Consider the following 288,358-nt stretch of genomic DNA (forward strand, 5'->3'; position numbering starts at 1 on the left):
TAAAAAGTAAGCCCTAACAAAATACCCAGGGGTACTCACTAAGACCAGAGTAGTTGTTTTACCTAAAAACTCACAGAATAATAAAACTGTAAACAAAATGAAGAAGCTCTGGAACAATTCCCAATTAAAAGATCAGGAAAATTCACCTTAAGGAAAAAATAATGAAACAGACACCTGCAATCTAACAGACATTGAGTTCAAAAAGGAAATAGTGAAAATACTGAAGGAATTAAGAGTGGATATGAAGGAATTAAGAGCAAACATGAACAGTAATGCAGATTATGTTAGAAAGGAACTAGAAAATATAAGGAGGAGCCAAGAAAAAATAGAAAATTCATTTGCAGAGATGCAAGCTGAGTTAAAGACCTTGAAGAGCAGAATAAATAATGCAGAGGAACAAATTAGTGACTTGGAAGATAGAATAATGGAAATTGCCTCATCAGGACAGTAGACAGAAAACCAAAAGAAAAAACATGAAAGCAATATAAGAGATCTATGAGATAATACAAAGCTAGTCAATCTATGCATAATAGGGATTCTAGAAGGAGAAGAAAAAGAAAAGGGGATTGAAAATATATTTGAAGAAATTATGGATGAAAACTTTCCAAGTCTAAAGGAAATAGATATCAAGATACAGGAAGCACAGAGGGCCCCAAACAAGTCGAACTCAGGCCCACACCAAGACATATTACATTAAACATGGCAATATGACATTAAACATGGCAAAAGTTAAAGAGAAAATTCTAAAGGCAGCAAGAGAAAAACAGAGTTAATTATAAGGGAACCCCCATAAGGCTATCAGCTGATTTCTCTACAGAAACACTATAGGCCAGAAGAGAATGGCCAGATATATTCAAAGTTCTAAAAGGGAAAAATTTGCAGCCTAGAATACTCTACCCAGCAAGACTATCATTTAAAATAGAAGGAGAGGAGTTCCTGTCGTGGCGCAGTGGTTAACGAATCTGACTAGGAACCGTGAGGTTGCGGGTTCAGTCCCTGCCCTTGCTCAGTGGGTTAACGATCTGGCGTTGCCATGAACTGTGATGTAGGTTGCAGATGTGCCTCGGATCCTGCGTTGCTGTGGCTCTGGCGTAGGCCAGTGGCTACAGCTCCTATTCGACCCCTAGCCTGGGAACCTCTATACGCCGCGGGAGCGGCCCAAGAAATAGCAAAAAGACAACAACAACAAAAAAATCTAAAAAAAATAAAAATAAAAATAAAAAAGAAGTAAGAAAAAGTAGGATGGAGAAAATCACCTTAGGGCGAAGGACACATATAATTTGAAAGTGAGGGGATGGAGAAAGATATTTCATGCAGTGGAAAACACAGGAAAGCAGGGGTTGCAATACTCATATCAGACAAAATCGACTTTAAAATGAAGGCCATAGGAGTTCCCGTCATGGCACAGTGGTTAATGAATCCTACTAGGAACCATGAGGTTGTGGGTTCGATCCCTGGCCTTGCTCAGTGGGTTAAGTATCTGGCATTGCTTTGAGCTGTGGTGTAGGTTGCAGACGTGGCTAAGATCCTGCATTGCCATGACCAGCAGCTACAGCTCCGATTAGACCCCTAGCCTGGGAATCTCCATATGCCATGGGTTCGGCCCTAGAAAAGACAAAAAGACAAAAGAAATAAAAATAAAAAATAAAATGAAGGCCATAAATAAAGACAAAGAAGATGACTATTTAATGATAAAATGATCCATTCAAGAAGAGGATCTTACAATCATCAATATATATCCCCCTAATATAGGAGTGCCCAGATACATAAAACAAGTGCTAACAGACATAAAAGGAGAAATTGATGGGAGTACAATAATAGTAGGAGACTTTAATACCCCACTCACATCACGGGACAGATCCTCTAGACAGAAAATCAATAAGGCAGCAGATCATAAATGACACAATAGAAAACTTAGACTTAGTTGACATTTTCAGGACATTACATCCAAAAAAATCAGAATAAACATTCTTTTCAAGTGCACATGGAACATTCTCAAGGATTGACCACATCATGGGACACAAAACTAACCACAACAAATTTAAAAATAAATAAATTATTTCAAGTATCTTCTCTGACCACAATAGCATGAAGGTAGAAATCAACCACAGGAAAAGAATGATAAAAAAACTAAGTACATAGAGACTAATCAACATGCTACTAAAAAACTAATGGGTCAATGAGGAAATCAAAACAGAAATTAAAAAATACCTTGAGACAAATGGTAATGAAAACACAACCCTTCAAAATCTATGGGATGCCACAAAAGCAGTGCTCAGAGGGAAGTTCATAGCAATACAGGCCTTCCTCAAAAAAGAAGAAAAATCTCAAATTGACAACTTAACCCACCACCTAAAAGAATCAGAAAAAGAAGAACAAACAAAACCTAAAGTAAGCAAAAGAAAGGAAATCATAAAGATCAGAGAGGAAATCAATAAAATAGAGATTCAAAAAACAATAGAAAAAATAAAAAAACAAAGAGTTGGTTTTTTTGAGAGGGTAAACAAAATTGACAAACCTCTGGCCAGACTCACCAAGGAGAGAATTAACTCAAATAATCAAAATAAGAACTGAAAAAGGAGAACTCTCAACAGAGACTGCAGAAGTACAAAAAACCATGAAAATACTATGAACAATTATATGCCAACAAATTTGACAACCTAGAAGAAATGGACAATTTTCTAGAGACATACAGCCTGTTGAAGCTGAATCAAGAAGAAAGGGATCAATTGAACAGACCAAGCACTAGAAATGAAATTGAATGTATAGTAAAAACACTCTCTACAAACAAAAGTCCAGGACCAGATGGCTTCATAGGAGAATTCTACCAAACATGCAAAGAAGTACTTACACTTGCCCTTAAACTTTTCTAAAGGTTGAAGAAGGAACACTCTCAAAGACATTCTATGAAGCCACCATCACCCTATATCAAAACCAGATAAAGATACTACCAAAAAAGAAAATTATAGGCCGATATCTCTGATGAATACAGATGCAAAAATTCTCAACAAAATTTTTGCCAGTTGAATCCAAGAACATATAAAAAAGATCATACACCACGACCAAGTGGGATTCATCGCAGGTTCACAAGGATGGTTCAACATATGCAAATCAATCAATGTCATAAATCACATTAACAAAAGAAAACACACAATCATACAGAAAAAGCATTTGACAAAGTCCAACATCCATTCATGATAAAAACTCTTACTAAAATGCATATACAGGGAACATAGCTTAACATAATAAAAGCCATTTTTGACAAACCCACAGCAAATATAATACTCAATGGAGAAAAATTAAAAGCCTTCCTGGTAAAATCTGGAACAAGACAATGATGCTTATTCTTACCACTTTTATTCAACATAGTATTGGAAGTCCTAGTCACAGCAATCCACAAAGAAATAAAAGGTATCCAGATTGGAAGAGAAGAGGTAATATTGTCACTCTATGCAGATGACATGATACTATATGTAGAAAACCCTAAGGACTCTACACAAAAGCTCGAACTGATCAACAAATTCAGCCAAGTAGCAGGATACAAGATTAACATTCAGACATTGGTTGCATTTCTGTATACTAACAATGAAATATTTGAAAAGGAATATAATTATACAATACCTTTAAAAATCACACCCCAAAAATTAAATACCTAGAAATAAAGGAGGTGAAAGACTCATATGCTGAGAACTATAAAACATTAGTCAAGGAAATTAAGAGGATTCAAAGAAATTGAAAGATATTCCATGCTCCTGGATTGGAAGAATCAATATTGTTAAAATGGCCATACTACCCAAAGCAATCTACAGATTCAGTGCAATCCCTATCAAATTACCCATGACATTTTTCATAGAACTAAAACAAACAATCTAATAATTTATTTGGAACCATAAAAGACCCAGAATTGCCAAAGCAACCCTGAGGAACAAAGCAGGAGGAGTAACTCTCCCAGACTTCAGACAATATTACAAAGGTACAGTAATCAAGACTCTACTGTTACCAAAACAGACATACAGATGAATGGAACAGAATAGAGAACCCATAAATAAACCCTGACTCTTACGGTCAATTAATATCTGACAAAGGAGGCAAGAATATAAAATAGGAAACTGTCTTTTCAGGAAGTGGTGCTTGGAAAACTGGACTGCTGCATTTAAATCAGTGAAACTAGAACACTTTGTGGATTGCTGTGACCATGCACAAAAATAAATTAAAAATGGCTTAAAGACTTAAACACTAGACAAGACACCATCAAACTCCCAGAAAAGGACATACGTAAAACATTCTCTGCCGCCAACCATACAAATGTTTTATTAGGTCATTCTCCCAAAGCAGTAGAAATAAAAATGAAAATAAATCAATGGGACATAAACAAACTTAAAAGCTTTTGCACAGCAAAGGAAACAATTAAATAAAAACTTATGGAATGGGAGAAAATAATTTCAAATTATGAAACCAACAAGGGCTTAATCTCCTATATGTGCAAACAACTCATACAACTCAACAACAAACAAAACAAACAACTGAATTGAAAAATGGGCAGAAGAATTAAATAGACATTTCTCCAAAGAAGACATACATATGGCCAATAGGCACATGAAAAAATGCTTAACATCACTAATTACCAGAGAAATGCAAATCAAAACTACTATGAGGTACCACCTCACACAAGTCAGAATGGCCATCATTAATAAGTCCACAAATACCAAATGCTGGAGAGGGTGTGGAGAAAAGGGAACCTTCCTACACTGTTGGTGGGAGTGTAAATTGGTACAATCACTATGGAAAACAGTATGGAGGTACCTCAGAAAACTAAATAGAGAACTACAATATGACCTAGCAATCTCACTCTTGGGCATGTATCTGGACAAAACTGTAATTGAAAAAGGTACACACACCCCTATTTTCATTTCAGCTTTATTCACAATAGCCAAAACATGGAAACAACCTAAATGTCCATGGACAGATGAATGGATTAAGAAGATGTGGTATAAATACAAAATGGAATACTACTCAGCCATAAAAAAGAACAAAATAATGCCATTTGCAGCAACATGGATGGAACTAGAGACTCTCATCCTGAGTGAAATAAGTCAGAAAGAGAAAGACAAACACCATATGATATCACTCACATCTGGAATCTAATATATGGCGCAAATGAACCTTTCCTCAGGAAATAAATAAACTCATGAACTTGGAGAACAGACTTGTGGTTGCCAAGGGGGAGGGGGAAGAAGTGGGATGGACAGGAAGTTTGTGGTTAGTAAATGCAAACTATTGCATTTGGAGTGGATAAGCAATGAGATCCTGCTGTATAACACAGGAACTATATCTTGTCACTTGTGGTCGAACAAGTGGAGGATAATGTGAGAAAAAATGTGTATATGTATATGTGTGTGCTTTTATATATATATATAAACCTGGGTCACTTTGCTGTACAGTAGAAATTGACAGAACAATGTAAATCAACTATAATAGAAAAAAAAATTAAAAAAAATAATCTGTTGTTTGGACCAGGGAAGATGATTTTCTCTTCTTTTTGCTTTGCTTTGTTATTTTTGATTGGTATCTGGAAATTATCTGTTCTTTAAAAATGAGGCTAAGTGCTTAACATAATCATGTATTTCTTTTTTTTTTTTTGTCTTTTTGCCATTACTTGGGCCACTCCTGCGGCATATGGAGGTTCCCAGGCTAGGGGTCTAATCGGAGCTGTAGCTGCCAGCCTACACCAGAGCCACAGCAACACCGGATCATTAACCCATTGAGCAAGGGCAGGGATTGAACCTGCAACCTCGTGGTTCCAAGTCGGATTCATTAACAACTGCGCCATGACGGGAACTCCAATTATGTATTCCTAAAAATATTTTTATTAAATTATATTTCAAATACCATAAAGTTCACTGATTTAATATGTGAAATTCAGTGTTTTTTATATATTCAGAGTTTTGTAACCATCACCACAATCTAATTTTAGAATAGTTTCTTTTAACTTTTTATATAATGATTTTTACTTTTTTTCAATTATAGCTGGTTTACAGTTTTCTGTCAATTTTCTACTGTACGGCATGGTGACCCAGTTACACATACATGTATACATTCTTTTTTCTCATATTATCATGCACCATCGTAAGAGATCAGACGTAGTTCCCAATCCCAACGCTACACAGCAGGATCTCATTGCTAATCTATTCCAAAGGCAAGAGTCTGCATCTTAACCCCAAGCACCCCAGCCATCCCACTCCCTCCCTCTCCCCTTGGCAACCACAAGTCTATTCTCCAAGTCCATGATTTTCTTTTCTGTGGAAAGTTTTGTTTGTGCCTTATATTAGATTCCAGATATAAGTGATATCATTTGGTGTTTGTCTTTCTCTTTCTGACTTACTTCACTCAGGATGAGAGTCTCTAGTTCCATCCATGTTGCTGCAAATGGCATTATTTTGTTCTTTTTTATGGCTGAGTAGTATTCCATTTTGTATTTATACCACATCTTCTTAATCCATTCATCTGTCCATGGACATTTAGGTTGTTTCCATGTCTTGGCTATTGTGAATAAAGCTGTAGTGAACATGCGGGTGCAAGTGTCTTTAATTTCAGAATAATTTTAAACTCCAAAAAGAAATTCTGTACACGTTAGCAGTCATTCCCCATTCCTGCCCTCACCTCTTCCCCTCTTCATCTCAATCCTAGCCAATCAGTGATCTATTTTCTGTGTTTATGGATTTGCCTATTCTGGACATTTCACATAAGTGGAATCATATAATATTCTCTACATCTGGATTCTCTCACTTAGCATAATGTTTTCAAAGTTTATCAACATTGTAGTCTATATCAATACTTCATTTTCCATTGGTTGTGAAGATCATTGTACAACTATAAACGAAATAAAATTCATTGAGTAATAAAAAAGGAAAAAAGAAAAAAGATATTTACCAAGTCATAAAAACCCTTCATTTTCTTTTTTAATGCCAAATAATTTCCATTATTTGGATATATCACATTTTGTTTATCCATTTGTCAGTTAATGGATATTTAAGTTATTTCTACTTTTCAGCTATTATGAATAATGCTGCTATCAACATTTGTGTGTAAGATTTTGTCTGGATACATATTTTAATTCTTTTTTGGTGTTTACATAGGAGTAGGATTGATGGGTCTTATGATAATTCTGTGTAATCTTTTGAGGAACTCCCATACTTTTCCAAAATGGCTACGTAATTTTACAATCCTACCAGCATTGTATGTAGGTACCACTTTCTCCACATCCTTGTCAGCACTTGGTATTATGGCTCTATTATTTTTAGCCATATATTAGTGGATATGAAGTGGTAAATCTTTGTGGTTGTGATTTGCATCTCCCTGACAGATAATGATGTTGAGGATCTTTCTATGTGCTTATTGGCCATTTGTATATCTTCTTTGGAGAAATGGCCATTCAGAATCTTTGCCCATTTTTAATTTAACAAGTAATTTAAATTTACTTATCTATTTATTGTTACAAGAATTTTTAATATATTCTAGATATAAATCCCTTATGAAGTATATGACGTGTAAATATTTTCTCCCATGCTGTGTTTTTTTCTCTTTCTTGATGGTATCCTTTCAAATACAAAAGTTTAAAATTTTAATGAAGTCCAATTTTTTCCTTTTTTGGTGTGCTTTTGGTGTCATATTTAAAAAACCATTGTCTAATCCTAGATCCCAAAGATTTATACCTATTGAAGAAACCCAGTAAATGCCATCTTCCAAATGAAAAGACTCAAAGCATCTGTGGTTTCCTATTCCTCAAAGAGCTTATAAATATTTTTTAATTTTAAAATATGAAATTTAGGTATTATAATATTATCATAGCACAGACTCTTCCTTTCTCCTTTTCCTCACCCCTCTCAGGTAAGAAGAGGAGATGTCTCTGGTGGGACTTTTGCTCTGGTGGGACTACTTTTCTAGTACTGGTGAGTGACTTGCCAATTGATAAGATTTCAATACAATTAGCAGTTATTATCTCTAATGACCTAGGAGAGGGAAGGGCTTTTTATGATTCCAAACTCTGGTTACATTCTCCTACTTATTAAAAATAAAAGTCTCCCACTTCTCAACCATGGAAAGAAATGGTTTTTTTATTTCAAAAAAAAATTTACCTAGCACTTACTATGTGTCAGGCAAGATGGATGCAATAGAAAACAAGACAGGTACAGCTTTTAACCTCAAGAACTTCATATTCTAGAAGGAACCTCTTATAAGAAAACAAGCAATTATAATAATGTATTAAGAGCTATGAAGGGAGAAGTACAAGCTGTTTTTGGTGTGTTTAGGTGAGGCACTGAACCCAAAGCTGAGGGATGGGGAGCATAATGAAAGAGGAGCATAATGTGTAGTCAGTTTGTTGTTGGAGGACCTGCAGCTCCAGCATCTACTAGCTTGTCACTTTGGGCAAATTTCTTAGTCTTTACCACATTCAGTTTCTTCGTATTTGAAATGAGGATGATAATAGTACTCACATCATTAGTTTTCTATGAAAATAAATGTCAATACATATAAATAAATATAAATACATATAAATTGCTTAGCATAGTACCTCAGTAAACAATAAAAAATGGTAACTCATTATTATTCCAAGAGCCAAATTGTTATCAAGAGTTAAGAATTAAATGAAATGGTCAATGTCAGGGGAAGAATATTCCAGGCACAGAGAAGAGCACATGACATGCCTGGAGGCAGAATAAATCATGGAGAGTATGAATAACTAAAAGAAAGTCATTATGCTGTAATACTGGGTATGAGGGGGTTGGAGAAAAATAGGTGAGGCAGGAGAGGTAGACAGGCACCAGATCAAGGCAATGCTTGGCTTTATCCCATGAGTAGGCAGAGCTGTGATCAGAGCAGGGTGCTGACATGATCAGATTTGCATTTTAGGTCATTCTTGTAACTGAAAAGATGGATTGAAGGGTAAGGTTGGAGGTAGGAAGACTAATAAAACTCTGCTGCAGAGGCTTCAGACTTTTAAACAGCCAAGTAAAGATGGCACTATACTCTTCTTTCAGAAATCAATGCAAGACAAGAACAAAAAACACAAATGTAACTTCACTGTTCAAAAAAAGTGAAATCTATAACTCAAAACCATAATATATGAGGAAGGGTTATTGAGAGCAGTTATGGTCAAACAAGAGAATGAGTAGATACAGAGTGATGCGGCACCTGCTTATTTCAGGCAAAACTGGCAGAGAACAGTTTTCCAGAAGAGACACTACACCCCTGAGGGGGAAAAACCCCAACATTACCTTATTTGGAATAGTGGGAATATGTCATTATTGACATGAGAAGAGTGAGAAGGAAATGGAAATATATAAATTTAGTAACTGCTGACTTTATGGAGTAATAGATACTGTCCAATGAAATAGATGATTAAACATATTATAAATTTATAATTATCACACAGACATACTTATGAATGTGAAAATAAAGTATGTGAAGAGATATTCATTGCAACATCATTTGTAAAAGCAAACAATTGGAAATAGTATAAATACAATGTATAGTATAGAGTACAGCTATTATAAAGAATGACTCTATGTATACTTAGATAGAATGATCTCCAAGATGTATTATTAAGTGGCAAAACAAGGTACAGAACAGAGTGAACAGAACAAGGACAGAAACCAACATATATACATATATGCTTGTGTGTGTATATGTGTGCGTGTGTGTGTATGTATACATATCTGAAATATATATATATGTATATATGTGAAAGGAGGCACATAAATTTGGTTCGTTTGATTTCCTCATATTAAGGAAATAATGTCATTGGGGGAATTCTGGGGTGGGAGGGAAATGTTTATTGTATACCTTTGGGATTTTTTTGAATTTTTTACCATTACTTTAAAAAAATAAATTTTTCTTAAAAGAGGATATTGAAGTCACATATGTAAGAGATGATGGTAGCCTGGGCTAGAGAAATGGCAGTAGGGATGGAGAGAAGTAGATGGATTGGAAGTGTTATCAGTTGGAATGATGGGTATTGAGGAAGAAAGGGTCAAAGATGACATCTAGGTATCCTCCAGCTTAGGTGACTGGGGAGGTGGTGTGTCAGATGAGATACTCAGGTCCTTTGAAGTTCTGTCTCCAGGCTACATCACCTATTTTCATCTATAGAATTCCGTAATCTCATGCCTTTCTACCTCTTTACCCCTTCAGTTTTCACCTCTTTGAGAACAATTTTTACACCTTTTATAAACTCTAAATTACCAGGTGCCAACTAGACTTAATTCAAATACATACCCTTAAGTAATCATAGCCCTTAAAGAATCATAAATTTTAGATCAAAATGAATCTTAGAAATTTATTATGGTCTCATCATTTTATTTTACCAATGAAGACCCTAAGACACATAGGCAACATGTGACAGATTTTTGTTACAAATTTACATACATTAGAGCATGAACTTAATGTATTTTCATCTCTCTTCTTTATATTTTTCTTTTTATATTTACATGTAGTTGACATACAATATTACATTAGTTGCAAGTGTACAAGATAGCGATTCAACATTTATATACATTGCAAATTGATCACCATAAGTCTAATGACTATTTGTCACCATGCAAATATATTACAATATTATTGACTCTGTCTCCAATGCTGTACATTATATCCCTGTGACTTACTTTACAACAGCAAATTTGTACCCTTTAATCCCTATCACCTATTTTGCCAACCCCTCACTCCCTTCCCCTCTGGTGACCTCAAGTTTATTCTCTGAATCATGAATATGTTGTTTTGTTTCTTTTTTTAGATTCTACATAAAAGTGAAATCATATAGTATTTGTCTTTCTTTGTCTGGCTTATTTTTCCTAGAATAATATCTTCTAGGTCCATCCAGGTCACAAATGGCAAGATTTCATTCTTTTTGGTGGCTGAGTTGTATGTTACTGTATAAATACCACATCTTTTTTTTTTTTTAATACCACATCTTCTTTATCCATTCATCTATTGATGGATGCTTAGGTTGTTTCCATAACTTGGTCATTGTAAATAAGGCTGCTATGAACATTGGGGTGTATGTCTTTTCAAATTAGCATTTTCATTTTCTTTGTATAAATATCCAGAAGTGGAATTTTGCTAGATTGTATGGTAGCTCTACTTTTAGTTTTTTGAGGAACCCCCATACTATTTTCCATAGTGATTACACCAATTTACATTCCCATTAACAGTGTTCAAGGGTTCCTTTTTCTTCACATCTTTATCAACACTTGTTTTTTGTTTTCTTTTTGGTAATAGCCATTCCGACAGGTGTGAGGTGATACCCCGTTGTGGTTTTGATTTGCATTTCCCTGATGATTAGTGATGTTGGACATCTTTTCATGTGTCTATTGGATATATGTGTGTCTTGTATGGAAAAATATCTGTTCATATGGTAGAAATAGCTCATTCTTAAGCTGTGTCTCCATCTCTTTCCCACTTAAGAATGTGTGTTATAATTTAAATGAATGAGAGTAATTTTACCACCTCTAATCATGAATCTTTTTAATTCATTTTTAGTCTTAAATAATTTAATAATTTTTATACTTTGGGTAACAAATAGCATGCAACATACCTCTATCTTATATTATCTGATAAGAACACTATAAACCAGCTATAATGGAAAAAATAAAAATCATTTTTTTTTTGTCTTTTTGCCATTTCTAGGGCCGTTCCCGTGGCATGTGGAGGTTCCCAGGCTAGGGGTCGAATCAGAGATATAGCCGCTGGCCTATGCCAGAGCCACAGCAACAAGGGATCCGAGCCACGGCTGCAACCTTCACCACAGCTCACGGCAACGCTGGATCCTTAACCCACTGAGCAAGGCCAGGGATCAAACCTGCAACCTCATGGTTCCTAGTCAGATTCATTAACCTCTGAGCCACGATGGGAACTCCTAAAAATCATTTAAAATAAAAAAAAATAATGAAAAAAAATCTGTTCAGATCCTCTGCCCAATTTTTAATCAAACTGGGTTTTTTTTTTTTTTGGCTATTGTGTGAATTCTTTTTATATTTTGGATATTAACCCCTTATGAGATATATAATTTGCAAATATCTTCTCTTATTAAGTTTTTTGTTTTATTGACAATTTTCCTTGCTGTGCAAGAGCTTTTTAGTTTGATGTAGTTAAGTCTGTTTATTTTTGCTTTTGTTTACCTTGCCTGAAGAGACAGATCCAAAACAATATTGCCAAGACTGATGCTTGAGCATATTGCATATTTTCTTCTAGGAGTTTTATGGTTTCAAGCCCTACATTTTAAATTTTTAATTCATTTTGAGTTTATTTTTATATATAGTGTACAAAAGAGCCCCAGTTCCATTCTTTTGGAGGTACAGTTTTCCCAACACAATTTATTGAAGAGATTATATTTTCCCCACTGTATATTTTTGGCTCCATTGCTGTAAATTAATTTCCTATAAGTGTGTATTTATTTCCTGACTCTCTATTCTGTTCCATTCATCTCTGTGTCTATTTTTGTGCCAGTACTATATGGTTTTGATTCCTACAGCTTTGTAGCATAGTTTGAAATCAGGGAGCGTGTTACCTCCAGCTTTCTTCTTTCTTAAGATTGCTATGGAAATTTGGGGTCTTTTGTGTTTCTGTACAAATTTAAGATTATTTGTTCCACTTCCATGAAAAATGTCATTTGTGTTTTTATAGAGATTTCACTTAATCTGTAGGTTGCTTTAGGCAGTAGAGAAGTGTTAGCAATATTATTTCTTCTAATCCATGAGCATGACATACTTTTTCATTCATTTCTGTTCTCTTCAGTTTCTTTCATCAGTGTCTTACAGTTTTCAGAATTGGTTTAGGACTGATGAATTCTTTTAGTTTTTGCTTGTCTGAAAAGTTATTGCTCCTTCAATTCTAAATGATAATGTTGCTGGGTGGACTATCCTAGGTTGCAGAGTTTTCCCTTTCAGCACTTTGAATATATTATGCCATTCACTTCTGGACTGCAAAGCAGAGATTCCCTTGTATATAACTCTTTTTTTCTTGCTGCCTCTAAAATTCTCTCTTTATCCTGAAGATTGATTATTTATTTATTTATTTACTTTGCTTTTTAGGGCCTTACCTGAGGCATAAGGAGGTTCCCAGGTCAGGGTCTAATCAGAGCTACAGCTGCTGGCCTGCACTACAGCCACAGCAATGCCAGATCTGAGCCACGCCAGTGATGTATACCACAGCTCATGGCAATGCCGGATCCCCAACCCACTAAGTGGGGCCAGGGATTGAACCTGCAACCTCATGGTTCCTAGTTGGATTTGTTTCTGCAGCACCATGATGGGAACTCCAAGATTTGCCATTTTAATTATTACAAGTTTTGGGTCTATGTGGATTCATCTTCCTGTATCTGGATATAAGATTTTTTTTTTTTAGGTTTGGAATATTTTTAGCTGTAAATCTTCTTTCTTCAAACACTTTTGATCCCCTTCTCTTTCTTTTCTCCTTCTGGAACCCCTACAATGCAAATGTTGGAACACTTAATGTTATCCCAGAGATATTTTAAATTGCTTTCATTTATTAAAATTAGTTTTTCTTTTTGCTGTTTTGTTTAGGTTATTTCCATTATTCTGTCTTCCAGATCATTTATGCATTCTTCTGTATCATTTATCTTCTACTCAATCCTTCTAGTGTGAATTTAGAATTTCTGACATTGAATAATTTATTTTTGATTGGGTCATTTTATATTTTCTAGATCCTTGTTCAAATGGTAAGTGTTTAGGTCAATTATTTTCCCTAATTCAGTTAACACTTTTATTACTAATGTTTTGAATCATTAATCTGACAAATTGTTTATTTCTGTTTCATTGCCTTTTTTTAGAGTTTTCACTTGTCTTTCAATTGAGAGTAGCTCCTCTGCCTTTTCATTTATTTAACTTTCTCTGCCTCTATGAATTTAGGTGAAATTTACCTACCGTGGTCTTAAAGAGATATCCTAATGTGGGAGTGACCCTATACAGACCGTGTGCTGTTGGTGGGAGAGCTGGATTTGACATGGACACCAGTCATGTCTTTCCTCAGGGTGTACTGGCAGCTATCGCCTTGGTAGGAGGTGTGGCTAGAGATGGAGAGGCTAGAGTTGGCACCAGGTGTGAGGTAGGACTTGCTTTCAGCACAGTGGCCATTATCACTCTGTTCAGGGGCAGTGTCTGATTGCCAATTGCTGAAGCAGAATCCCTGAGAGTCAGGCTCCAGCTGGCTCTGTTCCCTTTATTTGTGTGTGTTTTCCCTCTACTGGGACCTATGCCCCAGAGGAGGGGAGTGCTGAAGCAAGGGTTTCATGGGCATACAGAGGTCCCTTGCCATGCCTGTATAGGTGTCTGTGCTTCCACTTAGACACAGCTTTCACTGGAGTCTTTTCTCCAGTCCTGGCTGCCCCAGATCCAATGCTGCACTGTTGCGTGGACTAAGCAGGGCTGGGCTGGGCTAGGGCTTGGGCAGGAAATTTTCAGTCACAGAGCAGACCTTTCTCTGCCCTGCCTGGATGGGCAAGACCCTTCTGTGTCTCACAGCTGTTCTTCACTAGCTTTTTTTGCAGATATATCAAACTACACATTTTCCTTGGATGGCACTCATGGCTTCCATGATTTGTAACTAGCCCTTGTTTCTGATTTCATTTCTGAATATAACTGCTGTTGCAGCCATACTTGACTGGTCATCTTTCCCAAAATTCAAATGTGCCTTTCCACTAATGTGTATTAGTTCACTTTTTCCCTTCCATCTGAGACCATTTTTCTCTTGTTTATTTTTGTTGACGTTTTAGCCATCCTTCAGGAACCCTTCTTTTTTCCCCCTCTCATATCTTTGAGTTTGTACCACCAAAGGAACAGTATTCTGAAGTTTTCATTTTAGCCGTGCTTGTGTTCATGTACTTTTCTCTTTATATGCAGAGACTGTATCTTTTTCATTTTGGTATACTCTACCAACTTTTTCTCTTTCCTAACTTTTGCATATTCTAGATGCTCAGAAGAAAAAAATTGGATTGAATTGAGGGTTTTTTGTGTCTCCACTGCAGAACTTCAGTGGTCTGGAACTGGTTTGAAAACTGAGATTAGAAATTAGAGGAATTAATTTATTATTTTTATTTTATGTTTTTTTGTCTTTTTGCTATTTCTTGGGCCGCTCCGGCAGCATATGGAGGTTCCCAGGCTACGTATCTAATTGGAGCTGTAGCCAGCGGCCTACGCCAGAGCCACAGCAACGCGGGATCCGAGCTGCGTCTGCAACCTACACCACAGCTCACGGTAAGGCTGGATCCTTAACCCACTGAGCAAGGGCAGGGACCCAACCCGCAACCTCATGGTTCCTAGTCGGATTAGTTAACCACTGCGCCACGACGGGAACTCAGAGGAATTAATTTATATATTTATGTAATAACAGAATAAAAGTACACTTGAGCGACTTAAACTTCTAAATGGCTTTCTTTGCATGTGACTTTTTTGTTGCAATTTTCTCATATCTATTTATTTTGCAATTTATTACAACTGATGCACATTCTAAAAAGTGAAACATTGTGCTTAATATGACCGATTTCCAAAGGGACTAAATTATAAATGCAAATAAACTTTTACTGGAGATACTAATACAAAATTTGAAACACTTAAAATGTATAAGAATGGGAGTTCCCACTGTGGCTCAGCAGGTTAAGAACATAACTAGGATCCATGAGAATGTGGTTTGATCCCTTGTCTCGCTCAGTCGGGTAAGGATCTTACATTGCCACGAGCTGTGGTCACCGAAGTGAATTGGATCTGCCATTGCTGTAGTTGTGGCATAGGCTGGCAGCTGCAGCTCTGATTTGACTCCTAGCCTGGGAACTTACATATGCTGCAGGTCCAGCGCTAAGAAGCAAAAAAAAAAAAAAATGGAGAAGAGTATTTGGAAAAATATTTGAGTAGAAAAATTTATTTTTTTATGATGAGTCACTTAGCTGATAAGGCTGTGATCTTTATGTGCACTACATTACTTATTCCACAAGAGGGCAGCAGTGACCCATGATTGCACCAGACAACAGTGAAATGCTTTGTGATTATCCTTGGAGTACGGTTTCTAATGCAAAATTGTACTAAATGCATTTGCCATTAATTTTATATATATATATATATTTCGTTGACTTTCTGGACGAGTGTAAATTAAGAGCTAATGTTAGTTGTTAAGTTTAGTAGACAAATTGTGTTATGCATTAGAATAATTTTCTTAGTTTTCAATTTCATTTCTCATTTCATGTATTCATGTATTAAGCTCTGTTCTAGGGGAGGCACTTTGTTTTTCCTGGGAATAGAAAGTTGAATGAGACATAGTCTGAGCTTTGTTTCATTAAGAAAAATTTGGGGGTGATTCCCATACCAAATACAATAGGGGCTACAAATATGTACAAGAAGTAATAACATATAGAATGCATTGAATGCTTACAATGGGCTAGGCCCTGCTCTATGTGCTTTACTTCTATTATCTCACTACAGACAACAGCTCTGGAAGTATTAGGCACTGGTATTCCTATTTCACAGGTGTAAATGGAAGCACAAAGAGGTTAAGTACCTCTTGCATAGTATTGCACAGCATTTGAACTTAGGCAGATCTTTTTTTTTTTTTTTTTTTTTGCTCTTGGGGCTGCACCTGCAGCATATGGAGGTTCCCAGGCCAGGGGCTGGATTGGAGCTACAGCTGCTGGCCTCTGCCACAGCCACAGCCACAGCAACGCAGGATCCAAACTGCTCTTGTGACCTACACCACAGCTCATGGCAACACCCGATCCTTAGTCCAACATGAGGCCAGGGATTGAACCCGCATCCTCATGGATACTAGTTGGATTCATTTCCCCTGTGCCACAAGGGGAACTCCTGAACTTAGGCAGTTTTAATACAACACCTGGATTTTTCAACATTGTGCTACTAAACTATTTCCCGCAATAAGCTCTGTTCTCAGAAAACAATCACTTATGGAGAAATGAGACATCCTGGGGAAATAAATAGCATCAAGTGAATTAAGTGCTTCCTCTTGAGGTCTATGAGAGAGTGTCAATAAAGGAACTCTTTCTCACCTGGATTCTGAACAATTTAAGGAATAAGACAAAAGAGTTGGGATATGGGGTCAAAATATCACCTTTATTACTTATAGAAGCCAAATTGGAGGATTTGGCTTTATATCTGTTAGCCAAATGGACTTGTTGATCCTGAGCCACAGAATTAGTAGGTTCCTCCCTCACCCTCTGTGAAGGGAAGCCCAGGCTTAGGGTACACCACATCCCCTCCATCCAGTGCTGACTCCCAGCAGGGAAGAATCCCAGGATGAGCAGTGAAATGTGCCCACTCTAAATACCTCACACACCCCAAAAAGAAGGCAGGCTCTGGGCCAAGCAAGCCTAATTTATTCTTTCCCAATTTTCCAATCAGATTAATCACTCCATCTCCTTGGAGCAGTGAGATGCCAGTAATTACAGTGAATGAGGTTTTTTTCTTGGAAGGAAATATCAGAAGCAGTGGAGATGCATACCTTTCTAATATTTGCTAGCTCCTGCCAGATATTTATTAGCTCATTTTTTTTTTGAGAAGGTCATTGTGGTAGATAGGATAATGTCCCCCCAAGTATGTCTACATCCCAATCCCCGAACCTGTGACAGTTGGATTACATGTCAAAAGGGAATAAAGATGCAGATGGAATTAAGTTTGCTAATCAGCTGACTATAAAGTAGGAGATTATCCTGGATTATCCAGGTGCGATACAGACTAAATGTGTTCCACCAAAATCCATATGTTGAAGCTTTAACCACTAATGTAATGATATTTGGAGGTGGGGCCTTCAGGAGGGAATTGGTTTTGGAAGAGGCTGTGAGGGTGAGTCCCTTGTGGTGGGTAAATGCCCTTCTAAGAAGAGGAATCTCTCTTTTCCCGAGCATGCATGGAAGAAAGGCCCTGGAACATAAAGCGAGAAGGCAGCCATTGGCAAGCCACGAAGTGGTCTCTTAGAGGAGCTCACCCATGCTGACCCCCGATTTTAGGCTTCTAGCCTCTAGAATTGTTTGCGTCACACGGTCTGTGGCATTTTCAATAGCAGCCTGAGCTGACTAAGACATGGTGGGTACAATGCAATCACCCCTAAAAGTGAAAGAGTCACAGAGATGGCAGTATGATGAAGACCAGGCTCCCCAAAGCATGAGATAACTTATGACAAAATAGTGTTTGATGAATGTGGGACTCCTGGTCCAGAAGAGGGTATGTGTGGAACAGAGGGAGTAAACTCAGTGAATCAAGAAGCAGGATCTCCACAGCTGCACTCCCTACCTAAGGTCCCATGAGATGAGACAGAGCCTGTATGACAAAGTTATAGCCACTCAAGGTTGATGCTACTCCCTCTGTTTCCCTTATGATGTGTCTCGGCATTTAGTAAAGGCATACATGTCCAGTCTTTCCCAGCTGTGCTGCTGGAAAGATGGGGTAGAAAAAGCACGCGGTAGAGAGCTCAATGCAAAGTTGTGCAACTTTATAACCTAGAAGCAAATATGGTGATGGCATTAGACCTCTGTGAGGAGACTCAAAGGGGAGGGAAGAGTCTCAGTCAAGGTCAGGAAGTGTAATCTAGTTCCTTTCTCCATTTGAAGTGTCCTTGGAGTGTCTGACTTCATCATCATCTATAAAGCTGCATTTCCTTTTAAGAAGTTAAGGTTGTGTATGTTTCCTTTGTGGTGCAGTGAGTTAGGAATCTGACTGCAGTGGATCGGGTCACTGCAGAGGCACGTGTTCGATCCCCAGCCCAGTGCAATGGGTTAAAAAAATGGCACTGCCGCAGCTGTGGCTCTGATTCAATCCCTGGCCCAGGAACTTCCATAAGCTGCAGGTGTGACCTTAAAAAAAAAAAAAAGTCAAGGCCATGTATGTCCATTTGTCCTACTTACATATATTCCCAAGAGCCTGGGCCATGGGGAGTAGGCCAGTTAAGAAAGCCTTGAGGACAAGCATATGCTTTCCCACCAAGAAGAGAGCTTGAAAGATAAGTCACTACAATCATGGTAGATTTTATTTGATACATCCATTGCTTATTTGGTGACTCTATATTAGGTACTAAACAGTGCACTAGGTAGTTGTTAGACATTAAAAAAATAAACAAATAGTCCTTGTCCTTAAGGAGCTCAAAGTGTTCTTGGGGTAAAAAAAGACAGGTAAATGAGTTATTAGAACACAGTATGATATAAGCGAAAACCAAAGATGCTAATAAGAGGCAATCTTCCATGGGCCCTGAGCATCCCTGTGTGCTTCTCCTGGATGTGCCAAGAGCACAACACCTGAGCTCCCTTTACATGGACCATTTCTTGGAGTTGGGTTTGCACAAGCCATCTTGAGGATAAGGTAATGTCTCCTGAGGCAAAGAATCGTCTTGCTTACCTCTCACTGTAAAAGTGGTGCTCCAACTGCAGTGTTTCTCTCTTGTGATGCAACCCACAGCATATGCAGACAACTCTCTAGACCCACTGGGGTTAACCCTGTGGGACTGGGAGAACCCAAGGAACTGGCACACGTGAAACTTTGGCTACTGCTTTTGTCATAATGAAGTTCTTTGTCTCTGATGAAGGAGTCCTGTGTCTTCTGCCAGCACCGTGAAATAGTAACAAGCTAGCTTGTTAGCATGTAAGCAGGGTAAAATCCCAGACCCTTCACAATTTCTGACTGTCTGCTACCTTGGGGAAGTAACCTGAGACTTGAAGAATGAGTGTGGATTTTCTAGACTGACAGGAACCACATACACCATTCAGAGAACACTGAGTCAGGCAAGGCTGCCCACTGAAGGCCTCAGGTCGCCTATTGATTCGAACCCACATAGATCTACTTGGTTCATTGGTTCCAGTCTCAGAAAAATTGTTTGAATATTCTCTTTGCAGGGTCTCTTTAATGTTTCCTGGCTCTTAGTGTAAAGGAGATGGTGTCAGCAAAAAGAAAGATTACGCATTCTCCGACTTCAGCATGAACCATCATCTGAAGAGCGTGTATGTGTGAGAGAGAGATTAAGAGAAAGATTGATTTAGCTAATTTGGTTTAGGTTTTGACTTCTTTTTGGCCCCAGGTGTGCAGCAGCTTGATGTGGGATCTCAGTTCCCAGACCAGGGATCAAATGTAGGCTGCAGTGGTGAAAGCAAGTCCTAACCACTAGACTCCTGGGTTTTGACTTGGATACTTTTCCTTAGCTTCTTTTATGTGAAAATTTACTGAACTCTTAGAATGAAGTGTATTTCAGGAAAGGTTATCGTTTGTTTTCTCTGCAGAAAACTAAGTCTTTTGTATGGTATTAAAAATATTGTGGCTTGCATTTGGGATCTTCTAGCTTTCTTTACCTACACTAGTTTGGTCTAGGTATTCCTTTATTTTTAGGGTTGCACCTGTGGCATATGTAACTTCTCAGGCTAGGGGTTGAATTGGAGCTGTAGCTGCTGGCCTACACCACAGTCACAGCGACACATGATGTGAGCCGTATCTGCAACCTACACCACAGCTCATAGCAATGCTGGATCCTTAACCCACTGAGTGAGGCTAGGGATCGAACCCTCATCCTCATAGATCCTAGTCAGGTTCATTACCGCTGAGCCACAATAGGAACTCCCGGTCTAGGTATTCTTATTCCTTTTTCCCCTTTTCTGCTCAATTTTTTGTTTGTTTTTGGCTGCCCCCACAGCATATGGAAGATCCTGGGTCAGGGGAATGAATCCAAGCTGTGGCTGTGACCTACCCTACTACTGCAGCAATGCTCGATCTATAACCCATGGCGCCAGGCTGGGGATCTAACACTTGCTTCCACAGTGACCCATGTAGTCAAATTCTTAACCCACTGTACCACAGCAGGAACTCCTCAGTTCTGCTCAGTTTTGACTGCACTCCCATAAGTTTCTCCTCACTCTTCTGCCCTTTCCTTCTTGGAGGACCTGAACTGATAAAGGGGTTCTGTCGAGTCCATGAGAAGATGCTAATTTCTGCTTTGTTTTCCCTATAAAATAGACCCCAATACCATACAAGGTTTTTTTTTTGTTTTTTGTTTTTTTGTCTTTTTGCCTTTTCTAGGGCCGCTCCAGTGGCATATGGAGATTCCCAGGCTAGGGGTCTAATTGGAGCCATAGCCACCAGCCTATGCCAGAGCCACAGCAACGCAGGATCTGAGCCGCGTCCGCAACCTATACCACAGCTCACGGCAACGCCGGATCCTCAACCCAGTGAGCAAGGCCAGGGATCGAACCCGCAACCTCATGGTTCCTAGTCGGATTCGTTAACCACTGCGCCACGAGGGGAACTACCAATACCATACAAGTTTTGTGCCTTAGTGGTTCACCTGCACACCCATTTGTGTTCTGTGGTTTGTAATCATACCTCGTCATCCAATTTTTAAACCAATGCTGTTTGTGGCTTTTGACTTAGCTATCTAGTTGCCCTTCTTGTTTTCATGTGAGAATTTGGAGAAATGGAAAAGTTATGCAGCCGCTACCCCTATGTTCCTGCAATCCATATTAAAATTCTTGTCAACTCTAACTGTTGATAGCATTAGCTGTATAGTGTACTATTAGATTAGTATAATCCTGCCACATGCTACACATGACTCATGTACCTGAGGCATTTGACAATGTTGCTCCAGCTTTATGAAAACATCCCTTAAAAGGATCATTGTCCTTCTTGTATTTCGGCAATCTTCTGATCTTAATTTGATTTCTCCCTTGGAAGCAATCTTGCTGATTAGCTGAGATGACTAAATACCCTTGGTTGTTCTATTTCTCATGATAAATTATTTACATATTCAGTTCAGGTTAACCCTTTTTTGGGCCCATTGTTTGTGCTGGGCACTGCGAGGTAGGTGCTAGAGAGAGAGTTGAATAAGCCATAGACCCTACCCTTGAAGGAGTTCACAGATACATTTGTTTGCTGATATTTGGCGTCTTTCCTTACCCCAGATGCAGTCAGACCCCTAAAAACAGCCTCAGATGCAGAGAAGGAACTTGGACACTCTGACTAGTAAAGCCTTATAAAAATAACTAGTAAAATTTGGGGGAGGGAGTTCCTTTCGTGGCTCAGCGGGTTAAGTACCCAACTTGTCTTTGTGAGAACAAGGATTTGATCCCTGGCCTTGATTACTGGGTTAAAGATTGGAGTTGCTGTGAGCTGTTGTGTAGTTCGCAGATGCTGCTTGCATCAACTGTTGCTGTTGCTGTGGTGTAGGCCAGCCCTGGCCTAGGAACTTTCATATGCCGAAGGTGCAGCCATTAAAAAATAAAGAAAAAAAAATTTCTGGGAGGTAGAAAGAAACAAAATCTGTTCCTGAACCTCAGATGAATGTGGAAGATGAGACTCTGAGTAGTGATATTGAAAGTCACTGGTGTTTGTTTGTAATTTGTTATCTCAAAATGGAGTTGGATCAAGTCATTTAATGACCCAAGCTTTCCTAAGAGGTATGGTCAACCAGAGTAATTTTAATGGTCCGGGGAAAAAAGACCTCAGAAGCCCAAATACATGCATGTCCAGAGGCTTCTGCAGGGAGCCATGCATAGTGCAGTGTCTGGGTCTACTGGAGCTCCTCCACTGACATGGAGCTGATGCAGTGGGATCCCCGGGAAGGAGGCAGAAGAGTACAGGACTACTGATTGAAGGTGAAACCAATGAGCTTTGCAAGTAGAGCTAGTTTAGCAATCTTCAGTCTCCTATATAACATTAATGCAGTTAGTGTGTGGGCTATATGATCAAGCATTTCACCCCTCATTATTTATGTTTTTAAGATATCTTTGTGGTATTGTACATGTATGTGTGTGTGTGTGTATGCAATAGATTGAATGTTTATGTCTCTCCAAAATTCACATATTAAAACTCTAACCCCCAAGATGATGGTTTTAGAAGGTGGGGCCTCTGGGCGATGATAAGGCCATGAAGGTGAAGCCTCATGAAGGGGACTGGTGCCCTTTAGGGAGGCTCCAGAGACCCTTTGCCTCATCCACCACCTGAGGACAGAGTCTATGAGGAAGGGGGCTCCCACTCAGCAAACACTGATTCTGCTCACACTTTGATCTCAGACTTCCCAGACTCCAAAACTGTTAGAAATGGATTTCTATTGTTTATAAGCCACCCAGCTTATGGCGTTTTGTTATAACATCCGAACAGACTAAGGCTGTCTCTATAAAAGCTTTGTGGTAAGAGTGCATGTCCTATAGAGCAGTTAGACCTGTCATTCCCAGGAGGGCTGGGAAAGGAATTGGGAATATATGGTAGAGAAATAGTTCATGAAGCCATGGGGGGGGGTAGTCAATGAAAGAATTCACAGTTTATAGTACTGCATTTGTATTTAGATGATCCATTTAGGCTTCTTGATTATAGTTTTATCTTAAACCATAGTCCTTATGATTGATTTTGGACTTTTTCTTGTGTGCGTTTTTTAGGGCTGCCTCTATGGCATATGGAAGTTCCCAGGCTAGGGGTTGAAATGGAGCTACAGCTGCCAGCCTATGCCACAGCAACGCAGGATCTAGAGCTGTACCTGTGACCTACACCCCAATTCATGGCAACGCCAGATCCTTAACCCACTGAGCGAGGCCAAGGATCGAACCCACATCTTCATGGGTGCTAGTTGGATTTGTTTTTGCTGCGCCACAACAGGAACTCCCTAACAATTGACTCTGAAGCTCTTATCCTTACCTGGTACTATTCTTTCACAGCCCCTAGAGACAAGACAGTTTTGTTTGTTTGTCTTTGAGAATCCTGCTTTTTGTAGCTTAGGCCACAGAAGCATGCTATGTTGATGTTTTCAGAGAAAGTTTTTCTAGTCTCCCAGATCCTTCTCTTAGGATTTAAGTAAAATTCACTTTTTTATTGTTATAAATGTTTGAACATACAAACCCTGAAGACTAGACATAGGTGAACAGAATTTTATGCTGTAATCAGTGAAACTTACAGTGACGTCAATTAATCTGAAAGAGTCAACGATGAGCATGATTAGTATGATGCTTCATGAAATTTAAGGACACACAGTAAGAACTGGAATTTAGCATTAAAGTATTTATCTGTTGAAGGATAGCATAATCCATAAAAGACAGTATTGTATTAACTGTGAGGATATTGAGGTTATGACTTAACACATTACCTACCAATTTCTGTTTGAGTTCTCATGGAAGGAATTTCTCCCTGTTCTTGGTACCAAGAATAGTTATGCTGCTGCTAAACTATTGCTTTGTTTACCTGTTAAGGACCCTATGTCTTATGACTGATCATGTTTCTCTCTGTGTTGCCTGCCATGAAGCTCATAGTCAAGTTTATGGCTGACCCATTGTAAGTCTGGGCGATATTACAACTTGCATTATCTGTCTTAACCTCTAACTTCATCTTACTCTCACCTTGCCATTATTTCTTACCAATTAATTTTTGTTATAACTTATCTTGTTTTTAATTGTTGATGAACCTCTAAATTTTAATTAAGAGGCTTGAATTAAAAAATGAGTAGCTCATCTAGATAATTACAGGGGGTAGTAAATATATACAGAGTTAAACTCCCCTGGCCTGTTTTGGAACTGAATGTAGGCAAACTGGATGAAACAGGAAGTTGCCTTGAACACTGTATGATTTACTCAGGATCATCATGTAGAAGGAGGCAGGAGGCCAGGCATAAAGATTTCTCTCATTGGTGCCTTCCACATCTGTGACTTCAAACTCTCTCCTTGTTCTTCCCTCGTCTCCATTTTCAGTGTTTGCCTTAGCAGTACAGATCCAAGACATGTCTTGAAAGAGGAGGCTTCTTGCCCCAAAGATCTTCCCTTGCTGCATGAAATTCATACCAGGCATAGGTTTATTTGGACAACCAACAAATAGGTATGGAAGGGCTAAGAATTAGGTCTTCCTACCTCCTTCTCCAAGATGGTGTGGCTAAACCACAGCAGTATAAAACCGGAAGGGACCTTACGGTACCCAAACAACTCTTCTTTTATAAATGAGGAAATTGAGGCTCCATGAGGTCACATGATTTGCCCAAGGCAATAAGTTTATAAATGTTAAAAACCAAGCCTGGAACCCTTTGTTTGAAACCTGGTATGTGTCAGAAAATAGTTTTTTTAAAGCACTGTATGGCATGGTATAGTTCTTTATATGTATTTATTACATACTTAGCATATATATATATTTATTTAGGTATTCTGGTCATGATAATGAGAACAGAGATCAAGCAGAGCATGAAGAGACAGACTGGGAAAAAGAATACATAAGAACAAGTAGCAATAAACAGCAGAGGGCAAAGAAGTAAAGGAAAAGATTATGAGGAGAAGCAGAGGCAGATGGGAAAGAAAGAGACAGAAGTAGAAGTTAAAGGAGACAGAAGAAGAAGATTAAAAATGAGAAAAATGAAGACAGACAGTAAAGGGGACGATGAGCATGAAAAGTGAGCAGAAAGACATAGTAAAGAATAAGACATGAGGGCATTCCCATTGTGGCTCAATGGGTTATGAACCCAACTAGTATCCATGAGGTTGTGGGTTCGATCTCTGAACCCACAGTGGGTTAAGGATCCTCTCAGTGGGTTAAGGATCTGGTGTTGCCATGAGCTGAAGTGTAGGTCACAGATGCATCTTTGATCTGGTGTTGCTGTGGCTAGGGCAAAGGCTGGCAGCTGCAGCTCTGATTTGACCACTACCAGGGAACATCCGTGTGCCGCAGGTGCAGCCCTAAAAGGCAAAAAAAAAAAAAAGAATAAGACATGAAAGAGATGAGGATGGGCCCCAGGAGCAGTCAGATGTTCAACCAGATGTTGTAAATAGCAGATGCAACACATGGAATGCTTAATGTTGAAAAACACCGGGCATTCACTTTACTTCTAAGTTGTTAAGAGGCACCAGTGCATTGCCCTGAAATGAAAATTAATTCAACATTCAAAAAAGCAAAACCACCAAACAAAACCCCAAATTTTCTGGGTAAAATTTTAGGAGGAGTAAATTCATGAATATATTAATAGATTTTTGGTCTGTGGGGAAGTAGTTAAAAACTGGGCTATAAAAACAACTGTCACCCTAGGTAGGGTCTGTCTTTCTTTAAAGATGCAAATTAAGCATGGACTCTCAAATGTTTCTTAGGATGGGAAAGTTACAATTATCTGCTATAATAATGTGCTCTTTGGTTCTTGCTTTATTTCACAGTGGCTTTAATTAAAGGCCTAGTGATGTTGGGAAGTCACATTAATTATTCATCTGCAAACATTTACATAGACTTCCCTGCTCCCCTTCAATAAATTATCAACTTCACATCTCCATAATTTAATCAAAATGACTAAAAATACACCATCTCCAGCTTCTGCCCCTCCCCTCTGGGCTTTGTCTCCTCAGTGTTATTTGTTACTGGAGAAGATGTCCCACTGTTATTAAGAAAGAAGAGAAGAAAATCTGTCTGCTCAAATTGTGTAGATAGTGTTTACTTTTTTCCACACTGTCATATTGGTCGGTATAAAGCTGTGGTTTGCAAATGTCCATAATATTTTTGGAGCAAGATAAGAGGTACCACAGAATTGTGCTATTATTAAGGGCCAACATGATGTTAGGATACATTAATAGAAGCATAATATTCAAGAATAAAGCAGGAATTTCTCCCATAATCCTCAGAGTGTGAAGAATCAAAGCCTCAACCACTAAGCATAAAGAAAAATCATAAAAAGGGAAACTTCTAGGGGTTACAGCTGAAGGACAAAAATAAGTATTGGGTTTTTTTTTGAATATTTTGGATTTTATTGTTATTATTTTTTAATAGTTATTTCCACAATACAATTTTTTTCTACTGTACAGCATGGTGACCAAGTTATACATACATGTATACATCCTATTTTCACACATTATCATGCTCCATCACAAGGGACTAGACAGAGTTCCCAGTGCTACACAGCAGGATCTCATTGCTAATCCATTCCAAAGGCAATAGTTTGTACCTATTAACCCCAAGCTCCCCAACCACCCCAATCCCTCCCCCTCCCTCTTGGCAACCACAAGTCTATTATGCAAATCCATGATTTTCTTTTCTGTGGAAAGGTTCGTTTGTGCCTTATATTAGATTGCAGACATAAGTGATATCATATGGTATTTGTCTTTCTCTTTCTGACTTACTTCACTCAGGATGAGAGTCTCTAGTTCCATCCATGTTGCTGTAAATGGCATTATTTTGTTCTTTTTTATGGCAGAGTAGTATTCCATTGTGTATATATACCACCTCTTCCTAATCCAGTCATCTGTCGAGGGACATTTAGGTTGTTTCTGTGTCTTGGCTATTGTGAATACAGCTGCAATGAACATGCAGGTGCATGTGTTTTTTTAAGGAAAGTTTTGTCCGAATATATGCCCACGAGTGGGATTGCTGGGTTATATGGTAGTTCAATGTATAGATTTTTACGGTATCTCCACAGTGGTTGTACCAGCTTACATTCCCAGCAATAGTGCAGGAAAGTTCCCTTTTCTCCACACCCCCTCCAGCATTTATTTGTGGACTTATTAATGATGGCCATTCTGACTGGTGTGAGGTGGTATCCCATAGTAGTTTTGATTTGCATTTCTCTGGTAATTAGTGATGTTAAGCATTTTTTCATGTGCTTGTTGGCCATCTGTACCTCTTCCTTGGAAAAATGTCTATTCAGGTCTTTTGCCTATTTATCAATTGGGTTGTTGGCTTTTTTGCTGTTGAGTTGTATAAGTTGCTTGTAATTCTAGAGATTAAGCCCTTGTCCGTTGCATCATTTGAAACTATTTTCTCCCATTCTCTAAGTTGTCTTTTTGTTTTCTTTTTGGTTTCCCTTGTACAAAAGCTTGTCGGTTTGATTAGGTCCCATTGGTTTATTTGTACTCTTATTTCTGTTGCTTTGGGAGATGGACCTGAGAAAATATTCATGAGGTTGATGTCAGAGAATGTTTTTGCCTATGTTCTCTTCTAGGAGTTTGATGGTGTCTTATCTTCTGTTTAAGTCTTTCAGTCATTTTGAGTTTATTTTTGTGCACGGTGTGAGGGTATGTTCTAGTTTCATTGATTTGCATGCAGCTGTCCAGGTTTCCCAGCAATGCCTGCTGAATAGACTCTCTTTTTCCCATTTTATGCTCTTTTCTCCTTTGTCAAAGGTTAATTGACCATCGGTGTCTGGGTTATTTCTGGGTTCTCTATTCTGTTCCATTGGTCTGTCTGTCTGTTTTGGTACCAGTACCACATTGTCTTGATGACTGTGGCTTTGTTATATTGCCTGAAGTCTAGGAGAGTTATGCCTCCTTCTTGGTTTTTGTTCCTCAGAATTGTTTTGGCAATTCTGGGTCTTTTGTGGTTCCATATAAATGTTTGGATTGTTTGTTCTAGTTCTGTGAAAAGTGTCATGGGTAATTTGATAGGGATTGCATTAAATCTGTAGATTGCTTTGAGTAGTATAGCTATTTTTACAATATTGATTCTTCCAATCTAGGAGTATGGAATATCTTTCCATTTCTTTACATCTTCTTTAATTTCCTTGATTAATGTTTTATAGTTCTCAGCATATAAGTCCTTTACCTCCAAGGTCAGGTGTATTCCCAGATATTTGATTTTTTAGGGTGCAATTTTAAAAGGTATTGTATTTTTGTATTCCTTTTCTAATATTTCATTTTTAGTATACAGAAATGCGACTGATTTCTGAACATTCATCTTATATCCTGCTACTTTGCTGAATTTTTTGATCAGTTCAAGTAGTTTTTGGGTTGAGTCCTTAGGATTTTCTATATATATTATCATGTCATCTGCATACAGTGACAGTTTTACCTCTTCTCTTCCTATTTGGATGCCTTTTATTTCTTTTGTTTGTCTGATTGCTATGGCTAGGACTTCCAGTACTGTGTTGAATAAGAGTGGTGAGAGTGGGCATACTTGTCTTATTCTAGATTTTAGTGGAAAGGCTTTCAGCTTTTCTCCATCGAGTATTATATTTGCTGTGGGTTTGTCATAAATGGCTTTGATTATGTTAAGCTATGTTCCCTCTATACCCACTTTGGTAAGAGTTTTTATCATGAATCAATGTTGAACTTTGTCAAATGCTTTTTCTGCATCTATCGAGGTGATCATATGATTTTTGATTTTTCTTTTGTTAATGTGGTATATGACATTGATTGATTTACTTATGTTGAAAAAATATGTATTGTTGAACACCAAATATAAAATTTAAAATGCCACTTAAGAAAATTTACTCAAGAAAGCAGACGCTCAATTTGATAAGTAGTTACTTAGTAGGTCTATGATTTGGCCTAACTTTTTTTTCTTTTTATGGCTGCACCTGTGACATATGGAAGTTCTCAGGCCAGGAGTCAAACTGGAACTGCTGCTGTGGCCTGTGACACAGCCATGGCAATGTCGGATCCTTAACCCGCTTCAACGTCCAGTTCTTAACCTGCTCAGCCACAACAGGGACTCCATGGCCTAACTCTTAAAGGTACATTGGCCAACAGTTAAATCCAAAGACTCATAAAGGATAGCAATGGGAAAAACATGAACTTGGAGTTCCCATCATGGCTCAGCAGTAACAAATCCGACTAGTATCCCACCTTCAATGAGGATGAAGTTTCAATCCCTGGCTTTGCTCAGTGGGTTAAGGATCCAGCATTGCTATGAGCTGTGGTATATGTCACAGATGTGGCTCAGATCCCACAGCACTGGTGAGGCTGTGGTGTAGGCTGGAGGCTGTGGTGTAGGCTGGCGGCTGCATCTCCGATTGAACCCTTAGCCTCGGGTGCAGCCCTAAAAAGGAAAACAAACAAGCAAAACCCCATGAACTTGGAGCCAGCTGAACCTGAGTTCAAATCTTAACTCTGCCATTTATGAACACTCTGATTTTTAGATACTTTCTGAACTTTTCAAAGTCTGTTAATATTGATAAATAATGTCTTAGCTTAGGATCTTTTGATCACTAGGAGCAGAAACCCATTCAAGGCCAGTTATGCATAGCAGATTCACTATAGGGAAACAAAGGAATCTCATAAAACACACACATTAAATATAGCCAGGCTTTATAGGAATTAGAAAGTCTTCGGACAGCTTTTCCTTCTCTGTGTGTTCTCCTAGATTCTCTTATTTATGACTTCTATTTACGATGTGCATTTCCTGAAGAGATTGAGAGGGTCTAGATAAATGGGAGTACAGCTCATGTTTGTAGATTAAAAACTTAATATTGTTGAGATGGCAATACTTCTTACATTGACCTAGAGATTCAAAACAATCCCTAACAAAAGTCCAACTTCCTTCCTTCCTTCCTCCTTCTTCCCCCCCCCCCCAGAAATTGCCAAGCTGATTCTAAAATTCACATAGACATTTCAGAGACCCAGGATAGCTAGAATGATTTTGAAAACAGTTGGAAGACTGATACTTCCTTATTTTAAAACTTAATACAAAACTGTAGGAATCAAGTGTGGTTCCATTGTGAGAATAGACCTATATATTAAGTGGAATATAATTGAGCATCTAGAAATAAATCCATACATGTAAGGTCAATATATTTTTGACAAAAATTCCAGGACTTTCAATGGGAAAAGAAAGGTCTTCTCAATAAGTGGCACTGGAACAACTGGACATTCATATGCCAATGAATGAAGTTGGACTTTTACCTCACAGCACATACTAAAGTTAACTAAAAATGGATCAAAGACATAAAGCTAAAACTATAAAACTTTTCAGAAAGAAAAATAGGTCTAAATCTTCATGACCTTGGATTAGGGGATAGTTTAAATATGACACCAAAAGCACAGGCAACAAAATAAAAAGCAGATAAATTGGACTATATAAAAAAATTTGTATACTTAGGTCACTATCAAAAGGGCGAAAAGACAGTTCACAGAATGGGAGAATATATTTGCAAATAATTTATCTGAAAAGGTCTAATATGCAGAATATATAAAGGACTGCTGAAAATTAACAAGAGAAAAAGTCTCAAAAAGACAACACAATTTATTTTTTTATTACTCAATGAATTTATTACATTCATAGATGTACAATGATCATCACAATCCAACTTTATAGGATTTCCATCCCACAACCCCAGCACATCCCCCCACCCCCCAACCTGTCTCCTTTGGAAACCATAAGTTTTTCAAAGTCTGTCAGTCAGTATCTGTTTTGCAAAGAAGTTCATTCTGCCCTTTTTTCAGATTCCACGTCAGTGAAAGCATTTGATGTTGGTGTCTCATTGTCTGACTGACTTCACTTAGCATGATAATTTCTAGGTCCATCCATGTTGCTAAAAATGCTGGTATTTAGTTCCTTTTAATGGCTGAGTAATATTCCATTGTGTGTATGTACTACATCTTCTTGATCCACTCCTCTGTCGATGAACATTTAAGGTTGTTTCCATGTCTTGGCTATTGAAAATAGTGCTGCAGTGAACATTAGAGTACACGTGTCTTTGCGAGTTGTGGTTTTCTCTGGATAGATGCCCAGGAGTGGGATTGATGGATCAAACGGTAATCCTATTTTGAGTTTTCTGAGGAATCTCCATACTGTTTTCCACAGCGGTTGCACCAATTTACAATCCCACCAAAAGTGTAATAACGTTCCCTTTTCTCCACACCCTCTCCAGCACTTATTGTTTGTAGACTTTTTGCTGATGGCCTTTCTGGCTGGTGTAAGGTGATACCTCATTGTGGTTTTGATTTGCATTTCTCTAATGATGAGTGATGTTGAACATCTTTTCATGTGTTTTTTGGCCATTTGTATGTCTTCTTTGGAGAATTGTCTGTTTAGATCTTCTGCCCATTTTTTGATGGGGTTGTTTGTTTGTTTTTGGTATGCAGCTGTAGGAGCTGTTTATAAATTTTGGAGATGAATCCCTTGTCGCTTCCTTTGCAAAGATTTTCTCCCATTCTGGGGGTTGTCTTTTCATTTTTTTTAAGTGTGCAGAAACTTTTAAGTTTAATTAGGTCCCATTTGTTTATTTTTGTTTTTACCATCATTACTCTAAGAGGTGGATCTGAGAAGATGTTGCTGTGGTTTATGTCGGAGAGTGTTTGGCCTATGTTTTCCTCTAAGAATTTTATAGTATCTGGTCTTATATCTAGGTCTTTAATCCATTTTGAGTTTATTTTTGTGTATGGTGTTAGGAAGTGATCTAATTTCATTCTTTTCCTTGTGGCTGTCCAGTTTTCCCAGCACCACTTATTGAAGGGGCTTCCTTTTCTCCATTGTATATTCTTGCCTTCTTTGTCATAGATTAGTTGACTGTAGGTACTTGGGTTTAATTCTAGGCTTTCTATCCTGTTCCACTGATCTATATGTCTCTCTTTGTGCCAATATGATATGGTTTTGATGACTGTTGCTTTGTAGTATAGTCTGAAGTCGGGAAGCCTGATTCCTCCAGTTCCATTTTTCTTTCTCGGGATGGCTTTGGCTATTCTGGGTCTTTCGTTTTCCAAATAAACTTTAAAATATTTTGTTCTAGTTCTGTGAAAAATATCCTTGGTAATTTTATAGGGATTGCATTGAACCTGTAGATTGCCTTGGGTAGTATAGTCATTTTGATAATATTGACTCTTCTAATCCAAGAACGTTGTTTGTCTTTCCATCTATTTGTGTCACCTTTGATGTCTTTCATCAGCATCTCATAGTTTTCAGAGACAGATCTTTTGTCTCTTTAGGCAGGTTTACTTCAAGATGTTTTATTCTTTTTGATGTGATGGTGGGATTTCTTCCCTAATTTCTCTTTCTGATCTTTCATTGTTAGTATATAGAAATGCAGTCAATTTCTGTGTATTAATTTTGGATCCTACGACTTTGCCAAATTCATGGATGAGCTCTAATAGTTTTCTGATAGCATCTTTAGGATTTCTAGGTACAGTATCATGTCGTTTGCAAATAGTGATAGTTTTACTTCTTCCTTTCCAATTTGGATTCCTTTTATTTCTTTTACTTCTCTGATTGTCGTGGCTAGGGCTTCCAAAACTATGTTGAATAGTAGTGCTGAGAGCAGACATCCTTGTCTTGTTCCTGATCTCAGTGGGAATTCTTTCAGCTTTTTACCATTGAGAAAGATATTAGCTCTGGGTTTGTCATATATGACCTTTATTATGCTGAGGTATGTTCCCTCTATGCCCACTTTCTGAAGGGTTTTTATCAAAAATGGGTGTTGGATTTTGTCAAAGGCTTTTTCTGCATCTATTGAGAGGATCGTATGGTTTTTATTCTTCAGTTTGTTAATGTGGTATATTGCACTGATGGATTTGTGGATATTGAAGAATCCTTGCATCCCTGGGATAAGTCCCACTTGATCATGATGTACAATCCTTTTAATGTATTGTTGGATGCGGTTTGCTAGTATTTTGTTGAGGATTTTTGCACCTATGTTTGCCGGTGAAATCGGCCTGTAGTTTTCTTTTTTGTGGTATCTTTGTCTGGTTTTGGTATCAGGGTGATGGTGGACTCATAGAATGAGTTTGGGAGTGTTCCTTCTTCTGCAATTTTTTGGAATAATTTCAGAAGGAGAGGTGTTAGCTCTTCTTTAAATGTTTGTTAGAATTTGCCTGTGAAGCCATCTAGTCCTGGGCTTTTATTTGTTGGAACATTTTAAATCACATTTTCATTTTCAGTACTTGTGATTGGTCCATTCATCTTTTCTATTTCATCTTGGTTTAGTCTTGGAAGATTGTACTTTTCTAAGAATTTGTCCATTTCTTCTAGGTGGTCCATTTTATTGGCATATGGTTGTGTATAGTAGTCTCTTATGATCCTTTGCATTTCTGTGATGTCCATTGTTACCTCTCCTTTTTCATTTCTAATTTTATTGATTTGAGTCCTCTCTCTCTCTCTCTCTTTTTTTTTCTTTTTGCCATTTCTTGGGCCACTCCCACAGCGTGTGGAGGTTCCCAGGCTAGGGGCTGAATCGGAGCTGTAGCTGCCGGCCTACACCAGAGCCACAGAAGATGGGATCTGAGCCATGTCTGCAACCTGTACCACAGCTCATGGCAACATGGATCCTTAACCCACTGAGCAAGGCCAGGGATCGAACTTGCAACCTCATGGTTCCTAGTTGGATTCGTTAACCACTGACTCTTTTTTTCGTGATAAGTCTGGCCAAGAGTTTATCAATTTTGTTGATCTTTTCATAGAACCAGCTTTTTGTTTCATTGATCCTTTCTATGGTTTTCTTCATTTCTATTTCATTGATTTCTGCTCTGATCTTTATGATTTCTTTCCTTCTACTAACTTTAGGTCTTGTCTGTTCTTCACTCTAGCTGCTTTAGTGTAAAGTTAGGTTGTTTATTTGAGCTTTTTCTTGTTTCCTGAGGTTGGCTTGTATTGCTAAAAATGTTCCTCTTAGAATGGCTTTTGCTGAATCCCATATGTTTTGAAGTGTTGTATCCTTGTTGTCATTTGCATCTAGGTATTTTTTAATTTCCTCTTTGATTTCTTCAGTGTCATTGGTTGTTTAGTAGCATGTTGTTTAGGGTCCATGTGTTTGTGTTTTTTTTGCAATTTTTTCCTTGTTGTTGATTTCCAGTCGTATAGCATTGCAGTCAGAAAAGATGCTTGATGTGATTTCAGTTTTTTTAAAGTTCCTGAGGCTGGATTTGTAGCCCAGGATGTGATCAATCTTAGAGAATGTTCCATGTGCACTTGAGAAGAATGTGTATTCTGCTGCTTTTGGAGGGAATGTCCTATAACTATCTATTAAGTCCATCTGATGTAATGCTTCATTCATGGCCTGCGTTTCCTTATTGATTATTCTGTCTGGATTATCTTTCCATTGCTGTAAGTGGGGTGTTAAATTCCTCCACTATTATTGTGTTATTGTCAATTTCTCCTTTTAAGGTTGTTAGCAGTTGCCTTATATATTGTGGTGATCCTATGTTGGATGCAGCAGTATTTAACATTGTTATATCTTCTTCTTGGATTGATTCCTTGATCATTATGTAGTGTCCTTCCTTGTCTCTTAAAATATTCTTCATTTTAAGGTCTATTTTGTCTGATACGAATATTGCTACTCCAGCTTTCTTCTCCTTCCTGTTTGCATGGAACATTTTCTTTCATCCTCTCACTTTTAATTTGCATGCATCCCTAGAAGTGAAGTGGGTCTCTTGAAGACAGCATATATATGGGTCTTGTTTTTGTATCCATTCAGCCAGTCTATGTATTTTGGTTGGGGCATTTAGCTCATTTACATTCAAAGTATTTATTGATATGTATGTTCTTCTTGCCATTTTATTAATTATTTTGGATTTGTTTTTGTTGCTATTTTTTTCTTTCCTTTTTTCTCTTGTTTTCTTCTCTTATGGTTTGATGACTATCTTCAGTGTTGTATTTGAGTTGATTTTTCTTATTTGTTTGTGTATCAGTTGTAGATTTTTGGTTTGCAGTTGCCCTGAAATTTTGATATAGGAGTCTATATATATATATACAAGATTGTTTTAAGTTGTAGTTCTCTTAATTGCAAGTGCATCTCCAGTATCCTGCATTTGTACACACCTCGTCTCATGATCTCTGATTTTGGTAGCATATTTGTGCATGGATGATTTCATATCTTTATTGTATATATGTCTTTACCTGTGAGCCTTGTCAATTGTGGTATTTTTGTTTCTAGTTTTGGCCTTGTCTTTTCTGCCTAGAAAAGTTCCTTTAGTGTTTGTCGTATTGCTGGTTTAGTGTTGCTGAATTCTCTTAGCTTTTGCTTATCTGTAAAGCTTTTGATTTCTCCTTCAAATCTGAATGAGAGCCTTGCTGGGTAAAGTAATCTTGGCTGGAGGTTTTTCTCCTTTCATCATATTAAGTATATCACACCACTCCCTTCTGGCCTGCAGAGTTTCTGCTGAAAAATCTGCCAATAACCTTATCAGGGTTCCCTTGTAAGTTATTTGTTTCTTTTCCCTAGGTGTTTTCAATATCTTCTCTTTGTCTTTAATTTTGGGCAGTTTGATTAATATGTGTCTTGTGGTGTTCCTCCTTGGGTTTATTTTATGTGGTATTCGTTGTACTTCCTGGATTTGAGTGAATGGTTCCTTTCCTATGTTAGGGAAGTTTTTGGCTATTATCTCTTCAAGTATTTTTTCTGTCCCTTTCTCTCTCTCTTCCCCTCCTGGCACCCCTAATATATGGATGTTAGTGCGTTTAACATTGTTCCAGAGTTCTCTGAGACCATCTTCATTTCTTTACAATATTTTTTCTCTTTTCTGTCCCACATCCATGATTTCCACCAATCTGTCCTCCACCTTGCTTATTTGTTCTTCTGCCTACTGTATTCTGCTGTTAGCTGCTTCTAATGAATTTTTTTATTTCAGTTATTGTATTTTGCATCTCTTCTTGCTTAAGTCTTATATCTTGTATTTCTTTGCTCATTGTTTCCTGTAAATTATCCATCTTTGCCTCCAGTTTATTTCCAATGTCTTGCATCGTCTTCAGCATCAATAGTCTAAAGTCTTTTTCCTGGTGGCTGAGAATCTGCTGATCACTTAGCTGATTTTCTGGGCTTTTTTCTTTCTCCCTCATGTGAGTTATAGTTCTCTGCCTTTTGATTTTTTATAGGTTTTTACTGTGGCGACCTTTTTGCAGATAATATAGTTGTAGCCTCTCTTACTTCTGGTATCTGCCCTCCTTGTGGCTGAAGTTGGTATGGGGGTTTGCTGTAGCCTTCCTGATGAGGGGACTGGTGCCTGCCCACTGGTAGGTGGAGTTGATTCCCATCCCTTTGGTGGGTGGGTGGGGCTTTGTCTCTGGGTGAGATTAGAAGATGCTGTGTGCCTGGGCATTCTTTTAGCAGCCTTTTTACTGATGGGTGGGGCCGTGATCCCACCTGGATTGTTGTTTGGCCTGAGGCTTCTCAGCACTAATGGGTGGGGCCAGAGTTTCCCCAAATGGCCACCTCCGGAGAAAGGCATGATGCTGAATATTCCCAAGAGCTTTGCTTCCAATGTCCTTCCCCCATATTAAGCCACATTCACCCATTTTCCCAGAAGCTCCTCCAAGAACTGCAGTCAGGTTTGACACAGATTCCTATGGAGCCTCTGCTTTGCCCTGGGACCAGTGCACATGAAAATGTGTGTGTGCCTTTTAAGAATGGGATGTCCATTTCCCCTGGTCCCGTGGAGCTCCTGTGCACAAGCCCCACTGGCCTTCAATGTCAGATGCTCCGGGAGCTCTTTCTCCCAGTGCCAGATTACCACATGTGGGGGTTTGATGTGGGGCTCAGAACTCTCACTCCTGTAGGTGAGTCTCTGTGAACCAGTTACTTTCTAGTCTGTGGGGCTTCCCACCCGGGAGGTATGGGGTTGCTTATATTGCATAATCGCCCCTCCTACCTCTTGATGTGGCCTCCTCTTTGTCTTCTGGTATAGGATATCTATTTGGAAGTTTCCGGTCCATTTGGTTGAAGATTGCTCAGTATTTGGCTGTTAGTCTTATTGTTTTTAGGAGAGCAATTGAGCTCCAGTCTTTCTATTCCACCACCTTAATCCCATCTCCAGACAACACAATTTAAAAGTAGACCAAAGACTTGAATAGATGTTTCTCCAAGGACAAGACACAAATAGCCGTAAGTACCTGAAAAGATGATCAGCATTATTGGGAATCAGTAACATATACATCAAAAACACAATGAAATACCATTTCATACCTACTAGGATAGATATAATCAAAGGGGGATAATAATAAGTGTTGGCTAGGATGTAGGGAAATTGGAGCCTTCAAAAACTGTAAAATAGTGTTAGCCACTTTAGAAATAGTCTGGTAGTTCCTCAAAATGTTAAACAGAGTTGCTGCACGACCTGGCAGTTCTACTACCAACCTGTGGCATATACCAAAAAGAAATGAAAATACATGTCTACACAAAAACTTGTACATGAACATTCATAATAGTATTATTTGTAATGGCCAGAAGTGGTAACAGCTTAAATATCCATCAACTGATCAATGAAAAATACAGTATATCCATAAAAGTAATCAAGTTCTGATCCATATACAACATGGATGGACCTTGAAAAAAACTACATTGAGTGAAAGAAAACTATCATGAAGACCACAGATTGTATGATTCCATATTTATGAAATGTCCAGAGACAGAAAGTAGATTAGTGGTTGCCTAGGGATGGGAAGGATTTGGGGGTGGGAAATGGGAGTGACTGCTAATGAATAGGGGGTTTCTTTTAGGGTGAAGAAAATGTTCTGAAATTTATTGTGATGGTTGCACAACTCTGTGACTATACTAAAAACAATTGAATTGTACACTTTAAATGGGCAGATTATGTGGTAGGTGAATTATGTCTCAATAAAGCTGTTTTTTTAAAAAAATTCGTATTTTCTGATTTATGGTGACTCTAGTTTGCTTACTCGGGGACATGGTAGGGAGGGATTTAATGTAATACCCAAGTCTCCCAAACTGGGTCGTATGTTCTCAAAAATGGAGTTTGGCTCAGTGGGTTAAGGATCCATTGTTGTCATTGCTGTGGCATGGGTTCCATTCCTGGCCCGGGAACTTCCATATGCCACAGGCATGGCAAAAAAAGGAGTGTGAGAGGAACTGATGGTTATTCTCTAATACAAAATATTATATTTACCTCAAAACCGGGAGGATTCAATGAGATATGAGAAGCATCAATAAAAGTGCCTCCCAGCTTCCCCTTCACCAGTTTGACTTTGCTCTTACTTCTTGACAGACTGAAACAACCATCATTAGATATACTACCTACAGCAGTTCTTTGCAGCATGGTTGCCTAGCAAGGCCAGGCAAACCAAATCTATGGCAAGTGACAAGTTAGGTTATGGCAAATGGTTTGTAAATTCTGTATTCTTAGTTTTAAACTTCCACTTGGGGGTGAACTATTCAGTTTAGGTAGTTGGATTTGACACTCAAGATTTCTAATAGGCGTTCCCATTGTGGCTCGGTGGAAACAAATCTGACTAGTATCCATGAGGACGCATGTTTAACCCCTGGCCTCACTCAGTGGGTTAAGGATCTGGCATTGTGGAGAGCTGTGGTGTAGGTGGCAGACGTGGCTCGGATCTGGTGTTGCTGTGGCTGTGGCGTAGGCTGGCGGCTACAGCTCCAATTCAGTCCTTAGCCTGGAAACCTCCATATGCTGCAGGTGCAGCCCTAAAAAGACAAAAAATAAAAAAAAGATTTATAATAAAACCTTTGCTATACAAGTGTGATTTTTCAGATAAAGCTTGGTCCATGGCCTCAGTCATCAGCAGATCTGTCATCAGACTGTGGCCCTGGGCTGGCCATGAACGTCAGTCAGTATTCCTCTCCATGTTTTCTTGTGTGTTTCCTTTGAGAGAGCAGCCATCAGTAGGTAGTTGCTCCCACATGATCATCTCAGGGACTTCTGATTATGTAAACTAAGCCTTTCTCAGAAGTATGGACATTTATTTTGATGACAGTTTCCTTATATCCCTGGCTAGTATAAACTAGACTAAAGTAGATCAGACCTCATTACAGTCATGCAGTTTTGCTTGGCTCCATTGGTGACAGAGAACAGAGTGTGTTGCTGCCAATTGCGTTGACAGGACCAGATATGGAAGTGTCTCTGAATCCTACATAATTTCTCAGAATAGGCAGAGTTGCTTAGTAGCTTGGAGAGCCAGGTTCTGGATGATACTAAACAAGACGTGAGTGGTAGATAAATATAGGGCAGTACTGCTTGTACTTCTGCATCTGTTGTATACATGGTTTATTTTTAATAGGCTGTTTTCAGACTACATGTTATAACCACTTCATTTTATAATAGGTAGAGTGGAGAGAGGAAAGAAGGCTTAATTTATCATCAAACAGACTTGTATCAATTCTCCTATTATTTCTACAAATATGAATAACATGCCTTTTAATATGTCACTTGATCTTTGTATCATGAAGTTGTGGTGAAGAGTTTTGGTATTTTGATACAGCATCAGTAGGAAACTGGGACCTCAGCCACAGCAAGATTGTGATCTAAGCCCTCTCCTTAGCCTCTCGATCTTTATGCTTGTTCTGGCTTATCTTACTCTCATCCATGACTTCAGGTCCAAACAAGTCAACTCATGCCTGCTAAATCCACAACAGTCACCTATCTGAACTACAAATATTTACTTTATTTGGATGTCCCATATGAATCTTAAAACAGGTATAAAAACTAACTTCATAGATGTTTTTACCCCAAATCGGATTCTTGTTTTGTGCTCCTTGTTCCTGTGATTGGTACCAATATTACTCAGTTGCTGGCTAGGTGCTCTATCACCTCTCACAATAAATCATTAATTTCTCTAGTCTCTCTTCTTATTTCCTCTCACCCCATGACCACCTCTCCATTTCTATTGTCATTGCCTTGGTTTAGGCTTTTATCAAGTCTAGCCTGAATTACGATTTTCCATAATAGGAGTTCCTCCCTCATAGTCCAACTACCAATCAATTTTCTGTTGTAATGCTGGAGTATTCTTAAAAACAAAACCCCACAAATATATCACTGCCCTGTTTAAATTCCTTCATTAACTTCCTGTAGTAGCTTTTGATATCTCCACTTGGCAAGACTGAACTACAGTCCCCATAATGTAATTCTAGTATGTTTGTGGTTAGGGTGGTCTACAAGGAAAATTTTCTTGTAAGGGTTGGAGGATGGTAACAACACACACCTTCTCCAGATTATGCAAACAAATACTAAGTTAAGTGTTCCTGAGAAGAGATCTTGTAGATATGAGTAAGTTCCCCTAATAAGGTGATTTTAATCACAAGGGAAATTATCCTAGGTGGGCCTGAATTAATCAGTTGAAAGGCCTTTAAAAGAGGGTTTAGGCCTTTCCTGGATACCGAGCTGCCTGACTGTGAGTGACAGGCTTTACCTTGTGCTCCAGGAGTTCCAGGCTTCTCACGATCTTCTATTCCTGATTGTGGGCTTCAGCATTGCTTCAGCCAGCCCCCAGCAGTGGGTAAGCCAATGCCGTGTCATAAATCATTCTGTGTCTGGATGTATATCTAGTATCTACATGTAGACCTATATCTAGATCTAGACGTGTGTGTGTGTGTGTGTGTGTGTGTGTGTGTGTGTGCGTGCGCATGCATGTGCATGCAGTCTACTGGTTCTTTTTCACCATTTGAACTGTGACTGATACATAAGTTGATACCAAAAGTATTGTTTCCAGAGGAACTGAGTATTAAATATAATTTCTTTGAATTGGTTTTGAGTTTTCTGGAATTGGTTCTCTGATTAGATTTAAAGACACTAACGACCCTACTTCCAGTGGTATAAAGTGGCAAAAGTGTTAAGAAATTTATCACATTTTGATACCTACAATCAACTACATATAGAAGGCAAGGCTCTGGGTCACCAAGTATTAGCAACCCTAGAATATCTGAGCCAACATAAGGACTAAAATGGGATTGATTGGTTGTTTTTAATTGCACTGGGGAAAGTAGGGAAAGAAAATGAGAATCTCAGGGCTTCAAATTCCTAGCTCAATGACCTGAAACCTTCTATAACTTTCCTGAAGTTCCCTTATCTCTTTTATCTGAAAACCATACCCAGAGTTTCATCTTGTAAGTAGCTGAATTACAACATAAATTGAAGTACCAACCTTGCAGCATCTATTCAAGTCAGATGGATAGGATGGGATCAAGAATATATCATTAGGTTCCAATGAGTGTGGGGGAATTTGAGCCCCTAAATTAGACAGAGACTTCATTAGTAGTAGAAACAGCCTTTCTGCCCTTGAAGGTTCATGGTAGATTTGAAACTGAGCATGAGCCCAGTAGATATAACATAGGTCGTGGAGGCACAAGTAAACTGAATGAAAATGTGGTCCAAATGTTTATGGCCTCTACTCCTGCCATATTGCTTTTTTACTCTCTTTTTCAACCTGTACTTATAGCCTCACAGGAAGTTCTCTATGACCAGTGGACTAAGCAAGAAAAAAATCAAGCCTGATTTATAGATGTTTCTATATGATACGCAGGCACCTACCCAATGTGGACAGTTGTAGCATGACAGCCCCACTCTGAGACATCCCTGAAAGAAAGTGATGAAGGGAATTCCTCCCAGTAGGTTATACTTTAAGTCATGCACCTGGTCGTTTATTTTGTTGGAAGGAGAAATGGCCAGATGTGTGATTGTGTACCATTGGCTATGGCCAATGGTTTGACTGGATGGTCAGGGACTTAGAAGGAATATGATTAGAGAAGTGATGAAAAAGCAGTTGGATAAAGAAATATGTGGATAGACCTCATTGAATGGAGGAAAAATGTGAAGATATTTGTGTCCCGTGTGAATTATCACCACAGGGTGACCTCAGCAGAAGGACATTTTAGTAATCAAGTGGAAAGGATTACCTGTTCTATGGATCCTAGTTAGCCAGCCTCTTCCCCTAACCACTTCAGTCATTGCTCAATGGGCTTATGAAAAAAGTGACCATGGTGGCAGGGATGGAGGTTATGCATGGGCTCAGCAAAATGGACTGCCATTCATCAAGGCCAGCCTAGCTATGTCCACTGTTCACATTGCCAGAAGCAGAGACCGATAGCAAAATGGACTGCCATTCATCAAGGCCAGCCTAGCTATGTCCACTCTTCACATTGCCAGAAGCAGAGACCCCACTGGAAGTAGGGTCGTTATCGGTCTCTGCTTCTGGCAATGTGAACAGTGGACATAGCTAGGCTGCCCTTGATGAATGACAGTCCATTTTGCATTAAATCTAACTCTCTGGAGTGATTAGCTGCTTACCTGGTGGTAGGTTGATTATATCTGACAACTTTCATTATGGAAAGTATAGCACTTTGTTCTTAGTGAAATATATAGTTATTCTTTTCATTATTATTATTATTATTATTATTTGTCTTTTCAGAGCTGCACCTGCGGCATATGGAAGTTCCCAGGCTAGGGGTACAATCAGATCTATAGCTGCCAGCCTATGCCACAGCCACAGCAATGCCAGATCCAAGCCACATCTGTGACCTACATCACAGCTCATGGCAACGCTGGATCCTTAACCCACTGAGCAAGGCCAGGGATCGAACCTGGGTTCTCATGGATACTAGTTGGGTTCGTTACTGCTGAGCCATGACGGGAGCTCCCACTTATTCTTGATATGGATTTTCCTTCCTTGTACACAATGCTTCTGCCAGAACTAATGTATGTGGATTTATAGAATGTCTTATCCACCTTTATGGTATTCCACATAGCATCACTTCTGACCAAGGAAGCAATTTCACAATAAGCAAAGTGCATCAGTGTGTCCATGGTCATGGAGTTCACCGGCTTTATCATGTTCTCCATCGTTCCAAGGAAGCTGGCTTGATAAAGGGTGGAATGACTTTCTGGATAACCAGCTGTGGTACCATCTGGGTAATAATACTTGGCAGAACTGAGACAATGCTTCCAGGATGCAGTATATGCCAAAATCCCGTGTACGATATATGGTACTGTTTCTCCCCTAGCAAGAATTCATGGTCCAAGAATCAAGGGGTGAAAATAGCACTGCCTCCTCTCACTATTTCTCCTAGTGTCACATAAACAAATTTTTTTGCTTCCCATCCCTGCATTTTTAGTTTCCACTGATCTAGAAGCCTTCATTCCAAAGAGAGGAATGCTGCCATCAGGGGAACACAACAACGATTTCATTGAACTTCAAGTTGAGATAGCTACTTGGCCACTTTGGGTTCTTCATATATCTGAATCAATAAAGAAAGGGATCACTATACTGGCTGTGATGATGTATAGTAATTTATACTACAAGTTTTGAGATTTGAGGAAATATCAGAAATAAAATTCCCTAGAAATAAAACTCAAGTTCCTCAACTTTCAGCAATAAATAAAATAAGTCAACATCATTAGGTGTATATCGATAGTTGCATCAAATTATTGGGTTACAATTTCCATGATATACAATATTCCTCAGGTAAAATACCCAGAGCATAAACAATCTCCCCTCAGTCAAATGAATGACCTCATTTCTGAACCCTCCTCCTGGGTCTCATTGTCTTCCTGTACCCTTTGGACCGTGGCCAGATCACATTTTGTCTAAAGTAGCGATCACAAATAATATGAAGATTATAACTGCTATGATAACTCAAACAAGATACTTCACAGTTTCTTTAAAGAGCTTATTTCTTACTGTATATATTTTCTGTCTGGTGAACATGGACCCTGGACAACCAAAGCTTCACTAAGTGTGAGTCTGACTGTGGCCATGTAACATGTATGCCCAGTCTGCCTCTTCATAATATCTGTTTTCACAGGACCTTGTCTCCCTCTCAGAAATTTCCCCTGTCATTTCAAGGGGAACCTCCAATATTCTGATGTTTCATATGTGCTCATAATACCTCTCTATATTCTTCCACTCTTGTATAAGCCCCCTGACTACAAACCACAAAAAAAGACACCTTTCCCTGGCAAAGAGCTTAAGAGATTTTTGTGAGAAAGATGCTCTGCTGAGCCCTGCTGCCCAGCTATCTGCCTGCTGTATATCTGTATCTGTATCTATAATCTATATCTCTATCAACATTGACATCTACATCTATTTATCTTGCTCTATGCTGAAGCTGTGGTCCATGGTGGAGTTGGGGGAAAGGGAAAGTAATCTCTTCCAATTCTCTATGCATTTGATCACTTGGATAAAGGTAGCTCTATTCTGTTGAGAGCCTCCCACAGACTATCATAAATATATTCCCTTCAGCCATTTGTCTTCATGCTGCTCTCAGAGGAATTTGAGCCCATCCATCAGTGCAGACATTGAGAGAAATGGCATAGCATCCTTATAACTGTCCCCATTTCACCTTGTCTTTCCACAGGTGCCTTTATACTGCTCTATCTTCCCTTAGAAAAAATTGGAAAAAATTAAAAGCCCCAAACCAAAACAACAAAGACATACAAAAAATTATCTCACCCCTTGTTCCCTCAAATGTACATGTACTCTACAGATAGATACTTAGATGCTACCTCCACATCAGCATATCTGATTCTTAGCTGTTTGGGTAGCATCCCCTGGTAAAATTTTTTAAATTAAAAAATTAAAAATCATTTTAAGGTAATTAAATGTTGAGTCTACATAAAATATCATCCATAAGGAGTTATTTGGATTTGCTGGCTCTGTCAGTCAACTCTCATCGCCTTGTCCATTTTCCCTTAGGTATTCCAAATATGTTATCCTTTTCATAGCTAGGAGAATATTGTATGGAGTTCCTTCATGGCTCAGTGGTTAACGAACCCTACTGGTACCCATGAGGACGAGGATTCAGTCCCTGGCCTCACTCAGTGGGTTAAGGATCTGGTGTTGTCTTGAGCTGTGGTGTAGGTCACAGATGTGGCTCAGGTCCTGAGTTGCTGTGGCTGTAGTGTAGGCTGGCAGTTATAGCTCTGATTCGACCCCTAGCCTGGGAACTTCCATATGCTGTGGATGTGGCACTAAAAAAAAAAAAAAAAAAAAGATATTGTAATATAGTAGTTTATGATGGGTAAAAATACCAGCACTTTTATATGCTGAATCCCAGGAAAAGAAGTAAGCCCTTTCTGGAAATCAGTTTATTTTTGCTTTCACAATTCAAAAGAGTAAGAGAAACACATTTGAAATTCTTGCTGAGGGCCTAGGGTTAAAAGTATACCATTTTATTATTTTATCCAGGAGAACATGTGCTCTAAATTCCTAACATCTGAACTCCAACTTCACTGCTTATGTACTCTAGGTTAAAGTGCTTTATGGACCTGTTTCCTCCTTTGTAAATTGATGATACTTCCCAGTATTGCTGTCAGGGTTAAATGGGTTAATGCCCAGCTCTTAGTAGGGTCTCAATAATTGTTACTCCTCCTACCCAGTGCCTCTTCTTCCAGAGTTGTATCACACTGTAGAGAATCATTGCTATATGGAATTTCAGAGCTGGGAAGATTAGAGAACTCCATTTTCATTGCCATGACGACAGAATTAGAGAGGTGAAAAATTTCCTCCCAAAGCCGTGAGCAACTGTTAACAAACTAGCACCTTTTTAATTGGTGGCAAGTATGTGATTTCTTTCCTACTGTTTCCCTCTTTGCTCAAACTAGTTTACCCAAACCTATCTGTTTACTCTGAAAGGACCAAAAGGAGAAGTGGGAGATTGATTTTCTGATTATTGGGTAAATGTTAACCATGCTATTTTGGAGTTCCCGTCTTGGCGCAATGGTTAACGAATCTGACTAGGAACCATGAGGTTGCGGGTTTGATCCCTGGCCTTGCTCAGTGGGTTAAGGATCCGGCGTTGCCCTGAGCTGTGGTGTAGGTTGCAGATCCGGCTCGGATTTGGCATTGCAGTGGCTGTGGTATAGGCCAGCGGCTACAGCTCTGATTCGACTCCTAGCCTGGCCCTAAAAAGCCAAAAATAAAAATAAATCATGATGTTTTGTACATTTACATCACCTACCTTCTAGCTGCTACCTGCAAAATATCCTGGAAGGTTCCTGCGATCTTATTATTACCTGAAATTAGGCCTTTTCAAAGTCAATACCTGTGTTTTTCAGATGTATTTAAACTATAGTTTATGAGTTTAAGAGTTAACAATGGTCACCATCTTTTTTTCACCCTCTAAATAAAACCATCTTCAAAAGGAATTTTTTCTCTTGTTTTGTCTGCCTACAGTTGACTTCACTCAATTAATCTCTGTGATGATATTTCATTCCCTCATACATTTTATGGTCTTAATTAGCAACCCAACCTACTAAAATTTAAGCCTCTTCTCTCTCTTACCAAAGATATAGAAAATATTTAATCATTGTCATTAACAAAATAACTTTTATATATGTTCCATTAAGAAATACTCCAATTACTATCTCTTCTTTAAGATAAACTGTTTTGTTTGTTTGTTTGTTTGTTTGTTTTTTGCTTTTTAGGGCCACACCCACAGCATATGGCAATTCCCAGGCTAGGGGTTGAATCAGAGCTATAGCTGCTGTCCTACACCACAGCTCATGGAAATGCTGGATCCCCAACCCACTGAGCAAGGCCAGGATTCGAACCTATATCCTCATGGATACTAGCTGGATTTCTTTCCACTGCACCACAATGGGAACTCCAAAATGTTGTCCTTTTATCACCTGACCTTGTGCAAAGCTATTTTAAAGCAATATATTCCACTTAAAACAATACTTTTAAAACGTTGCTTTGAATGCCTGATTTCTTAAAAGCAGCTTGGCAGAAATCTGTGACTAAGGTCAGGCTTCAGAGATCAGTAAAGAAGTCATTTACTGAAAATTTCTTATTTGAGAGAAGAACTGAGTGAGGTAGAAACATGTTGCCAGTAAAATTATTTCCTTCTCATTGGTAAAAGATCACCACAGATAGGGAAGTCATGCTTCTTGCATGCAAATATGAAATAACAGGACAATTTGGGCTTTTGACAAGGTATTTGGAACAGAAAATAGTTTTTCTCTTGTTCAATTATAGAGAGGAATTTATTAGTTAGATAAAAAAGGGCTAAGAATGGAACTGTAGCAGACGTTACTAGCTCCCCACTTAATATGCATTCTCTCCTTTTTTCTTCACTAAGGGGAGCCACATTTTTTTAGGAGCAGCACTGTATCTAGATTAGCAAGTATTACATTTCCCAGCCTCTCCTGTAGATAGAAGTGGACAAGAGATACAGATTGGGTCAGTGATGTATAAATGGAATTTTAAGGTTAGAACTTCTTGGACTACTTCTTAAAAGTGAATGATCTGAGTTGCTGTGGCTGTGGCATAAGCTGGAAGCTGTAGCTCCAACTGGACCCCTAGCCTGGGAACTTCCAGATGCCGAGGGTGCAGCCCTAAAAAATAAAAGGAAAAAAAAGTGAATGATCCACGGCTGATATGCCTTTTCTGCTTTATGGACTTGTTTCTTTATCCTCTGTGAAACATGAAAAGCATAACACATGGGGATCATTTATCTTGTTGAGGTCAAGGCAAATCATGAGATTCACCCGTGCCTCTACTCAGATCGCAGTGTTGGATTAGTTTCTTTGATGAGGTCATTATTGCTTAAGATGGGCGTATTATTAGGATCTCCTGAGGATACTCTACAAACTCAATATTGGGACTTCTTCTGGCAGGTAGAATGCACTTGAGAGCAGTGGGCCAGTGTTCCTGTTGCAAAAGCCAGAGAAATTACAAATATATTTCTAAAGGTGTTAGAGAGCTAGCTGTAAAAGCAAGTTTATGGCACTAAAATTCCAGAGAGGGAGGAACCATTCTTAGGTAGGGGGATGAACAATGGCCCTTTCTCTCCCAGGGGTCAATGGCCAATTCTGGGCATGGTCTGTGGATCTGACTTGGCTTAGACGTAGGGACTCCACTACAAAGAGAGAACCGTATAGATTTCAGTGGTCATGCAGGGCTGGAGTGAAAAAAGGAAACTGAAGCACTTCAAATGCCATGTCTGGTTTTCCCTACAAGATATTAGCCAAGTTTGGTGCCACATAGGTGGCTGAGGAGCCAACCTGAAAATTTCCAATAGATGGGGTGAAATCTGCTGAGGTCTCGTGATACTTAGAAAATACTCACCAAGGGAAGGGGGTCTACCTCAAACATACAGCTAGTTCCTCTTTAAGACACTGGCTAGATTTTATTTGAATTGTAGGTATGGGAGACTGAAGAGTTAAGCTGAGACCTTGGGCAGGGGAGAGATGGATCTTTCACAGTTTGTCAGAACTGAAAAATGGAAAACTACCAGGATCTAAAAAATAAATAAATAAATAAACTTCAGGAAAAGAGGTGAACCAGAGGTAAACTTGAGTCTTACTGAAACTGAAAATTGAGCTCTAACCTAAATCAGTACTTAATGGGTGGAGGTAGTCAACCTCTCATCCTAAATGCTATTAGAGGATAGGAAAAACTCTCTTTGGTGAAAGATGACATTATTTGGAACTTTTGTATTTTTTTAATACACAGAGCTTGGCGTACAATAAAAATTTACTAGACATATGAAAAGACAAGACAAATAGGACCTATAATTAACAGGAAAAAAGCAATTGAAGTAGGAACATAGATGGTCCAGATATTGAAATTTGCAGACAAGGAATTTAAAATAACTGTGTTTAATGTGTTTAAGAAAATAAAAGCATGGCCAAATAGATGAAATGATGAAAGATATAATCAGAGATTAGAATCTATAAAAGAGTGAAATGGACTAAAAAATTAAAAAAATACAGTATCTGAAATTAACTCAATAAATGAGTTTTTGAGGTTGTACACAGCTAAGCAGAGATTTAGTGAACTTGAAGATGGTTCAAGAGAAAATATCCAAGTTGACGCATAGAGAGACAAGAGGTTGGAAAGAACAATACAGAGTATAGCAAACACGTATGGTGGCATGGTAGATCCAAGCTGTCTGAAAAATAAAGTCTTTATTTGTAGTGATACAACTGATTTCCATGGTGTAAATACTATTACCGTAGTTGAGTTCAAGCTACTGATGATTTAAAAGATATCTCACAAAATTCCTTAATATTGAACCCTTGACTCTGGCAAGCTGCAACAAGCTGACTCCAGCACACTCTTCATATGAATTATATTCAGAAGGTCTTAAATTAGAGACCTAGAAAGAGAGAAGAGAATGGGGCAGAAGAAACATTTGAAGAAGTTATAACTGAGACTATTCCAAACCTTTTAAAGTAAATCAAGCCATAGATTAAAGAACTCAGGCAACTACAAGCATCATTAATACAAAGAATACTTCATCTGGGCATATCATTGTAAAACTGTTGCAAACCAAAGAGTAATGGGCTGGATGGCAATGCCCAAAAAGATATGTCCATGGCTTGATCCCTGGAAACCTGTGAATGTTACCTTCTCTGGAAAAAAGAGTTTTTGCAGGTATAATTAAATTAGGATTCTGAAATGATGATTGATCCAGGTGGACTCTAGCTGTTATCATATTCCTGTTCTATCCTTTAAAAAATACAAGAGTTCTCTGTTGACCTAGTGGTTAAGGGTATGATGTTGTCATCGATGTGGCATGGGTTTGATTCCTGGTTCAGGAACTCTTGCATTCCATGGGTGTGGCCAAAAAATTACCTGTGTAAGGTATAAAAAAGGTGACATTGGTATGGATTTTGTAGCCATCAAAAATATGCAGACTATTATGAACAATTTTATACCAGTAAATTTGTTTTTTTTTTTTTTGTCTTTTTGCTATTTCTTTGGGCCGCTTCCGTGGCATATGGAGGTTCCCAGGCTAGGGGTCAAATCGGAGCCGTAGCCACCGGCCTACGCCAGAACCACAGCAACGCAGGATCCGAGCCGCGTCTGCAACCTACATCACAGCTCACGGCAACGCCGGATCATTAACCCACTGAGCAAGGGCAGGGACCGAACCCGCAACCTCATGGTTCCTAGTCGGATTCGTTAAGCACTGTGCCACGACGGGAACTCCATACCAGTAAATTTGGATGAAATGGATAATATTTTGAAAAGTATATCTAACCAAAGCTGGCAGAAGAAGAACTAGAAGAACTGAATTGTGTTATGTTTATTTAAAATGTTGTCCATTAAAAACAATTTTCCATAATGAAAATCCCATGTTTATGGATACAAAATTGAATACTTACATTTATGAGGAGGTGAAACAAATCTTTCACAAATTCTTTTGTAAAATCGAAAAGGAATACATCCCTGCTTTTTATGAGGGCAGCATAACCTTGACTCTAAAACTTGATGAGGAAATTGTAAAAGGAAGGAAAATTTCAGACCAATCTCTTATAAAAGTGGATTCAAAAATTCTTAATCATTAAAAAAACATCTATTTAAAAAGGGTATACATCATGACTAGTGGGATTTATTTCACAGCCAAAATGGTAGTTAAGTATTCCAAAATCAATTAAGGTAATTTAAAAACATGTACTTTTTTATCTTTGGTATATTCAACTTTATTCATAAGTTTTTGGAAATTTACAGCTGATAACAACCGATGTTGAATTTCAGATCTGCTATTCACATTGGCTATAAGTGAACTCAGACTTACATTTAGTTAAGCAAGATCCACTGTCAGCTTTACATGCATCACTTAATCCTCATCATAGCCCTCTTCATTGTGACTTAACAAATATGCTTGTTCTGGTGAAGCTTACATGCTACCAGAAAACAGACAATAGGTATAAAAATAAATGAGAAAGCTAGTCTGTCTCAAATCTCTTTAAAAGTGACCCTAAGCACTGAATTCTAAAGGTCAGTGGTTATCAATCTTCTCCTGAAAGGAAATTAAACTCAATTAAGGTAATTTACACATTGCTAAGTAAAAAGGAGAACATCTATGATCATCCCAAGGCAAAAAGAGAAAAGTATCTGAAACAATTTAAGACACATTAATGATTTTTAAAAAATCTTGGCAGCTTAGAATTAAAATAGATTTTTCTTAATTTTATAAAAAAGTTAAAAATTTATAGACGACATCATAATAAACTATGAAACAGTAAATTTTTTTCCTTTGATATTGACTAGAGGCAAGGAGGCCTGCTACCAGCACTTCCATTCTATCTTTTTTAGAGGTCTTAGGAAGTGCAATAGGTAAGAAAAATAAAGGAGGATTTAAAAGGAAGACTTAAACTTATTTTCAGACAGCATGATTGTATATGTGGATAATTCAAAAGAAGCTATGTAATTGAGTTTAGTGATATTGTGAGAAACAAGTTAGATGTATGAGAGTTAATTTTTTTTATATTCCAGCAATAACCAAATAGAAAAGGAAATTTGGAAAATGAAACAATTTACAATAGCATCAAATAACATCACATACTTAGGAATAAACTTAAAGTGGATAAGAAGCCATTAAATATCATTGCAAGAAATAAAAAACTCTAAATACATTGATTGGCATGACCTGTTTTTGGATTGGGAGACCTAAAATAGTAAAGATACACTTTTCCTTAAGTTAATCTATAGTTTCAACTCAATCCCAATCAAAATTCCAGCAGATTTCATTGTAGAAAATGAGGTGTGATTCTAAAATTTATAGGGAAATGTAAAGGTCCAAGAGTAGTCAAGGCAATCTCAGGAAAACCAAGCTGCTCTCAGATATTGAAACTATTATATACCCATAGTAATTAAGACAGTGTATTATTGGAGTTTGGCTGGAGAAACTGATCAACAAGAACAGAATAGAGGCAGAAACCCTGCACATATCCAATTATCTCATTATTCAGGAGACAATACTTTTTCTTACTAGGAATAAATGGTGCTGGGTTAACTAGCTATCTCTATTTCACACCAGACACAAAAATCAAATCCATATGGATTGTAGATATAAATGTGAGTGGTAATATAATAAAGCCTTAGGAAGAAAATTTAGGAGGACATCTCTTCTGCACTTAGTGTATTCCTTCAACGGTGGTCATTCCTTTCCAATTGCAGAGTCCCTCTGGCACACCGTTTTTCTTAGCATCTCAGAGTACCCTCCCTTCCCTCACCCAAGAACATGGTAACTCTAACCTGTCTTTATGCACCACTGTAATGGAGTGCCTGCAGCTCCGTGAGACCACCTTCTAGGCTTATCCCCACCCATCAAGTTTTCCCCAGCCATGTTCTTCTGCCATCCACTTGGCTAATTGCAGCACTGCCTCCCTGAGCTGCTAACCCCTCCAGGGAAAGTGAGGACCCTCCAGTTTGACTTCCTGCCCTTCTTGCTCTCTCTCTCAGTTCATCTTTGAAAAAAAACTTCCCTTTCCTTTTTGCTAGAGCAGGTTGGAAACCTCGTTTATGTAATATCTTCCAACCTGTCTTAAAGGTGACTTACAAAAGAATCTTTTTGTTTTTTAATTTTTATTATTTTATTTACATATGGTTGCTTTATAAAGTTGTGTTAGCTTCAGGTGTACAGAAAAATGAATCAGTTATACATATATGTATATTCGTTTTTTTCAGATTCTTTTCCCATATAGGTTATTACAAAATATCAAGTAGAGTTCCCTGTGCTATGCAGTAGGTCCTTCTTGGTTATCTTTTTTTTTTTTGTCTTTTTCCTTTTCTAGGGCTGCTCCTGTGGCATATGGAAGTTCCCAGGCAGAGGTCTAATCAGAGTTGTTGCTGCCGGCCTACGCCAGAGCCACAGCAATGCAATATTCGAGCCGCATCTGCAACCTACACCACAGCTCACAGAAACACTGGATCCTTAACCCACTGAGCAAGGCCAGGGATCGAACCCACAACCTCATGGTTCCTAGTCAGATTCGTTAACCACTGCGCCACGACGGGAACTCTGTTGGTTATCTATTTTGTATATAGTAGTGTGTATATGTTAATCTCCAATTCCTAATTTATCCATCCCTCCACTACCTTTCCCCTTTGGTAACCATAGTGTGTTTTTTAAATCTGCGAGATTGTTTTGTAAATAAGTTTGTGTAGAATCTTTATATTTGAATCCATCTTACTTATCTTTTGATACTTAAAAGGGAGCTATTAGAATTTAAAACAAACAAAACTATTAAAATAATGACTAGAACAACAAAAAAAGTAGGTAGAAATTTCCCCTCTCTTGAAGTTTGGCTACAAGAAAGTAGCTTTGGCATGAACTCAAAGAAGTTACTGTCATTCTCAAAGCAGAAGAATGACCTTTTCACCCCCTAAGTGCCTTTTCTGCCCTTCTCTGTGCACAACAGAATTTACGGCTTGACCTAGAGGAGGGGGGGACACTGAAGGAAATAGTGATTTACAGAGGAAAATTAAAAGTGCATGGTTTTGTTTCAAAATACCTCCATTACACATTCTGTTGCCTGAGCCAGAAATGATCAACTTTGCCCCATCAATGTTTCAGTCCTTGCAGAGAAATCCTTTTTTTAGGGAAATATCCCCAGATCTCTTTAATTATCTTAAATTTGTTACAAGCACAATTAGCATCCTATTTCTCTCCTTCATATCACTGTCACATTGTTTATAGGATTATGTGATGAATTTCTGCCTTTTCCTCTAAACTGGAAATTTTGTAAGAGCAAAGACCTTTCAATTTTTGCTGTTTAATGTATCACCAGTACCTTGGACAGAGCCTGGGAGAGCAACAAATGCTGTAGAAACATATTATAATATGCTCCATCAATAATGAGAATTAGTATGTAACACAATTTACAGTTCCTTTTCTATGTTCAATTCTTTTTTCAAATGGGGCACAGGATGGAGGTAGTGGAAATTAAATGTTTGCTTTCTAAGGGAGCATGGGGTGGGGTGAGTGGCATTAGAAAGTTAGATGGCAAGCAGTTCTGTCTTAGGAAGTGGAAGGTGTGTCCCTGTATGCTATGGCCTAGTATTCTCACATCAAGCTGATGAAGCAAGTGCCAATTCTCTAATTCCTGGAATCACTGAGGCTGCCCTGGAAATGCCAGAGTAGGACCCAGGAATATTCCCAATAGCTGAGCTTGGTTTGAGGTGCCACCAGGTGGTGCTAAACCACAACTAGGACAGGAATGGATAGGATCTAGCAACAAAACCTCTGGAATTCCTGGCCAGCTAGTCAATTTATTAACCCAGTTACTTTATTAACCTCACAATAATGTGGGTGTGCATTTATATGACATAATTTTTTGCTTGCCACTCAACAATCCTATCTGGATTTTTCTGTAATGTTAAATTGATAAGAAACTACATGAAAGCTGTGTACATTCAGTAATGGTAGAAAGACAGGGTAGAGTTTGTTGTGAGGCAAAGGTATTTGTTAAACCAATAATGAAGTTTCTCATTTCAAATATCCATACACAGATTTGCTCATTTATTCTATGGATATATCTTGATTCCAAACGCTAAATGAATTCAAATATTTGCTTATGTCTGCAAAGTGCAATTGATGAAAAAGGTTTTGGGTGAAAATATCAAGTCTGCGAAATGGATATTTTATCCTCATGATGGCAGACTTTCTTTTTATTTTTTTAATTAAAAAAATTTTTATTGTTATTTCCCCAATACAGACTTTCAAATAAAATCAGTATTACTGTCTTATTCCTTCTATTTTCTTTGGACCTATTTTCTTAACTTCTTAAGTTATATTCATTTGTGTTTAGGTTTTCACCTTTCTTCAAAAAATTCAAGTAGAGTTGATTTACAATATCATGTTAGTTTCAGGTATACAGCAAAGTGATGTCACTAAATATATGTATATATAATTTTTAAGGTTATTTTTTATTATAAGTTATTACAAGATATTAAATATTTTTTCCTGTGTTATGGAATAAATTTTTGTTGTTTATTTATTTTATATATGATAAGGTGTGTCTGCTAATCCCATACTCCTAACTTATCTCCCTCCCTTTCCCTTTTGGTAACCATACATTTGTTTTCTATGTATGTGAATAGATTTCTGTTTTGTGAATAGATTCATTTGTGTTGTATTTTAGATTCAATATATAAATGATACAATATTCATCTTTCTTTAACATCACTTAGTATAAAAATCTCTAGGTCCATCCATTTTGCTATAACCAGGATTATTTCATTTTTTTAAACTTTCTAGAATAATTTTATGTTTTTTTAAATATTTTATTGGAGTATAGTTGACTGACAGCATTGTCTTAGTTTCAAGTGTACAGCAAAGTGAATCAGTTATACATAATACATATAACCATTCTTTTTCAGATTGTTTTCCCATACAGGTTATAATAGAACATTGAGTAAAGTTTCCTGTGCTATACAGTAGGTCCTTGTTAATTATCTATTTTGTATATAGTAGGTGTGTCTATGTTAATCCTAAACTCCTAATTTATCCCTCCCCTTCACGTTTCTCCTTTGGTAACCATTTGATTTCAAAATCTGTGAGTCTGTTTCCGTTTTGTAAATAAGTTCATTTATATCCTTTTTAAAATTAGATTCCACATATATGTGATATCATATGATGTTTGTCTTTCTCTGACTTACTTAGCATGATAATCTCTAAGAGATTATCTCATGATGCTGCAAGTGGCATTATTTCCTTCATTTTATGGCTGAGTAATATTCCTTTGTATATATGTACTGCATCCTCTTTATCCATTCCTCTCCAGATGGACATTTAAGTTACTTCCATATCTTGGCTATCATAAATAATGCTGTAATGAACATTGCAGTGCATGGATCTTTTTGAATTAGAGTTTTGTCTGGATATATGCCCAGCAGTGGGATTGCTGGATCATATGGTAGTTCTATTTTTAGTTTTCTGAGGTACCTCCATACTATTTTTCATAGTGGCTGCACCAACTTATGTTCTCACCATCAGCGTAGGAGAGTTTGCTTTTCTTTATATCCTCACTAGCATTTATTATTTGCAGACATTTTGATAATAGCCATTCTGGTCAGTGTGAGGTGATACCTCATTGTGGTCTGGATTTGTATTACTCTAATAATTAGTGGTGTTAAGTATTTTTTCATGTACCTGTTGGCCATCTGTATGTTTTCTTTGGAGAAATGTCTATTTAGGTTTTCTGCCCATTTTTTGATTGGGTAGTTTTGTTTTGATTTGTACTAGCCATTTGTATATTTTGGAAATTAACCCCTTGTTGGTCGAATCATTTGCAAATGTTTCCTCCCATTTTGTAGGTTGTCTTTCCATTTTGTTTATGGTTTCCTTTGCTGTGCAAGAGGTTATAAGTTTGATTAGGTCCCATTTGTTTATTTTTGCTTTTATTTCTTTTGTCTTGGGAGACTGACCTAAAAAAATATTGCTCTTACTGATGTCAGAGGAAGTTTTTAGGCTTTCCTCTTTTTTATGTAAACATTTAAGGCTTTAATTTTCCTTCTAAGTAGGCATTCTAATTGCATTTTAAAGGCTTTGATATAAAATATTTTTATTTTTGTTTTCTTCTAATACTTTTTCATTTCCTTTATGATTTAATTTCATGTTTTGAATTATTTAGAGCTGCCTTTCTTAACATCCAAGAGTGTGTGTGTGTGTGTGTGTGTGTGTTTGTGTGCGTTTATTCATCTTGTTATTGATATCTAGCTTAATACAGCTGTGGCCAGAGGGTGTGTTCTGATTGATTTCAGTCCTGTGAAATTTTGCTTCAATCACTGATTCACCTATTCAAAATGTTTATTCAGTGTCTACTATGTGCCAAGCACTGTTAAATGTACCAAAAATTCAGCAGTGAATAAAACAGATCAAAATCCCTGTCTTCATTGGTTCTATTGGGTAATGCAGGCAATAAACAAACATGATTATTAAGTAAAACATAGAGTGTGTTGGTGATAGAGTGCTTAGAAATAATACAACAGGGAATGGCATTTTTAAATGCCTTTAAATTTTTATTTCAGATAGAATGGTCAGCTAAGTCCTTACTTGGTGACATGTAAAACTTAAAGGAAGTGAAAGAAGAGTTATGCAAAAATCCAGAGGAACAATTTCAGTGGTCCTAGGCAAACATGTTCCTGCTTGTTCAAGGAACACTGAGATCATCGTAGTATGAGCAGAACAGTGAGGGGTAATAGAAGAAGTGATTAGGGAGATGATGGGGGACTAGATTGAGTACGGGCTTGTGGTAAACAGAGTAAGCCCCCCTCCCACCAAAGATGCCCACTTCCTAATCCCTAGAACCCACCAACACAGTATACATGGCAAAGGGGAATTATGGTTGCAGATGGAATTAAGGTTACTCTTCAACTGACCTGAAGATGAGGTCACCCTGGATTATTCAAGTGGGCCCACTGTAATCATAAGGGTCCTTACATTTGGAGAAGAGAGAGTCAGAGAGGTGGCAGTGTGAGAAGGACTATGTGGATGCCTTTGAAGATGGAGAAGGGGGACAGGAGCCAAGGAGAGGAGGTGCACTCTGGAAGCTAAAGGAAGTAAGGAAATGGATTCTCAAGAAGGAACATAGATAGCCCTGTTGCCAACTTGAGATGAGATTGTTACCTAATGAAACTGACTTTGGACTTCCAACCTCAAAACCTCAGATGATAAATTTGTGTTGTTTTATGCCACTGTAGTAATTCATTACAGCAGCAATAGATATTTAACACCTACCCTTCAGTTTACAACAAGGATGTACACTTTCACTCTGCATGAGATGGGAAACTGTTAGAAGGATTTGGGCAGAGGACCCAATCTGACCCAGTGGGATCATTCTGGCTGCTGAGTTGAGAATAGCACATAGGGGAAGGATTCCTTCCTTCTAGATTTTGGTTTGACTTCTCCATATTTTAGTGGGAACTCATCAATTCATTTAAGAGTAAAAAAAGAATTTCACAGTTTTTGTAAGTCAAGGCCTCTCATCTGTTAGCAATAAGAGTCATGTCCACACTTTAAACTTCTATGGAAAACTTACCAGAATTTGAAAAAAAAAAAAAAAAAGACAACCGACTGTCAATACCCCAATATATAAAAATCCAGTGACAGAGTTGGCAGCAGATTAATTTAGATTAGTAAAAACTGGTAAAGGAGTTCCTGTTGTGGCTCAGCGGTAATGAACCTGACTAGTATCCATGAGGAGGCAGGTTTGATCCCTGGCCTTGCTCAGTGGGTTAAGGATCTGGCATTGCCATGAACTGTGATGTAGGTTGCAGACTCAGCTCAGATCCCAAGTTGCTGTGGCTGTGGCATAGGCTGACGGCTACAGCTGGCTACAGCTCCAATTCTCTCGGGAGCTTCCATATGCTGCACATTCGACCCTTAAAAGCAATAAATATAAATAAATAAATCATTTTTCTCATTAGAAGGAGAATACAAACTTCAGGTGACAGAAAATGCTTCTTATGCAATTGCCCTTTTCAAGTTCTAAAAAACAGAATGGTGCCGTTTTGAATTTGCCATCAGAATGAACTCAGTAGTACTTGATTACACTCGTCCCTGCTCAGGGAATGACTTTGCCTCCAAAATAAATGTGTTCAGAATGAAACGGCTTCAAGGAAAAGAGCTAAATTTTCCCCAAATGAATGAAAATGTGAAACTTCACTTCAGCAGTATTCATAAGGGGGATGGAGACTGGGCTGTGGTGAGGATGGAGATGCTCTTTACCTTGGCGTAAATCCTATCTAGCAAGGCTTACAGAGGAGTAGGCAGAAACAGATAGAAGCAAGGCTAAGCTAGCGATATATCTAGGTTATAAACTGATGCGACAATTCGAGAGGGATGTTTTAAAATGTTAACTGAGAGGAGGCAGGGAAGTTAATGTATAGCTATTTTATGTGCTCAATGTATTGATATGCATAGAAATAGAAATGCAAATATTACAATAAATTACATAGAAAGGCTATAAAATATGATATAAAATAAAATGGATTTATGTAAACCTAAAATTTTCTAAATAGAAGTCGTTGTAGAGAGATAAAGATGAAAAAAATGTTAAAGGATCTACTTATGTTTAAATATACAATAAGACTTACTGGTTTGCTTATTGCTTCACTCTAACAATTCCACTATTATCTTCTCTACTCCCTTATTATTATTTTTAGAGACTTTATTGCCTCTTCACAAAGGGAAACTGGGAAGAATTCCTCTCAAATTTTACTTCTGAAAGGACCAAGCTCTCTGCCATAGACTATATATGGTTCTAAGAAACCAGATTAAAATAGTTACAGAATGAGTTATTGGCTCAAACAAGGATCAAAAAGATACTATCTAACTTTATGAGTGATGTTTTTATAAAGCATTCCAGAGACAAACATTCTCAAAAACTTAAATTAACAGCCTTTAATTATACACATGCATAGAGAGGGATAGGTTCTGGTAATAATTTAAATTAGCTAATTCAAGTAACTAATATTTAGCTTTGGAAAGCCTTATAATTCCCTCCATAGTTTTCCTTCCCCAGCTATATTTCTCCTAAGCTGATCAAAAATTAATTTTTCACTTTTTTTCCTTGGCTGTTCCCGAGGCACATGAAAGTTCCCCTGGCCAGGTGTCAAACCCCAGCCACAGCAGTGACAATGCTGAATCCTTAATTGCTAGGCCACAAGGGAACTCCTAATTTTCCATTCTTGAACGCAGAGTAACTGATTTTGGAAAGAGATGGTCTAACATTTGATGGGTGGAGGAAAGAAGCTGGTCTAGGAGTAAAGTTTGAATTTGGACAGTTCCTATCTAAATATTTAGAAATTGACTGTATTCTCATGTCATCAGTTTTTGATCCAAGATTATTATTACACTATAACAGGGTCCCTTGTTCCGGTTTTTGCCCTTTCCATTTCTTCCTTGGTCAGCTAGGCCAACTATAGTACCCCTTCCCTGAGGTGAGGCTGAGGCTAGTCTCATTTGAATTTTACAGCTACTCCTGTAATGGTGGTGGAGATGGAGGGGAGGTGGTATAAATGTTGGGGAGGCCACTGCAGTGTTCCCCACGGATAGCTTTAAATACCATGGTTGGTAAAAATTCTTTAGATGTTAGTTTATAAAGAGATAAAAGAAAAAGATTTGGTGGTGTGGCTGGAAATACCATAGGGTTGGTTCCAGGTCTGCACATTGGGATTTGCAATCCCTGAGGTGTCCCTTGATCTTTTTGAGACTTAGTATCTTAGTGAATGAAGAGGAGTAATACTACTTGCCTTTCCTACCCCCTGGGGCGGCTGTGAAGATCAAATCAGGTAAAATATGTGAAAGCGCTTTGAAATTTATAAAGAATTACACAAATGAAAGATGTTGTCTATTGCTTTAGCACTCAGAATAATTAAGAGTGTTAAAGAAATCCTACTGTGGTCATAAGGCAGATTAGGATAAAAGAGTTTGGAAGAACTCATTACCAATAAAAACTTTAGTCAAAGTGCATATCAGGGGTATTATCTCTTTGAATTAAATAGCACATTTTTTCCTTGTTTCGTGTGAGAATGTCCTTCTGGGTGCCTCTGTGTACAGCACTTGGAGTTTTCAGAACTCTGACTTGCTGCCTTTGAATCCACCATTTACTATATGCCCCCAGCTTTTGGGCAGCCAGATTGCCTCCTGAAATCTGATCATCCCCACTTTCCTTTCAGAAGCCACACTTCTTTTTCAATTAGAATGCCTGTTCCACCCAACAGTGTACCCTCTGTCCTCTTAATAACTCAGCAGCTCCTGTAGGGCAAGGCAGAAGTACATGATGGTAACAAGGGGCAGGAGAGCTCTTTCTGGGCTGATTCATAACATTGCAGATATATCCCAAGAGCAAATGGAAGTTATTTAAGGGTGAGGATAACATTTTATATTTTGTGTTTAACCACAACCCAGTGCCCTACACAGTGTAGAGACTCAGTAAATATTGGCTGAATTAATGTACTAAGAAGTATATCAGGTAACTTGCCTTATCAAGGCTTTTAAGCCTAGATTATTAGGTTATTAATTTAATTAAAGAATAAATATTCTCTCTCTCCATGTATATTTCTTTTTTTGGCTGCACCCATGGCATACGGAAGTTCCCTGGTTAGGGATCAAATCCACACCACAGCAGTGATCCAAGCCATAGCAGTGACAATGCCAGGTCCTTAACCCTCAAGCCACTAGGGACCTCCTCTATCTCTATACTTAAGTCTGGGATTATAGTGAAGCAGAGTCCTGCTCTGAGTAGCACCTGCCATTTGGCAGTTTTCTTGTTTTTCTTCATGTATTACTTACTCTTATACCCTGCTTGGGGCTGCATTATAAGTACAAGATGAAGCAAGGAACTGAATTAGATGAAAAAAAAATATCTAGTCCTTACTCTGGAGTTTAAAGGAATGAGAATGAACCCATGATGAAATATTACACTTCTGTTAATGTAAAAAAATTCTATATTGTCATATCACTCTTTTCTTGCCAGCAGAGATCTGATAAGAGGTTTCAGCAAATTAGAAGTAGTTAGGAAAGTTGAGGCATTTTAAATTCATAATCAAATTGTATCTTTTCAGGGTGTTCTTGTCAAAGGTGATTGGCATATCTTAATGTGCTCCTTTTTTAAACTTGAAATCCTAACAGCAATGTTTTCCAAAAAGAAAAGCATATTCATAATTCCACCATCTTGATACTATTTTAATTTTTACATGTCTTCCAAACTTTGTCCAAATGCATAGATGCTTTATATATTTGTCTCCTGTGCATACTATTTTCATTTCTAAGTTGCCCTGGGAGAATTACATGTGCTAGATGGGGGCTCAGAACTTCGGAATGGCTCCAAGAATCCTAATCTGTGCTGCTGTAGAAATTGATCAGAATGACTTGTCATTCTTTGGAGAGATATCACCTTTAATCCAGAAGGCTTGGGTGAGAGGCTGAAGCAGAATGGGACAATGGCCTTTATGAACGAGACCAGTGACCTCACTGGAAAAGAAATGAAGATTAGGTTTTATAAGGAAAGGTAGATATTTAAGCAGAATAATTTCAGATGCCAGGAAGGTCCCTCTTCCCACCTAACCAAAACAAATAAGAAACAAAAAATAGAAACCCAAAGTAACAACCACAATAAAAGCATCTTTAGTTAACATAAAATACAAGCTTTACTAGTTAACGAATACTTGAAATTAGGTTAAGAAAGCAATAGCGTTTAAAACAAAATTTAAATATTAGAAGTTGACATACGTTTTACTAAAGGGGCAAGGGAAGGTGATAGTGTCTTTGATAGGAATGGGGTGTGAGGGGACACGGCACGGCCGTTATGCTTTTTTCAAGGAAGAAAGGTCAGGGAAAAAAAGATATAGGATAAACCTCATCGATTCTTAATTTTTTTCAGAGTCAGGCTCTTTCGGATTACTTAAGTTACAGAAGAGAGGCCTGCGAAAATGTGAAATAGCCAAACAAATAATCTGAAAACTGGAAAAGAATCTTGTGGCCTCCGACGCAGTCTTCGGTGAAGTCCCTCCAGGAGCTCTGTGGGCCTCAGGACTGACACCACGGGTGTGGGGAGTGTTTCAGAGCAGGGGAGGGGCCCTGGCCGCGAGCGAGGACGATGCCCGCCCCCGGGTTACCGACGACAGCGGAGGCGTGCGGGAGCGGGCGCCCAGCGCACAGGTGGCCCTGCCGCGCCAGCTGCGCGCCGCGCTCGCTCCGCTGGTGGGCCGCCAGGCGTCGCGCTGGAGCCGCGGTTGCCGGGGAGACCGAGCGGGGCGAGTGGGCGGCGCGGAGCCGAGCGGGAGCCCGGCTGCAGCCAGAGTATCAGGGCTAGAGTTGGGGGGGAGTGGCTCCCCCGGCTGCGCTAGGGGCCGGCGGGTCCTAGGGCAGCGCGAGGTGGCCGTGGCGCCGCGGGGCGAGTCCGGCGAGCCCGGAACGCGCAGGCTCTCAGCTCGGCCTCCGGAGTCGAGCGGAGGGGGAGTTGCACTCGCCTGGTCTGCGCGCCCCACTGTCCCAGCCCCGCTGGCCGGACTGCGGCCGGGCGGTGGCTCTGGGAGGTCCGTGCTGCCCCGAGAGCGCCGAGAGCCCGGCCCGCGCCTCCGCTGCCTCGACGAGGAGCCGGGCGGACGGCGGGCGCGCTCCCCGCGGCCCCGGGATGACTTGTCGGGGCTCTCCTCTGGCGCCTTTGCTGCTCCTCTCTCTGCATGGTGAGTAGCCCGAGCCCTCCCCTCCCGGTGGGGCCGGGCGGGGCCGGCGGGCAGGGGGAGGCTGTCTGGGACGTTCACAGCCTTGTCGCCGGGGAGGTCTTGGGATCCCAACTTTCTCCGGGGGCCCTATTCGTTGCAGTCTGCAGAGGCTCCTGCGCCCACGCACCCTGCAGCCCCTCCGGCGCCCCCGTCCCCGCCCCCTGCACGGATCAGGTGTTCTGATCCGAGAGGTAACTATGCCTGCCACCGCGTTACTGCCGCCCTGACTCTGACCCTGACCCCGACCCCGTTCTTTGCCCTTTTTAGATAACGAACTCCCCTAACTTACAGGGTCCAGGGAGAGTTAACGCGAGTTAGAATCGTTTCTGTCGCCGGGCGGCTTCAGGAAAACTGGAGAGGCTTGTGAAATAATTTGGAAAACTTTAAGTTGTAGTTATCCCCAAAGGTTTAACAAGCATGTGCAGGGTATGACTGAAAATGTGATATTTGTATAAAAAATAACTATGGAAGTGTGCTATCCTGTGTTCGAAAATAAACATTTTTTTTTGATAGTCTGGCTTCTTCCCCAAAGAATTTAAACTGACTTACAAAAATACATAGACTATTGCAATATTAGAACAAAAGAAATATGTGTTTGATTTTCTTGTTAACTGTTTTTAAAAAATCTATTTAAATTTAATTTTCTGATTTCTATTTAAGCTTTCTTATGTTTTATTTTCAATGACTAGCCCCTGTATATAGACTCTAATTTTCGTTTTATACAGTGCCCTTTCTTTTTGTGAGTGTCCTGTGGTTTCAAGTTTTCTGTTCCATTTATGAGGTTGTTGAGATTTACTGAGATTTATTCTGAAGGGTTTTTATTTAAAAAGCAGGTTCACTGATGTATGGAGTGTCGTGGTTAATTTTGTTTCTTTCTGGAGGTATCAGTATGTTTCCCATAATTTTATGACCTTATTTGAACTGATAATGTACCCATAGATCTTGAGGTAACCTAATTTTAGTAGACTTAAAGTGTGCAAGTTCATTTAAGGGAAGGAAGAAAGGAATACAGAACTTCTGTATACTTTATCCATAGAAGACAGAAGAGGAAATCATCAAAATTACAGATAACTTCTCTGGAAATCAGTAGGTATATATTTAGTGATGATGTGTAGATGATAAAGTGACATCAGTATGTACATTATATAAGCTTGTGCTTCCAAATTAATTTTGTCTGGTTACTACTTTGAGAGGAGGAACATTTCTGTCTTACCGTCTTTAAATGTGAAATAAGAGTAAAAGAGTTTTTAAAGAATCTATTGGACATCACTGAAACTATTATGAATATTACTATAAGAACAGCTGAAATTTATGGTGAAAATGTGTTGTTAACCTTTGTATATTACAATAAATGCCTCTCTCTTCTTGTAAATATCATTTGTGAATTGTTTGTTTTTTAGGTATTAGGCAGCACTTTTAAAGGGTTGGTGAAATTTGCAGAATCATCTCACTTGTTTCTTTTCTTTCAGCACGAAACTTTTCCTAAACTTTAGTAGGATGTTTTTAAAGACTTCCAAGGACATGTCAGTCCTCGTGTCAATCTATTCTGTAGAGGCACTTTTCACCTGCAAAAAAAAAAAATGTATCCATTTGTTTAGCAGATATTTACTGAGCTACCAATCTGTCCTTGGGTGTCTCGGGGGGAGGGATGGTGGTGGAAGACAAAGATACACAAGAGTTTGTCCACAGCTCTTAAGGAGTTTGCAGTTTAAAACAAGCTAGAAGCATACACAAGTGATTTATGATTCAAGGAAAGGTGATATCAAGGGAGACTTCATAGAAAAGTTTACTCTTGATTTGGACTTTGAATGAGTAGAATTTGAATTGGCTACGATGGAAGTGGTTGGGCTTTCCTAGCCAAAGGAACAGCTTGGATGAAGGATATAAAGTGGAAAGTGCAGGGGCATATTGCGGAAAGGCTAGACTTTTGGCTGCTACAGCAGGAGATGCGTGCAAAGCAGAAAGGGCTAAAAAGGAGTAAAAGGATGGTAGGACTTTATTCAGTGGGCGGTGGATAGGCCACTGATACTCAGGTTCTTTAGGATGGGGAGGGTGAATAGCTAATGAGTGCCCAGCATGAGAGTCTCCAGAATACCAAATCCTGACTGTATTAAGTTCTTCAGCCAGTCATTGGCAGAGTTGGAGTGAATGAATTAAGGCCCATTCCTAAGACTTCCAATGTGGAATGGGTGGGGTGGGGTGGATGGATTTCTGAACAAAACTGGTTCCATTATGAAGGGGGGAAAGAGAAATGGATGCAGGTAAATAACCATTGTAGCAGTGACTACAACAGTGGGAGAATGCACCAAAAGTAGAACTTGTGTTTTAAAGTTTTGGAAGAAAATGGTTGTCAAAAATTTCTTTTTTAAAAGTTTTGTTTAAATCTCTGTGGAGTAACTTCAAAGGGAATTTGAATTGAAAAGTTGACTTCTATATATACCAACCAATAGGTTAGATATATCTAAAGTATTTTTTATACTACTTGTGATTCCTTGAAATAGCAAATAACTTTGCAGTATCTGATAAAAATGTATAAAAGATCACATAATGTGAAATGCAAATGAAAAGAATTAATGAGCCTAAATGTTTGCATTATGAAAAATTTATTGTAAACTTCCATTTCTTAACTCTAGCTTTAATTATGGACCTGTTTTGGATGGCTTCACTTTTTAATAAAAATCTGTAGTTTGACCAACATGAAAGGTGACAGCCCCTGGATGAAAACTTTAGAAAAATTAAGTTCCATACAGTGTATATTCAACATGGACTATTCAGGAAGTGATTTAAATAATAAATCACCAAGCACTTTAAAAATGTTATGCTTAGACCTGTTGTCAGGCCCAAGGTAATGATGCAATGGGTAAAGGCTTTTTGCCCCCAGTAACAGTATGTGGCAGATTTTCAAATGTGTTTTCGCACTTTGATAGTGGAAGCATTTATAATGAAGAGTCTCATTTGAATCTTCATACTTAAGCCATGTGATTTAGTGTCAAACAGGGTGATGTGATGCTGCACAAGATTCTTTAGTTGCTCTGAGTTATACAGAACTCAGGTCTGGAAGGAAAAGCTGAGTTGGGAGGAAGTTGGAAACATTGTGATGTTCCCCTAAAATTCTCATCCATGACCTGTTTATTTAGAGTAAGGATTCTGACTGTTTTGCTAGCTACACCAGTAACACCAATTTATTTCTATATTTTAGGCCCTTTGAAGTAGGATTGTTGGCTTTCTTCACTTCACGTGAACCAGGTCCCCTCAGTTTTCTCCTCCTTTGTTTGGTAAGGACTCTCTGACACTTAAACACTTAACCCTGGTGTTTTGAGGGCAACCTCAGACCAAATGGAGGCTCTGAAATCCTCCCTTGGTTGTACTTGAAAATACCTAGTTTAAGAGAGGGTGTCAGTTTTTGGGTGGTATCCAAAATGCCATCTGATTTGAGCTGATTTTGGTCTTAAAAGTGGAAAGTTAATTAGTATACTGATGAGTTAAGCGGATCTTGCTAAACTGGGAAGGATTTCTTCCTGTTAAAGTTTGGGTAATTGATTTCCTCTGTCCTTGGTTTCTTGTCACCTAAGAAGGAGTCTGTAGTTGTAATTTGCATCTGTGTTGGTTTTAAAATTGGGGAAATGTCATGGCCAGTCAAAGAATCTGTTTGCTAATTTCAGAAGTGATAGACTCAGCCCTTGATCTGAGACAGCCCATCATTACCATGATTGGGTACTGCAAAGGTGCTATGTGGTGTGGTTCTGCTTCACGCATGTGTTATGGAAAGATCACAGTTTTACCAGTTAACATTAATTTTTTATTTTTAGGGAACAGAATTAAGTGCTGTTTGCCAATGCAAATAAGAAGTCTATTCAATAAAAAACTCTTAGAAGTCCGCTTACTGGTTTCTTTTCATTAGCATTTGCATCTTGAGAGAGGTAACAAACTGAAAAGGTTAGCTGCACAGTTTTATTTAGAAAAGCATTGCCAGTAAGGAAGTTGAGATCTGGGAAAATTCTTGTACCACATAAAGTTCTTTGGAACAGTCTTCAGAGAATTAGGTTAACAGTGGCTAGTAACGATATTGAATCAGGATTCAGAGTTGGGATAGCTGGTTAAAGTATAATAGGTTTGTAGGATTGTAGATTCACTGTTGTTTTTCTCACTGAGGGTCAGAAGGGGCTGTTCTTAAAAGACTCATTATTCTACTATTTTAAAAAATGAAGAGAAACTTAAATTTTAATCTACCATTTTAAAAAGTGAAAAGAAACTTAAAATTCCACCAAAGTCTGTTGAAGATCACACTGGTGGAAGCTTCAGAAATGTTGTAACTTAGGGAACTCCTTTACCCACCTCTGCCCAAAGGCTCCTTGTTCACAACAATAGCTTGTGTAAAATCTGTTCTCTCAGTCCTGTTGTTTTGGTGATGTTGATTTTTTCTCTCCTCTTTCCTCTTCATCTTCTTCTTCCTTCTTGGAGAATGTTATATTCTGTTTAGTAGTGTCATGTTCTTAGGTAGATAAATCTAGCCAGTCATAGCTCCTTCCAGTGATTCAGCCCTGCCTATTTCTAGGATTGGTAATAAAAAGAAACCCTGAAGCCAACCAGGCAGACCCAGAAATTACCTTAGAGCTGGACATGGTGGGGGTATATGGGAGTGTGGATATAGTTCTATGCCAATATTTCTTCCATGAAGTTAACTTTATAATTGTGTGTGTGTATGTATGTATGTACACTTTCCCTAAAGACAGTACCATGCCTGGCACTTAGTAAGTGTTCAGTAGATAATTGTGACCAAATGAGTGAGTGGTTACTAATATAGGTGGTACTCAATGTGTGCTTGAAGTACCCGAAAAGAATGCTTTTTTCCTTTTAAAGAAAAAGAGAATTCCATTATAATTCTCCTTAGGGATTTGATTTGACTGTGTCAGCTTCAACTAGTCTTTAAACCTTCTTGTGTGTTTTGTGAAACGGAGGTGATAGAGATCTATTTTCAATTAGTCTTTTCAGATTCTATAACTTTATTGGTTTATTTAGAAATGCAGTACTTATAACTCTTTTAAAATTGATCCTAAGCTTATCTCTAATCCTAAAACTTTGATGTTGTCCATTTTGAAATATTTTTTCCCTAAGGAATATCTGAAGTCTTTGTTCTTTGTAATGAAGAATGACATTGGACTTTTGGGTATCCATTAAGAACCTCGAAGAAGTTTCCCACTCACTCACTGGTTATTCTTAGTCCTAAGGACCTGTGTGTTAGAACTCATCTCTCAAATAATTAATTAAAATAACACCTCCTATAGTCTGAGTCCTCTCCCCCTCCCCAAATCAGGTACATAAATGCTAGAGAGGATATTTTGTTTGTTTGTTTGTTTGTTTTTGATCTAGGATCAGAAACTAAACCAGCCTCTTGTCTAGGGCATTATAACCTACTCCCTGTGGGGATTTCCATTTGTCCTCCCCTCCCAACCCCTTCCCTTTCTCTAAAGTCTACATCTTTCCTGCCATAGTTTCTTTCAGCCCTGATTCATTCTTTATGGACCATCCTTTCAGTCTGCAGTGAGGTTTCCGGCTCTCAAAATGTCAAAAAAGTCTTCTACTAATTGTAATTGCATCCCCAACAATAGACTTGAAGATGCCTTAAGTATCATTGGTTTTAAATATCATTATACTTAATCTTTGTTCCTTTGGACCAGGCCCATCACTGTCAGTTACACAACTTCACTCAGCCCCCACTGGTCAGGATGATTCACCAGAACACAAAATACATGGCAAAAAGAGAGGCGGAAGTGCAGTAAACATCACTTGTTGCAGAACATCTTCAAGTCAGGCTAGCATTTTATGCTTTCATTGGTTAAGAAAGTTTGTAGTCCACTTCACTTAACGTGTATCACGCATGGATAAATACAGATTGCCATACTAGCATTTGTAGGCCAAGACTTAAGACAATATGTGTAGCACACTTGAAAAATGTTAACAGTGTGCTGCAGAGATTCTCAAAAACTTTTTGATGTTGAAGATTATTGGGACCTTAAAGATTACTGAGGGCAAGGAAAGCTTTTGTTTGCGTTGATTATGTGTATCCATATTTTCCACATTAGAAACTAAAAGTGAGAAAATTTAAAATATGTATTAAGCAATTTAAAAACAACAGTAATAAACCCATTACATGTTGACATTTCTGTGACAAGAATTTTTCCAAAACTCCAAAATATTAGTGAGAAGAGTGGCACTGTTTTACATTTTTGGAAATCTCTTTAAGGTCTGGCTCATTAGAAGACAGTTGGCTTCTCCTATCTGCTTCAATTTATTACTATGTGTTGTCTTGGTTTGGGTGAAATATATGAAGAATATCTGGCCACACACAAATGTGTAGTTGGAAAATGAATGAGTATTTTGATAGCATTTTCAAATAATTTTGGTTATTCTTCTTCGCTGTTCCACCAAAACACTTTAAGTGGTAGTATGTTAAAGATTGGGTGCCAGGCAGAATCAGAAACCATAGCAATAAACATCTCTTACTCCATTATATAAAATCCACTTTAATGGATTTAAAATATTGCACTTTAAAAGAATATTTTACTCATACTTTTTTTTTGGTAATGTTATTCATTGATCATTTGGAAAATATTGGTCCACTGATGCAGACCTAACAAATGTTGACATGTATTACATTTTAGAAGATGAAAAAAAAGGTGACATGTTAATATCACCATTGATTGCAACTGGCAGGTCTTTAAGTATTAGGAAGATGTTAGGCTCGCAATGGCAGATACAAATTTTTCAAAATTTTAATATTTGCTCAAATTTTAGCATTGGCAACAAGCAGTTGTCAATTGTTTCCCTTGGAGAGAGAGCCTTATTTTGTTCAATTTTGAGAAAATGTCATCCAGATACCTAAGTCTGAATGATCGTAGTCTGGGTTGTTCTTTCAAGTGAAAGCGCTGATCCATGGAAAAAGCGAATAATTCAGTTAGCTTTGAGCTCCAGCAGCTGCCCCAGCACTTCTCCTCGGGACAGGCATTTTGCTCTGGTATGTGGCGTATGGGATTCATGTTTCATACTGCCCATTCATTCACACAGAATATTATAAAAGGTCAGGATTTAATAAGATTACTGTTGTTTCACAAAGATATTTTTTAAAAACTGGATTTCCTTTTTTAACTGTGAGTGTACGACAGTGACAACTATTGTGACTTCTCCTACAGTTTAGTGACAGTGTCTTGACTTGTACTTAGGCGCCAGCAGTCTCACCCACCACTGCTCCTGCACCATCAAGGCAAATGTTAACAAAGGCAAAAAGGCAGGTAACATTTTACCATTATTAAGAAAAAAGCTTCTACCTCATAGACTTTCTTACAGGATCCTGGAGACCCCCATGGGTCCATGGACTAGACTTGAAATGTTGTTGTACTGTAATGGAATGTTCGTTTTTTTTTTTTTTTTGGATAATGTTTTAGAAACAAATTGTCACACAATTCCATGGTGTGTGGGATGACATTAAATGGAACATTAATTTTAAATTTAATGCATTTAAAAAAATGATGCTCATGTAAAATTCTTTATTTTTGTATGATAATTTACATAAGTAACATATCCTAGGGGGTAAAAACTCAGAACAATGCAGAAGTGTTTAGCATTGATTCATACCCCACGTCCATCCACTAAATTCTCCAGTTTTGCTGTGCATTGTTCCAGACCTTTTTCTAATCACAAATCCTACATGTGCATGTAATTAAAAAAAATAATGCCATACATATTGTTTTACAGCTTATTTTAAAAAGATACCAATTTAATGTGGACATCTTGCCATATCTATTACATGGATTTACATCATTCTTTTTAGTGACCATTTAATATTTCATAGCATTATTTAGCTGTTTCCCCATTGTAGGTCATTTATGTTGTTTCTGTTTTTTATATTAATGATGTAGTGAACATCTTTGTACATATAACCTACAAATGTGTGTTGGTGTTTTTGTAGTTTAGGTTATGTGGAATTGTAGCATTTGAGGGGAGACGGTAGCATTGTGTGTATAGCATCATGTAAAAGTTCATGGCCTTTGTAAGGTTAGACAGGTTGAGTGTGAATTCCTGACTTGTCGTTCACTTATTCTATGACTTTGGAAATATTATAATGTCTTGAGCTTAAGTTTGATTATCCTGTAGAGTGCAGATGGCCTTCTCAGTGTGCTGAGAAGTACTAAATTAAATGAAATGACACATCTCTAAACCATCTAGCACAGTACCTGGCGTATAGAAAATGCTTGTTAGTGGCAGTTACTGTGATAAAGATTGCTTAGCCCCGACTTGAGTCAGAAGGTAAGAGCTGTGTCCAGGGTTATCAGTGAAGCTGTGACCTGGGACTCATCGTACAGCTCTCCAGGCCTGTTTTCATTTGTAAAACCAAGGAGGTAGATTAGGTAATCCCCTGATCTTTTCCAGCTCTGTGATCTCATGATTTTTAAACTTGGCTTCCAAGTGTTGAGAGTATTAGCAATAAAATAAGCTGGAGATAATGTATGACTGGTGTTAACATATGTCTAAAACATATCCTAAGATAGTTATTTGACTTTCCTCCCCCCTCCCCACATCAATATAAGTCTTTATGGTGATAGCTATTCTAGGAATTAAAATCACCTTCATCTTTTGTAGAAAGATTCCAAAAAATGGTTTCAAATATAAAGAACATTATTTTAAATTAAAAAAATTTTAAATAGTAAAATAAAATTAAGCAAAAAAATTTAAAAATTATTTAAAATCAATTTTCGTTCACTTTGGCTCAGGCTATGTAATCTTATTTTCTTAAATCCCTTATATCATAGACAGGTGTTGTATGTGTCAGGTGAGGGTCAGTTGTGAGTAGGCTTTAAAAGTGACAAAAACTTTTTTACCACAATCGCTGTGTTCTGGTCCTTTAAGTTGGTTTTTAGGACCTTTCTTTACTTTTATCTCATAGAGACTTTTCTTGATCTAAGCTGGGCATGGGTGTCTGAAATTTATCTGCACTGGGTTATGACGAATATAGACATTTTAGTAGCGCTATTAATGATTAAAAGGGAAAAGCCTGGGAGCTTTTAAAAAACAGTGAGTGTCCTCAGGGAGGTAGAGATACTTAAAGCTTTGGAGGGGTGTGGTCGGGCACATGTTGAGTCTTGGTTCTGACTTAGTGTCATTGATAGTGCTTCCCAGCTGTCCTTTGTCCATTTCATGAAAGAGGGTGTTTTTATACAAAGCCAGGTGGTCTCCCAAATGGACAGTTAGTCACATTGGCAGAACTTTCAAAATAATTCTAAGATTCATAAACCCACTGTTGTCTGTGTTTTCTTGGTAAGTATAGTTTGTTTTCAGATCATTAAATTTTTCCTTAAGTTAAACCACACTAATAGAGAAGGTTCTGGGGTTTTGTACTCCAAAAGAGTTACAGAAACTTAAACGTGATTCATTTTTATGACAGTATTTTCCGAAAGTGTGACTTTTAGTTCTTCCTAATTCGTGATTTCCTTGTCCTCAGAACAAGACATATTCAGCTGCCCTTTGCTCAATCTGTATTTCCAGTTTCCATCTCAACATTTGCACTTCTTTGGACAAGATAATTGTACTGGTCCCTCCTCCTTCCTTCGTTTCTTTGAATTCAGGGGGTTGAGTTGTCTTTCTCATTAACAAGGAAGTGTGATGTTGTGAGCCACTGGGAGCTGGACCAGTAAGGTTTCTTAGAGCCCTTTAATTCCATAATGTCCTTGATCTGATGAAGCCGCTCAGTAAATCTCGTCACAATTTCCACGACCAAGCCATCTGCCTGCATTGAAATAAATCAAATCTGCTTACTCCGTCAGTGCCTAACGAATATTCTATAAATGATGATGATGACCATGAACACGAAAATAATTTGCAATCTTGAGCACTTCCTCTTGAATTCTTGTCCCAGATTCTCTCAACACAGTGGAAGCTGGCTTGCCAGCTTTCTCTTTGACTTGACTAAGAGGGTAGTGGAACCCTTTCCCTGATCCTCCTATTGTAGTTAATCCCGCGTACGGTGCACAGACTGCTTTAGCTTTTCAACATTGAGATGGAACTTCACAAAACCGTAACTTGCCCTTCTACTTCATATATGCTTGCTAATGTGTAAACGCACATATTTATCCAATTTTATATTTGGCAGTTTGCGTGTGTGTGTGTGTGTGTGTGTGTGTGTGAGTGTGTACAGATACACCGTTTTTTTTGTTTGTGGCTTGTTTCTCCAGACTTTGGTGGCAGCATCATGCTGTGCAAGTGCGTGATCCCGTGACCTGTTCCTAGGCACATGTCAAAATCACCGAATCTTTAAACTATGTCTTCTCAGTGTTCTTAACTTCTTGCTCTCCTTTCTTTCCTCACCACCTTTGTTAATTTATATGCTTATTAGAGTTTCCATTGTGGCTCAGTGGTTAACGAATCCGACTAGGAACCATGAGGTTGTGGGTTCAATCCCTGGCCTCAGCGTTGCTGTGCTGTGGTATAGGTCACAGACGCGGCAGCGTGGCTGTGGTTCTGGCATAGGCTGGCGGCAGCAGCTCCAATTAGACCCCTAGCCTGGGAACCTCCATATGCCGTAGGTGCGGCCCTAGAAAAGACAAAAAAAAGGACAAAAAAAAATTTATATGCTTATCATTTTAAGTGTGTATCATTTCAACAGTTTTCTAGCATGTTTTTACTTCATCTTTCTTGTCTTTGGTTCATCCTTTACTCTCTGCCAGCTTGCTTTTCTGTCAGATACTGCTCTCATTATATTCTTCCCTTCCTTCAACAACAGTAACAATAGCAAACTCCAAAATTTTTAATGCAGTTAGTTATTCAGCCTTTTCCTTTATGGGGACTGAGTTTACGGTAGGGTCCCACTTTCTTTGAACATGCTTCTGCCACTTTTCTAGAATTTATCCTTTGTTCAGTCCACTGAAGAATGATGACATGTAGTCATTTTTCTTGGATTATGATATATTTCAAAGTTGTTGTGTTTATTAGAAAAGAGAATAGTGACCAGAATTAAATTTTTTAAAGTGTAGTGTACATACAAGTAGAGTAGAAATACTGAGTACTACTTAGTAAATTATCATAAATGAATATACTTATGTAACCATTATCTAGATCCAAAGACAGCACGTTGTCCACACCCTATAGCCCTGAAAGACCCTCTCAGTCACCCTGCTGTTCCCTGCTCCCCAACAGTAACCACTTTTTTGATTTCTAGTACCAGAAATTAGTCTGTTTTTGAAATTTATATAAATAAAATCATCCATATTCGTTATGCTTTCTCTTGTGTCTGGCTTTTATTTTTTATTTTTATTTATTTATTTATTTTACTTTTTTGTCCATCTAGCAGCACATGGAGTTCCCATGCTAGGGATCAGATCCAACCTGTAGTTGTGACTTATGCTGCAGCTGTGCAAGGTGGAATCCTTTGAACCAGTGTGCCAGGTCAGGAAATGAAATTGCATCCTGGCACTGCAGAGATGCCGCTCATCCCTTTGTGCCATAGCAGGAACTCCTGTGTTTAGCTTATTTTAAAACTCAATGTTGTTTATGTGATTTATCCACCTTGATATGATTAGCTGTAATTTTTTCACCTCTGTTACATATCAATGTATGCATCCTGCTACTTATAGACATTTGGGTTGTTTCTGGTTTTGGCCTGTAATGAAATGTTGTTGTGAATATTCTTGTGTCTTTTGATGCGTGATCAGAGTTAGGTATATACCTAAGAAACAAACTGCATGTATTCAGCTTTAATAGGTACTGCCATTTCCCCAAAGTGATTGTGCTGATCTTTATGCTCTTGTAGCAATGTGTGAGAGTTCTTTCTCCTCTGGATCCTTGTGAGCATCAAGTATTGTCAACTTATTTTACTTTAGTCATTCTGATGGGTGAATAATAGTATCTCTTTGTGTGTGCCCCTTTGCAGGTATTTTGTACTTCCCTGATTACTAATGAGGTTGCTCACCTTTTTCCATCTTCCAGACCAAACTTTTAGGTATCTTCTTTTGTGGATTGTCTGTTCAAATCTTTGGCTGTTTGTTTTTAAACATCTTTATTGAAATCGAATGCACATATCATGTTTCACTCATTTAAGATATACAGTCAATGGTTGGAGTTCCTGTTGTGGCGCAGTGGTTAACGAATCCTTCTATGAACCATGAGGTTGCGGGTTCGATCCCTGGCCTTGCTCAGTGGGTTAAGGATCCGTCACTGCTGTGAGCTGTGGTGTAGGTCGCAGATGCGGCTCGGATCCTGCGTTGCTGTGGCTGTGGCATAGGCCGGTGGCTACAGCTCTGATTCGCCTCCTAGCCTGGGAACCTCCATATGCCGCAGGAAGCGGTCCTAGAAAAGACAAAATAAATAAATAAATAAAATAAAATATATAGTCAGTGGTTTTGGTGTATTACATTATTAATTTTTAAGAATTGTGGTAAAATGTTACATAAAATTAGCCTTTTAAACCATTTTTTAGTGTGCAGTTCATTGGCATCAAGCACTTTCACAACATTGTGCAACTGTCATGACTATTTCCAAAACTTCTTTTATCACGCCAAACAGAAACTATAAATATTAAGCAGTAACTCCCTATTCCCATTTTCCCCAGCCCCTGGTAACATCTAATCTATTTATGTCTCTAAGACTTTGTCTACTCTAGGTATCTCATATGACTCTCATATGGAGTCATACAGTATTTGTTGTGATTGGCTTATTTCACTTAGCATATTTTCAAGAGCCATCCATGTTACAGTATGTATCAGAACTCTATTCCTTTTCATGGCTGAATGATATTTCATTGTTGGGTATATGCTATATTTGTTTACCCATTTATCCATTGATGAATGATTGTGTTTGTGCCAGTTTTTATTTATTTTATTTTATTTTTTTGGTCTTTTTGCCATTTTCTTGGGCCGCTCTCACAGCATATGGAGGTTCCCAGGCTAGGAGGCGAATCAGAGCTGTAGCCACCGGCCTGTGCCACAGCCACAGCAACATGGGATCTGAGCCGCGTCTGCGACCTACACCATAGCTCCTGGCAAGGCCGGATCCTCAACCCACTGAGCAAGGCCAGGGGTCGAACCCGCAACCTCATGGTTCCCAGTCGGATTCGTTAACCACTGTGCCACGATGGGAACTCCTGTGCCAGTTTTTCAAATTAGAGAGTCTGTGTGTCCCCCCTCCCCACCCCCGATTTGAATGGGTTTTTAAAATGTTTGCTGAAATATTGGCACTTTATTGGTTGTGTTACAAAATCTTTTACTCTGTGACTTGCTTTTTCACTTTCATATTTTGGTGGATATTAAAGAACAGGTCTTAATTTTAATCAACTCAGTTTTGAATTTTTTTCCTTTTTGACTAGCACTTTTTGTGTCTTGGCCAAGAACTCTTTGCCTGTTGCAACGTTATGAAGATAGTTTGTGTTACCTTCTGAAAGCTGTACTGTTTACCTTTTGTATTTTGACTTGCAGCCCACTTGGAATTGGTGTGTGTGTGTGTGTGTGTGTGTGTGTGTGTGATATGAGAGTTGGGAGTTGAGGACTAAAACTTGCTTTTCGTAGTGTTTTGCCTTTTTACGCTTATGTCCAGTCTTCTTGGTTAGTTAAGTACTTTGATGTGATCCTACGCTTCATTTTGCCTCCAGGGTCTAGTACAGTGCCTTGCATGTGGTAAGTGATCAATAAATAGGGACCCAAACAGAACAGTACAAAGTAGGACTTTAGTCTTAAATAGCATTCATTTATTAATTTCGTCTTCACAGCATTATTTTCTTCTCTCCTTTTTTTTGAAGGGGAGTCTGTCATCTCCTTCTTCTTCTTCCGTAGCCACTGCCATCTTTGCCATCATCATCTCCTTCATTAATATCATCTAATTTTACTATTGTATAGTACTTCCCTTTAAAAATAGTAATTTTGGGAGTTCCCGTCATGGCACAGTGGTTAATGAATCTGATTAGGAACCATGAGGTTTCGGGTTTGATCCCTGGCCTTGCCCAATGGGTTAAGGATCCGGCATTGCCGTGAGCTGTGGTATAGGTCAAAGACGTGGCTCAGATCCTGCATTGCTGTGACTGCGGCATAGGCCAATGGCTACAGCTCCGATTCGCCCCCTAGCCTGAGAACCTCCACATGCCGTGGGAAGCAGCCCTAGAAAAGGCAAAAAGACAATAAATAAATAAATAAATAAAATTAAAAAAATAAAAAATAAAAATAGTAATTTTGGTTTTATAATAGTGTTTTATTTTTTAAAAAAACTTTTATTTATTTATTTATTTTTAAGGCCACACCTGTGGCATACGGAAATTCCCAGGTTAGGTGTTGAGTCAGAACTGCAGCTGCAGACCTATGCCACAGCCACAGTAATGCTTGATCTGAGCTGCATCTGCGGCTTACACCACAGCTTGTGCCAGTGCCAAATCCTTAACCCACTGAGTGAGGCCAGAGATTGAACCTGCATCCTGATGGAGAATATGTCAGGTTCTTAATCTGCTGAGCCACAGTGGGAGCTCCATACAATAGTGTTTTATATTGTTGACTACCTTGCATTATACCAATGCTACCTTACATTTGTTTTGTACCAGAAATTTTAACTCATGGTCCCCAGATGGTTTTAGAGATGTCACAGAAATTTTTTTCTTTTTCTTGGTGAGAATATCTCAACTTTTAAAAGTATATTCTTTCATTTTCTAATAAACTATTGAGAAACTACTCTATATTCACCACTGTACGACACATCGTGGATTACAGAGTATTCAGTATGGTACCTGGTCTTAAGGAAGTTAATGCATATATAACTATAGTTAGAATTGTAAGCACAGTTACAACTTGAAGATTTATGTGAATCAGAAAAGGAGTAATTGTGAAACAATTGTCACAATTGTGAGGAAATTGCAGATATGTAGTAATTTAAGTGTCAAGTGGAAGAAGATACAGCCAGAAGTAATGGGCTTGTGTACTGCCTATCTGGTCTTTATTCCAGCCGATGAGGCGAAACACCTTTGCTTTTTCTGAATTCAGCAGTTTTAAAGGAAAAAACAAAGCAAAACAAAAAAGGAGGATTTATTATAGTCCAGGCATCTGGGGATAGATAGATGAAAAACGGGTAGGGTCTAGTCTTCAGGACTCCATGAGTTTAGTTTAAAAGACAAATATGATTCATCTCTTTAGGATTTTGTTACATTAATAGAATGAAGTGTTGTCTCCTGCTCATTTTTTTTTTTTTTTGGCTACACCAAAAAAAGTGAAAGTTCCTGGGCTAGGTATCAAACCTGAGCCACAGCAGTGACTAGAGAACTCCTCTCATTCCTGTTTTGACTAAGCCATGTTGTTTTCCTGGGTGGTATGGTTCCTGGGGTCTGTCAGCTCTGCAGCTGGCCACTTTGAATATGTTCCAGAGTGATGGCATGGAGACAGTGGCAGGAGGCGGGTGGAGTCTGAGGGAGTGCCTGGTTCCCCAGGCCCTTCATGCAGTGTGTGAGAGGCCTGGTGAGGGACTGAGAGAGGTCTGAGGTTAGAAATTTATGTGTGCAGCAATTTCAAGATCAGAGATAAATGGCAGGGACCGCTGTACAAAAATGGGAACCAGCACATACCCACCACTGTTCTGCATTCAGCACCACCGCCACCACTGGAAGGGACACCTCCATGGGGGACCAGTCTCAACTTACTGGTTATTAGTCTGAGAGTAAGGAAGTCAAGATACTCTACAGCAGAGGCCAGTACAGACCCAGAGAACTTTGTGTGGATATGAGGGCCAGCTCTCTTCTCTGCCTTGGGGTAGTTAGAGGACTCTCCATGCAGTCAGATACCATCTTGAAGAAAAGCAGGATAAGAGGAGAGACATCTGAAAGACCAAGCATTTATCCATGTCATCCAAAAGAGGTATCTATATGATTACTTAAAGAGCTTGTTCACATTATTGGATTAGCCTTAGCAGACCAGATTGGGCTGAATTTAGTTGTCCTCTTCACCATTGCTACCCATCTGGTTTTGGGGTGGGTTGTCAGGAGGTGAGAAATGGTAAGAAAATCACACCAGTGTGAGAGAAAATAGACTCTGCTTCTTTGCATGTGCTTATTTATTAACAAAGAAATGTAAATTTACTTATTGCTCTTCTCTTGGTAACATTTGGTATAGATGCATGGCCAATCCCACAGAATCTAGAGTCCTCATCTGGCCAGATATGCCCATCTTGATCTCTGTCCTAGTTTTTAACTTAAGTTGATGTACCAACATGGCAGCAAATGTGTAAGCAATTGCAGGAACCATGCTACAGTGGCTTATTGAATCTCAAATGATCTTTTCTTTTACGAAAGCCTCTTTATTTGCTTGATCACTTGGAGTGCTTTTTTAAGATACTTGGATTTGGCAGGCTTTTTCAATACTGAGGTGCCCACAGTGAACTGAATGTGGTTAAACAGCTTGGAACACTGGAGTTGAATAGGCTCTGGGCACATGTGCCAAAGGGTGGCAAGCCAAGCTGTGCTGCCGCCAGTGCCAGCTCTGGCAAGCTTCAGTTCTGCTGTTCCACCACTTCTGGTGTCTAAGTCAATACATTTCTTCGGCTTTTAGAGTCCCACATTTCCAGTCTAGATGTCAAGTTTCCAGTAAGGTCATAGCTGCGATACCCACCACGTGCCATGCATCACGTAGGCATTTTAGATATGTTTACGCGATAATCCTCAAGATAAGCCTGTGGATAGGTGAAATTTCAGTACCCGGAATCCAGTGCCTGGAAGAGAAAGAGTGTGTGTGAAGTGCGCAGTGCTGTTTCAGGCTCAGATAGTCAGTTGACTGCATTATATTTTCTCTTTTAAGCTCTGACTTTATGGTGGCTTGTCCCCAATCCTAGGGCTTAACTGGAGAAGAATTTGGGGAACATTTATGTGAGCTGTGTGGACAGGGCTTATAAAGATGTTTAGAACCGTAAACATGAAACGATGATGGTGCCCCCGTCCTGTGAAACTCAAAATGAGACACTAAACTCTAAAGTAAGGGTAAGCAAGTCCAACACGATTGTGTTTTTCTCCTTCCAGAGGCCTGCTTTGATCTTTCTTCTGAAGGATCAAATATCAGCCTTAAAACTCCCCCTTTCCCCTGCTTTTTCTCTTCCTCTCTCTCCCCTCCTACCTTGTTGGTGCCTTAGGTATTGGTTTGGGGTGCCTGTTGGATAAACAACTTGAGCCATAAAAGAGTTTAGAACTTACTTTTGTTTATTTTGACTAAGTTGGCATGGTGGAAGGTTTATGAGTTCTCAGGTTCAAAGGAGAATGATAGGAAAATTATCCTACCAAAAAGAAATTGTGCTTGGCCTTTCCGTTAGACATGGCAGGTTGTAGGAAAGAAGTATAAAATGCCATTTTTGCCTTCACTGAGTTGACAGTTTTCAAGGCAGGCAGGGAGGACACTTTTTTTTTTTTTTTTAAGCCTATTAGATAGTAGCCCTTCAAATATACATATATAATTAATCTTCACAACATCCTTGCATTATTCCCATTTTATAAGTAAGGAAAAGTTAAATTAGGTCACAGCTCGTATCTTTTGGTATCCACTCCTGTCCTCTTCTTGCTTTGGGAAAAGGAGAGCAGGAAAATACTGTCATTTCAATTTGCAGTTCCCTTTCTCTTCTTCTCGGCCTGGAAAATAAGGCTTGTGCTTCAGCCACAGGTTGGATGTCACTTCCCATGTGGTCTCCCTGAGCTGCCTTTTTCCTTCTCTGTCTCTACAGAATGTTTGGACTTCAGCCTGTCCTGTTTTCTGTAATCCACACACTCACCTCTTTGTTTAACCCTCCTCTTCTGTGCTTACCCTTAGGTGTTGTGCCTGATACACAGCCAGGGCTTAATAGATGTTTGTTTCATGAATGACGAGTGATAATTGTATAGTTCAAGCTATAAGTGCAGCTGAACTTCAGAGAGACTTTGAAGACTTTATGGAACAGCTGGGGACTAGCAGAATCTCGCCATTACTGAGTAGGATTTAGCCTAGCACACAGGGGAGGTGGAGCATGGCAGATTGGAGATGGGGGTGGGGTGGGGACAACATCAGAAGTGGTCACGTGGAAAGGAGCATTGTGAGCTCCTGTTAGGAAGTAATGTGAGTTAAATTTGGATGCCACGTTTATTATTTCAGCTCTTTGAAAACTGCCCCTAATGATATCTCTTTTCTTTTGTTTCCTCAAAATTAATTATCTGTTTGTAGCTATGGCAACTCATTTGAAGCTCTATTATGCTTGTAATCTGTACACATTGAACTATTTGCCTCAGCATTCTAAACATTTTCCTGCATAGTCAATAATTCTATATTTATGATGTTCTCTTCCTTCTGGTGAAAATTGGCTTTTCCCTTTAGATTTCTAAAGACGATTTAAAAAAGAATTAGGAGTGACAGCTTGACTAATAAATTATCATAAATGACCATCATCTTTGTCACTAACATTCATGTCATTATTTGCTTGTACTGACATATTTCTAGGCTGTTTTACTTTGAGAAGCTTTGAACACATGCCACACCACCCTGGTTTCCCCCCTGCTCCCTCATCCTGAGAGACCTATACCCCCGGCTATCCTTCTTGGGCTCCCACAGTCCAGCAGGACACCCTGTGTGCCTGCTGCCTTGCTCTGGCCCGGCTGGTTACCCTGCGTGTGTGTACCTGTCCTCTTCCCCTGCACTGCTTAGCCTGCTGCTAACCTGCCCAATGCAGCCTCTCTGTCTGGTCTCAGACAACTTGTCTTTTGTGTCCTGCCTCTTGGAGGAGTTTCGTACCTGCCCCTCAGCTCACCTAGGTAGATCAGATGGACAGGTGGTCCATATTTTCTCCTCCTCTTTGGCCAGAGTATTGTTTAGACTTTGACTCTTTCCCTTCATTGGAAAGTGAGATACACAACACCTACCCCACTGAGTGTCTGGATTAGATGAGGAAATGGCCCAAAAGCATTTGGCACAGGCACAGTCTCTATAACTCTTAAGTCCCTGCTGCTTCTTAAAACACTTGTCCACTTACAGTGTCCTGGTAGGTCAAGAATAATGTAACTGACACAGAAAGAAATTATGTTAAGAACTTACATCTCCTTCAGTCGTGGTAAACATGCTTTTTAAAGCTTTCTCAGCCTTTTGATTTGTTCGTGTTCTCTAGCTCTATCACAGTTTCCTTAGTGAAGGCACAGGATCGCGGTGGGTACAGCCTGTGCTGGGTCTTTGTCGCTGAAGCACTTGGAGTTAGTTGTGTTCGATGTGTTGGAATTTGGAAGAATTTGGAACTGACTCCGGTTAGTTGTATGGTTTTTATTTCTAATTAAGTAACTCCCTGTTGCTAAGAGCAGTAATAAAAACTTGAACGGTTTCATCTGAGACAGTCGTGGGACTGCTCAGTATTGCTTATACCAGAGTACCTTACGCCAGGAAGGCATTCGGGAAAGGCTTATGGACCTAGAAAATGTTTATTTCTCTGAGAAATAAAATTCTCTTTTGGGGGCTTTACCACAATTACATTTGATGTTTATCACCAGTACTAGACATCATCCTAGTCAGTGCTTGCTTCTCTTTCACCTTATTTTTGTACTTTGGATATGTAAAATTGTCCTTTTTGAATTGTGTTTATTTTAAAAGTACTTCTAAGTTGTTTTAGTATTTACTAAATATTTAACTTCCTATGTATGTGATTTTAAGGGCAATAAAAAGGTAATAAAAAGCTATATAAATAAATATTAATTTGTGGGTTTCACATTGAAAATTTCAGACTAGAAGGGGAAACTTCTTATGCTTACAGTGGCTTTTTGCGAATATTTCCACAGCTCTCATACAGTTCTGGAATTGTAGATCTGGAAAGCACCTTCAGTCTTCTGGTTTCCCTTCTTTGCTCAACTCTTTCTTCCTTCGCCTCCTGTCTCTATTCTTGCACGTTGTGTAGTAGCAAACCCAAGGAGATAAAGTAATCTTTTCAGAACTATACGGCATCTAAGTGGCAAAGTTTGAACTGGAATCCAGGTTAATGCTCTTTCCAATAAAGGCAAATAATACAGCCAAACAATGTTTCAGTTGCTTTTTCTGTCTTATTCATGATAGGGTAAAACATCTCTTCCTAGGGTCTTTGTGTCTCTGCCACACCACCACCTGAACAAAATATTATACAGGAAAATTGTATATATACCACGAGTGTACACAGGTGTGTATAAACAGCACGTGTTGGTGTAATTGTGGTAGGGTGATTGAAACGCAGTGGAGGTGTTGTGTACCCCCCAAATAATATATATATGAATGATACCCTGCCCTTGGCTACTTTTATGCTTCTGTCATGTCCTCCTATTCCAGACTGGGTAGATGAAACAGACGAGAAAATACTCGAATTTCATTTCAGAATCTGTAGCAGCTGGAGTGAACGTCAAACAGATGGGCTTTTCCACCCTGATTATCCTAACTTCCTAAATTTAGAAATACATGCTTTAAAAAAATGTAAATTACCCGAGGGGGTGGTGTAGCACATGCCAGGCAGTGCTAACGAGTGCAAATAGATGTCATCTGCTGACTTAGATGAATCTCAGCTCCCACTTCTGGGTCTCTCTTATTTTGTTCCCTTTAGATTTGTTTTATGTCACTGCATTCCTTTCTGCAAGTATAGTGTCAAGCCTCTTTTCACATATAGATTAATATTATTTTTAAAACGTTGAGATTTATATAGTGTCTTAAACCAAAATAGTGTTTAATCTGTCTTATTACTCAGATTTCCTTCAAACTGGTGGGAAAAAGATAGGAAAGAAACATAAGATGAGCAGTTTCTTACATCTTATCTTTGCAGCTAACTAGTGGGGTGAATTTGGCCAAGATTCTTCTACCCTCAAATGGGTGGACTGGACTCAGTGGTTTCTAGTACACTTTTCAGGTGTAAAGTTTTCTGCTTCTGTAAATTATCTGTATCTATAAAGTAGTTAGTGCAGTGTTGTGGCCTTAAAAATTTAGCATAGGGCCTAGCACATAGTAGGTGTTAAATAAACATTGTCAGAAAAATCAATACTGTCTTATATTTTCAATTTACAGAATTTATTGGGCAAACTGTTTTAGAACTAAGTGTTTTATGGACACCCTATTTCTGTTAGAATTTCTATTTCTCTCCTGTGTCTTATGGTTAAGTTGAGATCAACAGTCATCCAAGGACATAAAAAGCAACATCCAAATAAGGAAGGAGTATATTGAATATACACGTCACCTCCCACTGGAGGAATCACAGTTTATATAAGTGAATATGTTGATAGAATCTCCTTTATTCCAAAGTCACAGTAGGGAAAGCAGAAAACAGTCTGCAAGTCCATCATCAAGGGACAGTGGAATGACCAGGTTTGCAGGATGAGGTCGGAAGTGAGTCCCGAAGTTTCATCTTAAGGGATGGGTAGGTGTTCAGGAAGCGAGGGGTAATGTAGAAGGGTGGAGTGAGAGAGCTATCCTTTCTGGGCAAGAGAGTAGAGGAGCAGAGTTACAGAGGCACAAAACAGTCTGAGATATGAGTAGTCCTGCGTGCCTGGGGGGAGGAGGGTTCAGGAGGAGCAGAGGCTAGAATAGGCCAGGAGGGTAGGCAAGCACAGGGATCCAGCTACCTGGTGAGCAGTGGGAAGCCTTCCCAGGGTTTTCAAGAGGAGTAACTTACTCAGCCTTGTTCTTTTAGCAGTTTGACTTTAGCAGTAGAGCGAGTGGAGGATGGATTGGAAGTGGACGGGGAAGGAGACAGCTGGATCAGTGAAGAGCCTGTTGTGGTAGTTCAGGATCACGTCAGGTTTCTTGTAAGTGTTGATAAGAGGAGAGACGTTTTCTCAATGAATCTTTTAAAAACTTGGCGTTTCAAAGTTTCCCTCCCCACAAAGCAGAGAAACGTAAAGAGAATATTTTCTTCTCAGAATGGAGGAAACGTAAGAAGGAAAAAAAGCGTGACATTTGTGGTAGTTTCATTAATAGATGGATAAATGTGATCAATTGAAATGTTATTAGTGGTGTATTGAGACTGAAACCTAGCCATTTGTGTCCGTATTCTATTCTGTCGTTGGTGCCCAGGCCATACCTTAGAAAGCTAGATATCATAGCAGATGAAGTTCGGTTTCAGCTAGATACTACCTGTCTGAGCACAAACTAAACCAAACCACTTTTTTGGGGGTGGGTATAAATTACGAATGCATTAACTAGAGCAAATGAAATCATAGTGTAGCTATGATTGGGAATTTCTTAAGGTTTGGGAAATGTAATGAATATTCCTGAGAACAGCAGGTGTTTGTGATTTTTTTCTTTTCTTGAGTCTGCCTCTAGAGAAAAGCCACTGATGGTTTGCCAGTTTCTCCATATTTCTAGGAGGTTCCCAGGAACCTCCGCCAATCTCTTGGCCTCAAGGCTCTTTTCAAGAATTCTGATCGAGTTGTGTGTTTCACTTCCTGGAAGGGATCCTCTCCCTTTGTCCTGGGAGGAGGGAGCTGTGTCCTCGCCACCTCTCCCCTTTGCTTTTACCTTAGCCTCCCCAGTGGAAGCCCATTAAGTTAAGTTATCCCTTATTAGCTATGGCTTCTTTCCCACCCTCCTTCATGGGGAAATAGTTTTTAAAAATTGACATCCTATTTATTTAGGGTATTTTCGTGCAAAAATGAAACATGATTTATCTTTTTTAGTTTGGTTGATGTAATGACAGCTTTTACTGACACCATGATTTTGTGGAAGGTGTTAAGATGGTGAGTTGCCTATGGCTAGTTCACTCATCTTACCAGATCCTCTAGTGGGCACTGATGATTTTTTAAAAAATTACTTTGATAAGGTATAGTTTGAGTACAAAAATCTGCATCTATTTTAAAGTCCACAATTTGAGAACAGTTGTATGTATCCACGGACCCACCACTGCAATCAAGATATGGAACATCTGCTGTCTGCTGCCCCCTAAAGATTATCTGCCTTGTTTTGCATCCCTCCCTCCCTCTGCCCCCAAGCAGGAAACCACTAATCTACTTGCTACTACCATGTGTTGGTTTGCATTTTATGGAATTTTTGTAAATGGAATCGAACAGTATGTATTCTTTTGTGTCTACATTCTTTCACTCAGCATAAAGATTTTGTCATGTTGCTGCATGTATTGGTTTGTTGCTTTTTATTGCTGAGTGGGACCCCTAAGGCATGGATATTCTATACCAATTCTTCTATTGAGGAAAATATGAGTTATTTCCAGTTCTGGGATTACTGTCGTATGAGTCTTTGTGTGACCATGTTTCCATCTCTTCACTTGCTTAGTAGTTATTTGTATTATTTCTTTAGGGAAGTGTTTGTTCAGACTCTATTGAACATTTAAAAAAATGGGTTACTTGTCTTATTATTGAGTTGTAAGAGTTATTTGTATATTCTGGATACTATTTCTTTGTCAAAGATATATATTGTGAATATTTTCTGCCTTTCTGTGTGTTACCTTTTTACTTTATTAGTGGTTCTTTGAAGAGCAAATGGTTTTGATTTTGAAAAGTCTGCTATAGTTTTTTTCCTTATGGTTTGTGTTTTTTTTTTTTTTTGTCTTTTGCCTTAGAGGGCTGCGCCCGTGGCATGTGGAGATTCCCAGGCTAGGGGTGTAATCGGAGCTGTAGCTGCTGGCCCTTGCCAGAGCCACAGCAACATGGGATCTGAGCTGCGTCTGTGACCTATACCACAGCTCACGGCAAAAACGCCAGATCCTTAACCCACTGAGCAAGGCCAGGGATTGAACCTGCAACCTCATGGTTCCCAGTCGGATTCGTTAGCTGCTGAGCCATGACGGGAACTCCTGTGCTTTTTGTGTTCTATCTAAGATGCCTACCAAAAGTTGCAGATAATTTCTGCTGTTTTCGTCTCGGAAATTTATAGTTTTAGTTTTTACATAAAAATCTGTGATCATTTTGAATTGATTTTTGTATATGTTTTGAGGTAAATGTAGATGTTCATTTTTTTAAATGCAAATACCCACTTGTTCCAGTACTTTTTGTTTAAAAGATGTTCTTTTTCCTTATTGAATTTCCTAATATCCTTATTATTTCTTTTTTTTAGCTTTTTATTTTTTAAATTATTTTTTTAAATTGTTATTTCCCCAATACATTTTTTTTTCCTACTGTACAGCATGGTGATCCAGTTACACATACATTTACACATTCTATTTTCGCACATTATCATGCTCCATCATAAGTGACTGAGCAGCAGCAACATGGATGGAACTGGAGATTCTCATACTGAATGAAGTAAGTCAGAAAGAGAAAGACAAATATCATATGATATCACTTATATCTGGAATCTAATATAAGGTACAAATGAACCTTTCCACAGAAAAGAAAATCATGGACTTGGGAGTATTATTTCTTTTCCTCTATTAACTTGTCTTTGCTCTTCTTTTTCTAGCTTCTTTCAGTGGAAACTTGACACTGATTTATACCTTTTTGTCCTCATCATAAACATATATAGCAGATCACTGTCCCTATAAACACTGTTTTTCCTGCATCCCACATATTTTGATAAGTCTGTTTTCCATATGAATTTATTTTCCATTGTTTTCTAGTTTCCATTGTGATTTTTTAAAAAAATATGGGTTCTGTAAAGGTGTCATTTAATTTCGAAACACTTAGGGAGTTCCCTAGATATATTATATTATATATATATATATATATACATATTTTTTGGGGGGGGGTCTTTTTTCCTTTTTAGGGCCATACTTGTGGCATATGGAGGAGGTTCCCAGGCTAGGGTTCTAATCGGAGCCGGAGCCACTGGCCTATGCCAGAGCCACAGCAACGCAGGATCCGAGCCGCGTCTGCGACCTACACCACAGCTCACGGCAATGACGGATCCTTAACCCACTGAGAGAGGCCAGGGATCGAACCTGCAACCTCATGGTTCCTAGTCGGATTTGTTTCCGCTGTGCAACAACAATGGGAACGCCCTAGATATATTATTGATACTAATTTCCAATTTAAATCCTTTTTGGTCAGGAAACATACTTTGTATGATGTCATTTCTTTTAAATTGATTGTGACTTGTTTTACAGGAAAACACGTGTTCCTTCTTGGTGAATGTGCCATGTGTACTTGAATTAATATTGGAGGTCACGGTGGTTGATAGTGTTGTTCTGATCTTCTTTTTTCACTATTAATTTTTTGTTTAGTGTTTCTACCAATTGCTGAGATTCTGTTTCTGTTATCCTTCTCCGAAGTATACTGATTTTTTTTTTTCTTTGAAAGCAGGCATTTAACTTGGTTAGACTCAAATTGCACCCTGTTGTGCCTGTGGTGCTGGTGGGCAGAGATCTTATTTCAGGCTTTCAGCTTTGCCTTGTGCATCTGTGGTTCATGGGTCAGCCACAGACTTGTGCAGTCTTTGTGCAAAATTTTGGGCTCTTTCCCTCTCTCCTGCAGTGTTTCTCCCTTATTCTCTGGTGGCCTTTGTTGCTTTGGGCTCCGATTTCTTCTGTCAGAAATGCAGTGGATTTTTCAATTGGATTTTTAGGTCCCACATGTTGTGGCCACAGTGGGTGGCGGCTCATCTCATGTTTTAGACTAATTTTGGTCTGTTCCACACAGACCTGCTTCAAGGGTCTACCAGACAGTTGGGCAGTTTTTATAAAGAGTTTGAGGTTCTTCTTTTCTGGCTGTCTCCTTCTCAGGGTTTTCGTTCACTGTTTGGTGCTCTGAATTCCTTTAGCTCCTTTCTCTGGTTCTTCTGGTCACTAAGAGGATAGGTTTTTCAAAGTGAGGGTTTAGTGGTTCAGCACCACCACCATGACTGTGGCTGTTCTCAGGGAAAACTTGCACACTTGAAACTCACCCCAGGCTGGTCACTTCCAAGGTTAGACTTCCTGTCCAAACACTTCTGTTCACTTGCCAGAGCCCTCAGGTAGTTGTTTTTTATATGTTGTCCAGAGTTTCGTGGGAGATTTGTGGGAGGATTAATTGGTAGAAGCTTACTCTTCCATACTGGAAGTAGGCCTCACAGTGATTTTTTTCTCCCCAAGTACCTTTATGTCAATAACCTCTTAAGCAGGAAGATTGGATTGGAGAACTTTTTAGTTTCTTTTTAACCAATATTGTTCCTTGAGTTTAAAATGATATTTACTTAAGGTGACCACATGGCCCATTCTTGGCTACTATTTTTGAGTATGAGGTATTGAGAGAAGCATCTTAATGTTTCCTAATGTAGGAATTGCTCCCATCTTTCTTGCCTTTCGCTTTCTTTTTGTGTTTGCCATCTTTATTCCTTTTACACAAGGCTGCTGGGAATCCTGATTGAATCTCTGTGACCTCATACATACTGCTTTGCCAGAGGAAGCCCTATTCTTGGGAACACTCTGTGCAGGGATGTCCCCTGGCTCTAAGTCCAGCTGGCTCAGAAACAGGAGTCTGAAGGAAGGAAAACCAGTTGGCAACACATGGAGCCCCAGAGGGCAGCCTGTAGGGTGATTCTTCTCTCCCTAACTTCCACTATTTTCCCTTCATCTTTCATTCTTCCACCTTCTCTTTCCTCTAGTTTGCTCATTCCTCATCGCCCTCCTCCCCTTATTCTGCTGATTAATTTTATTAATTAATACTCAAAATCACATCAAAATGGTATCTTATATGTCTCAACCAGTAAAACATTATCTTTTTATATTGTCTGTTTAATTTGAAATCTAGGTATTGTATATTTCAAGGTAGATGTTAGATCTTTTATAGAACCCTGCCTTCCTCACTTTGTGGGGTGGTTGAAAATTGTGTGACAAAACAGTAGAAAGTTCTACAAGAAAATTCATAAAGTCACAAGTACGTGGGAATGGAAATACCTGGAGAGGCTGAGTGTGAACAAACTATATATATATATATGTCTTTTTAGGGCCGCACCCATGGCCTATGGAGATTCCCAGGCTAGGGATTGAATCGGAGCTGTAGCTGCTGGCCTGTGCCACAGCCACAGCCACAGCCACAGCCATGCCATATCCAAGCTGTGTCTGTGACCTACACCACAGCTCACGGCAATGCTGGATCCTTAACCCACTGAGCAAGGCCGGGGATTGAACCTGCGTCCTCATGGTTACTAGTCAGATTCATTTCCACTGAGCCACAGTGGGACTCCAACAACATAATCTTATTATCTGTTAATTCCTATCAGTTCTCTGTATAAAGTGCTCACTTATTATTATTATTATTATTATTTTGGTAGTATAGATGTTTCAAAGGGTGTGTTATGGAAGAAGGTATTGGGTAAGGAGAAAACTTTGGGAGTAGAATTTCAAATATCTTACTCTAACACTGGTTGGCCTCTAGAATTTACTGTCTTGAGAGACTGAGCACAGGTAGGTTACAAATAGATTAAGGCATGTATACTTTTCATGCTCATGGGCATGTTTATTCGTGAAAGAGGCTAGGCCCTAATTCAGGAAAACTTCAGGGACTTACTTATAATGACCAGCAGTATCTGAAAGAGGTTTCTAGGGGGAAGATGTGCACGGTCAGCATTCAGCATTGTTGGCTCCTTCCTCCTAGAAACTTCTTGCTTCTTATCACCCATTTCTCTTTCTGCTTCTCTGGCTCCTTCAGTTTCTATGGAGGGTCTTTAACACTCAGATTTAGACTCTGTATTGCAGACAAGTGCATGGCAGGGGGAGGGAGGAGCAGAGAAAAGGAAAAGGAAAATTAGCTTTCCTGAAAAGACTTCACAGTGGAACTTTATTATTTGGTTTAGATGTTTGGGAATTCGCAAAGTTCAAGGCCGCATTCCAGAGCCAACTGAACTGAATTTTGGACTATCTGTTGCTATATTTGTATTGACCTTCATTTCAGATTGTAAATGTGACTCTTCCTTTCTGTTTTGTGGAGATACCAGAAATAACCTTGAGTAAGGGTCATCTTGCTTTAGTTAGTTGTATTTTTTTTAAACCAAAGAATGTGTATTCTTCTGGGTGGAGGGCTGTCAAGATTGTGGCTCACAGTGATTCGCTACATAACATTGGTCAGATTAATCCTTTGTGGGTCTCGGCTTCCTTAACCATATACTGAGCCAAATGAAGGTCTCCTCAGTTTTGATTCAGTGATTAGGAGGACATGGGGCAACTTTGATAAGGCTCTTTTGGTAGAGGATTTGAAACTAAAGCATCTTGAAGGAAGAAGGAAGAGGTAATGGATGTGAATTAAGTATTTGGGTAGCTTGATTAGAAAAAGGGGAGAAATATGATAGTAGTTAGAGGAGACAGTAGGGTTCAGGGAAAAATTTCAAAATAACAAAAGATCTTTGCTCTTTTTAAGGCCCAAAGAAAGGGGCCAAAGAAAAGGGAGCGCTCGAGATGTGAAGTGGTTGGGTGATGAAACAAACAAGAACTTGGTGGAGGTTGAGAGATGGTTTAAGTCAAAGGGATGGGAGAGAAAGGCAAGGGGATAAGAGATGGACACTCTGGGGTGGTAGAGAGAATTCCTGGACTATCTGTTGCTATATTTGTATTGACCTTCATTTCAGATTGTAAATGTGACTCTTCCTTTCTGTTTTGTGGAGATACCAGAAATAACCTTGAGTAAGGGTCATCTTTCTTTAGAAAGAAAGATGAATCTTCTAGAATAGATGAAAAGTGAGATGTTTGCCAGCAGTTGGAAGGGTGGGATGGGAAAAGGAGTTAAGAAAGATGAATCGGGAGTTCCCGTCGTGGCGCAGTGGTTAACGAATCCAACTAGGAACCATGAGGTTGCGGGTTCGGTCCCTGCCCTTGCTCAGTGGGTTAACGATCCGGCGTTGCCGTGAGCTGTGGTGTAGGTTGCAGACGAGGCTCGGATCCCGCGTTGCTGTGGCTCTGGCGTAGGCCGGTGGCTACAGCTCCGATTCAACCCCTAGCCTGGGAACCTCCATATGCCGCGGGAGCGGCCCAAGAAATAGCAACAACAACAACAACAACAACAAAGACAAAAAAAAAAAAAGAAAGAAAGATGAATCTTTGGAAGAGCTGTTAAAGTCTGTCTGCTGTGAACTCAGTGAGAAATGGATAACACGAATATCCATTTCAAGTTGGATGGTGAATAGAAAAGCCAACCTTTTTTGTTCATTTTGTTTTATATTTTTCTTTTTCTTTTTTTTTTTTCCATATTGGCTGTGTCTGCAGCATGTGGAAGTTCCCAGACCAGGGATCAAACCTGTGCCACATCGTGACCCAAGCCACTCAATGACAATACCAGACCCTTAACTCTAGGATACCAGGGAGCTCATGTTTTATATTCTTAGATTTTTGCTCCCCAACAACTCTTGAGTGTCAGTTGGTCACTGGTACCATAGGCACCGTGCTTTGTTAATCACCCTTTTTTTGAACCTGAGACCTTGTTTCTCAAGAACCTCTTTATGAATTAAATTTTATAAAGCATTCTTTCATTGAGGGGAAGTACAAGCTGATGTGATTAAAATAAAACATCTTAAATGGAATTCTGTTATTAAGTACTATCACTATAAAGTTTATATTTAATATGTAATGTAATGTAGCATTGTAAATGAAGAGGCATTTACATCTTTCAATTAACAGGTGATATGCAGTTTAATTATAAAAATCCAATATTTTCACTTTTTGCTCAGTCCCTTCTTATGAGAATTTGTCAAGGGGCTGATGTTTAGACTGCCTTTTCCTCATAACCCTAAGGAAATGAAGGAGCCCATTGTAGCTGCTATTTCAACCATTGATGGAATCTGGAAAGGATTTGAGGTGAAATTAACTCTAAGATTGCTATGTTCCATGTGATTCATGTGAGCATGTAATGAACAGTTTTAAGATTATAGACGTAATTGTGATAGTTCTTTACAAAATGGTTTTATCTACGTAATATTTATAGTGTAGTTATTGAGTACTATATTTTTTAAAATGTTCATTTCTTTTAAAATAATCTTACATGTGGTTTATTTACTAAAAATGTCATCCATTTAAAACAATTCTTTCTTGGAATATGGTTATACATTCACATGGCTCAGATTTCAAAAATAAAATAAAATAAAATAAATAAAACCATACTTGAGGGAAAAGTTTTCATTGACCTTATTTCTCCAGTATGTTTCTTCCACAGGGTAACCAGCATTGTTGTTGTTTTTTTTAAGTATCATTTTAGAATTATTTTAAGTGTATGCAAATACTTTTATAACTTACCTCCTTTCATGCATAAGTAGTAGTACACTATACCTGAGTGATTATTATTATTATTATTATTTTTTTTTTTTAGGCCTGGACCCATGGCATATGGAGGTTCCCAGGCTAGGGGTTGACCTGGAGCTGCAGCTGCCGGCCTACGCCACAGCCACAGCAACGCCAGATCTGAGCCGTGTCTGCGACCTGCACCACAGCTCAGGGCAACACCAGATCCTTAACCTACTGAGCAAGGCCAAGAGTGGAACATGCCTCCTCATGGATGCCAGTCAGATTTGCTTCTGCTGAGCCATGATGGGAACTCCCCTTATTATTTTTTTTAATGCATGCATAACACTTCACTGTATTGATTTACCATAACATCTTCCCTGTTGATGAATACTTAGTTTCCTACCTTTTACTATTACATACATTACATATTAAATAAATTTATATATATGTTATTTTGCATATGTAGCAGGACTGCTGTGTTTGTTTATTTATTTTTGAGCATACTTTATATATATTTATTTTGGGGCTGCACCTGTGACATATGGAAATCCTGGGGCCAGGGATCGAATCCGTGCCATAGAAGTGACACCACTGGATCCTTAACTGGCTGAACCACCAGGGAACTCCTGAATTTACTATTAATCACATCAAATAAAGCAGCACTTGTCAAATTTTAAGATGACTTGCTTTTGGGCATGAATATAGATTGTGTAGATTGAAATTTAAGGTTGTGGTGAGGCACCGAAAATAAATAAAAACCTTACTTTTTCACCCCGTAGTTGAAAGTCTATTATTTTGTCTTATTTTTTAAAAATTATCTTGAGGCTTTCTTTTTGAATGTAATAGACGAAATATTTCAAGGTGCTATTTGTAAGTATTTTTTTGGCAAATTGCACACTGTGGGAGCAGTCTTTATTTTTCATAGATGAAGAGCCTGTTTTGATATTATATTTTCCATATCTTTCCTTTTTTTTTTTCCACTGGATTTTTCAGGTTGGAGACATTGTGTTAGATGTGAGAAATCTGACCAGGTAATCTGATAGAGGTGGTAAAAATCATCTTGAGTTGAAGTTGCAGGATTTAATGTTTGTGTTTTTTATTGACTTGTATTTCAACAATTCTTATGTTTTCTGTATTTAACCAGTGGTTTTGTATAGATATCAAATAAATGATAAATGGCTAAACATAGATCTTTTTATTTTATTTTTTTTTTGTCTTTTTGTATTTTCTAGGGCTGCACCCACAGCATGTGGAGGTTCCCAGGCTAGGGGTCTATTCGGAGCTGTAGCCGCCGGCCTGCACCACAGCCACAATAGTGTGGGATCCGAGCCACATCTGCGACCTACACCACAGCTCACAGCAATGCCAGGTCTGTAACCCACTGAGCGAGGCCAGGGATTGTACTCCCAACCTCATGGTTCCGAGTTGGATTTGTTAACCACTGAGCCTCGATGGAAATTCCACATAAATCTTTTTAAAACCTTAGCAAAGTTACCAGGCTATTGTCTTTGGTCACCTGACTGGTAAACCAACCAACCAGGTCATAAGCCGACCCATCTTACATTAATTATAGTCATACATGCTCCTTGGCTATATGTAGACAGAGGTTCTCAAAAGTTCTTTTTTGAAAGTTAAAATACTTGAGTAATTATTTAATTATCAACTTGAAGGTTGAATAGATGCCATTACCGTCTTATTGAACTTGAAGTGTTCATATACAGTAATTCAGAAACACTGATATCGGGGGAAATCAAGGAGGAAAAAAGAACTAGGAGGTTGTAATGAATGCATTTGCATTTATAAATGTAATCATTACTTACTAGAAATTCTCTGGAAGTTCTTCATGCTTACAGTCATGTGCAGTACTTTATATTAAATGCTTTGCACAGTACCATAGGATGCCCACTGTAAGTCATAATTTAATTATTAATGCCTAAAAATCCTTTTAGCAGCCAGATTCTGTCACAACTCTCTAGTGTCAGTAGGAGAGAGGAAGGGAGATAACTCTTTTATCTGTTCCCTAAACTGTTAACTTAGTGACATCCCCAGACTGAGAAGTTGCCTGGTGTAGTTGTCAGAATATGGACTGCTACGCACTGCCCCAGATGTACTGTCTGAGTCAGGAATGATTTATGATTAACCAAGGGAGCAGGCATTTGGAAATTGGGGAGGCTCTCAGAGAACAGAGGTATTGCAACAAGTTTGAAGAAAGTAGCCAAATCATCGGCTTTGCTACCAAATTGCTCTTTGTAAAGATCCCACCACAAATCTAGTGCTATCTCAGTGGTTTCTGTTGTCCTTGAAATGCTAACCTAGGCCTCACCCAGAGCTGCAGAATTTCAGATTAGAGAGACACTTTAATCTTTTCTAAGAAGCTGAGCTTGCTTCAAGCTTTATTAACTTAGTTCATGATTATCTAAAATAGTCTTAGTCCTGTTTACCATAGATAACTCCACTTCTGTTAGTACTGAAATAGTGAAGCCAAATGTCATTGGGATCCAGACTCAAACTGCCTGTTGTCAGGAGAGTAACTCTACTTAGATAAACCAGAGACACCTCAAACCCCACTGGCCTGCAACTGAACTCATCATCTTCCTCCAGACCTGACCCTTTCTCCTTCACTCGTTCAGTGTATTAGGCACTGAGTATCCCCATATGGACAAAAAAAGACGTTCTCTGTCTTTAGATGTGAAGTGCAATGCGAGTTCACAGAAAGCTTTTCACTTTAAAGAGATTATCCTTGTTTTATGGAACGGAGTGAGTCAAGGGTAGTGGTGAGAGGCTGATTAAGGAAGGACTATTGGAGAAATCAAGGAGTCAGAGGATGGTGACCTGAAGCAGAGTGGCGGCAGTGGTGATAGAAGTGGTCATAGATGAGACAAACTTTGGGATTAGGATCAGTGGCACTTGGTGATGGACTGAATATGGGGGCTCTGGGGAGCCGATGTCACAGGAGATTCCCAGGTTTCTGGTTCAAGCACTAGCATCAGCCTCATGCCATCTTCTGAGATATGCACCCCCATGCTGGGGAACAGGTTTAGGGGGAAGGGCAAAAGTTCAGTTTCGAGAATTATTAGACTTGAAGGATCTTTAGGAAAGTCAGCTATCTCTTGTATGTTTCCTCTTATCAGTGGCTATAATCCTTTTCATGCAGGCTAGAAGCCTGGAAGTTATCCCTGATTCTTTATTTTTCCTTGCTCTCTAATTTCAGGAAGTCATGAAGTCTTGTCACCTCCATATTTATATACTTATATAAAATTCCTTAGAGTTTTCTGGATTCCTTTTTCCCCTTTCTTCCTCATTAATGCTTGTTTTAATCTCTCATCATTCCCCCCCTGGTCTATTGCACTGGCTCCCTGATAATCTCCTGCCTCCCATTATGCCCATTAACAGTCACTCTTCACTTTCTCCCACCTCCTCTTAGTACGGGGCAACCTCTAGTCTGTTTTCTGTCTCTGTAGAGTTGCCTGTCTGGAAATTTCATATCAGTGGAATCCTACTGTATCTGGTCTTTTAATAGCTTCTTTCACTTAGCATAGTGTTTTTGAGGTTCATTCATGTTGTAGCATGTATCAGTACTTCATTCTTTATAAAAAATGCTGAGTGATATTATATGTGTGGACATACAAATTTCTGTTTATCCATTCCGCAATTGGGGGACATTTGGATTGTTTCCACTTTTTGGCTTTCATGAATACGGCCATGAACAGGTTTTTGTGTGGACATACATTTTCATTTTTCTTGGATATGTACCCAGAAGTAAAACTGCTTGATCTTGTGGCAACTCTCTGTTTAACTGCCAAACTACTTTCCAAAGCAGCTGTTCCAAAGTGGCTGGCTGCATCATTTTAGCGTCTCCCCAGCATTGTGTGAAGGTTTTAGTTTCTCCACATCCTCATGAACACTTGTTACATACTGTCTTTTCATTGTAGCCATTCTAGTGGGTTTGAAGTGGTATCTCATTGTGATTCTACATTTTCCTGATAACTTATAATGCTAAGCATCTTTTTGTGTGCTTATTGGCCACTCATGTGTTTTCTTTGGAGAAATTCTAACCCTTTGTCAATTCTTTAATTGGGGTTTTTTTTTTTTTGGTCTCTTTATTATTAAATTTTAAGATACCTTTTTAGGTGCTAGATGTAAGTCCCTTATCAGACAAATGATTTACAAATATTTTCTCTCATTCTCTTGGCTGTATTTTCACTTTATAGGTATTGTCATTTGAAGCACGAACATTTTAAATTTTGATCAAGAAAACTATAAGTTTTTCCCTTTATTGCTTGTGCTTCTCGTACATATCTAAGAAATCATTGCTCAATTCCGGGGTGGTTTCTTGAACCTCTCTTTTTCCACTGAATGTCATTCTTCAATCCCAAAGTGGCTGTGGAATCATGGTAATTTATCTGAGAGCCTGTGGGCTTGTTATAGCCCCAGGATTGGTTTCACAAAGCTAGGTCCATAGATTGGATAGGCCAGTATTGCATGAGTGCTGGGAGGTGGTGGTGTTAATGGTAACTATTTGTCCAGCCCGTCTGGAAGATTGGTACAGATTTGCTAGAATCTGTTACTCTGGTAAATAAAGGCTTTTTAAATGTAGATTCAAATGGTGTATAAATAGGCTTTGCACTCTTTTACTAAAAATGTTTAAGGAACACCATGTAAATCAGCTGTGTGCTGGAATCTCAACTATGGTTGACGCTTGTATGTATGTAATAAGAGATTTAAAAAGGGGAGTATCTGGGTAAAATCTACCAGTGTGGGTTGGCAGCTGGGAGATCCATAACATCTAGACTCATGTCTGCTATGTGGATTTTTCAAAATGCTAATAACCCTAATAGTCTTTATTATGTATTTCACATTTTGGAATGTAGGTTGTTTGTGATGTTTCTGGTACAATTCCCTGTTCTTCCTGTTAGTGCCAGTTTAAGGAATTGCTAATTGTCCATTCTTGCTGGAAAGTACTGATTTCCATTTGAATATAACAGTCTTTTTGCTAAAACTTTCCTATGGTCGACTCGAGCAAATACAAGAAGCCTTCTGTTTGTGGACTGAATGTTCAGCCAGCCGTGACGTGGCCACTCTCCTGAATGAAGCTTATTCATCACTTTCCGTGCGGGTGCATTGTACGGGCTTGCTGAGGACCCCGGAGACTTTGCATGGAGAGCTGCTCCTCTGCTTACCTCCATACACTGTCGGTATTAAGCGATTCTGTTCTCGATCTTTTCCAGACCTTGTGGATAATTAGATCTTTTTGTCTTCCATTGATTCCCAATTGTGTCTTGCAGATGATGGGCACTGACTGAGAGTTTGCTCATTTTTCTAGTAACAAAATGGCCATTAATGCTCTTAGGAGATAGTTTTATGTTCTCTTCTTGCTTATGTGAACTTTTATCATAGATCCAATGTCATTTTACACACATAGTCAATGTTATGTTTTTATAAGATAAAATGAAATGGCTGTTGATCTTAGATTCAAAGCTTACCACTCTTCAGGTAAATTAAACTTTTTAATATTTAATCTTATACACTTGTTGAATAATTAGTTTAAAATCACAGGTTAATTGCTGAATTTCATTTGGAGAGATAGATCTGTAAAGATACAAGAGGGGTTATTTGTTCCAGTTCATGACTAGAAAGCAGAAAGCAGTGGGAGTTGTTAGAAAACTAAGCCTATTGTGTGCTTTGGTAAAATCATGTGCCCTGAAATGTAGCAGGCACTTATTATAAGAGAACCTGATAAAATATAATCATACCACGGAACTGTGGATACCAGACACAACAAAAGTGTTATGATAAGTGGGGTTCCTTCTGTGTGTTAGCCATGGCTAATGGGGTATAAATATCCATGATAGAATAATATTTGATAGTTTTTGGCTACATTTAACAACAGGCGTTTTTTTTTTTTTTTTTTTTTTTTCCAAAATAGTTGATGAAAAATGGTGTATGTTTGCCCTACATCCCCCATCCCTTGCTTTCTCTCAAGAGTTGCAGTGTTTCAGGGATTCACTAAGCCTGTGGCCTCTATTCTAAGAAGCTGCCAATCTCTGGAACTTGGTAGAGTTTACCTGATGTGGGAAGGCTGCGCTTCCTCTGAACACTGGGTGTTTCCAGAGGAGCAAGTTGACATAACAGTTTTCATTTGAAGGACTCAGACTTGCCCTGGGGACATTTTAGGAAATACTAATTTCTTCCAGCCAAAGGGTCCTCCCCCCAACCCCCCTCAAGCATGAGTGTGTGCACGCACACTTGCACGCATGCACGCACGCACACCATGCCCTTTAGAGATTCCTTGGATCCATGGAATTCTCTGGATTGAAAGTGAGTCTGGGTTTGGTACTTACTGAAGTGAGCACCTCAGACTTCTGTGGCCCAGAGCTTAAGTTCTCGGAAGTCTCAGGAGACCCTAAAGTTGCCCTGGGACTAATAATGGAGGGACTGTTCTTATTGTCTTTGTATCTCCCATAGTGTCTGCAGTACTGCTCTGTGCATAGAATGTGCAAAATAAATGTGTTGGCTCCAACTCTATCTGTTGTTCTTTTCCGCTGATATATGTGCATCTATTTAGATTATAAGCCCCATGTCATTCTAGAATTTCACATTTCACCCCAGTTACCTCCCCTATTTCTCAGCAGCACACTCATCATACTTGTATTTACTGAACCTTCATGTATTCATTCCCAGTATCATTTTATCCCAGTATCTCTCCGGTCTCTTAATAACACACTCATCATCTCATCCTTACTGATCTCCCCCTTGTATAATCAAGCCACTGATTGCATATTCTGATCCATATTGATAAGGAACGTTATACATTCCTACCTTGAAAACATTTCTCTAATGATACTGTGTGCTCTATCAGGACAGTTACAAATCTCAAGGTTATGTAGGTTTTTGTAAGTTTTAAATTGTGCACATTTTCCTCTCTAGGTAGCCCAAAAATGGATGAAGGCTTAGCTTTAAAAATAGCTCTTCCCAAAGAAAAGTAGAACATGGCTCTAAATTCCTTAATCTCTCAGTTTTAATTTTAATCTAAATTTATATGTAATAGTTGATAATAATTTACTCATTTGAGTATGATCTGTGATATAAGACCAGTGACTTTTTTTCCCTGAAAACAGTTTGGTTGCTACAGGTCAGCATATTCTAGGGGTGTTATGATGAGTAAAAACTCCTTATTGTCTGCTTCTTAAAATAAATTAACCTGTTCTCTAACCATTTTCTCTTGCCTGTTTTTCTTTCTTCCCTTCCTACCTGGATTATGTTCATGATTGGTCTTGGTCCCTCCCTTTCTTTGTTCTCGCTCCCTTCAGATCTATCTACCACACTTGCGAAAGAATAACTTTAATGAAAATATAAACACATCCTTCTGGCTGGTTGTAAAAATGGCCATTGGTTCCCTCTTGTGTTTTGGTTTAAGCCCAAAGCCTAAACTATAAAGTCATACAAGACTTTTTGAATCTTTGTAGCTCAACTTGCTGCACTTCTACTGTTTATTACTTGGCCTCAGAGTCTTTTCTCTAAACACACCGTCCACTTTTATGGGCTCTGAGCTTTTGCAGATCCTTTCCCTCTGCCCAGGATACCTTTCCCGTCTCACTGTCTCTGACATACCCTCCACAGCCCAAAAGTTATCTCCTCCCTGGAGCCTCTCTGAAGTCTCACAGCCATTTGTTTTCATCTGTGCTCATATAGTATCATACTGTATAGAGTACTTCTGATAAATCACTTTATTGTGTACTAATACTTCTGTAAAATGTAATAAAAAGGAAATAGAAATATGAGATATAAAGAAGACATAAAACATGGAAACCTCATTTTAAAATTATTAGATTCATGGGTCAAGGTTCCGGCGTTGCCGTGAGCTGTGGTGTAGGTTGCAGACGTGGCTCGGATCCTGCGTTGCTGTGGCTCTGGCGTAGGCTGGCAGCTACAGCTCCGATTCGACCCCTAGCCCGGGAACCTCCATATGCAGAGGGAGCGGCCCAAGAAATGGCAAAAAAAAATAAAAATAAAAAAAAATAAAATTATTAGATTCAACAGACCTAAAATAACAAGGTTTCTAAATGTTTACCCTGTTTTGAACTGAACTATCTTCTTATGGACCAACAACAGACAATTCACAGGGTGCAGGGTCACAAGTCACATTTTGAGTAGCACTGTTTTGTAACATTTATCAAACAGTTTTACAGTTACTTGAATGCTCATTTTTTTTCCTGACTTATCTTACGTTTTCCTTTGTCTGGCCTCTCCCCCTTGTCCCCTAACCTGGCTCGTCATTGTTGTCATCATCCACACCCCACCCCCAGCCAGGTCTTAAAATAGTATGGGACACAGAGTTAATCAGTGAATGTTTGTTGAATGAATTAAGTGAAGCACTGGTCTCATTACCTTATTATCACAATTGGCTTGCCTTTCAATTTGCAAAGGAACATGGGTAGAGCTTTGTATTAGTTCATACAGGTGTGGCTTTGAACTTTATGATGCTGTAGTGAAGTTCTACCTCGGAACTTGATAACTCCATCTGAAATAGATACAGTTGTGTTGTTCTCTGCCTAGTTTCAGTAGTCTCTAAGAAATCTTGCACTCAGACCTCTCTGCGTTCTTAGTGCAAGTGATAAATTAGCTCTATGCTGCCGTAGGGGAGGAGAAGCGAACTAGTAACACCACTCAAACAACCTTTTAGCAGATAGTTGCTTTGAGGAGAATGTTTGCTGTCAGTTACAAAGGAAATCCTCTTCATTTTTTTCCGGTTTTCCAGACATACCGCATGCAGATGCCAGGTCTCCCACCCTTGGGGACATCCAGCCCTCACACCCCTCCCCCCATCTCCACTCACAGTTCATTAGGCAGTTTGTCTTAGAATCTGCGTTTGTGAAAGTTGTAGTTACCTAGCTTCAGAAGCCTGGGACTTGTTGCATATCTGTGACTTCGGGACAATGTTCTGCTATGGTGGAAAGGTCTGGAGACCTGAGTTACAGCCCAGGCTTTGTGTCTTAATGGGCTGCATGACTCTGGGCAAGTCATTCTCCCTTTACAACTGGTGTCCTCGTTTGAAAATCCAGACTAGATTGTTCGTAGGGTTTTTTTTTTTTTTTTTTTAACCCTCCCCTTTGGTCCACATGGATGTTGATGGTTGCCTGCTTTGATTTTGTTTGTTTAACTCTGGCTGGTAATCTTCATATACTGTTGTATCCATATCGTGCCAGCAGTTATCATATTATATTGACATTCTCTTTGCTTCCCCCCCTCTCCAGTGCACTGGAGTTTCCTCCAAGACCTCTTATTCACCTTTGTATTACTTGCTCTTGGCCCAGTGTCTCAGTTCATGCCCTGTTAAGGTTGGTTGACTTGTTAAGCTGAACTCTGTTCCTTTGTTTTTGCAGCAGAGCTTTGTTTCTCTCTATGCCGACTGGGGAAGAAACCTTGCATTGGTTGCATATTTGATACCCAATTAATATGTTACAAGCTGTTTCAGGTTGTAGAAGTCATGGAGCCTGGTTGGAGTGATGTTGATCAGTCACATGACTGTGCGAAGCAGGTGAGAGTTATGGTTATTCATTCACTGTTGTCCTCTGGAGAGTCTCATTGATGATTAGCTTGCTGGAAGATATGAGTTGGTAGTCCTCCGTCTGGTCTGGCCCTTCTTAGCCTCTGACAGCTGAGAGAAAGATGTGAATTCTCTGCCCACAGACTGTCCAGTCTTGTGGGGCAGCCTGCCAAGAATCTCAAGTCACATGCCCAGGGAGTTGCTGCTACATTTTTTCTTCCTTGTCTTTTTCAAGGCTGCCATTGTTGGGCTTTCTGCCTAGTGTCCCTGAGTTGTAGCTCTTTTAGTTCTCTGGGTGCTGAACTCCAAGCATTGCTGAGCAGCTTATGCAGTTTTTATTTTGGCTGAATTACTTCCACCCAGTAGGCAAGGCGTGTTTTTTATGATGCCGCACTACCAGGCAGGACTTGCTGCCGGGACCTGTATGCTGAGCCTCTGGTCCTTGGTACCTGCAGCGTGCCCCAGAATGTCCCCAAGCCAGGGTGTGCTGGATGTGGTGCAAGAGGCAGCTTTTCCTCACCCATGTCCTGAAAGAGAGAAACCCTAGTCCGGTGGTACAGGCCATGAACTAACCCTCATGCTTAGCTCTTTCTAGGTAGGAATTCAGAGCGTATTCTCTTTGCAGAGCTGAGCCCTGAGCCTCTTCGTAATATCTTCATATACAAGAGTATTCAGGCACCACAAGAAGGTTAGTACTTCAAGCTGTGTTGTAGTGGTAGTATTGGGTTAAAATTGAGCCTCTGCACACATGGTCCTGGTCCATGTGTTTGTGAAATGGTTCATGAGGTTAGAAGTTCAGTAGATGGATATCTAGTGGGATGAAATGGATTAATCCTTAAGTTTATTGAACCACTAACCTTCGCTTTCCTTAACATGGTGTTCTAAGTAATAGCCGTGATCTTAGCATGACCCCATCACCCTGAGCCACGTCTTCAGATGAGTATAGGGAGAAAAGAGAAAACTGGGAGTCTGGAGGAGAACTTAGAAAATTTTCTTTTTTCTTCCTTGTTTGGCATTTTCTTTCCATTTAATTTCTGTGTTCTCTTATGTGAGAAGCACTATTGGATTCATGTAAAACCTATATTGTAATATTGACCCATTCACTTTCCAACTGTGTAGCTCTGTAGCCCATCCTATTCTCTATGAGTTGTCATTTCCTTCTCTGTAAAAACAAGATGCTGCCACTACTTAGCTTACGTGGCTTTTTTAAACATTAAGTGCTGTGTGAAGAAGTGTACTTGGTAGTACCCTGCTGACCTGGGGGAAACTAATAAAGGCTCCTTGCCCTTTTTCTGTTGAATGGGGCATATAAAATAGGTCTTCCTATGAACCACTCATTTGTACCTGTGTTGAAAACTAGGAGAAAATGTTACAAATAGCATCTAGTAGAAATTGAGGCACATAATGAAAAAAATTTCGAGACCATTTCTTGGGCAGCAGGCACTGAGCGAAGGAGAAGGCAGCTTCCTAGAGCTGTCAGCAGCCCCACGGGTAATAGAATAAAGCAGACATGTGAGAGGGTGTGATAGGTAGCTGCTGAGGAGGCCTGTGTACTGTGCAAAGACAGAGGGAGGACCCCCACCTCCTGAAGCCAGTGGAGCAGAAGGGGTGGCAAAAAGTCCGGGGAGGGTTCCTGAAGGAATGGGTTTTTGAACTGTGGCTTGTTGATGAGAAGGACGTTCCAGGCAGAGGGAACTACACGGCAAAGAAAAGCGTGTAAAGTAGCATGTGGAGTGCTGCGGCGAGCGACCTCATTGTGTCGATGTGTGACACGGAGTGCTGGAAGGGGAAGTTGATGGCCGGCCCATGAAGGCCTTTCTGTCATGCTCAGAAACTTGGTTTGTATTTTTTAGAGAACGGGATCTAGTCATCTCAGGGCTCTGTTCTGGGGTGCAGCCTGATCAGATTTGCATCTTGGAGGCATCCCTCTGGTCGGTGCTCTGGCGCAGATTCTGTTGGTGGGAGACAAGATGAGGAGAACCGGGGACATTTGCTAAGAGGCTAGCGCAGGGGTTCTGAGGCCAGATGGGAGGGTCTGAACTGAAAGCATGTGGCAGAAGGGATGAAGAGTACACCAACCAAGAGTAGCTGACAAGGTGAACGCTGTGATTCTTTCATCTTAAAGAGTGGAGAAGCATCTGGGGGAATCAGATTCTTGTCTTGGGTGCTTTGGAATGGGAGATTAAGGAAGAAGAGCAGATTTTGGAAAAAAAAATGATAAATTCAGTTTTGGACACATTGAATTGTTGTTGCTTGTGGAATGTGATTCAAGGGAAGGGAACACGAGGAAGCAGTTCCGTATTACGGGTCCAGGGCTTAAGGGAGGTCAGAGCCAGAGACGTAGCTTTTCACCTTAATCGATAATAGTAAAGTAGGAAACGAGAAGTAAAATGGTCCCTTTGTTCTTGCACTGTGACAGAAGGACAGACCTTCACAATATATCACAAATGACATTGTCGTTAAAAATGTCTGGCAGATCCCCCTCCTGCCTCAGTTCTGTCCTTAGTAGAGATGGACTGTTGTTACCTCTCTTTTCTCTGTCGATTCCCACAGGGCCTTTTGGTTTGAAATACTGCTTTGAAATTAAATAAATGATTTTTATTTTTTTCCATTATAAAAATCATTTATTTAATTTCATTGCTTTGAAGTTAAGATTGAATTTTTTGAAGGGTCTTAAATTTTAATGTGATACTTTGCATAACTCCATGCTGCATTTTAATGTGGCTCAGCATAGCTTCTGTTGCCTCTCGGGGTGCTTCTCAGTAATTTGCTATTATTATTTTGTCATTAGCTCTCAGACAAAAGTTGGGAGAACAATTAGGATGTATTCCCTAGGCTGTAAAAGGGTTAAGTGTAAGTGTCTTGGCTACAATGGCTTTTTGTCTTCTCCCTCAGCACACCCTGCCTTTCCTCTCCTGGGGACTCTGCAGTTTTACTTCAGAGTCAGTATGTCACTGAGGGGCAGCATTCAGTGACAGAGTTGTTGCAGCTTGGAATTTTTGGATAATCTTCCACATCGTTACCTTTCTTCCTACCATTCCCTCTTCTTTTCTCTGAAGGGAAGACAGACTTCACCTTATTTCGGTGGACCTTAGGAAATCATATCCTTGCATGTTCTCATTCTATTCCTTTGTGGTCTATGCATATTTTCCTTTTGTCAATATTGAAGTTTATGGTAACCTGTCCTTTTCTATCTTCTTCCACTTGGATATGCATAGAAAATCAACCAAGGGAGTTCCTGTCATGGCTCAGTGGTTAACAAACCCAACTAGTATCAATGAGGACGCGGGTTCCATCCCTGGCCTTGCTCAGCAGGTTAAGGATCCGGCGTTGCCGTGAGCTGTGGTGTAGGTTGCAGACGCAGCTTGGATCCTGTGTGACTGTGACTGTGGTGTCAGCTGGCAGCTACAGCTCCAACTGATTCGACCCTTAGCCTGGGAACCTCCGTATGCCTCAGGTGTGGCCTTAATAAGACAAAAGATGGAAAAAAAAAAAAAAGAAAGAAAATCAACCAAGCTCTTCTGGCTTCCTTGAAATTATAGGTTTGTCTGTTTTATATATGTGTATATATGTGTGTGTGTATATATATATATGTATCTATTTTTTTCTCTTTCCTACTGTCCATTAAGGTGACAGATATTCTAGGTCCAGTCACTGCCAACCTCCCACCCCCACTTTCCAAATATACCTGTTAAACCTCTATATTACTCTAGCTACATGACCAGCTGCACTTGTCTTAGACACTTGTTATACTGGGAAGTTTACAGTCTCACGTGGCTCATTTCATTTTCAGTAGCTTCAGTTGTCAAAGGCTTTCTTTTCTTTTCTTTTTTGGGCCACAAGTACAGCATATGGAAGTTTCCAGACTAGGGGTCAAATCGGAGCTACAGCTGCCTGCCTACACCACAGCCACAGCAACACAAGATCAGAGCCACGTCTGTAACCTACACCACAGCTCACAGCAATGCCGGATCCTTATGCCACTGCGTGAGGCCAGGGATCGAACCCACATCCTCATAGATCCTAGTCGGGTTTGTTACCACTAAGCCATGACAGGAACTCCAAAAGGCTTTCTTTATATAACATGTGATATTGTGATATATTAACTGATGTACTTCTGTTCCTGGCATTTTCTGCTGCCCTTTGACAGTTTTACTTTTTGTGGTTAGCAGAGGAGGGATGAGACACTTCAGCAGAATGCAGAGAAGAGGCAAGTGTCTGGTTCTAGTATTTCAAAAATTACAAAGTCTGAGTCTGCCTATAAAATTACATTTGGAGAAGTCAAGAGAAAAGATTTTTTAGACAAGTTGAGGCGTCAGCTATGGAGTTGAGAGAGCCCAGATATTGGTCTTGTGTTTGAAAGAACCTATAGGAATGTTTGGTGGGTTTGATGAGGAAAGTGAACTTCTCCTCAAGACCTCACAGCAAAACTGCAAAGATTAAGTTTCTGGAGTTCCCGTCGTGGCGCAGTGGTTAACGAATCCGACTAGGAACCATGAGGTTGCGGGTTCGGTCCCTGCCCTTGCTCAGTGGGTTAACGATCTGGCGTTGCCGTGAGCTGTGGTGTAGGTTGCAGACGCAGCTCGGATCCCGCGTTGCTGTGGCTCTGGCGTAGGCCAGTGGCTACAGCTCCGATTCGACCCCTAGCCTGGGAACCTCCATATGCCGCGGGAGCGGCCCAAGAAATAGCAACAACAACAACAACAATAACAACAACAACAACAACAACAAAAAAAGACAAAAAAAAAAGATTAAGTTTCTGCCTCTCAGCTAAATGTGGCTCACGACCAAAATTAAGTTTGGTGACTGAAAAAATGAAAAATTAAGAGAACGAAGTTCCATTGCTTGCCCATGTGATTTGTGGACTGCGGTTTGTGTATGTTCTCCCTGTATTGAATAATAGGGAGACATGGTGGAAAATTACTCAGGCTTGTAAGCCAGATTAATTTGGGTTTGAATCTTGGCTCTGTGTAATATCCTAGGCAAGTTAATCTCTCTAGGTCTGTTTTTCTCATTTGTGTAACTGAAGTTATAATACCCACCTTGTGGGAGTATATTGAGGCTTAGCTGAAAGGTACATATAGTGTCTAGAATGGTGTCTGGTTTATAATAGGCTCACAGAAATACTCTTTAACTGAATTTATTCTCAGTAATACCTCTTATTTTGTCCTCTCAATGAGAATATCTAAATCCGTCTTTCATATGATAGGCCTACAGAAAATTGAAGACCAATATCCTTAGTAGTGTCTTGCATATTTGAGAAGCAGTGTGATGTAGTGTATTCTGGAACCCCAATTGGATTTGAATCCCAGCTAGGGCCCTTACTGTTAACTTACATAAGGTGTAAGTGGCTTACATTATGTGGCTTACATAAGGTAAGTTACTTAACGTCTTTGGACCTCAATTTCCTCATTTGTAAAATGGGATAATAATGATAATATCTATCTCATGAGGTGATTGCAGTTAGGTTAGGGCCATGTACTCATTCTAGGCAGTAGCTTATGGATAGAGTGACAGGTGTCACTTATGAGCCAAAGCTCTTTCCCGTGTGGATTGCGGAGACCTACATGTTGAGTTGATGGTGTCAGGGGGTAATGCTAGACTGGGTCCCTGAGTCACCATGTAGTAGAGAGCTTCTGGATCCATAGAGGACATTGTATGAGCAAGAAATAAACTCTGTGTAAAGCTGCTGAGGTCTCAGAGTTAATTTGTCCCTGAGGTATAATGTAGCCTATGTGTATTAGCATAATATGGCTATTATGATTATTGACTAGTTGAATACCAAATGAGAGAAGCTGTTGAGTCAATTTTAGTAGAGGCCTCTTCAACGAAGATATTAAGGAGAGAGAAGGGAATTTTATTAAGGAAACAGAGATAGGATTAAGATAGGGACATTAATTTTTCTTTGCTTTTTATGGCCGTACCTGCAGCATATAGAAATTCCCAGTCTAGGGGTCAAATTGGAGCTGCAGCTGTGGCCTGTGCCACAGCCTCAGCAACACAGGATTTGAGCCACATCTGTGACTTATGCTGCAGCTTGTGGCATCACTGGATCCTTAACCCACTGCTCAAGGCCAGTGATCGAACCCACTTCCTTATGGATACTAGTCGGGTTCTCGACCTGCTGAGCCACAATGGAAACTCCCCCTAATTCTTCTTTTTGAAAGAAATTTCATGAGAGTTTATGTCTGGGTAATAAAATCCTTTGCACTTCTTTTCCTTGCCCCAAATCCTATACTAGAAATTTATTTTTTTTAAAGCTTCTTCTGTCTTGTTAAATGTAAAACAGTTATATTCTTGAATGGTAATTGGTGCTTTTACTAGTGAATGAGTTTATCAGATATATTTGATATTACTAACCACAGCATGAGAAGAGTCTGAAAAAATATCTCTGAGGTTAGAGCCTGTTGTTTCCATTAGCTAGAAAAAGAGGTTGAGAAGACATACCTATTTTTAAGGAGACGGTATTGACTGTGTTTCCAGATGTCGAGTTTGAAGTGATGAGTATGAACCTGGTGGTTGGAAGTTTGACGCTGCATTTCTTGTGAAAAGCTGGGTTGATGTGGTTTGGATAGAGACTTTTTGCTGTTAGGCTCAGGTTACCCCAGCCCCTCCCCCCATTTTATATTTGATGGAGCACATCTTTGAGATTATAGAACAGGTTTGTGTCAGATTTTATTAACTCTAGACAAACTTCCTGTGAGTACGTCTCTTGTTTAGCAAGGGGTACAAATTGATCTATTATATAAAGTAATAGAAATCTACATGAACTGAGTAAATTATTTTTTTAAGTAAAGGTACTACTGAAGAAAATAGGAAAGTGGAATAACATTTTTTAAAAATGTACATTTGGCTTTGTGAACAAAATGATTAAAAATTTTTCTTTTTCAAGGCAAAGTTCCTTCACTAAAAGGATGAGAGAGAAGAATTTCTTCTCCATCAAATTTAATCTGTAGCCATCTGCTGCTGTATCTCATTATGTTCTTCATGTAATTAGAGCAATTAGGATGAGGCTTGCACTATATATTGGTCTTTGAAAGAGATTTGAGCTGTTTTCAGGCTTATTTTGAGCGATTGGAGATTAATGGCCTAATCTTTTAGGTAAACTGGTGGAAACTGAGAAATGTTTCAGCTAGTAAAAGAAGAAGGGCAATTTTTTCCTCTTGTCTGTAATATTTTTTTCCTTTCACCATGGTAACTAGGTATCTTGGCAGATATGTTTTTAATGAGATTAACTCAAAAAGTAGTAGAGAAGAAAGGTTATAGAAAAAGAGAGGGGAGGTGGGCTCCGTGGTGTGGTGATTGGAGTGGAAACTTCTATCCAGAATTTTGACAATGAGCTGCTTGGAAGGAGGGGATGGAGAAAAGGAGGAAGAGAATTGAAGGGAGCCAGCATTGATCAGAGATGTGCAGAGCTCTCTTTTGGGGAGCCAGTCATACGGATGTGGTTTGTGTGCTGAAGAAGGGCAAGGGGGTTAGGCACCCTAACTAAGATGTACTAAACTATCATGAGGTCCCTTGGGTAGGCCTCTGTGTCACCCCATACACCCAGCGAGGCTCAGTGTGCCATTCACCATCCTGGAAGGGACTTCTCGTGAGGTCTGACGGCTCTTCTTGCTCTGTCTCCCTTTGCCCTTTTATCATCGTTGCAACTGCCGGTTCACTAGTGGTGATTGGTTGTCATTACCAATAACTGAACTATTGCATTGTTTTTCAACTCATTTTTGTTAAATCGCTATCTACTCCAATTCCACCTCCCTGGTAGCTACCAAATACATGTTTATGAAATATCACTTCATTTTGGTCTTTTAATTCACATGCTTTCTGTATTGCCCACAGTGCCACACTTCTTATCCTGGCATTCAGGGTCCCTTAAAGGAGAGTGACCTGTGTTATGACCCATAGCTCTTCTGCATGAGCCCTACTATTTCCAGGTGGTCTAGTGTCTTCCTTGTCTTACGAATGTTCCCTGTTCATCTGTACTGCTACTTCTCTGCAGATGCTGTTGCTCTTTCTGAAAATTTCCTTGTTTATTATCTAAGTCCTAAATCCTTCCAGGTCCACCTCAGTACTTCCCTATCCTAATTATTTTCTACCACTATCGTCCCTTATGTTTTTATTTCAACGACCTGACAGTGCTCAGAATAGTTGTTTTATAATATAGTGGATGCTGAAAAGTTGGTAGTGATTGAACCCTAGGCCTTCTAAGTGGAAGAACTTTAGAGATTAGAATGGCTCATCTTGTCCTGAATTTCAAGTGGTTGTGGCACCAGGTCTTTGGAAACACAGACAGCTCAGCTTAAAGAAATGAGTTGAGTCTTTATTTCATTCCTTTGTTTAATCTTCCCTCAGAGCTCTGGTGTCCCTGAATTCCACCATCCTCAGGCAGTTGACAGAGACAGCCATTTTCTCCAGTTTTAAGGGGATTTATCCTGGATGCATTGAATGTGTTTGGCTTCTGGGTGCATGCCCAGGGCTGTGTGCATGGAACAGTTAATTCTAGGGGCTGTCCGTGCTCCACTCTATTCACATCAGAACTTATTTATGTGTGCCAGGCCACTGCTGAGCTTGGCACATGGTGGTGGGCAGGGGAGGCCTGCTGGTGTCTGTGCATATGACAAGTTGTGCTCCTGCTGGCTGAGGCATATGCCCGGGTGAGAGCACGGCAGAGGGAACAAAACACTGCGGGGTGAGAGACTGGGAGTGAGCAGTAAAAGCAGAAAGAAAGGGAGATATTAAAAATAGAGGGAGTTGGTATCCACGTTCCCAGTGGAAACAGCCAGCCAGAACAGGGTTGCGATGTCTTTCTCAGTGTCTTGCATCTTTATCTGGGGCCTAGCATCACCTGAAAGTAACTGACTCCAGCTCTTTATGCACTTATGGTGTGATCTACGCCTTATCCTAACTCTACTTTAAGAAGGTGTTAATTCTTTATTAAAGATGTCCGTATTTTAGTTCTTTGGGGCTGCTGACCTCTTTATTTTAGTTAATCCAGTGAGACCCTCATCACAGTATCTGAAACTTTCAATTTATCCTTCAATTATACCTCCAAAGCATTAAGTGCTAGCTTTTACAGATTCAGGAGTGTTGTCTGTCCAGAGTAACCAGGATCCAGCTGTCCAGCCCTGTAACGATATGTTTCAGGCACATGGATTTTGTTGCTTCAAAATAGCAAATTTATAGGGTACCAGGGATTGCAAAGACTATGCACATGCATCCATTCAACAGCTATTTACTGAGCAAGGATTCTCTGATGTGAAAAATGTAAACATCTTTGCCCTCACAGAACCTCCATTTTAGCAAGGAGAGACCGACAGTAAACATTAAGAATAATAAGTGTAGGAGTTCCCATTGTGGCTCAGTGGTGACAAACCTGACTAGTATCCATGAGGATGCGGGTTTGATTTCTGGCCTCACTCAGTGGGTTAAGGATCCATTGTTGCTGTGGCTGTGGTGTAGGCTGGCAGCTGTAGCTCCAATTGGGCCCTTAGCCTGGGAACTTTCATATGCCACTGGTGCATATGGAAAAAAAAAAGCAAAAGAAGAAAAAAGGGTGTAAGTGGGAAAAGGATGCATTTCCTTTGTCCTCCAGCTAAACTTTCAATTTTTCATTCTCCCTTTTTCTTCCTGTTACTTCTCTGTAAGATAATCAGTGTTACTGAAATGGGGAACTATAGCTCAGAATTAAGAGCAAACAAATGGCCTGGCATAATCCTCAGTTTCTGATGGTCTGTTTTTCGTGTGCACACGTAAAATGTTTTTCCTTGTATATTTATTTTCTGTTACTGGATTTTCATTCCCTAAAGTTCACTAGTCCGACTGGACCTGACTTAATAATTTATAGTATGAGAGTCACTCTACTCGCTGCCCTGTGTGCATGCATGCCATGGGAGCCCTCTGTGTACTCCAGTCATTTAGTGCTTTTTGCTCTCTAATATGATGATTGACTTTACTTCTATTTCTTCAGGTTGTCTCCTGGGCAGAGATTTAGCCAGTGAGGTAGTGCTAGGACATCTGTCTGTTGCAAGGCTGGCCAGAATTCGCCTCCAGGCATTGGTAGGGTGTGGAGAGCTGGACCAGTCCTAATTTTCTGTCAGCCTCTTGTCACCTGTTCTGCTTCAGCTGCCCAGCTCTGTGCATGTGGAGGAAGCACAGCATTAATCTTGGTTTCCTTTTAAGGTAAATATTTTTTTCCCCAAAGGATAAATAATCTATGTGTCTGTTCCTACAGAAGAAGAGACTGAGTAATAGAGAAGAGTAATGGAAAGGCAGATTTTAGGTTTTAAAAACTTTTTAAAAAGATCAGTTGTGCTGTCTCTTTCGTAAAACTGTGTAGCAGTTTGAAATCTGATAGCATTTGAAAACCATAGTAGTGAATGTATTACAAGCAACAACTCAGTAGTACTAATTCCTAGAATAAATCTCTGTTCCTTTTTCGATGGAATGTTAGGTTTTTTCGTTTTTTAATTTAATTTAATCTTTTAATTTTATGGCTGCACCTGTGGCATATGGAAGTTCCCTGGCCAAGACTGAATCCAAGCTACAGCTGCAACCTATGCCAGATCCTTTAATCCACTGCCCACTGTACAGGACCTGGGATAGAACCTGTGCCTCCACAGTGAACTAAGCCACTGCAGTTGGATTCTTAACCCTCTGTACCACAGCAGGAGCACCTCACTGACATTTTAAATCATCACCTTGAACCAGAAAAACCTATCTGAATGTTATTCAAAGCCAAATTCAGAACCTTTTCATTCTAAACTGTCTACTGTTTTGATAATGTCATTCTTTTCCTAATCTTGGAGGCTAGAAAACCTCTCTTATTTAAATGCTAGTTATTTTCTCTCTTAAATAGCATCTTCTCCTTCTGTCAAACATTCCTATCAGTTTTCCCTTTTAATATTTCTCTCCTTCCTTTTTATTCTCCACTTCCAGAGAAGCCCAGGTTTAGTCCTCTTGACCTCCTGCTTGGAGTGATGGGATGATGTTTGTGATACTAACCAGTGGCGCCCCCTCCCACCCCTGTCTTTTATACTTACTTTTTTTTTTTTTAACTTGGCTGTCTGACTTTTTAACGAAAAGATAAACACAGCATATTACATACTGCAAAAGCATCAGGTTCTTGACTTCTTAATTTTAGGAATAAAGTTCCAATCATAAAGGGAATTGATCTGGAAGATTCCAAATCAGCTCATCCTGTCCTCAGAAAAGTAGGGCTTGGAGTGGTGGCCCAGAGATACCCTGTGCCCAGCATGGTAGATGCTCCTGAGATAGCTCTGCCAGTGCCCATGGCCGGGACAGCTTAGGTGGCACCAAGGACATGCCTGTGTATGCAGAGGGACAGGAATGTGGCCAGGAGAGACCAGATGTGCAGAAGGCTTGTGGAAGGGCTGAGGAGGTCGAGGGAAGGATCTGGGTAGACCTATTGGTGGAAGAGCTTCAGATATTTGCAGGGATAGAAGCAAATGATGATCTTCACACATCCTGTCCTCTGCACCCCCCTGCCCCAAATACAGCGTTTTGTGATCCTCTGGAATTTAAATGCAACCCTGAGAAAGAGGAAGCCAGAAATTGATTGAGATTACGCTGAATTGACTGAAAAAAAAATTTTTTTCCTGTCTTTTCTAGGGCTGCACCCGCAGCATATGGAGTTTCCCAGGATAGGGGTCTAATTGAAGCTGTAGCCACTGGCCTATGCCACAGCCACTGCAGTGCCAGATCCGAGCCACATCTGCGCCCTATACCACAGCTCACGACAACACCGGATCCTTAACCCAAGGAGTGAGGCCAGGGATCGAACCTGCAACCTCATGGTTCCTAGTCAGATTTGTTAACCACTGAGCCACAACGGAACGCCTGAAATTTTGTTTTAACCATTCAGTGGAAAGCTGGCTCCCAAACAGAAATTAAGTTCAGTTACATAGAAATAGACTCCAGGGAGTTCCCACTGTGGCTCAGTGGAAGTAAATCCAATTAGTATTCATGAGAATGTGGGTTCAATCCCTGGCCTTGCTCAGTGGGTTGGGGATCTGGCATTGCTGAGAGTGAGCTGCAGTGTAGGTCGCAGACAAGGCTCGGATCTGGCATTGCTGTGGCTGTGGTGTAGGCCTGGGGCTACAGCACCAAATCAACCCCTAGCCTGGGAACTTCTTTATGCCATGGAAGCAAAAAAAAAAAAAAAAAAAAAAGACTCCAATTTCTTATACACTTAAGATCGTGCCTTGCAGTATGTGTACCTGTTACACTAGTTCCTTCCCAGTGCTCTAATCTTGCTGCTTTCTGTGGAGGAATTTCCATAGCTGCTTGCAATACAAGGCCTGGATTTCCAGATTTTGTATAGTCTGGTTCTGCCCCCTTGTTTCCCACTGTTCTCCAAATTCAACCTCTCACTTAGGCAGGCCAGTCACTCCATTAGCCTCATGTCTACCAAAGGACTTGTCAGCTTCCCATCAAACCGCTCTTTATTTGCTTATATTCCTCCTCTTTAGTTCTGATGTGGACTGTGCCTCTCCTCTAATTCTATCCACTTTCAAGGTTCAGCCTAGATTTTTCTGCCTTTAAAAAGTTTTTTTTTTATTAATTTTTAAATTCGCAATGGTCTTGGTTTAAAAAAATTACAATACCACTTAGCACTTAGTTACATAGTGCTATTTGTGCCTTGATTTTTTTCCTATGGCCATTAGTTTTTATTTCTCCAGCTAGAGGATAAGCTTCTTGGAAATATGGGTCATAGACACCTATATTTTTCTTGCATTCTTTTGAATAGTAGCACATGATGGGTATAGAGCAAATAATGGAAAATTACTCATAATTAATATGGTAGAAGCCATTGCTCTTTATGTTGTATGAGATGAATTTTATCTTTATTGGTTTTACTCTTTGTGTGTTTCTACATCTCTACCACTCTAGCATTTAAATACGAGGCAAGCAGTGGGTGGATGCACTGAGCATGTCTCTGACAAGTGAAACAAAGCTGATTTGCTCTATTTTTAGAAAGCTTGATGGTGTTCATTTTTGAAGTGTCACTTAAAATTGGATAGCTAAATAAGTACTTTGAGTTTTTTAATGCCATAGGACACTTCAGTAAAAAGGCCTTTGAAATAAGGGCACCACGGGTTTAACATCTTTAGTCAGCACTTGTTCGGAGTTATGGAAGGGATAGAGAAAGCTAATGTTCTGTCTTATTTAAATTTTTAATTATGGAAAATTATCTGACATTAATTAGAGTCCCTTTTAGACACTTGTAACCTCAAAAGGATAATTTTATCACAGATTTTAGTTCTGTGTTTCATTTGTTTGCTTGAAAGTCAGCTGGTTTCCTGCCCTGCTCAGTACTTTCTTTTTTATTCAACATTTGGAGGCTTTTCATAGAAGGGCCCTACATTAGGGTTTGGAGAGGCAGAATCTTCTTTTCCCATAGTAATTCCCTGGAGGCCCAGGGTAGGAAGGAGACCTGGGGAAGGGAGGAAGGAGCCGAAACCCAAGAGGCTTCAAGCACATAGGGATGTTGTCCTGTTCCCTTTCCCCACTCTCTGAAACAATGCATCAGTTTTCGCTAGTTTTGTAGGAGAGAACACAAATCCCATTTTGCAGAAATAGGCCATATGCTCCTATTTAGGGATGGCCTATAAGCATGTATCCTTTTTCACATGTAAAAATGTATAGTGCATCTAATTTTTTTAAAATCCTCAAATGACCCCTTGCTAATAATTTGAGTTTTGTGATACTCTTGCTTGTAATGCAGACTTATCTGAGTTTTTTTTTTTATTAAGAAGCTCTAAAAAAAGTGATGTGTATGTGTGTATACACATACATGCACACTCTCCTACTAATAATGACCTTGATAATAGCCTGTCACAATAAGGTCATTAGAAAGTGTGCTCTAATTGTGAGAAAGGTTCTTTAAGGAAATGATGTCTAAACTGAGACATCATTTCTGAGAAAGGTTCTTTAAGGAAATGATGTCTAAACTGAGACCTGAAAAGCAAAATAGGAATTAAGAAAATAAAAGAGACTGTCGCTCTGAAACAGCCAGGTGTGTTGGAGGACCTGAGGGCTGGATGTGTGGCACAGCAACTGAGGGGCAGAGTGGCAGGTGCTGGAGGCAGCTTCATTTAGAAATGCTTATACTTAACTTTAAAAAGATGATTTTTATGCAGGCATGTCTAACTTTTTTTTTTCTTTTTTCTTTTTCTTCTTTTAGGGCCATAACCATGGCATATGGAGGTTCCCAGGCTAGGAGTCGAATCAGAGCTACAGCTGCTGGCCTACACCACAGCTACAGAAACACCAGATCCAAGCCACGTCTGTGACGTACACCACAGCTCATGGCAACGCCAGATCCTTTAACCCACTGAACGAGGCCAGGGATTAAACACATGTCCTTATGGATACTAGTCGCGTTTGTAACCCTCTAAACCACAACAGGAACTCCCAGTCCTAATTTTGATAGCGAATGTAAAGAAAGCCTACAGGAAAAACTGAACACAGGTCATTCTATGATCAGTAGCCTTTATAAATCTTTTAATCTTTTACTTTAAGGTAATGAGCAGGGGAGCTCCTGGATGGCTCAGTTGATTAAGGATCTGGCATTGTCACTGCTGTGGCTTGGGATTGGTCCCTGGCCTGGGAACCTCTGCATGCCACAGATGTGACCCCCACCCCCAAAGATAATAAATGGAATACGTAGACTTTTACTTGACAGATTTTATATATATATGTCAAAAACATTTTAGCATTAATTCTTGAAACTCAGTTTATTTGGCATCCCCACATGTTTAGTAACCTTTAGAACTTGGGCTCTCTCACTGAGGATATAACAATGCTGTGGGTTTAGAGGTGTCTTTCAGTACTCAGTTATGGAATGTGCATACTATATATGGAATGTGCTCACTTCCACTTCACCAACCTGAGTAGCAGAGAAACCAGGGTGATTCTTCCACTCCCTGATCTCATGTGGTCCAGGAGGGTGGCAGTATGGTGAGTGTCCTGGCTGCTGTGGGGCCCTGTAAATGACCACCAGGGTAGCCACTGGAATATATGGAATGTGCATCTTTTTTTCCCCTTTCCCTTCCCTTCCCTTCCCCAGCTTATGTATTAGGTAGAATTACAGAAAGCAGTGGGAGTGGCTGTCTTTTCTAGACGTGGTGCTGTATTACCACCTCCTGGGCAGACAGAGCCCTACACATTCCAGAGATGTCCTGGGAATGGAAATGAGATGAAAGGAGAGCACTGGGCTGGCCTGGTTAAACGGAGGGTTGTTCTGTTTATGAAAGGACAGCTGAATATAATCATTAGGAAGCAGCAGATTTTCACTCGGCTTTCAAATATAAATCTAAATCTGGTCCTCATTAATGTAATTCGGCTCCTTTTTATTTGGGTAAATATATAGCCTTTGCTGTACTGTCTCAGTACTACCTTTGTACGATCCTGTCTGGAAATCCTTATATATGCCATTGAAGATCCATGATATGGAGGTGGAAGTTGCCTTTCTAATTCTTGCCCCTTCTAATTCACATTGTCAAGTGCTTGATAAAGGCATCAGAGAGGTTAGATGTCTTTTGATAGACTTAGAGACACCATTTCTGATTTTTGAATTGTGTAAGATATGATTAAAATAAACCAGATGACTCAGTCAAGCTTGTAACAGAGCTGTGACATAGGGAGGAGCAGAGTGGACTTGGGTCCTTTGAATTCCTGCTCTGCCACAAATTGACTATGTGATTTTAGACTGACTACTTTGGCCTTTCTGAGCTATTTCTTCATCTGTGAAATGGAAATAGTCATCCTACTTCATTAGGGTGCGTTGGGAGGGTTACAGTATATGTGAAAGTGCACAACATAGGTGAGCATGGTTCCTAACCTTTAAATACATGTAATGAAATATTGTGGAAGGTTAGGTATGCTAGTGCAGGCATCCCTGGCTCCTGCCTTCCAACAGTTTACAGCTCAGTAGTTGTGAGACCTGACTCCCTTATTTATTTATTTATTTATTTATTTATTTTTGTCTTTTTAGGGCCAGAGCCGAGGCATATGGAAATGTCCAGGCCACGGGTTGAATCGGAGCTGTAGCTGCTGGCCTGCATCACAGCCACAGCAATGCCAGATCCGAGCCACATCTGTGACCTACACCATAGCTCATGGCAATGCTGGATCCTTAACCCACTGAGCAAGGCCAGGAATTGAACCCATGTCCTCATGGATACTTGTAGGGCTCATTATCGCTGCTCCAACAAAGGCGCTCCTGAGACCTGACTCTTTTATAGTTGCTCTCTCTGTTGTTTGAAAAGCCTTAGCAGTGCCACTTCTGCATCGTGCTTTGATTCAGTGGCTACCCTGGTGGTCATTTACAGGGCCCTGCAGCAGCCAGGACACTCACCATACTGCCACCCTCCTGGACCACATGAGATCAGGGAGTGGAAGAATCACCCTGGTTTCTCTGCTACTCAGGTTGGTGAAGTGGAAGTGAGTCCACCAGAATCAGGATGGGTGGAAGAGAGCCTGCATGATCACAGGGAATGACGATGTTGCTGGGAACCCAGCAGTCAGAGTCAGCATGTAGATGCTGTTTGATGAAAACTGTGTTGAGCTCTAAACATGGTGGCTGGCAGGATGTGTGGCAAAGTGAAATTAACCAAATGGGGATACACCTGATACTGGTTTTATATTACTCATTATGTATTTTGTATAAAAAAGGAGACAATATTTTTGTGCATATTTTGAAATGGGATCTGATTACCCTTGTATGACACTGGTTTGATCAGCTACTACTCCAGTTCTACCTCTGTAAACTCTTTTTTTTTTTTTTTTGCACTTTATTCTCCTTTCTGTGGCCTTTTCTTACCTTTTCTTAATCTCCTGTCTGGTCTTTTCTGAACACTCTGAACTGTTCCACCCCCAGAATTTACCTACTCAACTGCTGGGTATAAAACAAATTGACTTTTCCTCATCTTTCTTTTATCTCTTTGAAATGACACTTGTATTGCTATGCAGTAAGTGTGTTTTAATAGATGCTTCTATAATTCTATGCATTTTTTGTAGGAAGTTTAGTAGATACAGGAAATTATGAAGAAGAAAATTAAAATTTACCTGTAATGCTTTAGCACCTAGAGATCACATATGTGTCTGTTTAAGAGACAGACACCTTTCTGCCTCTTAAAATCATTTAGTAAAATTCAGATTTTCAGTGCAGCCCACATAGACTTGTTATGTTTAGAAAACCACATGCTGCATTTACTTATGATCTCTGATAATTTGGAACTGTTTTTCCTCAAGAATTGTCACTTCTACAGGAAAGTGCTGCTTTTTTTACTTATTAAAAAAACCCACATCTGGTATTAAACCAAAAAAGAAGCAATGGAGTGGAAATTAGGAGAGAGAAAAGATTTTTTATTTAGTAATTTATGACATATATTAGATGCCCAACAAATACTTTTCCTTTCTCCTATCTTTCCCTCTTTATTTTCTTTTGCTCCTCTTCAGCTCATATGTGTAGCTAAGGAATGGAGCCCTACCAGATCTCTTTGGGGTGTTTGGTGTGATACCTGTTAGAACTTGGGTGTAGCCCCTTTGACAATGCATTGAGTCATCTAAGTTGGGGTCTTCTGACCCAGAGGTGTCTATTTCTCTAAAATTGTTTGTTAAAATATATGTGTGCTTTTCTGGGAAGAGAATTGGTTCATGAGTCTCATCAAAATTTCAAATGATTCTGTGACCACTACACAGATCTGAATCTAAGATCTGGTTGTAGCCTTGTCCTTGAATTGTTGTCAACTCCTTGCAAGGCAGATAAACTCTCTGAAAGGAGAGGGAGTTACGTGTGCATAGTACACATGGAAATTGTAAAAAAAAAAAAAAAAAAAAAAATGAAAAAGAAAAAAGAAAAGTAAAAAAAACAAACTTACGACAAAATGGCTTTATTGGTAAGAAAAAAAGTCGAGACAGTTAACTGACAATCTGAACCATACTGTTCCTTTTTGTTTGTTTGTTTCATAAATTTTATTTTTTTTAATTTATTTAATTTATTTTTTATTTTTATTTTTTCCCGATGTACAGCATGGGGATCAAGTTATTCTTACATATATACATTTTTTTTCCGCCATGAACCATACTGTTCTGAAGCTTGCTATGAGCTGTGGGATTTGGGGACAGCATAGATGCATAGCATAGGCTTCAAACTGTAGTCTGATAGATTTGGGTAGATGTATGGTGACATTGTCTATGAGAATTTCACACACAAGAATGAGTTTGTTAATCCTCTCTTCTACAAGCCCCCATAAATGAGATAAAAATGTTTTATTTGTGTGAGACAGTTTGGAAGTGATCTTTTTTGGAGTTAAAATAGGTTGGATTACCTATGAACGAGCTATGAGCTGAGAGTCTTAAAAAAAAATCTAACTTAATAGCTAGTTAAAAGTATAAAATATCTTTTTTTTTTTTTTTTAGGTTTGTACCTTCTCCCTTTGCCTTACTTTTCTTCCTGCAAGTAAACTTGGGTATTTGCTGTAATGTGTCTTCTTCCCTTAAGCTAGTGTTTTCAAAGCTTTTCTCATCCTTTGACATACTGGTAGGAAATCCTCAACCCTAAACCCCTTCCTTTCCTCTTTAGTTCTGCCCATTCTCTAATCCACCCTCTAGTTTGTACTCATTGTGTGTATGTTAACTGTTTATGTAACACTGTGGTTAATATACAATCATAGAACCCTCCAACTTTCTGACTCCCACTTACTTGCTATTTTACTTAAAAATCTGCAAAGCAAATATACACACCCAGAATGTAATGATAACCAAGACTGTCTTTCCCAAGGTCCATGTACAGAATGCCATAATGAGTCAAGAGGGAGTAACTGGAAGACCTCAAGGGAAATGAGTACCTCCTTTAGGCTTTGAGTGGCGGGTGGAGGGGTGTTGGAATGACTTTAGAAAACTATGTGGAAGCTGAATGAGATGGTCTCCTGAGGATCTTTCCGCCTCTGGTATTCTGAGACCTAAAAAAAGTCTTGCCTAGTTGGAGACCACTAGAAACAAAAGGGTTCTGTGCACAGTGGAGCTCATTGTGCTTCTGACCCAGGAAGCTTGGCAGCGACACCCATCATAAGACTGTCATTAGTCAATTCAAATCAATGCCAATTAGGGAATAGTAATTAAAATTATTGCCTCCCTAAGGAAAAAAATATTGATTCTGAATCGTTTCTATATATAGATAAAAAGTTGACTCTTTCTATATATGAATAAATAGAAACATAGTCTTTTTTTCCCAAAACCAAAAGGAAGGTAATATCACTGAATATTTTTTGAATGTATCTAACAATAGTAATCCAGCATTTTTAGGTTGCATGCATTCTTTACAGCAACTCAGTACCACCAGAGCTTTTTCTTTTCATTCTTATTTGATACAGTTCACCTGGCCCTCAACCCCCATCTCTGTGGTCTCCTGTCTACCCCAAAATGTAATTCTCCCCCAAGGCTACTCTACTTCCTCGGCCCTCATTAGACTGATGGTACCACATAATCGAAATGAGCTGATGTAAATGAAGGGCAGAAGTGTTATTTCTGCCCTGAGTACTTCTGATTATTATATGTTTATCATGTAGTTTCTGACTTCTGGGTGGATGCCAGTAATTATTGGTTTAGCATCCTGTTTTCAGAGAGACAGACTGTTGAACTACAGAATGTCAGAGGTAGAATGGACTGTGAAGAGCATATAGTCCAGCGTTCCTCAAATTTTAGCACACGTTGGATTACCTGGGGAGCTAATTAGGGATACCTAGCCTTGAATTTTTGTCTCCAAAGATTCTGATTCAAATGTCTGAAGTAGGGTCCTTGAAGCAACAGTTTTAAACAAGTACGTCAGATAATCCTGGAGTGTGTGGTTCAGGGTCTGGGGAGCCCAGCGAATCTCATTCTGGCTCACGTAGGGCTGGGGATGTGGGCTTCTGATTCTGCAGTTTTATATTTTAGTGAAGTGGCCAGATCTCCTACCTTTCAGGGACCGCCTTTTGTAAAGACCACCAAAGATCTCCTAATTGCCAAATCCAGTGTGATTGATTTGGAGGTTTCACAATAAATTGACTTTAATGTACGAATTGATTTCATATTTTTTGTTGCCCCCCCCGCCAGTCTTTCCCTTCTCCAGGCACTTGCCTTGCCCTTCATCTTTCTCCTTCCCCCTTTCCCTTTCCTCTGCTTGCCTCTGAAATGTGATGTGCCACAAAGTTCTGGCTTTGATTTTTGTGTTTTCTTGAATGATCTTTTGTTCAGTGTCATGACTTCATGGCTCATTTGTTTGTCTGTGACTCTTAGATCTTCTTTTTACCGGTATTTCTGGCTACCTACTGAGCATGTTCGTCTGCTGTTCCCTTAGAATGTTCAAACTCAGTGTCTAAAATTGAACCCCAAATCGTTTTTTCCCAAACACTTCTTCCACTTGTATTCCCTATTTTAGTAAATGACCCCATCCGCAGGCTACCCAGAGTACTTGATAACCAGAGTAGATTATTTTTTAACACCCTTCTATTCTATATGACAAAATTATTTTCAGTAATAATCATGAAATGAGATAAATAGTAATGACCAGGAAATAACTTTTTTTCTCATTGAAATTTTAATACATACAATCATGCCAGTAACAAATACTACAACACAAAATGAAAACTTGTAAATTATAGTAATGCAATTATATTGATGTAAGAATTGGAAGGAGGAAAATATGTGGAGAAACATTTCCAAAAGAGTGATTTTTGCAAGGTTCAGAGAATGATTTTGGGGAGGACAGAACTGAAATAAGTTGTGTTTCTTCCCTTACAATCACTTTGTGAATCACTGTTTATTTAGAATCTACTCTTCAAACACAGGACTATATAGTGGGATTCATATGTGGGTTATAAAGAGGAACTGCACTTGCAGTGAGCTCCAGTTCTTACAATTGAACGTGTGTTGGAGGCCAGGCCATATAATTATGTATATGTACATCTCATATAATTAGTAATTTTTCTGAAATAGCTTCCATGTGGAATATACTGTTTGTTAATGGATAATTAATAAAATTGTCCTAATTCAAAGTTTACATATGTATTACTAAAACTTAACAGTAACCATGGCAATTGTTTAGAACTTAGACCAACATATTTCTCAGAGAGTAATTTATTAATGACGTTGTGTAGAATTACTTCATGGTGACAGTAAGAAGCAAACTGACTTTTGTCAGCCTTTCTGTTTTTAAATTGGCTATAAAGAGTGCGCCCCGGTGTTGTCCAGCTCACTCCCGGGCCCTTCCTTTCTCCACTGGACCCTGCTGCTACTCATTCACCTCAAGCCAGAAGTCTTAGAATCACTGTAAAAAATTCCTTTTCTTCTGTGCTTTTTTGAGCTCACTTTGTTATTCTTTTTTAAACTTTTCCTTTACTAGGTTGATTCAGTAATTTGAAGATTTTCTTTTTGCTAATGTGAACATTTTGGGCAAATTTCCTTTTACCACTTTAAAAATAGCTTAGGGGTTTTTTGAGGAGTGATTTATATGTAGTAAAATTGACCCTTTGTCTAGTGTACAGTGCTGTGACTTTTGAGAAGTGAATATGGTGTGTGAGTGTGAAAGAGCCTGTGGACCTGCAGAAGCCTGGTGTTGGAACTGAGAGGTCGAGTGTTGGGCATCATGACCAGAGTCAGCTGGTACCACAGGCCCCATAGTGGGTATCAACAACTCTCCAGGTTAGCCCAGGACCAGCCACATCTGAGCAGGAACCTGTGGAAAGAAGAGAGCCAGGTACCTGACAACATCACCAGGATCAAGGCCCTCTTCTCCCTGTCACCGAAACGATCTTATGAACTCCTTATATACTGTCTCCTTTGGTCTTCCCGGATAAGGGAAAGGCGTGAGGTACAGCTCTGAGAGTCTGTCCAAAGGAGACCACTTAAATCAGTGATTTTGTCAAGTCAGATTTTGACTAGATAAGTATTTAAATTGAAGGATTATTTAAACTGGAAGAGATTGAAATATTAATGGTTTGCAAATATGTTTTCCCACTTCCCATGAGGATGAAGTGCCTAAGGATGATTAAATCAGCCATAGAAATGAGAGGCTGCATTTTCTTTGCACAACTGAAAGTTTCAAAAATAAACTTGTAATATTCTACCACAAAAAGGAACCATTGCTAAAAATAGATGTGTAGCCTTATTATTATTGTGATAATAGGAGTGATATGATAAATGCACGGCAGAAAGACCAGAAATATGTATGCCAATAATCTTCATCTCTGAGAAGTGACATTACAGTGATTTTTCTCTTTGTTTTTTTTTCCCCTAAATGGTCTGAAATAAATTATATACTTTACTGCCAGGAGAAACAAATGTTACTAAAAATAAGTTAATCAGCCATCAGAACTACAGAACCAGTAATTTCTTTATTGGATGTATATGCATTACTACATAGCCTTGTGGTATTTATTTTGCATGCACATATTTGATGCAGTATTTAACAGAATTCCATATCCTGTTTTTAATCACCTAATATTAGAATATGATAATTTTCCCTTTTCCCTGTTTTTTTTTTTTTTTTTTTTTTTGGGGCTGCACTTGCAGCATATGGAAGTTCCCAGACTAGGGACTGAATCGAAGCTGCAGCTGCTGGCCTATACCACAGCCACAACAACACCAGATCTAAGCCACACCTGTGACCTACACCACAGCTTATGGCAGTGCTAGATCCTTAACCCACTGAGCGAGGCCAGGGATTGAACCTTCACCCTCATTGGTACTAGTCAGGTTCGTAACCCACTGAGCCGCAACAGTGATGCCCCCTAGATGTTTTTCAAAAGTGTTTTTAAAAAATTTTATAATAGCTTTTAAAAATTAAAAAAATTATTTTTAAAGATAAATTTTATTGAAGTATAGTTGACTTTCCAAGTTGTATTATTTTCAGGTGTATAGTGAAGTAAATCAGTTATACATGTACATATATTCATTCCTTTTCAGATTTTTTTTACCCATGTAGACTTATTACAAGGTATTGAGTGGGTTACTCTGTTATACAGTAAGTCTTTGTTACCTGTCCGTTTTATATATAATAGTGTGCATATGTCAATCCCACCCTCCTTATGCCATCCTCTTCCATGTTTCCCCTTTGGTAGCCATAAATTTAGTTTCAAAATCTTTTGAGTCTGTTTCTATTTTGTAAGTTCTTTTGTATCATTTTTCATTGGATTCTACATAGTAGTGATCTTGTATTATATTTGTCTTTATCTGACCTACTTAAAGTATGATAATTTCTAGGTCAGTCTGTGTTGCTGCAAATGGCATTATTTTGTTCTTTTTATGGCTGAGTAATATTCCATTGTGTATATATACCACATCTTCTTTATTCAGTCCTCCATCGTTGGACATTTAGGTTGCTTCCATGTCCTGGCTATCTTAAATAGTGCTGTGATGAACATTGGGGTGCATGCATCTTTTTGAATTATGGTTTTCTCTGGATACATGCCCAAGAGTGGGATTGCTAGATCATATGGTAGTTCTATATGTAGTTTCTTAAGGAACTTCTATACTGTTTTCCATTAGTGGTTGCACTAGTGTAGGAGAGTTCCCTTTTCTCCACACCATCTCCAGCATTTTTTTTTTTTTTTTTATCTTTTTAGGGCCGTACCCATAGTAGGTTCCAATGCTAGGGGTTGAATTGGAGCTGTAGCTGCCAGCCTAAAGCCACAGTCACAGCAATGGTAGATCCAAGCTGTGTCTGTGACCTTCACCACAGCTCATGGCAATGTCAGATCCTTAACCCACTGAGCATTTATTTTTTGTAGATTTTCGATAATGGCCATTCTGAGTACTGTGAGGAGATACCTCACTGTAGTTTTGATTTGCATTTTTCTAAATAGTGATGTTGAGCATCTTTTTCATGTGCTTTTTGGCCATCTGTCTGTCTTTGGAGAATTGTCTGTTTAGATCCTCTGACCATTTAAAATTTTTTTTTTGTTATAAAACTGTATGAAATGTCTGTATATTTTGGAGATTAATCCCTTATCGATCGCTTTGCTTGCAAAGATTTACCCCCATTCTGTAGGTTGTCTTTTTGTTCATGGTTTCCTTTGTTGTGAAGAAGCTTTTATGTTTAAATAGGTCCCATTTGTTTATTTTGTTTTTATTTTCATTACTCTAGCAGGTGGGTCAAAAAAGATATTGCTGCAATTTATGTCAAAGTATGTTCTGCCTATGTTTTCTTATAAGAGTTTTTATAGTATTTGGTCTTACATTTAAGTCTTTAATCCATTTTGAGTTTATTTTTGTGTATAGTTTTAGGGAGTGTTTTAATGTCATTCTTTTGCATGTAGCTGTTTAGTTTTCCCAGCATAACTTATTGAAGGGGCTGTCTTTTCTCCATTGTATATTCTTGCTTCCTTTGTTGTAGATTAATTGCCCATAAATGTGTGGGCTTATTTCTAGGCTTTCTGTGTTTTTTCCACAGATCTAATTCCTGTTTTTGAGCCAATACCATACTGGTTTGATGACTGTAGCGTTTTAGTATAGTTTGAAGTCAGAGAGCCTTATTTCTCCAGTTCCATTCATTTTCTTTCTCAAAATTGCTTTGGCTATTCAGGGTCTTTTGTGTTTCCATACAAATTTTAAAAAATTTTTGTTATAGTTATGTGAAAAATGTTACTGGTAGTTTGGTAGTGATTTTACTGAGACTATAGACTGCCTTGGATAGTATAGTCATTTTGACAGTGTTGAGTCCTCCAGTCCAAGAACATGGTATATCTTTCCATTTGTTGGTGTCATGTTTGATTCCCTCCATTGGTGTCTTATAGTTTTCAGAGTATAGATCTTTTGCTGCCTTAGGTAGGTTTATTCATAGGTATTTTATTCTCTTTGATGAGATGGTAAATAGGATTGCTTCCTTAATTTCCATTTCTGGTCTTTCATTGTGTATATGAATGCAAGGGATTTCTGTTATTAATTTTGTATCCTGTAACTTTACTAAATTCACTAATGAGCTCTGATAATAGTTTGTTGATGAACAATTTCTCTATTGCTGGACATCAAGCTTGTTTTTAAAATTTCACATTTTAAAATAATCCTGTAGTATAAGTAATTCCTTATAAATCTTTGCATCTTTGATTGTTTCCTTGTAATAGATTCCTTGGAAAACAACAGCAACAATCAAAGCACACACTTGTGCATGTGTACACACCCTCCTCCTCCTACAGCTGTTCTGATCTATCTAATCAAGACTTCCCAGCCCATAGGCTCCTAAAAATTTAGGACACCTCTTGTCTATTCCCTTTGAAGGACCTCTCACTCCTGATACTAATTGCTCTCTCCTGTAAACTCAACAAGGACAACCAGCTAAGAATGGCCTTGTTGGTCATTTCTTTGGCGGGGTCACATTACCTTGGGGTGTTATTTCTCACCTGTTGTTCCATCAAGAGTAACTCTTGACATGTTTCTCTGAGGAATTCATTGCTATTTCCTTTGTCTGGAGTGTGGTCCTACCTTCTTGCTATTTAATTATTCTGTTCCATGTCTTTCCAGATGTCAGGCAAGACTCAGACTATCCACAGTCTTTCTGTTTTGAGTTAAAAAAGTCTATCAGTCTCCTCCTTTTCTGATATCCAGTAGTATATATAATAAGTCAGACATCTTACCTAGTGGCTTAGATCTTCTCTAAGCAGAGCACTGTGGCCTATAGTTTATCAGAGGGAACAGGAAGATTGACTCCCTGTTTAAAGAAAAATCTTCCATACATTTTGGAGGACAGGTAGCCTATTTGCACTTCTTGCCTAATCCAGATATCACCTCCAAAGTGCAATCTTTAACATCCAGTGAAATCCATTGTACCCAACTTTATTTGTTAGTAAAATGGCCTTCTCTCTCAGACACATATTTTGCAGGTGACTTTGTAGTTCATAGCACTGAGAAGTAAAATTATTTCTGGGAGGGAAGAGAGGAGTTAGCACTTGGAACGCATGAAATGGGATGATGACTTCTATTAACATAGAGAATCTCATTTACTGCTTTTGTGTTCCTTACAATGCCTAACTCAATGCTAAGGACAAAACTTGTCCATAATAAATATCTGTTCTCTCTTAAACCGTTATTCTCTTTCATTTTATTGGCATAATAATGCCTTCCATGATAGTTAAGTATTGAAGAACATCTGTTATGAAGTATGCCTATTAATCCCTCAGGTCACCAGCTGACCTTGTTATTAACTCAGCTTTTTACTCACTGCTCTTAAATCTAGTGTTCTCCATTTTTGAATCATTCCAATGGCTGAAGCATTCATGTCCATCAAATGTTTATATTTTTTGAGGTTACCTATTGAATATGCATGTAACCCTTTGTAATAGGGTTCTTTATTTTGCTGTTTATAACACCATTTTTGTTTTTTCATTGATTAGGGAAAGTTGGAGATTAATGCAATGCTTCCTAAAAGGTCCCTAGACTCTCACGTAAGTCATCTCTGAGTACATTGTGCTAAGTAAGGGAAGGGAAACATTAAACTGTTAAGTATAGTCCCAAAGTATGCCTGTATTCCTCCTTGCTTCTCCCTCTTAAAGCATGAATGGTGGTTGCAGAGATGGTATTTATGATGGCTTCTGGATTCTGGTTCATTGCCACATCTGTCAACTTTATTTCTCTTCTTTTATGAAAGAACAACAGTGGTCGTCTTCATTGGCAAGGTTAATTGTTTAACCCTTCCTTTAGCGACTCTGAATTTTTTAAAAAGTGCAATCTATGAAATATTATAGAGAACTTTGCAGAAATATTTGTAATCCCAAGAAATACAAGGAATGCAAGAGGTGATTTGCAAGTGATTGTAGAATAAGCAGTATTGTTTATAATTTTTTTCTTTTGAATTTCCAGTTTTGGATTTTAGTTGCCTTTGATTTTAGGAAAAGAGCCTTGCAGCCGCTGTAAACCTTGCCCATCTTGCTGATATCTTCTAACCAAATCAGAAATATGTAACAGACTCAGAGAAAGTAGGAATGATAAGGAAATTTGGAGTGTAATGTCTTTTCATGGAAGTAAAGAAAGGAGTGCTGGTTTCTTGAGCCCTACTCAAGTTGGTAACAAAACCGTCTGTTCCCTTTCTCTGGCCTGTAGACAAGGCACTTTCCTTAATCCTCTTCTAGCAGTTGGCTGCTGTTTCAAAGGAGAAATTACTTTAATTCTGTAAAACAGAGGTGACTGCTAATTGCAATGAAGCTTATGTTTGAAATATGTTGCTTGTAAAACAAGTGATGATCTGAGGAAATACGTTCACCTGTGAGACGTGGAGAACGAGGTGGTTAAGAGTATGCATGGGCCCTGGAAGCAGACTTCTTGTATTCAAAATTCGGCTCTGTCATTTATTTTCAGTAAGTTGGCAAGTTGCATAATCCCTTTGTCTTACTTTTCTTATCTGTATAATAATAGTACTTATATAAAGGTTTTAAGGATTGAGTTAATACATGTGAAGAATTTAGGGTGGTTCTTTTTTTTTCATTTTTTAAATTATTCAGTGAATTCTATTACATTTATAGTTGTACAATGATCATCACAACCCGATTTTATAGCATTTCCATCCCAAACCCTCAGTGCATCCCCCCACCCCCCAAACTGTCTCATTTGGAAAGCATAAGTTTTTCAAAGTCTGTGAATCAGTATCTGTTCTGCAAAGAAGTTCATTGTGTCCTTTTTTTAGATTCCACATGTAAGTGATAGCATTTGATCTTGTTGTCTCACTGTCTGGCTGACTTCACTTAGCATGATAATTTCTAGGTCCATCCATGTTGCTGCAAATGCTGTTATTTCTTTCCTTTTAATGGCTGAGTAATATTCCTTTGTGTATATGTACCACATCTTCTTTATCCACTCCTCGGTCTATGGACATTTAGGTTGTTTCCATGTCTCGGCTATTGTATATCATGCTGCAGTAAACTTTGGAGTACATTTATCTTTTTGAGTCACAGTTTTCTCTACATAGATCTATACTGTTTTCTACAGTGGTTGCACCAATTTACATTTCCACCAACAGTATAATAGGGTTCCCTTTTCTCCACACCCTCTACAGCACTTATTGTTTGTAGACTTTTTGCTGATAGCCTTTTTGGCTGGTGTAAGGTGGTACCTCATAGTGGTTTTGATTTGCGTTTCTCTAGTAATTAGTGATGTTGAACATTTTTTCTTCTTTTTTGGCCATCTGTATGTCTGCTTTGGAGAATTGTCTGTTTAGAGCTTATGCCCAGTTTTTGATGGGATTGTTCATTTTTTTGGTATTGAGCTGGTGAAGGTGTTTGTAAATTTTGGAAAGTAATCCCTTGTTGATTCATTTGCAGATATTTTCTCCCATTCTGTGGGTTGTCTTTTCATTTTGTTTAGGGTCCTTTGCTGTGCAGAAACTTTTAAGTTTAATAAAGTTCCATTGGTTTTTGTTTTTGTATTTATTGTCATTACTCTAAGAGGTGAATCTGAGAAGATGCTGCTGTCGTTTATGTCAGAGAGTGTTTGGCCTATGTTTTCCTCTAAGAGTTTTCTAGTGTCTGGTCTTATATCTAGGTCTTTAATCCATTTGGAGTTTATTTTTGTGTATGGTGTTAGGAAGTGATCTAATTTCATTCTTTTCCATGTGGCTGTCCAGTTTTCCCAGCACCACTTATTGAAGGGGCTTCCTTTTCTCCATTGTATATTCTTGCCTTCTTTGTCATAGATGAGTTGGCTGTAGGTGCGTGGGTTTAATTCTGGGATTTCTATCCTGTTCCACTGATCTATATTTCTGTCTTTGTGCCAGTACCATATGGTTGTTTTTTTTTTTGTCTTTTTGCTATTTCTTTGGGCCGCTCCCTCGGCATATGGAGGTTCCCAGGCTAGGGGTCGAATCGGAGCTGTAGCCACTGGCCTACGCAAGAGCCACAGTAACGCGGGATCCGAGCCGTGTCTGCAGCCTACACCACAGCTCACGGCAATGCCGGATCGTTAACCCACTGAGCAAGGGCAGGGACCGAACCCGCAACCTCATGGTTCCTAGTTGGATTTGTTAACCACTGCGCCATGATGGGAATTTCCCATTTGGTTTTGATGACTGTTGCTTTGCAGTATAGTCTGAAGTCAGGGAGCCTGCTTCCTTCAGCTCCATTTTTCTTTCTCAGGATGTCTTGGCTATTCTGTGTCTTTTGTGCTTCCAAACAAACTTTAAGATATTTTGTTCGAGTTCTGTGAAAACTGTCCTTGGTACTTTGATAGGGATTGCATTGAGTCTGTAGATTGCCTTGGGTAGTATAGTCATTTTGATAATATTGTCTCTTCCAGTCCAGGAGCATGGTATGTCTTTCCACCTGTTTGTGTCATCTTTGATTTCTTTCATCCGTGTCTTAGAGTTTTCAGAGTACAGGTCTTTTGTCTCTTTAGGTAGGTTTATTCCTACGTATTTTATTCTTTTGGATGCGATGGTAAACGGGATTGCTTTGCTAATTTCTCCTTCCGATCTTTTGTTGTTAGTATGTAGAAATGCCGTTGATTTCTGTGTATTAATTTTGTATCCTGCAACTTTGCCAACTTCATTGATGAGCTCTAACAGGTTTCTGGTAGAGTTTTTAGGATTCTCTAGGTATAGTATCATGTCCTCTGCAAATAGTAATAGTTTTCCTTCTTCCTTTCCAATTTGGATTCCTTTTATTTCTTTTACTTCACTGATTGCTGTGGCTAGGGCCTTCAGTTTGTTAATGTGTATCACACTAATTGATTTGCAGATATCAAAGAATCCTCACATCCCTGGGATAAATCCTACTTGATCATGATGTACAATCCTTTTAATGTATCATTGGATTTGGCTTGCTAGTATTTTGTTGAGGATTTTTGCACCTATGTTCACCAGTGAAATTGGCCTGTAGTTTTCTTTTTTTGTGGTATCTTTTTCTGGTTTTTGTATCAGGGTGATGGTGGCCTCATAAATGAGTTTAGGAGTGTTCCTTCCTCTGCAATTTTTTGGAATAGTTTCAGAAGGAGAGGTGTTAGCTCTTCTCGAAGTGTTTGATAGAATTCATCTGTGAAGCCATCTAGTCCTGTACTTTTGTTTGTTGGAAGTTTTTTAATCACAGTTTCAATTTCAGTACTTGTGATTGGTCCATTCATCTTTTCTGTTTCATCTTGGTTTATTCTTGGAAGATTGTACTTTTCTAAGAATTTGTCCATTTCTTCTAGGTTGTCCATTTTATTGGCATATAATTGCGTATAGTAGTCTCTTATGATCCTTTGTACTTCTGTGATGTCCATTGTAACTTCTCCTTTTTCATTTCTAATTTTATTGATTTGAGTCCTCTGTCTTTTTTTCTTGATAAGTCTGGCTAAGGGTTTATCAATTTTGTTGATCTTTTCAAAGAACCAGCTTTTTGTTTCGTTGATCTTATCTGTGGTTTTCTTCATTTCTATTTCTATCTTTATGATTTCTTTCCTTCAGCTAACTTTAAGTCTTGTCTGTTCTTCTGTCTCTAGCTGATTTAGGTGTAAAATTAGGTTTTTTATTTGAGCCTTTGCTCGTTTCCTGAGGTGGGCTTGTATTGCTATAAACTTGCATCTTAGAACTGCTTTTGCTGCATCCCATATGTTTTGAAGTGTTGTATCCTTATCATTTGTATCTAGGTATTTTTTAATTTCCTCTTTGATTTCTTCAGTGATCCATTGGTTGTTTAGTAGCATGTTGTTTGGTCTCCACGTGTTTGTGTTTTTTGCAGTTTTTCCCTTGTTGTTGATTTCCAGTCATATAGTGCTGTGGTCGGAAAAGATGCTTGAAATGATTTCAGTTTTTTTTAAAGTTCCTGAGGCTGGATTTGTAGCCTAGAATGTGATCAGTCCTAGGGAGTGTTCCATGTGTACTTGAGAAGAATGTGTATTCTGCTGTTTTTGGGTGGAATGTCCTATAAATATCTATTAAGTCCGTCTGGTGTAATGCTTCATTCAGGGCCTGTGTTTCCTTATTGATTTTCTGTCTGGATGATCTGTCCATTGCTGTAAGTGGGGTGTTAAAGTCCTCCACTATTACTGTGTTATTGTTGATTTCTCCTTTTATGGTTGCTAGCAGTTGCCTTATATATTGTGGTGATTCTATGTTGGGTGTATAGATATTTAAAATTGTTATATCTTCTTGGATTGATTCCTTGATCATTATGTAGTGTCCTTCCTTGTCTCTTAAAATATTCTTCATTTTAAGGTCTATTTTGTCTGATGTGGGTATTGACACTCCAGCTTTCTTTTGATTCCCATTTGCTTGCAATATTTTCTTCTGTCCTCTCATTTTCAATTTGTATGTGTCCCTAGAGGTGAAGTGGGTCTCTTGAAGGCAGCGTATATATAGGTCTTGTTTTTCATCCATTCAGCCATTCTGTGTATTTTGATTGGGGCATTTAGCTCATTCACATTTAAGGTAATTATTGATATGTATGTTCTTATTGCCATTTTATAACTGTTTGGGATTTGTTTTTGTTGCTCTTTTTTCTTTCCTTCTTCTCTTGTTCTCCTTGTGGTTTGATGACTATCTTTAATGTTGTATTTGAATTGATATTTCTTATTCGTTTGTATATCAATTGTATATTTTGGTTTCCACTTGCCCCGAATTATTGATATAGGAATCTGTATATATATATAATTAAGATTGTTTTGTTTGTCTCTTAATTGCAAGTGCATCTCCAGTGTCCTGTATTGTACCCTCCTCTTCTCATGATCTCTGATTTTGGTAGCATAATTGTGCATGGATGATTTCGTATCTTTACTGTATATATGTCTTTACCAGTGAGCCTTGTCATTTGTGGTATTTTTATTTTTGCTTGTGGCCTTGTCTTTTCTGCCTAGAGAATTTCCTTTAGTATTTGCTGTAAGGCTGGTTTAGTGTTGCTGAATTCTCTTAGTTTTTGCTTATCTGTAAAGCTTTTGATTTCTCCTTCAAATCTGAATGAGAGCCTTGCTGGGTAAAGTAATCTTGGTTGGAGGTTTTTTTCCTTTCATCATATTAAGTATATCACACCACTTCCTTCTGGCCTGCAGAGTTTCTGCTGAAAAATCTGCCAATAACCTTATCAGGGTTCCCTTGTATGTTATTTATTTCTTTTCCCTAGCTGCTTTCAATAGTTTCTCTGACTTTAATTTTGGTCAGTTTGTTTAATATGTGTCTCATGGTGTTTCTCCTGGGGCTTACTTTATATGGTACTCATTGCACTTCCTGGATTTGAGTGAGTGGTTCATTTCTCATGCTAGGGAAGTTTTTGGCTATTGTCTCTTCAAATATTTTTTTCTGTCCCTTTCTGTCTCTCCTTCTTCTGGCACCCCTATTATATGGATGTTTGTGCATTTAACGTTGTCCCAGAGTTCTTTGTGACTCTCTTCATTTCTTTTCAATCTTTTTTCTCTTTTCTGTTCCACATCCGTATTTCCCCTAGTCTGCCCTCCACCTCACTTATTCGTTCTTCTGCCTACTGTATTCTGCTGCTGGTTGCTTCTAATGAATTTTTTATTTCAGTTATTGTATTTTGCATCTCTGCTTGCTTAAGTCTTACATCTTGTATTTCTTTGTTCATTGTTTCCTGTAAATTATCCATCTTTGCCTGCAGTTTATTTCCAGTGACTTGCATTATCTTCAGCATCAACACTCTAACGTCTTTTTTCCTAGAGGCTGAGAATCTCCTGATCACTTAGCTGATTTTCTGGGTTTTTTTCTTTCTCCCTCATGTGAGTTATAGTTCTCTGCCTTTTCATTTTTATAGGTTTTTGGTGTGGTGACCTTTTTACAGATGAATAGAGTTATAGCCTCTCTTACTTCTGGTATCTGCCCCCCTTGTGGCTTAAGTTGGTACAGGGGCTTGCTGTAGGCTTCCTGATGGGAGGGACTGGTGCCTGCCCACTGGAAGGTGGAGCTGATTCCTATCCCTTTGGTGGGTGGGGCTTTGTCTCAGGGTGATAGTAGAGGTGGCTGTGTGCCTGGGGGTCTTTAGGCAGCCTTTTTACTAATGGGTGGGGCTGTGATCCCACTTGGATTGTTGTTTGGCCTGGGGCTTCTCAGTTATGACGGTAGGGCCAGGTTTTCCCAAAGTGTCCACCTCTAGAGAAATGAACACTGATGAATATTCCCAAGAGCTTTGCCTCCAATGTCCTTCCCCCACAATGAGCCACAGTCACCACATATCCTCCAGGAACTGTAGTCAGGTCCGACCCAGATTCCTTTGGCACCTTTGCTTTGCCGTGGGACCCAGTGCACATAAAATTCTGTGTGTGTCTTTCAAGGATGGGGTCTCTGTTTCTCCCAGTCCCGTGGAGCTCCTGTGCACAAGCCCCACTGGCCTTCATTGCCAGATACTCTGGGGGTTCTTTCTCTCAATGCCAGATTCCCAGGCGTGGGGATTTGATGTGGGGCTCAGAACTCTAACTCCTGTAGCTGAGTCTCTGTGGTGCAGTTACTTTCCAGTCTGTGGGGCTTCCCACCTAGCAGATATGGGGTTGCTTATATCACGTAATTACCCTTCCCACCTCTTGATGTGGCCTTTTGTCTTCCAGAGTGGGATATCTTTTTGAATGTTTCCAGTCCATTTGGTTGAAGGCTGTTCAGCATTTGCTTGTAGTTTTGTTGTTTTTGAGATAAATTATCCAGTCCTTCTATTCTGCCATCTTAATCCCATCTCCAGGTGGTTATTAACTCATATTGAAGTGTTCATTAAAGGGCTAGATACTAGATATCAGGATTTTATTGTAAAAAGAAACATCTCCTGAAGCTTACTAAATGTGAATTTGTGATGTTTTGTGAAAAGGAATCTGAAAAACAATGCCATCATTTTTGTAGGAGTAGCAAAGTCAAATGCTTTTGTGTATGTGTTTGTGTTTAGGGGAATCAAGAAATGTTAGATATAGTGGCCAACTGGGGAGTACCCTTCTAAAAGTATTTAATTTAGATCAAGAGCAAAAAATGCAGTGATCATCAAATCAAACTCACCTGTCAGCCACATTTGGTCTATGGATCAGCTGTTTGTAATCTCTGTGTGAAGAAACATGTTTGATGAATTGTATAGCTCTGTAAAAACACTAAGAATCTAAAACTGTGCTGTCCATTAGGCACATTTGGATATTTATGTTTAAATTATTTAAAATAAAAATTTTAAAAAATAAATAAAAATTCATATGGTATCTGTCTTTCTCTTTCTGACTTACTTCACTCAGTATGAGAACTTGGGGTTAATAGATGCAAACTATTGCTTTTGGAATGGATTAGCAATGAAATCCTGCTGTGTAGCACTGACAACTATGTCTAGTCACTTATGACGGAGCATGATAATGTGAGAAAAAAGAATGTATACATGTATGTGTAACTGGGTCACCATGCTGTACAGTAGGAAAAAATGTATTGGGAAAATAACAATTTAAAAAATTTAAGTGAATGAATAAGTAAAAATTTGTTCCTTAGTCACTCCAGCAGCAGTTCAAGTGTTCAGTAGTCACATGTGGCTAGTAGCCAACATATTGGGTAAATGCATATACAGAATTTTTCATCATTACAGAAAGTTCTGTTGGATAGAGCTGCTCGAATGGTTTATAAAAATATTCACACATTGCTGTTTACCAACTTACTTATACCTCCATGAGAAATGGCTAGGCCAAAGGTAGTGTGGCCTTGGGAAGAGTTATTTTCTGCTGATTTTACATTACAGCTGTTAATCCACTCCCTAGTAGCAGTTTATACTTTTGTTTTTAAGAAAGCTCTGTAGGCTTTTGGCACTAGGTGAATCTCATTTGGAGAGAAAATTCTATAGGGCAGGGGAATTGGAAGTGTGGCTTTTCCCACTGAACTTCAAAGGATACATTATTATTGCCTTTCCAGGGATGAATGGGAAATTGAATTGAGGTACATATGTATTTACATTTGTGTGCATTTCTCCCCACTAAGAAAAATGCCTCAGTGAAAAACATATTCTTTATAAAATATATAAAATGCATGTTTCCCTAGAAATTTTTTTACTGACTTAATAATGCTGTATCTCATGTTGGCAATCAGTACTTTCTATTGCTAGAATAATGTTTTATCATGTATAATGGGAAATATCACACTTTTAAGCATTTAATGGTGATTTGATGAATTTTCACTGTTAAAACAACTGGAGGAAGCTTAAACTGGGGGTGGGGTGATGTAATAGATCAAATTCCTTAGGGCTGTTCAGGTTAGTGGATGGGGTTATATCTTTGTTGCCATTCATGACAGACTCTTTAAACAGAGATGGAAAACAGAGGGAGCCTGTATATGGTTGTGGTTCCTTTAGGAAGAGCTGGTAGCATCACATATTATATGTGTCAGGGGGAATTATTAGTTTTTCCTCAACAAATCTGTACTTTCATTCCTGACTCAGTAAATATAGGACTTGTAGAAGTGAATGTATCTCTTCCACAAGGGTTGAAGTATGCAGAGGCATATATTTGAGATGTGTGCATTTTTATGTCTGTTATGTTTCAAAAATTTTGCATTAAAATATGAAGTTGTAGCTAATTTTATATTATTTGTAAGTGTTGGATTTATTTACTTTTGTAAATACATTTTTTTTTGCTAATTCATCAATTTAAAGCACATTGATTCTTTTATTTTGTTCCTCATTATAAAAGTAACACCTGTTATAAATTGTATTTGCTTTATTAGGTAGTTTTCTAATACAAGCATTTAGAGCTATGAATTTCCCTTTAAGCACTGGTTTAGCTACATCCCAAATATTTCAAGTTTATAGAGAAAAACACCCATGGCAAAGCCGAAGGGTTAATTCAAACCTGACTCATCATTGCCAGGGGAAAGACACCTAATCCTGATGATAACTATTTAAGTCCCTCTGGAGGAATAAACTTTTAAACATTAAAAGGATAGAGAGGATCTCCCTGATGGATATTAGGAATCACTGAAAACCCAACAAGCAAATGTCTGGACACATGGAAAGGAACAAAAACCTGAATCAGAAGTCGTCAAGTTGGCCCAGTTGGAAATCCGAAATTTATTTAAAGAATTTAACAAAAAGGTAAAAGACACTGATTGACTTTTCACCTCTGCAACAGAGGTTCTGAGTTAACTTAAACATCTGCTGAAATACATGTCTTAATTGATGCTGGGACTCAAATTGCAGTTATATCATGATCTTAATAAATTTAATCAAGGTAACCCTGTACATGAGGATCCTACTAAATTTTAGTAGGGTACCTCCTATATCTTAGAGAAATTACCAAATATGTAATAGAATTGAAATACACATGTCCCACCTTACCAGTTGGAATTATCTTTCCTAAATTTTCCATGTTCATAGCATTTATTGCCCTAATATCCCACAGTCAGCATGGATACTTGGACCCAGCGAATAATACATGAAGTTAAATTACATCTTTGGCACAGTTGGCTTGAAAAAAATGGGACTTCCTTGAATCCCTACTCACTTCATGATTAAAGTAGCTAATATTGCCCAATGCCAGGAACTTAGGGAGAACTAACTCTAAGTAGACATCTGGAGCTTGTTCTCTTTACAGCTCCTCCTACCCTCTGGTGACCTACCCCAGAAATTCCACCCACCTCTATAGCCCCAGTCTTGAGTGTCTGCCTTCTTAGCTTAATGAGTGTGCTATGCTCTGCTTTGATTGTACTTGTCTACACTAACTCTAGAATGTGCCTCAAGGCAGAAGGCTGGGATGATCATGGGCCTCACTCATTATGGTCCTGTATGCCTCTTTTCCAGCTTCTGAAAGCAATTGCTTCATGTGTTTTGCTAAGTTTTATAGCTATTTATACTCAGTGAGAGGGAGAGCATGATACTATTTAGTCTTTTATGGCTGTTAGTAGAAGTTATAATTTACTTTTTACTAATAGTTGGTGGCAACTTTTTCCTAGCCATTCCAAGTAATATCATCAGCCTTCTCCAATTGTATGCTATATCTTAATCACACATTATACTTAGCTTCATTTACATAATCTAGATCATATGTTGTTTTTACTACCATCCCAGTTATAGTTCTTAAATAGCTGTTGGGTTACTTACAGGTTTTCCACAGAACTTATATTTCATAATACCAGATTCAGTTGTGTATAACTCTGGTACATGATTTGTATATTTTATGCTTTATATTTTTTATCTAATTCAACTCTCAAATTATTTCAATAACTTTAAGAAACATATTTGAATTTTTATACAATATAATTTGATTATCGTAAATAGCATATGCTGGCATTAATTGTAGCCAAATAGCATTTGTTTTTTCCCTGTGACAGAGTATATTTTCAAACCCTTTGTATTTAGTTTCATGCAGAAACATTAATATGAATGTTTGATTTTCTAATCTGGAGAATATTTATTGATGTTTTCGTGGGGATTGTGGCCTAATATATTAGAAGGTGGGGAGATATGAAACATAGATAATTGAAATTATTTAAATCACCAACTGCAATTTCTTCCCTATAATTTTAATCTCTTTTCATCCAAAAACTTTAAAATAACTAAGTTTTCTAGAAATTATTAGACTATTGATTTCACAGTCATTTTCGTTCTATCATCCATAATTTGGTAAACGTCCAAAGAGTGATGGAATAAATAACAGTGGAAAAGATAAAGAGGCATACATTTCAGGCTTCTTATTATAAATATTTGAGATTTATTCCTGGGTATTTGAGTTTCTGTCTTTTGTGCAACTAATCTGATCCCAGGAAATAACTCTGAGCTGGAAATTAAGGGCTAGCACTAGCTAACAGTGATTTCAGACCAGTGACTTCCCTGTTGTGGGGAAGTTTCTCATTTATGAAATGAAGGGATTGGATTAGATGATATTTAAGGTCACTTTCTACTCTTTATTTATTTATTTTTATTTGTTTTTTTATTTTTTTGTCTTTTTGCCATTTCTTGGGCCGCTCCTGAGGCATATGGAGGTTCCCAGGCTAGGGTCAAATCGGAGCTGTAGCCGCTGGCCTATGCCAGAGCCACAGCAACGCGGGATCCGAGCCGCGTCTGCAACCTACACCACAGCTCACGGCAACGCCGGATCGTTAACCCACTGAGCAAGGGCAGGGATCGAACCCGCAACCTCATGGTTCCTAGTCAGATTCGTTAACCACTGCACCACGACGGGGACCCCCCACTTTCTACTCTTTAAGCATTCCGAAAAGTTTCAATTAAAAAGAAGCAAACAGTAAAATGAAATGACCCCTTAAGGTCTAGGATTTACCCTAAACCTTTATTTTTACATGAAAAGTAAAAGAATCTGTAAGCTCTATTGAGAATCTTAAAGGGGGCACATAAAACCATTCAAAGTAAATACTTTCAGAGAGACTCTTAACAGGAGAGCAACAATGGCAAATGCCATCTGATTAGTGACTTGATTTCTGAACACAGTTTGGGTAACTGATACTTACAAGGAACAGAAAGCTCACTGTAGGTAGAAATAGCTGTTGAAATGTTCCCTAAACTAAATACAACTTGGAGATGAAAACTTGTAAATTAAGATTGAAACAATCTATACAGTTTAATCTTTTTGTTTTTTAAGCTTCAGTTTATAAAATTGAGAAACTATTTATAGACCACTCTTTTACTTAAAAGCTAAATCACTAAATATACCACCCCACTACTGGATTGGCAGGAAGGCGAACTTTTTGTTTTTGTCAGAACTCATTGATTTTGCCTGAGTTGGTTGTTTTCTCTTCCAGACCATGTTCCTGTTGCAGTTACAGAGCGGGCTTAGTTACAGTTTTGTCTCATATTGCTCGCACTAGACACTGGTGTCTGAGCATCTAGAGAATCTATACTGTCAACTCTAATTCAAAAAATAGGAGGTGGTTGTTTTAAGTAGAATAACTAGCAGACTTTAAGTTGAGCTGCTTATCTGATTCACCTTTAGTTTTTCAGGCATTCTGTCTGTTAGAGTTTTATGCATATATACACACACAGACATGCGCGCACACACACACATCTTAAGATGTAATGTTAAGACTGGTCATAAATACTGTAGAAGATTCCCCATAATTAAGTAGTGAATTACCTAGTTTGGGGATTATGTAGACCTCTGGCCTCCATGTCACTTTTCTCTTTGTTGATAACTTTGCTGGTGAAGTGGTGGTCCCATTGGAGTCTGGACTCAAGGAGAGAAGTGGAGTAAAAGGAGCAGATGATTACTTCGAAGATATTTTCAATTAGGAGACTGGGTTGAGAGGACAGACTCGTGACCTCCAATTTCTCCCTGTTTTGTGCATGGGCAAAATATTTTTAATTCTTTGAAAATTGTAGATAAGTGGCAGTCTTATTATTCTCCTAACCTTCAGCTCAACAGCTACTTTATTCTTGCAGTTTTGTTACTACTGTTCTTTTTTTTTGTTATCCAAAAAGGGGTAACTGATTTTTATCTCCAAATTCTCAGGTTGTGTACACACACACACACACACACACACACACACACACACAGATGCTTCTGTGGTTAATTAATTAGTTGCAAGCTATTTTCCCCCTAGTAATCTCTTTTTGTCTGGCTAAATCTGAAAACCATAGATAACTTTGATTAGCCAGGGAGTTGTCCGAAATGATTAAATTGGAATGGTATGAGGCTCTGTATAGTTCATAGGGTGCTGGGAGGAGTGGCCTTCTTGGGTTTAGGACATAATATGGTGGGTACTATGCAAGGAAAAGTTGTCAGGGTCTAGAACTGCTGCTGTTTCCAGTCTCCAATTGGAAAGTGTTTTGGGAGGAGAGAAAAGGAGAGAAGGACTTTAAAATCATGTGGAGTCAATGTAATATTGTATAAGAAGTTGTAGGACCTTAGATCTAAGAGTGCTTTACAGTTTTCAAAGCCCCTTAACTCAGAAGTCAGGGGAAGCACACATTTTCTTGTACTCACACAGCTTGTCTCATTCTCACTAGGGTGGAGCTGGATAAGTTTTACTCTCAAATCATTACTCTTAGGGATCAAGCTTATTTTTTGCAGAAAAGTGGCTGCTATGCAGAAAGTTCCATCTGTCCTGCTTGGTGTCTTCAGGCCAGGATCATTTTTTTCTCATGCCAAAGAAAACATCCCTCCACCAGCCTGGCAGGTCTCCCTCTGAAAATCAGTTTTATCAGAATTCAACTGAAATCCTCCCTGAACCTGAGACAACTCTGGAAAGGCTGGATGAGCATAATGGAAGCCCACAGACCCTCTGCACCAGAGCACAGAGTCCTAGGACTCCAGGAAAGAGTGGTGCCCTCTCCTTCACCCTCTGGGTACCCTGTGTCAGTTGCAGACCATGAGCTAGCCCTGATTCCATGGTATTTTTCCTGAAACCTGAGGATTCAGCATTGTAGACAGGCCTCTCAAATTGTAATGAAATCTCACAATCAAAAAATACCTCATCCTGAGAAAAGAGAAATAAAACTGCATAACTTCTGCATTATATATATCACCATTGTGTTTAATTGATTTATAGCTGTATTTCCACTAGATTTTAGGTTCTGTGAGGGTAGAAACTGTCTGCCCTTCGTACTGGTGCCTGGCATTTGATTGGCTGCCTGAATTAATAGTGTACCGCGTGGTCACTCTGGGCTCACACGAGCCTTTGGGTGGAGGTGGAAGCATGAAGAATATGGTTCCCCTGTGCTCCAAGCCCTAGCCCCTAAGCCAGTGCCACTTCCTTCTGTCCTCCCCCTCCCTCCCCTCCCATCACACACATGCATGCATGCATGCCACGTGCACACACACTGCAGTGCTCTGGCTGTTGGTTCTCTTTCTGTTCCTGAAAAGAATCAAGTATATTCTTTCCTTAAACAATAATATACCTGTCATCAAAATATTTTCTCCTCATTTCTCCTCCACTTAATCCGTTGTGTTCAAAGCCTTTATATTTCTTCTTCTTTCCCTGTGTTTTAATAAAATTTATCTTCCTGTGATATTCAAATTACTGGATGTAAGTATTTGAGCTAAGCCAGTAATGACTTCAACATTTAGTGAGAGAACCTAGTGAACAGTCCTAAACTCTGCCTGGGGAGATCTTCTGGAGTCTAGTGTAGGTTTTAACAGGTGTTTAGCACCTTCTGAGATGGTTTCCAGGTACTCAGATAAAAGGAAAAATCCTCAAAAGAGCAGGTCTTACAGGAGAACATTCATTAATTCATCTAATGGCATTTCCATCTCACCCCTAAGAAGCTCTTTTCCTGTCTCTGCTGTGGGTCTCTGGAGGTGCCAAACTTTTTCTCATAAAACCATGCTTCCAACCATAGCTGCCTGGTTGGAAGACCTCTTCATGTTGAAACCTTCTGTTTTATGTGCAATTATTTTTTTTAACATGTGACCTGAGTTTAATTACTAAAATAATTCTAAGAAAAAGTAGGCTAATGGAAACCAAAGAAATACGTTTTGACTAATTTTAGTTTCTTTAAAAAATTTTTTTTTGGTCTTTTTGCTGTTTCTTGGGCCGCTCCCGCTGCATATGGAGGTTCCCAGGCTAGGAGTCCAATCGGAGCCGTAGCCGCCGGCCTACGCCAGAGCCACAGCAACGCGGGTTCCGAGCCGCGTCTGCAACCTACACCACAGCTCATGGCAACGCTGGATCATCAACCCACTGAGCAAGGGGAGGGACCGAACCCGCAACCTCATGGTTCCTAGTCGGATTCGTTAACCACTGCGCCACGATGGGAACTCCAAAAAATTTTTTTATTTTTTGGTTAATAGTTGAATTACAATGTTGTGCCAATTGCTGCTACACAGTAGAGTGACTCAAGTCATGCATATATATACATTCTTTCTTTAAAGTCTATCCCAGAAGATTGGGTATAGTTCCTGTGCTATATATAGTAAGAACTTGTTTATCCCATGTGCAATTCTTAATTCTGCAGTTGAACATCAATGTTAAGCCAAAATAGTGCAACAGTGACTGCAAACTAGGGCAAGTAGTGACTACAGTCCTTTCTTGCTTTTACCTGGCATAAAAGTTCTTGTCAGTGGGGCGACCCTTTCCAGTTTTTCTAGCTTTAAACTTTTCACCAGCAGTATAATGTGCCATGGACACAAAGTCACAACCTTACTTTACTGTCATAACACTCTTATTTAGGAATGGTAGGCAAGGTAAACACCTATTCTTCTGGACCAAACATTAGGAAATCTGTTAGGCCTCAACAGATTTTTTTTTTCTTGTGAAATAGCTCATTTTAGAGATCAAATCTGTTGTGAAATGCTATAAATATGTCACAAATGTAAGTGCTATAGAAAATAACAATTATACTACCAGCTATAATGGAAAAAAATAAAATCATTATATAAATTTTAAAAAAAGAAAAAAAAGAAAAATAACAAGTATGCTATGCTTGCTTAATTCTGGTTTTGAGTGGTGAATCTTCCACAGAAATATGGAATTAAAGAGGAATGTGTAATATTTTTAAAAACCATTACTGGATTCTGCAGTTTCATAGGATTTACATGTAAGTGTGTGTGTATACATAATAGGCGCCTTTTTTTAATCTTCTCATCTATTTCTTGCCACTGCAGTTCTGTGGTTGCTATGGAGAAGGTTATGATAAGGAAAAGCATCAGAAGGTTAAAAGTTCTTCCTGCATCTGAGACAGAAATAACAATCCCCCATACCGTCTCTTTACGCCCTCCCACTCCTATGATGATCTCCAGTCCTGCACCTCCCATTGCTGACGGAGGATGGCTTTTGCTGTGTGTTAAAAACTATGCAGAGGAGCTCATTCTCCCTTTTTTCTTTTCAGCTTTGTCACATTATCATTTTAGTAATCACGTAGATTGGAAGGAAAGAATAGGAACATTAGGGTGAATCGTCAGCTCGGGATATTTCTGTTTTGTGTGGGAAGGCTTTTTTCTTCTATTTTATTTGTGTGTTTAAAATTTTTATTCATTCTTTATTACTGGTCTGAGGAAAGACAGGCTTAGAGAAAGGACCTGATGTAGAACAGTTGGGATTTGGTTAATCTGCTTAGAAATAACATTAATCAGTGGCTCAGATACTGTCAACAATACAGGGCCTTCTATCCCCATTCTCTTCCCCCGTTCTCTTCTTGCTTATTCTTCCTGCATGATCTTTGGTTTCATGAAGATTTGTCTTTTTAAATTTCCTATCAGTTGTTTTATCTTCTCTCCTCTCCTCTCCTCTTCTCTTTTTCTTTTCAGGGCTGCCCCTGCAGCATATGGAGGTTCCCAGCCTAGGGGGTTGAATCGGAGCTACAACTGCCAGCCTACAGCACAGCCACAGCCACATAGGATCCGAACCACATCTGCAACCTACACTGCAGCCCATGGCATCACCGAGCAAGGCCAGGGATCACACCTGCAACCTCATGGTTACTAGTCGGATTTGTTTCTGCTGTGCCACAATGGGAACTCCTAGTTGTTTACTTTCTAACGTATCTTTTATATTTTTACTTCACATTTAATTTTTGAATTTCACTCCTGCTTTGTCATGGGGAAGAATTTAGTCTTTTAGCTTTTGACTAGGGGAGTGGGGGATATAAATGTGTAAATAACACATCTACCAAAAGTAGTTTTCTCTTAAACATGTGCTTAAGCACAACTTTGTATAGCTCTTAATAATTAAAAAAAATCACAACTGTCGATATATGTCAAATGTAAGCATATGACTATGATTTTCATGAAAAGTTTCATGCCACCAGGACAATGTGTCTAGGTGAACAGATACTGTCTTCTGTTCTTTCTTAATGCTGCTTCAGCTTATCTTCCTGAGATCAGATTCAGTTACCATGCATTCAGGACTTCCTTTAATGCTAAGTACTTAATATGCACTTCTTCACTGTGATCTCATGAGGCAGATATTTTTATCCCCTTTGTTAAAAATGAAAGAAAAGAGATTTAAGTAACATGTCCAAAGTTACAAGGTGCGTAAGTAGCCATGCCTGGATTCTAAGTCCTGCACCCTTTCCACTGTTACTAGGAAGATGTATGAAGTCTTGTTAGGAAAGGCCCTAGAGTCAGACTAGACATTGCTTTGAATCCCAGTTCTTTCCAGGAATGTTTTTTAGCATCTTTTGGCCTTGGTGTCCATATGGGCAAAATATGATCAACAGTCCTATCTCCAGGCTTGTTTGTTTCTAAGCTCATGTAAGGTGCTTAGAAGAGTAGTTGGCATGTAAGTTCTTAATGAATATTATCAAATACATATTGGACATTTACTATATTGTGGTCATTATAAGCTCCTGGGACCTAGGCCTGTAGTTTCTACTCAGAATCTGGTAAGAAGGTACTCTGACAGTTTCTGGGAAGTACAGGGTTCTGGGGAAGCATTTCATGGGGAAATGTAACTGTTCTGGAGACCAGGGAAATTTTGAATCTGAAGGATGGATAGGAATTAGAAGGCTCGTGTGTGTGTGTGTGTTGGGGGCAGGGAACAGGGGAGGGTATTTCAAGCTAAGGAAAGAGACCATACAAATCCAGGAGAGCCCAGTGTATTCCTAGACTTGAGAAAAGTCCACTGTAGAGGAAAGTGCTCTAAGGCTGGAAAAATAGGCAAAGGTCATACTCAGCAGGGTCTGAAGGTCATGGAAAGTACTTGGACACATTGTGTTAGTATATGATTCTGATGTCATATTACCTCTGTCTGCATTCTTAGATTTCTAAGAACCTCTAACAGGATAGATAATCAGATTTTCTATTTTCACATTTCTAATTGAGATATAATCAACATAGACATTATGTTAGTTTCAGGTGTACAGCGTAATGTTTGTTGTACACATATTGTTTATTGATGTGTACATATGTATATTGAAAAACGATCACCACAGCATGTCCGGTTAACATCCATCACCATGCATACAAAACTTTTTTTTCTTATAATCAGAACTTTCAAGATTTACTCTCCTAGCTAATTTCAAATATCAAATATAGTTTATTAACTATAGTCACCCTGCTGTACATTACATCCTCATGACTTATTCATTTTGTAAGTGGAAATTTGTACCTTTAGACCCTTTATTTGGCCTATGCTCCTGCCTCAGGCAACCAGAAATCTATTCTCTATGTCTTTGAGCTTAGCGTCTTAATTTTATTTTTTTAGATTCCGCATATAAGTGAAATATTTATCTTTTTCTGTCTGACTTACTCCACTTGGCATAATGCTCTCATGACCTATACATGTTGTCACAAATAGCAAGATTTCATTCTTTTTTATGACTGAATAATATTCTATTATACATACATACCACATTTTCATTATCCATTCATCCATCCATGGACTTTTAAGTTGTTTCCATGTTTTGGCTATTGTAAATGATGCTGAAATGAACATAGAACTACAAAGAGTTACAGAAATTTTTTTTCAAATGAGTTTTTGTCTTCTTTGGATAAATACCCAGAAGTGGAATTGCTGGATTATATGGTAGTTCTATTTTTAATTTTTTAAGGAACCTCCATATTATTTTTCGTAGTGGCTCTACCAATTTACATTTCAACAAACAGTATGCAATGGTTCCCTTTCCTCCACATCCTTACCAGTACTTGTTATTTCTACTCTTTTTCATGATAGCCATTCTGACAGGTGGGAGGTGATGCATCATTGCAGTTTTGATTTGCATTTCCCTGATGATCAATGAAAGATGATATTGAGCATTCTTCTATATATATTCTTTGGAAAAATGTTCAGATCTCTGATCATTTTTAATTTGATTGTTTATTTTTTTGCTGTTGAGTTATATGAGTTCTTTAGATATTTTGGATATTAACCTCTTACTGAATATATGACTTGCAAATGTTTTTCCCTGTCCTGTAGGTTGCCTTTTCATTTTGTTGATCTTATTTCCTCCACATTTCAAATCTCTTTATTTTTTTCATGTTGTACATACTGAAGAATGCTTGAAACTAGTTAAAAGTTAAACTGGTACTGCTACCAACATATCCTCCAAAAATCAAGGGAATTAAAAAAAATAATGTTTCGTTTGGAAATAGGTAGTGTTATTGGTGAACAAGAATAAAATACTTGTCGAGTCATTTTTAAAAAAGAATTTAATTGTTTTCAGAACATAACATCCTTCTTGATAGTTTCAGATGGCTTTATTTGTTTATAAATAACTCTACTTTTGACTTAGCCTCTTTTATCATATGACTGCTTCGTTAAACAAACGGAGCTTGCTCATTACAGCCAGGTGGGGCTGTATTCAACCACACAGTGAAGTTGAGGGTACGTGGTTGTAAAGGCCATTTAACTTGCCTTTTGCCATCTTGGAAACTCTAGTTAATATTTCCCAATATAAATCTTCGATCTGCTAATCAGATTTATACTGGCATTTAGTTATAGTGTGACAGTGTCAGAAAGGCCTATCAAAATATAAACTAAACAATTCTGTAATTTCTTTAGAAAACACAATAAAACTAAGGAAAGAAAAGTACATTCTTCCCACCTCAGTCATTGTCTAGGATAAAAGCCTGCATTTTAAGTAGTTCTTTAGAAAGCAACACAGTAAAACACAGTAAAAGCATTTGACTTTTTTTTTTCCCCCTTGGAAAAAGACCAGTGACTTGCAAGTTCAGATTTGGCTAAAACATTACCGCTATAATAAATAAAAGGCAGTTCTCAAACGCTGACAGCTTGTAGATGGTCACTTTTCTCTCCCCAGGCCCTGCCCTCTTTCAAAACAGTGATTTTTGAAATTTGAAAGCACGGAGATTAAAAAAAAAAACAAAAACAGTCTTTCATAGAATCCTTGGGGCATTAAGATTTATTTTTAACTCATACATGTTCCTAGGACCCACAAAAGTTTGCAAGAAATGCTTTTCATCTGTTTTCTTTCAATCAAGTTAAATACAAATTTGAGACTCTCTTCTTATCACAGTGGCAGGAAATTTAACATCAGTTATTACTGGGGCTCCCTCCTCCACACTGCAGGGCCTCATACAGAGCCAAAACACTGGGGGAGCCCTCTGGTCCTCTAGGAAGGACCCCCTGTTCGAGCCTGCAGGGTCTGCTGAATCTAGCTTTGCAGCTCTGTACTGTGACAGAGGGCCACTGTCTAAGGGCAGCCAACGTCTTTGAGGCACTGCTATTTCCCTTTGGCCTGGGAGGAAAGTAGAGCATGGATTCCCTCTTCTTCAGGAACTTGGCCAGTGTCCATGCCTTTCCTAGCAGCTCTTCCCACCTCTTCTCTCCAGGACAGTCTGCTCAGTGTAGCCCAGGCTTTCCCTAGAGACAGGAAGCCTGTTTGTCTTTGGTAGTTTCAGCTATCCACATTGGAAAAGCCTCTGAGTTGAGGAAATACAGGGTGCTTGACAAAGGAAGGCTTAGGAGAGGTAGAGGAGAGGAAAGAGAAAGATACAGAACTTTTTTTTTTTTTGCTTTTTACAGCCACACATGCAGCATATGGAAGTTCCCAGTTTAAGGGTTAATGAATTGGAGCTGTAGCCACCAGCGTACACCACAGTCACAGCAACATGGAATCTGAACTGCATCTGCAACCTACACTACAGCTCATGGCAGTGCCGGGTGCTTAACCCACTGAGCAAGGGCAGGGATTGAACCTGTGTCCTCATGGTTATACTAGTTGGGTTTGTTACCATTGAGCCAGAACAGAAATTCCGAGAAAGAATTTTTAACGTTTTCATTTACTGCTTGTTGTCATCAATACTTGTCCTATTCATGTCTGGCCTGGTTCATATTTTGAGAGCACTTCTACAATTAGAGAAATTTCCACATTATGGATCCATCTCCCCAGGGTCAAAAGTGAAAATTCAGTTTCCAGCCTCTTCTGCCACTTGGACTTCAGATCTCCAGGTGGGAGCACATAGGTGAGACCATGACTTGGAAGAGAACCATGTGAAAAACTGGCCCTGTGCACAGCAGGTGTGGCTTTGGGGGAATAATATTGTTGTAGGGTTGGGTGCCCTGCTGAGTAGCAGTAAGGTTCTGGCGTTTAGGGTTTAATGAAGGGACAGATGCAGCAGCGTTTTGATCAAGCCAGTTCTGCAATATAGTTTTGGATGTTTTTTTAGAAATTTAACCTTGAGCTTGTTTCTCTGGCCATCTCAGTGATTCTGTGAACTTCCCCGGATCCTTTTTTTTTAATTAAAAAAACTGATTTATTGAGGTATAATTTACATATAATAAAATACTCCCTTTGGGGTTTATTGTTTGTTGGATTTTGACAAATGTTTACACTGTTCTAATAATCACCACAGTTGTGATGTTGAATACTTCTTTCACCCCTGCAGTCTTCTTTGTGCCCCTTTTCCTCTCTGCCTCAGCTCCAGCCCATTTTCTGCCACTATGGTTTTCCCTTTTCCATAATACTGATTTTTTCAAAATGTGGATACATACTGTATATAGTTTTTGTTTCTGGGTTCTCTCACTTTGTGTAATGCCTTAGATATTTATCCATGTTGTGTGTGTCAGTACTTTGCTCCTTTTTTTTAATAAGTAATTTTCTAGTATATGGCTATGCCACAGTTGTTTTATCCATTCGCAAGCTGCTGGGTGTTTGAGTTGTTTCCAGGCTTTTTTTTTTTTTTTTTTTTTTTTTCCTCTTGTGAATAGAAATGCTATGAACACTTGGAGATAGTTGTCTTATTTTGTGTGTGAGTGTATGTTTTTACATCTCTTAGATAAACACCTAGGATTGGAATTGCTGGATATTATGGTTAAGTGTGTATTTAACTTTTTTAGAAGCTGTGGAAATATCCCAAATGACTGTACGACTTTGCAGTTCCTCCAGGAATTTATGAGAGTTTGAGTTGCTCTGCATTTTCAGTGAAACTTGATATTGTCAGTCATTTTAATTTAACACATTCTATTGATGTGGAGTAGTATCTCAGTGAGACCTTAATTTCTCTGTTGATTAATGAACTTTAGCATCTTTTCATATGCTTATTACTTATTGGTATGTTTGAATGGTATATTAAAAAAATTGAGTTGTCTTACACAATGAGGTACCACTTTACACTGATCTGAATGGCCATCATTAATATATCTACAAATAACAAATACTGGAGAGGGTGTGGAGAAAGGGGAACCCTGCTACACTGTTGCTGGGAGTGTAAATTGGTACAACCACTGTGGAAAACATTATGGAGGTACCTCAGAAAACTAATTATAGAACTATCCTGTGATCCTGCAGTCTCACTCCTGGGCATATATCTGGACAAAACTTTCATTCAAAAAGATACATGCACCCCTATGTTCATTGTAGTACTATTCACAATAGCCAAGACATGGAAAAAACCCAAATGCCCATAGACACATGGATGGATTAAGAAGGTGTGGTACATATATACAATGGAATACTACTCAGCCATAAAAAAGATCAAAATAATGCTGTTGGCAGCAACATGGATGGAGCTAGAGAATGTCATACTAAGTGAAGTAAGTCAGAAAGAGAAATACAAATACCATATGATATCACTTGTATCTGGAATGTAATATATGGCAAAAATGAACCTATCTATGGAAAAGAAAGAAACTCATGGACATGGAGAACAGACTTGTGGTTGCGGAAGGTAGGGGGAGGAGTGTGATGGACTGGGAGTTTGGCATTACTCTAGCATTTGGAGTGGATAAGCAATGAGATCATGGTGTAGAGCACAGGAATGTGGATGCAAACTATAGCATTTGGAGTGAATAAGCAATGAGATCATGGTGTAGAGCACAGGAAACTATAATCAGTTGTGATGGAACATGATGGAGGATAATGAGAAAAAGAATGTCTATCTATGTGGAACTGGGTCACTTTACTGTTTAGCAGAAATTGACAGAACATTGTAAATCAACTATTATAAAAAATTAAAAAAAATAAAATAAAAATCCTTGCCTGAATGCAAAAGAAAAAAAAATTGAATTATCTTCCTGAATTGTAAGATTTGTTTATAAGTTATAAATACAGGTCCTTGATGTGTTTTGAAAATATTTTTTCACAAAACAAATTCACAAATTATGCTTTTTTTTTTCTTTCTGTTCTTTTTTCTGTTCTTTTCCTTTTTTTTTTGGCTGCATCTGCAGCACATGGAAGTTCCCCAGTCAGGGATCAAATCCAAGCCTCAGCTGTGACCTATGCCTCAGCTATAGCACTGCCAAATCCTTAACCCACTGCACCAAGCTGGGGACCAAACCTGTGCCTCCACAATGAATAAGGTGCTGCAGAAATAATACCAGATCCTTAACCCACTATGCCACAGTTGGAACTCCTTTATTTTCTTAATAGTGTCTTTTGACAAGAAATTGTTAATTTTGAAAGTGTAATTTATCAATTTTTTCACACATTTTGTACCATAAGAAATCTCTTCCTAATTCAGAGTTATAGGGATGTTCACCTATGTTTCCTTCCAGAAGTTTTGCAGTTTTCACTCTTACATTTAAGCTTTTGATCCGTTTCAGGTTAAATTTTATAAGAGGTGTAAGGTAAGGGAAAAGTATTTGCGTATGGAGGTCCAGTTTTTCCAGCACTATTTTTTAAAGAGTATCCTTTTCCACTGAACAGCCTTTACATCTTCAGTGGAAATCAGTTGACCCACATGCGTGTGAATCAATTCCTGTCCTCTATGTCTGTCTTAATGCCAGTCCTACACTATCTTGATTACTGTAGCTTATAGTAAGTTTTAGAAATCAGATCTTGCAAATCCTCAGATGTGTTTTTCTCGTCAAAATTTGTCTATTTTAATCTATGCTTTTACACATACACTTTAGAAGTGGTCTTTCTTATTTCTACCATACAGTTCACTAGAGGTTTGTTTAGGATAGTATTAAATTAATAAATGAATTTGGGGAAATTTGACTTCTTAATGTATAGTCTTTTGATAAATTTCCATGGTTTATCTCTTTATTTAGGTCCTTAGGTTTTTCTTAGGAAAGTTTTGCAGTTTTCATTGTGTAGGTCTTATAGATATTTTGTTAAAGTTATTCCTAAGTATTTCATCTTTTGGTGCTATTGTAAATGGTATTATTTTAAAATTTTAATTTATAAATATTCATTGCTATTATATAGGAATATAGTTGATATCTATATATTGACCTTGATTTCTACAGCCTTGGTAAACTAATTTATTAACTAAAGTTGATTGCTTTTTAATAGATTCATTAGGATTTTTAATGTAGGTGATTTGTTATCTCTAAGTAATGTGTATAATTTTACTTGTCTTTTGTTTCTTATCCTTGCCTTATTGCAATGGCTAGGACCTCCATGTTGAGTATATGTGGTGAGAGCAGACATCCTTGCCTTGTTTCTAATCATAGGAGGAAAGCAACTTTAGCCATTAAGTGAAAGTTGTCTTTTATTATTAAATGTAAGATTAGCTGTCTTTTTTTGGTAGATACTTGTTACCTATTTGTGCAAGTTTACTACTCTTCCTTGTTTTAAGAAAGTTTAAAAATAGGTATTGATTTTTGTTACTTTGTACCTATTGAAAAGACTGTGTAAATAAATATATATGTAGGTATATTCAAGTATTGAATGAACTTTGCATTCAAAAGGGTACACATCACTTTTGTCATGATTAATTATCCTTTCTATATATTGCTGGATTCAATTTGCTAATATTTTGTTAAGAGCTTTTATGCTTACATCTATTTATTTAAAAAATTTTATTGAAGTAAAGTTGATTTACACTGTCCCTTCAATTTCTGCTGTACAGCAAAGTGATAACAGCCACTCATACACACACATTCTTTTTTTTTTTTTTCATTTTCCATCATGTTCTAACCCAAGACCAGACGCAGATATCTGTGCTGCACAGCAGGACCCCGTCACCCATCCATTCTAAATGTAGCAGTTTGCATCTACCTACCCCAAACTCCCATCCGTCATCCTCTCTCCTCCCTCCCCCCCTGGCGAAAACAAGTCTGCCTTCCATGTCCATGATCTGTTTCTGTATTGTAGATCGATCATTTGTTGTGTATGTTAGACTCCACATATAAGTAATATCATATATTGTTTGTCTTTCTCTTTCTGACTTACTTAGTATGAGAATTTCTAGTTCTATCCATGTTGCTGCCAATGGCATTATTTTGATCTTTTTTATGGCTGAGTAGTATTCCATTGTATATATGTACCACACCTTCTTAATCCATCCATGTGTCTATGGGCATTTGGGTTTTTTCCATGTCTTGGCTATTGTGAATAGTACTACAATGAACATAGGGGTGCATGTATCTTTTTGAATGAAAGTTTTGTCCAGATATATGTCCAGGAGTGGGATTGCTGGATCATATGATAGTTCTATAATTAGTTTTCTGAGGTACCTCTATACTGTTTTTCAGTGGTTGTACCAATTTACATTCCCACCAACCATGAAGGAGGGTTCCCTCTTCTCCACATCCTCTCTACTCTCCAGCATTTGTTGTTTGTTGACTTGTTAATGATGGCCACTCTAACTGGTGTGAGATGGTGCCTCATTATAGTTGATTTACATTTCTCTAAATTAGTGATGTTGAGCATTTTTTCACGTGCCTGCTGGCTCTATGTCTTCTTTGGAGAAATGTCTATTCAGGTCTTCTGCCCATTTTTCAGTTGGGTTGTTTATTTTTTTGGTATGAGATGTTTGTATATTTTGGAGATTAAATCTTTGTTGGTTGTATCATTTGCAGATTTTCTTCCATTCTGTAGGTTGTCTTTTTTTTTTTTTAAATGATTTCCTTTGCTGTTCAAAAGCTTTGGAGTTTAACTAGATCCCATTGGTTTATTTTTGTCTTTATTGTCATTATTCTAGGAAGTGGATGAAACAGGATGTTGCTGAGATTTATGTTAAAGAGTGTTCTGCCTGTGTTTTCTGCTAGGAGTTTTATAGTATCTGGCCTTACATTTAGGTCTTTAGTCCATTCGAGTTTATTTTTGTGTCTGGTATTAGAGAATGTTCTAATTTCATTTTTTTAATGCAGCTGTCCAGTTTTTTTTTTTTTTTTTTGGCTATTTAGGGATGCACCCGAGACATATGGAGGTTTCCAGCCTAGGGGTTAAAGTGGAGCTACAGCTGCCAGCCTACACCACAGCCACAGCAGTGACAGATCTGAGCCATGTCTGAGACCTACACCATAGCTCACAGCAGTGCCAGATCCTTAACCCATTGAACAAGGCCAGGGATAGAACCCGCAACCTAATGGTTCCTAGTTGGATTTGTTTACACTGCGCCACTATGGGAACTCCCCCAGCACCACTTATTGAAGAGACTTCCTCCACTGTATGTTCTTGCCTCCCCCAGCACCACTTATTGAAGAGACTTCCTCCACTGTATGTTCTTGCCTCCTTTGTCATAGGTGCTTGGGTTTCTTTCTGGGCTTCCCTGTTGCATTGATGTATATTTCTGTTTTTGTGCCAGTACCATACTGTTTTATGACTGTAGCTTTGAAGTATAGTCTGAGGTCAGGGAGCCTGATTCCTCCAGTTCCGTTTTTTCTTTTCAATATTGCTTTGGATATTTTAGGTCTTTTGTGTTTCCGTACAAATTTTTAAATATTTTGTTCTAGTTCTCTAAAGAGTGTCCTTGGTAATTTGATAGAGATTGCATTGGGATCTGTAGATAGTATTATCATTTTGACTGTATTGATTCTTCCAATCCAAGAGCATGGTATATCTTTCCATCTATTTGGGTCTTACACAAATCTTTGATTTCTTTCATTAGTGTCTTATAGTTTTCAGAGTACAGGTCTTTTATCTTTTTAGGTAGGTTTATTCCTAGGTATTCTATTCTTTTTGATGAGATGGTAAATGGGACAGTTTCCCTAATTTCGCTTTCTGATCTTTGATTGTTAATATATAGAAAGGCAATCGATTTCTGTGCATTAATTTTGTATCCTGAAACTTTACCAAATTCATTTGATGAGCTCTAACAGTTCTCTTTAGGATTTTCTTAGTATCATGTCATCTGCAAACAGTGATAGTTTTACTTCTTTTCTAATTTGGATTCCTTTTATTTCTTTTTCTTCTCTGATAGCCATGGCTAGGACTTCCAAAACTATGTTGAATAACATTGGTGAAAGTGGACATCCTTGTCTTGTTCCTAATCTTAGTGAAAATGCTTTCAGGTTTTCACCGTTGAGAGTGATGTTAGCTGTGGGTTTGTCATAAACAGCTTTTGATTATATTGAGGTAGTTCCTCTCTATGCCCACTCTTCAGAGAGTTTTTATCAGTGGGAGTTGAATTTTGTCAAAAGCTTTTTCTGAATCTGTTGAGATGATCATATGATTTTTATTTTTCAATTTGTTGATGGTGGTATATCACACTGATAGATTTGTGGATATTGAAGAATCTTTGCATCCCTGGGATAAATCCTACTTGATCATGGTGTATGATCTTTTTAATATATATTTAGATTTGGTTAACTAATATTTTGTTAAGGATTTTTGCATCTATGTTCATCAGTGATATTGGCCTATGATTTTCTTTTTTGTGTCTGTTATTTTTGTCTGGTTTTGGTATCAGGTTGATTGTGGTTCACAGAATGAATGATACTTATGTTTAGAAGGGATGTTAGTCTGTAATTTTCTTTGCCTGTATTATCTTTGTTGGATTTTAGTATCACAGTAATTCTAGCATCATAAAATGACTTGGGACTGTTCCCTTTTTTTCTGCAAGAATTTATACATAGAATTCTTTATTGCATTATTTTTTCTTTAAATGTTTGGCACAGTTAACAATTGAAGCCATTTGGACCTGGTGTTATCTTGGTGGGGAGATTCTTAAATGCATATTAATTCTTTTTTTTTAAAATGAGCATAGGGATAGTCAGGCTATATTTTTTTACAGAGAACTTTAGTAGTTGTATCTTTCAAGGAATTTGTTCATTTCATCTGTGTTACCAAATATATTAGCATAAAGTTATTTACAGTATCCCTTTATTATTCTTTTAATGTCTCTAGGATCTGCAGTTATGTCTCTTCTTTAATGATGGTAATTTATGTCTTTTCTGTTGTATTCTTGCTCAGTCTGGTTAGAGATTTATCAAATATTGACTCCCAGAGAACCAGCTTTTGATTTCAGTGATTTACACATTCATCATTTTCCTGTCTTCATTTTCAGTGAATTGTACTCTTATCTTTATGCTTTTCTTTGACTTGATTTTGATTTAATTTTCTTTTCTTGGTTTCTTAAGGTGGGTGCTTAAGTTGTTGATTATAAACCTTTTTTCTTTAATTCTGTGAACATTTAGATGCTATTCATTTTCCTTAAAGTAGTGTGTGGTTGCTTCCCATATGTTTTGATATGTTGTGTTTTAGCTTTTATGACATTCAAAAAATTTTCTAATTTTCCTGATAATTTAACCTTTGACCCATGAATTATTTGGAAGTGGGTTTTTATAAATATTTGAACATTTTCTAAATTTTTTTTTCTGTTATTGAGTTCTAAATTAATTAACATTTTTGTATGATTTTAATTATTTTAAATTTGTTAAAGTTTATTTTGTAGCTCAGAACATGGTCTATCTTGGTGAATGTTTTATGTGCACTTAAAAATGTGTGTTCCACAGTTCCCCTTGTGGCACAGCAGAAACGAATCTGAATAGGAACCATAAGGTTGCAGGTTCGACCCCTGGCCTCGCTCAGTGGGTTAAGAATCCTGCATTGCTGTGAGCTGTGGTGTAGGTTCCAGATCCTGCGTTGCTGTGGCTGTGGCATAGGCTGGCAGCTGTAGCTCTGATTAAACCCCTAGCCTGGGAACCTCCATATGCTGTGGGTGTGGCCCCAAAAAAGGAAAACAAACAAACAAAAAAAAAGTGTATTCCATAATATTAGGTAGAGTGTCCTAAAAATCTCAGTTAAGGTAGTGTTGTTTAGGTCTTCTGTGTTTTTATTAATGTTTTTAAAACTGATTTTTTATATTCATTTTATATAATTGTTAATTACAGAAGAGTGTTCTAGTCTCTAACTATGATTGGGATTTTTTTTCTTTTCTCTTTTCAGTTCTGTTAATTTTTACTTCATGTATTCTGAAGCTCAATTGTTAGGTGCATAACAGGATTGATATGTTCTTGATGAATTGACATCTTTAGCATTTTTTAATGTCCCTCTTTATTCCTGTTTTTGGTGATCTAGTTCTTCTCTCTCTCACATTGCTTCTTTCTCAAACTCTCTAACAAGAGGGAAGATCCTATTGAATTTTCCAGGCACCATTGTATTTGTTACACCTCTTGACAAGGATCTTAGGACAGTTATCTCATAAACAATTGTCTGGTCCATAGGTGATTAATTTGGTTAAGTTTTATATCTTGTATCTCTTTGCTCAGTGTTTCCTGTAAATTATCCATCTTTGCCTCTAGTTTATTTCCAATGTCTTGCATCATCTTCAGCATCGACAGTCTAAATTCTTTTCCTGGAGGCTGAGAATCTCCAGATCACTTAGCTGTTTTTCTGGTTTTTTTTCTTGCTCCCTTATCTGAGTTATAGTTCTCTGCCTTTTCATTTTTATAGATTTTTGGTGTGGTGACCTTTTTACAGACAATACAGTTGTAGCCTTTCTTACTTCTGGTGTCTGCCCCCCTTGTGGCTGAAGTTGGCAATGAGGCTTGCTGTAGGCTTCCTGATGGGAGGGACTGGTGCCTGCCCACTGGTACGTGGTGGGGCTGAATCCCATCCCACCACGTTTACTGATGGGTGGGGCTGTGATCCCACCTGGATTGTTGTTTGGCCTGGGGCTTCTCATTGCTGATGTGTGGGGCCAGATTTTCCCAAAATGGCCACCTCTGGAGAGATGAATGCTGATGAATATTCCCAAGAGCTTTGCCTCCAATGCACTTCCCCCACAATAAGCCACATCCACCCCCTGTTCTCCCAGGAGATCCACCAAGAACTGCAGTCAGGTCTGACCCAGATTTCTATGGAGCCTTTCCTTTGATCTGGGACCCAGTACATGTGAAAGTCTGTATGCACCTTTCAAGAATGGAGTCTCTGTTTCCCCCAGTCCCGTGGAGCTCCTGCGCACAAGCCCCACTGGCCTTCATTGCCAGATGCTCTGGGGGCCCTTTCTCCCAATTCCAGAACCCCAGGCATGGGGATTTGACGTGGATCTCAGAACTCTTATTCCTGTAGCTGAGTGTCTGTGATACAGTTACTTTCCAGTCTGTGGGGCTTCCCACCTAGTAGGTATGTGGTTGCTTATATTGTGTAATCGCCCCTCCTACCTCTTGATGTGGCCTTTTGTTTGTCTTCTGGAGTAGGATATCTTTTTGAAAGTTTCCAGTCCATTTGGTTGAAGGCTGCCCAGCATTTGGTTCCATAGGTGACTAATTTGGTCAAGTGCTGATTCCTGGCACAGTCATTTGTAGCAAGCAAGAGTGTGAATGAGATCCTGTGTCACAAATCATGGTGACCTATGTTTAAAGAATTGCTTCATTTTGCTTTCCCTGAAGGGAGTTTTGGCTGTGAAAGCAGTCATATTATCATGTCCATTATAACACTACCAAATTTGGATCTGCTTTTGTGGCTTGCTTCTTTAAACATCTAATTATAATCACATTACTCAGTTTACAAAAGGATTTGTAAAAACAAATGTCTGTAGGAGTCAGGCAAGTATCCTGACTGAGTAGAGTATGGGCTATATTGTAGACGATAGGGAGTGGTGGGGATTGTGGCAATGTGGAGAGTACATAATTTGTCTGATGGGGCAGTAGTAATCAATTGCCATGAGAAGTGTGGGGCCAGTTTTACTAAATCTTAAAGTTTTTAAAGATAAGCTAGTAATCTAGAGTTTTATACTATTTACTTGTAAGTAATTCAGAGTACTTAAAAATTCTAAGTGGGTCATATAATATAGGCTAAACAAAATATATATGTAAATCATCTGTAACCTTATTAGAGTGTAGTCAGACCTGTAAGGGAATTCCTAAATGGGGTGGAATATCTATGCCTGAAGCCAGATATAACATCAGGAGAGGGTGATAATAATGGGAGATTTGCTGTGGAAGAAAGGTTCTGTTCAGTTTCACATAAAGTGTTAGGGTCTGAGTAAATGTCACTCATATAATAGATATACTGTGTCATGAGCGGGCCAAGAAGGCAGATGCATATACTTTTGATCATTTTAAAAATGACAAAGGGGTGTGATAATATAGAATGTGAGCATTGATTTAGTATAAGGCCGTGGCCACACTCTGGACCTCTGGGTCATCTCTGGGTCTACTTTTTGGAACACCACCTGAGGAAATCACTTCTGTACCCAGTTCCCAGGCATGCTGTTTGCCTTTGACATGTTTCCTGAGTAATGTTTGTGGTTGAACAGGAGGAGTCAACGAGAAGGCACTGCAATGACATTGCAAGGGGCAGTGTAACACCGTGGAAACACAATACTGTGATACCATGGAACATGTATGATGTACATTGCTTCAGTCAGCAGATGAGGATGTATAATTTTATGGTAGCCTGCCTTTGCATAACAACAATAAACTATGTGTATTGCTTATTATGGCATAAAATGAAGTAGAAATTTGGCACTGATCCTGTAAATTGGTAGATGACCAGTGCATAATAAAGCAGTCTACATTGATCAAATTAACCAGATATTTATTCTTCATTTAATTTGGTGCTGTGTTGATGGCTTTAACCTAATTTAATGTCAGTTAACACAAATATTATTTTTTAAATTAATACAGCAGTTAAAATTATATAATGTGTTGGCAAGATTATTTCATCTGATTACAATTTCCTTGAAATATGAAGAGAAAGTGATTTCTTTTAAAACTACTACAGTATTAGAGACTTTGCTTCAGGAAACAAGTAGTATAGCATAGAATTTTTTCTTTAAATTTATTTTAATCTGATGGAACTATAAAACTGAATTTGAACAGGTTAATGAATTTTATGTTATAATTTTTATATGCACAAAACAGCACTTATGAAATCATACTGGACTCATATAAGCCATTAGGCCTTATGTGACTTCTGATAATAACGTTTTGGGTGAAGGACATCATAGCTTTCCCAAAATGCCATAAGATCCTTTTGAGTCTTTGCAGACTACATTCCCAGAGGGCAGTGTTCTGGCAGTTGGGCTGATCCTGAAACTTGAACACCTGCTCAGCAGACATCAGCCAATGCTCTATTTTGACCTTTCAGTTGAAATGCTTGTGTTGGGTGCTGCTTCTGAATCTCAGACATTCTGGCTGTGATGGATTTGTAGGGGAGGCCTTGTCCCTTGTCTTTTGAGTCTAGCCAATCAAAGTGGCCTTTGTCAGTTCTCTTGGCTGTGTAGTATGGATGATTCCTCTTAACATTTTTAAAGATTCTTTGCTGTCATCCTCTTCTCCTTTAACATGTACCTCTTGGCCTAAGAAAACGTGGATTTCTTTCTGCTTTAAATCTTGGGGAATAGAGGTCTAAAGAAAGAGTATAGACAACTGTTATTTATGGTTTCAACTTCTGGGAGGCAACAGTACCATGTGCTTTATGTCTATCTTGTTTAATTGCTGAGAGTCATTCACAATTCATGAGTTGACTTAATTTTTCTTGGGTGAAAGTACTAAGGAATGATTCAAGTCTGCAAAATGCTGCCAATTCAACTCTTAAATTATGCATTTTACATGTAAATATTACAAGTTGAAAGATATTTTAAATGAATTTTTAATTTGATATTTAGCATTAAAGTTTAAATTCCTGTCTAGAATTTAAAACATGGAAATACACTCTAAAAGGAAATAGGGTGAGTTCCTGCTGTGGCTCCATGAGGATGTGTGTTCCATCCCCGGCCTCGCTCAGTGGGTTAAGGGTCCAGAGTTGCTGTGAACTGTGGTGTAGGTCGCAGATACAGCTTGGATCCTGTGTTGCTGTGGCTGGGGCGTAGGCTGGCAGCTGCAGCTCTGATTTGACCCATAGACTGGGAACTTCCATATGCTGTGAGTGTGGCCCTAAAAAGACAAAAATAAAGCAAAATAAAATAAAATGAAGTAGAGTTTTTAGAATTTTTAAAGTAAAATAGAAAAAAAGTTAGCATTTAAAATGTGAAACAATTCACAATAGCCAAGACATGGAAACAACCTAAATGTCCATTGACAGTTGAATGGATTAAGAAGATGGGGTATATATACACAATGGACTACTACTCAGCCATAAAAAAGCATAAAATAATGCCATTTGCAGCAACATGGATGGAACTAGAGACTCTTATACTGAGTGAAGTTAAGTCAGAAAGAAAAAGACAAATACCATATGATATCACTTATATCTGGAATCTAATATAAGGCAGAAATGAATCTTGCCACAGAAAAGAAACTCATGGACTTGGAGAATAGACTTGTGATTTGCCGAAGGGGAGGGGCTGAGGGTGGACTGGGAATCTGGGGTTAATAGATGCAAACTGTTGCCTTTGGAATGGATAAGCAATGAGATCCTGCTGTATAGCACTGGAAATTATATATCTAGTCACTGATGATGGAGGATAATGTGAGAAATAGAATGTATATATGTATGTGTGACTGGGTCACTTTGCTGTATAGTAGAAAATTGACACAACACTATAAATCAGGTATAAAGGAAAAAAATAAAAATTATTTAAAAAATGTAAAACACACCTATTTCCTTCTTTCTTACTCTAAGAAAATTTCAGTTATATTCATTTTTGAATCAGTGTGTCAAATAGGAATCCTGAGACACAATCACAAAGCAATTTGAATTTTAAATTTTATTTCATATCTTTAAATTTATTTCAGATTAAGTTCTTTTTGTAGATGAAAACTTAAGCAGGTTACATGATTTTTCTGATCACTCCGAGTTTCAAACTAAAGCAAAACAAGAAAATCTTAATTTATATACGAAATGTATGTGTAGTTCTCAGAGTGCCAGTGGTCCACTCTCTGGTCCAGAGGTCTGCCTCCAGCTTCCTTCTCCTGGACGTCTCATTAGATAGCCCTCTTGAACAGAACCTAAGTACCAGCTCCTGTGTGTGTGTTCACATCTGATCCATTGGAAACATTCAGATGTCCTTGACCCCGACACATTCAGGGAATATAGGCCCTTTTGCTAGGTGGGAATGGAGTGGGACTTAGAACACACCACAGCTCAAATGAAAAATTTTCTCCTCAAAATCTCTTCACAGACATTCACCCCAACCTGTTTATTATCTGTGTAATCCTAAAAGTTATATGGCCAGTTTTCAGCCATCTTTGTGCAAATCCTTCAGGGTAGCCATTCTTAAAACTCATTTTGATATCTTATATCTTATATCTGGAATTTTAGGGTGTTGGATGACTTTCAAAATTGTTGCATAGAAAAAGAGCATAATGGGCTTTTTTATGTTAAATTCTCTATGCATGAGACTGAGAGTAGAACAGATTTATTTACAAATAAGTTGAGTTCTTCTTGCTCAGTATTGGTTCTCTTGGCGAAGAGGTGTCCCTTTATCCTAATTATAATACAAATAATAGTATCATTTGTTTTAAAAAATGCAGTCCATGAAAGAGTTTGGAATGGTAGAAAATATGCTCTATTGGCAGTCAGAAGAAATAGGTCCTAATCTTAAGACTTTGGCAAGTGTATCTCTTTGGACTCTAGTGTTTTCATGTGCAAATTGAACTAGATCAATCAGGCAATATGTATTTATTGAGTTCTTATTGTGTGCTTTCAGTAATGGAGTTCTTAATGTACCTCACAATATTTGATGAAGTTGTCTTAAGTAATCCCGCTGATGAAAGTATGATTACAAGTTTGAATGGTGTTTAGAATGAAAGGAACAGTGCTTTCTGAGACCCCGATCTTGGCTGAGGGATCAGGAAAGGTTCTTCTGTGAGAAGGTAGCATTTAAGCTAATATGAAGAACGGGTAGGAGGTTAATAAGTAAAGAATTAGATGTGGAACCGAAAATCAGAAGAAAGACGGAAGATAGAACAAAGGCTCTGTTTTAACAAGTCAAGAGAAATTTAATTGGTAAAATGGATCATACTTGATCATGGATTGGTTTTGGGAGATGTTGAGAGAGTAGAAGGAATCAAGAAAGATTTCTAAATTTCTGACTTTTGTCCAACTGGATGGCTAGTTGGGCCATTCAGTAGCCTAGGGAACTCTAGAAAGGAGCCACATATACAGAGGGCACTGGTACAGAAGGGAAGATCAAGAGTTTGAACGTGGACAAGTTGACTTGCGATACCTCTGGGGTAGCTGTGTGGAGATGCCTGGAAGGCAGTTGGTTGTAAGAGGAGAGGTTTTGGTTAGATAAATTTGGAGTCCCTTGGCCTGTATCTGAGAACTAAAGCCGTGATAGTGGATAAAGTCTCTGCAGGGAGAGTTTAGAATAAGAAGAACAGGCATCCCTTTGAGGACTGCCAACATTTAATAGCTGGGTAGAGAAGGGAGAAGAAGCAGAAGAGACTGAGAAGTATCCAGAGATATGGAAAGAAAACCATAAGTAAATTATATCACTGAAGCTAAGAGAAAACCGATTTCAAGAAGGAACGGGGAATGGTCCTCATTGTTAGATGCTACTGAGAGTCCAAGCGTGAATTCAAGAGTTTTGAATCCATCAGGAGGTCTCTGGAAAACCTTGAGAGAACTGTTGTTAAAAAGTAATGATAGCAGGAGTGGATTGAAGGCAGAATGGTGGAAGAGTCTGGAGAGAGTGAGTATAGACGCTCTTTCAAACAGGTTGATGGGCAAATGTCAGAGAGAGGGCAGGCCCTGGAGGGAAGCATAGGGTGGGTGGAGGGAGGGAGGGACTTTGTTTTTAAGTGGAAATACCTGAATATGTTTAAATGCTGTCAGGGGTGCAGGGGGAGAGGCTGAGGCTGCAAGAGAGGGGACAAATACAGAAAGACAAATTTCATACAAGATCACTAATACATGGAATCTAACAAAAAAAAAACGATTTAAAAAAAGAACTTACAAAACAGAAATAGACTCAAAGATTCTGAAACTAAATTCATGGTTATCATAGTAGAAATGCGGGGTGGAAGGGCTAAATTAGGGAGCTGGACCGACATATACACACTACTATATATATAATAAATAGGTAACAAGGACCTACTTTATAGCACAGGGTAATCTACTCAGTACTGTGTAATAACCTATTTAGGGAAAGAACCTGAGAAATACTGTGCAATAATCTACTTTGGGAAAGAATCTGAAAAAAAAAATGAACATATGTATACATGTAACTGATTTACATTGCCATACACCTAAAAGTAACACAACTTTCTAAGTCAACTATACTCCAATAAAATTTATTTTTAAAAATAAGTAAATAAAATTCAAAAAAAATAAAAAGGAAAAGAATAACGTACCAGAGCTAATTCCTGGCAAGTCAAAATCAATTGTTACCTCTTCTGAAAAGAAAGCCTACCCCCTGGGACTATAGAACAATATGGGAGGAACAGGAGATTAAAATAGGTCAGAGGGATCCAACAAAGTTATTCTGAACATGAAAATACATTAAGTCGGTGGCAGTATCTCAAACTGTTTTATTTTGAAGTGTTATTACCTCAATTCTCTCAAAAAAGTAACAAAATAGCATACTGTTATGATTCCAATTCATTTAAAAAATAAATATACATAACACCTTCCTTCTATAGAACTTCGTGTTCTTCACATACAGTCTGATGATGCTCTTAGGAGTTAAATTTGCAGGATAAAATGTTTCATAAGATGAGCTATCTGTGGGAAAATATAAGGTACTTGATAGCATCAGGAAAAGTCTCTAAGTTGAATAACATTAGGGGCCTGGTGACATGCTGAAGGACATAGCTTTGATGAACTCAAGGCCACAGAGATTTTCTTTTACATTTATTTCTAGAAGTTTTATAGTTTTAGTTCTTACATCTAGGTCTGCAATGTATTTGGAGTTGATTTTTGTGTATGCTGTGAGGCAAGGATCTGAGTTAAATTTTTTGCATATTGATATTAAATTGCTCTAGTATCATTTGTTGAAAAGACTTTTTCTCTCATTTAATTGTTTTGTACCTTTGTTGAAAGGCAATTTACCATAAACACAGGGTTAATTTCAGAACTCTCAGTCCTGTGTCATTTGTCTGGTGCTCTATCCTTATGCTAGTATTGTGCTGTCTTGATTGCTACAGCTGATTTATAGCGAATTTTGTAATCAGTGTGACTTCTCCCAGTTTGTTCTTCTGTTTCAATATTCTTTTGGCCATTCTAGTTCTTTGCCTTTTCACATGTCTTAGAAGTAGTTTGTCAGTATCTACAAAAAGGCTGCTGCGATTCTGATTGGGATTGCTCTGCATCTGTACAGCAATTTGAGAGGACTGGCTTTTAACAATATCGAGTCTTCCAACCTATGAACATATCTGTCTGTCCATTATTTGGTCTTGATGTATTTCATTAGCATGTTATAGTTTTCAGGGTATATAGATCCTGCTCATATTTTGTTGGATTTCTATATAAGCATTTAATTTTACAGTGTGCTATCAGTTTCTTATCCCCTGTCACCATTAAAGCTTTGTTCAAACCCTGTCAATTGAATTCTCCCAGTTTGTTTTTGAATCTGGCAAGTTTGAGATAGTGTCTTACAAAATGGAATAGGTATTCTGTAATACTTTTCATTTATAGTTTCTAACACATAAAGGGATAAACAGTTTTTAGTATTTTGATACAGTGAATGGTCAGTAGTAGTTTAGTAAGATTGTCATGTCAGCCTATTTACATTGTCGATAATGTGAAACACACGAACCTTTTCTGAAGGAATTTGGTCTGTTAGGGGAGGGTGATCACATAACTTCCCTGTTCCTTCTTCCTTAGGTGTTGCAGCTTCCCTGGAAGTCTCAGAGAGCCCTGGGAGTGTCCAAGTGGCCCGGGGTCAGACAGCAGTCCTGCCCTGTACGTTCACTACCAGTGCTGCCCTCATTAACCTCAATGTCATTTGGATGGTCATTCCTCTCTCCAATGCGAACCAACCTGAGCAGGTACTTCTGTTCCATCCTATGCTACCTCTGAAATTCTAATCTTTTCATAAAAGGTGGGTCAGAAAGCTTCTTGAGTTTGTATTTGCTTTCTAGAATAAGGTGATACTTCCGGCGTGCCTATGCTGTTTTAAGTGCTCCTTAAAATATTAGTCAGCTGTCAGAAGAAGCTCTTCTCTTTGTAAAAGACTTTTTTTTTTTTTTTAAAGCAATGAACAGATGTCAAGGGAACCCTCCTCTGGATTTTATTTAGGAACCTGGAATTTCATTAAAAGACATTGCTGACGGGAAATACCAAGACAGAGAAAGCAAAGTATATTTTGACAGGAAGGGGACTAGCACTAACACAAGTGGTTAGGGAGTACTTTTAAGGATAGTGATAATATTAAGTAACATTAGATAACAGCACTTGATTTATTTGGTTAATTGCACAAGTGTTTTAAAATAAAGCCAGGCGCACTAGCCATCTCCCAAGAGTCTCAAATAAATTAGATGTGTGATAATACAAGTGCTGTCTATTAAACTGTATCACTTATAGGTAAAAGACCCATAACGTGGGATGCCCACTGTAGACAAAAATGCTCAGAAAATTAGTGAATTGTGACCATGACTATACTTTCATTCCCAAAGTTAGCTTATTTCTGTTATGAAGCTTTTCTGCCTCAGTAAGCTTTTTACTTTCTAAAATTATTTGATAAGCTAAGTTTTCTGATACGAAATTAAAATAGACATATTTAACAGTAAGTTCTATTTCTTTAATCCATGGAACTTTTATAATTAGGCTGAGACTTTGAGATCATTTTGTTTATCTTCATCATTTTAGGAGTCAGTGATAGAGGCAATGAAAGACTTGACCACAGTCACCTAAGCATTTGCAGGTAGAGCTTGAATGGAGCCAGGTACTTCACACTCAGCCCTAAGGGCTTTTTGCAGCACCGCTCTGAATCCTCTTCCAGGAATAGTTAACTTTGATAAGGAAACTAATATAAGGAAAGTAATGATGGACTTGTGACATTTTTTCCTTTTTATGACATTCATTTATGGTCAGTCTATGAGTGATCTGTCATTTTGTGACCTGTAAAAGCATGGGAATGGCAGTGCTAATTTTAACTTTTAGTTTTGGAATTAATTTTTTGAACTGGTAAAAGTATTTATGAACTGATAGTTAGGTATCATAAAATGCACTTTCTGCATTCTGATGCGTTAGGTAAGAATACGATGTCGCACCAGTTTGATGTGTAGGAATTTAGAACCCTGGATATCTATAGACAGGTGCTAAAATAAAAAGTTGGTGCCAACTCTAAGATTAGAAATAAAATTTTTCAGTGCTGGATAGAGCCTATTGTTTCCTAGGTAGTTATTGTTATGTGTGTAGAAAGAGATACAGTGGCCAATTTATTTATTTTTCTTTCCTTTGCAGGTCATTCTGTATCAAGGTGGACAGATGTTCGACGGTGCCGCCCGGTTCCATGGTAGGGTAGGATTTACAGGCACCATGCCAGCCACCAATGTCTCTATCTTCATTAACAACACTCAACTCTCAGATACAGGCACCTACCAGTGTTTGGTTAACAATCTTCCAGATAGAGGGGGCAGGAACATTGGGGTCACCGGCCTCACAGTTTTAGGTGAGTGACAGGAAATGTTAGCTTTACTTATGAATTTACTCTCAAGCATATTTACCTCTGTCAGTTCAGTTCTTCTATACTCTCTGTCCGCTTGTGTGCTTTTCCTGTCCTCTCTCCTTTCAACCCCGTCTGAACTCTGCTTCTCCATGCCTCCTCTGCATAGATCTCCCCACTCTTTATCCCATTTCAGGGGACTCTCAAAAGCCTACTTTTTAAATGACTTTTCCTGAAGGTGAGAGAGATGATATAAAATACCATAAAAAGTGGCCTCTCACATTTTTTTTGGCTGTGCCCATGGCATTCTGGGGCTGGGGGTCAAACCTGCACCACAGCAGCAACCTGAGCCACAGTAATGACAACACAAGATCCTTAACCTGCTGAGCCACCAGGGAACTCTGTCTGCTCACTTTTCTTAAGCTTTCGCAGGATATGATTTATTGTTGAAAGGAAATTAAATCAAGAACAATTGGTTGTGAGTGGGAAGCAGGGGTTTTAGCACATCTGAGAGTCTGTTTACCACTGCTACGTATCTGTATAACACTGAGTTAGGCCCATGATAGTTCTAAGCTTACGCCTCTTGTCTTGGCAGAATTTTAATAATAAAATGATTATTAAATAATCTTACTCTCAAAAGTATCCTTGAACAATAAATTATATGATAAATTTGGTCTTAATACTGAGACCAAATAGATTTAGCACCTTTTCCAAAGTTATGTGGACCATGAACAACAATAAAATTTAGATTAAAATGAGGTCTCTTTTCTCAAACCAGTGTTCTCTCCTTTATACCATGCAGTTAGACTATCTCATGCTAAATTAAATTCATTCTCGGCATATTTTATTTCTCAGTGCTGCCTCTGAAATAAAGAACTGCCTCCTAAATGGGTACTTGTGGCAGGAGTGACTAAATACAGTTCATTTGGGGAAACCGAGAGGTACTGAGAGAAGGCAGATGCTCTTGACTGTCCTCCCCCTGCTTAAGTCTCAAAATCTACTCTAGGATCCCTTGGCACATTCTCCCTGCTTCTCTTTCACTGTTGAGTCACCTGCGGATACTAGTGTAGGGGATCCTTGCAATTTTCCTTCTCTGGGCAAGAAAATGCTGTAGCCTTGCTGCCTTGTTCTCCCAGTCTTCAAACAGAATAAGATAACTCAGGAAAAGTGGGAGATTTCTGTCCTAGAACTATTGTTCATTCAAATATATTAAAACTGTATAGACTTTTTTTTTTTTTCCAGCCACCCCATGGCCTAAGGAGTTCCCCAGGCCAGGGATCTGATCTGAGCCACAGTTGTGACCTATGTCACAGCTGCAGCTACGCCATATCCCTAACACGCTGTGCCAGGTCAGGGATTGAACCTGCATCCCAGTGCTCCCAGGACACTGCCGATCTTGTTGCACCACCACCATGATGATGCAACACAACAGGAACTCCAGAACTGTACAGTCTTTCTTTTTGGCCACACCTACGGCATATGGCAGTTCCCAGGCTATGGGGTCGAATTGGAGCTATAGCTGCCAGCCTACACCACAGCCACAGCAACGTGGGATCTGAGCCACTTCTGTGACCACAGTCATGGCAACACTGGATCCTTATCCCACTGAGTGAGGCCAGGAATTGAACCTGAATCCTGATGGATGCTAGTTGGGTTCATTACCACTGAGCCACAATGGGAATCCCCAAAACTGTATAGACTTTTAAACACTCTGAGTACTAAACACAAAGTACTATTGGAATTTAGTGTTACTTGGATGCTCACACCTGGAACTGAGGTAACGAGCTTCCCACATGATACACATTTGTTTATTTTTTCATTTTTTAAGGGAAGGAAAAAACCCTTTAATTTATCTTATAGTTAATGCTACCCTCAAATAATTATTTCGGGTTTTCCTTCATAGTGTCGCAGTGGCAATATTGAAGAGAGTAAATTGAAATTGGTTTATCCCATCATAGCAGTTAGGAGTCCTTGAGACTTTTGTCTTTCTACCTATACCCTGTCATTGTTCTCTCTTCCCCCACCTACTTTCTTTCCTGGTTCCTCTGTGTAGTGCATTCATTTTCCACTCATTCATTCATTTTTGCAAGGTGAAATACAGTTTATTGAAATGTCACCAGCATTACAAGTATATCACCACTTGGATATAATCTCTACTGCGTACTTTACCCAATATGAAAATCCAAACCCTGGGCTTAGATGGAAGAACTTCCATCTTCTTCCTTTAGTGTTCTTTTTTTAATATAATTTTTTGTTTCACATCATTTGTGTTCTTGTGTCTTAATGATTATAAAATGTCCATTGCATTACCATCAAATAGTAGATGCACTTAAACCTGACTCTAATTCCCCCCATCATGACAGCAACTGATGTAAAGTTGGTCTTTCTGGTTTTTGTTTGTAAAGTAACGAAGAACTTTGTTAAGATAATCTTAGCTGAGAGTAGCTGATAGGGTGAGTGGATGCTGTTCTTGAAAATATCTCCTTTACAAATAGGCTCTTTCATTAATCAAAAAAAAAAAAATTATTGCAGGGAGTTCCCATTGTGGTTCAGTGGGTGAAGAACCCAACTAGTATCCATGAGGAAGACAGGTTTGATCCCTGGCCTTGCTCAGTGGGTTAAGGATGTTGGTCTTGCTGCAAGCTGCAACATAGGTTGCAGATGTGGCTTGGATCTGGCGTTGCTGTGGCTGTGGCCAGCAGCTGTAGCTCTGATTCAACCCCTAGCTTGGAAACTTCTTAATGCCACAGTTGTGGCCCTAAAAAAACCTGAAGTAACATATAATGGAATTTACCATCTTAGCCAATTTTTAAGTGAACAGTTCAGCAGTGTTTAATACATTCACCTTGTTGTACAACCAATCACCAGAACTCTCTTTGACTTAAAAGAATAAAACTCTACCCATTAAACATTTCCCCTCCTCTAGACTACTGGAAACCACTGTTCTGCTGCCTTTTTCTATAAATTTGACTACCCTTGGTACCTCATATAAGTGGGATCTTATATTATTTGTCTTTTTATAACCAACTTATTTCATTTAGCATTATGTCCTCAAGGTTCATCCATGTTGTAGCCTGTGACTTCCTTACTTATCAAAGCTAAATAACATTCCATTGTATGAGTGTACCACATTTTGTTTATCCCTTCGTTTATCTATGGACATGAATTGTTTCCATTTTTTTAGCCATTGTGAATAATGCTGCTGTGAACAAGTGTATCTTCAGAAATGCTTTTATAAAGCAATAAGTTGACATGAAGGATCCGAAGAATTCTTTGAATTTTTTGAAGGAAGCAGAGTGAAACCAGAATCATAAGATAACTTGAAAATATAAGCAGAGGGTATAGCCCCCTTTACATATTTGTTCCCTGCCAGCTGAAATTTTAGGTCCTGCACCTGTGGCCTAGTCCCGATTCACTGCCTTCACTCCCGAGCTAGTGTCCTGGTCTGTGGTCCCCAAACAGTGTTATCTGAGGCCCCGGGGTGCTGGATGTTGATGTCTCCACCATCACCAGTTGGCTTGTAGTAAATGTGTACCTTACTCCTTCTTCTTCCTGCTCTAGTTCCCCCTTCTGCCCCACACTGCCAGATCCAAGGGTCCCAGGACATCGGCAGCGACGTCATCCTGCTCTGTAGCTCAGAGGAAGGCATTCCTCGACCCACTTACCTTTGGGAAAAGTTAGACAACACCCTCAAACTACCTCCAACAGCCACTCAGGGTAGGTATGGCATTGATTTGCTCATTTAGTTCTTTATCATGGAAAATTCTGATTCTCAGGCTCACAAAGTAATTCACTTTAATAGCTTTTGAAAAATAGCATACTAGATTGGTAACTGCTAAAAAAAAGCCAGCTGGATCATTTTGTGTTTTAAACTTTAAAAATATTTTCTTTCATCTTTTCATTGCTGCCCTTTATGAAATGTATCTTAACCAGTGGTAACTGTATATGGAAATTCAGTTCCTTTATAGTACAGATTTAAAATAGCTAATTGATCGTTTCTTTATATCATTAACTGTAAGGTAATCCTTGAAGTTTATAACCGAGAATTCACTCTCTACTTAAGAAACAGCTGCCTAATTTAGTATAAGCATCAGCATGGTCATGAGAGGGTTAATCGTCCTATTTCAGCTTCAAGTCTAATTAGAGGAGCAAGATGGGAAAGAGAACAGGAAAAGGCCTCAGATCATGGGAGATCCAGGAGTTGATCACACCAGACAGGTAAAGATGGAGGAGGCATGAGTATCACTGATGGTTTTCTGCATGTAAATCCAGCTGCTTAAATTTGATGTTAAAGGAAATACCCTTGAAAAATCGAGGAACATTTATGAGATAAAATGAGGGAGACTGTAGAATTACATGTCTAACCTTCTATTTCAAGAAAACTTTTAGCAGCCTGTGTGCTGTATCATCTCTGATACAGAGCATGTCTCTTCTAGCCTTCTCAGGGCAGATTTAAGATGTAAGGAGCTGGCAGTTCATGGAGGGGTCCCAGACAGCCTTACTTATGCCTGATGGGTTGGAATCCTACTGATGGTATATACCTGTCATGAGAAGGAAAGTCCCGAGTTGTATGGCGAGGTAGACGTTAAGGAATAAGGACCAAAGCTTTTAAGTTTCCTTTAAGAATCTGCACAGAAACTTAGAATGGCTCTTCCCCTCACCTTTTAATTAACCCGGCCCCAAATAAGTTATTTAAAAAACTTCTTTTCAACATAATCACATTTTGGATTACTCTAATAATGATTACTGCAGTACTTTTGTTCCCTACTGATTGTTCGTTATTAAATGTTTTAGCCACACTGTGGGTGAAGTAACTTTTTATTTTTGGTGGACTAACCTATTAATCTCACTGTTGCAAGTAGCATGTTTTAAATAGCTCTTGCCTTGAAATCCTGAAATCCATATTCAAATTCTAAATTTTCCAGTAACTATTTCTGTAACAGTTCATCTCTTTGGGCCTGGGCTTTTTTTTTTTTTTTTTTTTTTTTAAGAAGGGGATTTAACAATATTATCTCCAGGGTTCTCTATATCAGTATTAAGATTGTATTATATGATTTATGGCGCTTCTACTGTGGCTCAGTGGGTTAAGGATCTGGCATTGTTTCTTTAGTGGCTCAGATTCAGTCCCTGGCCTGGGAACTTCCATGTGCCATGGGTGCAGTCCAAAAAAAAAAATTAGATGACTTATAACATTTCTTTGAAATATCAGGCTGAGTTTAGAATTACAAATGAAAGTTTAAAAATGGCTGTATGTAAGTTGCAAAATGTCTGTAGAAAGAGTCTCCAATACCTCTTTCTTTCTGGATAAATATGTATGAATCAAACTTCTTGGTATCTTCTTTGTAACTTCAGTATTCTTTGGTACTTTGGGTGGAAAAGTGAACTTAAATGCCAAAGATGAAAACCTTTGCATTTTATAATTCAAATTCTAGATTGGTTATCAGAATTACTTTGAATAACTATATCTATCATAGTAATAATGTGCATTAAAGGAGTCAGATTTTTAACTTAAATTTACCTCTTGATGTCTATATTAGTAAAGTAGATCTCAAAGTAGTGTATAATCCCAAAATAACAATTTTATTTTCAGAATATTTACTTTACTAATGTGTATGCATTTGCTTGATATAAATTCAGGATGTATTCTCCAAGAAAAGAATAATTGGCAACAGGGGAGGATGCCCCAGAAGTCTGATTAGTGGCAGGGGCATGATATTTGGGGATTAGAATTGTCCCTGTACATAGGGGTCAGCTCGAAAGAGCTCCTTCTGGCCTACTCTGGGACAGTTTGAACATTTGAATAAATATGTAATCCATTGAATAAAATGAGAATCCCTGAATCCCTACTGATAAACATACGTAACCGGGGAGAAGGGAAAGCATTTTCTTACAGTAGAATGCCTAGTGATGTACGTAGAAGGAATGATGGAGTTAAAAAATCATCTCTGATGTCAAAATAGCAGGCAAACGTTTGATGAGGAGCAAGGTATTTACCTAGTTCCAAAGTATTTCCCTACAAATAACTTAATTCCAGAGAAAAAATAGTAACTTTATAGTGGAGAGACCTGGTGGATACCGCTTGAACCACATAACCACTGTTGTGACAGACTGGTATCCGGTGCCTCCTGGTGTATGCACTGAGGAGGACACAAGCATCATTGCCGTGGTGTTACTGTCCAAAAAAACATCACCTAAGCCCCATCATGTGGAAACATCCAGCAATCAAAGGTGAAGACAAACTGTTTCCGACTGAGAGACTGAGGAATTAAAACAACTAAATACAATACAGAGATTAGAATCTGGATGGGGGAAGACAGAGCTATAAGGGACATTATTGAGTCAGTTGATGAAATCTGAGTATAAGTCGAGTGAGATAGTATTATGATTATGCAAAAAATGTCTTTGTTCTTAGAAAGAACTAAGTTCTTAGTAGTAAAAAGGCACTATGTCTTCAACTTGCTCTTAAATGGTTCAAGGAAAATACTTCTGTTTGTACTGAGAAAATGATAACTTAATAGAGAAAAAAATATATAAATGTTGAATCTGAGTAAATGATAATGATGCACAAAGAATTCCCAGTATTCTTGCAGCTTTTCTATAAGCTTAAAATTATGTTGCAATAGGAGTTCCCATTGTGGTGCAGTGGAAACAAATCTGACTAGTAACCATGAGATTGTGGGTTTGATTCCTGGCCATGCTCAGTGGGTTAAGGATCTGGTGTTGCTGTGAACTGTGGTGGAGGTCGCAGATGTGGCTCAGATCCCGCATTGCTATGGCTGTGGTGTAGGCTGGTGGTTATAGCTCCGATTTGACCCCTAGCCTGGTAACCTCACATGCTGCAGGTGTGGCCCTAAAAAAAAAAAAAAAGATTATGTTGCACTAAAAGTTATCAAAAAGTTGTCCTCATATAGTTCATATGTTACTAAATTAAAGCCTTAGTAAATTTAGAGCCAGCATCCTATGGAAGTATACCTCATTTTCATACAGAGGAATAACAAAGTGAATTTAATATTGTCCTTTTGGTGTATAACACTAAATTCTAAGTAAAAACTATATTTGATGGGTAATTATTTGAAACAAAATGTAGCAGTTTGGCCTGTGTTTCATTAGACCTGTACAGTTGGCCCACATCTCATTAAGTGGAAACATGATGCATGAGACAGTTCACCAAGCTCTGCATCAGTGGTTCTCAACCAGGGACAGTTTCCTTTGGCAGTAAGTCTGGAGATACTGAAGTATGAATAAGTCTAGAGATACTTTTGGTTGGCACAGCTGGGAGAAAGGTGGTATAAGTAGATAGTAGGTAGAGGCCAGGGATGCTGCTAAACATCCTATAATGTACAGGACAGCCCCACAGCAAAGAATCATCCAGCCCGTAATAGCAGTAAGTGAATTATACACTAACAGATTTTCAAACATTAAAACATCCTGGCATTTTTGAAATCAAATCTGATTTTTTTTTTAGGTAAATTGCTCTATTTGATATGCTAATATTTTAATAGAATTTTTTCATCTGCGATCATAATTGAAAATGGCCCAGGATTTTTGTTTTCTGTTGTCCTTGGTTGAGTTTTAGTATCAGATTATATAATATCTTTTTAAAATGAGTTGGGCAGCTCTTTCTCTTTTTCTTTTCTTTGAAACAGTATGAATAAGATGGAGGTTATCTGATGATTTTGTAGAATTTCTTGTAAAAGCTTTGCTTGCTCTTGCGGTTTTTTGGTAGGTTTTAGATTACCGATTCAATTTGTCTGATGGGTGTAGGTTTATTTAGATTTTTCTTTACCTTTTTTATTTTATGGGAAATTTCTCTTTTGTCTCAGTTTATGCATATTGGCATCAAATTGTTCATAGTATTCTCTAAGTGAAAACAGAAGCGTGTATTTAAGAGTGCAGGTTCTAGAGTCAGAGGATGTGGTTTGGAATTCCAGCTCCAGGAATCACGGGCTATGTGACCCTGTACCTTAGTTTTCTTACATGTAAAATGGAGATAGTAACAGTAACTGCCCCAAAGGGTTGGAATAAAGATTAAATGGAAGCACACGTAAAACATTTAGTAGAACAGCATCTGGCGTGTATAAGCAGTTAATAAGTATTAGCATTTATATTATCATTAGTATTATTATTCCTTTGTGAATTTTAAAATTCTCTGCATTTGGAGTTCCCATTGTGGCTTAGTGGTAATCAGCCTGACTAGTATCCGTAAAGACACGGGTTCTAACCCTGGCCTTGCTCAGTGGATTAAGGATCCAGCATTGCCATGATCTGTGGTGTAGGTTGTAGAATTGGCTGAGATCTGATGTTGCTGTGGCTGAGGCGTGGGCTGGCAACTACAGCTCTGACTCATCCCTAGCCTGGGAACTTCCATATGCCATGGGTGCAACCCTAAAAAGACAGACAAAAAAAGTTTTCTTCATTTACACCCTTTTCATTCCTAATTCTGTTTGTCCTTTTTATCTTTATGTTTTTGATCAGTCCTGCCTAAACCAAGCTTTTGATTTTATTTATCTTCTTATATATATGTTTTAATTTCTGTTCTTCATCTGTTCATTCAACAGATATTTATTGGATACCTACTAGGTTCCAGATACTGTTCTAGGGGCTGGAAATACATCATTGAACAGAAATCATTCCCCTGTAGGGCTCATATTCTAGTGGGTGGAGGTTGAACATAATAAATCCGTAAGTTGTAGAGATGCTTACAAAGTGAAATTCATTGGGGAAAAAATAGATAAAGGTACAATGGATTAGTTGAGGCACAAGGAGCTGAAATTTGAAAAAAGGTTCTTAAGGTAAAGCTCATTGAGAAGATGATATTCCAGCAAAGATTTGAAGATGATAAAGGAATGAGGCATGTGGATGGGGGTGGATGGAGAGCATTTTGGGCAGAGGGAACAGCTATATGGAGGCCCTGAGGCAGGAGTGTGCTTGGTGTTTCAGATGGACAGCAAAGAAGCCAGTGTGTTTGGCGTGGAGTGAGCAAAGCAGAGAATCGTTGGAGCTGTTATGTCCACATACAGCTGCTAGGATGGAGATGTATATTTTTAAAATGTATATTTGTTAATTGTGTTATTCAAATATTGTATATCTTTACCAATATTTTATCTATTTCAGCTAGTATTTTATGAGAGAGATTTGTTTAAAAACCACATAGTAGGATTGTGGATTGGTTATTTAAGCCTTTTTTTAACTTATCTTGAGCTTCTGTCATGTGCTTATAGATTGCTATATCTCACTGATTCTCTAAGTTTAATATACATTTTTTAGAGCCACACCCATGGCATGTGGAAGTTCCCAGGCTAAGGGTTGAATTGGAGCTATAGTTGCCAGCCTACTCCACAGCCACAGGAACGTGGGATCTGAGCCACATCTGCAACCTACACCACAGCTCATGGCAACACCAGATCCCTAACCCACTGAGCAGGGTCAGAGATCCACATGCTCATGGATACTAGTTGGGTTTGTTACCACCAAGCCACAATGGGAACTCCTAATATGTGCTTTTGTATTATTCACTGTTATTAAAATCCCTGTAGTTGCTTTCTTTGGTTAATTCTTAGTTATGTTTCTCTTTTATGGTTCATTTACTCTCAGGTTTCCATGCTTTATGTTGTAGGTGTTTATCTTGTAAATAGCATGTCTGGACCTAGTTTGGTTTCCAGTCTATAATCTGAGAGCACTTTTACTTTGGTTGATTGAACTCATTTATATTGATTGTGACCATGGATATACATAAATTAATTAATTTTTTTTTTACCATGCTCACAGCATATGGAAGTTCCTGGGCCAGGGATCAAATCCAAGCCACAGCTGTGGCAATGCCAGATCCTTAACCCCCTGTGCTGGGCTGGGGATTGAACCCACACCTCTGCAGCCACCCAAGCTGCTGCAGAGACAACACTGGATCCTAACCTGCTGTGCCACAGTGGGAACTCCAATTCCTTCCTTCCTTCCTTCCTTCCTTTCCTTTTTCCTTCTTTCTTTCTTTCTTTCTTTCTTTCTTTCTTTCTTTCTCTTTCTTTCTTTTACTTCTTCCTTCCTTCCTTCCTTCCTTCCTTCCTTCCTTCCTTCCTTCCTTCCTTCCTTCCTTCCTTCCTTTCTTTCTTTCTTTCTTTCTTTCTTTCTTTCTTTCTTTCTTCTTTCTTCTTTCTTTCGTTTCTTCTTTCTTCCTTCCTCTTCCTTCCTTCCTCCCTTCCTCCCTTCTCCCTTCCTCCCGTCCTCCCTTCCTTCCTCCCTTCCCTTCCCTTCACCTTCCTTCCCTTCCTTTCCTCCTTCCCTCCCTCCCTACCCTCTCTCTCTCTCTCCCTCTCCTTCTTCTCTCTCTTTCTTTCTTTCTTTCTTTCTTTCTTTCTTTCTTTCTTTCTTTCTTTCTCTCTCTCTCTCTCTCTCTTTCTTTTTCTTTCTTTCTTTCTTTCTTTCTTTCTTTCTTTCTTTCTTTCTTTCTTTCTCTTTCCTTCTTTTCAGAATTAAAATGTCATATTTGTTTTTATTGGAAAACAGTGACAGTTGAGACAGAGTTCAGATGTCTTTGGTTAACTGAAGAGAGACCTTGAGAATTTCACGAAAAACTCATTCTTTTGAGATAAAGTAGAATTAACTTAATGGAAGTGTAACCACGGGTTAATCTGCCTATGAATTATACCTACAGGAGCCTTCGGAGTAAAGCTTTTTGGAGTAAGCCCTGAAATATGCTTATAATACATATCAAACCCTTTGTGAACCTGAAAGAGCTATCATGCTTTTATTATTTATTTTTTAATCAAAGTAAAGATATTTTTCTGGTTTATACTTTTGGAGCCATCTGAAATTTCTTTCAAGAACAGTGTTTTTAAAAAATAAAATGTTAACACTACAAAGTTCTAGAAGGTGTTTGTGGAATGATTCAGCAGGGTTAGTCTAGAACTCTTAAATTAGCAAGAGTTCTAGCTGTATGAGTATTGCACGCAGTCTTTGCGTCTCTATGAAGGGATAAAATGGCATGTGTGCTAATAGATGATGACAGATTGTGGGTGGCAGAGGGAGGGCTCCTCCTAAGCCCATGAGTTTGTTGTCACATGGTAAAGGATAGTTAGGGCTGCAAATGGGATCAAGGTTGCTAGTCAGCTGACTGAAAGATGTGGAGGTGATCTGAGACTTCCTTCTCTCCTTCCTTCCTTCCTTCCTTCTTTCCCTCCCTCATGGATCCTAGTCAGATTTGTTTCCGCTGAGCTACGATGGGAGCTCCCATTTCAGTGTTCTTTATAAATTGTACATTATTCCTTCATGGTTCCTAAGGATTCTTCTCTTGTCCTCATCCTTTCCTAATTTAATATGGTGAAGAGAGATGATTAACTGCTTGCTTGAGAACTCTGTGCAAAACTTGGTGTGGAGATAATAAATGGAGCATTCTAACTATCACTGAAGCCCAACACTATTGTGGGATAGGGGAAAAGATTGAGGCCCAGAGAGGATACCAGGTCTGCTTAAAGTCCAATGATTGAAAGCGCTCCTATTCTCCTGCCAGCTGGAAGTCTCAGGAATCTTGGTCCTCTTTCTTGAACTCCCACTGCCAATCCCTTCCCAGTGAGAGTGGTTCCATTACTCTCTCACAGGCAGCAGAAAAATTTTTTTCAGCCACTTATGTTGTAGAATAAATAGGTGCTTATTTCTTCTTGATCCAGATGTTATTCTGAATGAAGATAAGGTTTCCCCTTTGCTTTATCCTCAGACATAAAGAAACTATTTCCATTCAGTGTTCAGTTCTCCCTCTTCTGAAAAAAATTAAATATTAATGAATATCATAAATATATTCATTTGTTTATATAATTGCCCATTCTTTAAATATGTGTTTGTGTTTAGGTTCACACACACAGACACAGCCTTTATTCTGTGCAACTACTTCAGGGTAGAGTGTTGGGGAACGTAGAGAAATGTAAAGAGACATATCTCCATTCTGGAGGCAGATATGAAGAGATAACTATAGTGCTGCATATTTAACACTATAAAAATGTTTATGGTGCTATAAAATTAAAAAGATGGGAGTATTAGTTTTCCCTGAAGAGTCTAAGAAGGACTTTATAAGGAAAACAGTTCCTGAATGAAAAAGATCTTAAAGGATGAGTAAAAGTTTTATCAGGTAAAAGGGTAGTCATCAATACAGAGACTCATGCATGAAAAATCTTGCAAGTGTAAAAGTTTGACTATTTTGTATTGAAGTACAGTTGATTTACAGTGTTATGTTAGTTTCAGGTATCCAACATAGTGATTTGATATTTTTATAGATTACATTCCATTTAAGGTTGTTATAATATATTGGCTACATTCCCTGTGTTGTACATCACATAATTATGTCTTATTCATTTTATACCTAGTATTTTGAATCTCTTAATCTCGTCTAACTTTCCCTCTTCCCTACCACTCCCCCCCTGGTAACCCACTAGTTTGTTCTCTTTATCTATGAGTCTGTTTCTGTTTTGTTACATTCATTCATTTGTTTTATTTTTTACATTCCACATATAAGTAAAAACAAAGTTTTCGTATCTCTGTGACTAATCTCACTAAGCATAATACACTCCCGGCCCATCTGTGTTGTTGCAGATGAAAGAATTTCATTCTTTTTAATGGCTGAGTAATATTCCATTGTGTGTGTGTATGTTCCATTCATCTGTTGATGGACATTTAGGTTGCTTCCATATTTTGGCTATTGTAAACAATGTTGCTATGAACATTGGGGTGCATGTATTTTTTTGAATTTATGTTTTCATTTTCTTTGAATATTTACCCAGCATTAGAATGACTGGATCATATGGTAGTTCTATTTTGAGTTTTTTTGAGGAGCTTCCATACTGTTTTCTGTAGTAGGTATAAAAATTTACATTTCCACTAACAGTATACTAGGGTGCCTTTTTCTCTGTATCCTTGTCAACATTTATTATTTGTTGTCTTTTTTACAATAGCTGTCTGACAGGTATGAGGTGATAGCTCATTGTGCTTTTGATTTGCATCTCCCTGTTGACTAGCAATGTTGAACTTCTTTTCATGTGCCTGTTGGCCATCTGTATGTCTTCTTTGGAAAAATGTCTAGTCTGGTCTTCTGCCTAGTTTTTAATTAGGTTGTTGGCTTTTTTAATATTGAGATGCATAAGCTATTTATATATTTTGGATATTAACCCATTACCAGTCATAGCATTTGCAGGTATCTTTTTCCATTCAGTAGTTTTTTCATTTTATCTGTGGTTTCCTTCACTATGTAAAAGCTTTTAAGTTTAATTAGATCCCATTTGTTTATTTTTGCTTTTGTTTCCATTGCCCAAGGAGATAGATCCAAAAACATGTTGTTAAGACTTATGTAAAAGGGTGTATTGCCTTTGTTTTAAGAGTTTTATGGTTTTCAGTTTTACATTTACATCTTCAATTCATGTTGAATTTATTTTTGTATGTGTAGTTTGAGAAAATGTTCTAATTTTATTCTTTTACATGTAGCTGTCCAGTTTTCCCAGCATCACTCATTGAAGTGACTTATTCTAATTGTATATTTTGTCTCCTTTGTTGTAGATTAATTGACCCATACATGCATGGGATTATTTCTGGGTTCTCTGTTTCATTTATCTATGTGTCAGTATTTTGTGCCACTACCATACTGTTTTGCTATGGTAGCTTTGTAGTCTTGTCTGAAATCAGGGAGGATTATACCTCCAGCTTTGTGGTTTTTTTCTCCTTAAGATTGCTTTGACTATTCAGAGTCTTTGGTGGTTCCATATAAATTTTAGGATTATTTGTTTAAGTTCTGTGAAAAGTGTCATAGCTATTTTGATAGGGATTGCATTAAATATGTAGTTTACTTTGGGTAGTATGGACATTTTACAATATTAGTTCTTCCAATCCATCAACCTGGGATATTTTTCTGTATCTTTTGTATCATCTTTAGTTTCCTTCATCATTACATTATAGTTTTCTGATTATACATCTTTCATCTCTTTGGATAAGTTTACACCTAGGTATTTGATTCTTTTTGCTGCAGATGTAAGTGGGATTGTTTTCATGTTTTCTTTTTCTGATAGTTAATTATTGGTGTATAGAAAGGAAGCAGATCTCTGTGTATTGATTTTGTATCATGCAGCTTGATTAAATTCACTTGTCTTTTAACTTTTGCCATTTTAATTATATCTTGGTGTAAGTCTCTTAGGATTCTTCTTGTTTGGGACTCTCTATGCTTCCTGTACTTGTATATCTGTTTCTTTTTTCAAGTTAAGGAGGTTTTCAGTTGTAATTTCATCAAATACATTTTCTATCTCTTTTTCTCTCTTCTATTTCTGGGATCCCTATAATACGGTTTATTTAGTATACTTGATGTTGTCCTTGAGGTCCCTTAAGTATTCTCATTTTTAAAATTTGTTTTTCCTTTTGCTGTTCTGATTGGGTGATTTCCATTATTGTGTCTTCCAAATCACTTGTGTTCTTCTCTATCACTTTATCTGCTGTTGCTTTCCTCTAGTATATTTTTCTTTTCAGTTACTGTATTCTTCTGCTGTGTCATGTTCCTTTACATATTTTCTAGTTCTTTATTAAGCTTTCACTATGTTCATCTATTCTTTTACCAACTTCAGTTAGCATTTATTATTATTATTGCTTTGAACTATTTATCAGGTAAATTATTTATCTCTGTTTCATTAGGATTTTTTTTCCAGGTTTTTCTTGTTCTTTAGTTTGAAACATATTCCTTTTTCTTCTTATTTTGCTTAACTTTCTCTGTCTTTATGAAACTAGATGAAATAGTCACCTATCCCAGTCTTGAAAGTGTGTTCTTGTGTGGGAATGTCCCTGTAGAGTCTGTGTGTGCCCAGTGGCTTTGGTGGGAGAGCTGCCTCTTCACCTGGGTTTGCTGGCAGCTGTCAGCTTGATGGAAGGTAGAGCTGGAGATGGAGGGGCTAGAACCAGAGCCACGTGTGAGGTGGAGCTTCTCCCGTGCTCAGTGGCCATCACCAACCCCTTAGGGTAGGATAAGGGCTACAAAGGCTGGAGCAGATGTGCTGGCAGTCTCAACCTTGGTTTGGAGTATATCTAGGACCTGAAGGTGTTTAAGGCTGCACTCTTTGCTGCTTTCACTTTTTCCTCACTGTGAACACCTTGGTTAGAGGCTGGGTTGGGGCTAGAGGTATTGGTTCCACACTAATGGGCTGGCTCCCTCCCAGGTGTGTGCAGGACACATGCTCATGGGATGTCAGTCTCTTCCCTGAGTGTGTGTACCAGAGCATGAACTGAAAATGGCTGTCTTTGCCCTGGTCAGAGGCAAGGCTGGGGTCAGAGCAAGTTCTTTTCTCTCAAAGTGTGTGCATGCTTGTTGGCAATAGCAGCCTCTGCCTTAGTGGAGAACAAGTCTGGAACAAGAGTGGCTGGAGCAGGCAGCTGCTGCTGGGTGGGGAGCATGCTGGGGTGTTCCTGGCAGGCTGGCCAGAGCCCCATGCAGCTTCCAGTCTGCTGCCTTGCTGTGACTGGGAGCAAGCAAGTTTGTGCACATGCTCTTCAAGAGTAGAGTCTTGGTTTCTTACGGCTCTCTGGTTAACCCCACTGGCTTTCAGACCAGCTAAGGGGGCTCATTTTCCTGGTGTTGTGTCCCAGAGCTGGGCTGCCTAATATGTGGCTCAAACCCCTTGTTCCCCATGGAGGATCCTGAGCCTGTGGTACTCCTTCCTCTTCTGTGTCCCCTGCTAGAGATAAGGGTCCTGAGAAGATTTCTTCTCCTCCCTTCCTCCCAGACTCTGTGGCTCTTTCTTTACAGCCTTGCGTGTAGAAGAGTCATTTTGCTAATCCCCAGATTGATTTCAGTGAGATTTATTCTCTATGTAGTTGTAGTTTTGATGTGTTTCTGAGTGGGTGAACCCAGGCCTCCTACTCTATTGTCTTGATCCCACACACGCTAACAATTTTGACATTTTAAAATGAGAAGATCTATGAAGCTGACATAAAGATTTATGGAGGTTTGGCCAGAGAGGAGGTTGGCAGGTTCAGTCTAGACTGTGAAAGTCATTGTATAACATTCAAAGAATTTGGATATTATATTTGAGACTGTGGGTATTGACTGGCCTTAAAAGCCAAGATCTCAGGCCCAAAGCCAAGTCCACCAGAGTGGCTGCAGGCTAAGCCTAGAGTCCCTGCAGGTCAAACATTTATCTTAACCTGCTTTGCCTGGGTGGGTCTTCAGCCTTTCTCTGTCCCCACAGGAGCTGACAGGTGAAAATAATAGACTTTATTTAAAAAAAAATATGTGTATATGTTTGGAAGTTATCCAGGTCTGTATTTTAGAAACAGCCTCAGCAGTAAGGGTGAGAGATTGGCAGCCAGCTCACAGATAGGAGGCTTTGATAATAGCTCCACCAAGAAGTTAAGAGGGTCTGAATTAAGGACCTACTGATCAGGATAGAGGAGGGATGGGGGGACAGGGTGGGATTCAAGTGAGATGGAAGCCAGAACCCACAAGACATGGAGCTTGACAGTACACTGGGGCTCAAAGAAGGGTCAGAGTTAACTCACATTTCTGTCTTAGGCCCTTGAATAAATAGTAACTGTTAGAAAAGATTTACTTAGAGATTTGTTGAGGAAAGTAGTGAGTTAGTGGTCCTTCGGGACCTCTAGATGGGGACTGAAATAATGTTAATGGTAATAGGCACCATTCCTTGAGCACCAAGTGCCATTTTCCCTTGATAATTAAAGCTTAACAATCAGTGTAGAGACGTACTGACCTAAAAGAATCTACTTATGTCAAGTTAGAAGCAAAACCTTTCAGAGTCAATATTTCTGGGAACCTAGACAGAAATATGTAGGAGAAAAGTAGTCACAATCTAATCAGACATGGTTGTAGCTGTTGTCATGCTGTGAGTTTGTATTCATGACTTGGTCTGTTGCCATTGGTGAGTCATTCTTGGAAATAAATATTAGTATGTTTATCTGTGTGTATTTACATATTTTATACAAATGCCATGAGTGGTATTCCAATAAATAACAAATTTTTTGAAGCAAAATCCTTGACTTAGAATTTTGATGCGTGATTCTATGCAATGTTGTTAATACCAGGAAATTCAAACCTTGTATTATTCAGAAATCCCCCAGTAATGTTTACTGGTGTTTTCTCATGTTGAAGTATTTGCTGTGGATTACTGTTATTTGTAAATACTTTAATAGCAGAATGCAAAGAGAAGTAGATGGGAGTGTTACTATAAAATACATTGATGTGAAAGCAGAAATAGACTTAAAATCTAAGTTGGCAAAAGTAATATCTATTTCAATGGCAAAATGAAAATCAGGATGAAAAAGCCAAGTATTTTCACTGTTAAATATGAAGTAGCGTGTGTCCTCACATCTGCCTCGAAGTTGCTTAGAATATTCTCTTAATGGGGAAAATACTCGCTGTGTCCCCTCTCCATCTCCATCTTAACTCAACCAACATCAACACAAAAGGATGTTAAATTTTCTATGTCTGGAAAATTGGGCATAAAACAAAGATCAAGACTATTGGACTGGGAATCTGGGGTTAATAGATGCAGACTATTGCCTTTGGAATGGATAAACAATGAGATCCTGTTGTATAGCACTAGAAACTGTATCTAGTCACTTATGATGGAACATGATGGAAGATAATGTGAGAAAAAGAATGTATATATGTATGTGTGACTGGGTCACTTTGCTATACAGTATAAAATTGACAGAATACTGTACACCATCTATAATGGAAAAAATAAAAATCATTAAAAAAAAAGACTATTGTGTAGTGCACTTAATGCTGCATAGTGTTTTTTTTTGTTTGTTTGTTTGTTTTGTCTTTTTGCTATTTCTTTGGACCACTCCTGCGGCATATGGAGGTTCCCAGGCTAGGGGTCCAATCGGAGCTGTAGCTGCCAGCCTATGTTGGAGCCACAGCAACTCGGGATCCGAGCCGCATCTGCAACCTACACCACAGCTCACGGCAACGCCGGATCGTTAACCCACTGAGCAAGGGCAGGGATCGAACCCGCAACCTCATGGTTCCTAGTCGGATTCGTTAACCACTGCGCCACGACGGGAACTCCCTGCATAGTGTTTTTAAACTTCCTTTTGGAATGACAGAGTTTAAATAGTAAGTATTTGTGATACTATCTTTGAATTTTTGAATAGATTTTAATTTGGCATTTATTCAGTGTTAATGTTCCCATTTTACTGTTCTTTATTATCAAATGTTTGTATCTGATTGTGATCATTTTTTGGATATTATTGAATACATAGTATGCCATAATATATTGGCTCAAATAACAATAAACTATGAATTCCTTATTTTTTTTCCTACAGAATACTTGTGAAACATTTATGTAGGAAATGACTCACTGTTTATTTTTATGGCCGCTCATTTTTATTTAAAAATGCACAAATCATATAAAATATAGAGTAGTTTAATTTAGGAATTATAATCTCTCAACCTCAAATCCTGAGTATTAGTATTTATGGGAATTTGGAAGACATTCAGCATTTTCCCAGTTTCTTGATCAAGTTTTCCTATGATTAAGAAAAAGTTTTCTCAAGCAACGCCAGGAGGGCATTCACCCATGGAAGCCTTGCCAGGCGCTGTGCTGAGCTTGTTATCTGCAACACCTGTCCTTAGAGTAACCCATGACTCAGAGGCATGTTGGCAGTTCCATGTCACACATGGGAAACAAAAACAGATGCTAGGAAGAGGTGACACATTCATGACCACCTCGCTAGTAAGTGATAGAGCAGGTTCCACACCAGGCCATCTGAGTCCAGAACACACATCCTTAGCCAGCGTGCCATCCCCTAGACAGCAGGGGGGTGGTTCTGTAACTAAGGAGAGAGGATGGAAGTGGAAATGTGCACTTGTGTTTATTTCTGTCTAAATTTCTGTAGGGTTTTCTGGTCCAGGTATGCAGCTTGCATGGAATTCAGTGTTGCTATGAACTGAAACAGAGTATAGGGGGGTGGGGCAGTGATGGAGTTTGTTGCTTTTCAAACTGTAGGTCCACACTGTTGGACTTACTCTTTAAAAGAAGAAAGATCAGAAGAGTATTTATTCTCTACCTTCATCTCAACAAATTACTCTGTGCCAGAGCAGACCAGATGAAGTGACAGACCAAGGAACTGGCCATCTTGTTTGTGAAATGTCTGGGAGCAGACTGGTGCTCGCTGCAGAGGTGCGCCCAGCTCTGTGTTGCTTTGGCTACAAGAGCAGTGCTGTTCTGTTTCTGGCTCGGTCCCCTCTTTGCAATGCATTTGTCCCATCCCCTGATTCCCTTCTGTGTTAGCTGCGGCATGTGCTATGTCATATGTCAGCCTCAGTGAAGAGCACCTTCTTAAATCACTTTGCTTGTGGTGTTGGTGTCTGCAGAGGCAAAGGGAAGAACAGTGACTTCATCTTTTAAAAATAACTTTTTACAGCAAGAATCTTTAAAGTTTACCTCTTTCTGCATGGCAGAATGCTGCTTAGGTAAGCTGTTAAAAACTTCCCAAATTCTATGTAAACGACAACAAAATCACGGGTTTGGTGTGAGATGATCAAATTTCTAGAATTTCAGGATTTAGGAAAACAACAACAGTGTGTGAAACTGTGGAATTAGTTGCCCAGAGACCATGGTGTAGGTATGCATGGTGACATGTGGTAAGGTATTGAAGGTGGAGTTAGGCAGATGGGCTGGTTTAATACCGGAACATTGCGAGGTTAAGAAACATTGCGAGGTTAAGAAACAGCCACTGAATATTGTAGTTTTAAATACCTTCTGGAAAGCCAAGTGTATGTCTGGTGATTACGAGCGTTGGACATGGACAGACCTGGTTTTATATGCTGCTGTTTGTGTATTATGTGATCTTGGACAAATTACATAGCTTCTCTGAGCTTTTTCATCTTTGAAAAGTAGGGGACATAAACTTAAGGTGTATAAGATTAAACAAGACTCTTAGCACAGTGCACAGGGTACACAATAGACCCTTCAGAGAAGATGGCCCGTTTATTTATTTATTGCCCACCTCTCTGTGTGCTGGGTGATTTCTGACCATGGTGATGCAGTGATGAACAGGACAAACTCAGTCTCTTAGTGAGACAGGTAGGCAAGAAATCACAATGAATGGGGTAAGCTATAGCACTAGAGAATATGGGGTGTGGGGCAGCACATAGGAAGGACATTTAATGAAGGTGCAGGAAATCAAGCAGAGCACGGAGGAGAAAACAATTTCCTTCCAGGCTGGCCAAGTTATCTGAGTGAACTCACTGAAAAGCCCCACACATTGGTAGCCATCAGAGCTGTTTGTTTGTTTTGTGGCTCTACCCCTGGCATGTGGAAGTTCCTGGCCAGGGATCAGACCTGTGCCACAGCAGTGACCCTAGCTGTTGCAGTGACCACATTGGATTCTTAACCTACTGTGCCGCAAGAGAACTCCCCAGGGTTGTTTATTTTTAAGGAAAAGGAAATAACATGCAAGTGTGAACCAAATAACCACCAAATATATTGACCTGGGTTATGTACACTACAATCCAAATGTCCATCAAGCATTGTGTTCTGAATATGTAAGATATCCACATAATATGGAGTTGGCTATTTAAATGCTTCCATTAAGGAGTTCCCATTGTGGCTCAGCCGGTTAAGGACCCGACATTGTCTCTGTGAGGATGTGGGTTCAATCCCTGGCTTCGCTTCAGTAGGTTAAGGATCCGTCATTGCCGCAATCTATGGTGTAGGTCACAGGTGCAGCTCAGATCCGGTGTTGCCATGGCTGTGGCGTAGGCCCCAGCTCCAGCTCCGGTTCAACCCCTCGTCTGGGAACGTCCACATGCTGCAGGTACAGCGGTAAAAAAATTAATTAATTAATTAATTGAATGTTTCCATTAAAAAAAAATAAAAATAGAAGCAAAAAAACAAAACTCCTTTCCCTGGCCTGAATATTGATGTGAATTTCAGTGTGTGTTTGATGATTCAGAGTCGTGTCTTAATGTTACCCACTCTGTTGTGTTAGAAGACAGAGTGATAACCCTGAGGGATGTTGATGTTTGGGGGTCTTTCAGAATTTGCTCATCCTCGTTAGATGCCCAGTTATGTGTCCTCGACACCCTGTATCCTCTAGTGCTGGCACTTAGCCCGTTTATTGTGAATTCTTGCCTACTTGTGCCATTAAGGTGCAGTGCTGGTTTGTCTTCTCATTGTATCACCATCCTCAGAAATTGTTCAGCACACAGAAAGATGCTCAATAAATATTTATTTGTTAAATGACTGCTTTTGATCTAAATAGAAATGAAGGTTGCCAGCAAAACCAGGTCATTCAACCTTACTTTCATGTAAAAATTCAGCACAGCTTAGAAGATGGCCACAGCTGTTGCCTCGGGATTACATGATTTTGTGCCAGAAATTTGCCATCAGGGGACTTTTCCACTTGCTCCTAGATTCGATGCTGTTAGAGTGATTGAGGTGACTAGGTGTGTTAGGTTCTGCCTAAGAGAGGCAGTGAAGCCCTGAGCTTAGAGCTAAGACAGCCCCTGCTCCCCCATTCAATTCCTTTGCCATCTTATTACTCATCTAAAGCCTCAGTTTCCTTATCTGTACAATAGGATTAATAATAATACTTCTGAGAGTCATCGTAAAGCTTGAGATAATAAAAAGCCTAGCCAGTTCTTGGCATATAGTAATAACTGTTAACTTTTTTTTATTATCATTATAAGTTACTTACATTTTGTTTAAAAGGAATAAATATCCTAATGTTGACAAATTACTAAAATGGGAACTGCTGTAATATTTCTTGGTAATATCAGTGTGGTCACTTTGAAAACACACCGCCCAGATGTTCCACTAAAAATACACTGCCCAGATGTCCTGCTGTGGGGAATGTGATGGACTGACAGCCCAGTGCCTTCAACCTGTAGCCACTACTGCTTCCCACCCAAGCCGAGCTTTGCTCAGGCAGCTCCCACCCGGTCACTGGGCACAGTAAGGCTGCTAGTCCAGGTCTGCTCCTCAAGGCATGAGATGCCGGTGAGGTGACTTGGGCTCCAGGACTCCCCAGCAGCCTGATGGAAACTCCCATAACACTGCTGTGTGCTCTCAGGCGCTCCCCTCCTTTTTCCCCTTTCCCTGTCCCAGGGGCTGGACCTGCACTGCAGTTTCTGCCTGCTTTCTCCCTATTTCCTTTACTGGCATTTCCTCCAGTTAGCCTCTTGCTTGCCTTGGTGTCCACTTCTTGTGAGCCACAATGGAAGTCCTTGATGTCCACTTCTTGGAGAAGCTGGACTTCCACAAATGGGTATAATAGCTGTTGGTCAGGAGTAACAGTCTTACATGCTTGATCACGGAGTGGATGTATTTTCCATCATGTAATGATGACTTCAAATAATGAAGTGAACATTATTATAGTGAGTTTCACTTCATCTTTATGTTACTGCATTCCCTCAATTAAGATTTGGTGTCTCTTGGAGTTCCTGTCGTGGCTTAGTGGTTAATGAACCTGATTAGTATCCATGATTCAGGTTCGATCCCTGGCCTCGCTCAGTGGGTTAAGGATCTGGCATTTCTGTGAGCTGTGGTGTAGGTCACAGACACGGCTCAGATCCCATGTTGCTGTGGCTTTGGCGTAGGCTGCCAGCTGTAGTTCTGATTCGATCCCTAGCCTGGGAACCTCTGTATGCTGCATGTGTGGCCCTAAAAGACAAAAAAGACAAAAAAAAAAAAAATTTGGTGTCTCTAATTGTTAATGCTCGAAAATAGGCATTAGCCAACATTTCCTCAAGGAAGGCCTCCCACATTTAGGACCTCACATTAATCTGTAGGTTAAGTTGTTAAGCCCTTAGCTCTGGGTCTTTAATATTATGTTACGATTTTAGTCTTTAACATTCATGAACCAAAAAATCTCTCTCAGTACATGTACTGATAGCTCTTCACTGTTGATCACTTTTTATAGTCTTTCATTGGTCTCTTTGGTTTTCTCTTTTCTTTCCTAAATCCTCACTCAACTATTGTTTATGTGACAGACCAAGTCCAGGGAACAGTCACCATCCGGAACATCAGTGCCCTGTCTTCAGGTTTGTACCAGTGCGTGGCTTCTAATGCCATTGGGACCAGCACCTGTCTTTTGGATCTTCAGGTTATTTCTCGTAAGTATGTAAAATTCTGAAGTCTGGTCTGGGTCTAAAATGCCAAGATCTTCATTAAACCAGGGAGTGAAGAGTTCTGCTTAGTTGTGTTTAGGTTGTTTGAAGATTTAAAAGTTCTTTGAGTTTTAACATTATTGAAAATATTTAATAAATGTATTAGCATACTTTTTAGCCTCAGCAGTATGACTTGTTCTTTATGGTAAAATGTCTTCTTCTCAGAATCATTAGAATCAAATCAGTTCTGATTGTGTAGTGCTATAGATATAGAAAAATTTGTAATGATCTTATGGTCATGGCAAGACCTTCCTGTATTTTCTTCTGATCCCTTATATCTGCTTAAATATTGGGTGCCCTGGTCATACATAAGCAATACAGAAACTTTCTCTTTAGTTGAGAAGTCGGGGTTGTTTGAATTCCAGTTGCAAAAGGGAATGGTGTGGCTGTGAGGAGGTGACAAGTTATCTCACTGCTTGCTGGCTTCATTTGGGGTGGGTCACAGAGGCAGTCAGGGACCATTTTTCCTGCTCTGCCCTGGTCATGGCTCTCCTACAGCTGTGTGTCATGTAGTGGTTCATTCATTCAGTAAATGTTTGTGAGCTTACTGTGTGATAGTACTAGCCACGGGGATACAGAAAGTTAAGGGGGGTTTAACTTTAAACGGATATGATACTGTAGGCAATTTTGTACATTTTAGGAAGCTTCTCCAGGAGTCTTATCTTGCTTATGAAGTTGTATGAGCATATTCTGTATCTCTCTCTTTCTCTCCTTTTTTTCTTTAAATATACCTTAAATATATTTTGCAGCTCAGCCCAGGAGCATTGGACTAATTGCTGGAGCCATTGGCACTGGTGCAGTTATTATCATTTTTTGCATTGCACTAATTTTAGGGGCATTCCTTTACTGGAGAAGCAAAAATAAAGAGGAGGAGGAAGAAGAAATTCCTAATGAAATAAGGTTTGTGTGTCGTATAATTTATCCTGTATAGCCAATGTCTGTATTTCTATTCATTTGACAGGTGAGATTTTTTTTTTTTTGCTAATCGAATGACTGTGATGGCCAAGACAGTTAAAGTGGCCAAATGATATTTTCTTTTATGTTATATCAGTCTTCATCATGGTACTATTCAGCTTTATTTCCTGGATCATGGAAGGAGTGGAGTGGGGAGTCTAGCATGTGCCCAACTAGGAGGAAAAGTGAAGAATTACTCCATATCTCCGTGGTGGTGGTGTTAGGTGATTGCCCTAGTATAAAAGCTAGTTTAGAACATGTGTCTTAATACTGGCGTTTATAAATGATGAGAACAGGAGTTCCCATCGTGGCACAACAGAAACACATCTAACTAGGAACCATGAGGTTGTGGGTTTGATCCCTGGCTTCACTCAGAGGGTTAAGGATCCGGCGTTGCCGTGAGCTGTGGTGTAGGTCACAGATGCAGTTCAGATCTGGTGTCACTGTGACCGTGGCATAGGCCGGCAACTACAGCTCCAATTAGACCCCTAGCCTGGGAACCTCCATATGCTTCAGGTGCAGCCCTAAAAAAATATGTGTGTGTGTGTGTGTAAATGATGAGAACATAAAGCAAGAAAGAACACCACCTATACATAGACCAGAGCACTGTGGCAGGGTGTGAAAATGGCTTGGTCAAAAATATGAACATCTTAAGAAAACAATGTCAAAATGATCTTTAAAGAAAAATGACCCTTGGCTTATTGTGCAGATGTGGGCCAGGCACAGTCTCCAATGGCATCACATCAGTGTCCTTATTGAAAATGCTTTAATGACTCCAGTCTACTTAACATGACCTACACAGCCCTTTAGGAGCTGACACACCTGCTTCCCTGGTTTTATCTCTCACCACTTCCCTGATCACTTTGTGGTCCAGTCTCTTTTGTCTTCTCTCATGCCTCAGAGCCTTTCCTGTAGCTCCCACCCTCTTCCTGGACCCACCTTCCCTTTTCATCCATCTCTTCAGTACGTTCTTGATCTGGTTCCAGACTAGTCCAGGCATCATCTCCTCACATAACTTAGGCCCTTGTCCAAACTTACAGACTTGCAGATGTCCCTGCATTATTATTACCTTCATGTGACTGCATGGGCTTCTTGGGTAGAGGAGCTGTGCCTTTTTCACAGGAAACATTCAGTAGAATGCCTGGTACTCAGTAAATGTTAAACGAATTAGTAAACATCTTAACTTAATGACTACCCTTAGTCTCTTGTAATTCATAAGGGTGTGGACTGTATGCAGGGACAGAGTTTGTCCCAGTGTAAGATTACTGAGAAAACCTCTCATCGCTACACCATAGCAGTTTCTCAAACCCTAAAGTGCAGTAAAATCAGGTCAGCTCTAATAGTTTCTTGAGGTTCCCACATCCATAGTTTGGTTTACTAGCTGTTTTACAGCAACGAGCCCCACATCCGCAAGTGTTTTTCAGTATTTTCGGAAGACACAGTCTTCGAGAGATTTGATACTACTTTTTTTTACCCTCAGAGACTGAGATGCTGAGGGAGAATTTTTCCTAAGTATTGTCCTGAAGGGAATGAATGTCAAAGCCAAGGCCACCAGAACTGCCTTCTTTGCTCTCCTGATAGGGTGGTCTGTTCTGAGGACTTGAATTTCACAGACATGTTAGTCCAAACATGAGAAGAAAGGGTCCCGAGCAGGAGGGTAGGATGAACCTCAAGTAAATCCTCACAACAACTTTATTTTTTGTTCCTTTTCAGAGAGGATGACCTTCCACCTAAATGTTCTTCTTCTGCCAAAGCTTTTCACACCGAGATATCCTCCTCGGAGAACAACACGTTGACCTCTTCCAATACCTACAACAGTCGCTACTGGAGCAACAATCCCAAAGTGCACAGGAACACCGAGTCGTTCAACCACTTCAGTGACTTGCGCCAGTCTTTCTCCCTCCACCCAGGCAATGCCAGCATACCATCCATCTACGCCAACGGGAGCCATCTGGGCCCAGCCCCACACAAGACCCTGGTGGTGACAGCCAATAGAGGGTCATCACCACAGGCCATGTCCAGGAGCAATGGCTCAGTCAGCAGGAAGCCCCGGCCTCAGCCCCCACACTCCTGCACCATCAGCCAAGCAACCCTAGAGCGCATTGGCGCTGTCCCTGTCATGGTGCCAGCCCAGAGTCGGGCCGGGTCCCTGGTATAGGACCGCGGATGCATTGTGTAAAGAGAAGCAAAGAAGGGCCCCGTGCCAGGGGGAGGCTGGGGTGGTGGAGCGCTGGGGGACATTCTCCTGACGGTGATAAAAAGCACAAAGGAGGAGGTGGTGCTGTGACCTGGTCACCAAGATGCGTACGATGAACTGGAGTGCTCCAGCATGAAGACTGTTCCTCCACCCGAGCTGTCCCAGGATTCTATTCAAAAAGCTGGATATCACTGATGTGCCAAGCCAAGGAAAAAGGTATACGAGCAGAACAGTATTTAAAACCCAAACTGCAGTCCTGATGGGCTTGTTTTTTAATTCATGCCTAACATAATAATTTTTCAAGAGACTAAAGTGCCAGATGGAGTTTAAATGATGAAATTATTTTAAAAGATAGGCGTCTTTAGAAAAAACACTGAGCAACCCTGTGGTATGTCGTGCCTCTCCCACCCCCTCTTTGCGTTGGGGCTGAATGGCATAAATGGTGAACCTTGGTCCTGACAGGACTGGCTCTTGTATCATAGAATCAAAACTTTTTACACCAACAGAATTCAGTAAGGAATGGGGGAAAACTAGAAACTGCTTTGAGAAGCCCCTTCATATTTATTTATTTATCTCTTCCTGGACCATGAATTTCATATTTGGAATATTGCCGTATTGACAGATTATTGCCTGTCTCTGTTTTTCTAGGGTCTGTTATAGGTCCATGAAAATTACTGTCCATTATTTCCTGGGAAAATATTTTTAAAAGGAAACCTTTTTTTCTTTTTTTTTAATATATGAGAGGCATTGGGTTAGGAAAGAAAAGACTGTTGTTAACACCACATTCAGTGAGTGTGTTCCTTGAGCCTGGCAGGGCAGGAGGCCCATCACAAAGACCTGGGACCTGCCAGCAGCACAGGAGCAGGAGGTGGGTGGAAGGGAATTCCTGGCAGCCTCTCAGAGCAGGGCTGTCCAGCCTCCCTTGCTGTCACACCAGGCTACTCTTAATGAGGGCAGCCCCCCATGCCTCTTGTACTGCGATAGGTAACTTTTTCCTTGTTTGACAAGTCAAGTTACTAGGTTGGTACATACAGGGCAGAACCTGCTTTGTTTTTTTGTTTTTTGTTTTTTTTTTTGTTTCAGAATAATCAGTCATGCAAACGAGATAAAACTGAGACAAAAGGGATGTCTTCAGATAAGCTCCCGGGAAGGTCTGCCCTGTATTTGTCACAGCTCAGGGTTGCAATTTTGCCCAAATGCATTTAACACCACTATAAAGAGACTCTTGGTGATTAATTACCTAGCCTTGGAGTTTACCAGGTGACTTGCAAACTCCCCGCTCTATTTTGTGCTGCATAGATCTGGCCATGCTTGTGTTGGTGACTCTCTCGCCTTAATCACACTTTAAGCAACACACAAGTGATTTCTTCTCAGATTCGTTTCTCAGATTATTTATAATACTGACGCCGTGATTCGATAAGAGCATCTTTTCTTTCCCTAGTGTTGTCTCTCACTCCCTCTTCCCTGTATGTTTTTTGCCCTCTTTCCTGGCAAGCATAATAGTCCCAGGGAGTGGCCTCCTGGTTTTCAGACTTACTTGGATAGTGGAAACCCACAGCTGCTGCATATGCTATGTTTCCAAGAGGGCTAAGCTCAGAACCTAACCATTGCAACCGTTCCAATATTGATGGAAAGTTGAATTTACTTTAGCATTGCTTATTTTTTTTCTGTTTGATGGTTCTTGACTTTGTAAAAATTTAAACAAATGAATGTCTATACTTTTTATAAAGAAAAGTGAAAATACCATGACAGAGAAGATGATACTATCAGATGTTGTTTAGAAAGCATTTATCTTGCATTTCTTTATTCTTTCTAATTATCTAAAATTCAATAAAAGTTTATTCATATAAAAAACAAGTTGTCATTAATTATCATATACCTATGAATATATGATTTTTTATTTAGTGCTCTAATGCTATAAGCATTTTCCATTCTGTTGAATAGTATTCATGGCAATTTGAATGAGCATATAGTACTCCAAAATGTACTTACCTTTATCCTTATCATTAGAAATTTGACTCTGTCTGTCACATGTATGGCTAAGATGTAATAGTTCTTTTCACACATTGAGCTATTTTCGTGTTTCCTATCCTATCCTCTGTCAACTAGCGTGTGCCTGATGTGGATATGGAGTAGATGGATGATGGTTTCTGACCTGAAGTTGTCAAGTTTCAGTTTGGAAAGTTATGGTCATAATTGTAGCTCTTGATATATATTGGATTATTCCCTTAACTTTTTATTTTGAGATAATTATATAGTTACATGCAGTCTGTAAGAAATAACAAATTCCCATATACCCTTCACCTAATTTTTCCAAATGGTAATATCTTGCGTGTTATACAGGATCACATGTTGATATGGATACAATCCATTAATATAATTTAATTCAGATTTCAACATTGTAAATGCACTTGTGTGTGTGTGCGTGTGTGTGACTCTCTGTATGTGCATGTGTGCATTTAGTTCTGTGCAGTTTTGTCACTTGGGTAGATTCATGTGGCTACCACTACAGTCAGGATACAGGATTTCTTGAGCTTTTCATTTATAGTCGTAGCCAACTCTTTCCTCCCCAAGTCCCTGATCTGTTCTCCATCTCTCTTAGTTATTGATTTTTAAGAATGCGACATGAGTGGAATCATGCAATATGTGACATTTGAGGATTGGCTTTTTTTTTTTTTTTTTGATCAGCATAACTTTCTTGAGATCCATCCCAGTTGTTGCATGTATCATAGTTCATTCCTTTTTATTGCTGAGTAGGATTTCATGGGACATATATACCACAGTTTGTGGAAAAGTTTACTCACTGAAGAATGTGAAGGATGTTTGAGTTGTTTCCAGCTTGTAGCTACTGTGAACATTTTTTTTTTTTTACAGATTTTTATGTGAATGTAAGTTCTTATTTCTCTGAGATAAATGCCTAAGTGTATGGTAGTTCTAGCACTATTTGCTGAAAAGTCTATCCTTTAGTAAATTGCTTTTGCACCTTTGGATAAAATCATTACCATTTTAAGCATGTTGGTGTGGCTCTCTTTCTGAGTTCTTTAGCTTTTCCTCTGATCTTCCTATCTATTCCTCCATCAATACTATGCTGACTATTGTAACTAAGTAACAAACTTTAACAACTAGTAGAGTGGTTCCTCATATGTTATTCTTCTTTTTCAAAATTATTTTAGCTATTCTATGTCCTGTACCTTTCTATATAGATGGTCAATGCCTATAAAACATCTTGCTATTTTAATAGGAATTGAATTAAGCCTATTTGGGAAGAACTAGCATCCTTACTATATTGTCTTCCAGTCCATGAACAAGTTTTGTCTCTCTTGTTATTTAGGTCTTCTTTGATTTATTTGATTGGCATTTGTAACTTTGGGGAAACAGATCCTATACACATTTTGTTGGATTTATCCTTAAGTATTAAGTTTTCTTTGAAGCAATTGTCAGTGTAACTTTCAAATTTTGGTTTCTGTATATTTGTCATTAGGAAATGGAAATGTGTTTGAATTTTTTGTGTTGATTTTGTATTCTCTGCAGTCTTGCTGAACTCACTTCTTCAGAGTTTGATTTTTTTATGCGTGGAGGTTTTTTTGGTAGATTCCTTGGAATTTTCTATGTAAATAATGTCATTTGCATTTAGGGACAGTTTTGTTTCTTCCTCTTCAATCTGTATGCCTTTTCTTTTTCTTATCTTATTGCAATGATTAGAGTTTATACTACTATGTTAAGTTAAAGCAGTGAGGTGAGTGTGATATCCTTCCCTTGTTCCTAGTCTTGGGGTGAGGGGGAAGCAATCATTCTTTTACCACTAAGTATGTTAGCTCTGGGGTTTTGTAGATGCTTTTTTTTTTTTTTTTTTTTTTTTAGTCATTTGAGAAAGTTTCATTCTATTACCTGAGTGTATGGGTGTTGGATTTTGTCACATGTTTTTTCTGCATCAACTGATATATTCATATGATACTTTTTTCCATAGTATGTTGATATACTGGATTATATTGGCTGATTTCCAAATGTCAAACCTGCCTTGTGTACCTGGAATAAATTGCAGCTGGTCATGGATAAAATGTTTTTCAACATTTCTGGATTTGATTTACTAATGTTTTGTTGATGGCTTTTGTGTCTAAGTTGATGGAATTCTCTAGTAAAATTATCTGTGCCAGGAGATTTCTTTTTCAGGTTTTAAATTATTAATTCAATTTCTTCAATGGTTATAGGAGTACTCACATTGTCTATTTCATCTTAGTTGAGTTTCAGTAGTTTGTGGATTTTGAGGAATTGATCCATCTCTTCTAGCTTATCAATTTTATGAGCATAAAGTTATTTGCATTTTCCTCTTATTATACTTCTAATGGGAGCAGGATATGTATTGGTATCTTTTGTTTCATTTCTGATGTTGATGATCTGTATCATCTGTCTTTTTAATTTTTATCAATTTTGCCTAATGTTAATTTTATTGATTTTTTTTTTCCTTTCAAAGAAGCTTTCTGTTTTATTTTTTCCCTATTTTTCTGTTTTTAGTTTTGTTGATTTCTGCTCTTTATTCTTTCATCCCTTGCTATGGTTTTGCTATAGGGTCAGCTTGCTGTGGGTTTATTTTTTGCTTATTTTTCTAATTTCTTGAGGTGAGAGCATTTGAAACTCTTCCTCTTTTCTAATGTAAGCATTTCAGGCTTTGATTTCCCCCTCAGTAGTTTCTTAGCTATATCCACAATTTTTTTTTTTTCTTTTTTGGCCATGCCCATGGCATGTGGAAGTTCCTGGGTCAGGAACTGAACCCATGCCACAGCAGTGACAACACTGGATCCTTAACCTGCTACACCACAAGGGAACTTCCATTCTTGTGTTTTCAATATGTTATATTTTCATTTTCATTCACTTCTATGTTTTTAAATCTTATAAGGATTTGCCTCTCTCTCTCTCTCTCTCTTTTTTTTTTTAGGGGCTGCATTTGTGGCATATGGAGGTTCCCAGGCCAGGAGTCAGATTGTAGCTGCAGCTGCTGGTCTACACTACAGCCATAGCAACACAGGATCTGAGTTGCGTCTGTGACCTACACCACAGCTCATGGCAACACTGGATCCTTAACCCACTGATGGAGGCCAGGGATTGAACCTGCATTCTCATGAATACTACCTCTGCACCACAGAGGGAACCAGCCATTGTTTCTTAAAATAACCTTTCGGCCCTCTTTCTTTCTCAAATCTTCCTGGGACTCTGATGATGAATCTTTTGTTATTGTTCCTCTGGTTCCCGAAGCTCTGTTCAGTTTTTCAGTCTGCCTTTTGGGTAAAGGCAGGGTACAAAATTTCTCTCTGTTGTTTAGACTAAATCCTAGGGATCTGTTCTCAACGTGACTGATTTCTGTTCTCACGCTTCTACTGAGCCCGTCCAGAAAGTTATGTTGGTTACTGTATTTTTTAGTTTGATAACTTATGTTTGATCCCTGTTAAAAAGAAAATTTAATTATTAATTTAAATCGACTTAAACTATATTGAGATACAATTTACATAGCAGAGTTCACTTATATAAAGTATATAATTCAGTGGTATGTAGTATTCTTACAGAGTTGCACAAGCATCACCAAAATATAATTTTAGGACATTTTTCATCACCTCAAAAAGAACTCATACCCACTGACAGTCACTCCTTATTCCATATTACCTTCAGCCCCATGCGACCACTGATCTACTTTTGGTCTCAACAGATTTATCTACTCTGGGCAATTTCATATAAATGGTATCATATGTGTGTGTGTGTTTGTGTGTGTGATGGACTTAATTTACTCAGCATAGTGTTTTTTAGGTTCATCCATGTTACAGCATGTATTATTACTTTATTTCTGTTTTTTTTTTTAATGGCCTCTCTGTTGGTAGGTGGGGTGCAGGCTCCCCCCACTGCTGGGCCTGCAGAAGCCAGGGGAACGGAAAAGGGAGTGTCCACTCCCGTGCTTTGTACTACCTCTTTCCACCTTGTTGGTGCTGGGTGTGAGTGCAGGCTCACCTCCCCTACTGGGAGCAGGGGGCAGTGTGTGCCTTGGTCCCTAGGAAATGCATCTTCTTTCCACTGTTTATGTTTGTGCTTGTTTGTTATGTTACATCTAGGTTTTTTCCCTCATAGGAGGGAAGACTGTCTTATAATAGGACTTGTAATGGGCCTATTCCATCTGGGCTGGAACCAGAAATCCCAGAACTTTGTTTTTTAAGATAATCAGCAGTTAAACACATAGTACTCTACTCTTTGATGATGTTCAGGATTCTCAATTGTGTATTAAATAAAGTTCTTACTCCTTGGCTTGACTCCTTCAGTTCCTTCCACACGTGGTTCACTGGCTTTCCAGTCTCAGCTTTTGCTCGTCTTCTACAGGCAAACTTTGCTCCAGGCCTGTTTATCTTTTTTTGAATTAACATTTTTCTTATTCTCTATCTCTTCCCCACTCTTTTTCCTCCCTTATCTTCCACCAGTCTCCACCCAAACCTTTCTGTGCTACCAGTCCAGATACTCTGTCTTCCATAAATACTCTCTTTTTCAGTCTAGTGAGAAGTGACAGTTGCTTCTTACAAGCTGTGTACCATTCACTCCCTATGAGGGAATTGTCACAGTCTGTGTTATAGTCCTGTATTTGTATACATGATGCACCCCCCTTGGGGACTATAAACTGAGTTGTTTTTGATCCCTTACTATGTGCTAAATACTGTTCTAGGTGTTGGAGATAAAAGCAAAATAAGCGGCAACAGCTGTCCTCAAGGAGCTCATGTTACTGGAGGAATCAGACCTATAAACAAATAATTACAATTAGTATTCTAAAGATATGAATAGATGTATATACATGTACAGGCGGACAGGAGGATCTTTTCTTGGCTATGGTCACACTTAGCACGTTGCCTCACTCAGAGAAGGTGCTTGAAGGGTATGCTAACTTGATGAGACTGAAGGTGTAGGGGTGGTCTCTTAACCTCAGGTGTTAAAATAGCAGGCAAATATCTGAAAAGTTCTAAAGTAATGGTGCATCAGAATCATTTACTTAAGGGGAAGATGATTGTACCAATTTCCTGGGTGGCATTTGCTGTTATACTAGAGATACCGTGTTCTTTGGGGAAGCAGTGGAGATAACATACTAAATCCAGTGACTTGGAAGAAACTCAGGTAGTTAGGAAGTGTTCATGTACAGATAATAATAGCTATTACTTATTCTACGCTTCCTCTGTTACAGGATCTTTTTAAAATATATGTAAGGGGGTATCCCTCTGTGGCACAGCAGGTTAAGGATCTGGCATTGTCTCTTAGGTTGCATGGGTTTGATCCCCCGCCTGGCGCTATAGGTTAAGGATTCTGCATTGTTGCAACTCTGGTGTAGGTCACAGCTGTGGTTGGGATTCAGTCCCTGGCCCAGGAACTTCCTATGCTGTAAGTGTGGCCAAAAAATAAAATGCATGTAAGTGTTAATTCTTTTAAACTTATCCCAATCCTATGTGGAATGTATCATTACTCATATTTTACAAGTCCAGAAACTGAAGCTAAAAGTGGTTAAGCAATTTGGCCAAACTAGTAATCTGCTGGTTGTTTTTCAGTACTTCTGTCTGAGTGAACCCTTACCTGGAGGAGAAATCTGGGGTCCTAGTTGTTTTGCTTTCTGATGGCCTCTTTCAGACAGCCATCTCCCTTGTGTTTACTAAAATAATACCCAATCTTACAGCAAAATGTTGAGAAGATGAATGCAATCTAGAGAAAGGGTGACTTGTAAATTCTATGTGTATGTAGTTATTTATAGCTTTTCCTCACAGCTCTCTTGTGAATAAAATCTTCATCCCTATTTTAGGTAAAGGCAGGTTACGAAATTCTGACTTAATCATAAGACATTAATGATAGAGACAGAATTATTGGATGAAGCAATAACTGTAAGTGCCTGCTGTGTATTTAACACTGTGAGTTCAGTTGTTATCTGATTTATTTTGGCAGTTTAGATAATTAGATTAGATAATTTAGCCTAAAAAAAAGGTTTTCTTTTTTTTTTTTTTTGTCTTTTTAGGGCTGCACCCATAGCATATGGAGCTTCCCAGGCTAGGGCTCTAATTGTGGGCTGATGCCAGAGCCTCAGCAATGTGAGATCTGAGCTGTGTCTGCAACCTACATCACAGCTCATGGCAACACTGGATCCTTAATCCACTGAGTGAGGCCACGGATCGAACCCACAACCTCATGGTTCCTAGTCTGATTCTTTTCTGCTGCGCCAAGATGGGAACTCCGAATTTAGCCTAAAAAATTTTACATTGAAAATACATTTCTGTAGCATCATTGCTCTCCAATTAATCAGATTTATAGCACTTTTGCATTTGGGGCTTGGACAAGATTATATGTTCATGTATATGTACATGAATGAATTGCAGTTGTTCATTATATAGGACAAGTTACCAAATTCTCGAAGGCTCAAATTCATCTACAAACTAGAGATAACAGTAGCTATCTTTGAGATCTTGAGGATTAGATGAAATAGTGGACATAAAATGAATAGCATGCCTGACTATAGTGAACAATATTAGCCGTTAGTAGTAGTAGTTCAGAAGCTTAAATTTCCAGGTGATAGTTATTTACACTTACTATTCCAGCTCTTCTTGCTGGAATTTGAGTGCTGCTGCATATAAACTAGCATTTTGAGAGTCTTTTCGTTTAAGAGAAAGCAAAAAACTCAGCATTTATTATCTGTCTGACCAAATTGCCCCCTTGGTTTTTATTTTCCCACATTTTTTCCCAGAATAGCACACCTATGTTCTGGTTACATCAATTTTAAATCACTGAGGAGAATTAAAAGGGTGGGGAAGCATCAACATTTATAGAGCACCTACTGTATGTCAAATAGTATGCTAATCACTTTGTGTGCCATCCCATTTAACCCTCACAACACACTTCCAAGTTCAGTGTTAGGCTAATTTTATAGATGAGGAAACCAAGCCTTAGGTTAAGTAATGTGCTCAAGGTCTCAAAGTTAGTAAGTTGTAGGGCCAAGAATATTGCTGTTCATGTATTGCCATAGGCTGCTCCTCCATTAAGATAGCTCATAAATATTAAAAGTCTTGGCATTGCCTCAAATTTGGCATGACATAGACAGAACTCTTAATTCCTTTCAGTCATTCTTTGCCCAAGTGTTTTCTAATGATCAGAAGAAATTTCCATCTCTGAACTTCTAGACAATCAGAATAATTTTCTCCACACAGTCAAGGTTTTGAGGCATCCTTTTTTAACTCCTGTATTTTTGGGAATCTCACAGCTTTTTACTTTTTTCTCATTGGTTTCCTAGCATATCCAAATTTACATAAAATACCTGTCCCCTCACCACCTTTAGCTCAAGAGGGAGTTGTTGTGAGGGAAGGGTGGATTTGAGGAAATTCTCTTAAGTGAGAGGTTTTGAGGGGGACAAAGAAGTCCTTGGAGGCACTGGGCAAATTTGGAGGGAACTGAAACCTGGAAGGATGCATGTGTTACCCTCAACCCAGGGTCTAGATCCCCTCTCCATCACTTCCTAACTGACCTCAGCCAAGTTGTGTAGCTTCCCAGAACCTCTTTTTCTTCATCTATAAAATGAGGATCATCATTCCTACATCATAATTCTGAGGATTCAATTAGCTGGTGTATGTAATGTGGCATAGTTCTTGATAAGTTGTAGCTTTTGCTGTTTTTTACTTTATAAGTCTTTTATTTGAGTTTTAGAAGGAGGGGGAAAAAGTTCCAGTGGAGAGACTACAGAAGGTCTGAGTCTCATGTACAACCAGCTCATCATGCTGCCCCATCTTCACTTTCCTTTCCCAGTCAGCAAGGAGGCAAGACTGTGTCCACCCCTCCAACTTCACCTCACAGAACCACTCCTTTATTATGAGGTGGGTATAGGCTGTCACTTTCCACGCCCCAGTCCCTTTGCTGTATGACCACAACTTCACATGCCTGGAGAGGTTGAGGAAATGAGAGGATAGGACCCACTGGGTGGTAATGACCTGGAGACTGACTGCATATCCACCACCCACTGTTTAGCAGCTCCTCACTTCCTGCCAAGAGTTGCTCCAGGCCCAGGAGGACCAGATCTCTGGAATCTTTGAGAGAAGTCCCAAATGCTGATTTGTTAATCTCCTAAATCGTGTCTATAGGCGATGCAGTTTTGAAAGGCCTGTTCAAGTTAAACATACATGTCTGTGGGCCTTGCTTGTCATGTGGTCCAGTGCTTAGACGCTCTCTCGGAGAACAGATCCTTTTCTAGCATCTCCATGGGTTGGGGTTGATCCAGCCCGGATCTCTCCTAAGCTGAAGAGTGTCTGGTGACCAGAAACCAGATGGCAAGCACTTTCCTGAGCACTTCACATCTATTAGCTCATTTTAATCCTCACAACGCTGCGAGGTAGATATTACTGGCATCTCATTTTACAGATGAGAAAAAGAGACCCAAGCAATTTGGTAGCCCCAGTAGCAGAGCTTGGACCAGGATTCAAATGTAGGCAGCTGGGCTCTTAATTGCCAGATTTTCTTATTTATAGTGTTTTGTGATATTTATGCTTCCAGAGGAGGAGGAAAAGAGGCCTTTCTGATCATTTTTAAATTAAAAGGAAGTTTGGTTTTTTTTTTTTTTCTTTTTTTGCTGAACCCATGACATACATAAGTTCCCAGGCAGGGATCAAATGTGAGCCACAGCTGTGACTTACACAACAGCTGTGGCAACACTGGATCCTCAGCCCACTGCACCGGGCTGGGCCAGGGATTGACTCTGTGCCACTACAGGGAAATGGGATCCTTAACCCACTGCAACACAATGGGAACTCCAAGAAGAAAACATGAATGATTTAGATCACATGTCCTTCTCCCTAGTTTTCCACATGACAATCTGGGCTTCACACTTGGAAAGGCGAGAACAGGCCTGGTCTTGGCTTCTGACTTCTTGAACTAGGTTCTTCTGAAGTAAAGGTAACCGAAAGCCGCACTGTGTAAACTCCCAGCCCCCCCTCCCCGCAGTGAGAAGTCATGAGCAAGTCTTAAGTCTCTACAGGACTCTAGAGGCCTATGGAAAACTCTTCGTTAACAATGCATTGATTTGTGACTGCACTTTTATAAAAAGAACAGCTTTAATAGAGGCCTCTACACCCCCACCCCCTGCTTTAAGTGCAGCGTTTTTGGTTACTTGCAAAGCACTGAAGAGGAATTAACTTTTAGATGGGTTCAAGAAATCTTCAATGTGTTGCTGCTAGCACTTTTTTTTTTTTTAATTGAGTATATAGGTGAAAAGAATGTTACATTTCGGGGAGGATTATCAGGAAAGAGAATTTCTTCTCAGTTGATAAATCACAGCCAAAAGCGGGGAAAAGCTTTCACCTAGCTCTTCCTTTAATTATTCCATATGATAAAAAATTCCTCTGTCTTGTCTGAAAAAGAAAGTGAAAACTTGTCATTTTAGTCTTACACTAGAAAACTTATAAATGTGCTTAAGAGAGGCAAACAGAGCTGGGTAGAAATTTTGGTCAGACAAGAGGAGGACTGGGGCCTTAGCCATTCCTGTCCACAAAAAGGAAATGATTCATTGAGAGCTTACCATGTGCCAGACACAATCCATACATGATCTTATTTATTCTCACTTCATATATCTATGAGGTGTTGGAAAAGGCAGTCATCCTTAATTCCCCTCCACCTCCTGTTTTACTGCTCTGCCTCCCGAGTGGCATCAGGAAGAGGAGTGGCTTTGAGGTGGCAACCTTTTGGAAAGTGGGCAAGGGGGAGGAAGGGAAAGTGGAGATTTTTCCTATAGTTCTGTTAGCATAGCAAATCTCTGCTTTCATTTTACTTGTCTGTTTAGGAGGGCTACAGGGAATTCTTGGGGAGCTAAACCTCCCAGCACCCAACCTGCCCCCTGTCACCACCACTGCCTTCATAGAAGTCCAGGCTGTGGTCTTGACATTTCAATATCCTTCTCCTCCTCTCCTTTCCAACCGTTTGCCTTTAGCCTCCCCCATCCCAACTCATTCATGATGGTTTCTTTATTGGGGCTTCCTGCCTTCAATCTGTCCACTTCCTGTCTACTCTCCACCCTGCTGCTGGTTGGACATGTGATATCACACCTTTGCTTACTGCACTCTTTAAATAGCCTCTCATCGCCTAAAGAAAGAGGTTGAGCAAAAAATAAACAGTAGATCTCTAGAGTTCCCACTGTGGCTCATTGAATGAACCTGACTAGGATCCACGAGGATGAGAGTTCAATCCCCGGCCCGGATCAGTGGGTTAAGGATCTGATTTTGCCAGTGAGCTGTGGTGTAGGTCGCAGACTCAGCTTGGATTCCACGTTGCTGTGGCTGTGGCGTAGGTTAGCAGAGCTGCAGCTCCAACTCCACCTCTAGCCTGGGAACTTCCATATGCTGCCTAAAAAGCAAAACCAAATCAAACCAAACCAAAACACAGTAAGTCTCTTGAAGAGTGGACCTATCAATATTACCCAATCAGTATTACCGGAGGTGGAGCGGGGGGTGGTGGTGATCCAGGCAGTTGCAGTTCTCAAGGCTGTACATATGATGATGATGTGTATCCTCCTTAACATCCAGTGGCCCAGAGTGCAGTCTCTTTAGCAGGACACACAGGCACTCTGATCTCACCCTGGCTCAGCTCTCCAGCTTCATTTCTCACCCCAGTTCCTACCTTACTTTATGCTCCTGTCATACCAAGATGCCTCACATCCCCGAATTCACCCTACAGGGTCACCCTTCCCTTTTCCTGCACCCCACTGCTCCATCCTTCTATCTGGTATGCCCTTCTTTCCTTCTTTGACTCCTTGAGACAAACTCATCTTTAATCTCAGCTCAGGAATCACTTCCTAGCAGAAATAAGGACTTTCTTTTGGGCCCACATTGTACATCTTATGTCCATCTGTAATACCAGTGCATTAATTTGTTTCAGCGTCTGCCTTCCCATGATAGATTTGGCACATATTTTCATTTTGAGTACTCAGCACATAATGTTTATGGCTAATAAATGTTTATTGAATAAAATGAATCTACAGTTAATTCAGGGTCACGTAGGACTCCAGGACTGTCTTACCCCTCCTTCTCTGGCTCTTCCCCCGTTCTTCTGTTCTGCTCCATGCAAGAAACTATGGCAAAGGAATATTAGTCAAATTGTGGACAGAATGAAGTACCTTATTTCTTATCTATGGCCCCAGATAACATTCCCAGTGAATTCATACTTAAAAAATATTAGACTATTAAAATATCAGACTGAAAAAATCTAATCTAACATTCTGTCACTTCCCCCCCGGCACTTAGCACATAGCTGTTGTCCTAGAAAGAATTCCTGATTGATAGTCGAGGGGGGTAGAATGGGAAGAGATAATCTGCTAAAAAGCTGTTATCTGCAAAGTAACGTGAAATGGTGCATTGGTTTTTTGTTTTTGCTTTTTTTTTTTTTATTGCTTAGTCCAGGTTGAAATGTAGGCAGTATCAGGTGTATTACATCCGTTCTGTCTCTTGATAACTTCAGGGCGCAGGCATAGATTGTTCGGTAGCTCTCGGGTGACACTTGCTGCAAATTGTAGGAACTGCAACTTTTAAAAAATTCAACATCTGGGTGTGACGGGTTAGTAATTACACCCATTCCGCAAACCTCCCATGAAAACCAGTTTCTCTGTGCCAGGGCATACCACATTCCTGGTATTGGTGTACACCTGGATATTAAAAGCGGATTAAGAGCACCAAGCGCCTACACCGTGCACTGTGTTGCCACCGTGTGGCATGGGAGGCGTGGGCATAGTGGGGTCCCCAGGCCTGGGAATCAGGCTACCTGCAGCTCTGAAACATTTCTGTGGGTCCTAAGATCTCCCTTGCCTACGCAACCGGATTGTCACGTGGTTTAAATGACATGTGTGATAACTTTTGTAAACACGTATAAAACGGTTGTCCAAAGCCCTCCTTAGGGACCTTACACTCTCGTGGAGTGTAATACAAGCAATACATAATAATGACAAAAGACCCCATGCAATACGGCAGCAATAATAATAACACCAACTAACACTCCATGGTGGTTCTACTCTGGGACAGTTGAGCTAAGAGGGGACCGTGTCTCCAGGATTCCTTCCTTGTCTGGTTCTGGCTTAGTGATGACCGCAGGAGCAATCCACGCGAGACTTGGAAGGCGGAAGTGACGAGGAGCCCTGTGCTGGGAAAGTTGGTGTAGGTCGCCGTGGTGTGTGGTTTTGACTTAGTTGGAATCAAGCAGCAACTGGGACTGCATCTCTTCCTGTTCCCACTGGATCTCCTTGAGCTTCCAGGCCAGGTAGGTGCATGCCGCTCAAGGAAGGGCACCCGTGTGTCTTTTTTGGGTCACCAGCGGTGAGTGGTTAAATGCAGCAGGCGATAGTCTTGAGTTCCAGTTTTCCTTGCTTACCTTGGCTTTGATCCCGAGTTTCTTCCCCATCAGCTTGCTCTTCTGACCCAACGCGTCAGGCCTCAGGAGATACCGAGGCAGCCTTCCAGTAGTCTTCGTCATCGGCTTTCCTTTGTGATCTTGGCTAGTGATTTTTCTCTGATGCTCCAGCTTTCCCCTTGCAGACCTTTACTTACCCAGATTTCCCCACAGTTATATAAGGGAATCCCTATAACAAAAACATGGATGTCAGTCTCATGGTTCTGTTTCCATGATATATGCTTAGAGATACTCTTCTAAGCATTTCACACATATTTACATATCTAACCTTCCAATACAAGCCTGGTGAATGGAACAGGTCCATTTTATCTGCATTTTGAAGATGAGAAAATTGAGGTATAGAAAGACTTAATAACTTGCTCAAAATCATAGTCACTAAAGGGCAGAGCTGGGAAATAAGTCCCAACTTCTCTTTGGCTCCAGAGTCTTGTGCTCTTATTCTCCATACTATACAATCTCTCTGGGTATTATTTTTGTGAATAAATAAACAGATGCCGCTGTTGTTCATTGTCAGGAGCGAGCCATGAGGACTGAAGTTGTCTCTCAAAGTTAATGAGATTTGCGTGAGAAAAGCTGAACCTGAAGAGCACTGGTCCAGAGGACCAGAGCAAAGTTGAGCTCCGGACTGGGTCACCAGTCCACAAGGGAGAAGGGACAGGGAAGTGATGAGAATTAAATCCAAGGTTCAAAGGCTGAATGGGAGAATGGAGTTGGTTAGGTTCTCAGAGGACCCCATGTAGGTCAGCCTGGGAGAGATTGAACACACACTTAATAGGACCTGCAGATCAGGAGTGGGAATCCAGTGGGAATTCAGCTTCCTGACACAATGATTATGGTGTAAATAGAAAAGAGGAACTTTTAGTCAGGCAGCTCTTAATACCAACCTTCCAAATTCCCCTTGCCTCGTGGCCATTGAGTCCAGGGTCTCAAGCAGTTTAAGCCCACAAGTAGTAGTTACATGGATATATGTGACTTGTGCCATATCTGTTTCCTTGGGGACCCCTCTTCTTTGATTTGGTGTGATTCATGTCATGCTTATCAGCCCTCTCACTGAACCACAGCTCCAGGCAGTCAGAGCCTTGTTTGCCAGAGCTATTGAAGACAATGTAGGTAGGTTGGAGTTGGGTCTCTTCCCTTGGCTTCATTGGTTGGTTCATGTATTATGTGATATTGGCAGGACTAATCATTGCTATCACAATGATGTTTTTTTTCCTCTGAGACCATGAGCTACAAGCACAGTATAAGCTGGAACTACTTGTAGGCCATCGTGTCTAGCCACATGAAAGTATCTCTCCTTTTGGGGAGGATGAGCCCAATATGCAAAGAAAAGCGAAACTGAGGGAGAACCCAGACCATACTAGTAAATTCCTGGATCCAGCCATACCTGAAGGTCTAGCTCTAGGCCTGTGCTGTCTAACATGGTAGCCACAAACACATGTGGCTAGTGATTGCTTGATTTATGGTTAGTCCTGGAGATAGAAGATATACACCAGATTTTTTTAAATTATTTTTTATGGCTGCACCTACAGCATATGGAAGTTCCCAGACCAGGGTTTGAATCTGAGCGCAGCTTCAACCTACGCTGTAGCTATGCTGGATCCTTTAACCCAGTGTGCCAGGCTGGGGATCTGATATGAGCTGCTGCAGTCAGATTCTTAACCCACTGTGCTACAGTGGGAACTCCTCACAGCAGGTTTCGAAGACTTTCGTATGTTAAAAATATAAAAAGATAAAATGTCTCAATAATTTAAACTTTCTGTTTACATGTTGGAAGTAGAATAATTATAGATATATTGGATTAATAAAGTATATTATTACAACGAATTTCACCTGGGTCTTTTAACTTTTAAAATGTGTCTGTTAAAAAATTTTAAATTATTTCTGTCTCACATTTATATCTTTTCCTTTTTTTTTTTTTGTCTTTTTGCCATTTCTTGGGCTGCTCCCAAGGCATATGGAGGTTCGCAGGCTAGGGGTCGAATCAGAGCTGTAGCCGCTGGCCTATGCCAGAGCCACAGCAATGCGGGATCCGAGCCGCGTCTGCAACCTACACCACAGCTCACAGCAATGCCGGATTCTTAACCCACTGACCAAGGCCAGGGATTGAACCCGCAACCTCATGGTTCCTAGTCGGATTCTTTAACCACTGAGCCACGATGGAAACTCCTTTTATTTCTATTGCTTAGTACTCCTCTAGACTCGTTACTTATAGTAGCCGATAGATTCTCTTCTTTATTAATTCTGATTTGAATTGAGTTTTTGTCACTTGCAGATGAGAGGACAGGCTGGATCCCAGCTTGGACAATTGGAAGATGCAGGAGTTCTGCCATGCACAGCCCTGCATAAATCCTCAGGATAGAGAACACAGTACATTAGGCTTCCATGTATGTGGCTTCTGTGACATCCCAGATTACATCTTTTTTCTTCATTTCTCTTCTGAGTGCTAGGCACAAATCCACAGATGTTAGCTAGATATTTCTCTTTGACCATTCCGTACCAAAAAGTCAGCATATTTATAAGGAAGTTTCTAGGTGTTTCTGGTTGACCATAGTCTATAATTTGAAGTCATTCTTAATCACACCACCCTTCCCTACTTCTGATTTTCAACCACAAAGACTATTGAGCCAGAATGAATTTTAAGGTCTTATAGTTGGGTGTAAACTCAATTCAGAGATGTGAAAACTGATTAGTCAGAAAGCTTGTTGAGTCTTCCTCTGTGCCCTTTCCTTGTCATAGCTCTTCCCAAGTAATGGGAACAAGCAATTGCTGCATTCTGCACTTCTCCCCCACCTCCAGGAGGAAGCCCCAGACTACTGGTGTTATAACAGCTTGGGTTAAATGATCTGCTTGATTGCACTGCCCCCTTGTGGTGCCAACAAATGTTGGTTAGTAGTGCATCTTATAAAAAAGAATAGTCAAGGATTATGTTATATATATAATAGTCGTTATATTAATTTGATTAATTTGGTGTTCATTTACTTGTTTTCGTACAAGAGAAGACATAAGTTTGAGTCATTTACTTACCAAAGTAATGCTTGAGAACAGATCTCATTCATTAAGTTAAAAGTAATTAAAAAGCATACTTCAATATTAAGAGTGAAAGAAAAGAAAAGAGCAGAAAAGGGAATGATAAGGAGTAAGGGACAAAGACCCTAAGAATGAGGCAGAGAGAGAATAATGAAAAGGTATTTAAAAAATAAAGAGACAAGGAAATACATAGTGAGAAACACAGAGACATCCAGGGAAAGAGACCTTTAAATGAGAAAAGCCATCGCTAAGGAACGATGGCTTCTGCAGAGTCCAACGCTGTCTTGCCATGGCGAGTTCCTAGCAGTTCAAGACAAGGACTGGAATGCTTTCTGGGTGGTGACTAAATGGGCCTTCTAATGAGAATGGTAAAGAGGCGTCAGGGAGCTGACGGCTGAGACTCTGTTCAAGGCTGGATGGTCAGGGGGTGGTGGACAGTTACAGGTATAACACTTGATGCTCCTCCCCTAGTGCCCTACACTTAGCCTCCAGAGGGGCATCTTTCAACCCTCCTGTAGGAGGGACTGTAAGGAACTGAGGATAGAGGGCCACACACGTAACAGTGTACTGGAAGCAGCTGGTATTGCATATCTATCCTGTTTGGGACTCTATTAGTCACCTCCAGCTGCTGTAACAAAATACCACAGACTGGGAAGCTTAAACAACTGAAATTTATTTTCTCATATTTTCGGAGGCTGGAAGTCCAAGATCAAGGTGCTAGCAAGGTTTGTTTGTTTGTTTCTTTCTTTCTGCCATATCTGTAGCATATGGAAGTTCCTGGGCTAGGGGTGGAATTGGAGCTGCACCTGGGGCCTACACCACAGCTAAGGCAATACCAGATCTTTGACCTGCACTGCAGCTTGTGGCAATGCTGGATTCTTAACCCTCAGAGTGAGGCCAGGGATCAAACCCGCATCCTCACGGACACCATGTAAGGGTCTTAACCTGTTGAGCCACATCAAGAACTCTCAGCAGGGTTGGTTTCTGATGGGGCCTCTCTTCATGGATTTAAAACTTCTGCCTTCTCACTGTGTCCTCATGTGGCAGAGAAAGAGAGAGAGAGAGTTCTGGTGATCTTCCCCGTATGAAGACACCAGCCCTATCAGATTAGGAGCCTGCTCTTAAGCTCCTTATGACTTCATTTAACCTTAATTACTTCCTAATAACCGTGTCTTCAGTATAGACATATTGGGGGTAAAGGCTTCAACTTAAGGATTTTGGAGGGACCAAGTTAGAATGTTGGAACATTAGTTTTGAGAAAGTCTTCTCCCGCCTCAGTAGTGTAGTTGGGGAGGTCAGTGGGGCACCCAGGAGGGGAGGGATGGTGGCAGGGTGGTGATGAGGAAGTGGAAAGGGCTGGCTTGAGGGTGAGGACTGCTTCCATCAGTGATGGTCAGGTCTTTCCATCATCTGCCATGTCACAGATACAAGAAGAAAATAGTAACTCCAGCCCAGAGAGGATCAGAGGAGAAATTTGTGCTTTGACCATAAAGGTGAGCTTGGAATTACTCACAAGCACAATGGGCCACCCAAGAACCTTGTCAGGAAAAAGGAGGAACTCTGGCAGGATTGGATTCTAGTGTTCCCACTGGCAGGGACTTAGTTTCATTTTTTAAAATTGCCCACGCCTTTCTCAGGCTGGTGTTGGCTAGGAGACATAAAGACAGTGGGGCCAAGGAAGACAGCAGGGGGTGTGGCTGATGTACATGTGAGGGTTGACTGAGGGGAGTAGGAGAGACTGACACACACACACACACCCCTACACACACCCACACACACCCACCCCTACACACGACACCTGAGCTCCACACTTCCATTCTGTAGCTGAGAACCTTTATTATCTGGCCTTCTGGTTTACCACTGTGAAAGACCTTAATGTGAGCTCATGTTTTCCCAGTCGCAGGTGTGGGGGGAAATGGGACTCTTGGTCCTTGCTGCTGAGGTATTGAATCAAAGGCTGGGGTCTGGTTTGGGGACCAGAGGTTCCATTCTATTCACTCCGAGTAGAGTGGAGCTGGCAGAAGGCCAGTGGGAGGTCTCCTCCCGCTGTGTCCTCCTAAGCAGATGCGCTTTGGGTTGTGTTTAGTTCCCAGGGCACCCTATAGCCAGCCTGTCTTCTAGCCAGTGGCGAGTGTAGCAGAGCAGAATCATAATCATCACATTGATGTATCAGTTAGGGATGTTACAAGAGGAGATGCAGGAGGCGACTAGGAGCTCACACTCAAAAGAGCTGGGCTTTTTTGCAGGTGGTAGAGGAGAGACAATGAAAGGACTGAGAACTAATGAAAAGCAGGTTGCCCCTTAAGTTCAAATACCTTGAAGTTCTTGCCTAAGCCATTTAGAAAGCAGGGCACACCCAGGCCAGATTCACAGACGTCAGTATCCCCAGCCCAGCAACCACCTGTCGTGGGTGAACACAGCCACCTTATCGGAGGCAAGTATAGAAGAAGCAGTGAGCAGTCAGCTTCGGAGCAGCACATCCAGGACCACCAGACCCAGTGCCCCAGGCAGCACCTAGTAAAGTTACTCTTAGCCTTGAAGGCTGGCCTCTTCCCTTCCTCCCATGCAGATCTGTGAGCTAGCATGCAAGCAGAGCATGCTGACAACAGAGTGAGCAGAGTAGGCAGGTGTCCTCTGTCGGGGCTTTGTGTCCAGGAGACTGAAAGCCACCAACGAGCTAGGCCAGCAGATGGAAGAGACAAGAAGTTAGAGATTGGTGGGAGAGGAAGTTGAGGGGATCATTGGCGTTTGGGGAGTGGGGAGATTGTGTGTGTGTGTGTGTGTGTGTGTGTGTGTGTGTGTACCTGTCCAGCATGAGTGGAGGATGTGACATGGAGAAAATAAAGGTAAGTAAGACCTTTCTGCCTTGGTCCTCGAGCTCAGGGGAAAAGCTATATCTCTTCTGTGCTTGGTGACCTACCTCTAGTTCTCACATTCCCCAAGTCGTGTGTCTGTATTTGCTGTTGTTATTTACTCCTCTGGGATAGAGTCGAAAGCCCAGCCCCTTGCAGAAGAGGTTATTTCTGTGTAAGGTTTATTTCAATTCATTACAGTGGTTGGTAATCTGACTGTCCCTGTGTTCAGAGATCTGAGGTTGACAGTCCCCAGGATCGCACTCCAAGTGTCACATCTTGTTAGAAGGGCGGGAGCCTGTGTTGGATGTCTGAATTATGCTGGTGCCTTTGAAGGCACTTGTCTCCGGAGATTCTGCAGGCTGGGTGGCTCTCCCAGCCCTGTATGGACCTCTTGGCCATAGCAGCCCCTGAGACCTGCTTAACCTTTGCTTGTTTGCTGATATCATGGTAGTCTGAGAAGCAGTGCATCAGGACCTGCTTGCAAAGCTAAACTGTGCCAGAATTTTACAAAGTTCAAATCTCTCCCTACTTTAGAGGAGGGGTTGGCCTACCTTTTCTGTAAAGGATCAGGTAGTGAATATTTTAGGCTTTGTGGGCCAGTTTCTGTTGCAGCCACTCAATTCTGCCATTGTAGAATGAAAGCAGCCTTAAACAACATGTAAACAAATAAGCATGGCTCTGTCCCAATAAAACATTCTTTACTAAAATGGGGGCTGGCTGCTGGCTGGGTTTGGCCCACAGGCCATGGTTTGCTGATCCTTGATATAAAATATCTTTTATAATCCTCTCCCTTTTTTTAAGAAAAAAATCAAAAATTTAATATGAATTAAAAAAAATAATTTGACAGGACAAACCAGGAAATCTCTGCTTTCCCCCCATTCCATTTCCTGCTTCCTAGAGTAAATCATTTTTCTTCTTTTAATTATTTTTCAATCTCCTCTATGTCTAAATCACATGCTTAAACCACAATTTCCTTCCCTCTTTCTTTCCTTCCTTCCTTTTCTCCTCCTTTCTTTCTTTCTTATGGCCAAACACTTGGCCTATGGGAATTCCCAGTCCAGGGACTGCATCTGAGCTGCAGCTGTGACCTGTGCCACAGCTGCGGCAATATCAGATCCTTTAATCCATGCTCTGGGCCAGGGATTGAACCTGTGCCTCTGCAGTGAGCCGCTACAGTCAGATTCGTAACCTACTGCACCACAGTGGGAACTCTGGAAACCACTATTTCTTGTTATACTCATTGTAGGCAGTGTCTAATGATGTATCGCTGGGAAAGATATAGTTCTTTCACTCTGCCACCTCCTGCTGCCCTGCACATTCGTACTTCCTGCCCTCTCCTGTCTGCCAATAATCATATCACTAGTTTGGTTGGATTGATATCAGGATTTATGTTCAGTCCTCTCCCTTCTTAAACTCCTGCCATCACTAGAACAACCTATATTCCATAGTTCTCAGGAGAGATGGGAGGAGCTTGAACATTCAAGGTATTTGTTTTGACACTTCTCAATGGGTCTTGGCCCTTGATAAGCTCAGATACGTATGCTTGGTCCATCAGCATTCGAAAACCCTCTGGGCATGAGTTATTGAACAGAGTTCTAAGTGTCCTCCCTACTGTCCTGTATCAATAGACAATTCAAACAAAATTACATTGCCTCTGCCTGGCACAGGTAGGGAGGATGGAACAGTCCCGCTCCCACTGTACCCCAGTGATGAAAGGAGTCTAAAGTGTTTCCAGATAAAAATGGAATTCAGGATAAAATTAAAGAAATATGGGTTAGATAAATGCAAATGTAATTTTACTAGAGGTTACCGTTTTGCCTATCTGCCAGCTAAGAAGCAGAACAGATGTTCTCCTGTAGCTTCACCTAAAGGATTTATGGTTAGACTCATGGTTTTTGCTGGGAGATAAGTGAGAAATAGTGTATCAGTGTTGTTTTAATTGTGTTTTCACGTTTTATGAAACATTTATTTATCTGTGAATTTGTTAGTATCTGCTATGCCTTATTTTACTGGGTTATTTGTCTTTGGTGCTACAATTTTTATAAAGAGTCCTTATGTACTTACAGAGATTATTGACTATTTTTCTAAAAATATATGTTACACTTCCCCCAGTATTCACTTTTATTTTATTTTATTTATTATTATTATTTTTAAATTTCCCTTTTGATTTCCTCATTGACCCATTGGTTTTTGTTTTTTTTTTGTCTTGTCTTGTCTTTTTTTTTAAGGGCCACACCCGTGGCACGTGGAGGCTCCCAGGGTAGGGGTCAAATCAGAGATGTAGCTGCTGGCCTACACCACAGCCACAGCAACTCAGGATCTGAGCTGCATCTGCAGCCTACACCACAGCTTATGGCAACGCTGGATCCCTAACCCACTGAGTGAGGCCAGGGATCAAACCCGCAACCTCATTGATGAAACCCACTTGGGTTTGTCAACCACTGAGCCATGATGGGAACTCCAGTGTTCACTTGTATTTTAGATTTTCTTATTTTTTTTAATGTAAAAGTATTTTTTCTTTTTTATATTTTATATACTCAAATAAAACAGTATTTTTCTTTCTTGCTTCTGAAACTTGTCATGTGGGAAACTTTCCTTTTTTTCTAAGTTGAAAAGAATATACCTATTTTTCCTTTAGTTTTTAATATGATTTCATTTTTTATATTTAAATCTCTAAGTAATTTGGAAATTATCTTGGTAGGTAATGTGAGGGAGGATTCAATTTTATGTTATTTTCCAAATGGCTATCTGGTAATTTCATTATTAAAAAGTCATTTTTTTCTCTATGATTTTGAGATAAATTTGTTCATGTATCAAATCATCATATGCACTCACATCTATTTCTAGACTTTCTATTCTGTCTACTCATATGTCAGAATTATACTTAAAATGTTTTAATTTTAAAGGATTATAATATGCTCTAGTATCCCAGAGCCTAGACTCTCCCCTCTCTTCTTTTATCAGGATGATTTTGTTTCTTCTTCTAATTGAACTTTATAATTTAGTTGTCTAACTACAGAAAACAACTCTTTTAGTATTTTTGTTAAGTTGAAGTAAATTTGCAAGTTAACTTATGGTTAAGATATTTATGATGTTGAGTCTTCTTGAAATATGTGATATGTTTACATTTATTCATATTACTCCAGTGTCTTTCATTAATGTTTATAATTTTCATCATGTTCCTTCAGTTCAAAGAACTACCTTAAGAACTGCTTGTTGGGCAGGTCTGCTGGTGATGAGTTATCTAAAATTTTACTTATCTGAAAATGTCTTTGTTTTGCCTTCATTTGTGAAGAATACTTTTACTGTATATATAATTTTAGGTTGGCAATGTTTATTTTTCCTTTCAGCATTGTAAATATGTCATTTCATCAGTTTCTGGATTGCACGGTTACAAATGAGGGGTCAAGGATAATTCTTAGTATTTTGGAGCCTTTTTTATCTGGCTATATTTCTTTTCACCATTGATTTTTAGAAATTTGACTATGATGAGCTTATGTGTCATTTTCTTTGATTTATTTGGATCATTAGTATACTATTGAGCTGCTGAAGTCTGTGGGTTGATATTTTTCATTAAGTTTGGAAGTTTTTCAACCATTATTTCTTCAAATATCTTTTTTTGTTCTTGTATTTTATTCTTATTCTTCTTCTTATTTTACTAAAACATCTCTCTCCTCTCCCACTATAAATCCAATCACATTTTCATTAGACTCCTAGCCATTGAGGTTCTATTCATTCTTCTAGCCCTCTCACCCCATCTCTAATCCCACTGCTTATGCTTCTGTTTGGGTAGTTTTTATTGTCCTGTCTTTATGTTCACTGATTTTTTTTCTTTATTGTTCCATCTGCTATTACATCCATCTAGAACATTTTTAATTTATATTCAATTATCAGTTTTAAGTTATATAATTTCTATTTGGTTCTTTTATGTAGGGTCCACTTATATCTTGAGATATTTATCTCTTCATTCATTATATCCATCTTTTCTCATAAATCCTTAGACTTATTTGTACTACCTATTTAAAGTAGTTGTGTGCTAATTGCAACATCTCTATCATCTCTGGATCTGTTTCTATTGAGTTTTAAAAATGGATCACATTTTCTTACATCTCATGTCTGATAATTTTTTTGTGTGTGCTAGACATCTTAGCTACTTTAAAAAAAAACCCCTGACTTCTGTTGTCTTATTTTAAAAAGTGTTGGCTTTTGTTCTGTTGGGCAGGTAATAGAGGATCAGTTTGATGATTTCAGGGTATATTTGAAAGTTGTGTTAAGATAGATCTCTGTTGGACTTTATGGCTAGAATAAAGCAGCTCATTTTTTGGTTTTTCTAAGGTCTCAGTTGGATTCTTAGAGTGCAGTGAGGTTTCTTTGCACTGAGTGGTTGAAACACTCATGTCTCTGTGTGCACTCTAGGACCTCTGCAATCTCCACTCAATACACAGATCTCATCCTCAGTAGCTGATATCTGTTATGCCTCATCTACTCTCATCCCGGGCATCTTAATCTTTGTTCAAAGTGTTGAGATGCATTTGCAGAGTTCTGGTTCTTCCCCTCAGTGAAGTGTCCTTCTTTCTAGTATTAGCCTCCACAGATTTCATCCCCTTGAGGTCTTAATCTTCAAGCTCTGTCTCTCCAGGTCATAAACCTATTATTATGCTCTGTATGAACTTACCTTTCTGAACTATGACCCAGAAATTGCTTTCATATAGAAAGCCAGGGAGAGCATAGCATTTATGTCATTTGCTTACTGTAACCCTTCTTTTTTATGATTCTTTTTGTCCAACATCAGAAAACATTTACTTTCATAGATCTGTCCTATTTCATGGTTGATTACTGGGAGAGTATTAGTTTTGTATTAGTTACTGTCATGGTCAGAAGCACAGATAGGATCTTCATTTGTTTATTCTTATTCTTATTATGTGGCATGATGTTTAGGAGGAAAATTTGTAGATCAAATAAACAAAAAACCCTATCCTGCTTCTTTTTTCCTGCAGGATAGTGAAATCCATATCCATGCAGTTGACTATAAATATGTCCTTATCTCTATAGCAATTCTCTGAACCATTTTAGCTACCACATTTTGCCTTTGAAGTTTTCATGGTTTGTCACATACGCTTCTGAGCTTGTCAGTGTGTTGGCCCTCAACTCTTGAGGGACTCTGTTTGGACCTGAGCTCCCTTTGTAGCCTTAGGAACTTTAAAACTCAAGCCACAGCTGTGTCCTCGCCTAGTCCTTGTGTTTGGGTATCCCATCAGCTGAAGCAGGATTCAGTTCTTCACAGCATGAGAGAAATATGGATCACAAGTCTTTAGAGTCCCTGTATAGTACAGAGACACCTCAGTTCATGTGAGCATGGCCTGAGAATTCAAGCCATCAACCCCTGGGATTGTTGTTGCTGATGGCTCACACTTAGCTGCAAATCTGATAGGGATTAATAGTGACTCTGCCTCTAAAGCTTCTAGCCTTTGTGGCAATGAGGCTGACTCTTCCCTGGAATTATAGATTCATACAGTGCAGCTGCCTCATTCCCATAGAGAACTGACATGGTTTCTCACTGTATGGTGAGATGCTCTTTCCAAAGGCTCTTTCCAAAGACAGCATCCCCCTTCCCAGCCTTTCCTTCTCTTCTTCCAGGCAGCCTGGTGAAAATGTGCAACTGTTCCCGCAAAAGGGCATAGGGATGCTGATTCCTTTTATTACTGTATCCTAGGCTGAAACTGTGCTTTTATGACATCCACACACAGTTTTATTTTGTCTTCTTTGGCTTATAAGAGACTTAGCTGCTTCCATTTTATTTATAGAAATCCACTTATCAAAAGAGAGAATAAAGGAGATTTTTATATGATGTGGCTCTTAGTGAGAATCTGCAGCTGTTACATGCATCTCTCCCTAATTGCAGATAGGCAGCCTGTCTTTGGAAAGGGCAGGAGAGACTCTGTCACACCTTTCTACCAAATCATGATTATAGTCTGTTGGTTCTCTTTAGTCTTGTAAAGAGGAAAAGTCTTTATGTAGTAGTGCCAGAAAATCTAGGCCCCATTTTAGGACATTTTCTGGAGAATATCAAATGCATCATATAATATGAATGTGTTGTAGTTTGATTCAGAGCCCCTTTTTCAGAAAATTCTCAGTCAACTCATTTCATTGACCATGAATAGTGTTGCTTTATTTCCCCTCTTTCAACACTCTGTGAATTAAGGAGTTTTTTTTTTTTTAATTACAGAATTAGTTAATTAGAAATGTAATTTGGGGAGTTCCCGTCGTGGCTCAGTGGTTAATGAATCCGACTAGGAACCATGAGGTTGCAGGTTCGATCCCTGGCCTTGCTCAGTGGGTTAAGGTTGCCCGTGAGCTGTGGTGTACGTTGCAGATGTGGCTCGGATCTGGCGCTGCTGTGGCTGTGGTGTAGGCCTGCGGCTACAGCTCCAATTAAACCCCTAGCCTGGGAACCTCCATATGCCTTGGGTGCGGCCCTAGAAAAGACAAAAGGACAAAAAAAAATGTAATTTGGAAAAGAACACACGATAAACGTTTGTTTTATGTAGAAGCCAAGATTTCTTGTTGGCTGGGATGTTCCTCACCTCATCTGTGTGCTGAAATCTCGGGATCTCTTTCCTGGGCCTCAGTGAGGGGTGTCATCAAGTCCTTCTGGATGCTACTCTTTCTCCCGCCTCTACTGCTAAGAGCATAGCTTTAGTTGTTGTTTGGACCCCTGGGCAATACTGAAGCCTGATACATACCTCACATAGCCCTCTATAAGGGGCTTAGACAAGAGGAAGGAGCTACAGTTCTTTTCTCTGTATGACACTCTTTCTTCTTACCTTCCCCCGGCTGTTCCCTCCCACTCTCCTGCTGCAGTGTTTCCTTTACCAGCCAGCGTGATCCTGCGGGTCTGGAGCTGAGAGGCTCTTCCCTGTCAATTATTCAACCTCTGCCCCTCCCTGTGGTGCATTCCTGTATTGCAGCCACGTTGCATTATTAAATATTTTCATGATAAACAATTCAGAGCAGCATTCAAAATTAAAAACATTCATCCTGAGGCAAACAACAGCTCTAGTTTATTGGATGCGCTTTACCAATAATCGGATCATCCCCAGAAGCGGGTTCTCAAATTACAGCCTGCGTTGCTGGGTGGTGGGATACCTCTGTAGAGTCCCAGGGTCTAGTGACCCTCTCTGAATTTTGCACTTGATTCTCAGAAGCACAGTTCTCTCTCAAGCTGTGGGCCTTTCTCACAGAGCTGATTTTCTGTTGGACAGTTTCCCCTGGTTCCTCTTTCTTACCACACCCCTTTGAGAAATGGGAGCCAGTTTGCTTCCTCCATCACTCATGCAGTCTGGGTGAACTACCTTGTACTAATGGCCTTAATGAAGGTGTGCATTGAGTAGCACCAAGCTTAGCATCATGTACATGAACAGACCTTTAAGATTCTCACCATTTCTGGAAGAAGTTTCTTTGTTTTATGAACCCTTAAGACAAGTGTCTAGGATAATCTCAAGTTCTTCCTCATGTTTCTTAAATAGGTGGCATTGCCTTTAAAGAGCTACTCAAATCTGCCAAAAATGGTGGAGGCGTTGCTGCCCCGAGACTTTGCAGCTCAGATCTTAAGTACAAAACAATGATTACAGTAGCATCCAGCATTTAAAGTTATTATGAAAATACAGTGAGTAGATAAATGTAAAGCACTTAGGACAGCAACTGAAACATCCAGCAAGTGTTAGCTGCTATCACTTTTATTTGAAAGGACTTATTATAAATAACACACTTTAAAATGTGTGTCAAATCAACATTGACATTAACACCATACTGTCCCTCCAGTGCCTCAGTGCCACTAATTTAATCTGTGGTTTAGGTCTCTCCAGACAGCATCTGAATGAACTCCGGGGTACAACTGGGTTTACCTCCTTTCAGTGGACCATGTAGATACAGCATTCCCACCCAGACTTGCTGAGGTTCACCTGTTCTTTCCGTGATCTCTGTTACCAACTGAAAGAACCTCCAGTTTTACCTTGCTCCCCTTCCACTTCCTCTTCTGACAGCTGCAGGTGCGTATTTGTACAGCCTGAGGTTAGAGAAGGATACAAATCAGGAACCTCTGGAGGCATTCGCAGCTGTCACCTTCCTCAGTGCCTTTCCCCCTGGATCAAGTGCTCGCTCAGTCCCTCTCCTCTCATCATGTCCTGTTTTGAGTAATGACTCATTCAGATGGGATCCTACTCTATTAAAAAGTTGCTTATTCTCAAGGCCAGAAATATCTCGGGTTTCAGGAGGGTATCACTGGAAATCCTTCGCAAGTAGCTCATCCCCAATATGATGTAGGAAGACCATTGGTGACAACAAGGTATGTTGTTGGGGTGTTTATTATTTCCAAGATGCTATAGACTGTTTGTGTCCCTTTAAAATTCATATTTTGAAACCTAATCCGCAAGGTGATAGTATTTGGAGGTGAGGCCTTTGGGAGGTGATTAGGTCATGAATGGCGTTAGGGCCCTTAAAAAAGAGACCACACAGAGCTTCTTTGCCTCTGTTGCCTTGTGAGGTTAAGGTGAGAAGATGGCTGTCTGTGGACCAGGAAGTGGACCTTCACCAGATACCAAATCTTGGATTTCCCAGACTCTAGACTGTGAGAAATTTCTATAAGCTACCCAGTCTGTGGTAATTTTGTCATGGCAGCCTGAACAGGCTAAGATACAAGATGACTGGAAGATGATCTTATACTAGGGTAACCTTGTTATCAGTTCATCCAAGTTAGTCTTGGTTTAAACTTGTAGTCCTAGAAATTATTATTATTGTTATTATTATTATCGGCCACACCTGCACCATGCAGAAGTTCCAGGGCCAGGGATTGAACCCATGCCACAGTTGTGACCCAGGCCACAGCAGTGACAATGCCAGATCCTTAACCCACTGAGCTACCAGGGAACTCCCAACTTTTTTATAGAGATGTAATTAACAAATAACATTGTGTTAGTTTCAGGTGTACAAAATAATGACTTGCTCTATATGTATATTGTGAAATGATCACCACAATAAGGCCAGTTAACATTCATCACCATACATAGTTACAGTTTTGTTTTTCTTGTGATGAGAACTTTTAAATTCTACTCTTAGTGACTTTAAACTATACAATACAGTATTTTTAACTGTGGTCACCATACTGTACATTATATCCCCAGGACTTATTTATTTTTTATCTGGAAGTTTATACCTTTTGACCACCTTCAACCATTTTGCCCACCCCCAACTCCCACCTCTGGCAACTTCCAGTCTGTTCTCTGTATCTGTAAGTTTTTTGTTTGTTTGTTTTTAGATTCTACATGTGAGTTCATACAATATTTGTCTTTTTCTGTCTGACCTCACTTAGCATAATGCCCTCAAGGTCCTCCATTCTGTCTCACATGGCAGGATTTCTGTCTTTTTTATGGTTTAATAATATTCCACTTAGTGATATATGTATATATATGTGTGTGTGTGTATATATGTGTGTGTGTGTATGTATATGTATATATATGGCACATTTTCTTTATCTATTTATCAGTGGATACTTAGGTTGTTTCCATGTCTTGGCTTATAAATAGTGCTGCAATGAATGTGAAGGTGATGATATCTTTGAGTTGGCACTCAGAATTTATGCATCATATGGTAGTCCTGTTTTTAATTTTTTGAGGAACTTCCATGCTGTTTTCCATAGTGGTTATATCAAGTTACTTTCCTACCAGCAGTGCACAAGGATTCCTTTTTATCTACATTCTTGCCAATACTTGTTATTTCTAGTCTTCTTGATGACAGCCATTGTAACAGGTGTGAGATGATATTTCATTGTGGTTTTAATTTGTATTTCCTTCATGATTAGCGATGTTGAACACTTTTTCGTGTACCTATTAGCTGTCAGTATGAATGCTTTGGAAAATTGTCTATTCCAACCCATTTTAAAATTTTTATCCTTTTTTTTTCCATTTTTGAATTTATAGGTTTTACACACACACACACACACACACACACACACACACACACACGGTATTAACTTCTTATCAGATATATGGTTTGCAAATATTTTCTCCCATTGTCTTTTCATTTTGTTGATAGTTTCCTTTGCTGTGCAGAAGCTTTTTAGTTGATGTAGTCTAACTTGTTCATTTTTGTTTTTGTTGCTCTTGCTTTTGGTGTCAACTCCGAAAACAGTCATTGCCAAGACTGATCTCATGGAGCTTACCCCCTATGTTTTCTACTAGGAGTTTCCTGGTTCAGGTCTTACATTCCCTAGAAATTATTTACTTTTATTTTTTTTTTGTTTTTATGGTTGCATCTGCAGTATGTGGAAGTTCCTGGCCTGGGGGTCAAATCAGAGCTGCCGCTGGGGCCTCCACCACAGCCATGGCAACACTGGATCTGAGCTGCAGCTTGTGGCAGTGCTGGATCCTTAACCCACTGAATGAAGCCAGGGATAGAACTCACGTCCTCACAAATACTATGTTGGGTTCTTAACCTGATGAGCCATGAGAACTCCCTTGGAAATTATTCATAGCATCTTTCCTTCATTCTTAGAAGTGTTTTAGTTTGGACAATATGTTATAAGGGCACTCTAACTTGAACTGTTGTCTTCTAACCTTCCAGATTATTTTAGGACAGATGTTCACCATCTAGCATTACTTTCCCATAGATCTCTACCTCTGACTTGCAGGCTGGTGGTTTTCATAGGCTCCTCTAGTTTAACAACTCTGTTACAAAGCTTCCGGAGAGTTATGTTGGGAATTATGTTAGAAAACCTAACATAAGCATATTTGTGGTGAAAAGCATGGTAAAAATAGGACATCAGTCCCCACCACAGTGGGGAAGGAAACAGACACTCTCTTCTTAGGTGACACCTCTTCCCGAAGCCTTCCTTGATTGTCCAAGAGAGGTGAAGAAATCTTCTGTGCTTATACAAGATACCCTGTACTTGTATCTGTTTTAGAATGTACCATATTATATTCAAATTAACTTTACCTTGTGACCATACTCCTTGAAGGCAAGAGCTATTTTGCAATTACTTGTACTTTCCCAGGGCCTCGCACAATGCCTGGCACTAATATCTGCTGGAAAATATGTTTGTTGTTCTGAACATTCGTCAGGCTAATCGAACTCAGGGCTATTTTTATCAACTCTTCTCTTGATAGAAGTTGGTTAGTGTGTACTCAAGGCTCCTGCCCACTTGTGTAATAAAACAAATTAATCTGATGTGTTATCAGTGGTGCAGCTCCCTCCCCTCTCCCCCGCCCTCTCTTCCATGTCAGCAACATTCTCTTCTTCTACCCACATGGAGGCAGGTGAACCCCTTTCTTTCTCCTTACTCTCAGTGAGTCTCATGACACTGCATGCTTCTGCTCACCTGATCCTAAGGCACCAAAAATAAGGTTTTAGAACTGAAGCAACACTTACCTGCCAAGAATTTCTTGGTAAGATCCTGTCAGGAACTATAGCCAGTCCCAGACAGACATGACCCCGAGGCCCATGAGCAAAGCCCATGACCCAGGTGAGGAAGGTGGCAGTAGGTTCCCCTGGCCAAAGTCACATGTCTGGAGTCTGAGATTAGAGCTGATCTTGGCAAAAGAAATGGATCAAATAAAGAAAAACCTGGAGTTCCCATCCAGGCTGAGAGGAAACAAATCTGACCACTATCCATGAGGATGCAGTTCAAGCCCTGGCCTCACTCAGTGGGTTAAGGATCCACTGTTGCTGTGAACTGTGGTGTAGGTCGCAGATGCGGCTCAGATCTGGTATGGTGTGGCTGTGGCATAGGCCAGAGGCTACAGCTCTGATTCAACCCCTAGCCTGGGAATCTCCATATGCTGGGGGTGCAGCCCTTAAAAGTCGGGAAAAAAAAAGACCAATTAGAACTTAGGATAATTCTCATTCCCCACCTGTAATTCTGGTAAAACATATGAAAATCATGGCACACATATGGTGTTTACACTCTGTGGATTTGAATGACCAAAGCTATTCCTGTCCTGCTTTACAACGAATACTTGAGATTTGGGCTTTGTTGGCCGAAAAAAAAAAAAAAGGTATCAAAATCCAGAGTGACTATAACAGTATCTGCCTTTCAAGTGGGATGAAGTGACATATTTTGTAGCAAAGGAAAATATGTATATACAACTGTACTACTTCCTTCTGCTCACAGAGACCGGAAGGGAAGAAAGAAAGGAAAGCATGAAACTTCAAAGTCTTCCCTGTTCCTTCTTTTCCTTTCTTATTATAATCTGCATAATGCTGCACTTTCTGGGGGGGGGGAGGCACCAAAGGTTGAGATAACCCACTGTTTTATCAAAGGACATAAATGAATTTTTTTTAACATATGCCATGTGTGCTCAGAGCTAGGTTAGAGTGAGAACTAAATTACTCTCAACAGTAAAATGAGGGTAATTGAGATGTGAGATTTAAGGTATAAGGTATAGGCATTGCTTTTGTGCCTGACCCTTCATTGTCCCAGATCTGTAATAAAGTCTATTATTCTCTCTGTGCTTTTGGGTAAATCAAGGAGCGACTGAGTTCTGTATCTCCAATGTCTGTGTTGAATATAGCAGAGGTCCTCCAACTCTAATATACATGCAGATCATGCATATCTGAAGATTTGTTAAGCTTGAAGATTTTGTTAAACTTGTTAAACTTGAAGATTTTGATCCAGCAGATCTGGGGTAGGGTCCAAGGGTTCTGAATTACTAACTATTGCCCAGGTGTTACCAAGATCCCTGGTCTGAAGACCGTATTTTGAGTTGCAAGGGGAGAGGTGAGAGAATCACAGGAAGAAATGCAAGAGGATTGTCATTTTCAGTGGATTGAGAAACTGAGAATCAGAAAAACCTTGAGAACAAAAGCCCTAGAGCTCCTCACATATCTCAGGGGAGAGGATTAGACTGCCCACTGAACATAGGGAAAAAATGATGGAATCAGTTTTATTAAATCTCAGATGACAAGGAGAGGGCAGCTGACATGATCTATAGGCACTCTAATTACTTTTTGAGTTTGGGAGTTTAATGGGTTTCAGGATCGAAACTTTCTTGATTTGCTTTTCGTGGTCCCTCTCTCCCTCCCTCTCTCCCTCCCTTCCTTTTTCTTTGCCACTGTTCCTTCTTTCCCTTTCTTATCCTGATCTGCATTTTGCTCACATCCAATGCATGGTCTCCCCTGGAATCCTTGGAAAAAAAGTTAAAGTTTGCCCTGAAAGTGTCACCCCTAATTAATATCCTAGAAGGCCGCCCTTTCATTAGTATTCAGACCTGGTTTCAGCCCAGAACATTGATGGACTGTTTTCTCCAAGGATGATAATTATGTGTGACGCTGATGTTCCCTGCCAGTCTGGAGATACGAGGAGCTTTATCACTGTGGTGGGCTCATCAGAGAGTTCAGTGGCCTGGCTGAAAGCTGTTCCACAAAGAAAACATCTTTGGACACTGCAAGTAAAGTTTCAGCCGTCCCGTCCCCAAACCTGCTGTTACTGCATAAGCTTTTTGGGGTTCATGTAGTTGCTGATGGATGAGGGTGTGAGTACTGCTGGGTACTCTTGGGGTGTCTGATGTTCCTACACACTGTTCATTGTTCTCGGCTCCTCTGTTGACTCAGCCTCAGGTAGATGCAACAAAAACAACAGTTCCTCCTCTGAATTCAGCTCCAATCTAGGACGTTCCCCATCCTGACTTAGTTATTTTGAACTCTGATCACATGATGTTTCCAAATGCCTCATTTCTCCTCAGCCTTTCACTCTGTTGACCATTATCCAGTCTAGTCTTTTTATAGCTTTGTGTATATCAAAGAGCTTCCACATAGATGCTTGTTTGATGCATATGCCTTTACCTCTTACTAATTCTCTTTTATTGCTTCATCACCTTCCCAGTAGGAGAGTACTTGTCACTTTCTGTGGTTTACATTCACAGGGCAGTGTGTTCCACTGTATTAGGCAAGCCTTTCCCTCCCTCTTCCTGATATTTCACAGAGCTCTGGCCCAGACTGACACACAGGGGTATGGGTTGCAGCTCTTCCTTTGTGGCAAGTGAGTGATTAAGCCAGGCCCTGGAGGGGTGTGTCAGGAGTAAGAACCAGGCCAATGGGCAGGTAAGGAACAGGCAGGCAGGCCAGAAACCTGGGGCCACAAGTTCATGGAAAGCAAAGCCCTAGGTGGCCTACCTTCCAGGGAAGGGGTTATGAGTTGCAGTTCTGTAGAAGCTGAAGACAGAAAAGCAAACAAGAAAACTAAGGTCTATAAGAACAGCTGCAAAATCAGGCTCTTTATTTCAGTTGCAGAAGTTTATAGATGTTTCTTGCCAAGGCTGAATCTGTTGCCTGGAGAGGCCGCCTCTGGACCTGCAGGTGGAAGTGAGTGAACTAACTTGCTGAAGTGGAGGATAAGGTGGGACTCAGGGCCGCAGAGAGAAGTCAGTTCCTGATGGAGACTCTATTGTTCATGCAATTTTGGATACCCAGGTATCCAGAATTATAGGAGATGATCAAGGTATATTTGTCTAGAAAGGACAAGACCAATCAAATTGCAGTCTAGATTTTCTGTTTTATTTGATTTTATTTTATGATTTTATTCTTGCTTTTTAGGGCCTCACCCATGGCATATGGAGGTTCCCAGGTAGGGGTTGAATCGGAGCTACAGCTGCCAGCCTACACCACAGCCACAGCAAGGCAGGATCCAAGCCATGTCTGTGGTCTATAGCATAGCTCATGGCAACGCCAGATCCTTAACCCACTGAGCGAGGCCAGGGATCGAACCCGCAACCTCATGGTTCCTAGTTGGATTTGTTTCCACTGTGCCACAATGGGAACTCCGCAGTCTAGATTTTGCAAACATTTATGTGAAGCCAGTATGAACTTTACTACTAGAAGAAAGGCTGGTGCCCAGCACACAGTTGGTACTATTAATGTTTGCTGTGCTGAGCTGGACTAAGTGGGAGTGCACTGAGCTTTGTTCAACTAGAAGCTCTGGATGTGTGAATCGGGTAACTGGGAATTAACATGAGTTAAAAAGGGCAGAAATATTGAGAAAATGAAACATAGCCAGAAAAGGAAGGCTACATGTTGGAAGCAGGGCTATTGAAAAAGAACACAGTGGATGTTCCCTGGTGGCTCAGCAGGTTAAGGATCTGGTGTTGTCACTGCTGTGGCTTAGGTTGCTGCTGTGGCGAGGGTTTAGTGTCTGGCCCAGGAACTTCCATGTGCTGCAAGCACAGCCCCCCCCTCCCCCCCTCCACACACACACACACACAGAGAGAGAGGGAGAGGTCCAGGGGTCCAGAGTAAATTAACTTTGTCTCACCAATGTCTTGGAGTAGCCAGCTTCTTTCATCCTGATCCCCAAGCTCAGTGTGGTGCTTCTCTCTCAGGATCAGCCTTCCCATGGTGGTAGGATGGCTGCGTCCTTTCTACAGTTGCATAGACACAACAATAAACAGGGTTATGAGAACTGTCTCTTTCAGGTTCTCCTTCATAGAGAGATTTGAGTAGATCTCTCTTCACATCTCTTTGACAAGAACTGTGTTCCTATTTACTCCTACCTCAGTCACTGACAAGCAGAATGAGATTTCCATGATTAGCATATATAGTACTGAGCAGAATGTACTCCTGGGAGCTAGGGAGCTGGGAGTGGAGCTAGACTCTTTTTAAACACTAGTCGGGAGAGGATGGAGAAGAGATTTTGGATAGGCTACCGTCAGTGTCTGTTATAACAGAGACTTAGGGGGTTGGAGAAGCTTTTGGATTTAGTCTCGTGAAGGTCAAATGCAGTGTCTGGTGTGCAAGCCACAATGCCTCACCTTGCTATAACACATGTTGCTCTCTGAATCACTGACGTGGGGTTGTGCTGCAGATCTTACATTCAAGAAGGCTAATGAAGGGATGCAAGAGGAAAGGCTGAACCCCAAATCATGATCTTTAGAAGTAAGCTGGTCCAGTGACTATTCTGCATGGTCCTAGTTTAAAGACTAATGGTATGGATGCTCATTCCCCAGATCCCTCTCTCCTTGCTAGCCAGATGTCTTGTCACAGCTCTCTTTGGCCTTCCAGACCCTACTTTTTTTTTCTTTCTTTTTAGGGCCGTAGCCGTGGCATATGGAAGTTCCCAGGCTAGGGGTTGAATCGGAGCTACAGATGCCAGCTTACACCACAGCCACAGCCACACGGGGTCCGAGCTGCATCTATGACCTACTCCACAATTCATGGTGACACCGGATCCCCAACCCACTGAGCGAGGCCAAGGATTGAACCCACATCCTCATGGATACTAGTTGGATTCTTTCCCACTGTGCTACTTCTTGCTGTAAGCCCAGGCTCCTATACTTTCCAAGGTCAACTTTGAACTAATGGAGAAATGCATCTTCCATTTGGGACTTTCAGACAGCCTTTTGGGGTAGTTTGGAAAAGGGCAAATCTTTAATGGTACCCCATGTTTTGCTAGATAATTGTTCTGTCCATTGTGCCTCCTCCTTAAGCTCATTCTTCCAAATATATTTCAAGTTCAAAGAGGCCAGAGTGAATGGTGCTTTCTTCTTCCCCAACTTGTAATTATGTTTTTCAGTTGCTGTTGAGGTGGTTGCAACATTCATGACATCATAGTTTTAGATTTGGAGTTCATCCTTTATCCCCTAGTAACAGCTGTAAATCCCTTGGCTAAATTCAATTGGAAAATGAGATTCTCCTTATCTCATTCTCAATTTATGTGAGAAAGTCACAAAAGTTACTTTTTATCTTCTGTCTCCTGAGGTTTAAATGCCAGTCTAACCTCATGTACCCTTGACACATTGTCCCAAGATGGACTGACAGTGGAGACATTTTAGATGCCATAGGATATTTCATAACTTTAAATATTTTATAACAAATTAAATGTTAATTATATGCTGGTCAGGGAAGAAGATAGCTGAAGTATTTAATTAACATTTAATTTATTAGTCATCAAATATTTAAGTAGCTCCTATCTGAGGGTCTTTTCATTAGTTGTAAGTTAGTAACAAGTTATCATTGTTAGTTGCTGCAGCTTCTGCTAACCCAAGTTTGGATGGTCTTTCTAGATTTCTTTAAAAATACCTTTGCATTTGCATACAGGTTGACCTCAGTATAGAAGGATATACTTCTGAAGCTTTTTGTTTCCCCAGAGTCTTTTTTTGTGAGTCCAGTCAATTCCTACTTAGACATATTTTGTTATAGAAACCCTATGTTTGTGTGGGACTTTACAATTTAAAAACTGCTTTAATTTTCATGGGCTCAGTTGGCCTTGTCACTAGCAAAATACTTTCATGAAGTTTGTAGAGTAGGTAAAATCACTTGATATCCTATAAGAGTTGGATTCTCAAAAGGCTTGTATAACCTCCAATGTCACCATGACAGAGGTGGAATTTAATCCCAGATTTTCTGCCTACAAATTTAGCCTATATCATGGTTGATATTAGGCTGTATTTCAACCTTGGAAAAGTCTGGAGTTGCTTTAGTGACCAATTTCATCTTTTGTTTTTAATTGATTATGAGTGGAAAATGTGGTCTAAAAATGATTATCTTGAATATATTTTTATTTTTTAATTAATTAATTAATTATTTTGGCCATCCCTGCAGCATGTGGAAGTTCCCGAGTCAGGGATCCAAACTAAGCCACAGCAGTAACCCAGGCCACAGCAGTGATAACACCAAGTCCTTAGCTGTTAGGCCACCAGGGAACTCTCGAATATATTTTTATTTAAGCAAAGTACAAGATCAATGTGAACATTTAATGGACATAAGACAAAAAGGTGTATGTATTCTCCATTTGGAGCTATATGGTTCTCTACATATTTAATACATTTATTGCTTGTATTTAATTTATTGATTGCATTATTCAGTTCCTCTAGGTATTTGCATATTTTTTGTCTAATAGTTTGACCCTTTTTTTAGAAAAAGTATTTTGAATCTTCCTAGTATATTTGTTGTTTATTTATTTATTAAGTTCTCTTTGCGTCTCCAATACTTCTTGCTTTATGTATCTATCTTCTTTGTTGTTGGGTGACTGTAGTATCTTCTTTATAAATAGTGCATTCTTATTATTGCAAAGTGTCTCTTTGATGTGTTTGATGTTTTCATAACCTTGTTGAATTTAAAATGCTCCATTCAACTTTTTATATTTTCTGAGATTCTCTTTGTATAATTCTTTATTTTCAGCCTTTCGTTATCACTTTAAGTATTTCTTGTTAGCTCAGGTTTTTTTTTTTTAATAAATCTGAATTCTGTCCTTTTTTAATGGGAGAATACAGTCATGCACAGGGCAAGGACTGGTCTACTTGATGTTATTTATTCTATCTTGCTTTGTTTGCATTCATTTACATGGCTTGTTGAGCTACAACTGAAGCAGACTAAATGCACATATTTGAAGTATACTATTTGATGACTTTGATACATGTATATATTTGTGAAATCATAGCTTCAATTAAGATAAGAAGCATTTCTGTCACCTGTAAAATTTCTTTTTGTTTCTTTGTAATCCATCCCTCTCTCCACCCTGGCTTGAGGCAAACACTTCTGCTTTTTGCTAATATAAATCAATTGGAATCTTCCAGAATTTTATATGAATTGAATCACAGAGAATATGCTTTTTTTGACTGACTTCTTTCAAATGGCATAATGATTCTGAGATTTCATCTACTTTGTGTAACATTAGTTCCCTTTTCTATTCTGTTGTATGGATATATCATAATTTGCTTATCCAGTGACCTGTTGCTGGCTCTTTGGGTAATTTCTAGTTTTTGGACTTCATGAAGAATGCTGCTATGAACATTCATGTAGAAATCTTTGGACATGTGCTTTCATTTCTTTTGGGTAAATATGTAGTAGCAAATCAGCTGTGTTATATGGTAGATACATATTAACTTTATGAGACACTGCCAAACTGTTTTCCAGAGTTGCAACATTTTATATTCTGATCAGCAGTATATGAGAGTTCCAGTTGTTCCATGTCCTCATGAACACAGAGGATGATAATAGGACCAAGCGTCTACATGACAGAAAATTCTCAATGTCTAGTTACTTGATATATAAAGAACCAGAAGAATGTGACCAATACTCAGAGGAAAAGACAGTAAATAGATGTGAACACTTAAATGACCCAGATGTTGGAATTATCAAAGTCTTTTAAGCATCTTTTATAACTATACTCCACGAGGTCAAGGCAAACACACTTAAAAATGAATGGAAAAATAGCCCTCTGCAGAGAAGTAAACTATAAAAAAATATTTAATGAAATTTTTAGAACTGAAAAATATAATACCTAAAATAGAAAGCTTACTGTATGAACTCAATAGTATAGTGAAAAAGACAAAATCAAGTCAATGAATTTGAAGATAATCTGAGAAACAAAGGAATAAAAGATTTAAAAAGTTAACAGAGTGTAGAACCGTGGTGCAACATGAAAAAGTCTGATATATATGTCTTGGTAGTCCTAGAACAAGAGGGAAAAAATACTGAGGCAGAAAACACATTTTAAGAAATAATGGCCAGGAGTTCCCATTGTGGTTCAGTGTGTTAAGGACCTGACATTTTCTTCGTGAAGGTGTGGGTTCCATCCCTGCCCTTGCTGAGCAGGTTAAGGATCCACAAGCTGCTGTGTAGGTTGCAGATACAGCTCAGATCCAGTGCTGCTGTGGCTGTGGCATAGGCTGACTTGTGATGCCTGGCCTGGGAACTTGCATATGCTGCAGGTATGGCCATAAAGAAGAAAAAAGAAAAAAGAAAGAAATAGTGGCCCAAATTTCCCAAATCTGGGGAAAATAAATCCATATGTTAACAGATTCAGGAAGCTCAGTGAAACCTAAATGGCACAAACTCAAAGAAAGAGTTGCACGTAGATGCATCACAGTCAGTGTGATGAAATAAAGGCAAAGACTGTTGTCTTGAAGGCAACTAGAGAAGAGTGACATATTACACATGGGGAAGCAGTGATTAGAAGGACTGTGACTTTCTCATCACAAACCATGGAGGCCAGGAGAGAGTGAAACAACAACTTTAAGTGTTGAAAGAGATGAACTGTCAACCTCAAATTCTATGTCCAGTGAAAATATCCATCAGGAATGAAAGCAAAATAAAGATATTTTTCTAAGAAGAAAAAAAGCTGAGAGAATTGATCATAAGCAAAAGTGTGTCTTAAGAAATGCCAAGGAAATTTTTCAAGTGAAAAGTTCCTGAGGAATAAAGGCAGACAGCAGAAATGGCTAATCTCTGGTTGAATAGAAAAGACTTTTTTTCCCTTAAGGTTTATAAAATATGTATGCTGAAAAAAGCAAAAACTTTGTGGGGTTTTTAGTGTATGAAGATGCAATATTAAATGATGATTACAACATAAAGGTCAGTGGAAGGACTATATGGTTGGAAGGCTTTCCTTTTTGCATGAAGTGAAACAGAATTAACTCTAATTAGACTGAGAGGGTAAGGTTAGATATTAATATTGTTATCTCTAGAGCAACATCTAAAATAATAAGACAAAGCAAAAAAATATATATATATATATAACCAAAAGCCAATAGATAAATTGTAATGGGATAGTAAAAATATTTAAATAATCCATATGTTTATTCTTTTTCATTTTCATTTTTTGGATGTTGATTTGTTAAAACTGATACTCATTTGTTGTTAATTTGGAAGTTGTATGTTCTTTCCTGTTCCTTTTTCTGTTATTCAAACTCATATGCATATTTCTTTACTCTTTGTTTAAAATATCTTGCCTATTTCCCCCATTAAGACTCTGTTATCTTCTCTCAGTTTCCCCTGTCATTATTCTAATAAAATAAGACTTTAAGAACACTGTCACTTTCCCCATCTCATAAACTCCCAGCCTCAACCCAAATGAGACTTTTGAATGGCATCTTTCTTTTCTCTATCCCCAACCTCAACGTTTTGCTGAAATGATTTAGTGCTTTTAATTCTTGGGTATTATGAAAAATTTCACTGAAGTTACCCCTTTTTTTAAAAAATAATTCTTACTTAATGCATATATCACTCAATTACAGTTTATCAGTATCCATTATAATTCTTTATCTGTCTCTCACACTGCAAAGCTTTCTCTGTGTGGAAAAACACACTTTCTCTTCATTATGTTACAAATTGAGTTCTGATTTGTAAGTTGTTTGATTAGAGCCCTTTCTTGAGTCTTTGGAGAGGGGTATAGGTGACATGAGTATAAATAATTGTTTTCTGGGAGTTCCCGTCGTGGCGCAGTGGTTAACGAATCCGACTAGGAACCATGATGGTTGCGGGTTGTGTCCCTGCCCTTGCTCAGTGGGTTAACGATCCGGCGTTGCCGCGAGCTGTGGTGTAGGTTGCAGACGCGGCTCGGATCCCGCGTTGCTGTGGCTCTGGCGTAGGCCGGTGGCTACAGCTCCGATTCAACCCCTAGCCTGGGAACCTCCATATGCCGCGGGAGCGGCCCAAGAAATGGCAACAACAACAACAACAAAAAAGACAAAAAGAAAAAAAAAGAAATAATTGTTTTCCTACTGATAAACATCAGGGTTCTTAGGTTATAATCCTTTCCTCTCAGTACTTGATAGGTAATAATGCACTATCTTCTAGCTTCCAGTGTGATGAGTAAAAACTTCTATACCAGTTCTTAGTAGATAGCTTATTCCATTAGAAATTCATAATTATTTTGTTATCCCTGGATTAGGAATTTTAACATCACGTGCTCAAGAATATATATATATATATATATATATTCAGTTAAATTTGCCTAGGATTTAGTGTACAATTTTAATTGGAAAACTTGGACTTTCCTTCATCTCAGGGAAATTCTCTTTTATTATTTGGTTAATTATCTCCTTTTCTTGCTACAGTTCTTTAAGGATTGCTAGAGCTTCTATTACCATCATCTTAGTTCTGAATCAATCCTCCAAGTCTTTCACCTTTTCCCCTTCACAATTTACTTTTCTATAATTTGAGATTATTCTTTTAAATTAGAGTTTTATTCTTTTATTTCTTTGAGATTATTCTTTTAAATTCAATTAAATTAGCACTAATTTGGGACTCGGTGTTTACCACTTCTCAGTCAATTAATTTACTGAGATATTTAGTTTGAAAAGCAAGGTTTTCAGTTCTGGAAGATCTTTTGTGTGCCTGTGAGCTTTGTTTGAATATCACGAGGTGCTGTTGGTATACTTCTGGTCAGTTGTCATCTGTCTCCTCTGGAAGCACCACTTTCGCTGGGTGCCATATTGTTTGGTCTTGCCTTCTCTGGAGCCGTTAGATGTGTTGTTATTTTCCTTTCTGTGTCACTGAGACTTATATCTGGTTATTGGGGTATGCTGAGTGGCAACAGTCCTGATGGTAGCAAGAGGTAACATGATCTCTACCTCATGGCATGGTGGAGTAGAAACAGCAGTCTGGAGTCTCTGGAGAAAGTCACCCTCTCTTGAAATTCCATACACTCTCCTCCCTGAGGGGTAGGGAGACCTCAGCCCCACAGCTGAGCACATATCAGCATCCTAAGGGCCTGTGAAACCTCTCACAAAGGGCCAATGTTGACCTAGCCCTTAGGGGGGGTGAAAGTCTCCAGGGACCAAGCTCTTTTAGGGTATCCAGTCATTATCCTCAGCAACTTGACCCTGGTCTTCAGGTCTCCCATGAGCTCTCCCCTTTAGACATGGATTGCAGCCCAAGACTTCTCTGGCATTCAGCTGACCATCAACTGCAGCATTTAACTGGGGTAGGAACAGCAGATGATGGGGATTAGGAGGATGGGGGCAAGGGAGCATGATCCAGATTGCTATTATCCCAGACTTCCTCTTCTTGTGGAGGTTAAAAAAAATGCCAAGCTGATTCAGTATAAAAATAGTAAGGGAAGGAGTTCCCTTGTGGCTCAGTGGGTGAAGGACCTGGCATTGTCATTACTATGACTCAGGTCACTGCTGTGGGGTGGGTTCAATCCCTGGCCTGGGAATTTCCACATAATGTGCATGCAGCCAGAACAAAAATAGTAAGGGAAGCAAGAATAGAATTTTAAGCAAAATAAATGGAAAGAGCATGTATGTACATACTTCAGATGTTAATTTGCTATGAGAATGAAGGGAAGACATTCATCCTAAAGGATGGTGGCAAGTTAGAAATTTTATATTGTTATGTTTGTATTAAATTGACTATTAGCCAGTGTTCATTGATTGATGAATTCTAGTGATGTAGAAAAATGTGGTCAGTAAGATAAGGAGTGACGTTAGCCTTATACAAAATATGTCCTGGGGGTCAACTTAATATCCTGTTTTGATTAATATAAGATGTTTTTATATAGCATAAGACTTTGCCTGTCGCATTGGCCGTGTTACCCCAGAGAAAACAGTAAGAGAATTGGAAATCTTTGAGCCAAGGCATTGAAAAGCACAGGAGATGAAAGGAAAACCTGTAGACAATGAAGGACAATCACGGACCAATACTCAAAATGAACAAGGTCATTGTTGTACTTTTCACTGAGTTGGTAGCTAAGTGAAGGCTCTTCCAGTCAGAGTCAGTCTGTTCATTCCTGGTCATCTGAATTGCACCAATCACATGCATGTATAAACATTAACTTGCATTCTATGGCTTTCTCCTGTCTGCTATGGGTTATTCCTGCCACCCACCCACCGCCAGAACTGGATGTAGAAAAGAAAAAGGAGGAAAAGAAGACAAAATCCTCTCAACTGGATTTTTTAAAAAGTGGGAAAGGAAGGCAAAGCCCCTTCCCCAATCTCGGCCTCCTTTCATCACAGTGGTTTATAAGGCCCTAGGGCTGAGATTCACATCCCAGTGATCTCAGGCAAGGTAAACATGACTCAGAAAGCTTTTCGGGGAAATAAACTGGTCTCGTTTGTGCCTTAATTAACAGAAGGTCAATTTCTTCATTCTTGTTCCTAAATGATTACTCTTGCTTTAAAAAAAAATGAATACTGCTGTACAGCACTGAGAACTATATCTAGTCACTTATGATGGAGCATGATAATGTGAGAAAAAGAATGTATATATGTATGTGTGACTGGGCCACCTTGCTGTACAGTAGAAAATTGATGAAACACTATAAACCAGCTATGATGGAAAAAATAAAAATCATTAAAAAAAAAAGATGTTTTTGGAAGTAACACTGTTTTGAAGGGGCTAAACTACTCACCTCTTAGATTTGAGGTAAGTTTATAAGACCAGGAACAAGGATGGGAAAGATGGCCCCTTGATGGCATCAACTTAGCCTCTCAGATGCAGTAGTGGAATATCCCCTTGAGGGTGGATAGCCATAGTGGGGGAAAAAATAATAGTCACATTAATTTTTGTCTATTGGAAGCTCATGACTCATCTTGGAACCATTTTTCCTTCCCTAGCTTTGTGCCCAAGCCTGAGGAGACAGTCTAAGGGCATTAGTTGCACCACATTATAAGGAATGAGCCTTGGTGCAAGGAGTAAAAGTGTGTTTGTGTATGTTTCTTTCTTTCTTCTGGGAGGAGCTGCCTTGCCTTGAGATGTCTTAGATGGTGGGAAGAACCTATTTCCCTCCCTTTGCATAGTGTACTCTTCTTCTCCATCAGAGTGGCAGTACTTTTAAGATTTGAGTGTGAGCTTTCGGGAGAGAGGCCAAGGGAGACTCTTAGCCTTGTATGTTTATATGCCTCTTAGGTAAAAGGAGTCCTGCATATGGTTCAGTCTGGTCACCAAGGGCTACATTGGGTTTTAAGTAAACAACCCATGGTAATAAAAAGCCTGCATCTTCTTGGCTTTAATATATATATTTCCTTAGGGACCTTGGTGGGGCATGCATTTTCTTGGCTTTATATACAGTGTGTGTGTGTGTGTGTGTGTGTGTGTATACATATATACACACATACACATACATCTTGGCTTTATATATAATATATATGTTATATATTTTACATAATATATTAAAACATTTTATTATTAAATTTTTTACTATTTAAAACATTCTGTTTCTCTGTCTGTCTATCCATCATCTTTGGGACCTTGGTGGAGCAGTAGTAGTAGGCATAATAGTCTTTAGGTATTTGTGGCTATTGGGGATTTGGTCCTTCCTTTCAGTCTCTCATTTTCAACATGATTTGTAACCTAGGAACTGAGATAGATCTGGTGTAGGCAGTTTTAGGAGGTCGTTTAAGTCTTTCATATCCTTGGGAAATCTCTACCTTCCTCAGGGACTACTAGGGCTGAGGGCTGGGGGTCCTTTGAGCAGAGAAGGGCAGAGTGGATGCACCTGGACCCACAGTGGTTTCACACACTGTGGGGAATCTCTTGTCAAGGGGCAGGATAGAAGCCTTGCACTAGGCAGTAAATTGTTGTCTCGCACCTCCAAAGCCACCCTTCCAAACTTTGCTTTCTGATAATCTGCCAACTGCATTTATGCTTTGCCAGCTGCTTCTTGATTAGGATTTGCCAGTAGGGGACACTGAGAGGGAGATTGCAAGGCTGGAAGAGGAAGATGGGATTTATTTCTGTCTGTTTGCTTGTGAGTGTCACCAGTAAAGCTTCTTCACTCAGGCAACAGCACTTCCTTCTTGTAGCAGCTGAATTTGGTTTGCAGTTTTTCCAGCACCCAGGGTTTCTGCATCTTCTCAGAGATCCCACATCAGTCACCTGGTCCTCCTTCCTCAGAGGACTGTCCCTCTGGAAGTTTTTTTTTTTTCCCTTTCTCTAAGTTTTAATAATAACAAACTCTTTCCATTGCTTCTCCCACCCTAGGGGTAGTAGCTGTTTCTTGTACTTGCTGCCTGCTTAATGTTCTTTTTTCTTTTGGTTTTCTGATAAGTGACTTTATACAGTTCTTTGTGTTAAATTATTATTATTGGAGTTCCCATCATGGCTCAGCAGTTAACAAATCTGACTAGCATCCTTGAAGAAGGCAGGTTCGATCCCTGATCTTGTTTAGTGGGTTAAGGATGGCGGGTGTGGCCATTAAAAAACTTACTATTATTATTATTTTGCTTTTTTTAGGGCTGCACCTGTGGCATATGAAAGTTCCCAGGCTAAGGGTCTCAAATCAGAGCTGCAGTTGCCAGCCTGTGCCATAGCCACAGCAACACAGGATCTGAGCTGTGTCTATGACCTACACCACAGCTCATGGCAATGCTGGGCCCTTAGCCCACTGTGGGAGGCCAGAGATCAAATCCACCTCCTCATGGATAGTAGTTGAATTCCTTACCACTGAGCCACAACGGGAGCTCCTATATTAAATTCTCACCATTCAGATTTCTTCTGGGTTCTCCTGGCTGCCTTAACTGATGCAAGACCTTATCTGAGCTTGTACCTCAAACCATAGTAAGGATTTTTAAACAAGACCAGCATGGGGGCCCTTGAGACTTATAGTTGTGGCAGAAAATGGGAAGAAACATGAGTATTCTCATTTTTCTCAGTTCTCCAGGCCCTAGGTGAAAAGGTTGACATGGGCTCTGGCTTATACAGTGGTTCCAGTCAATAGCCATCACTTTCCAGAATGCTGATTTGAGTCACCAGAAGTTACATCCTTTTAGAGCAGGCAAGACTGAGCAAGAGTGCCCAGATACCCAGGAAATAAGGCAGCAATGTAGAGGCATGATCTTCAGCCCTACTGAGAGTCTGCAAAGCCAGCTAAGAAAGCTTGCTTTTGGAGTGGAAAAGTTAATGTTGCAGAACTCTCTGGAGTCTGTGGCCAGAGCCTCTAGAAGACTTATGGTCATGATTGTTCCAGCAGTTGCTCTAAGTCAGATTATCAGGGATTTGGGGAAACCAGGAGAGACTTGGTCTGCAGTGAAGAATCTGCACAGTGGTTTTATTTATTTATTTATTTAGCTAGCTAGCTAGCTTTTTAGGGCCACACCCATGACATATGGAAGTTTCCAGGCTAGGGGTTGAATTGGAGCTTCAACTGCCAGCCTACGCCATAGCCACAGCAACTCAGGATCTGAGCCGCGTCTGTGACCTACACCATAGCTCATGGCAACGCCGGATCCTAGACTCACTGAGTGAGGCCAGGGATTGGACTGTCATCCTCATGGATACTAGTTGGATTTGCTTCTGCTGTGCCACAGTGGGAACTCCCTGGGCAGCGTTTTGAAGGATGACTGACAGATGACTGATACTAGTTTCTTCAGTTTACGGAACACTTTATCTTAATTACTTTTCATGTGTTATCTTTCCAAGATCTTGCAATAACTCATTTTGTAAAGGAGGAAATAGTTTTTTCCTTCCTTTTTTTTTCCCTGGGCCACACCCGTGGCATATGGAGGTTCCCAGGCTAGGGTTTGAATCACAGCTACAGCTGCCTGCCTACACTACAGACACAGCAATGACAGATCCAAGCCATGTCTGCCTAGTCAGATTCATTTCTACTGCTCCATGACGGAAATGCCAATGAGGAAATAGTTTTAAATAGGTTTAATAATTTACTCAGTCTTACAGTCAGGTTGTTAGTTAGGGTTAGGAGTAGACTTTGGATCCAGGTCTGTTTTAAAACTGTAATACCTAAGCAGCATTCTTGAACTTCTCATTCCATGGAAGTTTTGATAGGCAAGGAGTCTATATTCCAAGTGGGAGGAAGAGTAAAACACATCTTTGGCTACACCTGCCTAGTTCCTGGTCTTCCCTATCAGTCTGAAATAAGTTTTATAAAAATAATATTAATTTAAAATAATAATTGGGACTTCTCATCGTGGCTCAGCAGAAACGAATCTGACTAGCATCCATGAGTATGCAGGTTTGATCCCTGGCCTTGCTCAATGGGTTAAGGATCCAGCATTGCTGTGAGCTGTGTACACCAGCAGCTATAGCTCCGATTCAGCCCCTGGGAACCTCCATATGCTATGGGTGCGGCCCTAAAAAGACAAAGAACAAATAAAATAACAAAATAATTGATGTATGTTTTATCCCTAAGTAGTTTGAATTTTTCTCCTTTGGTTCGAGTTGTGTTTGCTCATTGTTAGCCCAAGATTGCTCTTCAGGGAACAAATCACTTTTCTTTTGTCTAACTGTTCTCTCTCTGTCCCTCCAGCCTGGGCTTACGTTCATGTAATTGATTGATCTTTACGCTAAGTTGGGTACTTTCCCCGTGAGTATAGAAAGATTCCTGATTCTCCCACAACTATTTTGCACACGGGAATGCAGAGCTGATCTCACATCAGGCAGGAGAAGAGGAGTGTGGTTGAGAAGCAGAGATGGGCAGGATCTCCATCTTCTCTCCTCTTATTAGATAACAAATTCCTGAAAGGCAGAGCTCTGCTTACAGTTCCTCACTGTCACATTGTTAACTGGTGTTAAATACCTGACCCAGGGCTTCTGTTTTTAATATACTTTATAGCCTGTCCAGTAGGAGTACCGTCTAGTCACCTATGCATGCTTTTGCCAGGCTGTCCTCATGCCCGATACTGTTGGTGGTGCTATGAATGGAGCTGTTTGATGGGTTTACTGCCACAAAAAGGTGAGGGCTCTTTGTTGCTAACAAATAAACACTGCTACTCTTTATTTGGCAAAAATAGTTTGAACCAACACTCCAGTTTTCATTTTAATTGTATAATATCAGCATATTTAAATTCAAACTTAGTGTGGGAATCATAAATCTGAAAAGGGACTTTCTAGGACCATGTCATGGAGGTGGCACATGGCCATGGAAGGAACACTGGGTTGGGAGTCAGAGGACATAGAGCTTGGTTTCATCACTTACTAGCTTTGCGCTCTTATGTTACATAAGATATCAGAACTTCATCCTTCTTATCTCTAAAGTAGAGCTGGAACACCTGACCACGTCACCTCACACAGTGCCTGTGTCACTGCAGGTTAACAGAAAATTTAAGTTAAATCAGCTTAAGTAACAGAGGGCATTTGTTAGCGTGCATAATTGGAAGTCTAGAACTAGGTGGGCTTCAGGATTGGTGGGCTTCAGCAGGCCACAATAGCTCAAGAATTATGTTTCTTTTCAGCTCTGTCCTATTTTGCCTTTCCTGGTGCCAGCTTCATCCTGAGACTGTGCCCCATTGCAGTCTCAACTCAAGGCCCATGTGCTTCCTTGTGCACATTTGGAGTCTGTACATAAGGGAACCTTCTGGAAGTCTTTCAGAACAGAGGTAGAATATCTTTATTACATATCCCTAGAAAGCTCCAGTGTACAGTCTCATTGACCCAAATTGTACCTCATTCCTGCCTTTGAACCAGTAACTGTAGCCTGGGGTCAGGTAGTAGTTCTTTTCCTACATGCTGTAGGTCTAGAACTATAGTGGGTAGGATACAAATTTCCGAATAGAAATCCTGGCGGCTACCAAGAGAAGGGGGAATGGAGGTAAGGGCAGTAACTACAATATCCAGGATAATAACCTTGAGGATAAAATCAGGGAGTTCCCACTGTGGCTCAGCAGTAACGAACTTGACTAATATCCGTAAGGACTGGGGTTCGATCCCTGGCCTCACTCAGTGGGTTGAGGATCCGGTGTTGCTGTGAGCTGTGGTTTAGGTTGCGGACATGGCTTGGATACGGTGTTGCTGTGGCTGTGGCGCAGGTCAGTGGGTATAGTTCTGATTTGACCCCTATTCTGGGAACCTCCATATGCAACAGGTGAGACCCTAAAAAAAAAAAAAAAATTTTCTGTGTCCCAAAAAGCCACCACTAAGGGTGTGAGGGAGTGAGGAGACAGGATACTCAGCCTCAACCTGCACCTGACACACACAACTTCTACCAAGGCACCTCTGCCTAGGGAACTCTAGGAAAATATTAGGAACCTATAAAGCACTGTGTATGGTATTAATATTATTAATAGTAATGAGAACAAAACACTGTTGTCTTAATTAGTTAAGTTTGTGTCCTGCAGACTTTGCTGCTCACTTTCTGTTTAGCCAAGAGAAGAAACAGATTGTTTTATATCATGCCAAGGTCCAAAGAGGGTTGAGTAATGCTGATCTCAATAAGCTTCTATCATTCTCTGCTTATAATATATTTGAAAGCACCTTTCCTGCACCTGCAAATGCAGATTGGTTTCTGTTTACTGTTGCAAGAGGCACCTTTTATTAAGATGTAAGCAGAGCGGAAATAAAATTATGGAAGGAGTCTTCAGTTTTGACCTTCTTGACTTTGTTGCTAATAAACTGTCAAGATAACACATTACCTTATACAGAACACCTTAAAATATTCAAGACTCCACTGGTCAAATTCCTTAACCAAAGGAAAGATAAATCTATGTATAAACAGGTAGATTACCAATTTATATTGTCTGCCTCTTGTTTATCAGTCCCTGAAGTTCAGGGCCACAGTGGCTTGGATTTTTCCTGTCTCAAAGGTTAACGTGGTATTTTTGGATAAGGGCTCTTAGCTCTTCAGTCTTCTGACCTTGGAATGTCATTCAAACTAGAATCTCCCTCTAATGTGGCCTCAATTATTCAAAATGCCTTTAATCTTACAAATTAACCAAATCCCTTCCACTGCCCTTGCCCAGGGCTCAGAGTAGACCTTTATCAGTTAATGAAATTTGACTTGAAAATTTTGAGGTTTTTATCATTTATGTTTAAATTCTTTTTTCCCTTAATCACTAGAGTTAAAGCTACAATGAAGAGCAGTCTTTCCCAAAAGTTTGAGAGCATTATTTTAAAACAGTAGATTTTACTCAAATCCTATGCAATAGAATAAAATGGTCCCATCACGTATGGGCTGGCCTTGGGTATAAAATTTCTTCATCTAGTATTTGACCGTAATTTAGGAACTGTCATCTCCCTCCTGCCCCTCTTTCTCTCTCCTTTCCTGACTTCTTTTCTGTCTTCCTTTCTTTTCCTTCCCTGCCTTCCTTTCCTCTCTCTTGCCTTCCTCCCTGAAGGGCTGTAAGACTAAGGTTTTAGTCCGCATCTGCCAGCATTACTTGGTTTAGAGCCTGCTCCACGAGTTACTGACTCCTGTGTAATTTTACTCAGGAGAGAAACTTTTCTACTCTGAATTTTGTGACCCGATGGGATTGGGGGCTGGGTATAATACTCCTTCCCACTCCCTACACCCCAGCCTCAAATCCACTTAAAGCCCCACACGCCCCTTTGGACTTCGCCCGGGGCTGTGATTCACCTCTGGGATTCACATCAAGTCCTTCTAGGGCTCCTCTTCCAGCTACCCTGGCCCCTGGCTCGGCACACTGGAATATTAAGGATTAGCAGTTCTTTCCTGGAGCTGTTCGGTTCAACAAAACTGTGAGGACCACCTGCTGGCCAGGTGCAGACAGGTGACGTAAAGGTCACTTTCACCCTGCTCACAGGAAGCTCTACCTGCTTAAAGCACCCACTGTCTTTCTTCTGAGATCACTCAGGACTGGCCAGGTTTGTCCATCAAATTCCAACTGGGAAAAGGTCTTTCTCATGATTTAGTCTCCACCTAGGAGCTTTTGCCTCTGGATTGCCAAGGGCTGTTGCATCAACCAGGCTGGGTGGGCTTCCACGAGGGTCCTGCAGCTGATCACCCCCTGGTGTGGCTGAGGCCAGGGCCTCCACTGCTGGCCTCTTGTGCTCCCTGCCCTCCATCTCCATATTCAGGGCTCACCGAGGGCCTGGAGGGAGGCTCCTGTCCTAAAAGTCAGCTTACAGCACACCGCAGCCACCCCTGGTGCTGGCACACATCCCTCTGGCCGCTGTCACCCAGTTGGGCTCTTCTACCATCCCCAGTGAGGACTGGGTGGAACCCCTGATAAGATTTCTGGTTCTTTCTCTGTCTCAGGCAGAGGGTACAAATTGAAATCAAAGGATTATGCTTGTTAAACTGACCCCAGGGGGGGCTGTTGACTGTCACCACATTCACAGCCCAGCCTTGCAATGAGCTCAGCTGGCTCACATTAACATGCTTCTCCATCTCTCTGCCACGTTCCTGCATTACTGTTTGCAGACTGGGAAACATTTCTGTACTCAGATTGTCTGCGTGCAGATGCTGGCTTGGCTGCCTTCTGTGTGCCTCTGGGCAAGTAAATTAGTTTTCCCGGGCTTCAATTTCTTCAGCAATAAAACTGAGACTGCTCTTAGCTACCTCAGAGGGCTCCTCGAAGGCTTTGACAGCCTAGTGTCTGGTAAGTACTTAACCCAGTGCCCGGCACATTGTAATGCTCAGTAAACACCTGTAGTATTTATTATAATTATACCTCTACTTGGTGGTACTTTTCTTATCTCTCTTTTCTGATTACCTGATTTAAACCACCCAGCAATTCTGGGAGGTAGAAGTTACTGTGTCTGTTTTACCTATGCAGACACCAAGGCTCAGGGGAATTGAATAATTTGTCCCAGGTTATGAAGCCGAAACCTGAAAGCTTGCTCTTTTGGACTTTGGTCTGTGGGAATTCCAGAGCAACGGCTCTCCTTCTCACTGTCTCCAGCCTCTCAGAGATGACCCAGCTCGGTCAAGCTCCCAGAGTCCTGTCCCGGCCTGTCCCCTAATGCAGAATCCTACATTTCTGAGAGATCTTCCCTGGGTTCCCGAGTTCAGCTATAAGTCGTCCCAAGCCCCCACCACCCCTGGGTGGGAGATTCCCGAGCACTGGGCCCCATTCTGTTTTCCTCTTCATCCCTGGGCCAGACCACCCTGGGCTGTGCACCCCATTTTACCACTTTCTCTTGGCCACACAAGAGGGTTCTGCCTTCCAGGACACCAGGGTGCCCGTCCACACGCTGTAGCCTCACATTAGGAAAGGGAAGCTGGGCCATGCAGAATTTCAGTGCAGGCATCAGGCCTGGGAAGTTCATGCCCAAAGTTGGCAGGGATCCCTTAAGTGAGGGCAGCCCAGCCCAGTGTCTGCTGTTACTTTCCCCCGAGGATTGCAAAATGCCTTCAAAGGGAGCCCAACCAGCTGCTTAGTCTGCCATTTAAAGGTTACAAAATGCGGATAAACATGACAAAGACACCAAGACTTCTGTGTGTATATGAAAAATTCAGATGTAACCTTTAAATTGGGATTAACTTTCCCCCCTGTCCTAGAGCTCATGCTTAGTATGTGTAGTCTGCTCCTAGGTGTTTTGAAGTTGCACATGGAATGAAGGGACTCCATGGTCAGCTGTGCTGGGTTAAGTAGTTTTCGTCAATGGAAGGCTTTTCTCAGCCTTAATGGAATGTGAAACTCTAGAGAATGTTGCTTGCAGCATTTCTGAACCAAGACCCCAAGACCCTGGGGTTTTTCCTTTTTTCCTCCCAAAGCACCTATTGAAGCAAGTATTTCAGTAGACTAGGAGGTCAGAGACTGGGGCTTGGTCCTGATGGCCAGCGGCAGCCATGTGACCTGAATAAGCCACGCTGTACAGGTTGTAGCATTCTCAGCCTTGTAATAAACATGTGGGGCCACTAAATGATTTTTTCCAAATATGCCATTCCATATTTGGGTTCCATTAGAATACTTCTCATGTGTGTTTGCTGGGAGATGGAGAGGTGGAAGGCAGTTAAGGAGAGAAAGGAAAGGGCCCAGCGTGATCATTCCTGTGCAAAGTCAGTCTCCTTATTATCTTTTATTGTTCTGTTTCCTTTACTTGGAACTCAGTATACTTGTGAACCCCTGTTTCACCCCTGTCATGGCTTTCCTAACCCCTTGTTTCCCCTCACATCCTCCACCTATGACCAGTCATCAAGTCCTGTTGGCTCAGCCTCTAAGATCTATCCTTTAGTTCTTCTCCTTCTGTCCCCAACCCTTGCCTTCATCACCTCTCCACTGCACCACTGCGAGTCTCCTAGCTAGTGTCTCAGTTTCTCTCTTGCTCCCTAAACTCCATTCTCTACTCTGAAGCCAGCTTGGAACTTCTTCATGGGAAACAAAATTTATGTGAGCTTTCTCTTTCAAGTGGCACTTTTGCCAAGTATACTAATGGTGCTAGGGTGGGATACTGGTTGAATGTGAATTGTTTGGCCTAATGGGACTTACTTATCTATTCATTAAAAAAACTTTCCTAAATGGCTACTATATGCATTATTCCCAGTGCTGGGCCCAGAATGGCAGACAGGTTGGACCTAGTCTTTACTCCTACAGTGGTTACAGCTTAAGTGCAGTGGTGCTCAAATGTCAGCAGGCGTGCATCCACAAAGAAAGCTTGCTAGAATAGAGTGTGGGCCCAACCCTCAGAGTACCCCTGGTGATGCTGGTGTGGCTTTTCCAGAGACCACACTTTAAGAACCAATGGTATAATGAATGGAAAAGAAAAAGTACATGAGAAAACAAGTGAAATAATTGTCAGCTTTACTTCACGCTTTACTGGAACACCAGGGACCAGTTAAGGACTTACTTAAGGTGAGATGGGCAGAAGGTTCTTTCTGAGAAGATGATATTTAGACCTAGACCTAAAGGAAGGGTGGGGTCTCTCTATGTCTGGCAAAGAATATCCAACAAAAACTGAGCCTGTCCAAAGACTGTGTGGTGGGAAAGATCTTGGCATGTCTAAGAAACACAGTGAGGCTGAACATAGAGAATGTCAGGCTCAGGAGAGATGGAAGGATAAGTTCTCATAGGGCATTTCAGGCTGAAGCATGAATATTTTGTTCTGAGCACAGTGGGATGCTTCTGAAGGACTTAGGCCAGCTGTGGAATAGAGGGTGGATGTCAGGGAGCAGGATGATCGCTGGAATGCTAGCTGAAAGACCTTGCTTTGGTCTAGGGGAGAGAAGACAGTGGCTAGGACTAGGATGCAGCAGTGGAAATGGGAAAGAGGAGATGGATGAGAGGATGGATCTTAGAGGCTGAGCCACCAGGACTTGGTGACTGGATGTGGGCAGAAGGCAGTGGGGAAAGTGTGGAGTTAAAGATGGCTCCTTAGTGGGATTGCTGGATCATATGATAGTTCTATTATTAGTTTTTTGAGGAACCTCCATACTGTTTTCCGTAGTGGTTGTACCATTTACATTCCCACCAAGAAGAGGGTTCCCTTTTATCCACACCCTCTCCAGCATTTACGGTTTGTAGACTTTTTGATGATGGCCGTTCTGACTGGTGTGAGGTGGTACCTCATAGTAGTTTCAATTTAGATTTCTCTAATAATTAATGATGTTGAGTATCCTTGCGTGTATTTTCTGGCCATCTGTGTGTCTTCTTTGGAGAAATGTCTATTTAGATCTTCTGCCCATTGTTTGATTGGGTTGTTTGTTTTTTGCTATTGATCAGTAGGAGGTATTTGTATATTTTGGAGATTAATCACTTGTCAGTCACTTCATTTGCAAATATTTTCTCCCAGTCTATGGGTCTTTTTTTTGTTGTTGTTTGTTTATAGTTTCCTTTGCTATGCAAAAACTTTTAAATTTAATAGGTCTCATTTGTTTATTTATTTATTTTTTATATTCATCACTCTAGGAGGTGGATCTGAGAAGATACTGCTGCAGTTTATGTCAGAGAGTGTTCGGCCTATATTTTCCTTCAAGAGTTTTATAGTATCTGGTTGTACATTTAGGTCTTTAATCCATTTTAAATTTATTTTTCTATATGGTGTTAGAGAATGTTTTAATTTCATTCTTTTGCATGTAGCTGTCTGGTTTTCCCAGCACCACTTATTGAAGAGACTGTCTTTTCTCCATTGTATATTCTTACCTCCTTTGTCATAGATTATTTGCATGGGTTTATTTCTGGGCTTTCTATCCTGTTCCATTGATCTATAGTTTTGTTTTTGTGCCAGTAACATACTGTTTTGATGACTGTAGTTTTGTAGTATAGTCTGAAGTCAGGGAGCCTGATTCCCCTATTTGTATTTTTCTTTCTCAGGATAGCTTTGGCTGTTTAGGGTCTTTTATGTTTCTATACAAATTTAAAATTTTTTCATTCTAGTTCTGTGAAAAATGTCATTGGTAATTTGATGGGGATTGCATTGAATCTGTAGATTGCTTTGGGTGGTATACTCATTTTGACAGTATTGATTCTTCTAATCCAAGAACATAGTCCAGAGAAAAACCGTAATTTGAAAAGATGCATGCACCCTAGTGTTTATTGAAGCACTATTTACAATAGTAAGAATGGAAGTAACCTAAGTGTCCATTGACAGAGGAATGGATAAAGAAGATGTGGTACATATATACAATGGAATACTACTCAGTTATAAAAAGGAATTAAATAATGTCATTTGCAGCAACATGATTGGGGCTAGAAATTATCATACTAAGTGAAGTTAGCAGAGAGTGAAAGACAAACATCATATGATATCACTTGTATGTGAAATCTAAAAAAATGATGCAATTTGAACTTATTTTCAGAACAGAAGCAGACTGGGCTTTGAAAAACTTATGGTTACTAAAAGGGAGAGGTGGTGGGGGAAGGATGGACTCGGGGTTTAGGATTGACATAGGCCCACTGAGGTATGTGGAGTGACTGGCCAATGGGGACCTGCTGTATAGCACAGAGAACTCTACTTAGTATTCTGTGATAATCTATGTGGGAAAAGAATCCAAAAGAGAATGGATGTGTGTAAATAAATGTATAACTGAGTCACTTTGTTGTACAACAGAAATGATCACAACCTTGTAAATCAACTGTATTTCAATAAAACTTAAAAAAAAAAAGGTGGCTCCTGAAATGATTCCAATGAATTGGCTCCTGTAATGGGATTTGCTTAAAAAAAAAAAAAAAAAATCTCAGGAAGACATAGCCTGCAAGTACGGTTACCTGCCCTAATGTATACCTGGTGCCCAAAGAGAGGGTCCCTGGCCTGGTTCTTTGTTCACAGACTCACTGTTAAATACCCAAGTAGAGCCCCTCCCCCTCCCCCTCACATCGCCCTCCATTCTGCTGGTCAACTGGTTGCTCACCTTCCTGACTTACACTCATTTATGCAGAGAAATTCATGTTACCATCAGTAATTTGTCTGGTTTTTGGAAGAGAAGGCATGCAAATCAACAGGGGAGCTTGATAAGCTTGCAGATTGCTGGATGCTATCACCAGAGATGCAAGTCTGGCGGGGACTGGGGCGTCTGAGCTGTGGCTGGGTACTGAATGAAGCTGATCCAGGTGAGACAACCGCTGCTTTACATCCCACTTCACACAATGTGGTCCCAGGAACGGCAGCATCAGGGTTGTTGACCAGCTTGGTAGAAGCACAGGTTGCCAGGCCCCCTCTGGACCTTATCAATCGTAATCTGCATTTTAATAGGCCCTCCTGTGGTTCAGTTGCTCAGTCAAGTTCAGGCATCCCTGCTCCAGATGGTTTAGCAAAACTGACCTCCGTGGTCTCTCATAATGCCTTTTGGAGAGGTCAGTAGCTTGTCTCGGGGTCTGGGGGCTCTGGCTCTTCCTGTTTTATGACTCTGTTCAGTTTTATTCGCATAAACCAGCCTGAACCCACATCTCCTTTCTGCTGTGTCTTGGACAGGACTGAACACATCTTGGCCCAAGGTGAGTGGCTAGCAGTGGGATCCCTCCTTGGTCCTGGTTCTCTTTCTCTGGGTGGCAAGTATGTTCCTGCATGTCCCCACTTCTCCCTGTCCCCGAGGAGACCCCTCTGGCGGCTGCAGTTTTATTGCTTTTAAAATCTATTTTGTATTCCATTATGCGATTTCACTGTCCTCCCTTGCATTCAGCTGGAGTGCATGTTCCTTTCTAATCTAGGTTCAGAACATTTCATCAGATGGTCTCCGATTAAAATCCAATCAAATTTAAAGCAGGGGAAAGTCCAGAATAAAGGAGATGCTATACAACCCACGAGGTCTGAATGAAATTCTGTTTCAAGCCCTCTGAACACATTTTGGGAACCACCTCTGAGGCCTATATTGAAAAGGAAACAAAATGACAATAAAAACTCCCTCCTCCTGTCTCTTGCCACACAACCTGTTTTGTGTCTTTACCCTGAGAAACCCAAATAGGACCTCAAGAATGTAGTACATTTATTAGATTCTTATTATATGCTAGGAGTGGGTAACATATTTTCTATCTGTGTATCTAGCTATGCATGTATGTATGTATATATGTCTATCTATCTATCTATCTATCTATCTATCTATCTATCTATCTATCTATCTATCTATCTATCTATCTATCATCTCTCTATTTGATATCACAGCTGTAGCTTCCAGGCCTTTGGAAGCAGTCATCCCGGGCCACTCATGACCTGCACCCTGATCCCCTTCCCCCTGCTCATTTGCTCACGGCTGTCTGTTCCTCTGAATGACGCTTGGCCTCCTCGGATGGTGCTTTCTCTGGCCACCACCGCCTCTCTCCTCCCACGGGCAGCTCTTCCATTCAGGGCAAAAACTGACACCAGAGCGTCAGAGCAACTCTATTCCGTGTATCCCTGACAAAGTGCCTATTTTGGAAAACGGACTGTCCCCAATATACGCTTACTTGTCACGTTTCTCAATATATGTAATTAGATGCATCCAACGTATATTTACTCTCTGCCCTTTCATAATTGTGAAGGAAAATGTTTCCTCCACACAATTCCCCATACTTTAAACAGCAAACAGAGCTGCAGCAGATACACTGTCATGCACACGCTGACACCTGCACTCAGAATCTCCATCGTCATTCTTGGCGTAAAGAATTTTTTGCTTTGTGCAGCATATTTTTTCCCCCTTAGGAACATAAAGAATTGTCATAATTGCCTGGGACAAAGCCTGGGTGATGTGGTCAGAGAGAGAGGGTGCAATTAACTTTGTCATTAATTTGGGGATGGTCCCGCTTCCTTGGTAAAGTAGACTCCTCCATCCCTCCATTTTGCCCTAATGTACATTGTGCACGAAGAGGTGGGGTGGGGAAGGCACGACGTACACATGTGAATACCATCCTGCTGTTTATGTGCAATTATTTTCTGTTCAGGCTACCAGAGTGGGAGTGGGAGAAGGGAGCTGAGCTAAAACTCAAGTTGGTTGTTTTTGTTGTATGTTAAACCAGAGGAGGAGGAGGAGAGCAGCAGGGAGGTTCTGTATTATCTTTATTCAGTTTTAAATATTTCAATTATGCTTCTCCATTGGTATGGAAAATTGAGAGTTGGCTATAAAAAGCTTGTAAAAATAACTGCACTTGAAGCCGTTTAATTACTTTAATGAAATGAAGACAAATATTTGTAAGTGAAGAGCATGCTCGTAGATTATGCAAGTAGAGAACATGTATTATTCAGCAAATGACTTAATTAGTTTTTAATTAGTAGAAATTGCAATAATTTTTCAGCATATCTTTTATTGGAATGGTTTTTAATAATAAAATATCATGTGGGTATCCTCTGTAGAAAGCCATTTACTGTAAAGCAGGGTAACAGATTTGTTGTTTTGACGAGAAAAATTTCACTTCCATTATAAGCTAATTATAGCTCAGCCTGTCCCAGCAATGCTGGTGTAGTGCTTCTCCTGTGTTGTGTTGTCTGCAGTATGTACCCATCCGAATACATGAAGCAACTTGAAGATAGTTTAGTTTCTAGATTCTTTCACCCTTTGAAAACCATAGGTTTCCATCCATCTGTCCATCCATCCATCCATCCATCTTTCTGTTCACTTCCATTTATCTTTCGTTCATCCGTGTATTTAGTATTTATGGCATGTAAAGGATGGGACTAGGCATTAGAAATTTAAAGGTTTCTAAGCCCTAGGGCCTTTGAAATGTTCAGAGCTCAAGAGAGGAAACAGACACATAAAATGAATCATTAGAATTAATTTAGTAAATGGCCTTCTACAAACAAGTATCAAGTGGTTCTAAAACAAAGGTGAGGAAATAACCAGTTCTTACTGTGGGCTTCAGAGAATGTCACCTAGAAGCACTGAACTTTCAGGTTCTTGGAAGGACCTCCAGGCAGTAGGAACTTTAAGAAGAAAAGCAGGGAGGTGTGGACATGCCTGATGTGTTGAGGAAACAATCAGGATAGAAGATAGTAGCTGGAATGGAGGCTTTCCAGGGTCTTGAGTGCCATGCTATGGAATGTACTTTAAATGAATATTTTCTCTCGTTATTAAAGTAATGCATGCATATTATGGAAAATTTGGAAAAAAACAAATATAAAGAGTGAAATAAAAATCCCTTTTTTTGGAGGGGGTGCACATAGGTCTGTACCCATGGTATATGGAGGTTGCCAGGCTAGGGGTCGAATTGGACCTGCAGTTGCTGGCCTACACCACAGCCACAGCCATGTGGGATCTGAGCTGTCACTGCAACCTATACCACAGCTCAGATCAATGCCAGATCCTTAACCCACTGAGTGTCAACAGGGATCAAACCTGTATCTTCATGGACACTAATTGGGTTAATTACTGCTGAGCCACAGTGGGAACTCCTACCATCACTTGTAATCTTACAAATTATTCATGCTTTGGTACTCTCTTTTTCTTTACCTTTGCATACAAACTCACTTAAAAAAAATAAGGATGAGATTGTGCTGTATAAATATCTTTGTATCCTATTTCTTTCACTTAGTGCATTATAGCATTTCCCCATGTCATTCAAAATTCCTTGTAAATGTAGTTTTTAGTGGCTGTGTAACACTCTGCCGTATGCAGGTTTGTATGGCCTGTAATTTATTTAAGCAGTCCTCTTATTGTTGGGCATTTTTATTGATTCCATTTATTACTATAATAAATAATGCTATAATAAACATATTTGCACATAAATTTGCCTGCATTTCTGATTATTTCCTTAGGGTAGTTATCTAGAATTGAAATTACTAGGTCAAAAGCTATAAAAATTTTAAGACTTTTGATGCATATTGTTTTAGTGTTTCACAGTGGAAGAGGATTAGCTATATGAAAGATATAAGTCTTACTGGACAGTAGTGAGTTTTTATAATGTTTTTAACCTTTGCCAGCTTGATAGAGAGAAAATAGTATCTTGTTGCTGAGGTAATTTACATTTCCTTAATTATAGTTATTTTTATTTTTTTAAGCAGCTGCTAGTAATGGGCTCTGTGGTTTCAAGCAGCCATTTGTATTTTTTTTTCTTAGAACTGTCTAATCCTTTGCCTATTTTTCTATACTGTTTTAATATTTGCATTATTGTTATTTTATCGATAGGCAGAACATAGTGAAATCTATCAAAAGTGTCTTTTGAGATTTCTTCCATTCCTTAATGTTTTTCACATCGTTTGACCTGGAGTCCTCAGGGATCCAGAGGGAAATCTGCTGCCATGTGCCAACAAGTTTTCAGCCTAAAGAGCGAAATTGCATTTTTCATCCGTGAAGAGTAGGGTCTGGGTTTTTCTTATGAGATTACATGAATGCATGCACGCACACACGCACACACACACGTGCATGTGCGCACACACACACACACATTGATTATAACAATGGAGAAAGAAAAGGAATGAATACCTAAGATGTTCATTAGCTTTATATTGTATTTTGTCACCAAAATGTTTGTGTGTTTGCTACTTTGTCATATCTTTTCAGAGAATGGGAAGTCCACCTCTTGGAGCCCTGATGAAAAAAGGAAGGTTATGTCTGGAGGTTGTTACTGTCAGTCATGTTTGGATTATAGTAGAAGAGCCTGTGAACTCTCAAGGGAGAGATCAGGCATGTCCTAGGAGCTTAGCTATGGTTGCACCTAAGCCAGTGAGTGTGTGTGAGTGTGTGTGTGTGTGTGTGTGTGTGTGTCTAGTTTGGCTCAGGCCTTTGAAGTAGTTCAAGGAGAAGAGATATCTGATGATTTCTTAATGTTATCTTGAATAGAAAATAAAGGGACTTTGTTGAAAAAATGTCTGATTGCTATCACAGCCTTTCACTCACTGCCTTTAAAAAAGAACCTATTAATTAGTTCTGGACCAAACAAGGAGAAAAGAATACTAATCTTTGGTCAGAAATTTTTCTGAATCCTCAAGTTCTTGTAATCTTTGTCAGATAACCTCATCATCGAACTAGAAGGCAAACAACAAACAAGGAAAAATATTTGAAATAACTGTAATATCTTGAATAGAGATTCCTCATTCTTCTTTTAAGGTATTTAAAAAAGATGTTCTTGTCTGTTCATTTTCCCAAATGGGATTTAGAACACCTCTGTCAAGTTCTACACCGCTCCCTTAAAAAAATATCCTGTAGGAAATGAATAGAAATGCAAAGATTAGTGTGCATACATGTTTTGTAGTATGTTTATTAATAGACTTGATGAATTGATATTTGAAATCATAAGATTAATGCTGAATGAACTATGACCCTCCAAATGTCTCATAACATCACACAAAAATAGAAATTGAGGAGTTCCCTTCGTGGCTCAGTGGTTAACGAATCTGACTAAGAACAACGAGGTTTCGGGTTCAATCCCTGGCCTTGCTTGGTGGGTTAAGGATCCAGTGTAGCCGTGAGCTGTAGTGTAGGTTGCAGATAGGGCTTGGATCCTGCATTGCTGTGGCTGTGGCGTAGGCTAGGAGCTGCAGTTCCGATTTGACTCCTAGCCTAGGAACCTCCATATGCCACAGGAGCGGCCCAAGAAATGGTAAAAAGACAAAAAAAAAAAAAAATTTGAGTGAGCCCCCTCCCAGATGGAACAAGTGAGCACCTCATCCCAACATAAGTCCCACTAAAAGTGGGGGCAGAAAAATTTGGCAAATGTGTCCCATCCCACCACAAACAGGTCCGTGGTAGGAAGATTACATGTAGGACTCTTCTCTGACTCTTCTTTTGGCTCAGTCAAAGCAGAGGAATGAAAAATTATTTCTTTAATATTCTGTAGACAAGAAGGCACAAGCAGATTTTGGACAACTTGCAGATGGAGTGAAGGGATCTGCTTCAGATGGTGTAATTATTTTAAGAGCAGCATGATGAGGCCCTGTTGGCAGGAATGTCCTTCTGTGTCAGTGCATTGGTGCTGAAGGACTTCAGTAGTGGGCTAGCACATGGGCATGACCCGGGGCTGCCTATTTCAGAGGGCATTTGGTGCTGTGGTTCTGTTTATTTTCCAACTGGTGGAAGCTCATCTTTGCTAAGAAATCAACTCTCTAGAAGTCATTTCAAAGCAAATGAAACATGCACTCGACTGACTCTTAATTTTCATCCTCTGGCCTTTTCACCCTGCTTATCTTTACAGGGCTGTCAGTGTTTATGCAGGCTTCCTAACCTCTTAGTCATCTCCAGAAACCTCACACATGGCTTTATACGTAACACAAATGAACCTCAATTTCCTCACCTGTAAAATGGGATCAATATATTATATGCCTGACTCAGTGCTTTTTTTTTTTTTTGTCTTTTTGCCTTTTCTAGGGCCGCTCCCGCGGCATACGGAGGTTCCCAGGCTAGGGGTTGAATCGGAGCTGCAGCTCCCAGCCTACGCCACAGCCACAGCAATGCGGGATCCAAGCCCTATCTGCAACCTACACCACAGCTCACGGCAATGCTGGATCCTCAACCTACTGAGCAAGGCCAGGGATCGAACCTGCAACCTCATGATTCCTAGTCGGATTCGTTAACCACTGAGCCACGACGGGAACTCCATGTTGTTTTGTTAACAAAATAAAAATTATGTATGTGAAAGTGTTATACAAATGTGAGGTATTATTGTATCTCAATATGTTTTAGCATTCATCAATAAGGACCTTCAGGACATGCCCAGAAGATATCAGGACGAGCCTCATTTTGCATTCTTCTCAAAGCAGGTTGTTTGGTAAAAATAGCTAACATCACTTAGTGAATGAAATTCTAGAACCTTGTGATCTGTAGCCAACATTGTTTTACTCCCAGAAGCAAAGGCATATTTTTTTAGCACAGAGCAGGTAGAACCTTGTAAGTTCTTTCCTTTCACCACAAGGTGGTGCTAGTGTATCCAGTAAAACAATGTACCCTCGGCCTGAATCAAAAATCATCTTTACATCAGCCCTAATTTATGATCAGGATTTACAGCCCAATGCCGTAACTTTACCTTTCCTTAGCCATCAATTCTCTGTTTCTCTTTTAAACATTCTCTTCCTATGAAATTACTACTCTTTTTTTTTTTTGGAGAGTTAAGTTTGCTTTTGGGAGAAATCCATGTCTACATTTTGAATTATGGACTTCTGATTTCCACAGGGGCCAATGCTGGCCTTTCTTCAGTGGGATACTACAAGACTCAGTCCTGGGCTTATTTGCGGAATGTCACCATTAGGTTCTGATACTGTGTTTTATGATGGATAGTCTAATAGGAGGAGTATGCGAAGCGTTTTCTCTATTGTTGCAATATTGCTCTGTAGAAGGAGCTTCACCCTCCACACTGGAAGATCTGTGTAACCTGTGGGCAAGTTATTTGACCTTTCTGAGCCTCATTTTATCATCTCTAAAATGCAAATAAAGGTAACAGACATCTGGATTGTTCTGAAGATGAAAGATTATAATGTAGTTTTTTTCTCATCTGTAAAATGGGATGATAATAACAATTCTCTCTTAGGATTGTAGACTCAGTAAAATAGAGAAAAAGAGAAAACATGCCAAACTCATAAGCTCAGTGCTTGGTATTTAAAGAGCGCTCAGTGAACATTAGTGATTATTGTCATTATCATCAAGGACACATAGAGAATGTGCTAAGGGCTGGGGATCAGGCTGAAGGACTCTGCTGACAAGGATCTCTTGTCTCTGTGGGACTGTGCATAACTGTTTCCCTGGCCGTATGTGAAGCTGGTCATAACTGCGTTTGAAGTTGAAGTCGTAGGAGCTTTTGTCTCCTTCCTTTTCTTTTCCTGTTCCTCATTGCCCTTTTTACTTAAGGGGAGAATAAGTTATTTCCATTTACACTGCCCCCACCCCTTTGGGATCTGAATTTGTGTTTTTTCTTAAAAGACCTGACCAAGAAGATGGGAGCCCTAGTTGTCTCTCAGCAATGCTGTCAAGGAGCCCTGATTAGAGCAGACCTGGAAGCCAGGGGACTCCAGATCTAGACTCGGAAATAGATAAGTTAGGGGACTCACTCATAAATTTAATGACTGAAATCCTCTGATTTGGTGATTCTTTGAAATGGGAATGGCAGAATTTTTTCTTCCTATCAGACGGGGTTGTTATAAAGACCAAAATGAACAAGTGAATGATAATATTGGGGTTCCAATATTTTTTAATATCAGTATTAAAAAGAGGCTATTAGGGATCTGATGGTGCACATGTGTGTTGGAGGAAAGAGGTCATGCTTTTGGAAGCCTGATCGGACACCATATGATTGACTAGCAGTTTTCAAGTGTAAAATCAGGAAGTGAGGGTATTACATATTTTCTTTCCTTTTTCCTCACTCACTCACTCTCCCCACACCCTAGTTCCAGTTTAAAATATAGGACAATTATTTGTCCCAATGGAGTTGAAAATGGAACAAACAGTAAAATATGGGTCACTCCCAACTGTGTTTGGGATATCTAGCAATTTTGCCTTTGGGGGAATGTGCCTGTTATTTTCTAGGGCAGGGATCAGCCCCTGGCGTATCCTTAAGATCCTAGAGGAAAAAGACCTTGCGGAGACATGAGTAGGGATGAGAAGGCATAGAGCAGATCATAGACAAAGGAGGGAGGTGAGAAAGAGAAGAAGGAAGAGAATGGCAAAGGAGTCTGCATCTCTGGGAGAGAAGAGAGTTCAGATGTGGGATAGAGGAAATGAGGAGAGCCTGCAAGCTGTTGGAAAATGAGATCTGGCTGACCCAGTGACCCTAAGTAATTAATTCAACTACTCTTATTCTCAATGTCCTTAATTCTAAAGTGGGTTAATAATCTCTCTCTTTGTATGCTTGTAGTTGAGCAGGGCAAAATATCCAGGGTGTGTATGTGTGCACGTGTGCGCGCGCGCGCGTGTGTGTGTGTGTGTGTGTGTGTGTGTGTATGTGTGTTCTTGCCCAGAACTGAAGCTGCCTTCCTGCCACACCCTTCTGGAGAGGATCCCGTCCCCATTGGAGCCTTCCCTATTGAAGTCTACACTATGTTCTGTGTTGTTTCATATGCAAGAACTTCCCTTGAGAGCATCCATCACTGTCAAAAATGTGCAAAGAATGGCTCCAAGGACGTTATTTTCAGACCTCTCTTTCAAGCTAACTTTGAACACATAATCAACACGACTTTGGAGTAGTTTTTCAAATAGACACTAATATACCTAATCACACTGCCCCTCAGTCCCTGTTTCACCATCCTAATCACAGGGATCTATTGGGGGATATTAGGTATTTTGCTGAAATCAAGTTATATTATATTTGCCATATCCCTCAAGTTGTTTGGCTTGGTAAGGAATTCTAACAAATACATTCTGTTGTGAATATTTCAAAAGCTTTTGTTAAGGTGTTTTCTAAATCTCCTCAGGATTGTTAAGTAACATGTTGGTCTGTAGTGGTACCAGAACTATTCTTTTTTTCCTCCTTTTAAAAATTCAAGGAGTTCCTGTTGTGACTCAGTGGGTGAAGAACCCAGCTAGTAACCATTAGGATGCAGGTTTGATCCCTGGCCTTGATCAGTGGGTTAAGGGTCCAGCGTTGCCACAAGCTGTGGTGTAGGTCACAGACATGGCTTAGATCTGGCATTGCTGTGGCTGTGGTGTAGGCCGGCAGCTGTAGCTCTGATTCGACCTCTAGTATGGGAAACTCCATATGTTGCAGCTGCGGCCCTAAAAAAAAAAAAAAAAAAATCAAGAATTATCCCATATTTCAGTATTCTAATAGATTGTCTATTCTTCCTGATTTCATCATGGTAACACAGAGTAGTTCTGAGTCACAGGTGCAGATTCCTTTAGCACCTGAGATATAATTAGTCTGGATTCTGCTACATATGTTTTTTTTCTTCTTTAAAAATAAAATAATGCTTTGTTTTAGTCAGTTTGGGCTGTTATAACAGAATACTGTAGAAATAACTGGGGTTTCTTTCTCACAGTTCTGGAGGCTGGGAGGTCCATGATCAAGGGATGGGCAGATTCAGTATCCAGTGAGGGTCTGCTTCCTGGTGTGTAGAGAGCATTCTTCTTACTGGGTCTTCACAAGGCACCAGGGGCAGGGAGGTTGGGTGGGGTCTCTTTCATGGAAAAACTAATCCCATTGGTGAGGGCCCCACCCTCATGACCTAATCTCCTCACAAAAGTCCCACCTGCTAATCCTATCACACTGGGGGTTAGGATTTCAATCCGAATTTTGAGGGGACACAAACACTCAGTGTACAGCCTGATTCTTTCTTAGTATAGGGATAACAGTGGCTAAATTTGGATGTTGCCTTAAACGTCTGCAGGTACTTCCATGTGCATTGTCTCATGTGATCGTTATGATCACTGGAGAGTTTGGTTGGCCTTAGAGCTGGATTCTACAAAGCCTGGAGCTTCTGACTTGATTTTTGAATATTTTGGCATGTATGTATTTTATTGTGCATACATTATTTTTGGAAGAAAGTGAGCTACAAATAGATAAGAATACACACACATAGAATATGCATATATAGTGCTGTCCAATGGAATATTCTGCGATGATAGAAATGTTCTATGTCTGTACTTACTAGTTGTGGTAGCTGCTAGCCATATGTGGCCGTGGAGCACTTGCAATATGGCTAGTGTGAACAGGGAACCAGATCTTTAATGTTATTTCAGTTTAATTGAAATAGCTGCCCAGGAGGAGGTGGGACAGCAGAGCTCACCCTGAAGGCCGTCCCCAGAGCTGAGAGAGTCAGTGAGTCCACTCTCTGAGTAGATTTTACAGGGGCGACTCCTGAATGCACTGAACAGTCACCCAAAGAGAAGATGGTTTTAAGGCACCGTGATTGCTTAGAAGCCTTGCAGGGGCAGCCACATGGAAATGGGGGCTCGGGAGCACAGGAATTAAACTCTATTTCTGCACATCTGAGTCATGGTGTGTAAATTTTAATTCACTGCCTGAGCAAGCCTTGGGCCCTTTGGGGCTTTTGCCCGCTGAATGATTCTCATGGGGTCATGCCATCCTGCCTGTGAATCTTTGGTTATGTGCACCGCTTTCTAATTCTGCACATTTGGAAGTATGGATCTCTGCAGAGCTAATTGGTTTTGTTGGTCCTGTTTAGAAAGGACATGGAATTCCCTGACCACCCCCCTCAGACAATCAGGGGCCCTAATAAGTAGCAGATCTAGTGTTTAGAGCACGGACTCTGGTGCCAGGCTCCCAGGGCTCAGATCCCTGCTGTGCCACTTACTAGCTTTGTGACCTTGGCCGAGCATTTAAGTGCTCTGGGCCTCAGTTTCCTCATCTGTAAAATGAAGATGATAAGAGTAGAGCCTGCTTCTTAAGGCTGGGGAGGGGAGTAGACAGGTGGCTGGATTTGACAGTACTCAGCACCAGGAGCACCACCTTGGTGTTGGTTGTTGATGCTATGATAGATTCAGCCCCTCTCTGGTCTCAAAACGCCAGCTGAGACCAAGGGAAGTTTTAAGTGAGGGAGATTTAAGGAGTCCCAGGCTTTCTCTTTGCAGCTGTTCAGTGAGAGATTATCTGTTAATCCTGCCTAAACAGGGGGCTGCCGTCTTAGTTTCTGGCATTCTACCTGTGACCCCCAGACCTCATGAATCAGTCTGGAACTGCCATGAGACTTTCCCAGGACTGATCCCTATCTGCCTGCTGGTGACCCCTGCCAGACTGGTACTGATGATGCTCAAACCACCTGCCCACACATCTGTTGTCAAATGCTGGTTGCTTGAGAAAGCACCTGTCCCACTCTGGTAGGTTTGTGCATTTCCCAGGTTCCAACCCCTTGGTTGTCTGGCCCCTCTTCCTCTCATCATGTCTCCCTTTGATTTCTCATCAGGCATTGTTTTGAAGGTCCAATTAGACTGTTTTTGTTTTTTTTTTTTTTTTACTTTTGTCTTTTCCTATCTCTCATGAATTCTATATATTTTTTGGCAATAGAATCAAAGCCTATCTTTTTTCTTAAGCTTTGAAATGATATAAATTCAAGCATTAACTTAATTTTTTCTTTTCTTGTATTTTTTTTTAATTTTTAGAACCACACCTGGGACATATGGAGGTTCCCAGGCTAGGGGTCCAATTGGAGCTGAAGCCGCCGGCCTATGCCACAGCCACAGCAAGGTGGGATCCAAGGCATATCCTCGACTTATACCACAGCTCATGGCAACACTGGATCTTTAACCCCCTAAACAAGGCCAGGGATCTAACCTGAGTCCTCATGGACATTACTTGGGTTCATTAGGTGCTCAGCAATGACAGGAACTCTGTTAACTTCTTTTTTAACATCTAGACCAAGTACTCATTCATTCATTCATTCGACAAACGTTATTTACTGTTCACCGTGCATGAGGCACTGTGCTAGCTGCTAGAAGGTTTTGCTTAATTTTAGGCCTAGAGGAGGGTCTCCAAACATGGTTAGTCAGTTACACTCTAGGATTAAGCCCAGAGTCACACTTTCCTGGATGGCTATCATACCTTTAGAGAGACTTACACCTCAATGCCCATAGGTGGAAAGGAAAAGGGTAGCTCCAGTGCAAAGAACCGAAGATGACATTGAAATCATCACCAGATCTTCATTCATGGTCATCCTGCTCCATGGCTCCATTTACCTGCTCATTGCCAAGGATGGCCTGGGACCAGGGGGAGACAAATCCTTACCTAATCTTGTCCATAGCAGTCCACCGTGTTCTGCAAAATGGAAACGGCAAGATGTATCAGAACTTCCCAAATTTGAAGACTTGTTTGGAACTGTACATTTGAATTCACACATCTCATCTTGTTTCTCATTTAAGACTCTGCTTGTCCCTGGCGTAATCAGTTATTCAGGAGGAATTTACAGAGCAAAGCTCCGAGACATACACCCACAAACGTGCCTTCTTGGTTTATTTGCCTTTTCAAATATAAGCAATTTAACCTGGGCGCTATTTCCCAGGTACTGTCTTAGAGGAAAGAGATGTTAAGTACTCAGGTCAGATTTATTGGCTCAGGAAGTTCAGGCCCCACTGGAGGAACACAGAAGGGCTCCTCTGGCAGTGGCTGGAGACACAGGGTTGGGAGAGGGTGACAGGTGCAAGCAGATGTAAATGTTTCTTGATATTACGCTCAGACATGGCTGATGCCTGGAACAGGGAGGGGAAACAGAGAGGAGGAATAAGAATGAGAAGCCCTTGCTTGCTTGTTAATATGTATATTTTACATGGCATCTTTGAAGATGAAGCTGCTGCTTACACCACTTTACTCCAATTCACTGAGTTTTACAAGACCACAGGGGGACGCGTTCCAGTTTGAGCAAGCTGAAACTGTCTCAGAGCTGACAGAATAACAAGTGTTTTTTCTTTGTTTAATATTTTTGATCCAGATCGGATAACTGGTTTCTATCATTTCTACCCGATATACCTTTCTCAATTTTCTGGCTATGTTTCTTTCACTTACCGGAGGGTTTATAATTTCTTGTATGTGTAATAAGAAAGCCAAATATAGGCAGTCATTTCCTGTCATTTTTAAGAATTTTCCAAAATTATGTAATGAATATTTGATTCTCTGCTTTAGTTAATTTAAAAACTGATGGTTTTGACAGAAGTATTTTTTTTTCCTCTTCCTTTTTTATTTTATGCTAGTTAGTATATTTCTAGCCTGGGTTTGAAGATTCAGCCTGTGACTAGAGTTTGGCTTTCCATTCCTGGACAATCAGAAAGTGACAGAGGGAACATTTTTCAGGACAGATAAACCCCATTGGGATTAAATTTGCAATAGGTGAGTGAGTGAATATTTAGAAGTAAGATTTTATGTTGGCTTTATTATCATCTTGGTTTTTATGCTTCTCCCCCACCAATCCTGTCCCCTGCTTTCCCTTCTCTTCTTCCTCCTCTTTTTCTCTTCCTTCTCCTCCTCCTTCCCCTGCCCCTCTCCTTCCGCTACTCCCTCCTCCATGCCTACTTCTCTCCCCCTCTTCTTCTTCTTATTCAGTGCTATGATTTACTGATTTCCCTTTTTTTTTTTTGTCTTTTTAGGGCCGCACCCACGGCATATCAAGATTCCCAGGCTAGGAGTCTAATCGGAGCTGTAGCCACCGGCCTACGCCACAGCCACAGAAACACCAGATCCGAGCCGGGTCTGAGAACTGCACCACAGCTCACTGCAACACCCAATCCTTAACCCACTGAGCGAGGCCAGGGATCGAACCCGCAACCTCATGGTTCCTAGTTGGATTTGTTAACCACTGAGCCACAACGGTAACTCCCTAATTTCCTAATTTGTGCCAGGAACCTAAGGTTTAGAGAAGTTAAGGAGTTTACTTAAGGTCACTTAGTTGCTGTGGAAGCCCAGCTCTGTTTCCAAAGCTTATTCTTGTTCCTCTACATTCTTTCTCCATCTTTCAACCTAGGGCCTCTCTGTCAGAAATTCCGTAAAGGCCTAGTATGTTTGTCCCTGAGGTGGTAGGAATTGTGATGATAGAAATAGTAGTGCTGTCGCACCCCCTTTATAATTTACATACACGTTCCTATATCTCACTTCAGTTTCTTATAGCGTCAGGGTAATGAACCCATTTTATAGATAAGAACACAGAAGCTAGAATTTCTAAACTCTCTTTTGTACTTTCTCCTTCCCTCCTTGGGTACAAAAATCCATGTGTCAGACTTTGTACTTTGTACCCTGTCCAGGAGCATCAAACCAGGAGAGAACCAGAGGGGTCTGTGTCGGAGGCCAGCCTCTGAGGGCATCCTCCGCAGCTTCCCACACAGCCTTGCTCGGCCCTCCCTGGTGGTGGTGTGTCATCAGCCTCCGTGGCTTCTCTGCAAGCCAGAGACCTGTTGCACGTCTGCTTCGCTGCCGCCTGTGTGTGCATCCGTTTTGTTTTCCACCCTCGTCAACTGTCAGGTTTTCACTCCCATTCCATTAGATTTGATTCTGTTTCCTTCGTCAATAATTCTTGGGTGGCAACAACAGCTCTTAACCCTGCTGGGCTCTGGAGCATTCAGGGGAATGGGGAGGTGGACTGGGAGGAATCTGAAACTAAACTAGGAAACTGGGACTCTGGTCTCAATGACCGTGTGGTCCTGAGAGGCCGTCTTTCCCTCCTTGTTAGCACAGGACTGGGTGGTTGGTTCTAATAGGCCATGGCTCCAAATGCCGTGTCCCTGGAATGCAAGTGGCTTATCTCCTCTGCTTTCTGTGAAAGGGATATGCTTATTTTATTGCTGAGAATTGTTAGTACTAAGGATAGTTTTATATTTTTATCTTTTCTGACAAAAAGAGACTGCATTTCTCCAAAATATTGACAAATGCAAGGGATGCTGCATTTATCCATGCTGCCATCTGCACTGGGTGGACGGCAGCACAAGTGAGAAGCCCCCAAATGTAGTGCACTGCACCAGTGCCTCAAGCCAAAGGCACGTGAAATTCTCCAGAACGTGCCAGTTCTCCAAGCTCAGACTTGGTTAGGAAGAAAGAATGGCTGCAAGACAGGGCCAGCTCTATGGAGAATTTTATTGCCACTTTCTGTAAAAGTTCTGAGGAGCAGAGTTCTATTTTTCACCTAGAGGACAGCAGAAAGACTGAACAGTAAACCCTTTGGGTGCTATAAGTGTGTACATATGGCACCAGAATTCTGTATGAAATGCTGATGGTTTCTCCTTGAGATTGCAGTCTTGCTTTAGGTTTTTGTCATCCGTTCTCTCCTCTCCTCTCCCATTCTTCTGGCAGAGAGTGAGGGTGCCCTATTTTCTCAGGCTTTTGCCTTATACGTTTTTGCAAGTTTCTGCCTTGAATCTTGGTTTCAATACCTTATCTCCTTTTTGCTTCCTGCCTGGTTCCCATGTTTCTTTCCCATGAAAACCTGACTGGCTCCTGCCACAGTCCTCCAGGAGGTAGAGGTCCTCACATGAAATGCCAGTCCCAGCATCCATTCTCATTAAGAAAGGTTACAGGATTCGCTTTATTATTATTTCAAAGGTGTTCTGCATGTCTCCCCCAGTGGGATCTCATGTATCAATCGTATCCAGTGGGGAAAAGCTTGTTTCTCTTTATCGAATATTGGTTGTCCAGTGGAATCCAAAGAATAGATGGTGTTGAAAGAGAGGGGATTCTCAAAACGCTGGTTTTGAGTAATTACATAGAAGAGAACTCAAGGGACAGTTCCTTCATTTATTTGTTTATATGATGTCTTCTTACAAAATAATTTCAGGCAGTTTTCAATAAGGCTTATATTTACAATGTCCTTATCTTTCCGGCTTTCCTAGACAAGGGCTCCTAATGGCCGAGGAGAGTTAATGAGCACCATTCTCTGGAGAGCTGGGAGAAGAACCCAGATTGATCCAATTTTGCCTTCCAATCCATGCTGTATCTTTATTTGTTCTAGTATTAAGATGTTTTAAATGACCTAACTTTGAATGAATCAAAGTCTCTGGATGCATGAGCTGCCTCTGTCCCTGGCTTCCTGGATCCCCTGACACATCACTACAGAGCCTGGGGATGCATGTGCCTCAGTGAGAGAAACCTGGCAACAGGACTTTCCCACAGGTATAAAAGAGCAGGAGTCAGGTACTTTTTTTTTTTTTTTTTTTTTTGTCGTTTCAGGGCTGTACCCACAGCATATGGAAGTTTCCAGGCTAGGGGTTGAATTGGGGCTGCAGCTGCCAGCCTATCCCACAGCCACAGCAACACCTGATCCGAGCTGCATCTGTGACCAACACCACAGCTCCACAGCTCACGGCAATGCCAGATCCTTAACCCACTGAGCAAGACTGGGGATCGAACCAACATCTTCATGGATACTAGTTGGGTTCTTAACCCACTGAGACACAGCAGGAACTCCTCTACCCTATAAGGCATCTTATTGATTTTTAGGGCTGCATCTGCAGCACATGCAAGTTCCCAGGCTAGGGGTCGAATCAGAGCTTCAGCTGCTGATCTAGACCATAGCCACAGCAATACCAGATCTGAGCCACGTCTGCTGCCTACACCACAGCTCATGACAATTCCAGATCCTTAACCCACTGAGTGAGACCAGGGATCAAACCCACATCCTCATGGATACTAGTTGGGTTTGTAACCCACTGAGCCACGTGGGAACTCCCAGGAGTCTGCTACTTTAAAAAGGAGAGAGAAAAGTCCAAAGGACAAAAAGCCTCTGAGTTCCCTAGTAGCAAGGACAAAACAAGAAATCTCAAATACACATTTAAATCAACCAAGCCCAAGACATTTGTGAAAAATGCATTTTTTTCTTTTGTTGAAATATGATCAGAGAAAGACATGGTTGAGTCTATCAGTATAGATTACTTATTATTCCTTGTAACTGCAGGCTTTGGATACCTGTTGACTACCTATATGCATTTTGCACCAGGTATGAAGAGTTGTCTGTTGACATTCATTTCCTGAGTATATTTTAGAGGTTTACAAACTTTCTTGCACCTTTGAATCACCTGTGGAGTTTTAGTACAGTGCAAACGCCTAGGCTTCACCTGATGCCAGTTAAATCAGAATCGCTGAAGGTGGCAGAGGAGGTAGGAGCTAGGCATCAGCATTATGTTTTTTAAAGTTTCCTGGGAGATTACAGTGCATGACGCAGGTTGAGATCAGTGATTCTCAAACTTGAGTGTGTATCAGACTCACGTGGAGGGTTTGCTACAACAGATTGCTGAGCTCCACCTCCAGCTTTTCCCAGTAACTTGGCTTCACATGGAGCTTGAGTGTTTGCATTGCTGCTGGTCTGGGGAGCAAACTTTAAGAACCATTGTTCTAGAGTTTCAAGAGTGTTAATATTGCCAGAATAGATGGGATGGAAGTTTTCAAAATCTAAAGATGAATTTGGGTTAGTTCGGCAAAACCAGGCTATGTAGCAGGGCTTGGGAAATACTTGTATAACGGTGCTCTTCTGCTAAAGTGGGCACATTTGATTGATTGACAATATGTTTGTCGCAGTTGGATTTAGCTCAGGTCTTAGCAACCCAGCCAATCTTTTTCCTATGGGTTAATGCTGTTCCCTAAATGCAAAATAGGGAAAATGTTCTTTCACTGCTGTTGTTTAACACTGGTGTCCTGAGTTGTGTTGTGGTGTACTGTGACTGTTGTGTCATTACTCCCAGGGTTTGGTAGTTGCAGTGGCTGCTGAGATGCTGTGGACACCATCAGAGGTGTGATGAATGGCCTTCCTTAGGAGGGCTGCAGCTTTTTCTTTACTGGGCTGCACAGTGCCTAGCCCAGACAGCCCTTGCTTCAGCTTAGTGCATAGTTTCTTTTTCTTCTATTATCAATATTATCTACACAACTCTCTTAGCTTTCCTCGTCCCATTAAAAGGTCATTAGGTTTCCCATTAGCGGCTGCTGTTGATGGTTTCCCGCAGAGGCCTCAGCGTGGGCCTCCCTACCATGAATCAGAGTTGGGGGAAAAGGAGAGAAAGGAGGGAAGCGTGCAGACTCCACTAATATCTGCCTTCAGACTTGGTAATGCAGAAGCCAGACTGGAACCAAAGTCTCTCTTCTTCATCTAAGTTGGCTGCAGGTAAAACCATTTGCATGTTTGTTCCTGAGACCCCCAAATTCCCAAGTAGTAACTTTCATTTAATCACTTTTTTTCTACATCTTGTAATATAAAAACAAATAAAACATCCGGTTGACCTTCTGCCAGATGCCGCTTCTTGCTGTTTTCAGTTTGCTGTCTGGTTTTCCCACGGTTCTAGATCTGATTAATTAAACTGCCTCAAGTATGGATTCCTGGGTGCCCCACTGGTGAGGTTGTGTCCCAGAGACAGTGGTACATACATTTCTTTCTTTCTTTCTCTTTTTTTTTTGTCTTTTGTCTTTTTAGAGCCACACCTGTGGCAGATGGAGGTTCCCAAGCTAGGGGTCTTATTGGAGCTGTTGCTGCCGGCCTACATCACAGTCACAGTGACGCGGGATCCAAGCCGTGTCTGCGACCTACACCACAGCTCACAGCAACGCCGGATCCTTAACCCACTGAGCAAGGCCAGGGATCTAACCCGAAACCCCATGGTTTCTAGTTGGATTCGTTTCTGCTGGGCCACGATGGGAACTCCCATAGATTTCTTTTACTCATTTTTTTTTTTTTTGATAAAAACAACCAGGTTTTGTACTAACTTTCCCACAATGTGATTTATTAAACACTGTATTTATGAAGAATATATATACGTAGAGTAAAATTTAAAAGAAACACAAAACCTACTATAATTTAGAAATCTTGTTTATTAAATGCTTATAGTGCTTAATATCAATCCTTTAAAAAAATCTGTAACTTTTGAAGAAAGAATACTATCACTCTAGAATTCTTGACTTCAAAAGTCCCTGTCAATTCATGTACTTCCTGGGGCTGTAGCTGTTTCCAGCTCTTCTCTCTTTCCTTTTTTTTGGCTGCGTCCACAGCCTGTGGAAGTTCCTGGACCAGGGATCAAATCTGAGCCACAGCTGTGACCTATGCGACAGCTGCGGTAACGTTGCATTGTTAACCCACTGAGCTGGGCCAGGGATCAAACCCTCCCCGCTGCGGGGACAATGCCAGATCCTTAACCTGCTGTGCCTGAGTGGGAACTCCTCCAGCTCTTCTTTAAAGAAGACAGTTATCAAGGCCTCATGTCTTCTGAATTGGTCAAGGAAGTCATCATCTGGAAGTTTCTAACTACCTTCTCCTCAGATGCCCCCATGTCCTTTCTTACAGTTTGGAGGAAAAGAAATAAGATCCTAATTATACACACCAGCTCCATTTACCTGCTTGACTTCACCATGATTGTGCTTTTCTGATTAGGAGAAAATCTGCTCTCTCTGACTGCTTCCTAGATTTAGCTCTCTGCCCTTTCCGGAAGAGAGTCCTAATTTACAATGAATACATGCGTTTAGTCATTACCACTAAATGTTACAACCTCTTGTTGAGAGTCTCCTGGAACTGTTCTGTCTGGCTTTTGGCTCAGCTTCATTTCCTTTAAGGGACTTTACTGAGTGTTGAGCCTACCCCATGATATGATTATTTATGAATAGGAGTTAGGAATGGGAGTGATTTTCTTCCAGTGATGGGGTAGTTCTCTGGCTTCTGGGTCAGGTCTGTCCCATGGAGTGGAGATCAGAAAGAGCAGCCAACAGCATCTGGAAGTTGACAGGGATCCAGCCCCCGAAGGGAGCAGGGCATGACCACAGGTCCAGGAAAATTAGGTATAAATCCAATAGAAACTTTAAAAACTTTATCTCCATTTATTAAGGTCCTTGGAATACTAGTGCTCTCTCTCCTCTGTAAAACACAGGACACTGTCAAGAATTGGGATAAACCAAATGCTCTAATATACCAATCACTTCTGCTCCCATGGTGACTACACTTCTCAAGAGTCAGCTGCATTTGTGGCAGACTTGTTTATGCCAGTTGTGTTTATTATAATTATATAATTTTATTAAACATTACATAAGTAGATGGGACAGTAAAGCAAGAAGAAAGCGAGTCTATGAATGTTAAAGCTTCTTTGGCAAGATTTGATAAAACAAGTGGCTAAGAAGAATTGTTATCAAATTAGGGATGGGCAAAACATCTGCACAAGATTAGAAAAATATCATAAAAGTCTAAGAGAATCCTGCAGATTAGATTGTTTTGTCTTGTCTAAAGGAATTAGATTCTGCATTATGGATGTGGTTTATGAAAGAAAGACAATAAAGAACTCCAATCAACAGACTCATAGTAGAAGCAGCAGCCTTGGTTCCACATGAATACATTGGTGAACAAATAAGCATTTATAGCTTAAAGTTTGAATAAAATGTTTTAGGAACGTTAACTGACTTTTCTGATTAGTGGGACCACTCTCAGTCTTTACTCCATTGTCTCTACTCTTTATGCAGCCCAAGGGTGAACTGGGTGTTCCCGCTCTATGAGACTCACAGGAAATTGTCCCAAAGCTCCATATTGGGCCCTGTGGGTTTTGGGAATTCCTGGGGGGAATGGTCACCCCTGGATCTAAACTTCTGGTTTCCTGAATTTGGGTTTTTGCATCATCACTTGCCCTTTGTGTGCTCTCTGTTTGGTGTCTCTTATCCTGGCATATAGAACTCTGATTTCTTTAATTTCTATACAGAATTTTACATTTACATGTATAGTCACTGTGACTCAAGTAGGGGAGTGGGAGGGCAGGGCAAAGTTTTGCAACTTGGGAATGAAAAATACTTCAAATTGGAAATGAGTTATCCTAAGGTCCCCCAAGGCTGTGATGTGGCCGTTGACTCCACACACACTGTGCCAGCCCCACAGAACTCATCTAGTTTCTTCTCACCGCTCATTTCCCTACTCTCTTCTCTCCATCCCTCTTTATATCAATGCAGAGCAACTTGGCCATCTCTTTCCTGCCTCATTTCCTGCTGACCTTCCCTGTCCAGTGGGGTCTCACCTCCTTCCCTGCCTAGATAGTCAGTAGGGTGACCACTTCCTAGGAACTGGAACACCTTTGAAAGTACACGTGGGTGGTATAATAATTTCTAGGACAAAAGGCAAAAAAAAAAAAAGAAAAAATTGGGCTTGTTCTGGGCAAACCAGGATCTGCTATTTATCAAAGTATTGTCCTAAGCACAGACTATTTTTTCCTTAAGAAGAATCCTGGTGTCAACAGATAAAACTTTTTTCACCCCGTTACATGTACTCTCCAAATTTTGTTAAACTCAAACAGTCAAGTCTTTCTTTCATCAGGGGTGTGGATTATACACCAAAGCAAAGTGTGTTTTTCATTGACCATCCCTGTTTACTATTGTGTGTACCTCACCTTCTCAGGCTCAATTTTTCTGTCTATGAAATGGGGAATATTATTGCTGCTAAGGGACTCAAGTGAAAAAAGAGACAGTAAAATGTTTTGGAGGGTGTCTGTAGAAACGTAAGGTAAGGGTTATTGTCATCACTGTTTTATTATATATATATTAAATAAAATTAAGAGTCAAAAGTCACAGAGGAGCTGTGAATGAGATTATACTATATCAGGCTAGTGGCTTTTCTGGATTTGAGTCTCTAAGGATCTTATTTGGTGCCCTTTATTCTTATTCCCTGACTCTAAACCTGGGCCTTTGAAATGACTCAACCAATAATCCTGCATCCTGACCTTCAGCCTCCTTATTATTTCAGTCTTGGACCTCGACTCAGCGGAGTCATCCAATCACCCTAAATTGTGAGTCATGGAGTTGGGTTATTGTGATGCTGATAAATGAGAACTAAATTGAAGCCATCAGCCTCATTTTCCTTACTCACCTATTTCCAGATGTGGAAGTTAATGGGCTTGGATTGGCTGCTAACACCGAGTCTCATCAAAGACCATTTTCCCTAAGGGCATTAACTGCAATTTATTGATTGGGTGGAGGCCTGAGGTATTTGGGGCTTGGATTTGTATTAGGGCCTCGAAAATGGTTGGAGCTGAAATCTAAGCCTGCCACCCGAGTTTGTCAAATTGAACAGGAACATTGTGACTTTGGATTCAGAAGCCAGGTAGGCTGACAAAATGAGCAGTTAAAAAAATGTCTCACCTTATTACAAAGAGATAACCAGTTCTTTCCTTCCTTGGAGAGTAGGAACATAGACCCATTTTATATGTGCTGATTTCTGCTGCTTTTATCAGGGGATCCATCTGTTTAGTTCTTCAGTGGCTCCTGCAGACAGTGATGGCTACTTAGACTGTCTACACCAGCTTTTTCTACTTCCTCTCCTCCTATATCTTTTTTAAAAAAATTAAATATAGTTGATTTACAATATTGTGTTAGTTTCAGGTATATAGCATAGTGATTCAGTGTTTTTGCAAATGATATTTTATTATAAGTTTTTGTAAGATAATGCATATAATTCCTTGTGCTGTACAGTATATCCTTGTTGCTTATTTATTTTATATATAGTGGTTTTTACCTGCTAATTCCCTAATTTGTCCCTCCCCACTTCCTTCTGGTAACCACAAGTTTTGCTATGTCTGTGATTCTGTTTCTGTTTTGCATATAAATTCATTTGTATTTTTTTTAAGATGTAAGTGTAAAGTGTAAGTGTAAAGTGTATCATGTAAATGATATCATATAGTGTTTGTCTTTATTTCCCTAAGCATAATTTACTCTAGTTCCACCCATGTTGCTGTAAATGGCTGTATTTCACTCTTTTTTTATGGCTGAGTAGTATTCCATTGTCTATATATGTGTGTGTATATGTATGTATGTATCCACACACACACATACCCACTAAATCTTCTTAAGCCAATCATCTGTTGATGGGCATGTGGGTTGCTTCCATGTCTTGACCATTGTAAACCATGCAGTGATGAACATTGGGGTGCACATATCTTTTCAAATTAGTGTTTTTGTTTTTTCCAGATATATACCCAGGAGTGGAATTGCTAGATTATATGGCAGTTCTATTTTTAGTTTTTTAAGGAATCTCTATATTTTTTCCTTAGCGGCTGCACCAATTTACATTCCTACCAACAGTGTAAGAGGCTTCCCTTTTTGCCACATACTCTTGAACATGTTATTTGTAAACTTTTTGGTGATAGCCATTCTGACTGATGTGAGATGCTGCCTTATCCTGATTTTAATTTATGTTTGTTAGTAATTAGCAATGTTGAGCATCATGTTCCTGTATGTCTTCTTTGGAAAATTGTCTATTCAAGTCTTCTGCTCATTTTTTGATTGGATTGTTTTTGATGTTGAGTTATATGGGTTGTTGGTATATTTTGGATATTAACCCCTTGTTGGTTGTATCATTTGCAAATATTTTCTCCCTGTCCTTATATTATCTTTTCATTTTGTTGAAGGTTTCCTTTGCTGAGCAAAAGCTTTTAAGTTTACTTAGGTCCCATTTGTTTATTTTTGCTTTTTTTCTTTTGCTTTAGGAGATGGATTCAAGCAAATATTGCTATGCTTTATGTCAAAGAATGTTCTGCCTATGATCTCTTCTAGGAATTTTATGGTTTCCAATCTTACATTTTTGTCATTAAAGTTTTTGTCTTTGAGTTTCTGTTTGTTTGTTTGTTTGTTTTTAATATAATGTGAGGGGACGTTCTAATCTCAATGTCTTACATATGCCTCTCCAGTTACCCAAGCACCACTTGTTGAGGAGGCTGTCTTTTCTCCATTGTATATTCTTGCCTCCTTTGTTGTAATTTAATTGACTGTAGGTGTGTAGATTTGTTTCTGGTCTCTCTTTTCTGTTCCATTGATCTATTACCTGATTTTGTGCCAGTACTATGCTCCATGCTGTTTTGATAACTATAGCTTTGCAGAATAGTCTTAAGTCTGGGAGAGTTATGTCTCCAGCTTTCTTTTTTTCTCACGTTTGCTCTGTCAATTGGGATTTTTTTTATGGTTCTACATAAATTTTAGAATTATTTGTTCTAGTTCTGTAAAAAATATCATGGGTATTTTGATAGGGATTGCATTAAATTTGTACATTGCTTTGAGTAGCGTGGCCAAAGCAATGTACAATATTTAACAATATTAATTATTCCATTCCAAGAACATGGAATATGTTTCCATTTCTTTGAATCATCCATATTTTATTGTTTTCAGAGTATAGGTTTTTCATTTCCTTGGTTAGTTTATTGGGTTTTTAATGGAAGTTTTAAATGGGATTTTTTTTACTTTCTATTTCTGATGTTTTATCATTTGTGTATAGAAATTTAACAGATTTCCATATATTAACTTTGTATCCTGCAACCTTGCTGAATTCATTTATTAGTTCTGATAATTTTTGGATGGAAACTTTAGGGTTCTCTGCACAAAATGTCATGTCATCTGCAAATAGTGGCAGTTTTATCTCTTCCTTTCCAATTTATATACCTTTTATTTTTGTTTCTTGTCTGATGGCTGTGGCTTGAACTTCTGATACTATGTTAAATAGAGTGGGCATCCTTGTCTTATTCCTGAATTTAGCAGGAATGTTTTCAGCTTTTTACTATTGAATATTTTATTGTCTGTGGTTTACCATAAATGTCCATTATTATGTTGAGATATATTTCCTCTATACCCACCTTGATGAGAGCTTTTATCATTAATGGATGTTGAATTTTGTCGGGTGCTTTTCTGTGTCTATTTGGATGATCTTGTGATTTTTATCCTTCTTGTTAATGCTGTATATCATATTGATTGATTTGCATATGTTGAAATATCCTTGTGACCCTGGAATAAATCCCACTTGATCCTAGTTATGATCCTTTTAATATATTCTTGGATTTGGTTTGCTAATATTTTGTTGAGGACTGTTGCATCTGTATTCATCAAAGATATTGGCCTGTAATTTTCTTTTTTTTATAATATCTTTGTCTGGTTTTGGTATCAGGTCTACTATTATTGTATTATTATCAATTTCCCCTCTGTCAGTATTTGCTTTATGTATTTAGGTACTCTTGTATTAGGTATGTATATGTTAGTGAGTATAATTTACCTTTCTTGTATTGATCACTTTATGTAATGCTCTACTTTATATTTTGTTATAGCTTTTGCTTTAAAGTCTATTTTGTCTGATATAAGTATTGCTACCCCTGCTTTCTTGTTGTTTCAATCTGCATGAAATATCTTTTTCATACCCTCTTTCCCAATCTGTATATGTGTCTTTCATCCTGAAGTGAGTCTCTTCTAGGCAGTATATTTAAGGGTCTTTTTTTTTTTTAATCCATTCAGCCATGCTATTCAGTCTTTTGATTGAAGCATTTAGTACTTTGACATATATAATGTAATTATTGATAGATATCTACTTATTGCCATTTTATCCCTTGTTTTCTAGTTGTTTTTATAGTTCTTTGTTCATTTCTTCTTTTTGTTTCTCCTGTTGTGGTTTTATGATTTTCTTTTGTAGTCTCCTTGAATTCCTTTCTCTTTGGTTTTTGCTATCTATTGTGGGTTTTGATTTGAGGTTATCATGTTTATATATGTTGAACTATAATTATAACTACTGGCTTTAAACTGATGATCATTTAAGCTCAAACACCATTTTAAAAGATCTACCTTTTTACTCCCCTCCCCCCCAGTTTGTATTTTTGATGTCATATTTTGCATCTTCATGCTTATCTCTTTATTGTTTATTGTAGTTTTAGTTGATTTTTATATTGTTAAATTGTTTTTAAATCTACATCCTGTCCTATTTAAGTGCTCTTCAATTCTTATTATATATTTGCCTTTCTTATTGGGATTTTATCTTTTTTATAGTTTCTTCTTTTCCATTTAGAGGAGGTCTTTTAGCATTTCTTTTAGGGTAGGTTTAGAATTGCTGAATTCTTTTTGCTTTTGCTTGTCTGAGAAATTCTTTATCTTTCCTTCTATTCTAAATGATATCTTGCTGGATAGAGTATCCTATGTTGCAGGTTTTCCTTTTTAGGACTTTGAATATATTGTGCTACTCTTTTATGACCTGCAACATTTCTGCAGAGAAATCTACTGATAGCCTTATTGGGGGGGGGGTTCCCTCATATATGACTGCTTTTCTCTTGCTGCCTTTAAAATTATTCTTTGTCTTTGTTGCAATTTGGATTATGATATATATTGGTGTAGGTCTGTTTGTGTTCATCTTGCTTGGGATCCTCTGTGCTTTCTGTACTTTTATATCTATTTCTTTCTTTGGGTTTGGGAATTTTTTCAGCCATAACTTATTCAAATTTATTTTTGAGCCTCTTCTTCAATTTATTCAAATATATTTTTGATCCTCTTCTTCTGGAACCCCTGTAATGCATATGTTGACATATTTTATATTATCCCATAGGTCTTGTATAATGCTTTTTTTTTCATTTGTCTTTCTGTCTGTTGTTATAATTGGGTGATTCCCATTATTCTCTCTTCCAGATCACTTATACCTTCTTCTGTGTAATTTAGTCAGCTATTCATTGCTTCTAGAATAATTTTATCTCAGAAATTGAACTATCCATTTTTAATTGGGTTTTCTTTACAGTGTCTAGTTCCTTTTGAAAATGAGCTGTATTTAGATTAATTCTCTTTGTTAATTCAGTTAGCATTTTTATTGTCAATTTTTGAACTCAGTGTCTGGTAGGCTGATTTTCTCTTTAATTATTTTTTTGGAGGTTTTTCTCTTGCTCTTTCAATTGGGAGTAGTTCCTATGCCTTTTCATTTTATTTAACATCCTCCATTTCCATGAATTTAGGTGAAACAGTTATCTGTTGTGGTCGTGAAGGGGTGTTTTTATGTGGGGGGAGTCCCTGTTTAGGCTGCATGTGACCAGTGTCTTTGGTGTGATGACTGGGTTTGCTGTGGATGCTAGGCATGCCTTTCTTTGGGTGTGTTGGGTGCTATCACTTTGATAGGGGTTGTGGAAGGTTTTGGATGAGCTAGAGCTTTGCAGGGTGTGAGGTAGGACTTCCTCTCTGCTTAGTGGCCATCACTGCCCTGTCAGGATTGAGGTCTGCTCCCAAGTTGGTGGAACAGATGCCTGGCAGGTCAGGCTCGAGCTATGTTTTAAGTATGTGTTTTTTCTTCTCCCTGATCTGGAGCCTTTGCCCCAAAGGAGAAGAGTGTTGTAGTAATAAGTGGGGATCATGCACTTACAGAGGTCTGATGCACTCTAATGTCTTTTCCCTGGTTGTGTTCATCTCAGTTCTAGTGCAAGTTAATGGCATGTAGTGGGAGGGACTGGAGTGTTTGTTCATCTGGGCCTGGAGATTATGATGTGTTGGTTGTCGGGTTCAAGTGACTAAGCTTCTATCAGAAATCTAAGCTGCTTGTAGGGTGCTAAGTAAGTGCCCACTTACAGTGCTATTCTTGCCCCACCTGTACCACACCCTGGGTCCCCTGGTCATCTCAGCATCCCTAGATCAAATCTTTTCCTAGGACCTGGCTGCCCTAGATTGGGTGCCAAGATGTGGCATGGAGTGAACAGGGCTGGGGTGTTCACTCAGCTTGGATCAGGGAATGTAGTGAGGTGGCAGCCACTAGGGAAGAACTTTCTCTACCTTGTCTGGTGGCAAGCCAGCACCCTCGCATTCCTTGTGAGTGGAGTGTAGACTTCTCCAGCCCTTCTGTCTATCCTAGCAGTTCTCTAAGCAGCAAACGGGTCTCCCTGTGTAGGGTCTCAGGACTGGGACACCCTGTCTGTGACATGACCTGCTCAGTCTCCAGAATGAGAGTCTGCCTGTGCAGTCTTCCTTTTCCTCTTAGTACCCTGCTAGGGGCATAGGTCCTGATTTGTACCTTTTCCCCCCATCATCCCATCTGATTACATGGGAACCTGTCTTGAAGCCTTGGTTGTGGGGGAGTTCTTGTGCCAGTTTCCAGCTAGTTATCTTTGAGAATTGTCCCACATGTAGATGTATTTTTGTTGTGCTTGTTGGGGGAGGTGAGTTCCATGTCCTACTTTACCATCTTGATCCTCCTCCCTTCCCTCTTGCTTTAAATTCACTCCACTCAGGCTCCTAACCTCTTCCACTCCAAGCAAATCAGTCTTCTAGTGATCACGAGTGCCTTCCCCATTACCAAAACAGTTCTCAGTCTGATTCTAATTGCTCTGTCAGTGCATATAACCTGTTTGGTTATACTTATACTTGAAACAGTTTCTTCCCTTAGCTTCCAGAATGTCACACTCTTCTGGTTTCCTCACACCTCATTGGCTGCTCCACCTCAGTTCCTTTGGGTGGTGCAGCCTGTTCTTCTTGACCTCTAAACATTAGGTTCTCTGGGGTTCAGTCCTTGAACGTCTTCCCTGTTCTGCCTACACTCATGCGCATCTATACTCATGGCTTTAATGCCATCTGTCTGCTAAAGACTCTCAGACTTTTATCTCTGGCCTGAAACTCTCCTATGGACTCAAAGTGTGTATAATCATATGCTTACTCAACTCTCTACTTGAATTTTAATAGGCATATTAAAAAATTAATATGACTCATATTGAACTTCTGTTCTCCTCCAGTTATGCTCCTCCTAAACTTTCCTTATCGATAAAGGGCAACTCTTCCCTTTAAGTTGCTTGGGCCCAAACCCTTGAAGTCATCCTTAACTTCTTATCTGACTTTCTACTTTCAGTGTATCATCACAGTTTATAGGTTTCATTTTAAAAATGCTCAAATATCCAGAATCTGACTACATCTTATCACCTTTCCTGTTATTATCCTGGTCCCATGTACCATCTTCTTTCACCTGGTCCCCTGCAATATCATTCTTGAATGGTCTCTATGCTTCTGCCATGGCCAGCTGTGGTGGAGTTTCAGCATGGCAGCCAGAGTGACCCTTTAAAAACCAAAGTCAAATTATGTTACTCTGCTCAAAATCTTGAATAGATCCGCATTTCACTCAGAGTACAGCCAGAGTCCTTACAAAGCTCTTCATACCTGTTTCTGCACTAATGTTCTAATAGTTTCCTCTTTACAATGTGTGGTCAGTGGCCATACTGTCTTCCAATACTCCAGCCATATTCCCACCTCATGAAATTTTTACTTATTTTCTCTGCCTCTCTCCAAATGTGTGCATAGCTGGTTCCCTCACTTTATCAGGGTCTTGGCTCAAATGTCACCTTCAGTGAGGCCTCTCCTGATCATCCTATTTAAATTTGAAAACCCCATTCACCCAGAGCTTCCTATCCCATTTCCTGTTATATTATAGAATGGACTTTAAATGAAACAGAATACAAAAAGACAATGGTCTTCTATATAATTTGTTCATGAATCTTTTTTTTTATTTTTTATTTTTATTCTTGAAGGTAATAATGTTTTCAATCTCTAAACCTTTTTATGAAGGATATAGTTAACCATCCCTAACCATACTGTTTAAACATACCATGTTACTTGAAGGATCAACATCATATATCCATCTCTGCTTGAAGAATTGATCTTTAGTCACTGCATTCTAGTATCTTTGAACACTTACTATGGACATGGTGTAGTGACTTCCCACCCCCAACTCTCTTTGTTGTAAATTAATTGTATTTGTCTATGTGTTTTTTTAAGATCTTTATGATTTAATGGTATGAGAAATTTATTCCAGAATTATGGCCTCTTCTGTGAATGTAAAATGAACGGAGTCCTCCATTATTGGGAACCACAGGTAGAGGCAGCTAAGTACTGAACAGACTTAGGTGGCAAAATCAGGATCTTGGAAGGTAAGTTAAAGGAAACCTGAAACCATAAAAGCTATCCCATGGAATTTGCCTCTCGTTATCAGACTAAGGAAAAGGGTCCAGTGTCTATCAATTCTCCATTTTACTAGGCACACAGCTGACTGGCTGTTTCTATCTAGAGCAACACCCCAAACTACTCTCAGCCTATTAAAAAGTGATAACATATTATTTAAATATATCTTAGCCTGTTTTCAAATGTGATGCATTTAAAATACATTTGAAATATACGTGAATTATTCATTTACCAAAGAGCAGACTTTTGCTAAAATAGTTCAGGATAAAAAGCAGCATATGAAATTATCTGATTGTCACCTCCTTGCATTCTAACAACCATATGTACCCTCCCATTCACTTTGGGTATTTTCAGTCTTCAGGCTGAAAGGTCAAATAGCATTTTGAGATTTGAGAATTTTGAGGTCTTTGATTAAATCCACACCTACTGGTGATCCAACTGCTGATGATTCCATATCAGGAAACATCAGGAGAAGAATTTTGCATGTTTGGACAGCCAGCGCTTTCTGAAATTTTGATAAAGTGCAAATTCAATTATTTAGAATTCACAAACTACAAAATAAGATACGTTCTCTAATACAGCTTGCCTCCCCTCTTTCCCTCCCTCCTTCCTTCTCTCTCTCTCTCTCTTCCTCTGTGTGTGTCTCTCTCCAATGTTCTATCCTTCTATTTGGAATATTGCCTTAGATGCATCATTAGTTTAATCAGTATTAGAGAACATGTAGTGAACTAGGCAGTCAGTCAAAATTGGAGTATTTTGAAGAGAAGCTCCCATTTCCTGAGATGTCAAGTCATAGAACCCAAGTTTGGAAGGAACCTTAAATTTTAATCTAGATGAATGATTCTCAATTCTAGTTGCCCATTAGAATCATCTGGGGAGTGTTTGAAAATACAGATGCCTTAGACCAACTGAAACCAAGTCTCTAGTGATTGTGCCCAGGCATCTGTATTAAAACAAAAACAAAACCCTGAATGTTTTTACTCTGTAGTCAGGACGGAGAACCATGACCTATGTAAACCTGCTTGATGCCCAAATCTCCTCTGCACCTTTGTCAGTGCCCCAAACTTGGCTGTTCTCTGTTAGATCCTTCCAAAGAAGACGTGCTCCCTCTCTAAAGAAGAGCTCTAGGGAGTTCCCGTTGTAGTGCAGTGGTAAACGACTCCGACTAGGAACCATGAGTTTGCAGGTTCGATCCCTGGCCTTGCTCAGTGGGTTAAGGATCCAGCATTGCCGTGAGCTGTGGTGTAGGTTGCGGATGCGGCTCAGATCCCACGTTGCAGTGGCTCTGGTGTAGGCCAGCGGCTACAGCTCCGATTTGACCCCTAGCCTGGGAACCTCCATATGCTCGCACGAGCGGCTCAAGACAAGGCAAAAAGACAAAAAAAAAAAAAAAAAAAAAGAAAAAGAAAAAAGAAAAAAGAAGAAGTTCTTCCTTCTATTGATATGAAACCTTTCTCCTTATACCCTCTGTGCCTGATTATATTATTTGGGACCACAAAGAACAAATCTCACCTTTCCCCATGGCAGTTCTTTGGTAATTGGAAGACAATTGTCGTTCATTCACTTTTTTAAAACCAGATATTTATTGAGTAACTTTTGTAGACCCAGACCCATCCTAGAGCCCCAATACAAATTAAATATGCACTCATGATGCTCATGCTCTAGTGGGGAAGATGGAAAAACCAATGACAGTGGCAGTAGCTCAACAATGCATGTTACCCTCCTATATCCCCACCTTGCATCCCACCCTATCTTACTCTTCTCTGAACAGAAGAGCCTTAATTTCTTTAACTCGTTTTCATATGACATTGTCTAGGGCCTTCTGCCTACTGTGATTAGACCATATCCCTAATAAAGTATGGCTCCTAGAATAGATTATAGATGTCAGATGTGGTCCGAGCATACTGAGGACAGAGGGACTACTGCCTGCTTCTTTCCACTTCGAGGAGATACACTGGTGGCTCATCACGAAATTGCAGACAATTAAAGCCATTCTTCATATATCCAGCACTACTGATAATGACTGCTCATACTTAATCTTTTGGATGGATAGGATGGCAGGGAAGGCAAAGCTGATGATGTCAAAGCGACAGGTTGGAGGAGTTTAACTTCCCTGTCTTGTCTAACTTAGTCATGGGTCTCTAAGTTCATATGTGAACATTCTGATAATTGAAGATTAATGTTGCTCATCCTGGGGGGGCCACGGATGGGTTTGTCCACAGGTGGGCATAATTGCCAAGTGAACTGGACCTAAAAGAGGGATGATGGTGGGTAGGGAGCAACAGTTTGGTAAAACTTTTTTTTTTTTTCAGATTTTCATCTATCTCCTAATCAATATTAGAAGGAAGTGTTTTTTAATGGTCACTTTTGGACACAAATTTATCAATTCTATTTTTTTTGCTTTATTTTTCCATATACCTGTGGCACATGGAAGTTCCCAGGCTAGGGGCCCCAACTGGAGCTACACCTGCCGGCCTACACCACAGCCACAGCAACACAGGATCCGAGCTGTGTCTGCCACGTACACCACAGCTCACAGCCAATGCCAGATCCCTGATCCACTGAGTAAGGTCAGGGATCGAACCTGCATTCTCGTGGATACTAGTCAGATTTCCACTGTATCACAATGGGGAACTCAGATCAGTTCTATTTTTTTAGCTCTTTTTTTCCCCCTGTGCTCTAAGCTAGTTGATACATATGTTGATTTCCAATATTACATTATGGTTTTATGGGAAATATTTAATAGTGATTTCTTTGACCTTTATCTTATTCATCTTTTACACACTTCAGGGTGTCTGGATTATTATGAACCTATAGAAACTCCCACCAGTGGACATTGGCAGTATTTTCCCCAAACTACTCTCTCCCCTTATGTTTGCAGTTAGCATCTCAAGAAGACATGCTGCAAATATATTTGGATTTTTGCATTCACATTTAGTGAAATGTTTCACAGACATTTGTAACACAACAAATTATACTCTGCTGAAATTAAAAAAAAAGGATACATTGAAGGCAGATCAAAGGCCATGCTATCAACATCAGGATCAGGAAATATTCATTGAGGATGTGCCATGTAATTGATTTTGGTTAGAATCAATTTAGGTTCTGATCTGGGGGAGATTTGGGCAAGCTCCTTCACTATTGGTGCTTCTTCATTATCTTTTCAATAAGAACAAAATACCATCATCCAGAAGATAACAGGAAGAAATGGTGAATAACCCACTCCAACCACACAATGTTTGCCAAGTTGGCCAACATCCAGGGTAGATGCCGTTGAACAAAGTGGAAATAGAGCTCAAGCTTCTGAATGGGAGTTGAGCAGCGAGGAAGGTACTCCATTTCAGGAGCCTTTAATCTGCCTTCTGCTGGACACAATGACCTTTTCAAGAGCTGGGGCTACCTTTGCAGATGTACATGTGGGAGGTGTTTGAACTTAGGCTTTTGTCTATCTGCCCACTTCTCTTGCCCAAGCTCCATGAGAGTTTGAAATGCTCAGCTTTCCAAGGAGTAGATTTGTGCCAATACCAGCGGCCTGTTCAAAATTCACCATCCTGTCTTCTCTGCAGCATTTGACTTTGCTGACAGTTCAGATCTGGAAAACCCCTTCCCAGTGCTCTCTGTTTCACCATACCATTCTGGTTGTTCATGTCTGTCTGGTCCATCCTTCTCTCACTCGAGATGGATGTAATTTAGACATGAGTTCATACTTCTACCCGCTAACCACAGGAATTCCTCAAGTATTGGTTCCCTGATATTGTTTATGTGTACCATTTTTTTTTTTTTTTGGTCTGCACCTGTGGCATGTGGAATTTCCCTAGCCATGGGTTGAACCCACCCCACAACAGTGACCTGAGCTGCTGCAGTGACAATGCCAGATCCTTATCCCACTGTATCACAAGGGAAATCCTGTTTATATATACTTTCTCATTTGGATTTCTCAGGATTTAACTACCACTTATATGATTATATGTTCCAAGTTTTTATTTCAGCCCCAGAGTACAGCATGCATTATCAATTAGCTAAGTCAAATGTTATTATTATTATCTTTACTTAAATCCTCCTACATTTGCTGTTGTCAGATATTTTCAGTACCTGAAATCAAACAGCTCTCTTTTTTTCTTTCCTGGTTTCCCTGTCTCTTCAGTGGTACTCTTATTCTCCTAGCCATCCAAGGATATTGGCTTTCTTTTTTTTCCATAGCAAATACAAGTATTAACTATAGTCAGATACTGTTCTAGGTGCTGGGTAGATTATGGTCTCTGCCTTATCTTAGTGCAGTTTGCATCCCAGTGGGAGAATTAGACATTAATCATATAGTCACAAAAATATATCTTACTACACGTATGAGAAGGGCTACATAGGAAGAGTTCAGGGAACCATGAGAATGTATAACAGGGAACCTGACCTAGACTTGGAGGTGAGGGAAGTCTTCCCTGCAGAAGGGATGTTTGACCTAAAATCTGCGTAAAACTAGCTTCACTGAAGTCTTGGGAGTGGGGGTGGCAGTGGGACTTTTCAAGTTAAAGCAGCAGAGAAAATGAGGGAGGAAGAAAAGCGACATAGAAACGAGAATGAAAAGGGATGAGACTGAATCAGATCACGAAGGGCCTGGAGGCCCTGTTAAGGGTTTTGGTCTTTATCCTAAAGAACTATTGCAGCATACTAAGTAAGGAGATAATACCATCAGATTTGTATTTTTAGATGACCATGGTCTGTAAGGAAGAGAATGGATTGACAAGAAATGGGCACATGGGAGTTCCCTTTGTGGCACAGTGGAAAGATTCAGACTAGTATCCATGAGGATGCAGGTTCCACCCCTGGCCTCACTTAGTGGATTAAGGATCTGGTGTTGCCATGAGGTGGGGTATAGGTCACAGACACGGCTCAGATTGCATGTTGCTGTGGCTGTGGTGTAGGCTGGCAGCTGTAGCTCCGATTCGATCCCTAGCCTGGGAACCTCCATATTCCATGGATGCTGCCCTAAAAAAGCAAAGCAAAAAAAAAAAAAAAGGCAGGGGGACACAAGTGGACCTAAGGATGCTGGTCTGGTGGCTATTGCAATAGTGCAGAGAGGGACAAGGGTGATAGTTATGGAGTGGAGAGAAAATGCTGGCTCTGGGACACAAATTCAAACTTCAGAGTCACTATCTGAATACACTTAACATTCAACACATTCTATTAAAATTTCCTGTCTAATACCTTCTACATCTATACTTTCCTTTCTATTCCTTTTCTTCCTTCGTAATTCCACAGCTATGAACTCATGTCTATTATCCATCTCCTGTTATGATTTGCTCCCTGAGAAATGTTGTTCTCCTGCCCCCCCAGTTCCCCACTCTTTCTAAACAGGGTCTCAAGAGTTCTAGTGACTTGTCCCCACTTCAAGATCTTTGTCAGCTTCCAGTGGAACAAAACAATATGAATGTGTGTGTCTTAAAAGGCTATGGTTGCAAACTTGAATAAATTTGATCATACGGTGCACTTTGAAAATGTACAGATTCCTGGGCTCTGTACCCACAGGTTTTGATTCAGCAGTTTTGGGGAAGCACCCAGGAATCTGTACTTTATGAAGCTCAGGTTCATAAAACCAGGCAGGAATGGTTTGCTCTGAGGCACTGTTTAACTGCAAGTCCTTTTGTGCTAAAGGGGACAGTTGGTTTCTGGGTCT

General features: G+C 39.6%; 1 protein-coding gene across 2 annotated transcripts; it reads left to right on the plus strand.

Annotated features, from left to right (window-relative positions):
- Nucleotides 1-62,933: 62,933 nt before the first annotated feature.
- On the plus strand, nt 62,934-195,957 carry IGSF11 (immunoglobulin superfamily member 11). Of its 2 annotated transcripts, none has more exons than XM_047791732.1 (7): nt 62,934-63,296; nt 167,547-167,710; nt 169,128-169,335; nt 172,891-173,046; nt 192,299-192,421; nt 193,225-193,375; nt 195,143-195,957. In XM_047791732.1, the coding sequence occupies exons 1-7, from the start codon at nt 63,245-63,247 to the stop codon at nt 195,585-195,587; spliced, it is 1,299 nt and encodes a 432-aa protein (XP_047647688.1). In that variant the 5' UTR covers nt 62,934-63,244; the 3' UTR covers nt 195,588-195,957. The 2 variants fall into 2 exon arrangements, with proteins under 2 accessions (XP_047647688.1, XP_047647696.1); XM_047791740.1 differs by having other exon boundaries at nt 63,106-63,296; nt 193,309-193,375.
- The last annotated feature ends 92,401 nt before the right edge of the window (nt 195,958-288,358 follow it).

Source organism: Phacochoerus africanus, chromosome 1 (genome assembly GCF_016906955.1).
Source record: "Phacochoerus africanus isolate WHEZ1 chromosome 1, ROS_Pafr_v1, whole genome shotgun sequence".
In the NCBI taxonomy this organism is placed as follows: domain Eukaryota; kingdom Metazoa; phylum Chordata; class Mammalia; order Artiodactyla; family Suidae; genus Phacochoerus; species Phacochoerus africanus.

What these genes read in the sequence shown, in the direction of transcription:
- IGSF11 (XM_047791732.1), top strand. Translation starts at nt 63,245, where the DNA reads ATGACTTGTCGGGGCTCTCCTCTGGCGCCTTTGCTGCTCCTCTCTCTG. An exon ending in GCTGCTCCTCTCTCTGCATG is followed by an intron (nt 63,297 to 167,546) that starts GTGAGTAGCCCG and finishes CTTCTTCCTTAG; the next exon opens with GTGTTGCAGCTTCCCTGGAA. An exon ending in ACCTCCAACAGCCACTCAGG is followed by an intron (nt 173,047 to 192,298) that starts GTAGGTATGGCA and finishes TTTATGTGACAG; the next exon opens with ACCAAGTCCAGGGAACAGTC.